At 48.3% G+C, this 288358-nt stretch overlaps 1 long non-coding RNA gene across 2 annotated transcripts; it reads left to right on the forward strand.

Moving 5' to 3' along the window:
* Positions 1-237003: 237003 nt before the first annotated feature.
* LOC125943056 (uncharacterized) lies at positions 237004-247244 on the forward strand. 2 transcript variants are annotated; one of them, XR_007465520.1, is made up of 4 exons: positions 237004-238077; positions 239212-239313; positions 242272-242407; positions 247150-247244. It is a non-coding gene; the product is annotated as an uncharacterized LOC125943056 (long non-coding RNA). The 2 variants fall into 2 exon arrangements; XR_007465519.1 differs by having other exon boundaries at positions 237353-238077; positions 242272-242394.
* Positions 247245-288358: the final 41114 nt, after the last annotated feature.

Here is a 288358-nt window from a genome sequence, read left to right on the forward strand (position 1 = left end):
ACTAACCTGCATGTACAAAGGTACGTGAGCCAACATTGTCACGGCCGTGCCGCCAAGTCCACTGAAGTCCGTCGCTGCCGCAGCTTCTTTTATGCCCAAGAATCCGGCATGCCGATATCTTCTTAGTGACGTCAGGGTGCCCGAAGTAGGTGCGCGGTAGACAGTGTCCACGTGCAGATTCAACCATGGCTTGCCAGAAACGGTGCTTGCATTGTGAAGAAAGCCTTGATTGACGATGGACGAAGGCGAGATCAGCGGCGCTTTCGTGGAACGGTGCACTCCATCCGCCCGTCCAACAGATCCGCCACCGATGAAGCAGCACCCGAGCACAATCTGCATGTACAAAGGTACGTGAGCCAACATTGTCACGGCCGTGCCGCCAAGTCCACTAGACGTGTGCATTACGGAGTCCCAAGTCCACTGAAGACGTGTGCAGTAGTTGGCTGGAAAAATAGTGACTGGCATGTTAGAGAATAGAATGAATCCGTGTGGCCAAGTTCGCGGACCACTGCTGCAATTGTCCGAACGTGTTACTGCCATTTCGTGATGTACGGCTTTCCTCGAGGATACAGAAATGTGCTCATCCGCCAGCGTTGTATCGCTAACCTTCAAAGGAAGGGCTTCATCCCAGGAACGTCGGCAACAGTGAGTACCGCTCGTTAAACAATGACGAAGGGAGTAGCGCCGCTTGCTGTCATAGTAGGTTTCGCGCACAGTTTCTGCACACATCTACCCCAACTGGCACGGAAACTTACGCCCATTCTTTCACCAACGTGTTAAGAATAAGTGAATGGGTGCACACTTCAATATATGCGCACTATATACGCACAATAAATGACGGACTACACCGATGGCGCGCGAATGGTCGAAGTTGAATTGTTTCGTGACGGTCCAGAAGAGTAAGCGAGTTACTAGCTGTAATATATATTTGCTACAATGTATTACAATGTACAAAACAGCTACGTTTCAAGCCTTGTGCGCAGCCAGAACAAATCTATCGGAACTGAGCACACTCGCGAGCGATTAGGCAGAAAATAATCAGATAGTGGCCGCACCGAGGAACTTCACTGAGTCAGAAACTGACAAGTCACTGTTTGCCGAATAAAGAACAAAGGGCAAAACAAACTAATCGTGACTCAATTCATGAGCGGAATGTTTGGATAGCTTGGAATACATCTTTAGCCCCGCTTTTAGAACAAGCACCATATATGCTGCTTGCACCGTTTGGATATAGCTTAATCAGCTCCGAAAGCGTTTTTGCATGTTCTCTGAAGCTGTTATCAAAGCTTCGTTTAGTCCACCTAGTCACTGTCTACGATATCTCCGAAAACAGAGGTTTTCCAAACCGCGCCGGCATCATACACTTCCATCATAAACAAGGAGGCAACGGAGGCAGTTGAGGCAAGCAATGGACCCCTCACCACGTGATCAAACATGACAGCGCCCACGGGATCGCCCACGGGAAAAGGGTCAATAGTGAGCACGGTAAACGGAAGAACTATGCCCTTGCGCTGAGCAAACACATCGGACGGCGTGAACACTACAGTGCCGTCAGAGTCGGCTGCAGACGACAAGACAACAGCCATCGACGACTCAGGGGGTATGGTTGTGTCGGCATGAACAATGAGTTTATGGGCAACGTGAGGAGAGCCGGTCAGCAGTGATTCACATAGTGGTAAAAGCGACACTTCGGCACGCGAACAGTCAATGACAGCATGATGACGTGACAGATAATCCCAACCAAGGATGAGGTCGTGAGAGCACGATGGTAGCACGAAACACTCAATTAGGTATAGAACTTCGTTGATGACGACACGGGCCGTGCACACAGCTGAAGGGTGTATTCGATGCGTGCTGGCAGTGGCGAGCACAAGGCCAGCGGGAGCTGTAGTCACTTTTCGGAGTTTGCGACAAAGGTTCTCGTGAATGGCGGAAATGGCGGCTCCGGTATCGACTAGCGCAACTGCGGGTACTCCCTCTACAAAAACGGTAATAACATTTTGCGGCGAAGATGGAGGTCTTGAGAACGTCGATGTATTTGCAGTTCTTACCTCAGGAACTGCACCAGTCAGTTTCCCGCTTCAGTGGAAGCTCCACGACGCAGGGGTGAAATCGAACGCCGACGAGGGGAAGGGGAACGACGAGTTTCTGATCGGCGATCGGTTTCAATTGGCGCTGAGCCGTGCTCCCTCAAGGGCTGCAGAAGATAGCGCCAACCTTTCCCTTTCCCTCAAGAACCACTTATCATCATTATATCGGTTTCAAGACGTTTAGGTGAAAACGGAGACGCGGCGGCGTATTGTGGTGCGTAGGGAGGCGTTTCAAAGGTTGTAGGCGTTGTTGGGGCGCGGCGGCGACAGAAGTGCGCCACATGGCCAGCAATGCCGCAGGCGAAGCAGTTGGCCGGTTGTCTTGAGTGCGCCACGTCGTGGTTGGACGAAAAAACTGCGGTGACGGCCGGGCAGCAGGAAATGAAGCTGGATGCATGGGCGATGAAAAGGAAGCTGGCGGCGGAGGAGGCCGTGCAACCACGGCTGCGTAACTGAGCGGTAGCGACGTAGGGTGATTGGGAAAATCGGTATAGGTCAACGGATTGGGTGGGGAGGTTGTAGGAGCTGCAGGAAGCGCTTCCGATATCTGATTCCGGATGGCTTGCTGTAGCGTTGGACTCAAAGCTGCCGAAGGTGCGTCGCTATGAGGCAGCAGCGATAGCTGCCTGGCACCTCTTCACGAATAAAATCTTTTATATGTTGCGATAGGGTCGAGTTAGGCAGAATGTCCGCAGAAACCGCAATGCTCGAGACGGAATCGGCATGCTGAATGTTCCGGCGGGCGATGGAACGTCGGCGGCGCAGCTCGTCAACGCTCGTTGGGCTTTTTGCCAGCAGCATCTGGAATGCGCCGTCCTATATGCCCGTGAGGATATGCTTTAACTTGTCATCCTCTGACATGGTGGGATTTACCCGCTTGCACAAATCGAGAACATCCTCGATGTAGCTGGTGAATCTCTCTCCAGGCTGCTGTGCGCGCTGGCGCAGACGCTGTTCAGCCCGTAGCTGACGCACAGCGGGGCGATCAAAGACTTCGGCAAAAAGTGTCTAAAATGCTGACCAGCTTGAAAAGTCTGATTCGTGGTTGACGAACCACAGTTTGGCTACGTCGACGAGGTAGACAGACCCGTGGGAGAGCTTAGACTGGTCGTCCCATTTGTTATGGGCACTTACACGTTCGTACAATGACAGCCAGTCTTCCACGTCGTGTTCGGTGATCCCACTGAAAATGAGTGGGTCGCGATGAAGAGGGACGCCGGCGCAGACGACAGTGGCAGCCGGTGGTGCAGGTAACGAAGTGGCTGGATCAGGCATAGTGCCGGGCGACAGCGTTGGTGTTGGCAGGGTTCGAGTGTGGAGCTCCAGGACGAGGCGAACAGAGGCGTACCAACTATTTCTCAAGTGGGGGGGGGGGGGGGGCAAACCGCAGATCTGACTCTCTCTCTCTCCATATATATATATATATATATATATATATATATATATATATTATAATATTCATTAATATATTATAATATAATATATTATAATAAGTGAAAAAGCCTGGAAATGCATCTGTCAGGTATTTTTCTCTCAGGTAAAAGACATATAGACTTATTTCTCAATCACACGTACATGGTGAACCATCGCGGCCCGAAAAATTATTTGAATTTGCATTTATTTCTTGTCGCTATAAAATCTATATGTGATGCAGGGACAAATGGAATTGAGTGCCCAGAGGTCCCTGATCCAACCCAGTAGCAGCAGTGCAGCTCACAAAAAATGCATATTTGTTGCAGTCAATTTTTCTAATTAAAGAATTTTACTTCGTGTTTAAGTCTACAGAATAAGTGTATCACTACACTAGTTCAGGTAGTAGTACTGTTGAGGTTATACAGAACGAAGTACAGACAACATAAATTACTCTCAATACTCAAAAGAAAGAAAGACGGCAGAGGTATGCGAACTTGGTGAAGTACAACCCAATTTTAAGTGAAGCTGTTTTTTTTTCTCGAATAGTTGCACTAAATATTTCAGTTTCCTGTAATTACATCGCATACTTTAAAAAGTTACCCGTATATTAGTGTTCCGTTTTAAACCTTGTCTCCGTGTAATGCTTTGAAGCAATTTTTGCTGGAAACTTAAAAAAGACAGTAATTCATCAATACACATCTTACTCGTCAGAAAATTTCATTATCCCCAGATATAAACAAGATGCCTTGTTTAGCTTACCGAGGACACCAGAGAAGCAACCTATACACATGCCGTATGGTGCACGGGAACAAATGGGAAAACAAGGGTTTAGTAATTATCTGCAACACTTGCATTTAAACCAGAAAAGTGAGATTTTCGCAACGCACTGCGCTTAAAATTCTCCCGATTTTCATGAAATTTCAAGTCCATATATCATGCAATTGTTTTAGGAGTCGGGGAACGCGGCGGTATGGCACCCTAGAACACGTCAATATGTAACTTTCTACAAAGGCTTGCAATGAATCCTACACAGAAAAAAACATTCATCGCTCGCCACTCAGGATATTGTTTCGTACTTCGAATAAATATTAACACCGTGTCTCGCATAGTTTACTAAGGATACCGGGATCAACAACTAAATGCCGTGTATAAAGCATAAAAACTGGGGGAAAGCGAGTATTCAGCAGCGGTTTTTCGAGTACGTAAGCAACCACCGCAGTTCAATTTTTCGGAACACGTCACAATAAAGTGGTCTTCATTTCTTCAAAATATAAAATATCTGCTGTTCTTGCTCCTGCCGGGAAACAAGTAGTAGGGTAGCTCTTAATCAGAAACGGCCTGAAAATTAAATCGATAAAAGCAGTAGTGATAAAGGCCTTTAGAAAAAATTCAGTTAAGTGTTCTATTGGCACTGAAATGGCTCTGCACGTTCGACCGAGGTCACTTTCACGAACATACTACCTCGCAGACCCTCATGTAATGTACCGTTCTGGGACCTTGGAGGTATCATGAATAAATGAACTTCCATATAAAACCCTAATCTGTTCTAAACTAGAATATGCCAGTGCTATCTATGACAACCACCAGGTTAATATAATTCATTCCCTTGAATCGGTTCAGCAATGTCCTGTGGCTTTCACAGACTGCGACAAGGAGAGACTGGTGGCTGCGAGAGCGTCACAGTGGAGTGCTTTTAGATCAAGTACAGGCCGTCCAGAAGGCCCACGACACGGCGGTAAGGTTAAACCTTACTGTCCCGACGTGGGAGCCGCCTGCGTCATCCTAAGGGTTGATCGTCAGGGCCTGAATAAAGTTTATCATACGATAACATACCAATCGGTTCAGAACCGTAATGCCAGGTTCATTCTCTCTGACTACTCCTATAATACAAGTGTCTCAGCCTTAAAATCCCGGTTGTGTCTTCTCTCGGTCACCTCCCACCGCAAAAGTGCTCGTCTTTTTTTATTTTTTTAGGTTCTTTCATTCGCTGCCCACAGGTAACCAAATCATCATTCCAGCGCATCGTTTCCCCGCCATACGCATCCCAATACTGTGTATCTACCACGCGCCCATTACACCACGTATCAGCGTTCTTTTTTTCTGCACTCAGCCCGAGAATGGAACACCCTTCCTTCTGACATCACCCTCATTCCCGACATTTCCCGTTTCAAACTGATATTGAAGAGAGAGAGAGGGAATAAACTTTACTCAAAAGAGCAGGCGAGGGTACCCACCCCTCATGTAATGTCCAGTTCTAGGACCTTTAAGGCATCATGAATAAATAAATAAATAAATAAATAAATAAACGATAAGTCGTGATTACACAAAAGAAATTCGGGAGTTACACCTGTAAGTGGTTTGATTGGATTTTTTGATGGTGATAAGATATATATTTATACTGCAACGCTACGTAGACTATCTCTGGACGGAGATTCAATAGTTCCAGCATTTGATAATCCAACCAGTTCATGCGGTAAGGCACACCCATCGTTGGGCGCGGCTGATTAAAATACTTTATCCGGATCTCTCCCCTCGCCCGAAGGTTAAATATATCAAGCCGATTGCTTTATTTTTTCATGTACGCTTAGGCGGTAATACGTAACTGCGGGAACTGTCCAGCGCCAGGACTTCTGCGCAATGCAAGCGTGTATGGCGAATCTCGCACGTCGTCCACTACAGCGCGTCATGAGGAGGCACAATACTCGCTGGCCAAACCGGGGATCAGTAGTAAAGAAAAGCATCATTAACGCGGTGACTCTATTAAGAAATAAAATTTAGCTTCAGCTGTAGTTTTGTTGCACTGTCCGGTGTGTAGCCGAAAGCGCCCACTTTCGAAAGGGGGGGGGGGGGGGGCAAATGGCATGCTTTGCCCCCCCACTTTTGACAGTGGGGGGGGGGGGGGGGGGCCAGTGCCCCCTCTGCCCCCCCGGTAGATACGCCTATGGAGGCGAAGGATCTCAGCAACCTCCACCAAATGCGACAAGGTTTATTGTCGTCGATAACGTTGCAAGAACGCTACGTAAAGGTAGGCACTGCAAGGGCTGTTCGTAGCACGCGGCTCACTCGCGATCACGGCACGATACTTCGTCTTCCTCTTCAGTCGGCACATACACAGGGGCGGCCTCTGCTTCATTACAGCTTATTAGTACTCTTTAGGACTTCCTTGGGGAGGCGATACCATTCAAGGGCTGTGCGAGGCCAGAAAGAGCTGAAGGAAGTTAATGTGAATAAATCTGATAGGTATTTTGTACAGCTGATCAATACGATGCCATATATACGGTGACGGAGATACAGTCGCACGCGGATATATCAAGACAACTTATAACGAATTATTATGTTTATCAAACAGCTGTAAAATCCCCTTGAAAATTCCATGCAAATGTATCGGGCTGGTGCACGCGTATAAAGAACGCTCGTTCACCAGCACATTCGATATATCGAACGCGGCGCCACGCAAAAGACCTCATAGTGCACTTCTTTGTACACCTTGAGGTATTATGGCACATGGAGGTGGAGAAGAGATAGTGCAGTCAGTTGAGCCAGGTCAGGCTGTTCGGCTAGCCCTCATGCTACCTCGGACGTCAACATTCCTTCTATCCGATTTTGGAGGCGTCGTCGTGTGGGTTGAGTGCCTATTCACGAGTTTATTTTCTGCAAGTGATGGCCGCTACAAGTGTAAAGAAAAGAATCAGCTCGGACTTTGAAATGAAGTTGAAAGTGAACCAGCAATTTATTTGCGGGTAAATAAAGTGTGCTTGCTTTTATTCCCCGAGTTGCGTGCAGTAAGTTAGCGGCTCTCGCATGCACCAATCGGTAAGCCACCGTTTACCTGAGGGCCTACTATTTTATATATCGACTTACCTATATAACGAACTTTTTGTGATTCAGATTCGATATATCCGGGTTCGACTGTATCATTACGGGTTAAAAATTCAAGTTTAGTTTTATTTGGGGTTAGAGTAGCTATTCGATCATAAGCTGAACGAGTGGAGTAATTTTGAGTTCTAATGAGGTAATAAATAGAATGGAATTTCACACATTGGATGTATACTCAAATTTTGTTCCTATTAGTGTTTTCTATAGTAGTACCATGAGAGGATGGTGGCATTATAAGTGTACAGGAGCCAATAACCCAACGTTCGACCCGCATTGTTGCTAATGTTGACATGCCAGGTATGATTAGCGGGAATAGGTTGACCAGGTAAGATTAGCGGTACTATGAACACGTCAATACTTTTATGAATATAAAGGCTGTAACTCCGTGTTGCTAAGTAAGTACGTCGAAGAGCTGTGTTGAATGGGAGTTGCTCCGATGATGTTGCTGCTACGTCTGGTGTGCCGCAAGGCTCCGTGTTGGAGCCAATTCCTTTCCATTTTTAATGCGAAAGCATTATATGCCCCATTACGCGAAAACCCGTAGTTGTAGTCGGCGGCGTGAGCGAATGACGCTACCAAAAATGGCCGACGGCAAAGAGTAAAAACGCGTAAAAAATGCTCGAATTGATGACAAATATAGCAGGCAGGTTCATGTAAACGAATTAAACTAATCCCTTTGAAAATAAAAATAGCTAAATCGAAACCGGGCCTCCGGGGCGCGGAGGAGACCCGACTTTGTCCGCTACGACCAGATAAACTCATCTTAGCCAACTCATCCTAGCTCAACTCGCAACTCCCGCCCCACCACTACTGCGAATTCCGCCGCTGCCGAGAAATGTATGCAGCCATCTACGCCTCAAGCTCTGGCGAGGCACCGGCCCCGGCCGCCCCAACTCTCTGCCCTATGCCACCCCAAGCTACCCATCGACGATCATAAAATAATCTTCCATCCACGTGGCGGCCTCAACCTCCGGACCGTGAAGGGCGTTGCGCTTCGCGATGCCATTCTGCAAGCAGCCCGCCTCGGACACCAAGAGGCCAAGCCAGACACCGTAATCAACACCCTCCAACACGTCGTCCTCATCAACACTTCCAACCTGCAACGCCGACACCACTACCTCGCCATCAAGTCCATACTCATCAAAACCACGTCCTACGATTACTCCTACCAAGCGGGCCCGGAAGACTGCGTACACGGGGTCCCTCTCGCCCTCTCTTACGAAGACATTCAGGATCGTCTCAATCGCGAGCAGAACCCTCCCATCCTCGACTTTAGACGCATGGGCTCCATGGAGTCCATCATCATCCTTTTCGAACAAGACTGGGTGCCTAAGCACATATACTACTCCTCCGTACTATATAGGCGCTACATCTTCAAAACGAATATCGAGCACTGCCTTAACTGCGGCGGACTCGGCCACCGCGCGGATCTGTGCCAGGCTCCCAAGCAACGCCGCTGCCCCGGCTGTGACCAAGTAGACCCCCCCGAGGACCACACCTGCACGCCACTCTACAAGACCTGCAGCAAAGCACACCTTTTGCGGACAGAACCTGCAAGGCCCGCTACCCTACCCCGTACCTCGTCAAGAAGAGGTACTGGGATGCCAGGCGGGCCGCCGAGGCAACCGCCAACCAAGCTCTCACCAATCAAGCTCCACCCCAACATCGCAGCCGCTCCATGACCCGGAAGCCTCAGGCCCTGCATCTCACTCTGGAGTCCCTCCCGGTGCTGCAGCCTGCCGCACTGAAACAGCCCTCCAACCGTACCAAGCCCATGGCCTGATCCCACTCCTGGACCGGACTTAGGCAACCCCCACTTCCAGTCCCCCCAAAACCACCTGCACAGGAACCCGGCCGCCACACCAGTGAGCTCACACACACCAGTGAGGCCGCCACACCAGTGAGTGAGGTCAGCTTGACAGGCGTAGTCTCCCAGGACTCTGCGAACCCCCTCTATAAGGAAATGTTGCATGTCCGCGCACAGCTAGCCGCCCTCCACACCACCAACCAACGCCTTCAGTTGCAGATGCATGCCTTCCTGTAGGTCCACACCCCTACCCCGGCGACAATGATCTCGGCCGCTCATAAACTCCCTTCCCTACTACATTGTCCTCCGACTCGCGAACCGCCGGCCAAGAAGGCAGCCGCAACTCCCACTACCTCCCCGGCCACATCAACATCGGCCGCGGCAACCCCGGCCCTACCCCTCCAATTAGAACAACTCGTGGAGGCCAAAATTCAGGCCGCGGTGCAGACGGCCGTCCAAGCCTTCACCCAACACTTCACTTCACCCAAGCCTTCACCCAAGCCACCCTCCACGCGACAATCTGTGCTGCCGCGCGGCCTAAAAAGAAGGCCACGCTCCACACCCTCTCCATCCCTCCGCTGCAAACTACACCCTCAGTAATGGCTAGACCTCACACTAGCCTCACCATCTGGCACTCGAACTGTCGATGCTTTGGCTCCAAGTGGGGGCTGGTTCACCAGTTCCTAGCTCAGGCAGACGGTCCCGACATGCTCGCGCTGCAAGAGCCCTTCAATCCTCTCACCCTACCAAACTACGTGCCCACCATCCCAATTTCTCCTACGTCCCCTCGGGTCGCATTCCTCGTACGCCGTGCGCTCACTACCATTCCCACCCGCTAGCCATCCCCGAAATCGATCATCTCTTCATCGAACTCGTGCCGCAGTGCACTCGCGATACCCTGTTCATCCTTAACATATTGTTACGGAACAGTATTTTCTTTGACGAAGAGGCGAGTAGTCTGAAGACGACAACGAAATTTAGAGGCTGGTGCAGGCTGTTGCCTCTTGGCCAAGTGCGGTGCATTTGCTTGTAAGTATACTTGTATATAGCTTTTCGTCTGCGTCTTCCTACGTAACAATATTGACCCTTTTTGCAGAGAATTTTGCTTTAGAGAAACGAGCTGGCGCTCACGGCGGTGTGCCATACGTCTCCGCAACGATCGCGCACGATTACGAAACCATTACCGCTTCTCCCTTGCTTATGTGCGATCAGCTGTCGGAAATGCAACTGAGTTTTCGCTAACACACTGTGCTCCAATCATGCTAGAGTGAATCATGTGAATTGAAGACGTGTGCAGTAGCTGGCTGTAAAAATAGTGACTGGAATGTTAAGGAATGGAATGAATCTGTGTGGCCAAGTTCGCGAACCGCTGCTGCAACTGTCCGAACGTGTCACCGGCACTTCGAGATGTACGGCTTTCGTCGAGAATACAGAAGTTTGCTCAACAGCCAGCCTTGTATCGTTAACCTTCAAAGAAAGGGCTTCATCCCCAGAACGTCGGCAAGAGTGAGTACCACTGGTTAACCAATGACAATGGGAGTAGCGCCGCTTCCTGTCATAGTAAGTTTCGCGCACGTTATCTATACACATCTGACCAAAATGGCAGGAAAACTTACGCCCACTCTATCGCTGACGTATCAACAATAAGTGAATGGGCGCACACTTGAATATATGCGCACTGTATACGCACAATAAATGACGGACTACACCGATGGCGCACGAATGGTCGAAGCTGAATGTTTCGTGACGGTCCATAAGAGTAAGCAAGTTACTAGCTGTAATATATATTTGGTACAAGGTATTAAAATTATAGTGGGGAAGAGAGTCCGCAGTGCGCCATGGATTTGTGGGGACTGGTCGGCTGAACGGAACTGGTGGGGGCCGACGGGTGCCGACGCGCAAGAATAGGTCGGTTGACGAGGCGGTCCGGCAGCGGCGACTTGCGCATACGACAAGGGCGCAGGCTCCGGAGGTAGCGGACGAGCGAAAGGCAAAGCGCCAGTGACCTCTTTCTGGATAACTTGGCGTATGACTGGGGCCAGATGTTGTGCCTGTGCTGGCTCGGGCGTGCTCGAGAAAATAGAGAGTTTTCTGGCGACCTACTCACGCACGAACTGCTTTATCTGAATCAACAGTGCATTCTGGTCACCCAGAGTCAAGGCCACGATCGAGTCGTTCTGTTCCAGAGGGCGTCGAGTTTGGGTGCGTTGCTTGCGCAATTCGTCGAAACTCTGGCACAAGCTGACAACATCTGCGACGGTTGGGGGGTTTTTGGCGAATCACTTTTGAAACGCGTCACCGGCTATTCCTTTCAGGATTTGCTTGATCTTATCCGACTCGTGCATCAACGGGTTGATACGCTTACACAAGTCGACGACGTCTTCAATATAACTGGTGAAGTTCTCACGGGGTTTGAGCGCGGAGGTTGCGTACTGCGGGGTGGCCGAAGATTTTCGAAAAAGTGGTCTTGAACGAGGCCCAGTTAAGAATCTCCGCTTCGTGATTGCGGAACCAGAGACTGGCTACGCCAGTCAAGTAAAATATGACATTGGTCAGCCTAGTCGCATCGTCCCATTTGTTGACTGCGCTCACCCTCTGGTAAGTTGCCAACCAGTCCTCGACGTCTTGGTCGTCAGTCCCGCTGAATATCGGCGGGTGACGCTGAGGCAGCACGCCGGGACAGACGGTGGGTTGAGTCTGAGAAGGACCTTGGGTGGTGGTTTCTTCAGCCATCGCTGGCGCTGGAGGCAGGGTACGGCTACGTAGTTCCAGGTTGGGAGACTAGGAGATACCCAGCACCTCCACCAAACTGTAAGGGCGTTTATTTACAAGCAGGGGCTACGTAACAACAGCCTTGGCCCAAGAGCGTCGGTCACTGTCTCGCGCTCTCCGGGCGGCTGGGCTTCATCATCCTCTCTCAATGGCTGCGGACTCTCTTCCCCACTACACAATGTACAAAACGGCTACGATTCAAGCCTTGTGCGCAGCAAGAACAAATCTATCGGAACTGAGCACACCTGCGAGCGATTAGGCAGAAAATAATCAGATAGTGGCCGCACCAAGGAACTTCACTGAGTCGGAAACTGACAAGCTACTGCTTCAAAATATTTGTCGAATAAAGAAGAAAAGCAAAACACACTATTCCTGACTGAATTCATGAGCTGAATGTTTGGATAGCTTGGAATACATATTTAGCCTCGCTTTTAGAACAAGCACCATATACGCTGTTTGCGCCGTTTGGACATAGCTTAATCAGCTCCGAAAGCGCTTTTGCATGTTCTCTGAAGCTCTGATCAAAGCTTCATGTCTTCCACCTGGTCACCGTCAACGATATCTCCGAAAACAGGTTTTCTAAGTCGCGCCGGCGTCATACACTTCTATTGTAAACAAGGAGGCAACGGAGGCAGATGAGGCAAGCAATGGACGGGTCACCACGTGATCAAACATGGCAGCGCCCACAGGATCGCCGCGAAAAGGGTCAATACCGCCACCCGAAGTGCCTGCGGCAACTACGTCGACCGACTCTTCACGCTCGCCAATCGCGTCGCACACAAGAGCCCCCTCCTAATTCTAGGAGATTTCAACGCCCCGCACGCGGCCTGGGGCTACCCAACGGACACGCCCAACAGCCGCAGAATATGGCCCGCAGCTCAGCAGGCCGGCTTCTCCCTTCTCACAAATCCCACCACCCCTACTCGCACCACAAACAGTGCCTGCGCAGACACTACTCCCGACCTCACATTTACCCACCGCCTACCTCACGATGGTGGTGTAACACCCGGGAGAATCTGGGTGGTGATCACCACATTATTGAGATTCTCCTACAAGCAGGCCCAGCACGCAGACCCGCTTCCATCACGAAGTGGGACTCGTTCCGCACTTTCCAAGCAGCCTCCACTCTACACACCATCTCAGACATAGCTCATGACTTGGTCCTACCATCTCAGATCATGACTTGGTCCGACCAGCTCTAGTGCGACGTCCGCGCCGTGACTCGCCCCCTCCTAGAGGACTGCCCTGCGGATGCGATGGATTCCCATCTCCTGCACCTCTGGAAAGCCAAGGCGGGACTCGAGCGGAGGTGGCAGCGCCAGCGCTGGAATACGACACTCAGATGCCGGCTGACCCAGCACAAGGAGATTGAAACGCATGCTGCGACTCTCTCTCGCCAAAATTGGGAATCCCTCGGTAACAGGCTGGAGCACAACATGAGCCTGCCCCAGACATGGAACCTATTCCGCCATCTCATTGATACGACTCAGTCCAAGACACACCAGAAACATATCATGACGAAGCTCATACACGCATCCGAAGCCTCCCCGCAGGAACTCCTCCAGACTCTTCGTGGTCTACACTTCCCCGCATATCCCTTCGGAGACCACCCCGACTATACAGGCTCCCCCAACGACCTTCTCGACAAACCCATCACAGAGGCAAAAGTCAGGGCACAACTTCAGCGCCTCAATACATCCTCAGCACCCGGTCCCGACGGAGTGCACAACAAGGCACTACGCAACCTCGATTCCCCTTCCATAACAGCCCTAACCGACTACTTCAATGAATACTGGCTGCGCGGCGCCCTCCCAACCCCAAGTAAAGGACGCTAAGGTAGTTTTCATTACCAAATCAGGCAAACCACGTCTACCCGCTAATCTCCGTCCCATATCCCTTACGTCCTGTGTGGGCAAGCTTATGGAGCACGTTCTCCAGACCCGACTGAGCCGGTATTTGGAGAACACTAACCTCTTTCATTCGTGCATGTTTGGTTTCCGCCCGGGTTTGTCTACCCAGGAAGTCTTTCTACAACTCAAACACCACATCCTCGACTCCCCCACAGGTGACACCGGGGCTATCCACGCTGTGAACCTAACAAAAGATTTTGACAATGTTACCCACGCAGCCGTCCTAGAAGGCCTCCACGCCCTAGGCGTAGGCCAGCGGATGTACAGCTACATCCGCGACTTCCTTTCCCAACGCACAGCCACACTCACCCTTGGGACCACCGGATTTCCCGTGTCTCACTGGGAGCGCGGGAGACGCCTCAGGCTGCTGGCCTCTCTCCTGTCCTCTTCAACATAGCGCTTATCTAACTCCCCAACCAACTCTCCCAAGTCTCAAACATGCATTTCAGCTTCTATGCCGATGACATCGCTGTCTAGGCCAACCGAGGCAGTGATGCCGACATGGAGCACAACCTGCAGTCGGCCCTCAAAATCTTCGACTCGTACGTTCACGAGCACGGCCTAGCTTGCTCCCCTTCCAAATCAGAACTTTTCCTCTACCGGACCAGGCTGAACGACCCCGTCAGCCGTCCCATCTCACTCATGCTAGGGAACCATCCCATTCCCCTAGTCTCTAAGATTCGCATCCTGGGCCTCGCCCTTCACTCCCATGGCGCGCACGGCTAAACCACCCAATCTCTCCGGAGACAAACCCAACAAGCCACCCGTCTCATTCGGCGCGTGGCACATCTACACGCGGGTTTACTAGAGCGGAGCACTCTCCGCCTGACCCAAGCCTACATCACGAGCCGCACAGCGTATGCATTTCCATACCTTCCCCTAAAGCAGAAGGAGCAGAGCCACATCAACGCGCTCCTCAGGAGCTGCACGAAGGTCGCCCTCTGCCTATCCCCCAGCACCTCCACTGCCCGGCTCCTGAACCTCGGTACCCACAATACGTTTGAGGAGCTGGCAGAAGCAACCCTAACAGCACAGCTTACTCGCTTGTCGGGTACAGCGACAGGCCGCACTCTACTCTGTCAGCTAGGCATTGCCCCGATCACCCATTCTACTGAGGCGGCCCCCTTGCCTCCAGACCTATATTCCCATCTTGTCATTCCTCCCACCCCGAAAAATATGCACCCCGAGCACGACGGGAAACGCAGGGAAGCCCGCGCCAAAGCCCTGTACAAGCAGTACGGCGACAGTTCTGAGGTAGCCTACGTGGACGTGGCAACATATTCGTCGGGCTCCTGCGTGGTCCTCGCCGTCGCTAACAATCAGGCCCGATTACTCGCATCAGGCTCATCATCACAGACTCATCCAAAACTACAGAGGAGGCAGTCATTGCGCTCGCTCTCATCTCCTCCTCTTCCGCTAAAATTCTTTGCGACTCAAAATCCACCCTATCAAATTTCGGCAAATCCCTGTTATCCGGTACCACGGCTCGGCTTCTACGCTTCTGGCACCCCACCTGCACCGTAACCCTTATCTGGACCCCCGCACACGCAGGCGTCCCTGGTAACGAGGAGGTCCACTCCCTCGCCCGAGGACTTACTTTCTGGGTACACCCCTCCGCGAGCCCTGGAGCGTCTGCTTACCTTCAGAGACATCCTTACCCATTACCGAGATATCCGACGTCTTTACGCACCGCCGGCTCTCTCCCTAATCCTAACCCAAGCCTCCCACTGGCGCCGAACCCAGACACGTGCTGCTCCCTACCCTATTCTCCTTCATGCCCGATACCCCGATCAGTTCTTGTCCTCCTGTAAGCTCTGCGGGAAACCAGGAGACTTTCTTCATGTCCTCCTCACATGCCCTACGTTTCCGTACGCTCCATCCCAAACCAGGGCGGAGTCATACTGGGAGACTCTCCTGGCCAGCTCCACTGCTACCAGCGCCTGATTATTGCCGCAGCTATGAAGCGGATAGTCCTTCAAGGGCTCTCCTTTGCTCTATAAAGGTGGCCCCCTAAGGGCTGCCTCATGCGATGTAAGGGTGCTTTTCCCCCTTTCTTCAATCATTTCGCAATGAATGTTTTCACCACCGCCACCCTCCGGGGCGCCATACGAGTGCGCTCCCCCGACGCCACAGCGGCTCCACGATTGTGATTAACTAAGGTGCGCCTAGTGCGTGCGTCATTGCACACGTATCAACGAAAAAAAGATCGCAGAAATCAACAGAACTATAGAGGAACACTGCAGAGCCCTCTCTAAACAGCAATGGGATGAGGTGTGCAACTCGATCGACGGGCACATGCGTAACGGGGGAACCTGGAACCTCCTAAAGCATCTCCTCGACGAGACGAACACTAAAACCAACCAACACAACACACTGGCGCGCACCCTACACGCAGCCAAACGGGAATATTCGAGCGAGGAAATTTTATCCAGACTCGTGAAGAAATACCTGTCTGTCGCATCGGGCCCTACACCACCTTCACCTGACTACGACGGCTCCGGGAACCCTGAACTTGACGCAGAATTCGGGATTGAGGAGATCAGGCAGGCGCTCCACGCCCTGAACGGCAGATCGGCTCCGGGTCCGGACAAGATCACAAACAAAGCTCTACGGAACCTGGACGACAAGTCCATCGAATTCCTAAAGGACATCATTAACCAAGCATGGAGCAGTGGTATAGTTCCGGAAATGTGGAAATCGGCCAACACCATTCTCATCCCCAAGCCAGGCAAGCCGCCCAGCCTCGATAACCTCCGCCCAATTTCGCTCACATCGTGCGTGGGGAAGGTTGCTGAACACGCAATCCTAAACAGGCTTTCTCGCTACCTGGAGGAGCACGACATTTACCCATACAACATGATCGGCTTCAGGGCTGGACTATCGACGCAGGACGCGATGAAGCTCATCAAGCATCACATTATTGACTCTAATACGCGGGACACGAGAGCCATACTAGGTCTAGATCTGGAAAAGGCCTTTGACAACATTCTTCACTCGTTCGTTTTAGACACAATCTCGAGCCTTAACCTGGGGAAGCACTTCCATTCCTACACGAAATCTTTTCTGTCAGACAGAGAAGCCACCCTAAAGATCGGGGACCTGACTTCAGACATGATCAAGCTGGGGTCTAAGGGGACGCCACAAGGGGCAGTCATATCCCCAACCCTCTTTAACCTCGCCATGATTGGTCTATCCAGGAAACTCTCTGCTATCGACGGTATCAGTCATACCATATACGCAGACGACGTTACCATCTGGTGTACGGGAGGTAGTGATGGACAGGTAGAGACGGCCCTGCAAGAGGCGATTGATGCTACCGAGAGATACCTCGAGTCCACGGGCCTTCGGTGCTCACCTCACAAGTCGGAACTGCTACTATATCGACCCAAGCGCAGAGGCCCCAAACCAAAGGGATGGAAGCCACTCGCCGAATGCGACATCAAACTACGGACAAACGACGGAGGCTATATTCCGAGGGTGGATGCCATCCGGATTCTCGGCATGATGGTCGAGTCGAGTGGCTCTAACAACCAGACAGTGCTGCGTCTCACTAAGAAGACGGACAATGCCATCAGATTAATAAGAAGAGTGGCCAACCGGCAGCAAGGCCTGGGAGAAGACAACCTCGTGAGATTGGTGCATGCGTTCGTAATGTGTCATTTCACTTACGTCGCGGCCATGCACAACTGGCAAAGATCGGAGCGGGATAAGCTGAACGCATTAATCAGGAAGGCAATCAAGAGAGCCCTCGGCCTCCCCATATACACACACACGGAAAGCTTACTTCAACTCGGCATGCATAACACGCTCGAGGAACTGGCGGAAGCGCAGGAGAGGGCCCAGTTCGTCAGGCTATCTACCACACAAGCTGGAAGACACATTCTGCAGGAGCTGGGCGTTCCCCCCACAGTAGTCAAAACAAAGTTCTGCAGCATCCCTCGAGAGCAGCGGGACCGCATCACTGTCGCCCCGATCCCACGAAACGTCCATCCGGAACACAACGTGGGAAGACGTCGGGCGCGCGCGAAGGCCCTCCTGGAAAAGGCTCGGGAACGGGCTTCGGAGAACAGTTTTGTAGACGCAGCTCGCTACGCCGACGGACAGGCCTTCGCTGCGGTTAGCGTAGACCATGAAAGTAAAGTAACGAACGCAATCTCGATTCGGACGACGTCCTCTGAGACCGCAGAGCAGGCTGCAATAGCGATGGCCTTATTGGACGACAAGAGGACATCAATCTACAGTGACTCGAGATCAGCCGTTCGGGCATTTGCCAAAGGAACCATATCCGAGCTGGCCCTAGGGATACTAGGAAGCAAGCAGATCAAGCCACACACAGTGATCTGGTTTCCAGCCCACATGGGACAGATCGAGGGTGCCCCGCCCAACCTCAATGAGTCGGCACACAATGCTGCGCGAGGAATTATTAACCGCGTAGCTACGAGTACCACCGGGCAGCATGACGTTGGGGGTACTGACTATCGGGACTCTCCTCTCTCGTACAACGAAATTACTAAGCATTTTTACTTGGCTCGTAGGATCTACCCCCTCCCGCATTATAAACTCAATAGACCTCAGGCTTTAACACTAAGGCTTCTACAGACGGGGGCATACCCAAACCCCCTACTTCTTCACAAATGTACCCCGAAATTCAGACAACAAACACATGTGCACTATGCAATGACTTAGCGAGCTTACCTCACATGCTCTGGCGGTGTCCCGCGTTACGCGGCGATGAAAGCAACAGTTCTTCACGTTGGGATGCGGTTCTACGCAGCCCCAACCTCGAAGAACAGTTATGGGCTGTCCAACGGGCCCGCGACGCGGCGGAGAGGCTCGGCCTTTCTGTCCCGACGTGGGAGCGGCCCGCTGCGCGCTAGCACGCGCCCTAAAGGACACTAATAAAGTTATTCATCCATCCATCCATCCATCCATCTGGCTGACTAAACGTGTGGCCTAGTGCGTGCGTCGTTAGGCACATGACGGCACAGCCAATGAGTGGGGGGTGACGCCACGTCATGAGCGTATAAAATAACCAAATGAAATAAAATGTCATCATCATCATCAGCCTTAATTTATATCCACTGCAGGACGAAAGCCTCTTCCTGCGATCTCCAATTACCCGTGTCTTGCGCTAGCTGATTCTAACTTGCGCCTGCGACTTTGCTAACTTCATCACTCCACCTAGTTTTCTGCCGTCCTCGACTGCGCTTCCCTGCTTTTGGTATCCATTCTGTAACCCTAATGGTCCACCCGGTTATCAACCCTACGCATTACATGGCCTGCCGAGCTCCACTTTTTCCGCTTAATGTCAACAAGAATATCGGCTACCGTTTGTTCTCTCATCCACACCGCTCTCTTCCTGTCTCTTGACGTTAGGCCTAACATTTTATTGCGATAGCAATTATATGGACACTCAAAGAGAATTTATGCCGTCGGCGTCACCGTCGCCGTCAGGTTCCGTATGATGCCAACGGCGACGAAATCGTGGCCGCGCGCCGGACGCTGTACGTGCGAGTGAAAGGGAGCAAGGGACACGCGCTTTCACGGGGAGCGAACGCACGGCGGAGAACAAACGCGTGTTCTGCGCCGTGCTCCCTGAAGGGCTGCATAATTCAGCTTCTCTTTCCTCCTTTGCAATCACCATATATATATATATATATATATATATAGAGAGAGAGAGAGAGAGAGAGAGAGCAAACTAGACTTCTTCCGTCGCGCGAAAGGCCATAGGGGACGGGAGGGAGGGGGGGAGGCGACGTTTGGCTGCGGCACCAAATGTGTATTTATATAAAAAAAGTTGTCGCAGTTTCACCTGAAAGGCGAAGCATCAATTGCGATAGCAAATTTTTAGAGAGCTATACGGAGTAATGATAGTAGCTTTATCAGCTGTATAAACTTCGACATGCAGCAGCACCGGCAACACGCAGAACTGTTGTCGACGCCGTCGGCGTTTATTCCGCGTTCGAAAAAAATGCGTGCGGCGTTGGTGACTGTTGCCGGAGACTCTGATATAAATAGGCACTTGGTGCCGCAGCTAAACGTCGCCTCCCTTCCCTCCCCCTGCCCCCCCCCCAAGGCCTTTCGCGCGTCGCAAGAAGGCGCGTTTGCTATATACATATATGGTAATTGTAAAGGAGGAAAGAGACGCTTACTTCTGCAGCTCTTAAGGGAGCACGGCGTAGAACGCGCGTCTGTTCTCCGCCGTGCGGTCACTCCTCGTGAAAGCACGCGTCCCTCGCGCCCTTTCACTCGCACATACAGCGTTCGGCGGCGCGCGGCGACGATTTCTTCTCCATTGACGTCGTACGGAACCTCACGGCCACGGCGACGGCGACGCCGACGGCAGAAATCTGCTTTGGAGTGTCCATATAATTGCTATCGCAATAAATCATTGCGAGGCGAGAAGGTGGTAAAGACTACTGACGCTGATCGACGAGTTTCCCGTTCTGATCTCGTCGAAAACCTCCGAGCCGTCCCCAGAGGCCCTGGCAACATTCACCAACGCCGCATGCGTTCGGTGCGAACGCGGGCGAAACGGCGACGGCGTCGACAACACTTCTGCGCGTTGCGGGTGCTGCTGCATGTCCAAGTTTATACAGCTGATAAAACTACTATCCTTACTCCATATAGCTCTCTACTAAGTTGCTATCACCATCGATGCTTCGCCTTTCGGGCGAAACTGCGACATTTTTTTTCGTTCCATCGCTCTTTGTACGGTCCTTAAAGGGACACTAAAGAGAAACAGGAACTTCAGCTGGAATAAAAGAGGGACCTTCAGGAATGCATGCGTTTTTTGTTGTGTGCAAAAATATGAGTTATTAGCGGCGAAATTCGTAAACAAAGACCAAATATATCTTCCTCAATTTCGCTCACTCCAGATCACTCCAGCATTGCTCTGAGCGAATCAGAATGCGCCATGATGCGTAACCGCTTGCGTAAACGGCGGAGGCGCTGGATGCATCATGGATACATGCATGGTCGCTGCGTTTGCGTTCGCCACGATGGATACCGTTGCTGCCGCTGAACCTTGCAACGAAGAGCTTGCCAGGGAAGCAGGACTGCATTTCAGCGATATTCAGTGACACAGAGCGCCAAATGATCCTCCGTGCTCGAGCGGTAGGTGTTTCCGCATGCGATGGCGGTGAGCCGCCGGCCACGCCGGCGGAAAGCAGAGCTTCGTTTTCGTCGACGGAAGACGAAGCGTGCGGTCCGCTAGGCGACGATGTTCCCGACAGAACAAGCGCAGAAAGTTGCACACGTACTCGGTATAGTTATTTCGTGGCTTTATTTAATGACATTCAGCACTCACCGAGCCGCCAGTTTGCTGCTGCAGGGGCACCGGTAGGGGGTTTGATGAAGGCCACATTGAGGGAACAGCTGCTCGAGAAAGAACTGGCCTCTGGGGCACGCCAAGATACTTTCCGAGGGTAAGATTATACACATAATCCCAGGGCGCGAAATGCAGAGAGCACACCATGGGTTTCTCTAGCTTTTTTGCCGTTTTATCATCGGCAGAACACTGAGCCATTGCGAACGCCGGGGAGCATGGGCTCTCCGCGCGACACCACATGAAAGCACTCAATCGAGTCAACACTGCCACTGCCCCTGAACAAGCGCTTTGGGCCATTTATACAGACCTCAACACTATACACACGAGGCATTTTCTGGCTGTTTCCCGCGAAGTCAACGTTTTTCGAGCCACGCAACACGCAACCAAACACCGTAGAGCGGAACAGGCGCGCGCGACGATGCATTGACCAAAAACGAAACTACGAAACTATCACGGCCGCATGTATCGGCATGCCATTTTTTCTTAATTATTTAATTTTGTGCTAAACTTGTACTTCCTCGCTTTAAACGGTTTAAAAAGTTGGCAAATGCTGTTTATGTACGTTTAAGGTGTATTTCATTTTGCGTTTTATTAACAGCGATAAATCGCTCTCAACCAATCGCGACCGGCCTGCATTTGTAATCTCCGACGTCACGAACGTGTAGTGCGGGAATTTCGAATGGGCGTCAGCACCTATCCTTCAGTTTTTTTGCTATTTTCTCGCTTATTAAACATATGTTTCCAGTAAGAATGGTATGGCTGTGATCGTGATAGGATAATCTACCATCTAAGCTCAACTTCCTGTTTCCCTTTAGTGTCCCTTTAACTTGTTATCGAGCTTCTTTGTTAAACCTCCAAGTTTCTTTCCCATATGTTAGCACCGGTAGAATGCAATGACTGTACACTTTTACAGCGTAAGGTGTTATGGGCTCATTCTAACAGCCGTTTCGGTTCGCGTTGTTGTCTGCCGCCACCGCCGCCGCGTAACCTCTATCGCCCGAAATGCGAAAAAAGTACCCGGTCTCCGCAGGGATAGAACCCAGGCCGCTGCGTGGGAGTCGGATACTTTACTACTGAGGCACGTAAGCGCCTCTATAAGCATCAGAAAAGTGCCCTATAAAAGCGCCCTAGGCAGGCGCGCTGGCGCAGACGACCCAAGCCTACGCCAGTATGGTGGCGCCATCTAGTTGAGGCGCCTGCAAAAGCCGCATGCACAGGCGCTGACGACGAGATGCGATTCAGACGAAGCGCGCAATAAACGCGATTCCGATGTGAGATGGGCGCAACGTATTGTGGGTACCTCTTCGGTACACGTTATGGCGTCGCCTCGCAAGGTACGAACCGCTGCTGAAAAGCGAATCGTAGAGCTACGTGCGCGGCTTACAAACCGCAGCTCGCCGTCGACGCCGGGCGCACAGTTGAGATCGCTCTCGTCAAAACGAGGCAGAGAGACTTTGCTGCGAAGACCCTGTTGTGCGTGGTGCCGAAACTGCTACTCTTAGGCCGCTCCACCATCTTACGCTGTGACTGCGCTGCGTGTGACGCGCAGGCCTGTGACTTTTCTTTTCAATGACAGTGTTAATCTCCCAGTCAGGATTTGGTAATGCCTGCCGTATGCACTTCAGCCCAATTTTATTCTTCTATAAATTTCTTTCTCATCATCAGAGTCCCTGATGAATCCTGGTTCCTTCCCAATCTTGGAACGAGTTCCCGTTACAAGGTACTTTAATGCGAATGGAACGCGTTCCAGTTACATTTCTAACATTGGAACGTGTCGTTACATTAACGTTACATTTGATTTTTTTTAATTAAAATATGGTGTCGGATAATCCTGCGGCGAAATAGAGGGAGCAATTTAAATCTCACATCGAACTAAGTATATTATAAGAATCTGAACATTGCCGGCGGTACATTATCTGGAGATAAAAAGAATCCAAAGAAACGCTCCTAGACGAATTTTTTCGCATACCCACACGTAAGCAATTTGAAATGTCTCAGCCGAATTTCTTCTTTTTTAACAGCGAAGCTGTTTAAGCCAGCCTTAATTTGTGGTGCGTATCAAGAAACTACCAAGAAAGAAAAACTTTCTTGCCGAGGTGGGTTTCGAGCCCGCGTAGATCCGGTCCCAAAGCGAGCGTCGTAACCACTAGGCTATACAGCCACTTTTTTTAACATGGTATTTATTACAATGAATGAAATGTTGTATTTACAGGAACTATTTACAATAATATGAGCACCAGGTGGACATTACTAATCAAACGTCAACGAGCAGTCCATATGAAGATAACGTCACACACAGCAACACCGTCCTTCACAGCAAAAACTTGTAAGGGGAAGTTAAACACCTAATCAAAAGTGGATACCAAGCCGGCTGAAATTCTTCTTGGTCGTAAATGTCCTTTAAGTGTATGATCATCTGAACGAAATGTGATCTCGATGAAATTGTTTTTTCTGCATTTCGGTCTTGCATACGAGATTCCCATAGGCTGTGAAGGCCTATCAGTAAAAACATGTCGAATGGAACATCTTCATACGGTGCAACAAGATATCGGATACTGTGAGAATTTAGATCAAAATATTTTTGCAAATTTCTATGGATAAAGGTCTGCAAAGATCTTGGGTTCAATCCCAACAAGCCAGGATGCGAAGGAGAAGTCGTCACATACCACCGCCGGTGCGTAAAAGGTATCAGACCAAGCTATAAGTGCAATCGCTGTAGAAAGCAGGTTTCTCAGCGGCGAGGTACCGATGCGCTGCACGGGCAGCAAGGTCGGGGCTCATTTTTTGCCTGCACCGACGTACTAGGGCGTCCGAACGTGAAACTCTCAAGAAGAGAGATAATCTGGCTGACGTACGCCTTGGCGAATGGGCTTTCGTCCAGGAGCACGAAAAAGCTGGTGCAGAATGTTTTCAAAATGAGCAATAGCACCCGCACCTACTGGCGAAATTATATTAGAGAGGTGGCGCTGGCAGAGCTTCTAGAACAGCCGCCGATGGGAGGTGGTTCAGATCGATGAGTGCCTAATGAGAGGAAAACACAAATCGAACCGAGGTCGCCTCCTTTCTGGTGACAACGTTCCTACCAGGCGCCAAAATAACTACGGCAGTGTATCGGACCGAGGCCTTTGGATTTTTGGCATGATATGCGTGCAAACGAAGGAGCTGAGGCTGTTCGATGTAGACAAGAAAGCGCGGCTACTCTCGCCCCCCCCCCCCCCATCGCCAAAAATGTCCTCCGAGGCACCACAGTTTCCAGCGACGATTGGGCTGCGTATCAATGCATACCCAGCCTTGTGGACGCCAATGGAGCGCCACTGAACCTGGACTGGCACACCGTCATCCACAGCGTCAACTTTGTGGACCCTGTAACAGGGGCCAACACGCAACGCATAGAGAGCAAGTGGCAGAAGGCAAAGCGCCGACTCGTTGGGAATGGCAGCGGAACGTCGCCGGCCCTGCTGCGCTTGCACCTTACCTGGATGTGGTGGATGTCGCTCAACGGGCGACCGGAGATCACAGAATGCTTCCCTCGGCTGATGGAGGCAATCGCCCGCCGGTACCCCCTCTAAGACGACCTCGAGAAACTGCCTGACAGCCCTTGCCGTCGAACATCCACCGCTTTCTAAATTTTTACCCCCCGAAAAGGCTCTTTTCAGAGCTACTCCTATGCTGCATCGGCAGAGTTCGTAAATTTCACGCGGCTCCTGCCGTGACCCTCTCCAGTCGAGAAATACCTCGGTTGCACTGCAGTATTCAGTGTAGTACCTAAGTGCATTCACTGCATATTTAAGAAATTTATGCAGCTGTGACGACTGAAAGCACTGAAAGAAAACTTTATGCGCAACGTAATTGCGCCCAAAACCGCGCTCGTATCGCGAGAAAAAAGCCCCCGAGGTTTTGCGACGCGTTTCAGAAAAGCCTGACCATGCGGCCAGCGAAAACCCGGGAGATTCTCTACGCAGAGAAAGGCACAGCAAACTCTTGTCCCATTGCAGCCATCGTGCGCAGCGCAAGAAGGCGGCCCGAGTGTTATGCGACGCGTCTCGGTTTCGCGTCGTCCCGTCGCAGCCAGCGCGCGCAGCGCCAGGGAGCGCCCCGAAGATTGTGCGACGCGTCTCAGTTTCAGATCCATCGAAAGCTTCAACACGTATACGTAGCACCCATCGCGCAAGAAAGCGGTCCGAGTGTTATGCGACGCGTCTCGGTTTCGGCCAGCGCGCGCAGCGCGAGGGAGCGCCCCGAAGATTGTGCAACGCGTCTCAGTTTCAGATCCAGCGAAAGCTTCAACACGTATACGTAGCACCCATCGCGCAAGAAAGCGGTCCGACTGTTATGCGACGCGTCTCGGTTTCGCTCAGCGAAAGCTTCAACACGTATACGTAGCACCCATCGCGCAAGAAAGCGCTCCGAGTGTTATGCGACGCGCCTCGGTTTCGCTCAGCGAAACCTTCAACACGTATACGTAGCACCCATCGCGCAAGAAAGCGGTCCGAGTGTTATGCGACGCGTCTCGGTTTGGCTCAGCGAAAGCTTCAACACGTATACGTAGCACCCATCGCGCAAGAAAGCGGTCCGAGTGTTATGCGACGCGCCTCGGTTTCGCTCAGCGAAACCTTCAACACGTATACGTAGCACCCATCGCGCAAGAAAGCGGCCCGAGTGTTATGCTACGCGTCTCGGTTTCGCGTCGTCCCGTCGCCGCCAGCGCGCGCAGCGCGAGGGAGCGCCCCGAGGATTGTGCGACGCGTCTCAGTTTCAGATCCAGCGAAAGCTTCAACACGTATACGTAGCACCCATCGCGAAAGAAAGCGGCCCGAGTGTTATGCGACGCGTCTCGGTTTCGCTCAGCGAAAGCTTCAACACGTATACGTAGCACCCATCGCGCAAGAAAGCGGCCCGAGTGTTATGCGACGCGTCTCGGTTTCGCGTCGTCCCGTCGCAGCCAGCGCGCGCAGCGCGAGGGTGCGCCCCAGGATTGTGCAACGCGTCTCAGTTTCAGATCCAGCGAAAGCTTCAACACGTATACGTAGCACCCATCGCGCAAGAAAGCGGCCCGAGTGTTATTCGACGCGTCTCGGTTTCGCTCAGCGAAAGCTTCAACACGTATACGTAGCACCCATCGCGCAAGAAAGCGGTCCGACTGTTATGCTACGCGTCTCGGTTTCGCGTCGTCCCGTCGCCGCCAGCGCGCGCAGCGCGAGGGTGCGCCCCGAAGATTGTGCAACGCGGCTCAGTTTCAGATCCAGCGAAAGCTTCAACACGTATACGTAGCACCCATCGCGCAAGAAAGCGGCCCGAGTGTTATTCGACGCGTCTCGGTTTCGCTCAGCGAAAGCTTCAACACGTATACGTAGCACCCATCGCGCAAGAAAGCGGTCCGACTGTTATGCGACGCGTCTCGGTTTCGCTCAGCGAAAGCTTCAGCACGTATACGTAGCACCCATCGCGCAAGAAAGCGGTCCTAGTGTTATGCTACGCGTCTCGGTTTCGCGTCGTCCCGTCGCAGTCAGCGCGCGCAGCGCGAGGGAGCGCCCCGAGGATTGTGCGACGCGTCTCAGTTTCAGATCCAGCGAAAGCTTCAACACGTATACGTAGCACCTATCGCGCAAGAGAGAGAGAGAGTAAACATTTTATTGCAAAAATAAAAGGTAGTAAGAGTGTGGGAGGGACCCCTAGTCCGGGGTCCCTAGAACGATCTCAGCGACAGCACGGGCCCGTTGAACTAGGGCCCGGCGGACCTCGGGAGGCCCGTCGCGGAGGGCATCCTCCCACAGCTCTTTGGTGCGGAAGGGGTGCAAGATGACTGGCAGGGGAGGGAATAATTTTGCGGTGCACTCCACGGTGACATGGAACGCCGTGGGGGAGCTTCTACAGCCCGGGCAAGAGTCTGCGTAGCGGTCAGGGTAAAATTTATGTAGGGAGAGGAGATTAGGAAACGTGTTTGTTTGGAGTTGGCGGAGCGCCACCTCTTCCTCTCGCGAGAACGACAGCGGCGGCGGACCCATGGTGTATCTAGCTCGTGTATAGTATTTTAATACGTCTCTGTATGTGAGTGGGGAGCCCGCCTGATCTGGACTCCGATCCTCGTCATGCCGGGCAGCTCGGAGGGTAATTTCTCGAGCGACCGCGTGTGCGCGGTCATTACCTGGCAGTGAGGCATGGCCAGGAGTCCAGAGCAAGTGGATGCGCTGTGGGGCAGATGTGTCTGTGTTTGGGGACTGGTGTAGGATGTGGAGAGCCGCCTTATCGCGCAAGAAAGCGGTCCGAGTGTTATGCGACGCGTCTCGGTTTCGCTTCGTGCCGTCGGAAAACTCGGCCCGCACAAAGCGCGGCCGGGTTATGGAGAAAAATTACGGTACTACCTGGAGTGGGCAACTCTGTGCGCCTCGGAAACGGCGTCAATGTGGACGCTATATTTGACGGTGTTTTTCCCCATCAAATTTGGCAGGCAGCCTGGCAACATCAACGGACTTATACAACACCAGTCAGAACTTTGCCAATTGATTTAAGCCGTGCACAATATCTAAGTTAAATTGATAGCGCGAAAGAAAGTTATGCGCAAAGCGGCGTGTTCCCGAGTCTGCTTCCATGAGCAGGCACCCACAAAGATCGCAGTATTTTAGAAGTGCCAACCAGCAATCAATAGATTCGAAGCGTCGGTGACTGTAGCTCGACCGAATTACGCAGTACACAGTTACATCACAGTCACTAAATGCAAATGAAAAGAATAAAACAGGTGGGTCACACGCAACCAGTACAATACGAGTTGAAACGTAGCAAGCGCAGCAGCACGCACCAGCAAGCACGCGATTTTACGCGAGAACCATGGGGATCAAGATTCGAGGCGGGAATATTTTTTTAACGGCGCTACCGCCAATAAATAAAACGGCGCTACCGCCAGTAACAATAAACAGGCCAAACAAATTATGTCGGCTACGCAAGTTTGCCTGATCGCTTTCGTGATCGCCAACAATGCGGGAATGGTGGGCCACTGGAAGAGCAAGCGGCGTAGTTCTGTATCGCCAAACGAGCGATTCGGCATTCGTACAGCAGCAGCTGTGATAAGCATGTCACGAGTAATTAACTCTAACGTTCAAAGATTTATGGGGTTTTAACCGCCAAAACCGCGATCTGCATTATGAGGCACGCCAAACTGAGGGATTCCGGACAAATTTGGACCACCTGGGATTCCTTAGCCTGCACCTAAATCTAAGTACACGGGTGTTTTAGCAATTCGCCCCCACAGGGACACTAACTGTCCCGAACGCATTCCACGGACCATGGATGACTGCAATATAATTCGGAATAAATTTGTCAGTGCAGCTCTATATCTCGCACGTTGTCAACATCATCGAGAAAAACACGAAAACGCGTCATGAAATAGTTATTCACATTGTGGAAAAAGCAAGCATTATTTGCTTTGTGACAAACATGTATCAACGTTTAATTTAAGGCGGCGGCAAGCTCGCAGTATACGTTTCTAGCGCGTCGCGCAAACGTGACATGCCCATACAAAGGGCATTTGGGGGTAACAATTCTCAGAAATAAGGCACTTTCGTGCGGTACTCACTTTTTTTTTGTCCGTATAGACGAGTTAGGATCCCCTTTCCGAGCCAAAGGGACGCCGCGTACTCCGAGGGTGAGCAAGGGTCGAAGACAGAAAATGGAGAACACGCACAGAGAGCGAGCGTACGCCCCTACAGTCTTCAAAGGCAAAAATAAAGGCGCGAACCGACTTGCCCGGCGAGCAACCGGCGCCGCTTCCCGCTGTGAAAGATGTGAAAGGGGGAAAGATTGGAAGGGCAGGTCGGGAGAGAGAACGGCAAAGAGAGGTAGAGCTCACGCGACGACGCAACGCCCTCGCTCATGGATTTCGTCACGTGATAGTGGGAGGTGTCGAGAGAGAGTGGTTGTGAAAAGGAAGAGGCGCTATGCAGCCAGGGCCGCCGGGCATGGGGGGAGGTAGAAAATTCCAATCTCATCCTCCTTCCATCAAGTTCCATGTCTGCCAGTCGCGGCGCCGTTACCTTTTCGTTTGCACGAAGAAATAAAACTCCGGAAACGCGCTTAGAGCGCCGGCACTGAAATGTGCAATGCTTGCGTTAGCTCTGGACACTTAGGAATGGTGAAATCGACATTCTCGGCAATCGCTACAGCGATTTCGATGACGTTTTTTGCGTAGCATAACAATAGCACCGCTTTCTTGCGCGATGGGTGCTACGTATACGTGCTGATCTAAAATCAGGTATGGGCTGGAAGCAGATGTTGATTTAATGGCGGCGCTGTCTTTCGAAAGAGTCTCGAAAATTGGCAAGTATCAAGTTTACAACTCTGCGACATAGCAATACTAAACGATATCTCAATTTGTAATGTGCACCTAATAACACGTCCAAAGCTGAAAAAATACATGCAGTATACGCGGCTCTGAAAGATACCGCTAATTATCGAAGGTGATTGTTTTGTTTTGCAAAGCCCTTGTAAACGTTGTGAGAAGTTCCCGTGGACGGCAACCTTAATTCTAATGCAAATTTGCCCGCCTTAAGCGCTCCAATCTAGGTAGGCGCTGGCATAATACCCCCCCCCCCCCCCTCCACGCCATGCATCGGCTGTATATGGCTGTACTGAGCTGCTGGCCAACCGTGCGCAATCCTGGTGACTACAATATCGGTTTTGGTGCAGTGTTACGAGTTTGTTAGGTGCGCGCTTCTATTGTGAAAAATATTCCAAGTAAATATACAAAGCAAGGACATTCAAAACATCGCAGATATGTCGCACATAAACGTTGCAGTATTAAAAATTCTGGCAACGCTTACTATTATATGTGGTGCACTTCTAAAATCGCCGTGCTGTGGTTGCAAATAATTGGGCAAAACGAACACGTCTAGATGAAATGCCATGATATGCTGCTCTCCCCCCAAAGGGCACATCATTATTTATAGCGATAGTTTTAGCTATAGCTTTTGAGCGTATATAGGTATTTAATTTGAAAGAGCGATGAAATGAACGATTCAGTCTCACAACTTCGGAGTACACGACGGTGAAAAGCGTTATAAGAAATTGATGAAGTCGCGATACCATAGTTCTTTTACTACTTGATTGAACAGCTGACAGCGGAATTGTGATGTAGCTCAATGTGCAGATTTCGGTAGGAGCGAAAAACTGTCAAACAACGCACTGGCGTGGAGGTTGAACTAGCATCGTGCGAAAAACGCCAATTGTGACAGCCTGCAGAAAACCGCACAGGTAAAAACCCGATCGATCTTCTGCCACAAAAATATATATATCATCGGACTCACGTATTCATCTATCTGAAACTAACGCTCACACTAAATTTGCGCAGCTGCTCAGCGTAGGCACACATTTTTCTGTTACCCGCCACGGTAACTAAGTGGCTATAGCATCGCGTTTCTCAGCTCGAGATCGCGGGTACGATAGGATCGAAACGCAACAACGATCGTGTACTTAGATTGATGTGTATCTTAAAAATCCCAGGTTGTCAGAATTAATCCGGAGTCTCCACCTACGGTCTGCTTTATAGTTTAGGCACGTACAACCATTGGGTTTATTTTTCACTTTTTCTGTTTCCTCAATTAACGTGGTTAAAGGCCTTCAATTTAGCACATTTTTACGTTTGTTTCATGTTTTTGTCTTTGTGAAATACGTATAGAACGCTACGACCGGACGTACAGCGCAGCAAATGGAAATGTACACCTTGCAGAATGGTAAAATGACAGACCAAAGGAAAGGCAGTATGTCCATGTTTTTAAGTACAGGCTGTGTGGCCAGTATGGGTGCTAGATATCTAACAACCGTAAGAAGCAGCGGAAAGAACTGAAATGCATATTTTATACAAATATCTGGATAAGGATCCGCACAGATATCTTCGAGATGCTTTCACAAAACGTTTTCCAGCCGTCTTAGAAACATGATAACATAAAACAGCTTAACAAGACGCCTTCAAGCCATCCTTCGCAAGACGTCTTCAAGACGTACATATGAAGACGTCTTGTAGCCGTCTTGAGTAGTTGTAGACGTTCCACTTCAGTTTGGCTGGTCCAAGACAGCTACAAAACGTCTTGTGTTCAGTGGGCTTCCGGCGTGATGACACAGTACGGCCTCGGATACGTTGACGGCTTCAGAACCTGTGCTTTCGTGGCCGAAGTGCCGGTCTAGACTCGCACGACGTCGCCTTCGTGGAGTGCTGCTAGTGGCTGCGCAGAGGTTTGAAGCTGACGATGCTTGACGACCTAGTGGACTGGTCCACATTTGGAGTCAGGCAGCTGTGTCGGCGGCCTTGGAGGATCTCTGCTGGCGTCCGACCACACTCCGATGGAGGAGTCCTGTAAGCCAAAAGTGCCAACCAGAAATCCTGTTTAGCTTCAGTAGTTTTCTTAAGCAGTCTCTTCACCACCTGTATCCCCTTTTCGGATAGCCCATTGGAACGTGGCAATCCCGGACTTGAGGTGATGTGTTTGAAGTCGTAGTGCGTGAAAACGAGGCAAATTCTCTGCTCGAAAATTGGGGACCATTGTCTGACAGGACCTCCATTGGTATGCCATAACGAGCAAATATAGCACTAGTCGCGTCAACGACGGTCCTGGCTGTATTGTCTCGGAGGCATTCTACTTCTGGGAAGTTAGACAAGGCGTCATAGACACACAGGTAGGACTTGCCACGGTAGTGAAAGATGTCGATTCCTACGCGATACCAAGGCTGGTCCGGAACTAGACGCATCATAAGTGGCTCCTTCGGCTGATTGTACCCATTCTTTTTGCATGAGGCGCACTTCTGAGCGAACGCCTCGATTTCCGAGTTCATGCCAGGCCAGAAGACTAGACGACGAGCCCTAGCTTTGCATTGGGCGATTCCCAGATTCAGAATTATTCTGAATCTGATTCTGCGCTTGAGGAATGCGCACTTCTGGCTACCTGATTTTCCGTAGCGTCGTCCCATTAGAGGTGGTCCTTGATGGCTTGAAGCGAGTTTGAGACGCTCGTTCTCTTCAGCTTTTGATTGCAGTGTCCCCAGAAATCACTGTCCAACCACGGGAACCCACGCACACGACAGTTCTGTCGACGGCTTTGAATTTTGGCTCCCGGCGTGAGGGTATGATCACCCTCACTCGCATAAATCGCGTTCACCTGCTGCTCGCCTTGAAGTTTGTAACCGGGATGTCCTGCTATTTTGAAAGTCGGCGAGTGTCGCTCTGTTTAATTTTAGTTGATGCAGTTTGTCTTGCTGGCAGCCTTCAGATTTTTCGTGCCACTGTCTCCAGCAGCGGATGAGTAATGCACTGACGCCAAAGTGCCTCCACAATTCACGGCCACCCATTTCCAAAACATATTTAGCGGCGTTTAGCTTGAAGGTGGTAGTGTAGCTCGTAATCCTCCCCTCTGTAACACGCACGGTTATTTCGAGAACTCCATGAGCGTGTCAACAAATCACTGGGCTCAATCGAGCTGACGTAGAAAACACGGATATTACCGGCTCTCTCTAGATGGCGTTGGGTAATGCTAAGAAGCATCCTGCATCTGCGCTCGCCCATCATCGTCATTATCTGTAATAATCAAATCCTTACATACTTCCTACTATATTTTTTCATACTTTGAAAAAGAAACAATAGAGCTCATAATAATATTATCAGGGGGAAAATATTGTTACGGATGAGGCGTGTTTATTTACAGGTGATGGATGAGAGTCTAGGAAAGCAGTCCAGCCGCGGTTTCTTTCTGCGCTCCACACACCAAAGGATTCATCGTCCTCCTCTTTTTCCTTTCGCCTCAACCAAGGCGTTACATTCCCCGTTTCGCAGACGAAGCCCACCACGCGAGTTAGGGCTGAGTGCTGGAGTAATATCGCTTGAGGCGCGTAACATGCGCAAGTTGAGTAGCGCTAGAGCGGCGTCCTGGTGACCTTACACGGGCGACCACATACGTTAAATCGCTAATGCGGTCGATGACTGTGAAGGGACCGGTATACTGAGCCGTGAACTTTTGGCATAACCCGCGTCTGCGCTGAGGGGTCCATAGCCACACCAAGTCACCTTTTTCGAATGAAACTGAGTCATGGCGGCGGTCATACCGCTCCTTGGAGCGATCTTGTGATGCCAGAGTACGCAGTCGAGCAATTTGTCCGGCTTCTTCAGCACGGCACAAAGTTTCGGCAACTGAGTCCTCTGTATGGAGTGTAAAGGAGAAAATGGTATCCAGACAGCTGCGTGGTGTCCGAGCGTAGAGCAGGTAGAAAGGTGTGAAGTCCGTAGTTTCGTGCTTCGCTGTATTGTAGGCGTAGGTAATAAACGGTAAGATGTCATCCCAGTTCCTGTGATTGGATGATACATGCATAGCCAGCATGTTGGTCAGGGTACGGTTGGTACGTTCGACAAAGCCATTCGTCTGGGGATGATATGGTGTTGAGTGGCGGAACTGCGAAGTGCAGAGTCTAAGCAATTCTTCCACGGCGTCAGCGACGAATTGGCGACCACGGTCACTGATGATTACGCGAGGCGGACCGTGACGAAGGATTACGTAGCGTAATAAGAAGGCAGCGACGCAGGTAGCAGTGGAGGAAGATATCGCAGCTGTTTCCGCGTATATAGTTAGGTGATCGACACAGACGATGACCCAGCGGTTGTTGCTCGAAGATCGTGGAAACGGTCCTAGCAGATCGATACCAACTTGCTCGAAAGGTGTAGTAGGCGCCGCTACAGGATGAAGAAGGCCGTGCGGAGCACTTGTCGGTCGCTTGTGACGCTGGCACTTGTCACAGCTCGAGACGTATTGCTTAGTGGAATGTCGCATCTTAGGCCAGTAAAACCGCTCCTGTATTCGATGTAAGGTGTGAATGAATCCAAGGTGGCCTGACGTCGGATCATCATGCATGACACGGAAAATGTCACATTGCAGGCTTTGGGGAACAACCAGTAAATACCGCGCGCCACTTGCTGAATAATTTGTCTTGTATAACAGTCCATCGCGAAGGCAAAAGCGACCACTCGCCTTGGGACTGCAGGCATCGGCGAAAAGGGGGTCCAAACATAAGTCGTTGCGCTGTTCCCGCTGGAATACGGTGGCGTCAGGAAACGCGTGAGAGACAGCAGCAAAGCAGGTGTCGAGGTTGGCCGCGTTATCCTCTGTTGTCGACAGTGGAAGGCGAGAAAGGCAGTCAGCGTCGGCATGACGTCTGCCACTTTTGTACGACACATTGAAATCAAATTCTTGGAGCCGCAAAGCCCAGCGTGCTAAACGACCGGAGGGGTCACGGAGGGTAACAAGCCAACACAAGGAATGGTGGTCGGTTACAATTGTGAATGGACGCCCGTAGATGTAGCAACGAAACTTTTGAACAGCAAACACAGCCGCTAAGCATTTTTGCTCTGTCACAGTGTAGTTCCGTTCAGCCTTGCTGAGAGAACGGCTCGTATAGGCAACCACATACTCTTCATTATTATGGCGCTGAACAAGCTCGGTTGTGACTCGGTTGCTAATCGACACAATACAGCGAGGCACTAAGATGTCTTTCTTAGCACACTGACCGGTGAGAGGTTGAACGATGGCATCAAAGGGAGATACGGCAGAGACGGAAGTGAACACGGCAACTGACCGCATGCACCATGGTGGCACTGTCAGTTCATCGGAAACAACCAGTGCGTCTTCCGCGGGTGGCAGCTCGTCACAGAGGGCAGGAACAACTTCACTGCTGACTGAAAGTTCGCCGGTGCCACAGTCGACGAAAGCGCCGCACTCTTGCAGAAAGTCAATACCGAGAACAACTTCGTGTGTACACCGCTGCAGAACCAGGAATTCAGTTGGGAACACCTTTCCGGCCAACAAGACGTGAACGACGCAAACTCCTAGAGGATGAAGTATTTCTCCGCCGACACCACGAAATCTTGTAGATTCGTGCCAAGAAAACATAACTTTTTGGCCAATGCGATCTTTGAAGGAACGACTCATAACAGAAATGGTTGCACCAGTGTCCACTAAAGCCGTTGCACATACTCCATCTATTAACACCTTTATCTTGTTCTTAAACATGGTAACTGGCGGAGGCATCTGAGGTAAGTCATTTTGTGCGACCTCACCTCCATCGGTCGCGCCGGCTAGTTTCCCGGCGGTGGCGGTGGTGATAGCCGCCGTCGCGGTGAAGGCGAGTGGCGTAGTCGGGCGGACGGAGGTGTCCAACTACGGTCAGAAGCGGGTGAACTATTGCGCCGATTCTCTTGCCGTGAGGTTCTCCTGGAATAGGCGGACCAGGGATCGTTGTTGTGACCATTGCCGGCGCGAAGAAACGTTGATGGCGGATCGCATCGGGATGTTTCCCTGCGCCGACGACAGAACCGAGCTATGTGTCCGGTAGCACCACAACAATAACACAAAGGAGGTTGGCGATATGCGTTGTACTCCTGAAAGTCATTGTCGCGACGCTGTGGGACAAATGCATCTTCACGCGGCTCCTGGTGTGTAGCGGCCGGCTGACGAGGATAGCTGAAGCGGCGTTCGTAGCGCGACTCTGGGTAATGATTGGGCTGCGGCCTCGGTGGCGAGCGAGGACTGTAGTTGTAGTCCTCTACGCCCGTTGCAGCGATGGAAACATGATGAGCGGGGGCTGGGATTGGCGCAGCATCATAAGGTGTCGAGTTCACTTGTCGGGTGAGCTCTTCCCGTACTATCTCACGTATTGTAGACGCGAGATCAAGGGACGTGTAGTCGTCAACACTCGCAACGGTAGTCACATTCGGTAACCGACCGAATTTAGGCGTGATACGTCGCATCTTCAGGTTCTCGAATGTACGACAATGCCGTATGACGTCAGCTACTGTAGCAAGGTTCTCTTTGCCGATGAGGAAGTGGTATACATCCTCGGCAATTCCTTTTAAGAGGTGGCCGACCTTGTCCTCCTCTGACATGCGAGGGTTGACGTTCTTGCAGAGCTTCAATATAGCCTCAATATACGTCGTGCACGTCTCGCCTGGCACTTGGGTTCTTTGCAGCAGCGTTTGTTCAGCCTGCTTCTTCTTCGCGACTGAGTCCCCAAAACACTCCGTTATTTCCGACATGAACCGATCCCAAGTCGTGAGGGTGTCTTCATGGTTGTAAAACCACACAAGTGCCGTGTCCGTTAAGAAAAACACGACGTAGGACAGCTGAGTTGCCGCATCCCAATGGTAATAGTTGCTCACCCGTTTGTAGTGAGTGAGCCACTCACCCACGTCCTCGCCAGACTTGCCTCCAAATGTACGAGGCTCTATCAGGTGCTGACGCTGCCAGGGACCAGCCGCGGCTGAAGCAGGTACCGAAGGGGCCGCTGTAATCAGGGCAGGGGCTGCAGCTGTAGGAACTGGTACAGTCCGGGTTCCGTCTTCACCGCGAGACATCTCGACCACCAGCGGCAGCGGCGGCAGTCCAGCAAGGCGGCGACTTCGGCGCAGATCAGGTAGTTGCAGAACCGTGTTGCGTGGTTGAGTACCCAGCACCTTCCACCACAAAACTGTTACGAATGAGGCGTGTTTATTTACAGGTGATGGATGAGAGTCTAGGAAAGCAGTCCAGCCAGGGTTTCTTTCTGCGCTCCGCACACCAAAAGATTCGTCGTCCTCCTCCTCTTCCTTTCGCCTCAACCAAGGCGTTACAATATGTATATTATTTATTTTTTATTTAGTACATACTGCAGACCACATTGTGGTCCTTGCAGGACGGGCAGACATTGAATACAAGACATATACAGTATAATATATACACACACATTATATATATACACATATATATACATATATATACACTTTACAATTATATATTGCTCACAGAAACACTTCGTGAAAAGATCAAAAACGCAATACCTTAATCAATCTATGGTGCAATTAACAGAACGATGTAAAAAGAAAAAAAAAGGCTAGGGTATTGCGCACCAAAGGCAAGGGAGTTTCACAGTCAACGACTTGCCTTGCTCATTCAACAGCAAGGAGAACACATTCTATGCAAAAACAAAAAAAACAATAAAACAATATAAAAGAACTTATATACAACGCATTCACATGTTGTAAGGGGCGGGCAGCGAATTCCATTCAGAAATAGTCCGTGGGAAGAAGGAGAACTTGTAGCTGTCTGTCCTAGCATAGATAGGTGTCAGTGTATCCGGTCGATGGTGTCGTGTATACCCTGTGGAGAGAAGATTCACATATAGTGAAGGGTCCAGAGCCAATTTGTGATTAATTAGATTATGTAAAAAATCTAGCCTGTGTTTCCGTCTTCTTTGTTCAAGCAAAGGAATGTCGTTAGCCAACATCAACTCTCAGGGCGAATCCGAACTTTTGAACTTGGAGTAAATAAAACGAACAGATTTTCTCTGTATTCTCTCAAGTTTGTTAACATTGACTTTAGTATAGGGATCCCATGCAACGCAAGCATATTCAAGTTTTGGCCGGATATAAGTTAGATAAGTGAGTAGCTTAACGTTTGAGGGGGCGTTTCTTAGTTTGTGTCGGAGATAAGTTAGCTTCCGAAAGGCAGAAGAACATGTGTTGTCAATGTGAAGGTTCCAGGAAAAATTATTAGTGAACGTTACGCCAAGGTATTTGTAGCTCTCAACTTGCTTTAGTGGAACAGATCCCATTTTATACGCGTACTCCAGGGGATTCTTTTTATGGGTTATGCGAAGAGAGACAGTTTTATCTACGTTTGCAGCCATGCCCCATTCTTCGCACCACAAAAATATATTATTCAAGCTAGAGTTAAGTTCCTTCTGATCATCCATGGACTTAATTGTACGAAATACAACGCAGTCATCTGCAAACAGCCTTATTTGTGTTCCAGGTTTGACAACGGTAACAATGTCATTAATATATAAAAGAAAGAGCAATGGACCCAGGACACTGCCCTGGGGAACGCCTGAGGTGACTGGCAGATATCCCGAGTTGTGATCGTCAACTGAAACACTGTTGGCGATTATCCTGATAGTCTGTAATGCAGGTAATTATGATGTCCGGAAGGTTAATGTTCCTTAATTTTAGAATTAGCTTTTTGTTAATTACCCTATCGAAGGCTTTACTGAAGTCCAAAAACATAGCATCAATTTGACCGTTGGCATCCAAAGCTTTGGCAATGAAATCAATAATTGTTACCAATTGTGTAGTAGTGGAACAGCCTTTCCTGAAGCCATGTTGAGCACTTGATAGTATGGAGTGTCGATCTAAGAATTCAGTAATGCGAGTTGCGATTATATGCTCGAAAAGTTTGCAGCAAGATGACGTTAATTATATGGGGCGGTAATTCTCGAGCAATAATCGATCGCCTTTCTTAAAGACCGGAACAACTCGAGCCATCTTCCAATCTTCAGGCACTTTCGCGCATAACAAAGATGCTCTGAACAATACAACTAAGAACTTAGCAACAGTTTCGGCGTATCGCCTAAGAAACACATTCGGGAGGTTGTCAGGGCCAGGAGTTGTTTTGGTTTTTAAATTGAGTAACATAGATACAATGCCATGGTAAGATATAAAGTCCGCCTCATGCTCTTCAAACACTGCAGAACTCAAAGATGGGCCTGAGCATGGACGGGAGAATACGCTATGAAAATAATTGTTAAACTGTTGTGCGATGGCATTCAAGTCGTTAAGAATGGTTCCATTAACTGCAATTTCCGTAACAGTCTTCTTGCTATCGCCAAGGTATCCCCAAAACTTATCCGGTGCGTTCTTTATAAAGTTGGGCAATGTTGTGGAAAAATAAAAATTTTTTGAATCATGCACGGCGCATGACAGCTTTTTTGTAGTTCCGTCATAGCGACCGTGCGTGGATGCTTCTTTTTTACTCGTTTAATTTTGCGCTTTAGTTGTACTATTGCACGCGTCATCCAAGGCGTACTTTTATTGACTTTCTTAGTTTTAGTGGGTATGAATGTATCTATGCAATGCCTGCACATTGTAGTAAACACGGTCCAAAGTGTGCACACATCACTACCATTATCTGCAAAGCGCGTAAGACAAGTTTCCATGTAGTCAACGATGCTGGCGTCATCAGCTCTGGTGTAATCTTTAAAAGATTTGGTTTTGGCAATTTTAGGAACGGTAATTCTGACAATGGGCAAGGAAAGCGAAACAAGGTAATGGTCAGATAAACCATCTTCGATTGACACGGTATGCTCGGAAAAGGTTCGGTTTAAAAAAATAACATCTAATATGGAACATGATAACCCTTGTACACGCGTGGGTTCATTAACCACTTGAATAAGATCGTGTGTTAGCATAATGTCAAATATAATGTTAGCATTTGCATCAGCCTTATTGTTTGCTTGGAGGAGCTCCCAATTAACACCAGGCAAGTTAAGATCGCCGATCAAAAATTTTTTTTATTTTGGTAGAGAGACATGTGCTCTTGAAGTTTATTCAAATAGTCTGGTGTAGCATCAGGTGGTCTATAAAATGCGAACAGCATAAAGCATTGACCCCAGCACGATAACCTGACGCATAGGTACTCTAGTTCGGGAGTATCACCGATAAGCGTAGCTCCGATTTGATCTTTAACTAGAACGGCTACACCACCGCCTCTGCGCAGTCTATCCTTACGAAATACATTGTAACGGGGCGGAAAAACAAGTTCATTTGTTATATCGCTACGCAACCACGTTTCCTTTATGACTGCGATGTGCGGATCGTGCTGTAGCAATTGAATTTCTAGGGAATCTGTCTTGTTCACCACGCTACGAGCATTAAAATTCACGATACGCAGACCTTTTTCCTTGGCTGAAACTGAATTTCTGTGGATGACAGGTTCGAAGATTTCTAAACATGACAGTTCTGAAACATTATCCGGAACATCGGCGACTGTCGTGCCTATTTCTGTGCTTGCGCGTGACGGCGGGTCGTTGGGGGATGTGGTTTTTCTGCGTCGTTTTTTTTAACAGGAATTCTTTCATTTTTTTCCTCGCTCCAAACATAAGCTGTCCTATTGATGTACAATTTGTCAAAAGCTAAGGAAACTTTGTCACCCTTCTCGCGGTTTTCTTTCGTACTTGCCCACAGCTTCCTTCTAACCTCACGAACTTTTCGCGAATAGTCTTCACTTATCGATATAGTAGTGTTCTTCAGCTTGTGGCACTGTTTAAAAATTAACGCTTTGTCTCTTGTATCGAACAATCTCAGGATGACCGGTCGTTTCTTATTTGTGGACGGCCGACCTAATCTATGTATTCGTTCAATAGCTATCGGGTTCAGTTTGAGAAGCTCTTGGAAGATACCTTTGTTCACGGCTGTTTCCAGTGATTCGCCGTTCTCACTCTCTGGTTCTGTTAGGCCAAAAATAATCAAATTAGGTCTTCTACTGTGGTTCTCTAATTCGTCTATTTCTTTTCAAGGGTCCGAACAACTTCGTTAATATGTGAAAGCCGGTTTTGGCATAAAGTGACCTTGTCTTCAAGTTTTGATAAAGCGTCTACCTTTTTTTCAATTTCTACCAGGCGGTTTTCTTTGATATCCTTAATATCAGCTGCGATTTCCTTAAGTCGCTTGAAGATTTGAGCAGTTTCGGGCCCGGGGTTAGTTTCAATGTCCCCTCCTAAAAGCAGTAACTTCCGGAGGCAAAACACATCAAGCAAGTAACACAGCCAAGGGCATGGCAGCACCAGTAGAAAAGGGTCGCTTGAACGGTAACACTTGCCGTAATCCTTTCTCACCTGCACAACAAAAATCAGAGGGTTGAACCGCATTCTTTCGGTGCCACCATGCCCAGTGGTCGCGTATTCCAAAGGGTCTAGCATATAAGGGGATGCGTTCCTTACGCGAGCAAGTACAGAACGTCTTGTGCATTGTTTGTTCGTTGTTTTAAATCCAATGACTGAAAAACACTCTAAACAGTCGCAATATCTACGACTGTTGATTTATTTTGATGTCAATGTATTTTGTCAAATACACGAACTTGGGTAATTTGCGGTCGCAGGGAGAGGCCTTCGTCCAGCAGTCGACATAAAAATAGGCTGATGATGATGATATGTTGCCTTAAATATTATCTTACTAAATAAGCATGAATGGTATCCAAACGTCCTAGAAATTATGCACAGATCTCACTCAATGACTGTGAGCATTAACGGTCACAGCGCTAGCGTCAAGAGAAGCGTGCTTGCCCCAAAGCTAATGCTTCTCAACGCCAATAGATTGACCATTTCGACTGCGCTGCGTCGCCAAAACTCAGAATATGTCAGCCCACGCACTAAGTGAGCGGCCACAGTGTCTCCAACTTATTTCTGTTCAAGCCTATCGCTAAACAGAGACAAACATGTTGCTTCTTTTGCTCATTTAGCGACGATTTCGCTTACTCATTCCTGAAACCCTCGAGCAAACTAAAAATAACCTGAGCGTTTTGAAACACTAAAATCGCGTATCGCACATCACATTTCTCACAGTGGTTCACTATTGCAAGGAATGCTTTACATTCTTCTATAGTGCAGATGAAGAATTAAGAGTGAAATTACCGGCAGTGTTTAGAGTAGCGTTTTTAAAGTGTAGCAAAGGGAACTTATTAATATTGTAACGAAATAACTGATCATAACAATTCCAACTCTGCCTTTAGGTTAGTATTGTACGGTTACAGACCCATTGCCCTTTGCTCATAAAGACAACGCAGCAAAGCCCTTTTTCTTGCACGAAAACAAAATTAATCTTAGCTGTCCATGGAAAGCTTTCTATTTTTCGCAATTCGTCGAAGGAGAACTTGCTTACGCGGGATATGTTCAGTCTTGCTAGTGTGGCGATTATAATACTTTATACAGGTGGAATCCTATGTTGCTGCCGCTTTATGCACATGAATGCTCCGTGCAGCATGACTTTGTCCGAAAGCCATGAGAGAGGAGAGCACTGCGTTTATATTCACCCGAAGGAGACCGGTGGGCCCGATATGTCAGCTTTGTTAGAGTTGATCTGTTTTGTTATTCCCCGTCTGCCTTATTAATCTCACCATAGGACCTAGAGCAATCAGTTTTGATAATCTAGTGTTTCATGCGTTTTAGAACTTCCTCCGATCTGACGTATTTATTGCTGTAAGGCTGCAATACGCGTCGTTGAAAAGGTTTTGTTATGATTAAAAAGTATTTTAGCATAATAAAAAGCATGTTCCATTCGGTGCAGTTGAGCGCAGCGTACGGCCTTGTTGAGTAGAGACAACTGCTGATTCATAATAGTCAGAGAGCCCATGCGCCGGACATCCTCTTTCGGCCACCTACTTGCAGTTTTTAAACAATCAACTGCGCTCTAGACCGCCATTTTAGGCAACTTTCTTAACCTCAAAGTTGCTCATATTTCGCCAACTTTTTCTGTCACATTGCTAAAAAGTTGCTATTCACTAAATTCAAAATGTTTTCCCTAAGGCACACAAAAGTCGCTAAATAGAGCGACAATATTGCTAAAATGCCAACACTGCGAGGCTTTGCTGCAGCCACAAGTAGCAACGTGAGGCGATCCCGGATGTACACTCGATGGCCTACCTTCAAAACTGGGACTGCCATACTTGTCAGCTCAGTCTCACATGCTAGCTCTCACGCTCTCATGGAGCATCTTTGCTTCCCACGCCGCCCCGTTACCGGGTGTTGTGCAGTTTTGGTTCTCACAGGAGACAAACCTGTTTCCGGTAACATAAGACAATACTGTGTTTCATGCCGTGAAGCGCTTGGCGCCTTTTGCAGCCACACTTTTTACCCTAGCCAGTACTCCGACATATGTCCTTTCTGTGGTGGACACCCAAACCTCTACCATTCTACGTGGGAATGCTCCAAACCACCCAGCTTACCTCGAATACCAAACATCTCCCCATCCCAGCGGGAAGCCGCTCCTTCCAGCACAGCCTTCGACGACCAGCAATACCTGATCGACCGGGCCAGCCGGATAGGAGCAGCAAATGGGGCCCTGGACTGAGGGCTCCACCCTCTGGGACTTCGTTACAAAACACCAAATAAAGTTTTCCACTACCACTACCATACGTTCCACGTAATCTTCCGTACGAGGCAGATATAAATTGACGCGGGGCACGTATGCTTCCATACGAGGCACATATTGAACCAATACGTGGCACGTATGAACGGATATGTGACACGTTTGAACGGATACGTGGCACGTATGAGTGCATGCGTATAACGTATGAGTGTATAAGTGGGACGTATAATTTCATAAGAGATTTTTCGATAGGGGCTATTCGAAGAAACAATTTGGTGCACTGGCTATGTGCCAGTTGGGCTGTGCAGGTCTTCAATGAACCTTTTTGATGTCAAGTAGGGTCACTGGGTATGTGCCGCTGTTTATAAAAGCCTTTAACGCCAACTTCGGTAAGTTCCACTGAGAACGGACCGCTCTGAAATGTCAAAAGAGCTCCTTTAAGTTTGTCCGATGCTGAGCGGAATCGAACTGACGTCCCAAGGGCTCCTCAAGGACAGTGACCCGACGACTTAGCACGCTTCTCCAAAAATGTTGTGGGTGTGGGCCGCTTTTTAATGACCCTCTTTCGCGCCAACGCTTTAGCGAGCTGCGCTATGAATTTACTGGGTAATAACCGCGGTTCCATAAATCCCTCTCCAACTTGGGTCACTGAGCCTGTGCCACTGGGTGTGCGGCAAGCGAGGGAACAATTTTGAGCGGCGTTCACACGCACGGGCGCACCGCGCTTCTCGTCTTGGAGGCTACGGACGGACTTCCCGGCAGCGCGACTGGATGTTACAGCGTGTCCAAAAAGATGAGCGAGAAAGGAGCCCGGTCGCATGACGCCTTTCTCAGCCTTCACACGCACCGGTTCGACAAGTATTCCGGATGCCATGAGCAGGCTCCGCGGCGGTGGCAAGTGTTCCAAGGGCTGCGCGAAACAGAAGTCTCACCGGAGTACGAGCTGCATACATAACTCGTTTCGACAGTGGAAAAAAGTCGTGTCGCTATATTTATTCACTGCTAAACGCAATACCGTCAACAGTCATCGTGAGATGGGTTCTGCCACATTTTCATAAGCGAAGGCCACCACCCAAAGGCCAAAAGTATTTGCAAACCAATAACTTTGCGAACTCGGTCGCAGATGGAAGTGAATAGCTGGTATATGAGCGCGCGTTTTCTTGTAGATCGCGTAGAGCACTTGCCGCTGCATTCTTGGCATGTCACTGATAATATTTCCGCAGCGGAAACGCAGCAGCACTGAGTTAACGAACAGGGATTGAACTGTTTCCTAATTTCATCACGCCACCGAATTCTCTACCATTATCAACTGTGCTTCCCTTTGCTTAGCACCCATCCTGCAATTCTAATGTTCCACGGTTTATATGCTCCATGTATTACAAGGTCTGCGCAGCTCAATGTTTTCTGTAATGTCAACTAGAACATGGCTATCCCCATTTGCTCTCTGATCCACGCCACTCTCTTTCTGTCTCCTAACGTTGCGCCGAACGTTTTTCGTTCCATCGCTCTTTGTGCAGTCTTTATCGTGACCTCGCGCTTCTCCGATAACCTCCGAGTTTTTGTCATATATGCTAGCACAGGTAGAATGCAATGATTGTGCACTTTTCTTTTCAAAGGTAGGGGTGAGATCATAGTGAGAATATGGTAACGCCTGCCGTATGCACTACAACCCATTTTTATTATTCTGTATATTGCCATCTCATTATCGGAGTCCCCAGTGAGTAACATACTTAGATAAACGCACTCCTGCACAGACTCTAGAGGCTGCCTTGCGATCATGAATTCTTGTTGCCTTACCACGCTGTTGAACATTACCTTTTGTAAAGAAAATACGGGACTTTCGTCACACTTGGTTGTCGTGCCACGCGACGAGAAAAGGGACGCAAGAAAAGCACTCGAACTCATGATGAAAACCTAAATTACATTTATGAAAACTAAAACCAAACTACATTTACGAAAACTGCAACCACACGGAACGTTAAATCATATGACATGATACACATACTATGATTGAAGTACTAAGGCTGCCGCAAGTCAAAGAAACAAACAGCTCAAGACAGCTCTTGGTACGGTGGCCACGAGATGAGAGCTTGCTGGAATGAGGAGCAATGACTTCACGACGTAGAACACGCCTCGGTGTCGGACAGTGAGGCTGCTGACAAACCGGGGACGGCCGCTCAGCAGTAAGCCTGCATCGAAGCCGCAGTGCACGTTGCAGGATTGGTCAGCCTGCCCAGCAGACAGGTTGCGCGCGAGCCGCTGCAGTGCTCTGTGCATATGCAGCCAAGACACGAACGGTGCTCCGCTAAACAGCAGACCGAGGAGACGCCTTTCTGACGATCCGCAATGGTCGCGGCAAGGAATTGGCAACAGCAGGCCAAGCCATGCTCCGAGCTTCAATACTCGTGCAGTTGAACGCCTAGGCCAACCAAGGGCAACGGTTGGGCGGCAGCTCCACGGACGGCCGTGTTTCCTGGAGCCCTGATAGCCGGCGTCCTAGACTTCGGCCTGCTCTCTTCCGTCTCCCGCTGACCAGGTGCGTCTCTCGCCACGAAGCATTTCGTCCCGTGCTTAATACGTGGCCCAATCGTGGCACGAAGCATCTTCGAATGACCACAGGGCCATCGCTGATTTGTTCTGATCACTCACATGCGTGGTCCAATGGTGAAAGTACCCGTGCACACTTCGTCGTCGTCGGCGCCGTTTTGTTTCACTCATCACACACTTGTATTCTGCATAATATCCTGAAACACTGCTATGACACTTTCTCAGTTAATTTCCTTAGTCGTTTGTTGCAATTCGTCCCTAGGAAAGTTGAAGGTTGCTGAGATATTGGCCGTTGATGCTCACTCCTTAGCCTCTCAGGTCTAACAGCTTCAATACCTATAAGCGTCCAGTGAATAGCATTGAAGAGATTGTGTTTCCTTGCCTGACGGCTGTCTTGATATTTAATTTTCTACTTTTCTTGTGGAGAAGCGAGGTACCTGTGGAAACTTTCTAGATATTTCCCAAATATGCACAGATGCTTCTTTTACTCCTTGATTACGCAATGTCTCCATGACTGCTCGTATCTCAAACCAATCAAATGCCTTTTTATAATCTATGAAATCCATATGGAGAGGTTGACTGTACTCCGCAGATTTCTCCATTATCTGATCACTAACATGGACGCGATCCATTTTAGAATATTCCATCCAGAAGCCAGCATCTTCTTGTTAATTTAAGTAATGTGTTGCCCTGATTCTATTCGAATTAGTATTGAATCAGGGGATGCACTATTATCCCCTCTGCTTTTCAATATCGCCCTAATAGGCCTCCCGCCGCTCCTCGATAACATCCCGGGGATCCGGCATGGCCTATATGCCGACGATATTACCATCTGGTCGTCCACGGGGTCCATAGGGGCAATGGAGAGCCGCTTGCAGGAAGCGGCAGACGTAGTGAACGACTATGCTAAGTCTTGCGGCCTCAGCTGCGCCCCCCAGAAGTCAGAGCTACCCCTGGTCTCACCGCGAAAGAAGCATGCATCCGACTCGCCCACTATCAACATACAACTGGAGGGACACACCATCGTTCCGTCTCAGAGCGTAAAGATATTGGGAATGGTTTTCCAGTCGGATCGCACCAACATAATATAAAGTAACAAGCTTAAGAATACAACAGCCCAAGTTACCCACATGATACGGCGAATAACAACCAAGACAAGAGGCATGGGGGAGGCGGACACGCTTCGGCTTGTCCAAGCCTTCTTCGTGTCTCGAATAACTTACGCTATTCCATACGCACAACTGAGCGCAACGGAATTCACAAAAATCAACACAATGATCAGAAAGGCATATAACCAGGCGATGGGCCTGCCGATCAGTACGTCCACAGAACGCCTACTACGACTAGGCGTGCACAACACGGCCGAGGAGCTGATCGAGGCACATTTATCCAGCCAGCGAACAAGGTTGGCGGTTACGGAAGCGGGAAGGTCCATCCTGTTACTTCTGGGGCTATCTGCTCCTCTCAGCCATCCCCCGCCTCAGACTGTTAGCTTACCCCATGCCATCCGGAGCAACATCACCGTTCCTCCTCTACCTCGCAACATGCACCCAGTGCACCACGCACAGCGAAGGGAGGCCCGGGCTCGGTCCATACACAAGCGATACGGGACTTTGCCCTCTACAGCCTACACGGATGCGGGGTCTTACCCCAGACGCGCAGCCACAACAGCCACCGTAATCGTCAACAAAGAACATCGGAACAGCATTTCGCTCACCCGATACAATCCCCTCCAAGCCGAGGAAGCGGCCATAGCCCTGGCGCTCTCCGAAACACAGGTTGAATTCATAGTAACCCACTCCCAACAGGCGTGCCGCAACTTCGCTAGCGGCAGAATTCATGCCACTACGCTCAAGATAATAAATCAAAAGCCGCCAACCAGATCAGTCATAATCATCTGGGCGCCAGCTCATCACGGCATTCCTGGCAACGAGATCGCCAACCACGTGGCTCGAGATTTGACCCACCGAGCCGACGCCGAGGAATCTGAACCCGAGCGCATGCACCCTCTAGTCTCATACCAAGACATCACACAACACTACAAGCTAACCCGCAGAACATATATGCACCCCCACACAAGTCACTGCCTAGAAAGCAGGAGCGATTCCTCCGAGTTCTACAGGTTAACACATTCCCCCACCCAACCAGAAACCACCTCATAGCCCCTACAGAATTCTCTCCGCAATGCCGCTTCTGCGCAGAGCCCGGGTCCCTCAGGCACATAGTAGGGGAATGCAGAGAGGCACCACTCAATCCTCCGAACCCTTACCACACCAACGAGCTTTGGGAGAGAGCCTTGGTCAGCTCCGACCTCGAAGATCAGCAACGGCTGATTGCGAGGGCCCAGGACGCGGCCCGAGCTCAAGGCATTCTGGAATGAGGACGCCTCTCCAAAGCTGCATTTACACATTAAAAATGTTTATTCCCTCTCTCTCTATTCGAAATAATCTTGGTGAATATTTGAAACAATACAGAAATCAAGCTAAAGGGCCTAATTTTTGCAATGGAACCATGAGGTGGAGATCGGAGGAGGAGGGTTTGGCGAACGCGTGATAAGAAAAGCCTAGTGCCGTGCAAGGCGGTCTCTGCGGCGACGATGACTACGACATGGCGCCAGAGTAGAGCGCGCCTTCTGTTCACCGACTGCATGAACGGAAGTCTGTCTGCGGTGGCGGCTGTGAATCGTGCCCACGGGTTACCCACGCGCTGCCTCTCACGATCTCCCGATTAGCGAGGAAGTCGCGCCACACTTCGCTCAGTTTGCAGCGTGCCGCACGAGACAGATTGTCCGCGCCAACCAATATATCGCGAAATGAAAACACCTATAGAGCTGTGCTCAAATTCGAATTAGGGAGTATCGTAATCTTCGGTTAACTTTTTGACAAAAAGGCGTATAAATTGAAAGTACAGTGGCGCAGCTTGGTGGCGTGCAACGAAGATTTGCTGAGTAGATTAAGATGTACGGCGTCCCTTTAGTTACAGAGGTCTCACTCGCTTTGTGAATATATATATATATATATATATATATATATATATATATATATATATATATATATATATATATTGTGAGACGTTGACCGATGCGGTGCCTTTATTTCCGAGCAGTCGCCCGAGTCAGAGACGAAGCACCGCACGAGACAAAAGATGATGATGAATCGTATGTACAGATGACGACGACGATATGCGCAAAATGCGCTCACACTAACTCCCCCCCCTTCAGGAAAGCGGTCAGCAAGACCGCAAGCTAGAAAGGGTAGGTACGGCGCATGTAGGGTTTCAGGCGAGATACGTGAACGATTTCCGTAGTGCGGCGGCGGCGGTCAGTAGCTGAGGTGACAGGAGTGACGTGGTAGTTAACGGCCGAAGTTCGTTGCAAAATGGTGTAGGGGCCGAGATATTTGTGGATAAATTTTTCACAGAGCCCCGGTGCGCGAACAGGTGTCCACGAAAGAACTTCGTCGTCTGGTCGGAACGAAGCAACGCGACACGTCGCATCATTGCGAATTTTCCTTTTGTCCTGAATGGTAGCGGTGTTGGCGCGGGCAAGTTCACGGCATCGGGAGATGCGAGCGGCAAATTCTTCAGGAAGAGATGCGGATGGAGCAGCAGGTGCTGAAAGGAGTGTAGTGTCCAAGACGAAAGACGGCGCACGACCGTACACAAGGAAGAAGGGACTGTAATTGGTTGTACGTTGGACGGCAGTATTATACGCAAACGTCACAAAAGGTAGGATGGTGTTCCAGTTGGTGTGATCGGGTCGAACATACATTGACATCATGTCAGACAAAGTTCGGTGAAAACGCTCCGTAAGACCATTTGTTTGCGGATGGTACGATGATGTGGTCTTATGGATGGTGTCCGAGGCCTGGAGGACCTCACGTAGGACATGCGATAGGAACGTCTTGCCACGGTCACTCATGAGGACACGAGGTGCGCCGTGGCGCAAAACCATACTGTGCACGAAAAACTCGGCGACTTCGGAGGCAGTACCAGAGCGAAGAGCAGCTGTCTCAGCGTACCGCGTTAGATGATCCACTGCGGTAATGATCCAGCGGTGACCAGCGGGCGTGAGTGGGAGGGGCCCGTGCAAGTCTATGCCCACAATTTCGAAGGGGGTGGAGGGGCATGGTAGAGGCTGCAGAGGACCGGCTGGAAGGGATGTCTAGCGTTTTCTGTGCTGGCATGACGCGCAGGATCCAACGTATTTGGCGACAGAGGTGGAAAGGCCCGGCCAGAAACAACGCGTTTTGATGCGGTCATAGGTCTTATGAAAGCCCAAGTGGCCAGCCGTCGCGTCGTCGTGAAATGCTTCTAATACTTGGAGTCGAAGTGAGCGATGTATGACTGGTATGATGATTGATGATGATTGTTGGGGTTTAGTGGCGCAAGGGCCAGGTATGGCCAAAGAGCGCCATGACAGTATTAGTTTGCAGTGACGTGATGAATTGAGAGAAGTAGATGTGACGTGGCTGTAAAGGGGCCTAAAATAATTGCTGTAAAGTGCGTAAAATCTACATGGGATAAGATAATGGCAATGACTAGTGACGTGTACTATGAAGGTAAAAGATGCATTGCTAAACAATGACATGATATACAAGATATGTCAGATATAAAAATTGTCAAAAAACAGTTACTGCCTAAACAGAGCCCTTGAAACACAAGGGGCTGGAGGCATGTGCTTATACAAAACTATCACAGCGGCATCCTCTGAAGAGAGGATGCGCTACGAATTTGTTGGGCTTATAACATGCAGGACCACTTCGTTTAAAAAACCGAGGACTGCTTTGGTGTTAAACAGCGGTTCTTCACCAATAAACATCATAGGATGAAGAGGGATATGATAGTGGTATGCTACAGGGAAATGTTTCCTTCTTTCTACTTCGGCTTCCCGACACTCCAGGAGGACATGGAGGACGGTCAGCCTCTCACCACATCTACCACAGGTTGGTGGTTCATCACCTGTCAACAAAAAACTGTGGGTTCCGTACGTGTGTCCTATTCTCAGCCGACTGAACAGGACGTCAGTTCGCCGTGTTTTCGTTACGGGGGGCCAGAAACCTAACTGTGGTTTAATCAAGTGAAGCTTATTACTTGTTTCAGCATCCCACAAGCGTTGCCAGTGGCTTCGCAGTTTCTTTCGCAGGAAAGGTTTCAGATCTGTTACAGGGACAGCAGCTGTAGGGTTAATAGCGTGTGATGTTATTGACGTAGCCATTCGGTCAGCTAGCACATTACCCTCAATGCTTCTATGGCCAGGCACCCAGCATATAATGACATGCTGGTTACATAAATACGCTTGACAGAGAACGGAATAGAGCTCAGTAAGTACAGGATTTTTGTGTTTACCGAGTGACATCAATGCTTTTACGACGCTTAGGGAGTCCGTAAATATAATTGCCTTTTGAAGTTTTGATTTCCTTATATGCTTCACAGCCGACAACAGTGCATGGGCCTCAGCCGTAAAAATACTCGTTTCCGGGTGGAGTACACCGGATTCCGAGAAGGATGGGCCAACGGCTGTGACTAGGAGGCGTCAGTGTAAAGCTCTGTACACGAGTACTTGTATTGAAGCTCTAAGAAATGCATTTTAATGTGTGCCTCTGGTGCGTGTTTAGTGACCTCTACAAACGATGTATCGCAATCTATGAGTTGCCACTGCCACGGCGGTAACAGTTTCACTGGAGCCATAGGACGATGATCAAGCAGCGGAACACCCATTTCCTCACTGAGGTTCCTCACCCGCAAGGAGAATGGCTTTCTCGCTGCAGGTCGATTATGGAAGAGTGTGGCAGCGGTAACGTCATTTATGGTTGAATAAGAAGGATGTTCATTGTTTGCTTGTACTTTCAGAAAATATGTGAAACTGCTATATGAACGCTGCAGATGGAGTGACCACTGGTTAGACTCTACATAGAGGCTTTGGATCGGACTTGTTCGGAAAGCACCGGTCGCGAGGCGGATACCCAGATGGTGAACGGGATCTAGTATTTTTAATGCACTTGGTGTTGCAGAATTATAAATTATAGACCCGTAGTCAAGCCGTGAGAGGACAAGACTGCTATACAAGTTAAGCAAACACTTTCGATCACTGCCCCATGTTGTGCGGGACAGAAGTTTTAGAATGTTCATTGTCTTCAGGCATTTTGCCCTCAGATACTTAATATGAGGAATAAATGTAAGCTTGGATTCTAAAATGATTCCTAAAAACTTATGCTCGCTGCTCACAGAGAGCGCATCTCCTTTGATTTGTATACTTGGGACAGGCGTTACGCCTCTCTTGTTTGTAAAGAGTATGCAAGTGCTTTTCTGAGCGTTAACTTTAAAACCATTCTCCTCCGCCCATTTGGACAATCTGTTCATTCCCAGCTGTACCTGTCGTTCGCAGATGGCAATATTACATGACTTAAAGGCTATCTGCACATCATCGACATAAACCGAATAAAACATTGTGCGTGGGATGACTGTACGCAGGGAATTCATTTTTACAATAAATAGTGTGCAGCTAAGCACACCGCCCTGCGGCACACCAGTTTCTTGTGTGAATGACCTAGACAAAGCTCTGCCCACCCTTACGCGAAATGTGCGATTAGTGAGGTAACTTTCGATTGTGTTAAGCATATTGCCACGAACACCCATTGCCGAAAGATCTCGGAGAATTCCAAAGCGCCATGTGGTGTCGTAAGCTTTCTCTAGGTCTAGAAATACAGACAGACAGAACTGCTTATGTATGAAAGCATCTCTAATATATGCCTCAATGCGGACAAGGTGGTCTGTAGTAGACATACCTTCTCGAAAACCACACTGGAAGGTGTCCAAAATTTTGTTATTTTCCATGAAGCATATTAGGCACCGGTTTATCATTTTTTCATACAGCTTGCACAGGCAGCTTGTTAGAGCTATTGGCCTGTAGCTGCTGGCCAAGGACGGGTCTTTGCCTTGTTTAAGTATGGGGATGATTATGGCTTCCTTCCATAAAGACGGAATACAGCCAGCCGCCCACATGGCATTAAAAAGAGACAAGAGTGTTTTCAGTGTTTCGGGGTGTAAGTACCTAATCATTTCGTACATGATACGATCCCCACCTGGCGCTGAGTTGTTGGAACAAGCGAGAGATGCTTGAAGCTCAGCTAAAGTAAATGGGGAATTGTAGGCCTCACTCGATGAGCCTTTGCGATTTAGGGGTCGCTGCTCTTCGCGTTCCTTGATTCTCAGGAATGTTTCGGTATATTGCGATGCACTTGACACATACTCAAAATGTTCGCCTAGACAATCCGCCTGATCTTCGAGGCTATCACCTTGTGTACTTACTAAGGGTAGGGGATGCGACTCCCGACCTGTTAGTTTATTTACCCGATTCCAGACTTTTCTTTCATCGGTGTACGAATTTATACTGGTGATGTACCTATCCCAACTTTCCCTCATTGCACGTCGACGTGTTCTCCTACCTTGTGATTTGATCTGTTTGAAATTAATGAGGTTTTCAGCAGTTGGAGAATTGCCAAGCAATCTCCAAGCTTTGTTTTGATTTTTGCGCGCTTTCCGACATTCTTCGTTCCACCATGGGATGCGACGCTTATTAGCTAATCCACTAGTTTGCTTAATACATTTAGCTGCAGCGCTAATACTGAAACCTGTTAGGTATGCAACAGCGTCTTCTACATTAAAAACAGCAATTTCATCTCCGCCTAAATACGTAAGCTCTCGGAACATTTCCCAGTCGGCCGAGTCCATGTTACATCGAGGAAAAATGTGGCAAGCATGTATCTTCTTTTGTTAAGTTTAGCATAACTGGGAAATGGTCGCTCCCAAAGGGGTTCCTGAGAACAGACCACTCCAGATACGGAATTAGAGTACTCGATACTATACTTAAATCAATGGCTGAGTATGTGTTATGTGTAACGCTGTAATAAGTTGGCTCTTTCTTGTTAAGTATAGATGCACCTGAAGAAAACAGAAAATTTTCTATAAGGCGTCCTCGCGCATCTAAACGAGAGTCGCCCCATAAGGGGCTATGAGCGTTCACATCACCGACAACTATGTATGGCGGAGGAAGTTCATCAATGAAGCTTTGAAACTGTGTCTTGGAAAGTTGATAACAAGGAGGGACGTAAATCGAACTAATTGTGACTGTATGACTGGTACCCATCGGTTACCGGAAGGATGGTAGATTGATCGAAATAACGCTCCACCTTGAAGCTTCAAACGCGAAAGTTGTCGTCTTAAGCGACTGTTGGGGGCTAGTGCCAAGCCAGTAAGTCGGTCGATCAGCGTACGGCAGTACGGGTCAGTACGTTGGAGTGAGACGAGGTCAGTAGACGGGAAAAAGTCAACTGAGGCAACTGACTGTCCCGGGCTACTGGGCGTGTGCTGAGACGTGTGGCTAGATGGTGACGTGCATACCGAAGGTGAAACATGGGCGTCGGCATCTTGATGTTGTTTGCCGGACCTATACGTGACAGTGAAGTCATATTCCTGTAAGCGCAGTACCCAACGGCCGAGGCGTCCAGACAAGTTTTTCAGGGACGACAACCAACAGAGAGCATGATGGTCGGTCACAACTGTGAAATGACGGCTGTAGAGATAGGGACGAAATTTTTGTATTGACCACACGATGGCGAGGCATTCCTGTTCTGTAATCGTGTAGTTGCGCTCAGCAGGAGAAAGAGCACGACTTGCATAAGCCACGACTTGCTCTTCAGACTTCTGATTCCGCTGCAGCAGGACAGCGCCAATTCCATGCCCACTGGCATCAGTGTGTAGAATAGTCGGGGCCGTTGCATCGAAATGACGGAGCACGGGCCCTGACGTGAGAACTCGTTGGAGGGTCTGGAAGGCGGCTTCACAGTCGTTCGACCACACAAAGGACGCGCTCGAAGTCAGAAGTTTGTGTAGAGGAGCGGCGATGGTGGCGAAGTCACGGACAACGCGGCGGAAGTAGGACGCCAGTCCTAGAAAGCTGCGGAGTTCTTTAAGTGCGGTTGGTGGCGGAAATTGCAGTACTGCAGCGATTTTATCGGGATCAGGCTGGATGCCATGCTTACTGACGACGTGGCCCAATACTTTAATGCTTCGGCTTTCAAAGCGACACTTTTTAGTATTGAGTTGGAGACCAGCTTTTGCTAGACACGCGAGAACTTGGTCTAGACGTTGTAAGTGCTGGGAGAAACTCGAAGAAAAGATGACATGGTCGTCCAAGTAACAAAGGCAGGTCTTCCATTTTAAGCCACGGAGTACTGTATCTATCATACGTTCAAACGTAGCTGGTGCATTGCACAGTCCAAAAGGCCTCACGTTAAATTCGAAAAGGCCATTAAGTGTAGCAAACGCAGTCTTTTCTTTATCTGGCTCATGCATGGGAATCTGCCAATACCCGGAGCGCAAGTCGAGGCTCGAGAAATACTCGGCACCTTGTAAGGTATCCAATGCATGGTCAATACGAGGCATTGGATAAACATCCTTACGGGTAATTTTGTTTAGCGCCCTATAATCGATGCAAAAGCGCGCAGAACCATCCTTTTTTTTAACAAGCACAACAGGAGAAGACCAAGGGCTTGCTGAAGGCCTTATAATGTTGCGTGTCAGCATGTGGTTCACTTGTTCTTCTATAACTTTTCGCTCCGAATGTGACACACGGTACGGGCGACGGCGAATGATGCGAGAGCCGTCTGTTTCAATTCGATGAGTAGTTACAGTTGTCTGACCCAGGCCTCGCGAAGAAACGTCAAAACAAGTTTCATGCTTCATTAAAATGGTGAGGAGTGTATTGGTCTGGGTCGGATTGAGATCTGCACTCAAGGTGGCCTTAATAGCACTAGTGTGGCCTTCTGCGGGCGTACAATGCGCGGAAGATGTGACAGGCGAAACACTGAAGACACATACCGGCGCAGCGTCGGCGAGCTTGGCGACAGTAGACCCTTTCGGCAGTAGTAGTGGCTCAGGAGTCGTATTAAAGGTTGTGAGGCTGGCATAGCCACTCTAGAACCGGCCCAAGCAAGAAGCGATCGCGAGTCCTCGAGAAATGCAACGCTGAGAAGGTACAACCACTGCGTCTCCGTCGACAATGTCTGTTGACCCAACGGTAAGAATACGTTCTTCGTCTGGTGGGATAAGAAAATCCGCTGCTGCAATAAAGTTGGGACACGGGGAATCGAAAACTGGATAAGTCTCGGTGTCGCTGATGTGAATCCTTGGGTCGCCGCACGAACTTAGTGCAGAAGCAGCGGACAGGAAGTCCCCTCCTAATATAATCTGATGAGCGCATGTCGAAAGCACTGCAAGTTACACATGATGACGAATACCGTCTATCAGAACGCGAGCTGTGCACTGTCCCGTAGGAAAGATGGGAACGTCATTGGCACCACATAGGACCGGACAAACATAGGGCGTTTGCACTTTTCGCACAGTTCAGGATGTATAACAGAAATAGCGGCTCCAATATCTACAAGGGCGTCAACGGAAACACCTTCCACACAAACCGAGAGCAAATTGGTGGGGCGAGCAGGAGGAATTGGGACAGTCCGACACGATGCAGTTTCTCCTCCAAAAACTGCAGCCTCTAGTTTTCCGAGCGGGTGTCCACAACATGGGAAGCAGCGCGCAAGGGCGATGAGGAACGGCCGTAAGGTGAAGGAGAGCGACGCCGGGGCGAGCGAGATGCTCGAGCCATGTCCTGGGAAGGTGAAGGAGAGTGACCAGAGGAGGATGTGTAGGGTCTGGAACGTAGGATTCTGGCCCTGGTGTCCTGTCTCGCTCAAAGTTGGCGTAGCCTCGCCTTTCACCTGCGTGACGCCCGGGAACGTAGTAATCAAACCTAGGTGCGCTGTCTCGCTCAAAGTTAGCATAGCCCCGCTTTTCATCCTGCTGACGCCGACGGCAGTAGCGAGAAATTTGGCCGCGAATACCACAGTAGAAACAAACCGGGCGCGACGACCGCCAAAGAGAGTAGTACGGCTGTGCAGGAGTATTCGCTGCCACGAAGCTAGTGGGTCGCGTTAAGCTTCGGCAGGTGGAGACTGAACGGTCGAGGGAGGCCGGGAGGCAATTTCGGCATAACTTGGCGGACGAAATGGTCCAGTAGACTTTTCCATTGGGGCGTTTGTCATCGACGCCAGTTCGTCCTTGATGATGTCACGCAGTCCAGTAGGAGCGGGGCGAACGGTCGCAAGCGTCGCAGGTCCAGAAAGGTGTCCGTGAAGTTCTTCCCTGTTGAGAGTGCGTATCAGGGCTCGCAACTCAGCATCACCGTTGAGACGATGGTCGCAAGAGGCGCGTGGCAGCCGAATAGACTGGAGCGAGTCTAGACGTTGGTATGCTGTGATAATATCACCAACGCAGTTTGGGCTCTGCATGACGATAGCATTAAAGGCGACTGTGTTTATGCCCTTCAGTATGTGGCGAACGCGGTCAGCTTCCGCCATGTCACTCTGTGCGCGGCGGCAGAGAGCGAGGACGTCCTCAATGTAGGATGTATAGGACTCGTCCTGTTCTTGTACGCGCGTCGCCAGCCTGTTTCGCGATTTCGGAGCGTCCAGACGACATGCCGAATATCTGGCGAAATTGCTGGGTGAACGATGCCCAGTCCGAAAAGTCACTTTCGTGGTTAAAAAACCACGTCTTCGCAACTTCGGATAGGTAAAAGGAGACATACCGCAATTTGTGCGTGTCGTCCCAATGGTTGGCGTCGCTGGCTCTGTTGTAGTGATCGAGCCAATTGTCCACGTCATCGCTGCGGAGGCCGGCAAAGACGGGATCGCGGTGTGTGGTGTTCACCGTCCAGGTAGGCCCAGCTGGCTGAGCAGAGGTGGTAGCAGCACTGGTGGATGGGTTGGTTTCTGCCATCATCATGGTAGGCGAGAGCAAACGACGACCGGACCGGAGCTCCAGGGGAATCGAGAAAGTAAGAGGACGTGGGAATCGAAGCACCTCCACCACTTGTGAGACGTTGACCGATGCGATGCCTTTATTTCCGAGCAGTCGCCCGAGTCAGAGACGAAGCACCGCACGAGACAAAGATGATGATGAGTCGTATGTACAGATGACGACGACATGCACAAATAGCGCTCACACAAGATGATGAGTCGTTTGTAGATGACGACGACGATATGCGCAAAATGCGCTCACAATATATATATAAGTCAAGCAAAAGTTCTGTAGGTCCGGTGCATTGGTAGTTGACGAAATGAAGGAGCCCACTTACCAAAATTGCATGTGTAATAGTTTAACGTTTCGGGCGTCGCGTGGCTCTCGTCACGGCCTTCGCCTGCGTGCTTATTCTGACGGAGGCCGCGCCACGGCCGAAACGTTAAACGATTAAACATGCAATTTTCAGAAGTGTGCCCCTTCATTTCTTTACCTATATATATATATATATATATATATATATATATATATACTAGCGCTAAGGTTAGAAAGGCCTTGAAAGGCATGACCAGGAGAAAATCTGCTGGAGAAGATGGCATAACCGTCGATTTATTCAAGGATGGAGGAGATATCATACTTAAAAAGCTTGCGGCCCCGAGTTCGCTGGATCTAATCCCGGCCACGGCGGCCGAATTTCGATGGGGGCGAAATGCGAAAACACCCGTGTACTTAGATTTAGGTGCACGCTAAAGAACTCAAGTTCTCCAAATTTCCGGAGTCCCCTACTACGGCGTGCCTTACTCAGATCGTGGTTTTGGCACGTAAAACCCCATAATTAAAATTTTAAAACTTGCGGCGCTTCATACGCAATGCTTCACGACTTCAAGTGTACTAGAGAGCTCGAAGAACGCCAACATTATACACATCCATAAGACGGGAGACGCTCGAGAATTGAAGAACTATGACCCATTAGCTTGCTCTCAGGATGGTATAAAATATTCACGAAGGTAATTTCAAATAGAATCAGGGCAACACTTGACTTCAGCCAACCAAGAGAACAGGCTGGCTTCAGGAAGGAATATTCTACGATGGATCATATCCATGTCATCAACCAGGTAATAGAGAACTCTGCGGAGTACAATTCAGTAGAGATATTTGATTCAGTAGAGATACCAGCAGTCATAGAGGCATTATGTAACCAAGGAGTACAGGATGCATACGTAAGTATATTGGCAAATTTCTACAAGGATTGTACAGCAACCTTGGATCTCCGCAAGAAAAGTAGAAAGTTACCTATCAAGAAAGCGGTCAGGCAAGGAGACACAATCTCCCCAATGCTATTCAATGCATGCTTAGAAGAAGTATTCAAGCTCTTAGACTAGGAAGACTTAGGAGTGAGAATCAACGGCGAATATCTCAACAACCTTCGGTTTGCAGATGACATTGCCCTATTCAGCAAAAATGGGGACGAATTACTGCAAATGATTGAGGACCTCAACCGAGAAAGCGTAAGAGTGGGGTTGAAGATTATTATGCAGAAGACAAAGATAATGTTCAATAGCCTAGGAAGGGACCAAGGATTCAGGATCGCCAGTCAGCCTCTACAGTCTGTAGAGGAGTACGTTTATCTAGGTCAATTACTCACAGGGGACCCTGATAACGAGAAGGAAATTTACAGAAGAATAAAATTGGGTTGGACTGCATACGGCTTGCATTGCCAAATCTTGACTGGGAGCTTACCACTGTCGTTGAAAAGAAAAGTGTACAATCATTGCATTCTACCGGTGCGAACATATGGGGCAGAAACTTGGAGGTTAACAAAGAAGCTCGAGAACAAGTTAAGGACCGCACAAAGAGCGATGAAACAAAAATGTTAGGCTTAACGTTAAGAGACGTTAAGAGAGCGGTGTGGATCAGAGAACAAACAGGGATAGCCGATATTCTAATTGACATTAAGCGGAAAAAGTGGATCTGGGCAGGCTATGTAATGCGTAGGATGAATAACCGGTGGACCATTAGAGTTACAGAATAGATACCAAGAGAAGGGAAGTGCAGGCGATGACGGCAGATAACTAGGTGGAGCGATGAAGTTAGGAAATTCGCAGGCGCATGTTGGAATCACCTAGCGCAAGGCAGGGGTAAGTGGAGATCGAAGGAAGAGGCCTTCGTCCTGCAGTGGACATAAAATATAGGCTGATGATGATGATGATGACAGTGTAGACAGAGAATTGTTATGGGATATTCTGAAGCACGAAGGCATAGATGACGATTTCGTGGAGTTGCTGAGGGAGATATACATAGAGAGAACCGAGTACAAGTTGTATGGGAAAGTCGAGAAGGTAATGACGTGGGGGGAATTCACCAACAACTGAAGCAAGAATGTCCTCTGCCTCCATTGTTTTTATTGCGATCAATTATATGGACACTTCAACCGGATTTCTGCCGTCGGCGTCGTTGTCGCCGTCGTCGTCGCCGTCGCCGTCCCCGTGAGGTTCCGTATAGATAAAATCTTCGCCGCGCGCCGTATGCCCCAGAGGCAGCGTGCGGGGACGCGCGCTATCACGGAGCGCGAACGCACTCAATCTCCCACGCGCAAGCAAGGAAGCGGAAAGCCAGCGCCGGAGGGAGCAGGGGGGGGGGGGCGCACTTCTCTGCCAACAACCGCGCTCGTCGCTCGTCCGCACAGTCTCTTATCTCTCCCACGCGCAAGCAAGGAAGCGGGAAGCCAGCGCCGGAAGGAGGGGGGGGGGACACTTCTACGCTGCCAACAACCGCGCTCGTCGTTCGTTCGACCGCACCGTCTCTTATCTCCACACGGCTCTGACCTTCATGCGCCGTCCATTCACCGCTCAGTTTCCGTTGAAGCGATAGACCGCACGTACCCTCGCCCGCTGCTGCGGCGTATATATGCGCTTGCTGCCAGCGTTTTGACAGTCGTTGTCTGCAGTCATTCAGTGTGATCAATTCATGTTTGTTTGTGCGCGCTCACACCGCGCTTGTTCAATCAGTTAGTAATAGTCGGGCCACATTTTCCAACGCACGCTACACATGCAATGCTGCCCAGATCGGCAGTGCAGCACTACAGGTGTGTCCCTTCGCACGCGCTGCCCACGGGAAGCGCTTCTCATCAACACCACCGTTTCACACGCGCCTTCTCGTGGTCATCGAGTCTCTCTTCATGTCGGTCTACTTACGCCGCAGCACACCTGCTTAATCAGCTCATGTTTACTACAATTCAAATTGCTATCAAAGCCGCTCACCTTACTTCGTATGACATTGCTGTGTTGCTATCGCATTCATCGCTTCGCCCTGAGGGCGAAACTGTGACATTTTTTTACACTTTATGTTAACGGCATAGAAAGACGACTGGTGAACAGCGAATTAGCGTTTCATTTTCCTACATGCGTAATGGACAAATGGTGAAACAGAGGGTCCCTGGACTAATTGCGGACGAAAGTACAGGAGTGCTGCTAGCGGACAATACAAGACATTTACAGGCACTTGCGAATATCTGCGGCTACGCAGCGACAAATCTAGGCCTTAAGTTTACCAAAGAGAAATCAGGAATTATGATTTTTACTGAAGAGACGAGTAACTACGGGGTCTCAATTCAACAAGTCATACCCATAGTCAACCAATAGAAATACCTCGGCGTATACATAAACGAAGGAAATACTTAAGCACCCACCAAGGTAATCTGAAAATCAAGGGAAGTGGAACGCAGCAATAATGAAACACATACCACTATGGGACCACAATAAGGATGAGGTGGTGCGTGGAATCTGGAAGGTAGTGCCAGCGCTATCGTTCGCAAATGCCATTCTAGTCTTAAAATGATATATCTTATCGGGGTTGGAAGTTAACCAAAGATCAGTAGGCCGGTTGGTATTGGGAGCCCACGGTGAAACCACAAATGAGGCAGTGCAAGGTTACATGGGTTAGGCCTCTTTTGAAGTCAGAGAACCACAGTACAAAATTAGTTTTGAAGACAGACTCGGGAACTTGGATGAAAGTAAATGAGCGGCTAAAATGCGAAAGTATCGGTACCTGAAAAGCATGTACATAGAAGAGGTGAAGAAAGTTGGCAACGAAGTATATGATAGTTCGAACTCACTAAACTATAATACAGACAACTAGAAGTCATCACAAAGAAAGTGAGAGAAATGAAGGCAATGAATATTATGGAAAGAATTAAAAAAAAGAGCATGGATATTTACCAAAATGAGAAGAAAGGAACTTGAAGGGAAAATCTGTATGATCACACAGAGCAGTTCCTTGCTATTTGAGGCTCGAGCCGTTTGCCTAAGGACTAAAACATATAGGAGCAAATATTCCGAACTAAATGAGGCATGTGTATTCTGCGACAAGGATCCGGAGACCACTCGACATGTTCTTATGAAATGTGAAGAGGCGTCCAGTGAGAACAGCCTACTGTTCTCACTGGGTGAATCTCTTCCAAGCGCGTCTGGAAGGTGTACGGTACATATAACGTACACCTTCCAGAAACGCTTGGATTTAAAGTGAACGGAAGCATCAGGGCCGGTCAGCAGTCGAAATAAGCAAGAGACGTTTAGAGTATTGGTGGAAAAGAAGCAGTGAAGAAATTCATGCGACCTGATTTGATCTCTTACAGTCATAGGTAGCGGTATAAGGTACATATTGAGGCAAAAAAATTTTGCATTGTATACAAAATGCTAGATAAGAAAAACATGTGTAGCATATATGGTTAAATGAAGCAGTCGAGATGACTCATCCTGTCACCACCCAGTTTCAAAGGGGATGCCATTAAATCATCATCATCATATCAGCAGCGCCGCCGGGGCAGCGAGTCTTTCCCATATAGTTTGCACCTTTGGTTTTGAGAATAATAAGTAACTGCGTCTCGCAGCACAAATAACAAAACCTTGCGTGGACTGCCATGCCATGACATGCATGACTGTCTTCACCGTCTCAATGAGGAGCAACTGTGGCTGTAAACGGCACGCAAAATCTATATTTGTTGCGCGCTATGCTTCAAAGCACGTTTGGTGCTTAACCAGAGTACTACGCTCTTCGAATTGTAGAAATTATGCGTGGGGCACGGTGTGCGTGCTTTTGAGTTCTTTGTCCACCCTTAGTCACCTGAAGATGCGCAAGAAAGATCGATATATGGTTCAGCACAAACCGTCCTTGTTCATCATCCAGACTCCAGAGGCATCAATGTCTTCATTCGCTATAAAAAATTCAATGCCGTACCCATGTCGAGAAAATGGGGGTAAGCGATGCTTTTGGCAAGACGACGCTGTCGCAGGCGTTCCGCTTCGTTTGCCCTAAACTCACGGTCGGCGGCTTTGCGCTGACGTTTGGCTTCAACATCGCGCTCCCGAAACTCGTGGTTTGCGGCTCTTCGCTGACGTTTCGGCTGGGCTTCGGAAGCCATGACGCTAGAATCGGATGACAAGCTTCACTTACACCCATTTCCTTGAGAGGGGAAGGGCTGGTGATTTTGTCCCTTTGGGTCCTACGTGTACCAAAGGTAGTTGAAGATCATGTTGCAGGTCCCCGAGCCCACAGGGGTATGTACCACTGAGCTTGGACCCTTTCTGCAATATCGCCCAGATCGGCCCACTTTTTCGCGTGACATCACCACCACCACCACCGCCGCCGACACTTGTGAGCCTATAAAGCGTCACCTAAAAACTCGGCAAACTCAACGAAAGGCCAACTGCTGGCTCGTTTCCTTGCTGTGGAGTAAACATTTGAAGCTGTAATTGAGGTTTTAAGATGTATATTCACGTTGTGACTTATTAGAAGGAAGAAATTTCAGTTTCATTAGGGAATACCGTGATAGCCCGTCGGAGAGCGATACAGAGCAGAAAAGACTGAAAGAGGGACAGGTCACAAGCACGCTTTCAAAAGATGATCCGACCATCTTGCTGCAAACTTCCAGAGGGCGGGCTCAAAGTTAATGTTTCACTGCCTCTTACGTTGTCTTATGGATAGCGGAAGTCGGCGCGCATTCGCCATCCCAAAACACGGCAAAAAAATTCGATTCAATTTATTGGGAGAAGTATGACATCGTCCTCTTTTTGTGCAGTTTTCTCCTGTCGGAAGGTACAGCCACGTGTAGAGATCTTTGTAAAGAGACGATGTGATGAAAAACAGATTTCCGTTAAAATCCTCAAAATCTCTCAAATTTGTAACTGGACTCCTTTTTCCTTAGTCAACGCTTCAAGAAATAGACCCCGCGCTTCAACTCACAGAAGCTCGTGTGATTAATAGCAAGTCCTCGTTGTGATTAATAAAAGTCCTCGTTGGATCTAAATACAATCGGAAGGTTGCTACAGTAAGTAACCGAAGACTAAATAATAGATTCACCATCATAGAAACCCTGTTTTCAGGTTGCTACAGAAAGTATCCGAAGACTAAATAGCAGAATGACCACCGTAGAAACACTGGTTTGGACGTTGCAGGGTCCTGTCGAAAGCTTTGAAAATGTCAGCAAAACATCACTACATCTTAAAAGTCGCTCTACGAAAGTGCAATCTTGACCTAGACATGTCAAAACAACTGGAAGCGTTCCGCAAAATACAGCACATGGGAATAATGGCTGAAACGGATACCACAACGTCATACACCATAGTAAAATAATTAAACAAAGCTTTAGGATATTTTATGCGCAATATTGAGTGCACTTCCCTTAGAAGGGCAGCGCCAATGAATTAGACAACAAGGAACGGATCGTCTTGCTCATTTGGCATGCTGACTTCCCGAGAAGAAAAAAAGTTTATCGAGCCAACAAAAAATCGTTCGTTCGATAAGGCAAGTCATTACGAGAATATTGCCACGCGTCTTCAAAAGGGGCTGACGACGTTTATTGAGAGGGGCTGGGCTCTGGCGAAAACGGCGGCGAGAGGCAACTACCGAGCGGGGGCGGTTAGCACACGCACTTCTTTCTTCTTGCGCCTCTGCGCTTGCCCTATGCCCATTACTACAGGTGGCATTTCCCCCCTTCCTCGGAAAGAGCATCGGCTCGATGCTCAAGAAGTGGTGTGGGAAAGGGAAAAAAACAAAAAAACAACACACGCTCAATGAAGATGCTCGCGCACAGAACACAGCGAGAGCTACAGCAGCGTAGCTAGAAACACTTCTCTACCTCTCTAGAAACGGAGAGGTAAGTGCATTAGGTGCAAATGGGCGCGTAAAAATCACTAACGCGCAACGTAGGGCTTCATGCGTACGACGTGAACTACGTCAGGACTAGGTGGTTGTCGGCGCCGTGTTTGCGCCGCACTGTCTGGACCGACTTCATAGTTGACGTCACTAATGCGGCGCAGCACTTTGTAGGGGCCAAAATACCGGCTGAGAAACTTTTCACAAAGGCCACGGCGGCGAACCGGGGTTCACACCAACACTTGGTCGCCGGGACTGTAGCGCACTTGCCGGTGACGGATGTTATAGCACCGTGCATCTGCGTGTTGCTGCTCACCGATGTGCAGCCGCGCGAGCTGGCGAGCCTCCCGCGCGCGCTGAGCAAATTCTTCGGCGTCAGTAGTTAGGTTCTCGGCGTCGTGGCACGGAAGCATAGCGTCCAGCATCGTCTGTACTTCGCGGCCGTAGACAAGGCGAAATGGTGTGAAGCGCGTTCTTTCTTGTACGGCGGTATTATACGCGAAGGTCACATAAGGCAGGATACGAACCCATGTTTTGTGCTGGACGTCGATGTACATAGAGATCATGTCTGTGATGGTCTTGTTTAATCGCTCCGTAAGGCCGTTGGACTGCGGATGGTAAGCGGTCATCTTTCGATGCCCGGTGTTGCTTAGTTGAAAAATTTCGTCCGTGAGCTGTGCCGTGAACGCCGTTTCTCTATGTGTGAAAACAGTGGCTGGGGCACCATGGCGCAATACAATGTGACACATGAAGAACTGCGCTACCTCAGAAGCCGTGGCTCGTGGGAGCGCCTCTGTCTCGGCATAGCGGGTTAAATAGTCAGTGGCGACAATCACCCACTTGTTGCCGTCGGTTGACAGAGGTAAAGGCTCAAGAATGTCCAAGCCGACTTGGACGAATGGCTTATGAGGTGGTTCAATGGGTTACAATAACCCGGCGGGCTTCAGGGGTGGTGACTTTCGTCGCTGACATTCACGGCAGCCTTTCACATACTGCGTGACGCTTGCTGAAAGTCCGGGCCAGTAATACATCTCGCGCACTCTAGCAAGCGTTCGTGAGGAGCCGAGGTGGCCAGATGTAGGCTCGTCGTGGCAAGCGAAAAGAATATCATCCGGCAAGTCTTTGGGAACTACTAGGAGGTAGGCTCCATCATTCGGGCGGGCGTTCTTCTTGTACAGCACATTGTCTCGTAGACAGAAGGACGTCAAGACGCGACGTAGATGGCGTGGTATGGTTGTTTCACGGCCCTCTAAGTGGTCGATGAGAGGTCGAATTTCAGCGTCGTCACGCTGCGATTTGACCAAGTCCGACGTACTAAGGGCGCCCAGGAAGCCGTCGTCGTCCTCTGACTGTCGACTGAAAGATTCGGCGGAAGCACGCGACAACGTGTCGGCGTCTTCGTGCTTGCGGCCAGACTTATAAACTATAGTGAGGTCGAATTCCTGTAGCCGCAAGCTCCACCATGCCAGCCGTCCTGAAGGATCGCGTATGTTCGCCAACCAACAGAGAGCATGGTGGTCTGTCACCACTTTGAAGGGACGGCCGTAGAGATAAGGGCGAAACTTCATGATCACCCAGATGACCGCGAGACACTCTTTTTCTGTAGTAGTGTAGTTCGCCTCGGCACGGGACAGCGTGCGGCTAGCATAGGCTATTACTCGTTCAATGCCGTCTTGACGTTGGACGAGTACTGCGCCAGGCCGATGTTGCTGGCGTCAGTATGCACCTCGGTGTCAGCCTCTTCGTCGAAATGTGCCAGGACGGGTGCTGACTGCATGCGTTGGTGTAGTTCAGCGAAGGCCGCTTGTTGCTCATTCGTCCAGGCAAATGGCGTGTCATCTCTGGTGAGGCGAGTCAGGGGTTCCACAATCTTCGAGAAGTTGTCGATGAAGCGGCGATAATACGCACACAAGCCCAGGAAGCGTCGGACGGCCTTCTTGTCGGCAGGAAGAGGAAAAGCTGCTACAGCGGCAAGCTTGTCGCGATCGGGTCTAACCCCTTTGGCGCTGACGACGTGTCCGAGAAACTTGAGCTCTTCATAACCGAAGTGGCACTTCTCTGGTTTAAGCATGAGGTCAGCCGATCGGAGCGCTTCTAGCACATGCCGCAGGCGATGAAGGTTGCTCAAATGTTTCAGAAAAGACAACTACGTCGTCAAGATACACAAGGCAAGTTTGCCACTTCAATCTAGCGAGGACAGTATCCATCATTCGCTAGAAAGTTGCTGGGGCTGAACACAAACCGAAAGGGAGCAATCGAAATTCGTAAAGGCCGTCGGGAGTCACAAAGGCAGTTTTCTCGCGCTCTCGTTCGTCTACCTCGATCTGCCAGTATCCACTTTTCAAATCGAGTGACGAAAAGTACTGAGCACGCCGCAGTCTATCTAACGAGTCGTCGATACGTGACGGTGGGTACACGTCCTTTTTAGTTACGTTGTTGAGCTTCCGGTAGTCGACGCAAAAGCGTAGCGTTCCGTCTTTCTTTTTGACGAGAACGACCGTGGACGACCATGAGCTGTTGGAAGGTTCGATCACGCCGTCTTCAAGCATCTCTTGTACTTGCGTACGAATCGCTTCGCGTTCCTTTGCCGACACGCGGTAGGGCTGCTGGCGTATCGGGCGTGCGTCGTCGCATGTGATGATCCTGTGCCTTGTAACCGAAGTCTGGCGTACTTTGGCGAGCTTGCGAAGCATGTCCTGAATTCAAGCAAGAGGTCGTGCAGTGCACCCTGTTTGTCGTTAGAAAACTCGGGATTAATGTCGACGGTGCCCAGTGACTTGTCAGCCAGCCTCACTGGTTCAGGGGCAAAACGTTCAGCAACGTGTTCCATTTCTTCGGCAAACGCTATCGAAGTACTGCGGAAGAGGTGTCGATGCTCGTTACTAAAGTTGGTGACTAGCAACTTAGATCGGCCATCACGAAGCTGTAGCACACTCCTGGCCGCACAAACACCTTGTGTCAGTAGATGCGCTAAGTTACTTTCTGCGACCACTCTACCTTCGCGCATTCCACCGCACATCACTTCGACTAGAACACTGGCTCGTGGAGGAAGCGTAACACTTTCGGCGGAAACACGTAGCGCGTCGTCACGTCGTTTGTCGTCGTTTGTGTCGATTGCTTGGTCGGCTGAGAAGGTGACTACACCGCCCCGTAAGTCAATAACAGCGCCGTATTCCTGCAGGAAGTCAACTCCGAGAATGACGTCGCGGGAGCATTCGCGTAGGACAAGGCAACTCGCCACGAGTTTCGATCCTCGAATTCGAACTCTTGTCGTGCAGGATCCCAGAGGAGTAACGACGTGACCGCCAGCCGTACGAATCTGCGAGCCATGCCAAGGGGTAACTACTTTCTTCAGAAACGTCGCCATCTTCCCGCTTAATATAGAATAGTCCGCTCCGGTATCCACTAAAGCGCTAACCGCGTAACCGTCGATCACCACCGGTATGTCGAGCGAAAATCGGGTCATTCCGTTCAGCTGCAGTTGATGTCGGACCGGTACCCTTGTTTACTCGCGTCGATCGGAGGTCTTCAGCGAGTCGACTGCCAGCGGCCTCGGCCCCAAAGGTCGCTGTAGTTAGTTTTCCCGGCGGGGACTTGCCGACCTTCCGCTCGAATACCGCTGGGGCGATGGTGAAAATCGCCTTGGCGACGGCGAGCGTGACTGCCGCCCGGTAGGCTGTGGCATGCGTTGCTGAGCCAGGTAATCCTCGATGTCCCGAGGTCGTTGGCTCATTCGGGGTGGCGGCGAATAGGCGGAAAAGCCCCGCAACCCGAGGCGTCGGTATGGGCACTGGCGGTACAAATGATCTGCCTTACCACAGTGGAAACAGAGGACGGCGATCCGGAGTGCGCCAAATGTCTGACTTCCGAGGGGACATGCGTCGATCATCGGCGTAACGCACTGGTCGCTCTTGCGGAAGCACAACCGGAGAAGCGGCATGGGGAAACGGTGGAGGCGTGCGTCGTTCCTCGATGTATGGCACCGGTTGGGCTGGTGCGAGTGCAACTGGATGAGCGGCCTGAACAAACAGCGGCGGGGACGAAGCAGGCTGTCGCAAGACTTCTGCGTAGGTCGCACGGTGGTGTACAGAAGGTGCAGGCGCGATGTTAGAAAAAGGAACGGTGGACCGGAGCGCTTGGTTCACTTCATCTCTTATTACACTCGCAATGGAGCTCACCGTGGCTTGTGGGGTGCCGTAAACCTTCAGTATCTCTTCGCGCTCAACGGTGCGGATGAGGTCTCGAAGGTTGTCATTGTGGCTTCCGATGGCCGTGGACATGTCCGCAGTCGCGTTCACTTGCCGCTCGTAAAAGTTAGAGCGCTGCTGAAGCATCTTCTCTATACTGACCGCTTCGGATATAAATTCGGCGACAGTCTTCGGAGGATTGCGCACCAGACCAGCGAAGAGCTGCTCCTTAACCCCTCACATCAGGTGACGCAACTTCTTGTCCTCGGTCATTCCAGGGTCTGCTCGTCTGAAGAGGCGCGTCATATCTTCGACGAACGCGGTAACGCTTTCGTTGGGAAGCTGGACGCGGACCTGAATTGCTCGTTCGGCTCGTTCGCGGCGATCAGGACATGCGTAAATGTCCAGTAGATGACGGCGGAACTCGCGCCACGACGTCAGTTGCTCCTCACGGTTTTGAAGCCATGTACGCGAGCCGTCCTCGAGGCAAAAGTAGACATTCCTACGTTTAGTCGCGTCGTCCCATTCGTTGTATTCGGCGACGCGCTCGAAGTCGGTCATCTAGTCTTCGACATCTTTGAAGACGTCGCCATGGAACGACTTCGGCACCAGCGGGTTCTGAAGTGTATACCGGTTCGTCATTGCACGTTCCATACCGGTTGGGGTAGTCTGAAGCACTACGGTGTCTTCAGGGGGCAGTCCCCGGATCCTGCGGCTGGTCCGATGGACGGGAGTATGGACTAACACAGGGCTGGTGCTTCTGCTCCCAGGAGGAGTCTGTGGCATGAGTGAGAAATACCCAGCACCTGCATCACTTTGCCACGCGTCTTCAAAAGGGGCTGACGACGTTTATTGAGAGCGGCTGGGCTCTGGCGAAAACGGCGGCGATAGGCAACTATCGAGCGGGGGCGGTTAGCACGCGCACTTCTTTCTTCTTGCGCCTCTGCGCTTGCCCTATGTCCACTACTACAGGTGACAATATGAATAAAATGATAAGAGTTAGTACCAATAGATCAAGAGCCCGGCGCTGTTTTCTACATACCGCATAGTGCAGTTCACACTAAAGGAGAAACAACAGACATGCATTGTGTCTGACGCCTCTATCAGTCGCCCCTACACACTGTCACTGAATGACGTTTCGCATGCTGGACCGAACATGAATGCGTCAGCTATTGGGCTCCTTTCGAAGTGCCGTATCTGTATAGTCGCTGTCGCAGCAGACATTAAGAAGGTTTTTCTGCCCGTTTACCTCGTCGATAGTTGACCGCAATATACTTCAGTAATTTTGGTGCGAAAGTCGGCCGAAACAAGGAGAATTGCGAGCAGAAGTGGTATGGAGGATGAATCGTGTTCCTTTCGGAGCCGCATCGAGCGCATTTCTTCTAAATGCCACGCTTCATTATCACTTTGAGACTACAAAAGGCGAAACTCAAAAGATGATGAGGCAACTGCAGTATCAGTTCCATGTCGACAGTTTTGTGGCAGCAGCAGACGTGATGGAGCAAGCGTTTTTTGGTTTGCAATATTGGAGCTAACGTTATCAACGAAGCAGGAAATCATCGACGTAAATGGGCAACGAACCCGAGAAGTCAGGTATGAACGATGATGTTAAGCTCATAGTTCCTAGAACCAAGAAAATTCAATGCTCCTGTGGTAGCCGAACGACAAGTGTAGGTTCACTCAAATTATACACTCTGGTGGCATGCTTCTCGATCGCAAAAGGGAATATTCTACAGGCGGCAGCTCAAATTTAAGCTCTATACGGTATTCGGTCTTCCGTCACATAAATTTTCCAGCAGCGGTGACAGAAAAAGTTGAATCGGGGGATAATTTGCCCATTGAACTAAGCGACACATAGGGAAAATAGCGCAAGGATCTTCGTGTCTCAAAAATGACACGCGTTCACGTCTCATTCCGACTGCAATACCGCCATGCAAAAGAACATTTCATGTTTTTAAAGTAAAGTACCATACAGAGCCGCAGTGTATGAGCGAACACAAACGAATGGATCAGAAGTGGTAAAAAGACTCGAGATTGCAAATTCAAGAGTGGCACCGCTGTAAAAGATAACGCTTCCACGTTTACAACTATTATGAGCTCTAAGGGCAGCACGACTGATGCACACTGTGCAGGGCGAGAAATCAACCGCACTGTTCCGGTGCGATTCATCAGCTGTTCTTGGGTAGACGAACTCAGGCCCTTAAACATGGAAAGCTTTCGTAGCGAACAGGCAATGACCCGTATTCACAAACCAACTTGATGTCAACGCTCTAAGGCGCCCTTTTATAAGGGTAAAGAAAGTATATGGTTGAGAAAAGGCCGAGGCGTGTTTCACAAACGTGCCTTATTGCGCGAAAGGACAGCTTTATGAAAGGCGGCCTTATTGTAATAAGAGATGGGATATGGGAGCGAGGTTATGAGCTTTTCTTGGCCTCAATCGTTGGTTTATTTAAATAAAAATTTTGCTTGGCGCTTAAAACAAAAAGAAAAAAGTTGCTGTTACGTTTCACTTCGCAAGCGCTGCTGACGCGTGAGCGTATGGATGCTATAGCGCACACGAAGCTATCGGCCCTGGGTTCGCCTCGACAGTCCGCATCAGAGATCGCTTTCAAAATGCTGCTCGCGGGCCCAAGCGATACGCAGAAGCCGCCGGAATAGACACCCCTACGCCCCTCCCCCCCCTCCTCTGGTGGATAGACGGCGCACTTCCTCCCCGTTTTCCTGCCTTGCGCGCGCGCTATTGAGCCGCCATTGACGGCTCATCGTCGCAGGCATTCACTCGCACATACATGATACGGCGCACGGCGACGATGTTATCAGGATACGAACCCTGCACTTCCATATTGCACACAGAACCCGTAGCAACTGGTAGAGGAGGTCCAACCAGCGCGCCACCGCCTACCTTCCTCCTCCGCGACGCTTAGCCCCTTTTTTCCTTCCACGATTCGTTCCACGCCACCTAGACTTTCATCTGGGTGGCGTTGCTTTACTGCCTGTTTAAAGGGATATGCACCTCTTCATCATCATCATCATAGCATCATCATCTCTAAAGTCACTGGAACCTGGAAAGTACCGCAGCCGCGGGAGCGCACACCGGCAACATTGTGCTGTTGTTGCCAGATTTGGTCCACCGCATCTCTCGCGTGGGAGCAGCTCAGCTATGTAGCTTCGCTTGCAGTGGTTTATATTATAGGACATCGACACATTTCATCGTCCTTTAAATAAAAGATGAGCTTGTGGATCTACTATGCGTGCGAAGCAGTACAGGCAAGTACGATGGGAAGTTTATTACAGACGCTAAATCGCATGAAGCGAGACCAGCGACAGGACGTGCGCTCTAGCAGCCGTCCTTTCGTTTGTTCTCCTTCCTGATAACTTGGTGCTCTAGGGAACCTATCCAAGCAGTATACTAAATTGCTTAACAACGTGCATAATGAAGCATCATTACTCGTGTTTTTATCATTTTATACGTCGCAGGGCTACGTGAATGTCGGGCTTGTTTACATTAACTGCTTTACCCTCATAGCTAACTCGTAGCTTTTCGACGCGTTGCAAAAAACGCGAGCAGCGCTTCGGGTTGTCTAGGCTTACTACCGTGAAGAACGGCACGATAGTTGAGGCAGTGGGCCCTGTAAAATCCACAAACAAGACTGTATTTCACTTCGCTAGATATTAAGTAACTTACATTAAGTAGAAAAGTGAAGCATTGAACTCTCCGCCACCCGTTCTAAATGCAAAACAAATCCTATACTCGTGTGTCACACATGATTTTTTAGGCTGACCAGGTATCAAGTGCTGCCACGCATCATTTATAAGCGTCGATGTAATCGCTTTCAACCCGGCTACTGATTTACCCGCGCTCGAAACATTTGATACATATCGACGAAGATAAACGCTCCCCGACTGTAGTACAAGGAAAGGGATGTGAAAACAGTGTAATTCAGGCCAAGTTCGTGTCGTGTTCAGCAGTAATGAACAGCACACGAGAAAATGTATCTTTTAATATTCCACATTAACAGGTCGATAGATCTTGACTGCAGTGGTTTTCTCATTACATTGTGTTATTTTCTTGTTATAGCAATTACATTGTTACGTGTAGAAAGACACACACGAAAGAGGCTATTTACAATATATTTACACTGGAATCAAACCGCCAGGCCGACACCTTGCTCGCGCCAAAAGCCCAGACACACTTCATCGCCTTTCTCCCGGCGGCTCGTCTCTTGAGCATCTCTAGATGATATCGTAATACTACCCCCCCCCCCCCCCCCCCCCCCCGGCGGCAAAAGCGCCGTCACGGTGCTGTTAAACATCCAAGGCGCTTGGATAGGTGTAGGGACAATATCACTGGTTGTCACAGCAGAGGACAGGTCTGCCGCAACTATTTTCTTTATGTTGGGATCGGCGCCCGAGGCTGACGCGATGGGCCCGCCACGTTCGGAAGAACCATCGGTTGATAAAGCTGCCACTTGATGGTCGCCGAGACAATCAACCTTGGCAAGGCAAATACCTTGCGGGAGAATTTGCTTTGCCAATCCAAAGTTAAAGATAGGCATTCGGGTGCAGTTGTCATTAATAGTAAGAACACTGTGAGGCACGGTGACGTCATACTGTAGTGGAATGTCGGGCAGAGGAGTGACGAGGTACTCGCCATCACGAACAGGTGGGGAAGACATCAGTTCAACATAGGCTAATGACTTTGGCGGCAGGCGAATAAAGCCGGTGGGGCGTAAGCGGCACTGGGGTGCATCAGGAGGTTCTGCGAGAATCGGCAACTCAAGGCGAAGGGTACTGGCAGAGCAGTCAATAAGAGCAGAATGCGCAGAGAGAAAATCGAGGCCGAGAATTAGGTCGTGGGGGCAATGAGCACGCACGGTAAAGAGTACAGGAGTGTGGCAGCCGGCGATGCTGACACGGGCCGTACACATGCCGACGATAGGGACAGTGCCTCCATCCGCAACGCGGACGACGCGTTTCGACGCTGGGGTGAGGATCTTTCTGAGTCGTCGTCGGAAGGCAGCACTCATGATAGAAATATGGGCCCCTGTATCGATCAGTGCAGTGACAGGATAGCCGTCAACGTCAAAAAGGTTTTGGTTCGTAGGCAACACCCAGCACCTCCACCAGATAGTTACATGTGGAAAGACACACACGAAAGAGGCGATTTACAATATATATTCACTGGAATCAAACCGCCAGGCCGACACCTTGCTCGTGCCAAAAGTCCAGACACATTTCATCGTCTTTCTCGCGGCGGCTCGTCTCGAGCATCTCTAGATGATATCGTAATACTATGGACACTCCGAGCTCATTTTTGTGGTCGACGTCGCCGTGATGTTCCATAGAAAGTCCAACGGCGATAAAGTCGTCGCCGCGCGCCTTGTGTGCGAGCGAAAGCGTGCGAGGGTGAGCCGGCAACCGCAGCTTAATCTCGCGCACACAAGAGAGGAAGACGGCCGGAAGCGCACGGTCTTCGTTCACGCGCGAGGCACGGAGAGGTGGCAAAGGAGACGGGAGGGGAGGGTGCGTTCTGCATACGTGGCTGCTGCTCACGGAGCTATCCTAGAGTAACGAACAAATTACAAGTGTGGACACTCCAGCCTAAATGTGGCGGAGCTGCGCAGCTTCATGCCGCCCGCTAGAGGGCAATACAACACTCCCTGTCTCCAAGGGAACGCGCTTACTAGTTATCTACTGTATAGTAACTTTTCTAGTGCACTATACGTATACTTCTCTATGTGGCTCTAGACGTGGCTTTCACTGGCTCGCAGTGCGGCTCTAAATCCGTCTTTATCGTGTGCGATTGGACTTTTTAAAATCGTCGATCAGTAGGGCTGCCATGACAATATAAGGTCAGCATGGCGTCGATGGCGGGATGGCGTGATCATGAACATGGTGTGATCAGGCAAGGTTACGCTATAAAGATGCGCGATAACGTCTCGTGCTGTACGCTGGATTCGTCTGCCTGAACGTGTGTCTGCTTCGCTGCTGATTGGTAAGAACGCCTTCATTACGTTCTTTTTTCCCTTCATTACACTTTAAGAAGAAAAGGAGGAAAGGGGGTATTGAATTACTCTTTTAGGGGAGGAACTGATTTGCCACAACAATTCCTCCCTTTAGGGGGTAACCTCTATAAATATTATTAGAAGCAGTGCTGTTATGCTTCACACTTGTGCTCCACACACAAAAAATAAATAAATAAAAAGGTAAATGCAAGAACAACCTCGGGTTAAGTGAGAGGGGATGAACTGTTATTCCCCATGCGGTTACTCCTTCGAGGACTAACAGTTGCTCTTTTCCGATGCTCCTCAAGGGAGTAACGGTTATTTTTTCCGATGCTCCTCGAAGATGGAACTAATGAAATTAGCCATTTGTACGCTGATAAAAAATGACTGGCTGAAAAAAAAAACGCGCCCGCAAGTAGGATTCCAACTCACGTCCTCTCGCTCACAAGTCTGGTACCCTAACCACTTCACCATAGCAGCTGGGTTGACAAGTCAGGTTATCGAGACGAGGTTAACCACCTTAACGTGGGTGCGGCAATAAAGAATAGACTCGGTATTTGGTGTATGCTATGCCGGGAGAGCCTGACGTTGCACATACTTGCAAATATAAGCGACTACATGAAGAAAGCTGCCTGATTATTCTTACAGTGATTTAAACTAAGACATTGCGTGTTCTTCGTGTAGCGAGCGCAAACGGGGCACGCAAGACGACAGAGAAGGACCACTTCTATATCGCTTAGCTTGCCTCTCTTGAGCTACACATCGCTTCAGTTAAGTTTATAATCTCCTTGGAACGAAATGAACTCCTTAGGTACTATTGGCCAAGTAAATCTGGCAATCCATCTATGACTTGCGCGCTTAATATGTATAGTTCGCTTATGGTGTGCACGCACACGAAGTGCACGGCTCTTCAGATTCCACCTTTTAAATTTCAGGCAATTTTCTCACGAAGATGCAAAGTGCTACTTTACATCTCGTTCAGTAGACAGTACACGAACTTCCAACTATTCATGATATATAGACAATACCGCGTTCGCCGCATCACTCCACGAGACGGACGAAAACAGCAAAGTGCATGGGGAGTAACTGTTGCAGTTCGTCCTCGCCGTTGCTCTCTTTCGGACCAGGGATCATACACTTACTCTCCAAAATTTGCACACGCCACGCACACCCCTGCAGTTACTCCCTTGAGGAACGAAAGTGCCCTTTTTTTGGACTAACTGTGCAGTTACTCCCGTTTTCGCCGGCATACTTCTTATAGTGTACTTTGGAAATTGCTTATGTATTTGTCACTTCAGCCGTAAGTTTACATTTGACGCATTGTGCTGTTCGGCGCAGAGAGCTTTTTTATGCTCTTCACTGCGCGCATGATGTTCGTGGATTGCTTCACATTATTAAGAAACAGCAATTTGGAATGCTGCGCAGCACATTTGCGAGAAATTTGTTCCTAGGCGCGAGAAAGTGAGTCGGCACACGCCGGTACATTTGTGTGAAATTGTGTGAGAGAATGCAGTTATGCTTAGGATCGTTATTCGTGGCGTTCGCAGATTGCTTGAAGCCTGTGTTACGAGCGCATTTAGAGAGAACTTGCGAATTGAGAAGAATGTTTGTAAGTTGTGGCTACGACGTATTCTGAATAAACACTCCTGCCTCAGTAGCTCATCCATGGCTCCGAAGGTTGCTTTTCTTTATCTGCGGCATTGTACGTGACGCTTTTCGCGAAAGGGCGATGTGAAGTGCGTAGGAGAAAATTTGTGCGAAGGCGGGAAAGAAAACTTAACCAACACTTTTTTTTTCAGGTGATGCCGTCCGGAATCAAGTACTACGGAATTACTGCTGTGTTGCATGGTGAAGTAACAACGGCAGGACAGGGAGAGAGCGTGGTTGGCTGACAACTGCAGTGAGCAGCCTTCATTCCTTGTTTGCTATGCAGCCCGACATTACTACTTAATAAGAAAGGTTAGGCTTCAAAGGCGAGAGTTGTTTTTGAAACTCTTTACTGCTAATGCTGTCTTCTGCAGTTTTGCTGTTTTGTGGGGTTTTTCATAATATCGCCTGTTTATTCCTTTTGTGAAATTTATTCTCAACATATGGCAGCTGTGTATTGCATTGTGCAGTGCACTTATATTTTTTTGCTTGCGTTCATCGAACGTTGCGAAAAAAAGTCTGCATGTGCTTACTGAGAATGTGACTTGAAAGTAAAGTTTCGTCTCTTTCAACACTTGTCATGTTTAGTTAAAATGTCTTGCTAAACACACAGTGACACCGTGTGCTTGCTGCTCTGGCGGTACAGCTTACACGAAGCTACTCGATGCCTGCAAGCAACGAGTTAAAAATATCTAAATATAGCCTCCGGGACGAGCACGGGTGGTGACACGTCCGGCAGCGCCGCCATATTGTGTCCCAGCACGTAGAGGGGCGCTTTGGCAGACACCGCAAATTTAGGATCTGGGTTTGCTGATTGTAATAAAGTTATTTTTTGCGGTTTTACGCGTGAGTGTATCATTATATTTTCATCTCACCTCAAAAGCAGAGGTAAATTGAACGTTTGTAATAAAGCAAGTGCTAGAGTAAACTTCGAGCCTCGCAAACCGCATTTCATGAAATGTTTTGAAATAAAGTTCGTGCTTGTGGCGCAGACCAAACGTTTAAGGGGCTACCATTCAAAATGCAGGCGCAGAAGGACGTAATCACCGCAAGACCTTTTCAACTACATTGTAGATCAGATATGTCCTGAATTGCAAAATCAGGAAACACGGCAAAAAAGACACGGCAGCATTAGCGATAACTGATTTTTTTTCTTTTTTTACGGAGGGTGACATCGCGCTTGCAAAATGTACTAACGCAAAAGAACATGTGCGCTAAAAATGCAAGGTGTGGTGTACGGTGTTACACACTGACAAATTAATATCAATGCAGCCATCTAGGATAATTCTTGCGTGTCCTAAACGGACTCAGGCGCTCGGCTTGTGATTACTTCCTGCGCGAACGCTAAGCAGTGGTGAATATTTTGCTCAAAAGCACAATTAAAATCTGTTATGACACTCCAAAATGCCCAAGAGCAACACACATATGTTTCCGAAAGAAAGGAAACATTTATTACCAATGCATAACTGCATAAAACCACAGGAAGACGGCCAGAGAATATATAAAATGACATCCTATATACAGCTCACCAATGCTTTCATCTGCCTGAAGCTTCAGCGGCCACACATACAAACATTCGGTGCATAGACTCAACAGGAGTAAGTTTACCTGTGTGCTGCTTAAGAGATGAAATAGTTTCCGTTCAAGTTAACAACTGCAACTGTTTTGCTGCCATACCCATCCTTGTCATTGCTATTTGGTCCGCTCAGCCAGTGCAAATAAATGCGGAGCCGCAACGTCGCAAAACTCTCCAAGAGCTTTTTCAGGACATTGGGATGCTCAGCGCATACAACCGCTGGTGATGAAACATTGTGCTCAAGCAGGCTTCTTATTGTCTTGATTGTCTGTGTTAGACGGCAAATGTTTTTTGCTTCGGAAAATTTTTTGAGCACAGCTTCACATGAAGAGAGAAAGGTTAACACAACATGGCTCACATATACAAGGTTCTTGCCATCTTTCACGCATTTTCTCATGCTAACAAGAGCATTCTCCTCGGAAATGTGATCAGTTGTGAGGATTTCCATACACGAACGGCAAGCCTTTTGTGTCTTTACAAAATGACGAACCAAAAAGCCTGCCAATGGGCCACGATGTCGCCTTCAGCTTCACTCAAAGGTTCTATTTCAGCAATGTCATGGCTCGCTACTGACTCTGCGATTTTGCTTTGTACCTCCTTGAGTTTTTAGCAAAGAAGTCTAGCAAGTAGCTGCTGTCATCAATTTCATACCTTGAATACTGTGAAACCTTCAGAAACTGGCTGAGCGACACTATTTTTAGAGCATTTTTCAAGTCGTATGCAGCTTGGCACCGCTGAAACCTATTCTTACGATTGAAAATAAGTTTTCTGGGCAGTCCTGTGTCAACCTTCCTGTCAAAAAAACTTGTAGCCACAATCAAGCAGTTCAGCACCACTGTTGTTGCCATTATTAAGCCTGCTTGACATAGCTTCCACACTTTCTTGACCCCAATTCCCAAATCTTTCGTTACTGTTACTTTGAGTCAGTGTTTCAATGCATACTTCATATTTGCTCTCATTTGTAAAACTCAAGCTAACAACTGTGTGGCGAGATATCATCAGAGTGTACCATTTAAATATGAAGTCGAAAAACGAGGTAGCAGTTTCTGCTTCCAATGGTAGCTTTCCAGTCTTGATAAAATATCTATGGCTGATGGGGCTTTTCGGAAAAACTGCACTGCGAATCCTACTTTCATTTTTCTGAAATGTGCATTCGACAGATGCGCACTACTCACATTTGGAACCACTCGCAACTGGTCTGTGTCCAAGTTCAAAACAGTTTCGAAATGATCTATGGTGACCTCGATACTCGGCAAACAAAATTCTGAAATGATTTCTTCACTCAGATGCAGATAATCATTGCGCAGAAGGCGGCCTCCGATGTTCTTAAGAACATGGAATGGATCTGGCATAAAAACATTGACTTGCTGCTGTTCTGCGGATGAGGCACTTTGACAGAATGACGAGGTGATAAGTTCAGACTCATCCACTTTGCGCGATTAGAGCTGCCCATATCACAAGTGACACAAAACACACGCAAGGAAATGTCCGCACAAAGTCTTTAAGCTTGTCTTTATTGACAAATGAGCCAGTATAATAGTATGCAATGACCTGCTTACAAGGCGCATTGATGCCACCAACCATAACAACGAGTGCATGGTTGGCAGGCTGATCACACTCAGGGAACCCGCATGGGCGTCTGCGTGAGCAGGCGTTTGGTGTGTTGCGACACCACGTACCCGAGCACATGAGCGTTGGACCCTCCCGCGTGTCGCCGAGCGTGGCTTAGCCGTGTCCGGGGAAAAGGGGATCCTGGGGGTTGAGCCGAAGCCGGGCGTTTGGACCTTTACGGCCCCTCGGCAGAGGCAACACACCTCTTCGGCCTCTGCTTCACGTAGACGGCCCCCCTGGGCTGACCCACCCAGGGGAAACCGGCTGGTCGCCTTTTCCTATCCCCCTCTCTGCCCTTTTTCTTTCCTATCTCCTTTCTTTACTGTCCTGTCTCCTATTCTCTTCTGTTACTTCCACGTTTTCATAGGCGGCTCGGGTTAACCTTGTGTATGTGCCCTCTCTTGGGTATCTTATATTGGGTTATAGCAGCAATGCACGGCTGGCGTCTGCAGCCTTACACCTTAAGTGCTGCAATTAACGTCCCCTAGTTGGGCTCCGAGGTGGGTGGCCGCCATTGCCGCCGAAATAAACCGAACTAATATGGGAACACCTGCATTTCCCCGTCTACTTGATCGTCACCCTCACAAGAGGGGGCGCACCGATGAAATATTAAACCTATTCAGACCGAAAGAAATTTTTTCCCGATTCCAAGTTGTGCATAGTGAAAAAACTGAAAAACCAGCTCGAACCGTATCCCCTTTTCTTGTTGCGAAAGGCTTGACTGACGCCCTTGGCCCAGGTTACAAGGTCACCAAAATGGCGAGCGGGGACCTCCTGCTTGAGATCCGTGACAAAGCGCAGCACAATAAATTGAACAAGCTTGTGGCATTTGGAGACATACCTGTTACCGTCTCACCTCATCGGTCTATGAACACAGCACGTGGAGTAGTGTCTGATGCAGATCTAATCGACCCTTCCGAAACCAAACTATTGGAAGGCTGGAAAGAACAAAACGTAACAAACGTACAGCGCATCATTATCAGATAAGAAAATAAGGAAATTCCCACTAAACACCTGATCCTGACTTTTGCCACTTGCGATCTGCCACAAACCATAGAAACCGGATACACAAAGTTAGCTGTCAGGCCATACATCCCCAATCCCAGAAGATGCTTCCAATGTCAAAGATTTGGCCACGGCTCGCAGAGCTGCCGTGGTAGACTCACATGTGCGAAATGTGGAACGCAAGGTCATTCCTTAGACAACTGTGAAGCGACACCTCACTGTGTAAACTGTGATGGTGAGCATCCAGCTTACTCCCGGTCTTGTCCGAACTGGAAAAAAGAAAAAGAAATTATCACTCTCAAAGTTCGTGTAAACATCTCCTTCAAGGAAGCACGTGAAAGGTGCTTGCCATTCCACAGCACAATATATGCCGAAGCGACGCGTCAGGGGGCAACGTCGCACCGGCTTCCGCCACCTGCCCAGCCCGCGCGCAGCGAGCCGCCGGCTGTGGCAGCCGCCCCTATGGTGGGAGCAGCCAAGGTTGCCTTGCCATCACCAAACTTGGCCACACCAGTGGCCCCTGCTAGCTCTGGCAGCAGCCAGGATAGCACGGAGGCTAAGGAGGTACCGTCAACCTCCGCAATGGTGGGGACAAAGGCTTCGTCTTCCGAGGCGAAGCCAAACCGACGTACACATCGCTCGTTAGAGCGAGTGTCCAACGCCTCGCAAGAGGCAATGGACACAACTTCTCAGACGGCACACGGAGTGCCTAGGGAGAGGCGACTCTCCCAAGAACGCTCCAAAAAAGACAAGACACCAGTAACAGCGCCTGTAAAAGGCTCTGTAAAATAGGCTGTACACACCCCTTGAAACACACAGCACCTTTTATTTTCCTCCAACATGAATAAAATAATGCAATGGAATGTTAGGTGACTAATCCACAACCTAGACGATATCCAAGAACTTCTCAGTAAATTTATTCCAAAGGTGCTGTGTGTTCAAGAAACACATCTTAACTCCAGAAACACCAACTTCCTACGTCAGAATATAGTTTTCCGAAAAGATCGCGAGGATTATGCCGCATCATCTGGTGGTGTGGCAATCATACTCGACAGAAGTGTAGCCTGTCAGCAAATTCCACTTAATACGGCGCTTGAGGCGGCAGCCCTTCTTGCTGTACTTCTTGGTAAACTCGTTACCATTTGCTCGCTCTACATACCCCCACATTATCCTTTACACAAGCATGAATTTCAATCACTTATAGATGAATTACCAGAACCTTACCTCGTTCTTGGTGATTTCAATGCACACAGCAGCTTGTGGGGCGACACGCGTATCGATGCCCGAGGACGCCTAATCGAACAATTTCTTTTCTCCTCTGGTGCGTGTCTCCTGAATAAGAAGGAACCCACCTACTACAATCTCGCAAACAAAACGTTTTCTTCCATTGACCTCAGTGTAGCTTCCCCGTCTATATTTGCTGAACTTAAATGGGAAGTTATAAAAATCCTTACGGGAGTGACCACTTCCCGATACTGCTGAGATCACCACTACAAAACGAACCTCCACCACAGGCACCCCGCTGGAAGTTGGATATGGCAGATTGGGAGAAATTCCAAAGTCTTACAAGTAGTATCTCGTGGTCTGAAATATCTTCGCTGGGAATTGATGCTGCTGTCGAGTATTTTACATGTTTTATAATTGATGCCGCTTCTGAATGTATACCTGAAATAAGTGGTGCGACTTGCAAACGCCGTGTCCCATGGTGGAACGAGGAATGTCGGAACGCTCGTAGGAAACAGAACAAAGCGTGGGGGTTGCTACGCGACTCCCCAGCTGCGGAGAATCTTGTCAATTTTAAGAAGATAAAATCGCAGGGGAGAAGAACACGTCGACAGGCCAGGAGAGAGAGTTGGGAGAAGTTTTTATCAGGCATCAACTCGTATACAGACGAGGGCAGAGTCTGGAAGAAAGTTAATAAGATAAAAGGGCTACAAACTTATTCACTCCCGTTGGTAAACACACAAGGCGACAGTCTGGAAGACCAAGCTAACTGCCTGGAAGCATATTTTGAACATGTGGCAAGCTCATCCCATTATTCGCCAACATTTAAAAGACGCAAGGCTACCATAAAAAAACAGAAAATAGATAGAAAATGCACCGGAGACGAGGCATACAACCAGCCATTTTGCATCGCTGAGCTCTATGCGTCGCTTAGTTGTTGCAACAAGTCTGCCCCAGGCTCTGACCGCATAGTTTATCAAATGCTAAAACACCTTCCCCATGAAACAAAGAAAACTCTCCTCTGCCTTTACAATGCTATATGGTCCTCCGGTAAGATCCCCTCCCCCTGGAAAGAGGCCATTGTCGTCCCTATACTGAAGCAGGGCAAGGACCCATCGTCTGTTTCGAGTTACCGGCCTGTAGCACTAACAAGCTGTCTCTGCAAACTGTTCGAAAAATTGATAAATCGCCGACTAATACATTTCCTCGAATCAAACAAACTGCTTGACCCGTACCAATGCGGGTTTCGAGAGGGTCGATCCACCGCCGACCATTTGATACGTATTGAAACGCAAATTCGTGAAGCTTTTGTCCATAAGCAGTTCTTTCTGTCTGTATTCCTTGATATGGAAAAAGCCTACGACACCACGTGGCGGTTTGGAATACTTAGAGACCTCTCACACGTTGGTATACGTGGTAACATGTTAAATGTCATAGAAAGTTATTTATCTAATCGCACATTCCGTGTTCGTGAGGGAAATGCTGTTTCAAGACCATTTGTGCAGGAAACTGGAGTGCCACAGGGCGGAGTGCTGAGTTGCACTCTCTTTATCGTAAAAATGAGTTCTTTGCGTCTGTATATCCCAAGAGACATGTTTTACACTGCATACGTCGATGATGTACAGTTAGGTTTCGCCTCGTGCAATCTTGCAATCTGTGAGCGGCAGATTCAGCTTGGTCTGAACAAGGTGTCTAAGTGGGCAGACGAGAATGGATTTAGCCTTAACCCACAAAAGACCACCTGCGTCCTGTTCTCCAGGAAGAGGGGTCTGCACCCCGATCCTGACATTGAGTTGCAGGGACAACGTGTGGCCGTAAAAACAGAACATAAATTTTTAGGTGTGATTTTAGATACGAAACTTACATTTGTGGCACACATACAGTATATAAGAAACAAGTGCATGAAAACAATGAATATTCTAAAAGTGTTGTCACGCACCGTTTGGGGTAGTGACACAAAGTGCCTTTTAAATCTGTATAAGAGCCTCATACTCACACGACTTGATTACGGTGCCATAGTGTACCATTCCGCTACGCCAAGCGCCCTAAGGATGCTGGATCCTGTACACCATCTAGGCATCCGCCTAGCCACTGGTGCCTTCAGGACAAGTCCTGTGTCAAGCTTGTACGTAGAAGCGGACGTGTGGTCGCTTGACATGCAACGTTCATACTTAAGCCTTACCTATTTGCTGAAAGTAAATTCGAACTCGGAACGTCCGTCCTTCTCAATCATAAATGATATGACCAGTGCCACACTCTTTAATAACCGGCCTACAGTAAGAGAACCCTTCTCACTACGTATAAGAAAAATTAGTGCAGAAATGAATATCCCACTACTTGAAAATAATTTGATGGCCCCAGCAAATCCAGTGCCACCGTGGCAGTGGCAACTCATAGAGTGTGATACTTCGTTTGTAGAGGTCACAAAAGACGCTCCAGAGGCACATATCGAGATGCATTTTCTAGAAATCCAGTTCAAGTACTCGTCCTGCACTCAGTTTTACACTGACGCTTCCAAGTCACATGCAGGGGTTTCTTATGCAGTAGTCGGCCCATCGTTCTCCCAGTCCGATGTACTGCACCCGGAAACAAGCATTTTTACGGCTGAAGCCTATGCACTTTTATCAGCCGCGAATGAATATAGGCAAGTCAAAACTCAAACGATCAATAATATTTACAGACTCCCTAAGCGTTGTAAAAGCTATCGTGACTCTACATAGACACAAAAACCCTGTACTCATTGAACTGTATTCTGCTCTGTGCAAAGCATATATGTCTAACCAGCATATTATTTTGTGCTGGGTGCCTGGCCATAGAGGCATCGAGGGCAATGTTCTGGCTGATCAAATGGCCTCATCAACTACATCGCGAGCCCTTAACCCTAAAGCTTCTATCCCTGCCGCAGACCTCAAGCCATACTTAAGAAATAATCTTCGAAGCCACTGGCAGCGCATGTGGGATGCCGAAACGAACAATAAGCTCCATTTAGTTAAACCACAGATAGGTCCCTGGCATCCCGTTACGAAAATACGAAGAACTAATGTGTTATTCTCTCGTTTGAGAATAGGACATACATACGGCACCCACAATTTTCTTTTAACTGGAAATGACCCACCAACTTGTGGTAGATGTGGCGAGAGGCTTACCGTGCTCCACGCCCTCGTGGAGTGCAGGGAAGCCAAAACAGAGAGAAAAAGGCACTTTCCTCTAGCGTACCGGTACTGTCTCCCTCTCCATCCCGCTATGTTTCTGGGTGACAAACCCCTCTTTAACACCAAAGCTGTCCTGGGTTTTCTTAGAGATGTTACATTGCATGTTATTTGCCCAATAGTTTCATAGCGCATCCTCTCTCCAGAGGATGCCGCTGCGATAGTAGTTTTGTATAGCACGCGTCTCCAGGCCCTTGCATTTCAAAGGGCCTGTCAAGGCAGTAGTGCTTTTTGAAAAGACTTATCAGTGATAAATTCTCATTTATCATTATCTTGCAATTTGTTCTTTCGTTTCATAGTGCACCTCATTAGCCATTGCCATAATTTTATTACATATATATTTTACGCATCTTACAGCGATTGTTTTTAGGCCCTTTTACAGCCACGACACATCTACCTTTCGCAATTCATCGCTCCATTGTCAACTTATTAACACACGCCTGACGCTCTTTGGCCATACCTCGCCCTTGCGCCATTAAACACCATACATCATCATCACACTCAGGGAAGGTTATCTTGCCAAGAAAGGAGCCACAGCCGTGGTCAAGCTCCACACCTTTTCTAATTTCCATCTCATCCAAGAAAAGAACGCAGTCCTTTTCAATTCAAGTCCTACATTACCTACGGTTCTCGCTGTGTGAACCCCTTCGCATTCCATTAAGATGTGTTGATTGGCCTCCGGATCTTTACTGCAGTATACACATGTCTCACCTAGTTCCGAATATGTACTCCGATATGTTTTGGTCCTTAGGCAACCGGCTCGAGCATCAAGTAGCAGGGCACTGCCCTTTGTGTTATTGTGCAGAATTTCCCTTCTAATTTCTTTCCTCTCATTCCTGTAAATCTCTATGGTCTTGTTTGTTTCCATTTTTTGCATACAATTCACTGTTAACAGTTTCTGACCACCATGCCCTCTGTTGGATTGCCTCTTTGAAACATCCTTCAGGCAGACTCGCTCGATGGGCGCTACGCCTGAAACGGCGCTATATAAGACAGGCAGCCTGCACAAAGATGCGGATTGTTTGTCCCGCGACCATGTGGCTCACTGTGAGTCTTCGCGAACTGTATCCCTCGACTGCGCTTTTTACGTGAGCAAGTTGCTTACCATCGCCTACGAACAGCGTCAGGATGGCTACTTAAGGGAAAAAATAGAGCGTCTGGAATCCTCCCTCAGCGCCGCCTCTGTGCACATCTTCACCCTGAAGGATGAAACCTTATATCAGCGTAACCTGCACCCTGACGGCCATATCTTGTAGTTAAGCCATCCCACATGCGCTCAACAGTTCGTCTTGAGCTTAAGGACGCCCCAGCCGCTGGCCACTTTGGTATTACTGTCAGATGTCTGTGATCGAAGTTGTTGCAACGACTACATTCGATCCCGGTTCCCTGTTTGCAGCAGCATGATGCTGTGAACCACTAGACCATAGACTACGCAGTGATCCATGTTGGCGGGAAAACGCCCATATGCAGTGTCATATACCCATGATCAAAATAGGCTCGACGACATCTTTCGATCCCGGTACCCTGATCACAGCCGCGCGATGCTCTAAACCACTAGATCATAGAATATCTAGACATCCACGTTGGCGGAAAAACGGCACATGTGCAATGTCAATTACAAGTGGTCCAAGTTGGCAAGACGATTGCTCTCGAAGCCGGTTCACAAATAACGGCAGCGCAATTCTGAGAACCACAAGACCATAGACTATCCAGTTATCCAGCTGTAGGAAAAACGGCACATATGCAATGTCGGATACCCTTGATCCAAATTAGCCCGACGAGATACCCGTTATCGAAGTTCGTGCCATGATTGCTTTAGAACTCGGTTCCCTGATGGGCAGGACGACGCTGTGAACCACTAGACCATAGACTACCAAGCAATCGAAGTTTGCGGGAAAACGGCACATATGCAATTTCAGATACCCGTGATCCGAGTTGGGCGCAGGATTCCTTTCGTAGCTGGTTCCCTGGTCACAGCAGCGCGAAGCTGTGAACCACTAGACCATAGACTACGGAGTGATGCAAGTTGGCGGAAAAACGGCGCATATGCAATGTCAGATAGCACTAATCCATGTTGGCAGACGATTGCTTTCGAACACTGTTCCCAAATAGAAGCATTGCGCTCCTGTGAACCACTAGGCCATACAATATCCCGTGATCCAAGCTGGCGCGAAAACGGCCCATATGCCATTTCAGATAGTCGTCGTCCAAGTGGGTGCCACGATTGCTTTCGATCCCTGTTCCCTGATCGCAGCAGCACGGTGCTGCCAAGCAGTAGACCATAGACTACGCAGCGATCCAAGTTGGCGGGAAAACGCCACATATGCTATGTCGTATACCCATCATTCAAGTAGGCCCGATTATTGCTTTCGAACCCGGTTCCCTAGTCGCAGCAGCGCGATCCTGTGAGACGGTGGACTATACACTACGCAGTGATCCAAGTTGGCGGAGAAACGGCACATATGCAATGTCAGATGACAGTGGTCCAAGTTGGCCCAACGATTGCTTTCGAAACCGGTTCCCTGATTACAGGAGCGCGAGGCAGATAGAGAGGCAGCGAGACAGATAGGCTGCACGCGGAAAGTGCTTAAAGTAGCCTAATAATGCTAATCGAATAAAATGATAGTAACGTATAAACAAGAACGCGTTGTGTCCGGCCGTACCACGTCTCTTATCACTGTACTAGGGCAACTTATTGCTTTTGCTACAGGCCGACCATCACTTCCGCAGCCGCATTCCCGTTTGCGCTGTGTGCGATGCAAGGACGCCATCGACAGACACATATACCCCCGCGAACTATGATGTGATCACCAGCTTCATGACGAGTTGCGGAGAACGCTCGTGATTTCGAACCTGGGAGGTGGTGGATTCTAACACCTTGCGGTGTGTATATTGTGAACCCACTACCGGTGAAACCGTGATTACGTGCAGCAGAACTTCGCGTCTCTGTGTGGAGAGCATAATTAGCTGCACGGCGAACTAGCCCTGGACATGATCAGTATAGTGGGGGCTGTTCGACACGGTGTCACTTTGATTGCGGCTGCAGAGTCGAATCTCGGCAGAATAGCGTGCGTGGCATTTGGGCAGGAGAGATTTGGGGTGGGAACAGGTGTTAAGGGTATAGTGCCGCGGAAACGAGAGAGTCTGTGTTGAGAAAACCACGGTTTGCTGCTCGAGCTGCAACGTCGAACGCCACAGCAAAGTAATTTGGCCAGCTGGTTCTCCCAAGCCCAACCAGCGACACAGGCTAAGTTTACAAGCAAACGGATCAAACGCAATCTGTTGTGGTGCTTCAGCAAATGAAGAACTGCATGCTTTTTTTTATTGCGTTCGCATTCTTGGGGTCCTTGTCGCATTTTTAAAGGTCCTGTGTGTGTATGACTTTACGTGCCAAAACCAACATCTGATTATGAGCCACACCGTAGGGTGGGACTCTGGATTTATTTGGACAACTTGGGGTTTATTTTTGAAAGGCTAGAAACAGTTCACAAACTACGAAGGAAAGTGAGAAAACGCAACATGAGAACTGACTTGCAATTGAATGTTTTTATTCAAGTATATATACAAGAACAGAACGCACGCATCAGGCAATGTCAAAAGAAATCTAGCAAATTAACTGCAGGCTAAAAATTATGATTGACATTCTACGTATCCTCATGTCCGTGTTATTTTTTAAAAGGCACGCTTCAATGGAGAGCCATGCATGCCTACACGCTTACTGCAGTACAGAATATGTGTTCTTTCGAACATAGGCCTGAAACCACAGTGACGACACTGGAGGCAAGAAGTGCAAAGGCAGCTTTTCGCTAAGCAACGCCTTAATGCTCAGTTGAACTGGTATAAACACAATGCTGCATTTGCACTGTATATTTGCATTTACACTTGTGGTCGCTGGTAAACAATGCTGAACGTGGAATAAGTTAAGTGGTCATTTAAATGTCTAGAAACACTGCCACGTGTACCTTGTACTTTTATTTTTGTACTTTACTTGTGATTACACTTTCTTGAAGTATACCCCGCAGGGGCGTCTGCGTCAGCAGGCGTTTCGTGTGTTGCGACACCACGGACCCGAGCACATGGGGGTTGGCCCCTCCCGCGTGTAGCTTTGCGCGGCTTAGCCGTGTCCGGGGAAAAGAGGGTCCTGGGGGTTGAGCCGATGCCGGGTGTTCGGACCTTTAAGGCCCCTCGGCGGAGGCAACACGCCTCTTTGGCCTCCGCTTCACGTAGACAGCACCCCCGGACTGACCCACCCGGGGGAAATCGGTGGTCGCCTTTTCCTGTCCCCCTCTCCGATCTTTTATTGCGATAGCAATTATATGGACACTCAAAAGCAGATTTCTGCCGTCGGCGTCGCCGTCGCCGTGAGGTTCCGTATGACGTCAATGGAGATGAAATCGTCGCCGCGCGCCGCCGAACGCTGTATGTGCGAGTGAAAGGGCGCGAGGGACGCGCTCTTTCACGGGGAGTGAACGCACGGCGGAGAACAAACGCGCGTTCTGCGCCGTGCTTCCTTAAGGGCTGCAGAAGTAGGCGTCTCTTTCCTCCTTTACAATCACCATATATGTAGAGCAAACGCGCCTTCTTCTCACGCACGAAAGGTCGCGGGGGGGGGGGGGGGGAAGGGAGGCGACGTTTAGCTGCGGCACCAAGTGCCTATTTATATCAGAGGCTCCGGCAACAGTCACCAACGCCGCAGGCATTTTGAGCGAACGCGGGCAAAACGCCGACGGCGTCGACAACAGTTCTGCGCGTTGCCGGTTCTGCTGCATGTCCAAGTTTATACAGCTGATAAAGCTAATATCATTATTCCGTATAGCTCTCTCCAAATTTGCTATCGCAATTGATGCTTCGCCTTCCAGGTGAAACTGCGACAACTTTTTTTCTGCTATATTTTTCTGTCTTCACCTGTGCTAAGTGTGGAATACAAGGTCATGCCTCAGACAATTGTGAGGCCTCACCTCACTGCGTTAATTGCGATGGTGACCATCCAGCACACTCCCGGTCTTGTCCAAGCTGGAAAAAAGAAAAAGAAATTCTAACACTGAAGGTCCGTGAAAACATATCGTTGAGGGAAGCATACAAAAGGTACTCACCATTCCACACTACGACTTATGCTGATGCGGCGCGTCAAGGGTCAGCGTCGCAGTGGCTACTGCCACCTGCCCAGCCCGCGAGCCGCGAGCTGTCGCTTGTGGCTCCTGCCCCCAGGGTGGAAGGAGCTAAGTCTACTCCACCCAACCAGCAAACAGGCCCGGTTACCCTAGGGTTACCGGCACCACAACAGTCCTCGGTGACGGCCTGCGCTACGTGTAACGAACCCGCAGGCCCGCCAGCAGCTCCCACGGTGGGTGCAGTCAAGGCTGCCTCACCCTCACCGGCCCTTGCTAGCGCTGGCAACAGCTGGCGCAGCTCAGGCCCAAAGGCAGCCCCATCGACCTCCGGGCTGGTGGGCGCAAATGTCTCGTCCTTCGCGGCGAGACTTTCTCGCGAAACTTCTTGCTCGCAAGAGCGCGTGTCCGGCGCCTCACAAGAGGCAATGGACACTACACCCCTGCCGACGGCGCACCAAGCGTCTAAGGAGCGGGGAGGCTCCCTCGACCGCTTCAGAAAGGACAAATCCCGAGTTACGGGGCCTGGAAAGGGCTCTGTAATCTAAAGCAATATTTCCTTTTCTAGTACACTCAGCACCAAATTACTTTCATTATGGATACACAAATCATACAATGGAACGTCAGAGGTCTTCTTAGGAACCTCGACGATTTCCAAGAACTTCTTTACCAACACAATCCAAAAGTGCTGTGTGTACAGGAAAGTCACCTAAAATCGGAACATGCAAAGTTTCTCCGACAGTATGTTACGTTTCGTAAAGACCGCGATGATGCTCTTGCATCTTCAGGCGGTGTTGCCGTTATAATTCACAAAAGCATAGCGTGCCAACGTTTAAAGCTGCAAACGCCACTTGAAGCAGTGGCGGTTCGACTTGTTCTCCTAAACAAACTCGTCATCGTTTGCTCGCTTTACATACCCCCACATTACCACCTACACAAACATGAATTTCAGTCCTTTATAGACGAATTGCCGGTACCTTGTGCTTGGGTATCTGAATGCACACAGTGGTCTGTGGGGTGACTCTCGCATCGATGCGCGGGGCCGTCTAATTGAAGGCTTTCTCTTCTCATCCGGTGCGTGTCTGCTGAACAAAAAAGAACCTACATATTATTTTGAATTGAATTGAATTGAGTTTATTAATCACATGAAGATTTGTACATTGGGTATGATATAAAGGTGGGGCCCTATAACTCTCGCAGGAGTTGTGGAAGGGGCCCCTATGTTATATGCTGTTATATAAAGACTTGAGCGCGCGCGAAAAAGAATGTGTGAGACAATACAAATATGGTACATACTCATGAAGCAAGTGATGCGAGCATGAAAGAGCGAAGATTAGTTTTGTAGCTAATAAATGGCTGTTGTGCTGTAAGATCTGTTGGTAATTTATTCCAGAGCTGCGATGCGGTATGCGAGAATGTAAATGATCCATAATTAGTGCGAGATTTAGGAACGGTTAGAGTTTTCGAGGTGACTGATCGTAGAGGATATGTGGTATTTTGATAATTTTTACAGAAGGACATAGTACGATTTCGTACATGATTTTATAGAGAAAAACGAGAATGTGGTAATCAATGCAACGTTTCACCGGTAGTATGTTAAGTAATGGGTAGGCGAATGTGATTGAGTCCGTTCTTTTTTAGGAAGAGAATAGCTCGAAGAGCTGTATTTTATGGTGCAATAATTGGCAATAAAGTGGTGGGGTACGTGAGTCCATATATGGTAATAGCATAAGTAATATGCGAATGTATAAAACTGACATAAAGTGTACGGAGTGTGTTCAAAGGGTAGATGTAACGTAGTTTATACAGTATTGGGAGTTTCCTATAGATGGTTAGTGTAATTTCGTGGATATGTTTATGCCATTTTAGTTGACTGTCGAGGTAGACGCCCAAAAATTTCATCTCGTTAACCCTTTCCAAAGAAGAGCTGTTGAAAATTAATGTTTTAGTGTTCATTAGTCGGGTGTTTTTTGCAGTGAATACTATATAGTTACTTTTTTTGTGTTTGCGAGAAGACAGTTAGATTGAAGCCAGTTAGATAGTCTTAGCAGGACATCATTGCCTTTTTTGTAAAGGTCTGTTTCCGTATTAGCTGTCAGGAAAATATTGGTATCGTCCGCGTATAAAATGCAGTCTTCTGAGAGATAGTCGGGTAAATCGTTGATGTATGCTACAAAAAGAAAAGGTCCTAATATGGATCCCTGGGGAATTCCGCTGTTAGTTATCATTTGGGATGACGACACATTGCCAACCACTACGTACTGTTGCCGGTTTTTCAAATATGTGCTAATTAGGCTTAGGGGCGCTCCACGAATACCATACTTTTCAAGTTTTTTTAGCAATATGTCGTGGTTAACAAGATCAAAAGCCTTGGTCAGGTCCATGAAAATACCCATGGTTAATAATTGTCTTTATATGTTTATTTTAGTTTTTTCCACAATGTTAATTAACGCTGTCTCAGTCAACTTACTTTTTATATATCCGTATTGCTCTTTAGCATAAACGTTGTGCGCTGTGAAAAACTTAACTAATCGGTCTAGCGCTACTTTCTCAAAAACCTTAGAAAACGGGGACAATACGGATATTGTCTTGCAAACAAAACTTTTTCTTCTATAGATCTCAGCATAGCTTCTCCATCCATATTTCCTGAACTTGATTGGGAAGTTATAAAAAACCCTTACGGGAGCGACCATTTCCCAATACTGCTGAGAACACCAAGACAATACGAATCAATACCACACGCCCCCCAGTGGAAGGTCGATGCAGCGGACTGGAAGAAATTCCAAACACTTACCAGTACGCTCTCGTGGGCTGACATTTCATCGCTCGGAATAGACGGTGCCGTCGAATATTTTACTAATTTCATAATTGATGCAGCTCTTAAGTGTATTCCCCAAACAAGTGGACTTTCTAGCAAACGCCGTGTTCCGTGGTGGAATGAACAATGCCGGAACGCACGTAGGCAGCAGAACAAAGCATGGAGGCAGCTTCGCGATTCTCCTACTGCTGAAAACCTTGTCAATTTCAAGAAAATCAAGTCCCAAGGTAGGAGAACGCGCAGACAAGCCAGGAGAGACAGCTGGCAAACATTTTTATCAAGCATCAATTCATACACGGATGAGGAAAAGGTTTGGAACAGGGTCAATAGAGTAAGAGGATGACAAACACATCCGCCTCCCCTGGTACACACGCAGGGAGACAGCCTGGAGGACCAATCGAACCATCTGGGTGCACATTTTGAGCATGTGTCCAGTTCATCACACTATTCTCCAGCATTTACAAAATGCAAAGCAGCAATATAAAAACAAAAACTACACCGAAAGAGCACTGGGAACGAGCCATATAACCTACCATTCTCCCTAGCAGAGTTGCATGCATCACTCATCTGTTGCAACCAATCTGCCCCAGGCTCTGACCGCATACTCTACGAAATGTTGAAAAACCTGTCCTCTGAAACAAAGAAAACCCTCCTCTGCCTGTACAACTCTATATGGACCTCCGGCAAGATCTCCTCTGCCTGGAAAGAGGCCATAGTAATCCCTATCCTGAAGCACGGCAAAGATCCATCGTCTGTATCCAGCTATCAGCCCATAGCTCTAACAAGCTGCATCTGCAAAGTCTTCGAGAAGATGATAAACCGCCATCTGATACATTTCTTAGAATCAAGCACGCTGCTTGACCCATACCAGTGTGGGTTTCGCGATGGCCGATCCACCACTGACAATCTGATACGCATAGAGGCTCAGATTCGTGAAGCCTTTGTCCACAAGCAATTCTTCCTGTCTGTTTTCCTGGATATGGAAAAGGCATACGACACCACGTGGCGGTTCGGAATACTGAGAGACCTCGCACACTTTGGAATACGTGGCAATATGCTGCATATCATTGAAAGTTGTCTGTCCAACCGCAGATTCCGTGTTCGTGTGGGCAATGCCCTATCAAGACCATATGTGCAGGAAACTGGAGTACCACAGGGTGGTGTGCTTAGTTGCACCCTCTTTATTATAAAAATGAACTCTCTGGGTCTGTACATCCCACGCAACATATTTTATTCAGCATATGTCGACGCTGTACAAATAGGGTTCACCTCATGTAACCTTGCAATCTGTGAGCGGCAGGTTCAGCTTGGTTTGAACAAACTATGTAAATGGGCAGACGAGAATGAGTTTAGGCTTAACCCACAAAAGTCCACATGCGTCCTCTTCTCCAGAGAGAGAGGTCTGCACCCTGATCCCAACATCGAGATGCAGGGTGAGGGTCTACCTGTAAAAACGGAACACAAATTCTTGGGCGTAATTCTAGACACAAAGCTAACATTTATCCCACATCTAAAGTATCTAAGAAACAAGTGCATGAAAACAATGAACATCTTGAAAGTGTTGTCTCGCACTGCGTGGGGTAGTGACACAATATGTCTGTTAAATCTTTATAAGAGCCTCATCCGATCCCGTATAGACAATGGTTCCATTATATATCACTCCGCGACGCCGAGTGCCTTAAAGATGTTGGACCCTGTCCACCATCTGGGTATCCGCCTTTCTACGGGTGCGTTCAGAACAAGCCCCGTAGAAAGCCTCTACGCTGAATCAAATGAATGGTCGCTCCATCTGCAGAGAACGTACTTATCCTTTGTGTATTTCCTAAAAGTAAACAAAAGCAATACACACCCTACCCACACAACTATAAACGATCTGTCCAGTGCCCAAACCTTTCTTAACCGCCCTTCCTTGAGAAAGCCCTACGCACTGCGAGTAAGAAGCCTTGCCGAAGAAATGGATGTGTCGCTACATGAGCACGATGTCATGCCCCCTCCTGTAGAGCTGCCGCCATGGCAGTGGCAACTGATTGACTCTGATGTGTCCTTCATTGATGTCACAAAGCATGCGCCGGTCGCACATATCCGTATGCACTTCCTCGAATTGCAGCACAAATACTCTTGTCCAGAATATTTTACTGACGCTTCAAAGTCGCATGCTGGCGTGTCTTACGCAGCGATCGGTCCATCCTTTTCGGCTGCCGGAGTTCTCCACCCAAACACAACGATCTTTACAGCGGAGGCCTACGCCATCCTGGCGGCGGTTAAATACATCAAACAATTACACATACCCAAGGCAGTCATCTATACTGATTCTTTAAGCGTGCTGAAGTGTTTAAAACTCTAAGTAGGCGCAGAAACTTCGTAATTATAGCTCTCTATTCCATCATTTTCACCGTGTATGCATCCAAGCAGCCAATTGTGCTATGCTGGGTGCCAGGGCATCGCGAGATCGAAGGGAATGAGTTGGCCGACAAACTAGCCACATCCGTTCATACAGACGTTGCCACTTCGCCCATAGCCGTCCCTGTAATGGACCTAAAACCCTTTATCAAGAAAAAGGTCAGGGCCTACTGGCAACGTCTGTGGGGCAGAGAAACGAGCAACAAACTACATACTATCAAGCCTCATCTCGCTCACTGGCCGCCAGAATCGAAAACACGCCACACACAGGTTACACTTTGCAGACTCAGGATAGGACACACATACAGTACACACGCATACCTATTGTCCGGTGGTGATCCGTCTATCTGTGATGACTGTGGTGAGCTACTCAGTGTACTTCATGTCCTCCTGCAATGTCGTGAACTGGAGCCTCAGAGGAAAAAACATTTTCCGTTACCATTACGGCAGAATATTCCATTGCATCCATGTATGTTTTTGGGCAATGAACCTCTTTTTAACTACCAATCAGTTCTCGCGTTTTTAAAGGATATACATGATTTCCGAGTTATCTATCCAGGTGACGTGTAGCACGGCCTCTCTGCAGAGGCCGCTGCTGCGGTATTTTATTAAAGAACGCACGTACCTCCTGGTCTTTGTCCACAAAGACCTTCGGTAGGCTGGTTGGTTAATTGGGGTTTAGTGGCGCAAAAGCGACTAAGGCTATGCTGCGCCAAACACAAGGTGTTATGAATAAAAATTTTGAAACAGCAAAGGCTGTGTTTGTTATAACCTGTTTAAATAGCCAGTAACTTCTAGAAATTTAAAAAGGTGTGGTAATGGCACTAGTGCATCATCTCCTAAAACTAAGGCAGGGTGTAACGGTATGTGTAATTTGTAAAAGTTCTGCAAAAGGTTTCGTCTCTCTGTTTCTATATGTTTACATGTCAGTAAAATGTGCATGACTGTGAGCGGTTCATGGCAATTCTCGCATATTGGTGGGTCTTTTTTTGTGCGTAAAAAGTTGTGTGTGAGGTGTGTGTGCCCAATGTAGTCGACATAAGACTACTTCAATGAACCGTTCCTGATGACTACACGACTTCCATTCGCCAAGTACGGGTTTAGTGAGATGTAACTTGTTGTTTGTACAATGATCCCATTCGTGTTGCCATTTTGACCTCACGGCCTTCCGAATCGCGCGCATACTATCTTTATATGGGAGCGTTGTGTTTGTTATGTCTTTGTATGCTGCCATTGATGCACATCTATCAGCTGCTTCATTGCCGGGTATTCCAACATGGCTTGGTACCCAGCAAAATCTAATTGATCTGCCGTATTTGTTGGATGTTAGCAGGTTTAAAATATTCCCCAACAGGGGTTCACATTCCGATTTCACGTGTAGAGCCTTCAGTGTGCTTAAGGAATCAGTGTATATGACTGTGTTTTTGTGTTTGTCAGCGATGATCTTTTTAACTACAGTCCATATTGCCTAGACTTCTGCCGTGTAAGCAGAGGCGTGCTGTGGTAGTCTAATACTTGTTTCCCAATTTTTTGTCACGACCCCCACGCCAACGTGTTCTTTTGTTTTAGAGCCATCAGTGTAATATTCCATGTAATTTTTATATTTGTCCTGAAGAGCGCGAAATTCTTGTATGATGTGTTCGTGTGGGGTGTCATTTTTCTTTAGAGGGGTTAATGCCCAGTCGCATACCTCTATGATCTCGCACCATGGGGGTAATCGTTGTGGCCTTTTAGCAACCTGAAGGACCTCATGAGGAATGTCATAATCACGACAGTTTTCTTCATATCGCAGCAGAAGCGGTTTAATCATGTTTGGTTTATTTGTGTAGTGTAAGCGTGAGTTGCACTGTGTGACTATGTTGTAGCATATGTGTTGTGGTGATGACTGAATTCTAAGTATATAGGAAAACGTTAGTAACACTCTGCGGTGCTGTAAAGGAGGCTCATTGCATTCAGTGTATAAACTCTGGACAGGTGATGTTCTGTAAGCACCACTTGCCAGTCGTAGTCCAAGGTTATGAATTGGGTCAAGTCGTCGGATGTAAGACGGTCTGGCGGATTCATAAATGATGCTACCATAGTCTAATATGCTACGTAGTAAAGAGCTGTAGATGTGTAGCAGGCTTTTACGGTCAGAGCCCCAGCGCTTCCGTGACAAGACTTTGAGGATGTTAAGTGCATTGTTCCCTTTAATTTTAAGATTATTTATGTGCGCAAGAAAGTTCAACTTTTTATCAAACAGAACGCCCAGAAACTTGTGTTCTTGTTTTACCGGTAGTATGGCTTCCTGTAACTTAAGCGTGGGATCTGGTTGCAGGCCTCTTTTGTGTGAGAAGACAACACTAATTGTTTTTTCAGTTGAGAAACGAAAACCGTTTTCAGATGCCCACTGCGTGAGTTTGTTTAATGTAATTTGAGTTTGCCGTTCGCAGGTTGCCATGTTCGATGCACGACATGCAATTTGTAGATCATCCATATATAACGAGTGCATAACAGATGGTGGAATTACATTGTTTACCGAGTTCATTTTTATGACAAACAGTGTTGTGCTTAATACACATCCCTGTGGCACACCATTTTCTTGGATGAATATGCGTGAGAGCACCGTTCCTAAACGCACTTGAAAGGTTCGGTCGGACATGAAATCGGCTATCCATTTGAGCATTCTACCGCGGATCCCTAAATCCGCTAAGTCCCTCAAAATACCAAACCTCCATGTTGTGTCATATGCCTTTTCTAAGTCGAAGAAAACTGTGAGACAGTATTGTTTGTGTAGAAAGGCAGTACGTATCTCGTGTTCTAGCCGGACTAGATGGTCTGTTGTAGAGCACCCTTTCCTGTACCCACTCTGATGGTTGTCCAGCAGGTTCTCGGTTTCAAGGACGTATGTCAATGTTATGTTTATAATTGTTTCATATGACTTTGCAAGACAGCTTGTGAGTGCTATAGGCCTGTAGCTGGTTGCTGTTGTAGGATGCTTTCCAGCTTTCAAGAAAAGGGATTATAATTGCTTTCTTCCACTCATTCGGCATTTTTCCCGTTTCCCAGATTACATTGAAGAAGCGAAGTAAGGTATCCACTGCTTTAGGGGAGAGATGTGCGAGCATTGTATAATGTATTCTGTCTGGACCGGGAGCTGTCTTTTTGCCAGAAGTGAGTACCCTGTAGAGTTCTTCGAGTGTTAAGGGGGTGTTATATGACCTCTCGGAACTTCCTGTTGTCGGAAGCTTTTGTTTTTCTGCTGATTGCTTATATTTTTGAAATTTAGGAGAAAAGTTTACCGAGCTTGATATGTCATAAAAATGCTGCCCTAATATGTTTGCTTGCTCTTCTAAGTTTGTTTGCTTGCCTGGGGTTGAGAGTATTGGGATTGTGTAAGGAGTGTAGTTCCCTCTAAACTTACGAAGTTGATCCCACATTCTTTTGGATGTTATTGAGCTATTTATGGATGATATATAATTTTTCCATGACTGTCTTTCGGCTTGCCTGCGTGTGTACCTGGCTTTCGCTTTTGCTTTTTTGAAAAATAGGAGATTATCTTGTGTTGGGTATCCCCGAAAGATACCCCACGCTTTGTTTTGCAGCTTTTTAGTTTCTGTACATCCGTTCGTCCACCAGGGTTTTAATTTCTTTCCTAAAAAGCCAGAGGATTGAGGTATTGTCTGTTCTGCTGCAGCAAGTATACAATCAGTAATTTTTTCATTTAATTCATCTATATTTAGACTATCTGGTATGTCATCCAGACTGGCCTTTTCCGTGAAGAGAGGCCAGTCTGCTAGATGAAGTTTCCAACGGGGTGATCTTGATGGTGTGGTTGGGAGAAGGGATGTTTTTTGAATGATAGAAGGCATATGGTCACTACCGTAGGGATTGTCGATAACACTCCATTGGAAATCGTTAAAGATAGATGGGGAGCACAGCGCCAGATCTAGACAGCTCATAGCTCCTGTGCTTGGGGAGCAGTAAGTTGCAGCACCAGTGTTTAAAAGGCATATGTCATTTGTTAAGATAAAATCTTCAAGTGTTTGTCCTCTGGTGTCGTTTGTTTTACTACCCCATAACGTGTTATGTGCGTTAAAATCACCCGCTATTAAAAAAAGGTTCGGGTAGCTGGTTTAAAATTAACTCTAGGTCTCTTACAGTAAAATGTGCGTGTGGTGGAATGTATAGTGAGCAAATGGTGATGGTTTTGTGTGCTAAAATGGTGACAGAAACGGCTTCTATGTGACTGTTAATGGCAACTTCTCTGGCTGCAATACCTCCCTGCAGAACAATGGCTACACCACCCGAAAGCCGGCTTGCCTGGGTACGGTCAAGTCGTACCACAGTGAAGCCTTTTAAAACATTTTTATGTTTTTCGCCTAGGTTTGTTTCCTGCAAGCATAGGGCCACAGGAGAGAAGTTACTTAGCATGTCTTTGATGTCACCTAAGTTGCGTAAAAGTCCTCTGCAATTCCAGTGGATAATAAAAGCCATTTTAAAACTGAAGGGTAAAAATGGCATTACGATTGAATAGGATATAAGATGTTAGGTGACATAGATGTTGAGAAGGCTAATAGAATGGAGTGATAACCTTTAGGGAATCACTTTCTTGATTAGCGTGGTTATTGGGACTGTGTCCCTCTTTGCGCGCTCGAGAGAGCGCTTGTCCTTCGGCGTCGACGACACCGGGGTTTTGGAGTCGACCTCCATCGCTCTCCCTGAGGCGCTGGAGGAGCGAGAGTTGGGCGCCGAGACACGTGCCTCGGGCCTTGGGGTTCGATTGATTTTAGGGCCCAGCGGGACTGGTGTCCGCGGTCCTTCGAAGAGGATGGAGCAGTGCTGACTGCTTCCACCACGGGGGCGGGAGGGGTCACTGCAGGGCCACTGTGTGTGGGCCCGCAGGACTCCTGAGGCCTCTGTGACGCTGCCCCCACCTGCGTCACTTTGGCATAACTTCTTCTCGAAAGGTAAGACAGTCGCTTTCTTGCTTCGTAGAACGAGATTTTTTCTTTCAGAGTTAGTGCAATTACTTCTTTTTCTTTTTTCCAGCAAGGGCAGGACCGCGAGTAAGCTGCATGGTCCCCTTTGCAGTTTACACAGTGTAGAGAAGAAGTGCAATTGTCAGATTGGTGATTATTTGAGCTGCATTTAGCACAGGTTGTTTGTCCTCGGCATGCGTGTGAAGCATGTCCGAACCTTTGACACTTGAAACATCGTCTGGGGTTCGGGATATATGGCCTGACATTTACTTTTACATATATTGCATTGAGAGAGGTAGGCATTTCGCTTGTTCCAAAGGTGAGTATTACATGTTTTGTCGGGATTTCTTGATCGTTTCTGCGGATGACAATTCTTTGTACTTTGGTCACGTTTTGTTCCTGGAAACCCTCCAGCAGTTCCTCATCGCTCAAGCCAAGGAAGTCCTCCTCGGATATCACACCTCTACTTGTGTTTAGAGTTCTGTGGGCTGAAATTGTAACTGTGGCATCACCAATACTGGTAAGTTCTGAGAGCTCTTGTACTTGATCTTTATCATTTAGTTCTAGGAGGAGGTCCCCGCTAGACATTTTTGAGGCTTTATATGTCGGTCCAATTTTGTCTTTTAGGCACTTGGCTACCAGGAAAGGAGACAGCTTTCTCACGGGTGTGTTGTTTTCACTATGGACTACATGATACTTGGGGAATGCTGGGGTGTTGCTCCGAAAGGAGAACTGGAACGTTGCTTCGGTGCGGCCTCTTTTCAGAGGCCGATCATAGACGACAGAGGTTTGTGCTGCCATAAGAAGATGTATATGTTCGGCAACAGCGCCGACCACCCACCACGGAGCCCAACGAGGGGACGCGGCAGAGCTTGTACACAAGTCTGCACGACGCCAGTCGTACGCCGCTACTATAACCAAATATGGTGTACCCAAGGTAGGATAGCCACACACGGTTAACCCTTGCCGCCAGGAAGAATGGAAGTAAATGGAAGAAAGTAGCAGACAGCACAGGCTAAAAAGTGTGAGAGAGAGACGAAGATTGGGAAGAGAGAGACAGGAAAAGGCGACTACCGATTTCCCCCGTGTGGGTCAGTCCGGGGGTGCCGTCTACGCGAAGCGGAGGCCAAAGAGGTGTGTTGCCTCCACCGAGGGGCCGTAAAGGTCCGAACACCTGGCATCGGCTCAACCTCCAGGATCCTCTTTTCCCCGGACACGGCTAAGCCGCGCAAGCTACACGCGGGAGGGGCCAACCCTCATGTGCTCGGGTCCGTGGTGTCGCAACACACCAAACGCCTTGCTTACGCAGACGCCCCTGCGGGGCCTTCGGTAGGCGTCGTGCAACTTTTATACCCTTAATTTTAGCACCATGACCACTTCTCATACATTCACGACCCACGGATCACTCCACACGTCACTGCCATAATTCTATTCGATGTATGTTTTACGTTCATATACCGCGATTTGTTCTTAGGCCCCTTTACAGCCACATAGCATCCTATCATGGAAACTCACTGATCATGGCAAACATACCATTCATTGTCTTGGCGCTCTTTGGCCACATTAGGCCCTTGCGGCACAAAACACCAAAAATCATCATCACCATTCTTGAAGTATAATTAAAATGTGTCACAGAATGGTATCATAGGTCACACTCCATGTTTCCTGCTGTGTAATAACCCAAACTTTGTATTCAATGTGCATGCAGTGTCCCTAGTCGCCATGACACTAGGCCTGTTTGATTCGCACCCTCTCAACCAGTTCCCTAGGTGCTGCACTATGCCATTCGTTTCAGCGGTGCAGTAATGTTGTCCTATGAACCATGCCATTAATATCAAAATAATCACAAAAGGTGCTGGGCTGGTTCACAATATTTCTACACGTTCCATACCGGCGGTGGCGAAACATGGTGCAGGCGTGCTGGTGCAAAGCAACAGACGATGCAGCACACGGGCGTAAGCACCACTGAAAGCATGCTTACGCATGTCTGCTGTGCCTAAGCAACGCGAGGTGTCCTTACGCCTCAGTATCCGATCATACCTGCAGTTTAGGACCTCTCACACTGACATGATTGGCGCTCTCTAATCGGACAAAACATAATGTCTGCATCGTGTCTGCACCTTGGCATTTGTTTCGAGTGCCGCGTTGTGCCTGCATCGATGAAATTATTTGAGATGGCCAATTTTTTTACCTTCTTGTAGCCGCTGTGAACTGGTTCATAATGATGCAGGTGAATAGAAAGAACCAATTGTGGTAGCTTATGTCACAGCAGCAAATATGTGCAGGAAGGTCTGGAATGAAGACTTGCTTGTATACGATAATTATTATGCAGTTATATTGCAATCTGAATTCAATTTTTAAATTATTTTGAGAAAGACAGCTTAAGATATAAAACTCTGTTTTGTCTTTCGCGATATAACAGCACAAGTTCTCAGACGAATGGCACTATACTTTTTTTAATCTTTCTTCGCAGCATGGCATGTTTATGGAACACACACTATCAAACTAGTTGGCATTGCAACGCAATTATGAATATTTCATGCTAAGCAAACAAATAAAATCTGACAAAGATAACCTCAACGTTTATCGCTTCTCTTGTATTGGTCAAATATAGCCTTCATTTACCCTTTCAAAGCTAGTGAAGCATAACAAACACGACCGGTGTTCAAACCCAGATAGTGCAAATTTAACAGGCATTGATGATTCAAGGAAAATGTCACTGGATGGGGAAAGTCACGGTCGAGCTGTCTGTAAAGAAGGCAAATGGCCTTCTGCTGGACGGCTTCCAGTTTTAATGTTGCTAGCTTGTGTGCATTCCATACAACACCACCATGTTGTAAAACAGGTCATATTAGCCCAGTTTATATAGAAAGTTTAGCGTTGCTGGTAGATGATTTGGGCATTCGCTGCAGCTACAGAAGTACTTAAAAAGCTTTAGCACAAATGATATCAACATGCTTATACCAGGACAAATGATAAGACAAGATGAAGCCTAAGCACTTGCATTGAAAAACCCTGTCTAAAGTTAGTCTGTTATTTGAATAAATAGAAATAATGTGTGATTTATGTTTACGAAGGACTATATGACAATTTTGTAGAAATCATTTACTGCCTGCCAAGCCTCACACCAGGCACAAAATTGCGAAAAAGGATAATTTAGGCAATGACGGTGATGAGAATTAATTTTCTGATATAGAAAACAATCGCCAGCACACAATCAAATGCTACATTCTGTGTTACTGGGGAGGTCACTTATGTAAAATAAAAATAGTAAGCTGGCAAGCGCAGACGCCTGAAGAACACGTGATGGGACGCCTAGTACGGCACTATCAAACGAGTTGAAACTAACAAACTGCAAACAATTGAAGAGAAAGTTAGAAATGCAGTCAAGTAATATAAAGTTTTAAGAGTACTGCTCAGCTCGTTCAGTAGTTAGAACAAATAACGCTGTCAAAAGCCTTAACAACATTTACGAAAATGGCATCTAACTAGCTTCTATTCTCAAAAGCATGAGCGAGGCCGTGAGTGAATTCCATAAACGGTGGGATGGTACTAAATCCGTGCAAAATGCCAAGTTAAACCTTAGATAGGCATTATGTGATTCAACGAATTCAACAATATGCTTATAAACTATGCTTTCTAACATTTTACTGGACTAAGGTGTCACTAGTGAGGAACTATCATCTCCTTGACCTGCGGTGTACCACCATAGACGAGTGTTTGTACCCCAGTGATTGTGCATCGTGATGAAGCTCATCGCGCTCTCCCTACTTTTCTGGAATTAACTAACCTAACTTCACGTTTGTAACTTAGAGGCTGTTTCTTCTATTTAACGTTTTATAGTAGTATGGCCTGAAGTTACCTGCTGTGACCGGCCCTACTCTGTGTGATCTGAACAGTGTGTTCTACTTTATTCTTTGAGATTGGTTATCTGGCTCTTTCTTTCCTCTTTCCTCCCCTTCTTCCTATCTTCCATTTCTATGCTTCGGTCTCCTCCTTTCTGAAGAGTAAGCAGGTGTTGTGCCCCTTCCAGTGGCAGTTGCCAGCCTTGTTCCTGGCTTTCCCTTTCCTGTGTATGTGTTTTCAAATCCAACAGTAATAATAAAGAATAAGGTGTAAAGAAGATCAATCAATATATAGTTACAAAAGCATATATTTAGCACGTTTAAAAAGGGTGACGACCTTTGTTTGTTTTCAAGATGAAGGAACAATACGTGTTGTGAGAGAAAGCTGTAAAATAATAGCCATACTGAGGAGCACACAGGGAATAATGTACGAAAATGCATTAGGAAGTATGTGAGGGACGCCACATTTCTTAGATGCGCCTTCATTGAACTACAGTGTAGTTCTTAAATTTGCAGACGTACTTCTATATTCTAACAATGTTATTAAGGCATAGAACGTTAAAAATAGAAAGAATAAATGATACGGTAGTGTTGTCAATAAGAAACGAGCCGCTAAGGGTGCATGCACCAGTAAAACTCCACCACATGTGTTTGACTCCTGCAGATTGCTTCAACTTCCGTTGAAGTCGCACCATCTTTCTACACCTTAGTTAGAGAAGTTTGGCTTTCTTTGCAGAGCGAAGAGAATTGCAAAAAAGCACATAAAGGTGGAGAGGTTTGGTATAGCCAGTACAGTAAGATATATACTCAAGATACTTACAACACCAGCTAGGTGCTGTCCCATAATTTCAGAAGATAAACTATTTATCTACACACAAGCACAGGGTGGAAAAGAGGGCACAGGGTGACAAAGGCCTTGCCTCTTGGCAAGGCCTTTGTCAGGCCTATTCTGGCATCTGCGAAGCCTCCGAGTGAGTGGGTAAACTCCAGGACTGGAACGTCGGAATTGGAACTTTGGGATCAGCAACAACAGCAAGAGTAGGCCCACATTCGTCCGGCCAGGTCATTCAGCTCGATCGCGCAGCGGAAAGCATCAAATATCGGCACTAGTCACAGAGTCCTTCCAGATGTACTCTCTTGGAACGTCCGCTTTCAAATTCACGAGTGTGACATTTCCGCTTTCTCGTCTCTTTCGCTTGTCGTGCTTCTTTCATCTGTCAGATGAGGATGGCCCTTTAAAAATTGCTATGCTATTTATGACTGTTCACGTTCTTGCTTAAGCATGAAGGTCAGTGACCTCTAAATTCCAGGAAATTTATTAGTATTCTTTAAACTACCGTATATAATTTATCAAAGTAGAATTTTGCGGTCAATTTCTGTTTTGTTTCTTCTGGGTCTTGACGTCATGCCGCAGAAAGTTGTTAGGTCAGTGCGGGACTTCGCGGCGATTTGACGTTAGCTGCAGCTTGCTCAGTCGTCTGCTGTGCTGCTGCATCGGCCCACACAACGAGTAACCGAGAGAACCACAGTCAGCGTCAGAACGTGGCAATGCCCTTGTCCCGCTTGTTGCCCCTTTACAATATGACGTCACGACGCAGCTACATCCTGGTAAACAAAATCGAAACGCGTTGTAGAAAAGCTGATATAATAAATTAGTTACCACGGTCTGATGCTTGGCAGTATTTGTTCAAGGATTCAGAAGTCTGGCACGTTTATTTATAACAAGAAAATGAACAGTCAGAAATATTATGCCAGCACACCTCTAGCACCTTTTTTTACAGCTCCACCAAAAGTCAGTTCTACACGTTCACTAAACATTCAACAGGAAATGGGAACACTTTAATAAAGTTCCTTGCAATATATTTCTGGAAACAAAGTCAACAGATGTGTAGAAATATTTCCATTTTCAATAATGTCTTTATGTCTTTATTATTCAAGTCTTCCGGCTACCGGTATGATTATACCATGTCTTCATATGCTTTCCCTCGGGCGCTTGTTGCAGTTGGTGTCGTTATAAATTTGCATGCCAGTGTAACAAAGATGTTCAAATGAATATGTGCACCTTAGTGCCTTCCGTGTTATATCATCTATATCGGACGAAGCATTGTCTCCTTTCTTTACCCAAAACTCACAATCTGAAGTAAAAAGAGGAACATTGATCGGCAATTCAAAACTTAAACCACTTTCATTCTACCATTTAGTATGCTAGAAAGTACATGAGTCAGGTTGAATACCCCGAAAGGACTACAAGCAAGAGAGGTACCCTTGCTTGAATTCTTGAATATTTTTGAAGGTATTAGAACGGCGACATGGGAGTCTGGGGGGAAGAATGGGGCGGAGGGGTGAAAGTGGAAAGGCGCGGGCCGTTAACTTTAGTAGCTCGGCGTTCGCGTCATCGTGGTGCTTTACAGAGGTGGCGCGGCCCTGTGTGGTGGAGGTATCAAAACAAAAAAGAACAACAAAAAAACATGCTGACGTTTGGAACTTCTGAACGTGTTGGTAGTGTTGAAAAGAAAAAAAGAATAAAATAGGAAGGAATCGGCAGAAGGAGCAGGTCTACCAGGGAAAAGGGATTGTATGATTTATATTTGTGTAGAAGCGTGGAGAAAAATGTTAAGCTTACCGGTTGGGGAGGCGCAGTCAAGGGCTGGAAACGCAGGAATAGGCGAGCCTAAGAATCTATGTTAGCTCGTGGCATATATTGTTTTTGCGAATTAGTTATTCATATGCAAATTTTATGTTTAAACTGCAGCTTTTAGCGACTCTATGTTGCGACGTACGAATATTATTACGTAGATATTTAAACTTCTCTGTGAGCTATGATTCCGTATATTTTGTTCGCGCGGGGAGTGGGAATTTCTTTGTAGTATATAGAGCCTTGTTACACCGATTATATGGCCGCGTTGGCTGGTTGGTTACTACTTCAGGTAAATTTTGTTTTGCATCTGTGCATTGGCCGTTGAGCCTTGTATGAACTTGTTATTCAGCCTCACCTGTCTATTGTTTGCTACAAAGGCGACACTCTAGACAGTAGACTACGTTGCCGGGCGTGCAGGTGAAACTCGAAGTTACCTTGTGATGTAGTTGGACGCTGTACTTCTTTCTGTATTAGTAGATTGTATATGTTTGCATGTAGATCACTGGGGCGGCCACCGGGACAGGGAGTTGGCTTCGCCTTTGTCCTTATTTTGCTATGTACAAAATGTTCCTGAACTCGTGATGCGTCAGAAGGCTACTCTGGGCGGGTCCGGAAAGATCCTATTAGGTGTATGGTTGCTGGTGAGAATTGGGTAGTATTTAATAAGGATGTGTGTGTAAAAAGTTAGCAGTAAGAAGTTGTATTGTTGTTCTAGTGATCCTAGAGTGGGGTTTAAGGACCTCGGCTCCCTCAGGTTTGTTTGTATCTTTTGCATCGGTATAATTTTAAATGGCAGTGTTCGAGTGTTTCCTGATTGCTCAAGAGGACCTAGTTTATCTACGTAATCTTGGTTTTCAACGCAAATGGGATGTAATCGTGTGGCTTTTAAGATACCTTTAAAGATACATTGTTTGCGATTTCTGATGTGGTGGCTTCTATATCCTAGATATTGTTGTTGGTCAAAATGTTTCCTATACAGTGTTGTCTTTAGTATCCCATTGTCAAAAAGTGACAGTCACTTTAGCGTATGCCAATGAGGGTGAAGGTGAAAGCCTGCGCACTCAAGAGACATTCATTAAATTACTTGACCTTCTCATTCGAGTGCGTTGTTACTTCTTATTACTTGTTTTAAATGCGATGCATTTCTTGGCGAACATTTGCCACTTTGACAGCATCTGTCTATCTATCTAGCAGCCTACGTCTTGGTGCTTTCAAGGTCGTTCCGTTAACTTGGTATTTACCAAAATTGGCATAATATGACAAGAGTGTAGGACGACGATATATCATAGGTCATGACATGAATATCCTGACATGTGTGTCATGTAGGTCATGAAACAGCTGCTTACGTCTTGTTGTTTTCGGGGTCGTTTCGTTAACTTGGTAGGTACCAAAATTGGCATAGTATGACAACAGTGTATGGCGGCCAAGAAAGATAGGTCACTACATGAATGTCATGAAATTCATTCATTTAAGTCATGAAACAGACGCCTGAAACGACAGTGACCCCACCAAAAAAAGCATTAACACTCAAAACCAGTGAAATGGGTTCTGACGTGGATACTAAGTGAAGGAAACACTAAAGGATGGCGGAAGAAGCCATAGTCATGACCATGACTCAGCAAAAATGAGAATGACTCAGCAAAAAGTTAACACTGAAAAGCTACTGAAATGGGTTCAGACGTGGGTACTAAGTGAAGGAAACGCTAAGGGATGATGGTAGAAGTCATAGTCATGAGCGTGACTCAGCAAGAGTGACTACGAATAAGTGAAAAAACATGCTCAGAAACCACTGAAATGTGTTCTACGTGGGTACTAAGTGAAGGAAACGCTAAGGGATGATGGTAGAAGTCATTGTCATGAACGTGACTCAGCAAAACGACGACTCAGCGAGAAAACACTAATACTGAAAAAACGCTGAAATCGGTTTGGACGTGCGTACTAAGTGAAGGAAACGCTAAGGGATGATGGTAGAAGTCATATTCATGAGCCTGACTAAGCAAAAATTCAATCACCCAGCAAAAGAATAACACGCAAATACTGAAACGAGTTCCGACGTGGGTACTAAGTGAAAGAAATGCTAAGGGATGATGGTAAAAGTCGTAGTGATGTTCATAACTCACCAAAAATGGCAAGGAGTCAGCAAAAAAATATACACTCGACAACTATTGAAATGGTTGCGGACATGGGTACTAAGTGAAGGAAACACTAAAAGGTGGTTGTAGAAGTGATAGTTATGAGCATGATTCAGCAAAAATGAGAATGACTCAGCAAAAAAATTCACACTCAAAAACTACTGAAATAGGTTCGGACGTGGTGACTAAGTGAAGGAAACACTAAACGATGGTGGTGACAGCCATGGACATGAGCATGACTCAGCAAAAATTACAATGACTCGGCGAGAAAATGAACACTGAAACACCACTGAAATGGGTTCAGACGTGGGTGCCAAGTGAAGGAAACACTAAAGGATGGTGGTAGAAGTCACACTCATGAGCATGACTCAGCAATAATGGCAATGACTCAGCAAAAAAAATTAACACTTAAAAACTACTGAAATGGGTTCGGACATGGTTACTAAGTTAAGGAAACACTAAAGGATGATGGTAGTAGTCATAGTCATGCGCATGACTCACCAAAAAATGACAATGACTCAGCAAAAAGATTAACACTCAGAAACTACTGAAATCGGTTCGGACGTGGGTACTAAGTGAAGGAAATGCTAAGGGAAGATGGTAGAAGTCATAGTCATGAGCATGACTCAGCAAAAATGACAATGTCTCAGCCAGAAAAAATCAGCACTCAAAAAACACTGAAATTGGTTCGGACGTGGGTACTAAGTGAAGGAAACGCCAAGGTGTGATGGTAGAAGTCAAAGGCATGACCATGATTAAAAAAATGACAATGACGCAGGAAAAAAATTAACACTCAGGAACTACTGAAATGGGCTCGGATGTGGGTACTTAATAAATGAGACACCAAAGGAGAGCGGTGACAGCCATGGACATGAGCATGACTCAGCAAAAATGACAATGACTCAGTGAGAAAATTAACACTGAAAAAACCACTTAAATGGGTTCGGATGTGGGTAAAGTGAAGGAAACACTAAGGGATGATGGCAGAAGTCATAGTCATGTTCATAACTCACCAAAAATGACGATGACTCAGCAAAAACATTAACACTGATTTCAGCCTGTCGGTAATTGTCAGTGTTGATGGTAGTGTCGGAGAGTTGTCTAGCTTGCAGTAGTGTTCAGGTTTATTTTGCTGTCTGTAAGCCTCGTACTCACAGTTATCAACTCGGCAAATAACTATACTTCTAAACTTATCTGTTTCCATAATAACAATGTCGTTCCGGGAACTAAGATTTGAGACGATTGGACTCCCTGAGGCAGTTATATTTCTGGGTCGCTTAGCTGACTTGGATAGGCTTATAATTTCTTTAGTGACAACTTGTATTTAGTTTGTGACAGTGACGCCGCCTATGACACCTACAGTTTCTGTTGAGTTCTGCGATGACTTCACATCGTCTCCTTCTGTGCCGCCCTCTCTGCCCTTTTCTTCTTCTGCCTTCCCACTCTTCCGCTCCTTCCCCCTCATTTTAGTAACCATGTATATAAACGTCAAACGACCGCACTCATTTCCGTTTTGTGTATCTTCCTTTACAGCCAGCTGACACCGACCGCACGTGACGTCACCCTACTAACCTGTTAAAGCTAACCTTCCGAGGGTGACAAGGCCGCCTTCTACAAAAATATGCCGATCTACTGAAACGTAGACAAGCGTTCTTTAGACACCTGATACCTGTTTGTAACTGTTCTGCTCAATATAAAGCATCATACCAAGGCACATTAATGCAGATCGTTTTCTGAGGGGCCCAACACAGATTGATGCCAGAGGTGAACCATTGGTTCGATTTGCTTCTACCAACCATGTAAGAGGAACATTTTCATCCACCCGACTGTAGCAGAAAGCTACGCAAGGCTCCTGTACAAGTTAATGGTGCATTTGCTGTCCCTACCCCATGTGACATTTGGCAGAAGCTTCAACTTATTCACTCTCTGACGGAAGAGATACTGGGGTCTCAGATGGGGAAGGCGATCGAGCCAGTTGGTCTGCCATATGGTTTAAATGATTCCTACCATGCATGTGCACTGACTGTAGCTCAATACTAGGATGTGAAGACATGCTGAGTTTGTTTATTTTTTTTAGAGGTCTGTTGGGTTTTTGTAGCTTGTCTAATGTGTTTTGCGGCAATAATTGAGACAGAGTGAATTTTCACTCTTGTGAGCTAGGGGAATTGTACTAATTTACTTCATGACAACATGTGTGGCTTGCAATATAAGTAGAACCCGGTTGGGCGTTTCCCCTTCTGTATGAGGGAAAACCAAAGTGCTAGGTGAGATTGGCTCACAAACACAACTCGTCCTACCCGCTGAAAAGCCGTCACATCTGTGCGCACAAGACAGTGACTCTGAGAGACGGTAGTTTGACTAGTAGTAACTTGATGGCCGTGTCGGTGAACTCTCGTAGTTGAGTAGGTAATAAGAGATGTATAACACTACGAGGGAAGGTTAACTTTCCTCGTAGTCTGCGAAGGCTTTCCATAGAAGTGGGATTGGGGTGCCGCTACCGCAGCATTGTGGCGTTCATTCATTCGCAAGCTTGTTCACCTTGTGTCACCTGCTCTAGAATAATGTCAAGCTGAGAGTGCTCTTGCAGACTGGGGGCGTGGAAGTCCTGCAATCACTCCCATGGCAGTTCTGTTCACAACCTCCAGCCTCAGCTACAGCTGTTCAGTCTCCCTGTGGAACTTCTACAACTAGACAATTACCCCAATAGACAACTTGGCCCATTGCATATGAGCAAATGAGCACGCGTCAATAGGTATGGCAATATTATTTGCTAATTGTCCGGAATGGATAAGTGCCGCTGGATAGGCACGCTGACTAAGAAGCGGAGCGGAAGCATGAAGTGAAGAAGTCGGGAAGAGAAAATTGTCAGCAAAAGAAAAAGTAAGCTACAGGGAACGAAAAAAGCAGGCATAAAAAGCAGTCGAATATACAGAAGGAAGTGATGTAAACTGAATGGGGACCGGAGCATGCATTGAACGAGCAATCTTCCACTTTAAAGAAGTGAAAATACTGTCCGTAACGGAAAATTGAAGGAGTCTCCTACTCAGAAGTGAGAAATTTGGCAATGTGGTTTGTCACCACATTGTTTAAATCCTAATTACGTCAACTTCGGCATTAGTGGTGAGACAGGTTGTGCCAGAATTGTAGCGCATTGCAGGCGTTCTTTTATTTACTAGAATTCTTAACAGAACAAAGCACGACACCGCACCGTACGTAAACTACGCATACACGCAAATAACGTAACGAACATGTTAATATTATTTAATGCACATACTACTTGGTGTACTATGGACGTATATATTTGGCATCTGCACTTGAAATCTGTTTATAGTGCTCGCAACTGCTTACGTCAGTCGACTGCGTGAATGCCAGATTCCTTCCGTGGCTCACATATTTGCAAATGAGAGTGCATGCAGTCTTGTGCCTAAATGTTCTCATGCTCGGACTTAACGCAAGATGTTTATTACCTGGTTAGCTAGCTGTTTGCTCGTGATTTATAAATGCTTATTTAACTATTCATGAAATCGGAAAATGTGCCTTTAGTTTTCCAGCTGCAACATCATGAAATGGCCAAATGCCGATTTATTCGAGCTAAAATCGTTTTGGTTGCCTAAAAAGAGGTTAGAGGCACCGGAAAAAACCTCGCTAAACTTGCAAACAGGCAACTTGAACACACTTACGGACTGAATGCGCAACGAGGCGGAATGTCCAATAGTGTTCAATAAAGACTCTTGGGACATTCAAGTTCGCTGGACATTCCGTCTCGGCTGAACATTTTGTCTCATCCTTAAAAAGGCGCTTACAAGAAACCAGGCAAATAATAGAAACAAGACTTATTAGCATTGTTCCTTACTTTTAGTGCATTTTAAAAATTTATCATTACCAACTCGGCCAGTTGGTTATGTTTTTTTTTATTAAAGTGCCCTAAAAGTACGAAGGCATTACATTAGGGGGACACAACCATGAATAAAACAGGGTAGCGCAACTTCTTCACATACACAACTAAGCATAAAAACAAACTACACAATGAAGCAAATATTGAGTTGCAACATAACTAATGTGTCTTTGATCAATAAATGTTGAAATAATAATTATAACAGCTATTCCAAACACTTCAGACACAATTTACAAATGCGTCGTAACCAGAAATACATGCGATGCCACAACCAAAAACACAACTCCAAAAAAGAAAGAAAAAACAAGAAAGAAAACAGTACAGCGACAATGACGTATTGCAATCGATCTGCAATGTGTCAGGAAGATGATAATACTTTTGAAAGTATTGATAACCGACACAGTTTATAGGTTAAATAAGCGTTTCAGACTGTTTACAAATCCGCTATGATCAGATCAGTGATGGCTGCGATTTCAGCCGGAAGCTGATTCTAATGACGGATGGCAAGAAGTAGCGGTGAGTGAAAGAACAGATTAGTTCGGACGAAGATGGGCTCCACTTAAGCTGATGATCAAGTCGTGGGGACAAGCGATGAGCTGGTGTGATGTGAAGCGTATCGCGTGATGACTGATTGTGCTAAAGCCATAGGGTTAGTATTTTCTCTATAAGTTACGCAATCATCAGCAAATAATCTTACCGTGGAACACAGACCATTACTGATATCGTTACTAAAACTAAAAACAAGATTGGCCCGAGCACGGACCCTGTGGCACACCAGATTTAACGTGAATTAACAGAGAGGAGTGTTCGTTCCCAAAAACTGATAGTTAAAGGCTAGATAGAAAATGAGTAATCCACGTAATAGTTGTCGTATTAATGTTGAGGTGTATTAGTTTGTGCATTAGGCGCAGTGAGGAGCCTTGTCGAAAGCCTTCGCAAAGTACAGAAATATTGCATCAACTTCGTGTAAAGAATGAATAGAGGGATTCAAGTCAGTAATTAATTCGAAGAGTTGTGTTTCGCGGGATCGACCGTGTAGAAACCCATGCTGATTGACAAAAAAGAAGTTATGTTCTGCTAGAAACTTCATGATAGTGGATGAAATTATATGTTCGAAAAGTTTGCAAAATGTGAGAAGAAGACGACGACGCTCGAGCAGCTCTGAGAGCAGCTCTGGCTTCGAAAGTTTTGACGTTTTTCGGTGGGACGTTACCTTGCTACCACCTGGAAACCAACATCACTGGATCCGCGAAGTGCTCCGCTCTCCAAGGACACCAATTTTTCGGAGATTGGACCTTTTTTCGGGAATTACGGCCAAGAAACCACTTGCACCTCGTAGCGGCCCCGCTAACCCTAACGATAAGTTGGGCGGCGGTGGCGACGCCGGTGAACACGCGCTCGACGCCGGCGCCTTAGACCCCGACGGCTTCGACCCCAACGATGGCTTCGACGGCTGACTCCGGTGCAGCGGGAGCCTCTACATCGACCCACGACATCCCACGAGGGCCCTGTGGCGATGAAGGTATGGATGTATCCGACCCTTATGCCAACCGCATGTCGACCCTTCCCGATAGAAATTCCAACTTCCAAAATGGCAGAGCTCGTTCAGCAGCACTGCAAGACACTGAGGCGGAAACGGGATGGGAGAAAGTCTTGTCACTACGTGAGAAGAAACGGCAGGCGAGGGAGCGCAAGAACGCGCCAGGAGAAGACACCTCGTCGCAGTTAACCGACAAACTGAGCAAACAACGACACCGACCACGCAGGAGGCGTCTGCCACCGCTACCGCGTCAAGATCTGAAAGTGGTTATCCGCCCGCATCAGGGCTTACCCCTTAAGAACATCAGCAGCCAAGGGCTGGCCCGGGCCGTCGTGGAGGCATGCCAAAACAAAATACGAAGTGACAATTTCATTCTACGTATCAAACCAGGATCGAACATCGCCGTTGTGTCGACACCGGAGAAAGAGGACGCACGGATGATGCAGAACATAAAAACGCAGAACATTAATGGACGACCCCATCCCCTTAATGCGTACGTAACGACTGGAGAAGGTGCAGTACGAGGCGTAGTGCACGGAATCGAACCCCACACGTCACCCGCAGTTTTAAAGGCAAACCTGCGGATCCGCACCCAAGTAGTGGAGGTAGTGGAAGCCCGAATGCTCGGCGACTCCCAAAGTGCAGTGATTACTTTCTTGGGAAACGTAATACCGAGATACGTATACTACTACGGTGGAGAGAAGGCCTGCCATTCGTACCGTAACGCAACTCAGGTGTGCAAAACCTGCTGCAGCGTAGGCTATCGAACGGATGTGTGCCCACAACCGGACTTGTCTGCGTGCCGCGTGTGCGGATTACAGGACCCACCAGAAAGACACGAGTGCAGCCCGAAATGTGCTGCCTGTGGGGAGGATCACCCCATGGGTGACCGCAGCTGCCGAAGACGACTTAAACCTGTGCGACTTTCAAAGAAGACTCCGCTAGTCAAGCGCACACCACGGTGGTTTGCCAGTGAGGATGAGGACTGCCTACCCAGGACTCTGGTCTGAACATCGACGCAGCTGTTCCCGTTCGAGGTCGAGGGAGCGGACATGGTCCGGGCAACCTGTAGTGCAACCACGACCAAGGTCCCAGTCGCGACCGGGAAACCAACAGCAGCAACATCCCATCCAGATGGAAGACAGCGCCAAGGCCGCAAAGGGCCCGCTGGCACAGAGCAAGTCACAACATAATCAGGTGAGCTGGGCACAAGTCGCGTCTCACACTGCCAAACCAAACTCTCCCAAAAAGGCGCCGACGCCCATTACACAGAACCCCGAATATCTCAAAATAGTGGAGGAGAACCGTGCCCTCAAGAGTAGCTTGGCGGAACTCAGAGCCGAGTTTGAGGCATTTCGTAGATCGGTTGCTCACAACAATACAAATGCACACACACAGGCCGACACAAACAGACAGGTGATCACAGCGACAGCGCACACACAGGCTGAAACTAGCTCGCCGACGACGACGCTAGACCAGGTAGCCCAAAATGTGCACAGTCTATTCGCTGAGATTCACACCCTGAAAAGACATGTCGATGACTCTATTGCGTCAGTTCGCGCGGGACTCCGCAAGCGCACGAGCGTAAGCCCGGGAGCGCCGACGCGGGGACCAAAGGGTATGGATGCGACTGACAGCGATAGTACCATCCATGGCTAAACTAGGAACACGTATCGCAGAAAGTCTTGAGGTGTGGCAGTGGAACTGCTGCACGTTTCGTGCTAAACACGCTAATTTCATACAATATATGGAGTCAGTGCCTATTCCTCCGGTTATCATTTGTTTGCAAGAAATAGGAAAGCACAAGAGAAATCTCAAAGGGTACGACTTGTACACCCATCCCGATTACCCACAGGTCGCCACTTTCGCCAAAAAGGGTGTCGCGCTAAGTGTAGAATACATTCATGGGGAGATTATACAGCATCAAATAATCACGATATGGCCATATAAGCGCGGCAAGCCGAAAACAGTGATTGTAAACATATATAGCCCTCCCAGAGACAGACTGGCGGACTTTGAGGATGTGGTTTCCGCAGCGATGCGTTTAGCGTCTAGGCAGGACAGAGTCTTGGTTTTAGGGGACTTCAATGCGCAACACTCCGAATGGGGATACGCGGCAGACTCTCCGAAAGGAAAACTTTTGCTGTATTTGACCGAGAGGTACGATTTAACCCTGTTAACTCGTCTTGATGAACCCACCAGAATCGGTAATAGCGTCTCGAAAGATACCTCGCCGGACTTAACCTTTACGAACCAAGCGGATGAGATAACGTGGACAAATCTAGGGGACAACCTTGGAAGTGACCACTATATCCTCAGCCTTTCGCTAAACTCGTCCCGTATAAGACGCAAGGTTGGGCAGGCCACACTGACAGATTGGACGAAATATCGCGATCGCCAGGGTAGCACAGGTCCGATAACGAACGTCGGAATCTGGGCGCAGCAGCTTCTCAACACGCTGGCGGGTGTGACGAAGGTTTTAGACACAACGCGAGACACCCCGGTAGTGGACAGGCACCTGCTACATTTATGGGAGGCCCGCCGTAGCCTCACCAAGAGATGGAAAAGGTAGTGGTTAAACAGGAAGCTTAAAATCCGCATTGCTCAGTTAGCTCAGGAGGCGAACACGTACGCGCAGGAATTATGCGACGGTAACTGGCGCCAGCTCTGCGATTCCTTTAGGGGGACCCTCAGTACCAAAAAGACATGGCACATTCTCCGCAGCATGATGAATCCCGGGGGAACCAAGACGGCAGCGCACATGACACTCAAGCTACTGGAGAATGAATTCAAGGGCAACGACGAGGAACTCATTGATCACTTAAAGCTTATTTATATAGGTACGAATTCCAAAGAGGCGAGCCGATGCGGTAACTATACGGGGCCGGAACAACCGAATCTGGACGCACCGATAACTACGGCGGAGGTTTATGCCGCGGCGCAGTCCTTCAAAAGAAACACGGTGCCGGGGCCCGATCAGATTACTAACGCCATGATTCGAAACTTGAGCGACGAAACCATAGAGCAGTTAACTGAATACTTCAATGAGAATGTATGGGTGGATCAGGGAGAACTACCTGCTGAATGGAGGGAAGCAAAAATCATCCTTATTCCAAAACCGGGGAAGCCCCGAGATATTCGAAACCTACGACCTATATCGCTAACATCGTGTGCCGGAAAGCTCTTTGAAAAGGTGATACAGACCCGGTTATCGCGCTACATAGAAAGCAACAATCTTTTTCCCCCAAACATGTTCGGATTTCGTCCAGATGCGTTGGCACAGGACGTTTTTCTGATGCTTCAGCAGGACGTTCTGCACCCGGTAAGGGGTTCCGAAGACAGCATTGTGCTTGCTCTCGACGTAAAAAAGCCATTTGATACGATTTCCCACGATGCAATACTGGAAGGACTAAAAGCAGTAGGTTGCGGGGACGCACATTTACCAGTATGTACGCAGCTTTTTGAGAAACCGTACGGCCACCATCGGTCTGGGCTCAACTAGGTCGAAACCCTTTGCAGCTCCCGATCGAGGAACCCTACAATGGTCCATACTCTCCCCTCTCCTATTTAATCTGGGAATGCGTAAACTCGCACTAGAGTTGGATGCGAAGCAAGCCCTAGGGAGCGCCATTTACGCTGACGATATTACGCTGTGTCCAAATCGGGGATCCTACGGGGATAAGCAGGAGCTTCTCCAGTGGGCGATCCAACAGGTCGAAACCTTCACGCAAGGAGCCGGCATGACATGTGCCCCAGAGAAGTCCGAATTTATTCGTATAAGAGCGAAGTACGCGAGACGAGAAAATCGTCCGAGTTTCGAACTTCTCTTGGACGGGGGGCGTGTAAGAGAGGTGGATAAACTCCGCGTCCTGGGATTATGGATGCAACAAACGGCAGGAGTAGCGCACACACTCCGCCTCCTCAAAGGTGCTACACATAACGTAGCCAAGATGATCCGTAGGGTTACGCGAACCCGCGAGGGCTTCTCGGAAGAAGAAACGACCCGACTGGTACACGCCTTTGTCATCAGTAGGATAACGTATGCACTCCCCTTCCAAAGCATTACCAAGCAGGAGCTCAAACAGCTTGAAGTGATCATTCGGCGGGCATTTAAAGCTGCTCTAGGACTCCCAGAAAATACCAGTACAGAACGTTTCGACAAATTAGGAATCCACAATACCTTCGAGGAATATGCGACGGCCACCCTCATCGCGCAAAAGGAACGGCTGTGCGCATCAACGCAGGGTCGGGCCATATTAACCAAACTGGGCTTTGCCCTCCGCCCCCAGTTCAGTGCAGAAGAGACAGTGCAGATGACCCAGGAAGTCAGGCAGCACATAATAGTGTCCCCAATTCCGAAGAATATGAGCCCGAGATATCATGTAGGGCGCCGGAAGGCCCGAGCGAGAACCTTGCACCAGAGATTTAGAGGACAACCGGACGTGTACTACACAGACGCGAGTCAAACGGGCAGGGACAAGTATACGGTGGTAGCCTACGAACAAAAATCGTGTGATAGCTGCATCGGTCAGGGCAAAATCTACCAGCACAGCAGAAGCCGCAGTGATTGCACTTGCAATTAGGGACGCGGAGAATAGGGACGTATCTGCTGCCATACTCACGGACTCACAAACCGCCTGCCGCCTGTATCTCTCCGGGACGGCGCCGCGCTTAGTACTAAAAATTCTAGGGAGTCAAATTACCGGATTCCACAACCTTACTTGGTGCTCCGCACACGAGGGCATGGAGGGCAACACAAGGGGTGGACCGGCTAGCTCGCGTACTAAGCATCCGAGCTGCGGACCGACCCAGTGACGAGCCTCCTTCTACACCGCGCGACATCCTCGAATACCAAAGACAGGAGCGGAAGAATTATGGACGCCCTCATCCTAAGTTAAACAGTCAACAGGCGAGGAATTGGCGCCGACTTCAAACACACACATATCCAAACCTACATACACTTAGTCGTATTCACCAAGCACGATAAACTGACGAATGCCCGTGGTGTGGGGACACGCCAACGTTACCGCACATCACGTGGATATGCCCAAACAGACCGAAACATATAAACTCCACACTACTAAAAACACAAGATTTTAACAGGCAGTGGGAGGCGCGGCTTGCGGACGAGGACCAGGACAGCCAACTGGCTCTCCTGGACCAAGCCCAGCGAACCGCTCGTGCCAGTGGAGCCCTGGACTAGGGGCCCCAACCACGGGACCTAAAGTTTCATTTTATTCATTAAAGTTTCTCTCTCTCTCTTGCAAAATGTGCTTGTTAGGTAAATTGGTGCGTAGTTTGAGGCATTAGATGGGTCACCAGATTTAAAAACGGCAATGGCACGAGCTACTTTCCAATTGCTTGGAACACATCCTGTGTCAATATATTGTTGAAATAGGGCGGCTAAATTGTGACATATTGCAGGTTTTGCTAAATTGAGCAGTTTAGGGCGTACACCATCAGGACCAGGTGCAGAGTTAGTCGGAAGGCGGTCAATGTACGATTGTGTTCCTTCAGCAGTAATATGTTACAAAGAGAAGCCAATATGTATGTATCGGCACGCACAAATCATCCTTGCTAACAATCACGACCAGCGTACGGCAAGGAAGCGTATTGGGACTGCTTCTGTTTAATGTTTACATAAACAGCATAATTAACATTGATTTGACAGTAAGCTTCACTATATTTGCAGATGATTGTACCGTGCTTCTTTCTGGTCCTGACGCGACCAATCTGGCTGTTGACTGTAATAATATACATGACAAAATTGTTCGCTGGTCTTCCTCAAACTCGCTTAAAATATTCCTTCAAAAACAAAAGTTATATTTTTTTCGAGTCAGAAACAAGGCTATTAGGCTAGAACATGTCATTAGATGTGACAATGATGACGTTGGAATAGTTGAGGAACACACTAATCTCGGCATTACACAATCTTCGAATCTTACATGGACTTCACACATTTTAAACCTTTGTAAAAATCTTGCGTCTGTCAGTGGTGCGATGTCACGTTGTCCGTGAGCTTCCTTTAAATATTAAAATAAAATATATTATGCACTGTTTGCTTCTCGAATTAGTTATTGTAGTTTGATCTGGCTAATAACAACTAAAACAAACATACAAAAAATTTAATATTACAAAAAAAAGTTATGCGACAGAAAGCCAACCTTGAATATTGTGAATCTAGTCTGAGCGCTTTTCAAATCTTCAACATAATTCGCATAAAAAACAGGTATGACTACCGTGTTCTGGCGTCTCTTTATCATTAAAAAAAACATATTTAATCAGTTCTTAGAAAAAACGGCGAGATTACATGTACACAGCCCTGTGTTAAATACACGCAGCACAGACACGTGGCTTCTGCCACGTTTTCGCACAGATTACAAACTTCAAGTGCTACAGTACAATCTTCCTTTACTGCTGAACAAATAGAAAGAAACCAAATACATGTCGAAATCTCAGTTGCGAGCATTTTTTGTGAAAGTGTTGTAATAAATGTTTTGTTGTATCAGTCTTTTTATGAAATACTAAGATTTCTACCTGTTTTCTTGTGTATTGATGACACACTCTTTTTATTTTGATCCTATACTGTTTTTATTTGCAAGCTGCTCTACACAACTTTTAGCCCAGGTTAGTCATCTAGTACTATCTGGTGAATAAATTGAACGAATGAATGAATTAATTAATTAATTAATTTACATCATGCATGGTTGAATTTAAAATCGGAAATTGAAGGAAATTTAGCATTGGACTCTCATCCGTGAAAACAGACGAAAAAAAGATCTTTAAATTCTACAGCGACCTGTGCAGGGGCAAGAATATTGCCGTCCCTGGCTAACGATACCATTGAATTTGGCGCGTAGTTAGTGTTAAGGACTTTCCAAAGTTTTTTTTATCGTTTTTAAGCACGTTTGAAATGTCGTTGTTAAAAGATTTGTCCTTGGCTGCAGTTATTTTGGCATTGCACAAGTGCGCATGTTCACGATAGCGTCTACAATCTTCCTCAGAGGTTGGTAACTTCGCTTTTGAGTATAAGCGTTTCTTTTACAGCGTAAGCTGTTATGGGCTCATTCTAATAGCCGTTTCGGTTCGCGATGGTCGCCGCCGTCACCACGTTACCGATATCGCCGGAAATACGAAAAAAAGTACCCGGTCTCCGCCGGGATCGAACCCAAGCCCGCCGCGCGGGAGTCGGATGCTTCACCACTGAGCCACGCGAGCGCTTGCTATCAGGCAGCAGGAAAAATTACTATAAACGGGTCCTAGACAGGCGCGCAGGCACAGACGACCCAAGCCTCCGCCGGTATGATGGCGCCATCTAGTTAAGGCACCTGCAAACGCCACGTGCGCAGGCGCGAACCACGAGATGCGATTCAGACGAGGCGCGCAATCAACGCGATCTTGATGTGATATGTGCGCCCCGTAATCTGGGTACCTCTTCGGTACAAGTTATGGCGTCTCCTCGCAAGGTACGAACCAATCCATGTACGACTCCTAGGTACGAGTGCACTTCATGTTTGCATCGCCAAGATGCAAGGATTGCATACACTGAAAAGAAAAGGTTGAACTTAGTGGCTATGGTGCTGGGCTGCTAAGGACGAGATCGCGGGATCGAATCCCGGCCACGGTGGCCGCATTTCGATGGGGGCGAAATGCGAAAACACCCGTGCACTTATATATAGGTGCATGTTAATGAACCCCAGGGGGTCGAAAGTTTCCGGAGTCCCCCACTAAAGCGTGCATCATAATCAGATCGTGGTTTTGGCACGTAAAACCGCATAACTTAGAAAAGGCTGAAAGATCAACGATCAGCATATTGCTACCAAGCGCTGCTTGAGACGAAGCTGAGGACAGTACAAAAGATGACGACGCTCTCTGATATCACGGAGTTTGGTTTTGCCATCTTGTATGTTTTGCATATCAGTGGCCGCATATAAATGTTCCTGTAAATATATTTTAAACGTCTTTTCCAGTAACACTTTTGGTGGAGGTGCAGGATAACGATTTCAGTACCTCTCGCTTGCCCGAGTTATCATTGAGCCATCTTGTAGCCCTGGGGCTTCCGCGGTCGTGCTCGTCAGAAAGAAGGATGACAGCTGGCGCTTGTGTGTCGACTATCGCCATCTCAACAAAGTAACAAAAAAGAAGTGTATCTCCTGCCATGGATAGATGATGCCCTCGATTGCTTACATGGTGCAAAATATTTTCTTCGATAGACCTTCGCTTCGGGCACTGGCAGATTGCAGTTGACGACATGGACCATGAAAAGACCGCATTTATTACACCTGATGGCCTCTATCAGGTTAAAGTGATGCCATTCGGGTTTTTAAAGCCCCGGGTACATTTGAACGTACGATGGACGCTCTCCTTCACGGTTCTAAGTGGTCAATCTGCATGTGCTCCTTCGATGATGTTATTGTCTTTTCACCAACTTTTGCCACGCACCTTGAGCGCCTTTCGACAATTCTGTCTTTTGCGCAAGGCTGGGCTTCAGCTCAATTCATCAAAATGCCACATCGGCCGCCGGCAACTTACTGTGGTCGGACAGCTAATCGATTATTCCGGTGTCCGCCCCGACCCTGAGAAAGTTCGCGCCGTCAAGAATTTATCCGTGCCGACCTGTGCCAACGACGTTCGAGGCTTTGTGGGCGTCTCATAGTTCCGCCGGTTCGTACGCAATTTTCCTAACGTTGCCCGCCCTCTCACAGAACTTCTGAAGAAAGACGCGGTTTTTGTCTGGGGTCCGGAGCAAACTACTGCGTTCGCTGAGCTTACCGTGCGGCTCACTTCACCACCAGTTCTAGCCCATTTTGACGTGACCGCTCCAACGGAAGTTCGAACCGATGCCAGCGGTTATGGAATCGGCGCTGCTCTGGCTCAGCGCCAGCAAGGGTGCGACCGTGTTATTGCGTACGCTAGCCGTCTTCTGTCCCAAGCGGAGCGTCTTTACTTCATTACTGAACGCGAGTGCTTTGCCCTCGTTTAGGCAGTCAATAAATTTCGCCCTTACTTGTACGGCCAGCCGTTCACAGTTATCACCGACCATTCTTCTTTATGCTGGCTTTCATCCCTAAAGGATCCTACTAGACGTCTCGGTCGGTGAGCGCAACGACTATAAGAGTACTCATACACCGTTGTGCACAAGAGCGCCCGTTTGCATGAAGATGCCAATGGGTTGTCGCAAGATCCAGTAGACCCAGCCTGGAGCTTCCCGACAGCTGCGAGTATACCTGTGTGATGGCGCTTACTGCGTTTCAGAACATCGGAGATGAGAAGCGCCGTGACCCCTACTTGCGAGATGTCATTCTTCGACTGACTTCTGAGACACCTTCCACTTCTCTACGTACGTTTGTGCTGCAGGATGGCGTCTTATACTGCTACAACATGTACCCTGACGGTCCTGAACTGCTCTTGGTTATTCTTAGACATATGCGTCAAACTGTACTCAGACAGCTACATGATGTGCCTACCACGGGCCACCTCGGTGTCTCTAGGATGTATGACCGTGTTCGGCATCGTTTGTTTTGGCCCAGTATTTACCGTTCCGTCTGCCGTTACGTCGCTTCCTGTGAAAAGTGCCAGCGCCACAAGAAACCAGCAGTACTCCCAGCTGGCCGCCTTCAACCCCTTGACGTGCCATCGGAGCCATTCTTTAGGGTTGGTCTTGACCTTCTTGGCCCCTTCCCACTATCTACCTGCGGAAATAAGTGAATAGCAGTCGCTACCGACTACACGACCCGGTACGCGATCACTCGGGCCCTTCCAACCAGCTGTGCAGCCGACGTCCCCGACTTCTTGTTCCAAGACTTTATACTTCACCACGGCGCTCCTCGACATCCTCATAGACCGGGGCCGCTATTTCATTTCGAAGGTTGTCCAGGACCTCTTGCACTCCTGCGCTACAAATCACAAGTTGACAACGGCGTACCACCCTCAGATTAACGGCCTCAAAGAGCATCTTAATAGAACTATCAACGACATGCTTGCTTTGTATGTTTCCGCCGGCCATCATGACTGGGACGCCGCTTTGCCCTTCGTAACATTTGCGTATAAATCCTCCCGACATAACACTGCAGGTTTTCTCCGTTGTACCTCTTGTACAGAAGAAATCTCACGCTGTCATTTGACACCCTCTTTCGTACCGTTCTCGACTCGTCGTCAGAATGCGTCCGTGACGCCATCTTCCGAGCTGTAGCGGCCCGCCAGATTGCACGCTTGCGCCTTACCGCTTCGCAGCCAAAGCAGCTACGCTTCTATGATGCCCGCCACCGCGATGCCCACTTCAACCCTGGTGATAGCGTCCTTTGACTCTTTCTAAATAGCAATAGCGACATTCGCTCGGGCGTAATGAAAAATAACTTTCTTTGTATTTTTCCGCTTTTTTCTGCTCGCACACAAATTCACAATGCAAGATGTTGTGATTGCTTATGCCATCCAGGACATTTACTGATGCACTGTTAGGCTCTGTGGTTGACACAAGATCTAAAAGATAATATCGACGTGAGGAAGCAGAAACCACCTGGTGCAAATCAAATGACGACAGTACGTCAAGAAAATATTGACATTCACGCCTCTTTGGGCTACCTAGGGGCCTGCATGATTGCCATTCAATAGCTGGATGATTGAAATTGCCACCTAAAATATTGGCAAGTTGGGTACTTTTCTTTCATCAGATGAATCAGGTGGGCGATAGCAACACCAATTATACAGATGACACATGGGGACAAACATAGGGCTACCCACAAAATTTCAAGGCATGAGTCAGTATCAAGAATATAAGCTTCCAGATTGTTTTTACGAAAATTAGCAAGCCACCTCCTCGCGACCTGACCCTGTCTTTTCTGAATAGCGTAAATTGACGAGACAAAGACAACTTGCAGTCTGCAATACCGGATGATAACCAGGTTTCTGTGCCTAAAATTATATCTGGGGTGCTATGCAGGATGCCCCGAGTTTGGCGAAACTCGGGATCTACACGAGCTCTGGCGACGCCCCAAGATGAAAGAGCTAATGGTAACAAGACAAAGTTTCTCCGTCGGCACACCTCCAGTTTCATTGGTTTATCTCGATCCACTCTGGGTGGCCATCATCCCTTGGGCGTTGCCATATGGGCGGTCGACAAACTGGGGCTCACGTGATCATACGGTCGGTGCATGGTCGTGCATTCTTTCACTTGTTTGTCGTTCCACCGAGTGCATTAGAGGCACAAGCAAGTTATCAAATAAATGCGTTTAGTACAATGATATTAGTCACATTACCGTATAGGGTATAGGTGTTTTAAAGTTTACAAATTGTACACTGAATGTGTATTAGACTAATTTGTAGTTTAATCGTTTCGCGTTATACCACGAGGGCACGCTCGCCCTCCTCTTTCTTCCTCTGGATTGGATTGGCGCGGCTCGCTACGTGCTTGCGCTAGGATTTCCGAGCACAGATTGGTGTGCGCTTGGTTTTTACACTGGGCTTTCGACAGATCGCTCGTTGCTCGCGCTAACGTAAGGCTTCCAGACGAAGGAGGCGTCGGCTAGCGCAGAAGTGGTTTGCCGCGCGCTTACCGTGTAAGCACTCAGGAATGTCGGAAAACACTCATGCAAGGATAAAAAAACTACGCTTTATTTTCGTTTACATTGTGACGCACCTTCATACTGGCTAGCGCCGAGCGATGGCTTCTAACAACCGCAGGAAAGAGTCTTGATACTGAGTAACCCCAGCGATCCGTGGCTTCTAACAAACGCAAGAAAGGGTCTTTGCAGCGCACGTGGCCGTTGAGTGCCACCACATTCATCCCAGGTGGGACTCCAGCATCAGTGCAGTTACTCTGTACCCACTGCTGACGAGGTGTCGCTTCACTTTTTGACAATAACTTTCTATTTTTTGCGTGTGAACGCCCGTGTTGGTTTCCACAAAGTGCACGCTGTGGTTAACTGTCTCCCAATGCAGATTGAGGCATAGCCCCGTTAGCATCCACTGAATTTGGGATACAGTTGTATGCGGCCAATTCGTCACTATGAATAATGGTCCCCGGTTGAACATTGGCTGCAATAATGGCGCCTAGCGTCGCCGCCTTTCGTCGGTCGACCTTGAAAAGTAGCAGCACCCCTCAGGTCGCGCAGACCATGCCGAAGACCCATGGGCCACCATCTTTAACACCACCGTAGTTTTGGCGGCTCGGCGGAACGTTGTCGCCCGTCATTAGGCGGCCTCGATTGCACTTTTGCTCGCCGCGAAGAAGGCACTCGTCAATTTGCGCTGTCTTCCCGGGGCCACCGAGTGGAGCTCGCGCCAGCAGCTCGTCCCTCGCGACCTTACGGGGGTAGCTCCTCCAGTCGGCGATAGCGTGCTCCGATAGAGGAAACAAGTCTACGGTCTCTTTCAACATCCATATGTCTACGCTTTTGCTCACGCAGTACGTGAGCCAAATCATTTGCCGCCTGGAGAGGTGGTCGTTCGGACGGCCGAGGCGGTCCGTGTTGGCGCAGTAACTTCCTTCGCCTCTCTGCCCGTGCCGTGCAGCGGTACCGTGTACCTGCCAAAACTGATTTCGGCATCTGTTGCACCGGAAGGCAGCCCGGCGTCCATTCTGAGTCTTCCAATATAATGTGACTACTTCGCCTGCGCAGGTTGGTTGGTCCGGGTTGTACCCCAGGTGCTCGCAGGTGCTCCAGTACTCCGATGACGACGCCGGACCTGGCCTGGGGCTGGGGCGCGGTGGACGAGCTTGCTTGAAACAGGAGAGAGCCGAAGCGATCGCACGAACTATTCCTCCGCAGCCTAGTCACACCAGTTTACGCTGGGAAAGCATAATTTGCCCGCCACCCTATCTCCGCAAACGACGGCCTTCGCCTAACTCGTCACACAGCCAGCGCACTCACGTTTTGGAAAGGCAAAAATGACGCTGAAACTCTACGTCGGACATGTAGGTGAACGGGTCCAGATGGTCATATTGACGCTTGCTGCCGCTGGATGCGATTACACAGGATTCTGCTGCCGCCACCATGTTCCCGAGTTCAACTCGAGGGGGGTTTCGCGATGTACGAGTTTGGCCCGAGTTCGCATGTCAATCAAAACCATACGTCACGCCCCGCGCGAGGCATGTAACTCTTGTGCGCGTGCCCGCCACGGTTGGGCCACGCCCAACTTATTTTCCGGCAACAGCGACGTGGTGCGGAACTGAGAGGAATCAACAATCTTGACCGCCGACAGAAAATACGCACAGCACACTGTCATCGGTGATGCACTGTAACTGAGAACCACTATCAAAAACAAAGCGGCGACTTTCGCTGGCTCATGGCTATCTTAGGCTGTGATGGCCCCACAACATGGTTCATTGTCTGCATTGTAGCGACGTAGCGCACAGCAAATTATTATCGGAACGACACTGTAGCTGCTTGCAAGGTGTCGATGCGCCGTGGTGGATGACGATGCTCAGCAGTGCGTAGTGTTTTCCAACGTAAAGGTATCGTAGCTGTTGTTTGAGATGGCTGCTCTGTCATCGGTGGTGTATCGGATCTGCAGTGTCGCAAACACGGTCAGCGCCGAGAAACGCTCGCTTTTTTAAACCCAGTGCGATGGCATTTCTTCATCACAAGCACGGCACACTAAATAGTTACAACCCCTTCCTGCGTTCGAAGTTTAATTTCCTAACTGCACACAGGAGCCATCACCCGCCAAAATGCGATTGCTGCGCTGTCGTTACTATATCTATCTGCGATCGCTGTTAGCTCAGCAGCAGAGACAATCGGCAAGCACATTGGAGAGAACAACTCTGCGTATACATGCGAACGGAGGCACCTTCACTGGGCAAGCGATGACAAGCGATGAATTGTGTCACTGGGCAGCGCGCTCTTCCTTGCAATGCATCGCGGAGGCTTCGCGCACGCAGATAAACTGGTGCACTTTCACTGTGCTGCGTCACTACGGACCCTAGAAAACCGCACAGCCATTTTGCAGTGACAACCGTTGCTCCCGTCGTTTCAGTTGGTAAAGCGACGGCCTTAATAGCCGCCAAAGTGAAGCACCTGCGCTGAACAACCATGCCGCAGCGCTGCGTGGCCATTCCCCTAATAGTCAGGAAATATAAAGATCACTGTCATGACTGACTTTATCAATGATTAGAGTGCCTCGATGCACGCGGGCATCAAGGCACCCTATCAAGGATAGCACTGCAGTGCCCCTGGCGACTGCTCACCGTATGAACTCCCTCGTGCGTGCGACGCTCTAAAATGTATCCGCTTGTAAGCTTTCGCCTCACTGTCGCCACTCGCGGCAAAAAAGTGCAAAATTTAATAATTCGCTCGATCTCTGTTTGTCATCAAACATTTATGGCATTCCAAACGAAAAACAGATACTTCAAGAAATAAAGTGTTCCTTATTTTGTTTGTTGTATTTGAACGTAATCGATTGAGGGAAAGTGTAGGCGCAACAATGCACCGCATGTGCCCTGTTGGCATTCGACGGAGGATAGAAAGATAATGCTCGAAAGAGGAGGCACGCCCTTTAGTCCCCCTAGAAAGGCGTGGCAAGTGGCTCACGGCAAGTGTGCAGATAGACAGCGGTACAGTCACGGTATTGCTAAATGGTGATAACACGTTGATAACAATACGCGGCGCTGGCGCGTTTTGCTGCGCAGTCTTCTGTGCTTGAAGCACGGAATCACTGTGCCGCGCAGGGTGCGCTCATGTTGTCATACGCGGCTTTATCTCGACATTTCTCTTTTCCTGCTTTTCTTGCACGTTCCTTGCTATCTCCGTTCACTGACTGCCATCGAGCAAACTCGGGTGAAACTCGTACGAACGAGAAACTCGGCGCATCCTGCATAGCACCCCTGCTCAATACGATTCAACATAGGAACACAGCTGATCTTGTCTATGATACAGAATACGGCAGTTTGACACAACGATTGACAGAGAAGAATCCAGGCTTTCGTGTTTTCGTCACTGGGTTTTAGCAGTTTTAGTCAAAGTATGGCGCGTCGGAAGGGCCGTTACATTGCTTGTGGTCTGGTGAAGGGCGTAATTTGTGTTGTTTAGGACAAGCTTATCAAAGACAAGCTTGAATTTGTCGCCAGGCTTTCGTTCATTAAGAGCGAAATCTCTTAGTTTCCTTCTAATAAGTTGCATCCTGGGTGAAAAGTCCTCTTCAATCCATACACGTGACGATTTCAGTTCTCTGAGTTTAGATTTATTTTTCAGTATGTTACTTTTGTCTTTGAAGTTGAGGAATTTCACAAAGATCGGCCGAAGGTAATCTGGCTTTTGCTCTTCTATTCTGGGGGCACGCTCAATTTCTCCAGTTGCAATTGCTAAATTTTTGGATACAAACTCAGTTACAAGATCTTCCGCATCCTTCCATGACTGTGAAGCTTGCTCAAGGATTTGTTTTAAAATGAAGTTATTTCGACGCATTCTGTTATTGAGGTCGTCAAGTACTAAGGTAGACTGTTCCATTTACTTTGATTCAGTACCTTTCAATGATGTCTTGAGTATGCTTAAGCATTTGAAATAGCTCGCCGCTGTCGGGGCTCCTTCTATTTTGGAAAGAAATCTCTTTAGGTCCATCATTTTCATTTGTACGTCTTTAACCTTCCCCAGGATATCTTTCTGAAACCTTTCACTAGATGCAGCCATGTCTTTGACAGTGGTTAAGAGCTGGTCTACTTTATCAGGGCTGGGATTCATTTTAATGTCTTCTGCACAAAGTTGCAAATGCGCTACACAAAAAGCACAAAATATATTCGTCCTGCCATGCGAATACTGGCAGTAAGATTAATCGGGCTTAACCGCACCAAGGTACATGTTCGCTTTACTCTACCGCTTCCAGCAAAACAACCTACGCGAACACGATACGGGCAAAGGTCTACACCCATCACAAATGCACACAGTTGGGATTTGCAGCCGAATAAATTAAGTAGACTATTGACGCTGGTAAGGCACACTCACGTAGAATGTACCAACACAGTCTTGGTTAAGCGACGTGCATTTGGCCGCAAATCCCACTCGGACGTTTTCGGCGGGTTTTCTTATAGTAGTCGCTGGGAAGGTGCTCTGCGACCAGTGTACTTGAGCTGTTGGCGATGGTGTGCAAGATGGTGGTCCAGATGCGCACGTGGAAGATAAATTCCGCGTACATTGGTGAACAGGCGGAATCCAGATGATGTCCTTGGTCAGCGTGCAGCGTAGGCTTCCCGTAAACAAGAATGTGACAACACAGTTTTGGTTAAGCGAAAAGCATTTGGCCGCAAATTCCACTCGGAAGTTTTCGGCGGGTTTTCTTATAGTCGTCGATGGGAGGGCGCTGCGCTCGGATACCAGTGTACTTGCGCTGTTGGTGATGGTGCGCAATAGGGTGGTCCAGATGCGCACGTGGAAGATAAATCCCGCGTACGTTGGTGCACAGGCCGAATCCAGACGGTGTCCTGGATCAGCGTGCAGCGCAGGCTTCCCGTCAACTAGAATGTGTCAACACAGTCTTAGTTAAGCGACAAGCATTTGACCGCAAATCATTCTTATCAATTCAGCCTCATTAATATTCATTTTCGTTGGATATAACATCTAGATTAGACATTCGGTCTCGTTCGAAATTCAGTATTGCTGGACATTTCGCTGGTCCGGAACTTGGAAACATTGACCGCCTCATTACAGGGCAATTACAGGACTTTTTTCACAGCTGTTGCTCCAGGAGTACATGGAGAATCGACAAACGGTGGCCTCAGAAGCGCACCTGATTGCAGTTAAGCGGGTGTAGCGGGATCTTTAGCGTCCCTAACAGGCAGCGGGGGAATCAGAGCTGGAAACAGGCCGGTCCTTGGGGTGGGCCACTGAGGACGGAGTGTGGCAAATGGCGTTCGTATGCATGATGTACAACCATTTCGCGCACAGGGCTCGGCAAGCCCCAACCCACGTACCAGTCCGGGTTGCAGATTTGGTGTCCCCTTTTAGTTATAGTTATACCATTGATGGCACATTATGATGGCATGATGGCCAATGTTGGCATACGTAGTCCATTCGCAAATTGTTAGTCTCTTGTGGCATGGGAGAGACTGTGTGCCTTGCAGTGACATATCGACTTGCGCGCGAAATAATGTTGCCACAAAATGAATACTTTGGATGAAGCCGCACCAGTCAATACTGTGGAATACCGAAACATTCGCTTCCGTGCGTGAATATTCCGTGTTGTTGAACATTCCACCTCGTTGCACGTTCAGTCTAGTTTCACACTGAAGCTCTAAATCCTTGTAACAGCGTGAAATAGTAAGAATTTTTTCAGCAGCTTTACGACAGTATTACTTCTCTGAAGAAGTACGCTGAAGTTTCGTGCACAGGTCTTAACCAAGCGGAGACATAACGCAGTAGCAATAATCTGGAAGACTAAAACAAGAGCACAAACTTTCTGTAACCATATAGTCCGCTTACCAAAACCTAACCGGCCGGACTAGAGGAGCACATCTTCATTAGAAGACGAACGTCACTGACCCAGTCGAAAAAAATATTGCGATGTCGGTCACCAATCGACGCCACTAACATATAGCCTATAGTGGCAAAATGGTGCCTATAGTAATTTGAGTTTGAAATAAGACATCAAATGGGCAGCATAAAAATGCAGTCGGTCTTGGTGCGCTCACTAAAAGCGCGTTAAAGACGCCCCACAGCGCACCCAAAACCAAGTCACTCGAAGCGCACTTCGGCCATTTTTTTATTATTGCGGCACGGGAAAGCGCCATTCTATCCACTTGATCATATTCTAGTACAGTGTAAGCACTATTCACTTTCTTTGAACATCGTTTTTATTAGCGTAAAGTGCATATCGGGCGTGTAGAAATAAAAAAAAATTTATCGAGACACACAATCGTGTTCGCATGTCTCAACACCACCGCTCAGTGAAAAAAAAGACAGGAAAACTGTACTCACTTCGCCTTATTCCAGTCTCAAAAGTTATTTCAGAATCGTGATGGATCATTTGAGCGACGTAACAATAGCCAGGGTAGTAGTGAAGGATTCTATAATATACGGACGCTTCACCTTGAAAAAAAATATGTATATGTCAACTTAAGTGCATTGCATGAATAAGCCTGTCGACATTTGTTCATGGTATGTATGCGCTCGTTATGGTTACATGATGAATAATACCTTAAACATTTCACGTTGAAACTCGTCGAAGGCCCAGTCCCATTTGAATACTGTTTGGTGAACATGCATTATATTGTTACTGGGCACTAAGTTTTCCAAGAAAAAAATGAGACAATCACTCCTGGCTGCCGAGAGATAAGAAGACAGCGCAAAGACGCCTGCATATGTTTTTCCTGTAAGCTGGTGGTATACCATTTATTACAAAGTCTCATGACCTTAGGTAGCACGAAACGACAGGATATCTGCGTCGAAATATTTCACATCAAATTTCGCACAAATTTACTAAGAAATCCGTGGCAGAGGACGAGATGTCTTGACGCGGAGCAAGTATTTTGAAAAAATTGCGCCATGCCGTGGCGTTATTTTGTCTGTATACTTTTCACCAATTAGCCTAACACTAAAATACTAAGCAATTTGTATACCACCACCAATGTCACGAAATGTCCCAGTACTCGATTCGGTTCATTATAATAAATGATGCGACAGAGGACGAGGAAGAGAGAAATGGTAGATGTGAGGTTATCCAAACGCCCTTCAGCTTTGCTACTTGATACTTAGCGCAGCGTGCATGGATGTGCAGACGCCTGATATTGATTGCGAGAACTGGTGGCAGGTTATAGAGTGTGTTCCATGTACCATCGGCCAATCTCTTAAAACAAAGGCAGCGAACCACAAGGATGCAATCAGCGCTGTTCCGTCAGCAGCCGAATTGCGTCGTCTGAGGGTAACTATCACGTCAACTAAGAATAATTATTTACTTATACCAACATTTAGGGACCAATTGCGTAAGTACCAATGCGAGAACATGCTTCGCTTTCGAAAATGTCCTAGTTTCCAGCCCGCTACTGTGTTCTGAGATAATCTTCTGCAACAATACATTCTTAGAAGTTACGCAGATTTCAACATTTTGGGAATTGTTCTAAGCGAAGCAAATGAATATTATTATGAACATTCCATTTAAAACGAAGGAAATGCTGCCAAGCACATTCTCTTTATCAAATTTCTGCGCTTATTATGGTCGTTTCACGTTCGTGCTTCATGTCAACAAAACGCGAAACCTACCCCAGCAATACCGGACATTGCATTTAGTTCACAGCTTTCTCACCACGTGGCGTACGGACCTTTTGGAATCAAAATTCGCGCGCTGACGCACGAATGTGTACTAGACGAAACTAGAATGCACGTAATAACAATAAAAGAAAAAAAAACAGTACCACATCAACAGATTTCGCCGAAAAGCATGGCGGAGCGCGAATTGGGGATGGCCGATCTGATAACCACTGCGCGTATAATGTCAGCGGCCAGCTATAGTAGACTCTGAATCAGTAGTTTTAACGCGATAGCGTTAAGGGCCCCTTGTCGCAGTAAATCCGGCATTGGCGTCGGCGTGCGATGTCGGCGTCGGTGGCAGAGAAAATCATCCCCAACCACTCCGACCGCGCAGGCCCTCCACGTGGTGCAAGGTTTTGGTGAAAAAAAATTGAATTTCTAACAGTGAAATCCGTTAGAAAAATGGTTAAGTACGACTTTACCTGCTTCAAGAAGAAATAGCCCAAAAGAAGGTCGAAAAGAAGACAGGTACAACACACAGGCGCTAACTTCCAACTGAAATTTTATTTGAAGAAACAAGGATTATATACATGAAAATGAATTGCACCTTATTTTTTCGTCAAGTACGTTACACCAACTCGGTCACATCAAGCTGCTGCTACGACTTTACCATTCGGCGTCGGATTCGCCGTCGGATTGTTTGCCATTCGGCGTCGGATTCTAATTTGAATGTTCGAGAAAACCAAATTTTGCTACGAGGAAACTCAAACATAAACCCCCTTTCCAGCATATCTACCAGACCTACAGCCGCACGCTCGGGTACTTTACGTGCGAAAATGATATCCAGATGGCGCTGGCATCATCGGCAGGTCAAATTGGGACTTCGCCTGCTAATGTGTTTTGGACACGCGCGCGCGTCAAGGCAATAGCAAACAATTAATAAAATAATAAAAAAAGCTGCTAGGGCGAAGCTTAAAGGCGAAGCTTAAGCGTCCTCCAATTTTTGCTGCTATTGACAGGTGTTTAGAGGCTCTGTAGTGCTTCTAGAAAGTGGGTGCAGAATCTCGAAAGATCGGCCTCCAACCTCCCCCCCCCCCCACCCCTTTCGTCTATTAGTGTCCGACCGAATTGTCGTGTGGCTTCACCGGGCGTCTTATAAAAGAAACATGCCCTTTTGTCGCTTCAGTTCTTGAAAGCTGATTCTCTAAGAATAATGTAAGCTTGTTAAATGGTGGTGATGGACGCATGTTTCAGGATATGCTGTCGCATGATTGACCTCTGTAATCTAATCTGAGTTGGCCACAGTTTACGAGTCCATTTGCGCATTTGGGTGCAGGTGCCTGGTCGCGTTATGTTCACTGCTACAGAAATTGGTTTTTCTAAGGCGAAAGCCTTAGGTGGCTACACTGGCGTGGCCCTTGGCGGTGACCTTGGCGACACCGAGCCGTGACGAAAATGGCCGACGCCGCCAAGAGTAAAAACACGTCAACAAATGCTCGGATTTACGTCAGTTTTCTCAGCGAGGTTCCTGTAAACAAAGTGAATTAGTGGCTTTGAAAAGAAAATTTGGTACATTTCAGCCGAACACCTTTTCTATGAGCTTGGTAAGCGACGGGAGTAAATGCAGCAAATGATCGGTAAGTGGTCAATGTTCAAAGACGTGCTTGACTGTCGGTCTTCTATTAACGCGCATTAGTTTGAACAAGCTGGAATAGTTCCGTTGTTTTCGCAAGCTCGCATTAAAAAAAGGCGTCCGAAGTCATATATTTCATAATGCTACAGCACGTTGGCTCCTTGCTTCAGGATTGGTGAAACCGTTATGAAACCGAATATGGACTGATGTACACAACCGAGTTAAAACTCGGTAAACTCATCGCCTTGGCTCAGTGGCTGTAATGGTTCGCTGTTTTGCCTGAGGTCGTGGGTGGAAACCCGGCTATTAGGGTCGCTTTTTCTAACGACGAACAACAGGCATGCGTATCTCTACGTTCTATTGAACATTAAGAAACCCTAGATCCAGATTATTCCGTACCCTTGACTACGGCATCCCCCATTGCTACCTGTTGAGATTCGGTCGTTACAGTCAGTCAGCGAAAATTGCCGATATTTTACGCTGAGCAAACAAGTAAAGCAATTGTTTCTTGTGGTGTCTGGTTTTTTAGCCGTCTCACAGCTTGGGTGCTTAATACGGGTGTGGCTAATGTTGCTGACCATGTCGCACCGGAGCCCTTTTCAAGTTTTCATTTTTTCAACAAAATGCATACTAAACCATTACAATACAAGCAGCATGCAGTGGCACTTACAGCATAAACTGCTTAAGTGTAATGGCTAACTTCACCTTAGCTTATGGCCTAAGAGCCTAGGCTATGTGAAATCCAATTGAATGGTTATTCAGCTACCACACACTGTTCATCACTGTGTACGTAGCCCTGCTTCCAGGAGTAGAAGAGAAATTTATGTTAACGCCATAAATAGTAAGTATGCAAATCAGCCAAGCGCAGATTAGCTAGAATTTCAGATATTCAACCAAGATGATTTTCTTTCTCATCGCCACTTGTGCTTTGTTTTGTTTATTTAAAGTAATCCGATACATTCGGTTCGTTCGCTGCGAGCTACCTATCCGCAATAGTAAATTATTTATGAAGGCACGAAACAGCGCCACACATCCGCAAGCATTTCGCTGTGATTTTCAGTAGACCTATGTATTTGTGGCATTTTTCACCTTTCCTAAGTACATGCGCAAGTCCTACGATCTAGACAACAGCTCCTTACGTTTTCGGAAACCTGATGCAAAGGAATAAATTCCCTGATCTGCGAGCCAAATATGACGGCGAATTCACTTAACGAGTTTGCAAAACGCATTTCATACCCTTAACGGTAGGAGTAAGCGAGTTTTGGCACGCTCGTTGAGCGTCATATCTATGTAACTTCTACAACCTGCGATGCCGCCCTGTAATGTCGTGTTCCATCAGCTAAAAATTGAGGTAGCATAAAAATTTGTAATGCAAAAGCGTTGCTCTCCCAAAACTGCATTGCTTTTCTGCCAGTCATCTGTAAAAGAAGCCGCGGCGCCATAGGAACCGATCAATAAAGAGCGAAGTAATCATAGCTATTTATTGATTTAGGTGCTCCAGTGTCTCCATTTCAAACTTTAGTCCGCTTAGTTCCTTCTACTTCATCCATGTCAACTCTTGTCAGTCGTTTTCGCTGAGTAACAACCACTGACCATTTCCACGGACGTGTAAAAACTAAGGTGACGATAATAATTACTACTACTACTACTGCAACTATATACTATCCCTACAACTACTACTATTACATTATTTATTTATTTATTTATTTATTTATTATTATAGAGGAAGTACCACAACAATAAAAGCTTTCCTTGAGATCCAACGCAGTGTTTTAGCATAAGTGATGCGAATGTTCCTTTGCGATTATAGAAAAATTTTCATGTGTTAAATCTGTCGATTGATGCAGATTGACAGTGGAATCAACATTCTCTGGCTTACTGATCGTGATTATTATTATTTTTTTCATTTACTGTAAACCACATCACCAATGTCAAATCTCTTAGGCGAACTTGAGTGGACTCTGGGCTTGGGCTTCCGTGTACTGGTGAGGGACAGTGTCCCTGTATACGCAGGGCCTCTCTTCCTCGCGACTCCCGCACCGCCATTCGCCGAGCGTCGTCACGCCGTCGCAAGTGATGTAAGTCGTTCTACTCGGCACAGACAAGCAAACCTGGCAGAAACAACGCCGGTATTGACCCTTTTCGCGGCGATCCCGTGGGCGCTGCCATGTTTGATCACGTGGTGACGCGTCCATTGCTTGCCTCAACTGCCTCCGTTGCTCCTTGTTTACAATGGAAGCGTATGACGCCGGCGCGGCGTAGAAAACCTCTGTTTTCGGAGATATCGGAGACGGTGACTAGGTGGACGACACGAATCTTTGATCACAGATTCAGAGAACATGCAAAAGCGGTTTCGGAGCTGATTAGTATATGTCCAAACGGCGCAAGCAGCGTATATGGTGCTTGTTCTAAAAGCGTGACTAAATATGTTTTCTAAGCTCTCCCAGCTTTCCGATTATGAATTCAGTCAAGATTAGTGTGTTTTGCTCTTTGTTCTTTATTCGGCAAATATTTTGACGCAGTGGTTAGTACCACTGACTCAGTGAAGTTCCTCGGTGCGGCCACTATCTCATTATTTTCTCCCTAATCGCTCGCGGGTGTGCTCAGTTCCGATAGATTTGTTCTTGCTGCGCACAATGCTTGAAACTTAGCTGTTTTGTACATTTTAATACCTTGTAGCAAATATATATTACATCTAGTCACTCGCTTACTCTTGTGGACCGTCACGGAACATTCATCTTCGACCATTCGTGCGCCATAGGTGTAGTCCGTCATTTATTGTGCGTATACAGTGCGCATATATTCAGGTGTGCGCCCATTCACCTATTCTTGACACGTCAGCGATAGAGTGGGCGTAAGTTTTTCTGCCATTTGGGACAGATGTGTAAAGATAACGTGCGCAAAACTTACTATGACATGAAGCGGTGCTACTCCCTTTGTCATTGTTTAACGAGTGGTAGTCACTCTTGCCGACGTTCTGGGGATGAAGCCTTTTCTTTGAAGGTTAGCGATGCAAGGCTGGCGGATGAGCAAATTTCTGTATCCTCGAGGAAAGCCGTTCTACACCACGAAGCGCCGGTAACACGTTTGGACAGTTGCAGCAGCGGTCCGCGAACTTCGCCACACAGATTCATTCTATTCCTTAACATGCCAGTCACTATTCTTCCAGCCAACTACTGCACACGTCTTCCATCCACATGATTGACTCTAGCATGCTTGGAGCACAGTGTGTTAGCGAAAACTCAGTTACATTTCCGACAGCTGATTGCACAGAAGCAAGGTAGTAGTAGTAATGGTTTCGTATTCGTGCGCGGTCACTGAGGAGAGGCATGGCGCGCCGCCGTGAGCGCCATCTCGTTTCTCTAAAACAAACTGCTCCGTGAAAAGGGTCAATACCACTTGCTTCAGCTCTTGTGCCATCGGCAAAGGCGCGTTCCCACCACGACTTCAGTACGCACTTCTGGCCGCTTAGACCGGAGCAGCGGCTGGCCTCGGAAACTCCGCTGGTTTTTTGTCCGCGCGAATTGCAGCACCATCCATGAAATGCATGCGAAACCAAAATCGCTTTTCCTTTTTTTTTCTTGTAGACCGTCTCTCAACTGTCGTTTCTCTCTCGCCTTCAACTACCGGCGGCGCGGCTGGCGCGGCACGCGATCACCGTCGGCCGTGCTGACAACGGCTAAAACGGCAGCAATTTTTTTTCTGGCATTATGCGAACAGTTTTGCGGTTTTCGCCTTCCTCGCTAGCAGTGTGGTCCATGTGGTACCCTACCGTTGAACGTGTGTCGGCTTTTTTCCGCAATGTCTCGCAGCTGTCGCTCTTCGTGTATCGTTCGATGGTGTACGGACCCATCAAGACGAAGTGATCCATGCGACGTGAAATTCTACCGCATCCCTAAAGAAAACAGCTGATCACTGTGCAGTTTACTTCCCGGTTTTTATTTGTGATAGTAATTGTGTGCATTCGTACATGGCTATCCGGTGGTGAGGCAGCACCAAGCTGATTTAAAAACACCACAACGATGTAGTAAATCGTTATGCCAACAAGCAGGGTCATACATTTCCTGATAAATATAGTACCACCTGTGCGTATCGCAAGGAACACGTCTGTAGGTGTGCGCTTTGTACTTATTTCTAGCTTAGTGGTCGCCATCGTTTAAAAATGCGTTTCTCAGAATTAAGGTTATTATATCACAACTAGTACTCTGCCGCGACGCGAAACGAGCTCAGTTTTGCATGTTCCAACTGCGATGTTATAATTTATGATCTTCGCTGTTCTTCAGGATGGAAGCGCTTTTAAACTACGCTGGAAGGACGGACCTAAAGGGTTTGCCCAGAGATAAGGTCAACAACCGCACGATATGCTCGGCGCACTTCACGGAGGTGGATTTCTTGGACCGAGTGACAAGCAGGCCGGGAGACGGTCTTATGCGCATTGGTCATTAGAGCAATTACAATAAATGTTTTTTGCATGTGCGTACATGAAATACGAACCGCGTTTTGTTGCATTCTTTTGTGTGTTGCACTGTGTGCTCCAATTCTCGTTTTCCCAAACGAACACAATAAAGTGAGTCCAAAGAACTGTAGTGTTGTAAGTGGAATTATTTTTTAAAATATAATTTGCACACATGCTTGCTTGATCATAATAATGAACGGGACTGCGTGCATGAAAACGCAAAAAGAACCCACTGCGCACAAGCACTAATGCACGGTGTCACGCCTGGAACGGCCAGACTAAAGTCCCTATATAGTAAACGTACTACCATCTACTATTTCCACCACCGTCTCCTCTCCTAAAGCGCTTGTTTTTTTTTCGTTACTTTTTGCTTGTGCAAGCAGGTCAACCGTGGCGCCCCTAGAAAGTCCACGTTGAAGCTTTCAGGCCGGGCCACGGCCGGGCGCGCGCCGCCGCCGCTGCCGGCGACTGCGGCTGCGCAGTGCGACTTTCAACATGGCTGTGAGGCGAAAAAAAAAACTAAATATAAAGAAGTGAAAGCGCGCGCTACCATCGCCCAATCGGAGATACAGGAGAGAGAAAAGCGGCGTTAATCAAAGGACGGCGGTGCTTTTCTTATATAGGGACTTTAGGCCGGACTGGAGAGGAGCGCGCGCTGGGGTCGCCCGCGACAACAACAAAAAAAAAAAAAAGTCGTGCCGCTGACAGCTAAAGCAATAAAAAAAGCACTGAGCGAAGCATGAGGGGATGGTGAGGCGAGACATACAGGAGGGATAGGACAGTCATGAGGGAAAGAAGGAGAGAGCGGAGCAACGTTATCATAAAAAATGAAGAAAAAAAGTGCATTAGCGAAAGAAGGAGAGTAAAAAAAAATCGCGCCGCTTTTTTTTTTTTGCCGCCGTAGTACCGTCATCCGTCCGCTAGGGCCTAACTGAAGTGCGCCTTGGCGCTAGCGTCGACTGAGCGTCTGCTATGCGAGAACCAATGGGAGGTATAGGAAGATTCACTCCCCTGGCAGCGGTCTCACTAAATCACGTGCATTGGAGCAGTATACACGCTCACCCTCGTCGCCGCGCAAGAATTACCTGCAGCATCTATGAGCATGACGGGGTGGCACGCACCAGGGCTGCGCAAATCGCAATGACAGCGGGAAAGCTGTTTACTCTGTGACGTGCAGATTGACCGTTGTGCTCTACAGTAATTAATGCAAAAGCAATTCATGTGCCATGAGGCAGAAAAGCCGCTGTCGTCCGGAACGAGTGGTAACAAAAAGCAATGTGACGTCATCAGTAGTAATATAGAATATAGTCAATGGTATGACAACGCTACGCTAATTAGTAGGAATTATGGGTAGTTATTGTGAATTAAAGTGAATCAAGGTGAATTACTCTGAAGTGAATTAAAGTTGGAACAAGTTGGAGTAAGGTGACTTAAGGTGTAGCAAAGTGAATTAAGGTGAAGTAGATTAGAATGAAATAAAGTGGATTAAGGTGAATTAAAGTGGGATCGCAATATTAAGTCGTAGCTACTTGGCGATGAGTTCTGAATGGTTGCGGTCTCGTGATTAATGAACGAAGAGAAAAGAAAGCGATGAAATGATCTCAAATATGTTGTAATACTTAAGGGGTCTTAACGAGTTACAACTCGAACGACTTCGTTCGCAGCAGCGCACAGACGCTCCCGCTCAGGCAAGAGTCGATAGCACTGAAAGGGAAGAAACTAGCTTCCGTCTGAACCCAAGTAAGCTGCTTGAGGCATTCGATGAACGAAAATATGACTTGCATGCTTACTTGTACAGATTTGAGACAGTTGCTAAAAGCCAGAATTGGCCAGAGGATAAACGGGCCACTGCGTTGAGCACGTGTTTGAGCGGCGAAGCACTTAGTGTATACGGTAGGATGTCGCCAACCGATGCCTCTAATTATGGAAGGGCGAATGCCGCTCTACTGAAGAGATTTAGGTTCACCGTAGAAGGCTTCCGAGACAAGTTTAGGACTGGAAAGCCCGCCGTTGGCAAGACTGCCATGATATTATTCGCCGCGCGGCTCAGCCACTATTTTGATAGGTGGACTGAACTTTCAGAGATTGCACACGAGTACGGTACGCTTAGAGAGCTTCCCCTCAAGGAGCAATTCCTCATCAGTTGCCACTCGAGCCTGTCACTCTATCTGAAAGAAAGGAAAGCTAAATGGCTTCGAGATATGTTGGAATTGGCAGATCAATTTTTGGAAGCACAGAGAGGCACCAGTCTCTCCAAGATCAGAAAAGAGGAGCCAGAGGACGCAACGCAACCGCCATCCGATGTAAGGAGAAACACTCAGATGCCTGTTCCGAGGTGTTATCTCAGTAACCGACTGGGCCACCACGCTAGCAATTGCTGGAGCAATTTTACGCGCCCCAACGATGTCAAATGTTTTAAATGTGGGCGAACTGGGCACAAAGCTGATACATGCCGCAACGGAGGGAAAGAAGTTCTCCAGGCATCCTGTGTGTATGCTCCGCCAAAACATCAAGAAAACATAAACGCCGACATTGTAGAGCTTCGAAACGGAAAAACAATTCCGGTTGTTAATCCGGTAATGACACAACGTCGAGAATTTCCCGTTAAAGGAATGCCCGTACTTGCCGGAAGAATGGCAGAAAAACAAATCACGGTGCTACGAGATACCGGCAGCAGCACAGTGATCGTACGAAGGGACTTACGAAGAGCTCACAGGCGAAACCAGTTTAGTTTATCTGGACGATGGTACGGCTAGGAAGCTTGCCGAAGCCAACATCGAGGTCGAGACCCCCTACTACAGTGGGAATGTCACTGCTCTTTGTACTGACAGCCCACTGTATGACTTAATCATAGGAAACGCCGAGGGAGTTCGAGCCCCAGACAATCCGAAACCTTTGAAGGAATCACCAATGATCGAAGCCTCGACGATCGAAGACGCTCGCGGAAAGCCATCAACTGCTGACGAGAGCAACGCGGCAGCTGTCTTCTGAATTCGAGCGAAGGCTCAGGCAAGGCCTTTCCAGCCCCTTCCCACGCCCGATTCCGAAAATAAACCGACCGGGACTCATAACAACGCGAAACACCACGATCGAAAAACCAAGGACAGGAAATTTAAATTTAAGAACCGTTGACGATTAGTGTGTGGTGCAAAGGATTTTGATTGAGTGCACCAAATGTTTATTCATGCATCATGAACGTAGTGCTGTTTGTTTGTGTTCTGTAAACTACCCTGTCATTGTTTTGTATATTTGTTGCACATGATCTATTTCATGTTTGCCTTGTTACGCGAGATGTGTGTTATTGTGTAGTTCAAGTGTGCCTGTGTGACTTGTGTTTCTATTCGATGAATCGCGAGTGAAGTGACGTGTAAATTGTGGTGGACTGATTTATGAACTTACCGACTCGTGCGTAGTGGACGCTTGTGCGTGCTTCTTTTGTGTTTTCGTGAATATTATTGCATAATATTCTTAAAGTGGGGGGCAGTGTCACGAAAGAGCGCGTAATCGGAGCGCGCGCCACGTGTCACGCAATCCAGCGAAAGAACACGCCGGCCACGGCAACTTCAACCGAGGGGGAGAGCGCATATGCCTCAAACAGCCGACGCGACAAACGGAGTCTAGACGTCTAAAACATCGACGAAGCGATGGAAACCGGAGAGAGGGAGAGAGCAAACGCGCGCGCCGAGACACCTTCTGACCTGGCGAGTCGAGGAAGAGATTGCTACAGCATGAGCGTGCACCAACGGGATCAGTCATCACCCCGCCCCCCCACCCCCTCGACGACGCTCCGACGGCGGCGGTCGAAGGTGCGAGAAAAGACTAGAAGATTCCCAGGCTTTGGCCATACTACGGGAGCACGACTCCGATAGGAAGGTTCGAGAACCCCCGGCGGAGAGTATAAAACCGGCGTGCGACAATCAGTTCAGTTGAGACCAGTCCGCTCCGGTAAAGAGATGTAACGTGAAGACCACGGTGGAAGAATATTTAGGTGTTGACACTGCGCGCGAGCGAGCGTCCAGATTATGTTCGGCCGCGCGCGGGCGCACCGAGTAGCTCTGCTGCGAGCAGATAGAGGGCGCCGCGGCCAGCGGTCCCAGCTTAGCAGCGCCGGCGGCTTGGCATTCCTCTGCCTCCGCTAAATTTTCGTTCGTAGTGGAGTGAGTAAATCTCAAAGCGCGAAAAAAAATCGTGATTTCACATTAAAGTGATAAGTGTACCAGGCTTCGCTAACATGAAGGTTCCTTGTGCAGGCCGTGCATGACGTGAAGACGGATCAATCGGGCAGCACTCAAAGCCCACTGAAGTTACCCTCGCGCGCGCAATTTGTTTCGTCCGGTCTAGCCGTTCATCCAAGCATAAAAAAATGAAAGTGTTAGCCCACGTGCTACCCCTCGATCAGAAGAATATAGTGACTGCACCAGAAAATGTATTTCATGCTTATCGCTGCTTCCATTCACACTCAGAAAACCGTTCAATCATCGTTGCGCGAATTCAATGTGGCCGCGATATAAATTAAGAAATGAAACGGCGAAAGCTTGCGATATGCAATGCACTAGAGCAAAGTGGCTGTTCATGGCTAGAATTTAAGATGAGAATGTACATCAGCTATGCAAAAACTCTTTCAAATGGGAATTTATTAGGCGGGACGAAGGCAGGAATCTATCTTGAATTAGAGCATCACTACCACAGTTTACTGATGAAAACCTGCGCAAATGCCTTTTTTATTCCAATTCCACTTAACATAGACCGTGTATATTATTCATTGGGCTTTCGTCCATTGAGGACTGAGTGACTCTTGCAGGATCTAAAAAAGAAGAGGTAACTTTCTTTTTTCTTAAATTGCATGAGAATGTGCCAATGTAAGCGTGTTTGACAATGCATGCTACAGCTTGTCCACAAATACACATACACCCACCACACAATAATCCCATAGACCTTTTTTTTGCATAGACACAATACGAAAAAACTTGCGCATGAAGCAGCTCGATAATTTTAATAGGTGATAACCACCCCAGAAGCTTGTGGTCTCATACACTCCCACAATGGAAAAATGTATAAAAACATGCAAGCGTGTAATATACACCGCACGCGCATTGTAAAAAAAAAATTCAGTAGCCAGGATGGAACAAATTTGAAAATCAGGCACACATCTGCACAGAAAACAGCAGTATTTTACAGGGTGCACAAATATTTCAAAATATGCAAATGTCACGTAGCTGGACAGAACCATAGTAATGTTGTTGCCGTCCCTTGGAGATACTCGGTTATTTTTTACATTTCGCCTAATTAGATAATTAGTCGTATTTATTGATCAACTTCTCAATTATTATAATTATATTAAAAAGTGTCAATGAGAAAATTGTAGAGCAACATCAAAGACTCCCGATACAGCTTTGTATTGCTCAATACGCACTACGTAGAAGTGTTTTTCCGGGCATGAAAGAAGCTCACGAATACACGCAAAGTGCCTCGAGCGACCAGTCGCGCGGCAGTATTGCTGTATTCGCGGGTTTCGTTCACGCTCGGAAAACACTTTTATGTATCACGTATTGAGCAACAGAAAGTTATATTGGGAGTTTTCCACGCTGCTGTACAATTCTCTTGTTCATACTTTTTATCCAATTATAGCATTAAAAGAGTTGATTAATCAATTATGAAAATAATTATGTAATTAAGCGGAATAAAAAAATAACCTGAGTATCTCCAAGCGACGGCAGACAACATTACCTTGGTTCTGTCCAGCTACGTGACATTTACATATTTTCCAATCTTGGTGCATGATAGTAAACCACCCAGTATATATCTTTTACATGCAACAAAATTTGCACAAACTACTGCGGCACACAGGAGGTTCTCTCTTCCGCAGCGGCTTTCGAGGTTTATTTGACGGTGTGAGGTTCTTTGGACAGTTTGGAAATAAGGTGGGAATCCTTCTATCGAGCGCTCCGCGTAATATTGCCACGTGTCTAGCGCGGCGATGACGACGGCATAAGACACATCGGCACTTATGAAAAACATAGCAAGAAGAAGAAGAAGCAGTGACTAGCGCGCGCTATTTTAAAACCGTCCGTTCTTGTTAGTGCCTCTGCCGACAAGTGCGTTTCGTTTGTCCCTCGAGCTTTCGACGTCGTGACAATATGCCATCCATATCGTATCCTCTGAAAAATGGCTGATGCAGACATGGTCGGTAGGCGTTAGAGTTCGGTCTGCCCTCAGATTTGCACGGCGCCACTGCTCTAGACGACCGCTGTCGGACGGCGCTTTGAATAAAGGCACACGCTCCGCACAAGTCAGGTATCCAGAATTGCAGTTCGGAACGAAGCACTTTCTAGCCATTTCAAACGCCCCTCAGAAGGCCGCTGCCACCTTCGTCGAGGGCCCGTGGCGACAATACCCAAGCACAAGCTCACGAAACGAACGCGAACAAAAATCGTGCCTTCAAAACAGCGCAACCGCACATGCAAGCATGAAGACGAAGCAGCGTCAGCACGCGCCTTGCCGCCGAGGCTGCGACCGCATACCGCAGCGCCCTCTACGACGGCGCCGAACCAGCTGCAACCAAGCCGAACATAATCTGGACGCGAGCGAGCGGCGCTTTCGCCCGCGTTGGGGGGAGAGTGTCAGCACCTCTCCTTATTCTTACACCGTGGTGAAGACTGACCGTCTGCGGAAGAAGGGGACTCCCCTGCAAGCTAGTAGACGAGTTCATCGAGCGTCTGCATTTCCGGAAGAAGTTCTTTCTTCGAGATTTGCCCGAGCTACGCCGAGATCGTCCGACTGAAGGTTGACCAGCACGGTCAATAGGATTGGACACTTAGTGTTCCTATTCATTTTGTACTTTACGTGTTGGACTCTTAGTGCTTGTCGTTAATTATTTCCTGTGTTTTGTGAATAAACATATGATTTTTATTGTGTTGTGTCTAGCCTAACTGTGCAAGTGTGTGTGTGTGTGTGTAACTGCCTTGTGTGAAGAATATATTTTGTTGTGTTTCGACAACTCTGGGCTCTGACTCGGTCTTTGGACAGCAACCGGCGTTCGCTGGCGCACCTGAGGGCCCATTCTTACTTGTGCTTGCTTTCGTGGGATTATTTTCGGGAGCTGATAAGTCGGCTTTGGAATTTGGTCCGGCGTTTGCGCCTCGTTCTCGGGTTCTGTGACAACAGGACTCCAGAGATGGAGACCGTCTGTGAGAAGACGACGCCGCACGCTGACGCCCAAGTCGAAGTATGAGAGGAAGTCCGAGCCGATGATCGGGTGAACCACGTCTGCGATGACGAAGACCCATCGAAAAGTGCGGCGAAGGCCGAAGTCGAGGGTGATTGATCGGAGTCCGTACGTGGCTATAGACGAGGCTTTGCCAGCACGAAGCGACCACCCTGGTGCCCTGGAACGCTCAGCCTTAGTCGGGGGAACCACGCTGATTTCAACGTCCAGTCTATAAGGAACCGGGGGTGCGACTGGTTTCACAACAAATCCATGCAGGTGCGGCGCCTCGCCTCGGCGACGTAACGACGCTCGAACGCAATCATATGGTTCGCATTAACGCATTTTTCGGAAGCGTGGCTGTGTGGCCCAGTGGTTACGACGCTTCCTTTGAGACCCGGGGGTGGCGGCCCGGGGGTGCCGATGCCAAGCGGCGGTCGTTGGCGCAGCGTAGCAATATCCCAAATAAAGAAGTACTGCTCCAGTCAGGTAGACTGCTCCCTCCCTGATATACTGAGATTATATTTGGATCGTCGAAACAGTGATGCGTTTATTTAGGAATACCATCGATCCCTTAACAGCAGCCACATTTGTGCCTAGTCACCACCAGCCCAGCGTGTTTTCCGTTCCAACGCCGCCGGCAACGCAACGCCGCCAGAGAGGAAGAAAACAAAAAGAAAATAAAAAGGTGATACGCCATCGAGGCGAGGCCGCGCCCCTGTGCGGATTTGTTGTGAAAACAGTCGCACCCAGGATCCGAGCGCCGGAGAACTTGTGGGTTACTTTGCTTCCCAGCCGGCGGCTGGGAACACAAGCGAGACCACACGAAGCCGTCAGTGATCCCGGCGGGCGTTTCCCGGCCACGAACCGGGTGGTGTACACTTCGTGGCTCGGCGTCGGAAACGCCGGTGGTACGAGCAGAGAGGTGCAGGGCTGGGACTCCGAGCTTGACGTGTGCGCGAAAGAGCGCATTCAGTAAAGTGATCCGTGATCACTAGTAACTCAGTCCTGCGACTCTTAGTTATCATAATTGAGTCACTGTCTGACTTTTCATTTGATATCCATGACGCAATGCTTTACGAAAAATAGACTTGGCGTTATCAGTTATTAACATTAAGCAAGATGCTGATTATATTAAAGTGCGAATTGCCCCAATGACGACTTGCACGAATCATCAAAACAATTGCTTTACCAGTAAAATAACTGATTCATTATTACGTAGGCATATGCCTCAGGAGTGAAGCAACGACACGGCTGACCCGAATCAACGCCAGATGAGAACTGCGAGCCGTAGCTTGCCGTGCCACGGCCAGGCGCTGTCAGAATTTTTTTTTCTCGGTTCGTCGGGGTCTGAGAGGGTGTTCCGGCGGCAACACTCCAATTGCTAGTAGATACAGCGTTCGACCGCTGGCGCCACGCTGCACCGCTCGCGCGTACCGCGTTTCTAGGTGGTTTCTTTCGCCGAGGGCGCACGAACGCAATCATATGGTTCGCATGAATGCAACCCTTGGAAGCGTGGCTGTATGGCTGAGTGGTTACAGCGCTCGCTTCGGTATAATGCCTACGCGGGTTCGAGTCCCGCCCCGGCTAGAATTTTTTTTCTTAAGATCACGCTTTTCCTTTTTTCCTCTGTTTGCCAGCGCGGTCGGTTGAACCCCGGTGCCACGGCGGCAGCCGTGGTGCCGGGCGCCGACGCGAAGCGGCGGTCGTTGGGGTGTTGCGGAGCGCAGCGTAGCAACACCCCAAATAAAAAAAGTACTGCTCCCGTCAGGTAGACTGCTCCCTCCCTGATAGTGAGATTATATTTGGATCATCAAAACAGTGATGCGTTTATAATACCACCGATCCCAACAGCAGGCTAGTCACCACCAGCCCAGCGTTTTCTCCGTCAACGCCTCCTCCGTTACAACGGTGGCGGCTAGAAACATGGTACGCGCGAGCGGCGCAGCGGTCGAGCGCTGTATCTACTAGAAATTGGAAATATGCATTCCGGCGCGCGCCCTCTGTAACCTCTCTCTCGATGCCGTAACCTTCGCGTATCGTGTCGAAGCTTCTAGTCTCCGTAATGTGTCGGCTGTCTATTGCGTATGCACTCTCTTCCTCCGATGTGCTCCTTGGCTGGCTTGTGTGACAAACGGAGCGCGCTTTGATTTAGCGCACTTTTGCGACACCATATCGCAATGCCTGTCGACGGTAATTGCATTGGATTCTGGGGTTTTATGTGGCAAAACCACGATTTTCTTGTGAGGCACGCAGCAGCGGGGGAATACGGATTAATATTGACCACAAGGGGATCTTTAACGTTCCGCCAATTTACGGATACCGGCGTTTTTGCATTGTGCCACCAGCGAAATGCGGCCGCCGAGGCCGAGATTTGATCTCGCGACCTCGTGCGTAGCAGCGCACCACCATATCTGCGAAGCCGCTGCGGGGGGGGGGGGGGGGGGGGGGGGGTAGCGACGGTGATGCGTCGCCGTCGTGGTTCCCAGGCGTCGCCGTGGTTCACGTTCTCCCGTGGGGCGGCGCCGCAGTACGAGCGCCCCGCTGCCCTATAAAATGAATTACGCCACCCGGTGCCTGCGAACGTTTCGAATCGTTCCCTCACTTTCCGCACACTTAGTGGGACATGCTCAGACACTCGATTTGGCGAGACGTTAATTGGGGCGGCGCCTAACCAGTGCACTCATGGTGGAACTCACCAAGGCGTTGACGTGAAAGAGGTTCTTTCAAAATCGGCATATATCCAGTGCAATTGTGGAGCAGCCTGCTAAGGCGTCAGATTGCTGTCCCACGTAGAACCCTAGTAACGTGGGCTCCATTCCGCTCAACAACGCAGAAATTTAAGAGATTTTTTAGTCATTGCAGAGGGGTACATGCCCTATGATCCATACGTACTTACCGACATTCGCGTCAATGACGTTCACTGAAGTTCGGCACACACCTACTGGCACAACACCAGTGACTTTCACTGGCATCAACGAGGTTCATTGAAGACCAGCAGAGACTGAGTTGCACGTGCCCAGTTCTCCAAGTTGGCTTCAGAGTTTCTTGGAACAGCGGTTCCTAGCAGCCCCGCATCTACAATGACCCACGTAGGCGTGAAAGAGCTTCGGTGAAGGGAGGCGCGTATGTTCACAGAGCCATATACTCACTGACCCAAAGTGGTCCGATCTCTAGTTTCTAACCCTGTTACCTCTGCACAGCAGCCCGATGTGCTAACCAACCGATCCAGGTAGGCGGGAAAACGGTGAGATACAAACATAGACATATAGTTACATAAATAACACCAGAAAACTGCGTTAAATACCCAAAAAGTGTTAATGTGTTAACATCAGGCAGAAGCTGTCTCACGATTACTGTCGACGGTAATGTGTTAGCAGTGAATCAATATGCAGTAAACCTGCTTATAACGAACCTCCATATAACTAATTCCAGGATATAACGAAGTTTTTCTATTCCCCGCCGTTACTTCATAGAAGCACATGTATTTGAGACCTCTACGTAACGAAGTGGCAGCGGGAGACCCCCTCGAAATAACGAATTTTCCCCGTTGACAACCTAGACATTTAGCCCCAAATTTTGTCAATTTCGCGCGAACAGCAACCGGAAGCACCTTCTCCGCCGCGACGGAATGTGAAGCGAGCGCACGTGCGTGCGAGCGTGTGCGAGGCGGGCCTGCAACCCTCGACCCGGCGATCTTGCCGCCGCGGGCGTGACCTTTCCCCCTCCCTTCATTCAAACCTGATCCTGCTGCTTGCATGCAGCTGACCTAGCCCGCCAACCGGCACTCTCCTTTTCCAGTTGTTCTTGCCGAGCGCGGACACGCGCTGCCAAACGCAGGCGGCTTGTGGAAGCGCCGCTGCAGGAGCGAGAGAAGTGACCTTCGTGCTGTTGTTTGCGTGCTGTTGTTTGCTCGGCGCTCAGTTTGCTTGAAAGCAAACTGAGCGTCGCGAACAACAGCACGCACAAAGTTACGAGCGGCCGACGCACCTACACTGCCTAGACTCCGCAGATCGCTTTCGAGATATGGCCCGCACGACCGGCCGCGCAGTACGCAGTTGATGCCAGAGTACAGTAGAACGCCGCCCGCTTTCTCTCCCCCCTCGCTCCCTCGCAGGTGCCTCGAGCGCAACGCAAGAAGGCGCGCTTCCTCCCTCCTTTTCTTTCTTGCGCGTGCGAGATTCAGACGCCGTCGTCGGCTCCCCTCGCACCTTTTCACCGTTTTCACTCGCACATACAGCATACGGCGCGCGGCGACTGTGTTATCGCACTTGGAGGAGGAGGAGGAGAGAAAGAGAAGGCAGGGATGTTAACCAGAAATGCGTCTGGTTGGCTACCCTACTCTGGGGGACGGGAAAGAGGGAATAGAAAGATGAGATAGAGAGAGGAGGGGGGGGGGAGGAAGGACACGGTGAGTTCGCGCACGCACGCGGAGGGCCTGAGCAATTCAAAGGCGTTCACATAGGCCAGTCGTCCTCAAGTAAGACACCAGTGCCTTCACAGCTTTGTGGGCTGACGAGCGATGGGGACGGTGTTCAAGGAGCACCTGCACAGACAACGGTCGATCGTCAAGTCGTCGCAATGCGTTCGATAAAGTTTGTCTTTCCGACTGAAATCGAACGCAGTGACACAATACATGTTCCATGTTCTCTTCGCTGCCGCAGTCGTCGCACGTGGCACTTTCGGTCATTCCAATCAAAGCACAGTACGCCTTCGTGAAAGCCACTCCCAACCACAATCGCACTTGGACTTTATAGAGAACATCTATGAGCCAAAATAAGAGAGAATCCGGGGTAGGATTTCTAGTCCATAACAACAAAACGGGCAACATTGATGAATTCTACAGCATTACTGAGAGGATAGCAGTCGTAATAAAGCTGAAGAGGAGGTACAAAATGTAGGTAGTACAAGCCTACGCCCCAACCTCTAGTCACGATGATGAAGAAATAGAACAGTTTTATGAAGATGTTGAATTAGCAATGAGAAGGGGCAATTTCAGTATACGTATACTGTAGTCATGGGCGACTTCAATGAAAAAGTGGGGAAAAAGCAGGATGGTGAGCAAGCAATTGGGAACTACGGCATCGATTCTAGGAATGCAAGAGGAGAGATGTTAGTAGAACTCGCGAAAAGGAATATGCTCCGAATAATGAATACCTTCTTCAGGAAGCGCAGCAACAGGAAGTGGACCTGGAAGCCCTAATGGAGAAACAAGGAATGAAATAGATTTCATACTCTCTGCCGATCCAAGCATAGTGCAAGATGTAGAAGTGTTAGGTAAGGTAAAGTGCAGTGACCATAGGTTAGTGAGGTCTAGGATTTCTCTCAATTTGAAGACAGAAAGAGTGAAATTAGTCAAGAGGAAACAGGCCAACCTAGAGGCAGTAAGGGTAAAAGCAGACCAATTCAGGCTGGTGCTCGCAAACAAATATGCAGCTTTAGAAAAGTAAGATAAAGACAACATAGATGTAATGAATGAAACCGTAACTAGGTTGATCTCGATCAGAAGCAGCAATTGCAGTGGGAGGTAAGGCACCAAGGCAACCAGTAGGTAAGCTCTCCCAAGAAACAAAGGACCTAATAAAGAAATGACAAAACATGAAAATGTTCAACTCAAGAGATGAGATCAGTTCTGACTCAACTGTCAGAACTGATCAACAAGAAGAAAGTAAGGGATATTCGAAATTATAACGTAGGAAAGATTGAGGAAGCCGTAAAATATGGACGCAGCATTAAATCAGTAAGAACAAAGCTTGGCATAGGACAAGGCAAGATATATGCACTGAAAGGTAAGCATGGTAATATCATCAGCAATTTCGATGACATAGTAAATACAACGGAAGAATTCTATACTGACCTGTACAGTGGCCGAAACAGCCAAGCTACTTTCATTCGAAATAGTGATGAACCGGATACAGAGGCTCCTTCTATAACTAGAGATGAAGTTAGAAGGGCCTTGAAAGACATGACCAGGGGAAAAGCTGCGGGAGAAGATGGAATAACAGTAGATTTAACCAAAGATGGAGGAGATATCATGCTTGAAAAGCTTGCGGCCCTTAACACGCAATGCCTCACAACTTTAAGTGCACCAGAGAGCTGGAAGAACGCCAACATTATACTTATACTAATCCGTAAGAAGGGATACGTTAAAGAATTGAAGAATTATAGACCCATCGGCTTGCTTTCAGTATTGTATAAAATATGCACCAATATAATTTCCAATAGAATCAGGGCAACACTTGACTTCCGCCAACCAAGAGAAAAGGCTGGCTTCAGGAAGAGATATTCTACGATCGATCTTATCCATGTCATCAATCAGGTAATCAAGAAATCTTTCTATATGGCTTTCATAGATTAGGAGAAGGCATTTGATTCAGTAGAGATACCAGCCGTCATAGAGGCATTGCGTAATCAAGGAGTACAGGAGGCATACGTGAATATCTTAGCAAACATCTACAAGGATTCCACGGCTACTTTGGTTCTCCAAGAAAAGTAGAAAGTTACCTATCAAGAAAGGGGTCAGGCAAGGAGACACAATCTCTCCAATGCTATTCACAGAATGCTTAGAAGTATTCAAGCTCTTAGACTGGGAAGGCTTAGGAGTGAGGATCAACGGCGAATATCTCAGCAACCTTCGGTTTGCAGATGACATTGTGCTATTCAGCAACAATGGAGACGAATTACAACAAATGCTTGAGGACCTTAATCGACAAAGTGTAAGAATTGGGTTGAAGATGAATATGCAGAAAACAAAGATAATGTTCGATAGCCTGGCAAGGGAACAAGAATTCAGGATCGCCAGTCAGCCTCTAGAGTCTGTAAAGGAGTACGTTTATCTAGGCCAATTACACACAGGGGACCCTGATCACGAGAAAGAAATTTACAGAAGAATAAAATTGGGTTGGAGTGCATACGGCAGGCACTACCAAATCCTAACTGGGAGCTTACCACTGTCGTTGAAAAGAAAAGTGTACAATCATTGCATTCTACCGGTGCTAACAAATGGGGCAGAAACTTGGAAGTTAACAAAGAAGCTCCAGAACAAGTTAAGGACCGCACAAAGAGCGATGGAACGAAAAATGTTAGGACTAACGTTGAGAGACAGGAAGAGAGTGGTGTGGATCAGAGAACAAACGGGTATAGCCGATATCCTAGTTGACCAGGCCATGTAATGCGTAGTATGGATAACCAGTGGACCATTAGGGTTACAGAATGGATACCAAGAGAAGGGAAGCGTATTCGAGGTCGGCATAAAACCTGATGGGATGATGAAGTTAGGAAATTTGCAGGCGCAAGTTGGAATACGCTAGCGCAAGACAGGTGTAATTGGAGATTGCAGGGAGAGGCCTTCGTCCTGCAGTGGACATAAAATATAGGCTGATGATGATGAGCCAAAACCAATTTTAGGGCCACAACGCGTCATAGACACCATCTTTAGATAGCAAATACGGATCTCAAGGGCCATACTTTTGCTGGCGGAAACCCAAAATACGTCATAGTTGTCACCCCTGGCACATTGGGTGGCCAATGCCATCGTCAAGACACCAAGCCAAGCGACATGAAAAGTCAAAATGGCCGCTCAGGCCGGCGCGGGGTGGCAGTTCGCAACGTATGATGCGGCAACGGTCCCACAGTTGCGACGCAACAGCGGGGTTACCATTGCCTTGTGTTCTATGGGAGCTGTGCCGGGACCGGCCGAAAACGACGTAACAGCCGTGAAAACGCAGCACCCGGGATCGTAACAGCGGGGTTCTACTGTAACGCTATACGACGCTACGACGTCATCGTGACGCTCGCTCTTCGTTTCCGATGCCTCGGCGCTTGTACGAAATGACACGCGTCCACGCATCCAATACCTGGTGGGACATCCCAAGGATGAGTGCTTCGACGAAAAAGGAAAACGGGTGCGCGTTACAATCGAGGGCGCGTTAGAATAGAGTAAATACGGTAAGCAATTTTTTTTCGATTTTTTTATGGCGAACCCGCATATAACGAAATCCTCTTTATAACGAAGTTTTTCGGGAATTTGTCAATTTCGTTATATCCAGGTTTAACTGTAGCAACCCAACGTATCACCATCGTCGAAACGAGTTTTGTATGGGGTGTGTACAGCAGCGGGACTCCTTTTCCGAATTTTCCTAAGAGCACTCGGCGTCATCCAGCGTCACTGCCGCGAAGCCTGTGCTTGGCCTCCGAAATGGAAGGCGCGCCGGTGCGTGCGAACGCGGAGAAACGCTCGATGCGGCAACCGGGCTCCTGTCTCGTGCTTCTTTCTGGACGCAGCGCGCCATCTAGTGACACTATTGAGAGGTCCGAGCGAGCCTCCGAAAAGAGAAGCGTGGCGCGCGGGTGCTTGCGAACGCTGAGAATTGATCCCTCGCGTACCGCACATTCAGTGGCACCCACTCAGTCACCCATGCTGGCGTTAGGTACATTAAAGAGCGGCACACACATCGTGCTGTCACGGCGTAGCTCGCTAGAGCATTAGCGTGAAAGGCGTTCATTGAAAAGCGGCGCTTACTTTGTGCATTTGTGGCGCAACCTGCCAATGCGTCTGGTTGCTTTCCATAAGTGACCATTGCGACGTGAGTTCGACTCCACTCAGCATCGGAGAAATTAAGGAACATAACTTTTTGGGGCGCTGACATCGACACACAGAGCGCTATAGGCGGAAAGTTTTCATTTTTCCGGGGGGGGGGGGGAGGAGCTGACCAGCTTTCCGAACCCCACTCATGCATGTATATATATATATATACATATATATATATATATATATATATATATATATATATAACCTTCAATAACAGTTACAGTGGGAACTTTGTGTGACCTCGAAAGATTGTTCACTGAAGTGACGCGCTTATATAAGTACTTGCAAGACCTCAGAGTAGCAGAAAATTCAGTTTTACAGCCCGAGCCCCCTCGCACCGCCAAGACACTGGGGTTGCTCGGTTGACCCATGCGACAAGCAGATTCACTTAAACACGTTAGGGAGATACATGTGTCTTGTGCGTATGAAGTTGCACAAGTACGCATCTATTTAAAAAGAATATAACGCCTTCTAGAAGATTTAATACAAAAGATACAATCAAGAAATCTTTTCCTGACGAAAGGTCAGTTATTGAGAAGACATAACATATACAAACATTAAACGACATATAACAATTTCTGAACACAACTTATGACTAGAAGTATTAGCATAAGTATAATGTGATTCCATAACGCCATAGTTTCATTACATGTCAAAGCATTCTTTATGCCACTGCTTTCGTTTATTTTCCGGAGGTGGAACAAAGGATTATGGGGTAAAAATTATCGGGTGCCCCAAAAAAATAAACATTAAGAAATAAATAAATAAGACAGCGATATCTCAAAAGCGCGAAAGGACTCGATAGCAAATATAGGAACAGCGTGCATTGTGTTACTGAGCGGCAAATGCAGCATATGACGAATAAAAATTAATAAGGAAAATGCACCGATAGACTAGGGAGTTTTACAAATAGCGCAATCACGCGTCTTTTCTTACCCAAATGCCCTCACTCTGCTTGGGCTGTTATGTACCCCATTTTCGTTCTTTTGTATAACTTTTCGCGCTGTTTTCTAAGCCAGGTGGTTTGCTTTCACTTGTAACTTGGTGCCTTTCTCTCTCCTATTAAAGACATCAGTTCGTTGTCTGATGCGATTATTTCACTGTCATTGAAAAGGTGTTCGTTCGGGCATTTGATGTGGAAATGAAGTCGTCGGCAATCTTAATCAAATTGATTTTGCAGGAGAGTTCTTTGTGGGCGGGTAAAATTGCCAGATGGTTCCAGCGGGCTTGTCCAGTTGTCGACCGCAAGTATATTTTCAGTCGCCGAAGGCAAGAAAAGGACCTTTCGGATGTGGTCGATGAGACCGGTATGGCCAACGCATTTTTTTAGATTGGCCATTTCCAGCAAAAGGTTTCGCAGGTGTTCGCCCTTGCCCCACGTAAACATGTGGACGACGTCCTCAAATGTGTGCTATGATGCCAACCTTTGCTGGCTTAAAATGTCAATCAGCATATATCTGTGCAAAATCAGGCATCCTGGTTCAAGGTCGTCACCGCAGAACTGTTATATATGCTTTGTCTTCCTTCCCTATGGCAAGCTGCTCAAGTGGGACTTATGCTGCCGCATATCAGGTAAGATACCAGTTGTTTAACGAAGACAGCACTGTGTCAAGTACTTCATAGAACCTCTGGCGGTACATGTCACTCGCTGATGGAAACACGTGAGCTGAGAAACCTTCTTGATAGAGGCGTGGAGTCTTCTTTCGCCTAGCGGCAAGAACACACGAGTCCTTAACTTCTACTTTTCCTGCCTCTGCCGTACATATGTGGGTCACGCACTTCATTTTGGAGTTAATCTATGCCGAGTTCAAGCTTGTGCCATCCCAGATGGCTGGTCCCTTCGCGTGCGCTGTCTCTCCGCGCGCCTAGTGTTAAGTTTACACTGGTGCTTATACGGTGGAAAAAACGCTTCGTTTTCAGCGTCAGACGGGTTCTGGCGAAGTACCGATAAGCGAGGTGTCCACTATTGGTTTTGTCGTTGGTGATCATGCTGTGTTTGTAGCCGGTGCACATTGCAACGTCCGCAGGAAGCGAGATCGACGCCTGTTTTCTGTTTCTCCTTGTATTGCGACAGCAATTGTATCGACACTCCAGACAAATTTTCGCTGTCGTCGTCACCGTGATATTCCGTATAAAGTCCAAAAGTCATATGAGTGAGCGACCCATGCACTATGGGTGCGAGAAAAAGCCCGTAACGCTGAGCCGTAACACTTAATGCACATTATCTTCGCACGCGCACAATGTTCGGGTTAGTTGGAGGTCACGTGATCAAATGCGCGCACGGGGAGGAGAGCACGCGTATTCTCATCTAGCCCTGCTGCAGCTGCAAATTACTGTGTGCAGTTGACGCTTACGCGGCCCGCGTGCCGTATCCAATTGTTGGTAATCATTGAGGGTGCAATGATCAAGGGCCAGCTGGGATGGCTGCTAACTTCATGCGCGCTGTCTTCCTTCTTAGGCTATTTTTCCACGCCCCAAGGGTTGCAGATCCCATAGCCTTAAGAGACAGGGGCAATTAGAGATCGCTGACCGAAGCCGTCCTGTAGTGGACAAAAAATATGCAGATGATGATGAGAAATCTAATTTTCGGAGTCACGGTGAATCGCATGGCTGTACGAACCGTTCGCCCCCACTGCCGGCGTTCATCATAATGCCAGTGTTGTGATCGCGACTGCTTGTGGTCATCCAGCGGGATATTTACAGGTTTACATGGTCCGTGCATTGCACGATGTTTGTTATTTTAATTAGTGAGTAAATGTTACCACAATTCATATAGGCGATATAACCAACGTACAGACTCGTGTGAGGGCCACACGTTTTTACCGCAATTTTGACGAGCCTTACAAGGGACTCCCACTCCCAAGCGCTCGCACTAACCCACCGCGCGGGAGCAGGGGCAAGCTCAGAGGCCGGGGTTCTCGAGTTTCGGGACACTCTCATTACTTTCAACGAAATCATTAAGCACTATCACCTGGGTAGGAGAACTTATCCTCCACCTCATAGAAAACTGGCGAGACCTCTGTCGTCCACTTTACGCATGCTTCAGACTAAGTCCTATCCCAACCTGGCCCTTTTTCATTCGATCACTCCAGAGGCTTTTAGCTCTACTTGCCCCGACTGTGCGGCTGTTAGCAATCTAGAGCACATGCTCTGGCGATGCCCCTCGTTACAGGGGCCCAATCGCATCACGGAAGAAGAATGGAGCTCTGCCATCCAGAGCTCAGACCTGTCACGACAAACTTCGGCTGTCCAGAGAGCCAACGATGCGGCGGTTAGCCTCGGCCTACCCGTCCCCACGTGGGAGCGGCCCACTGCTCTGCCCTAAGGCAGGGCTTCTCAGGACCTGTTTAATAAAGTTCTTTGTCTGTCTGTCTGTTACAAGGGACTCGGCCATTTCATCTAATTTTTTCCAACTACTAGTATGAAATCCGCCGTAAACTTCCGCTATCGCCTCCTCTCGCCATTATAGTCGTGTACAACTTTAGAAGGCAGCGGAATTTGCCCCTCAAAGGTGGATGCACACGAGCATGCATCCACCAATGGGTGCGCACTCTAGACTGACGTCATGAGCCGGACGGCCGGTGACTCCGCCGACGGTGGACATGGCAGCCCGCGCTTCGAGCTGGGCTGAGTCGCGTCAGCGGGACCATAGACGTGCGCAGGATTTTTCAATAGTGGGGGCGAGGTTTCCCCAGAGCGCCCCCCCCCCCCCGCTTTTCTATCAACGCACTCCCACTAATGTCCTTCCGCTCATATTGTAGTGCTGAGACGAGATATGGTTATGAAACGTTTATTTCAACAATATTGAATTGTAACATATACAAAATATTATTAAGCAGTTGGCTTCACTTTCTTGTGAAAGGTCCGCAAAGAAAGGCAGTCCCTGCGCAGCTGAGGCGTCAGTGACACAACGCGCGTACAATGAATTTTCATTCTTTCTAACCCAGAGAAAGATACGGCACATATGCCATCATTAACAGCACAGAATATTTAAAAAATATTGCCTCAACGTGACTCTGCTAGTATGGAAAATATAGTATACATACAGAGAAAACGCATGGGTGCACCTGCACATGGCGAAAGCTGTCATATGACATCTGCAACGTTCATGGAGAAGACGAAAAACGCCACCCAATACACAACGTAATGGCAGCGCTTAAAAGCACGATAATATACCGCAGATAAAAAATACGAGAAACAGCAAGTTACAATATTTAGTAATTATTGAAGATAAACGCTGACTTCCATTTTTTTTTTCTTCTGAGCATCGAAATGTACAGTTGCTAATCTTACTTTGTGGCACTTGATAGAAACATGTCATAGAAACAAGGGCTATAATTACTTTTTTGCACAAGATAACAAGCAGTCTTATGCCATGCTTGTTAACAAACATTATACAAACTAATGGATAATGGACGCGATAGTTTACATGTGCTTTTAACACACGTAAATTTGCAAATCAGAACTCGCAAAAAAAAAGTCCAATGACTCTTACTTATTGTGTAACAAGGCTCTTGCTACACAATATTAGTACCACCTGTATTATGAAGCATGATATATTGGAAACGAACCACCGCTGCCCCAAGTGTCATCTGGTGGGTGAGAGTGCTACCAACTGTTGAGCTCGTTCAGCGAATAGGCGCGGCTCGCAGCCTCGTCAAAATAAATGCTGGGGCCGTGACAAGGGCACCTAGAAGCTACACTCTAAGCCAAAAATGGATAAAATGAGAGTAACTGCAGTTTTTAGTCCTCACGACTAACATTTAGTCCCCAGAGGGATCAACTGTAACAAGATGGCTGACATGTCCAAAATCGAAGGACTAAGTGCTTAGATTCCGGTTTGAAAGGGAGCAACGGAAGGACGAACGGCAACGCTTGCTCTCGTCATGCAACCGTTGCTCTCCTACAGAACGCCGCATGCATGCTGCCTCATGCACGCGCCCACATGTCTATTCACGCGCCCACATGCACGCGCCCACATGTCTATTCACGATCCAGATTTTCTTGCGGGCTGGCGTAGGGGGACTACGTTATGCAAACAGATACGCATGCGCACAAATGAAAGGAATGGTTGCACCAAAACGTCAGCGGCTGAAGCTGCAGTCGAGTCAGCGCAATAACGAACAACCTGCGACAAAAAAAGCCTGAGAACATCACAATAAAATGCGAAGCTACGCAGCACCCCGTACAACGTCGCGACAAAAAGCAGATAGCGAGAAGCATGGTTGAATGACTGTTCATTTACGGCTGTGTGTTGAACGACTGCTTATATATACTATCGCAGCGAAAGCCGCGACTAAGCTGCTCGGAAGTCCCTAACACACACATATATATATTGCCACCAGCAGTAGTGGGTCTGTGCTAAGAGGCAGGCACGGACACGAAGAAATAAGTGCGCGTGCTTCTCCGCCCGCTTGATAGCCAGCCCCCAGCGCCGTGCTTTTCAGGAGCCGCTACCCTCAATAAACGTCTAGTCGCCCGTTCTCTCACAAGGCACGTGACAAAGTGGTGGAGGTGCTGGGTATTCCTCACCCATGTCGCAGACCCCTTCTGGCAGTGGAACCACTACCACCGTGCCAATCGATACGCCGGTCCACCGGGCCCGCCGCAGGATCCGGGGACTGCCTCCTGAAGACCCCGCAGCGCTTCAGACCATCTCAACCGGTATGGAAAGCGCCGCAGTGACGAACCGGTCCACACTTCAAAATCCACGGGTTGCAAAGGCATTAAATGGCAAGGTCTTCGAAGACGTCGAAGACTGGATGGCCGACTTCAAGCGCGTGTACGAATACAATGAATGGGACGACACAACTAAACTTCGAAGTGTCTACTTTTGCCTGGAAGACAGCGCGCTCACATGGTTCCAAAACCGTGAGCAGAAACTGACGTCGTGGCCTGAGTTCCGCCGTCAGTTACTAGACGCCTACGCCAGTGCTGATCGCCGCGAACGAGCCGAACGAGCAATCCAGGTCCGCGTTCAGCTTCCCAACGAAAGTGTTACCACGTTCGTCGAAGATATGACGCGCCTCTTCAGACGAGCAGACTCGGGAATGACCGAGGACAAGAAGTTGCGTCACCTGATGCGAGGAGTGAAGGAGCAGCTCTTCGCTGGTCTTGTGCAGAACCCTCCGAAGACTGTCGCCGAATTTTTATCTGAGGCTGTAAGTATGGAGAAGATGCTTCAGCAATGATCGAATTTCTATGAGCGGCAAGTGAACGTGACATCCACCACCGATATTTTCACGGCCACCAGAAGCAACGATGACCAGCTTTTCGAACTAATCCGCGCTGTCGTGCGCGAAGAAATACAGAAGGCTTTCGGCACGTCATAAGCGATGGTGAGCTCTATTGAGAATGTCGTAAAAGATGAAGTTCACCAAGCGCTCCTGTCTGCCTGTCCTCTTGCTTACACCGCGCCTGCACCTACTGAACACCGCCGTGCGACCTACGCGGAAGACCCGAGACTCCCTGCACCACCCCCGCTGTTAGTTCACGCGGCTCATCCGGTTACGCTTTCATCTGCACAACCGGTACCATACATCGCAGAACGACGCGCGCCTCCAGCGTTTCCCTCCGCCGCTCCTCCCACTGTGTTTCCGCAGGAGCAACCGGTATATTACGCCGACGATCGACGCATGACCCCTCGGAAGTCGGATGTTTCGCGCACACCAAACGGTCGGCCACTGTGCTTCCACTGCAGTGAGGCAAATCATTTGTACCGCCAGTGCCCATACCGACGTCTCGGGTTGCGGGGCTTTTCCACCTACTCACCGCCACCCCGACTTGGCCAGCGACCTCGGGAGATAGAAGATTATCTTGCTCAACAGCGCATGCCACCGTCTACCGGGCGACAGTAACGCTCGCCGTCACCACGGCGATTTTCACCACCGCCCCAGCGATATTCCGGCACACGATCTTCATCTCCAAGTCCCCGCCGGGAAAACTAACCACAGCGACGTTTGGGGGGGGGGGGGGGGGGGGGGGGCGCGCTGGCAGTCGACACGCTGAAGACCTCCGATCGACGCGAACGAGCGAGGACACCGATCCGACGTCAACTGCAGATGAACGGAATGACCGGCTTTCGCGCGACATACCGGTGGTGATCGACGGTTACGCGGTTCGCGCTTTAGTAGATACCGGTGCGGACTATTCTATCTTAAGCGGGAAGCTGGCGACGTTGCTGAAGAAAGTAATTATCCCTTGGAATGGCTCGCAGATTCGTACGGCTGGCGGTCACCTCGTTACTCCACTGGGAACCTGCACGACAAGAGTTCGGATTCGAGGATCGACATTCGTGGCTAGCTGCCTTGTCCTACGTGCATGCTCCTGTGACGTCATTCTCGGGGCTGATTTTCTGCAAGAATACGGCGCTGTTATTGACCTACGGGGAGGTGTAGTCAGCTTCTCAGAAGACCGAGCACTCGACGGGTACGACCGCAAGCGTCGAGGCGACGCCCTTCGTGTCTCCACCGAAAGTGTTACGCTTCCTCCGCGAACCAGTGTCCTAGTCGAAGTGATGTGCGGTGGAATGTGAGAAGGTGAAGTGGTCGCTGAAAGTAACTTATCGCATCTACTGATGTAAGGTGTTTGTGCTGCTAGAAGTGTGCTACAGCTTAGTGATGGCCGTTCTCAGTTGCTTGTCACCAACTTCAGTAACGAGCATCGACACCTGTTCCGCGGTACTTCGATAGCGTTTGCCGAAGAAATAGAGCACGTTGCTGAATGTTTTACCCCTGAACCAGTGTGGATGGCTGACAAGTCACTGGGCAACGTCGACATTAATTCAGAGTTATCTCCAGACAAACAGGCGGCACTGCACGAGCTCTTCCTTGAATCCAGGGCATGCTTTGCAAGCTCGTCTAAGGTACGCCAGACTTCAGTTACAAGGCACAGGATCAGCACATGCGACGACGCACGCCCGATACGCCAGCAGCCCTACCGCGTGTCGGCAAAGGAACGCGAAGCGATTCGTACGCAAGTACAAGAGATGCTTGAAGACTGCGTGATCGAACCTTCCAACAGCTCATGGTCGTCCACGGTCGTTCTTGTCAAAAAGAAAGACGGAACGCTTCGCTTTTGCGTCGACTACCGGAAGCTCAACAACGTAACTAAAAAGGACGTGTACCCACCGTCACGTATCGACGACTCGTTAGATAGACTGCGGCGTGCCCAGTACTTTTCGTCACTCGATTTGAAAAGTGGATACTGGCAGATCGAGGTCGACGAACGAGACCGCGAGAAAACTGCTTTTGTGACTCCCGACGGCCTTTACGAATTTCGAGTGCTCCCTTTCGGTTTGTGTTCAGCCCCAGCAACTTTCCAGCGAATGATGGATACTGTCCTCGCTGGATTGAAGTGGCAGACTTGCCTTGGTGTATCTTGACGACGTAGTTGTCTTTTCTGAAACGTTTGAGCAACATCTTCATCGCCTGCGGCATGTGCTAGAAGCGCTCCGATCGGCTGACCTCACGATTAAACCAGAAAAGTGTCACTTCGGTTATGAAGAGCTCAAGTTTCTCGGACACGTCGTCAGCGCCAAAGGAGTTCGACCCGATCCCGACAAACTTGCCGCTGTAGCAGCTTTTCCACCTCCTGCCGACAAGAAGGCCGTCCGACGCTTCCTGGGCTTGTGTGCGTATTATCGTCGCTTCATCGACAACTTTTCGAAGATTGCGGAACCCCTGACTCGCCTTACCAGGGATGACACGCCATTTGCCTGGACGCATTGCTCAGCAACAGGCGGCCTTCGCTGAACTACGACAACGCATGCAGTCAGCACCCGTCCTGGCTCATTTTGACGAAGAGGCTGACACCGAGGTACATACTGACGCCAGTAACATCGGCCTTGGCGCAGTACTCGTCCAACGTCAAGACGGCCTTGAAAGAGCAATAGCTTATGGTAGCCGCTCGCTGTCCCGTGCCGAGGAGAACTACTCTACTACAGAAAAAGAGTGTCTCGTGGTCGTCTTGGCGATCACGAAGTTTGCCCTTATCTCTACGGCCGTCCCTTTAAAGTGGTGACAGACCACCGTGCTCTATGTTGGTTGACGAACATACGCGATCCTTCAAGCCGACTGGCACGATGGAGCTTGCGGCTACAGGAATTTGACGTCACTATAGTTTATAAGTCTGGCCGCAAGCACGAAGACGCCGACACGTTGTCGCGTGCTCCCGTCGAATCTGTCAGTCGACAGTCAGAGGACGACGACGGCTTCCTGGGCGCCCTTACTACGTCGGACATGGTCAAATGGTAGCGTGACGACGCTGAAATTCGACCTCTCATCGACCACTTCGAGGGCCGTCAAACATCCATACCACGCCATCTACGTCGCGTCTTGACGTCCTTGTGTCTACTACACAATGTTCTCTACAAGAAGAACTCCCACCCGAATGACCGAGCCTACCTTCTAGTAGTCCCCAAAGACTTGCGGGACGATATTCTTTTCGCTTGCCACGACGAGCCTACATCTGGCCACCTCGGCTCCTCACGAACGCTTGCTAGAGTCCGCGAGATGTATTACTGGCCCGGGCTTCCGGCAAGCGTAAACAGTATGCTAAAGGCTGCCGTGAATGTCAGCGACGAAAGTCACCACTCCTGAAGCCCGCGGGGTTATTGCAACCCATCGAACCACCTGTAAGGAAGAAGTGCGTCGTGTAGAGCCCCGCAGCCGGATCGCCAGCGCTACTGAAGTGGGGCTCGGTCTCGACGCTGTTCCTGGTGCGCCTGGCTAAACCTACGCTGCTGTGTCTTCCTGTCGGCGTCCTTCGTGTCGCCCACAGCCGTGCTAGACTTCCTTGTCATAATTGGTGGAGGTGTTGGGTCTCCTGTAATCCTGGAATTGTGCAGCCGGATCCTCCCTGCCATCATGACCTCCGCAAGCGCCACGAGCTTACCACCACCTGCTCCCCAGTCCTCTGTATGCCCCGGCACACTCCTATGGCTGACGACGATAAGCCTAAAACAGCTTTCATCACACCAGATGGCTTATACGAATTTCGTGTGATGCCATTCGGCCTTTGCAACGCGCCCGCGACTTTTGAACGGATGATGGACACTATTCTTCGAAGCCTCAAATGGAACACGTGCTTGTGTTATTTGGATGATGTAGTAGCGTTTGCACCAGATTTTACTACTCCCCTCGATCGCTTGGAGCAGGTTTTACGCTGTCTCAATGACGCTGGCCTCCAACTCAACCTGAAAAAATGCCACTTTTCGGCACGCAAGCTGACAATTCTCGGACATGTCGTGTCGAAGGACGGCGTTCTTCCCGATGCCGCAAAGTTCCGTGCTGTCACAGAATTCCCAAGGCCAACGTCTCTAAAAGACTTGCGTAGTTTCATTGGCCTCTGCTCGTACTTCCGCCGCTTCATTCGAAATTTCGCTTCGATTATGGCACCGCTGACAGAGCTACTTAAGGGAGACCCCAATCTTTCCGCGTGGTCCCCGGCTTGCGACGAGGCCTTCGCTGACGCTACGTTACCTGCTTACAACACCACCGATACTGCGCCATTTCGATCCAACTGCTCCTACGGAAATCCATACGGATGCTAGCGGCGTTGGTCCTGGCGCTGTGCTCGCCCAGCGGAAGCCCGGCTACCAAGAATATGTTGTTGCTTACGCGAGCGGCACTATTACGAAAGCTGAAGCGAATTATTCAGTCACGGAAAAAGAATGTCTAGCGGTCATCTGGGCCATTACAAAATTTCGTCCATACCTGTACGGCCGGTCTTTCGATGTTGTCACCGATCACCACGCACTTTGCTGGTTGTCGTCCCTCAAGGATCCCTGCGGCCGCCTAGCCCGGTGGGCGCTGAGGCTCCAAGAGTACGACATCCGGGTTGTCTACCGCTCAGGCAAGAAGCACGCCGATGCCGATGCTCTTTCGCGCTCGCCTGTCCACACCGACATTGTCAGTGTCTCCGTCCTAGACGACCCAATTCCCCCATTCGCTTCTGTCGACATGGCTTTGGAGCAGCGCAAGGACTCCTGGATTTCATCTTTGATAGACTACATCTCTGATTCACCTGAACGTCCACCATCCCGAGCGCTACGCCGGCAAGCTTCGCACTTCGCCATCCGCGACGGCATCGTCTATCGGCGTAACTACAGTTCCGACGGCCGCAAATGGCTGCTTGTAATACCCCGGCAGCTCCGCACTGATGTATGCGCCGCTTTCCACGCCGACCCTCAGTGTGCAGACGCTGGTCTCTTCAAGACCTACACCATACTACGTCTTAGGTTTTATTGGCGCGGTATGTACACATTTGTGCAAAAGTACATTCGCTCTTGCACAGAATGTCAACGCCGCAAGTCTGATCCTTGCCGCTCTTCTGGACCAATGCAACCTTTGCCGTGCCCTTCACGACCTTTTGACCGGGTTGGAATAGACCAATACGGGCCTCTGCCATACACAGCTGCTGGCAATCGCTGGGTCATTGTAGCTATAGACCACCTCACGAGGTATGCCGAAACGGCCGATCTAGCCGCCGCGACAGCTCGTGACGTTGCCTCCTTCCTGCTTCAACGCTTCGTGCTACGTCATGGCGCTCCCCGCGAACTACTGAGCGACCGAGGCCGCGTCTTTCTCGCCGATGTCCTTCAATAACTTCTCACTGAATGCCGCATTATTCATCGCTGTACCACCGCATATCACCTGCAAACAAATGGATTGACAGAACGCTTTAACCGAACTCTTGGCGACATGCTTTCGAAGTATGTCACCTCCAACCACACCAACTGGGACCTCATCCTTCCCTATGTCACGTACGCCTACAATACGGCACCCCAGGCAACGACGGGCTTTTCTCCCTTCTTTCTTCTGTATGGCCGAGAACCGTCATTTGCCATTGACACTATTCTTCCTTACCGTCCCGACTTGTCAGAGGGTACAACGGTTTCCGAAGGCGCCCGGTATGCAGAAGAATGTCGGCAACTAGCTCGCTCCCTTACAACGCAAGAACAAGCGCTACAGAAATTTCGTCATGACGACGGGAGCCCCCACACCCAGTTTTCGCCTGGCGCTCTCGTTTGGTTGTGGGTGCCTCCTACTTCAACACCAGGTGTCTCCTCCAAGTTTGTATCTCGATACCATGGACCCTACCGGGTTCTGCAGCAAACTTCTCCGGTGAACTACGTCATCGAACCTCTGACGCCCCCTACGGACCTGCGTCGCCGAGGCCGCGAAACTGTCAACGTCGATCGGCTCAAGCCGTATCGCGAGCCCTTCGTCCTCACGACGCCTTGGGCCTCCTGTGCGGCTCCGTCTTCAGCGAGGGGGGAAGATGTAAGGAAGAAGAAGTGCGTCGTGTAGAGCTCCGCAGCCGGATCGCCAGCGCTACTGAAGTGGGGCTCGGGCTCGACGCTGTTCCTGGTGCGCCTGGCTAAACCTACGCTGCTGTGTCTTCCTGTCGGCGTCCTTCGTGTCGTCCACAGCCGTGCTAGACTTCCTTGGCATACACCTCATAAGCCATTCGACCAAGTCGGCTTGGACATCCTTAGGCCTTTTCGTCTGTCAAACGACGGCAACAAGTGGGTGATCGTCGCCACTGACTATTTAACCCGCTATGCCGAGACGGAGGCACTCCCACGAGCCACGGCTTCTGAGGTACCACAGTTCTTCATGTGCCACATTGTATTGCGTCATGGTGCCCCATCCACTGTAATCACAGACAGAGGAACGGCGTTCACGGCACAGCTCATCGACGAAATTTTTCAAATGAGGAACACCAGGCATCGAAAGACGACTGCTTTCCATCCGCAGTCCAATGGACTTACGGAGCGATTAAACAAGACCATCACAGATATTATCTCTATGTACATCGACGTCCAGCACAAAACATGTAATCGCATCTTGCCTTACGTGACCTTCGCGTATAATACCGCCGTACAAGAGACGACGCGGTACGCACCATTTCGCCTCGTTTACTGCCGCGAAGTACAGACGATGCTGGACGCTATGCTTCCGTGTCACGACACCGAGCACCTAACGACTGACGCCGAAGAATTTGCTGAGCGCGCTGAGGAAGCCCGCCAGCTCGCGCGGCTGCACATCGGTGACCAGCAACACGCAGATGCACGGTGCTATAACATCCGTCACCGGCAAGTGTGCTACAGTCCCGGAGACCAAGTGTGGGTGTGTACCCCTGTTCGCCGCCGTGGCCTTTGTGAAAAGTTGATTAGCCGGTATTTTGGCCCATACAAAGTGCTGCGGCGCACTAGTGACGTGAACTACGAAGTCGTTTCAGACAGTGTGGCGCAAACAGGATGTAGACAACAACCTCGCCCTGACATAGTTCACGTTGTGCGCATGAAACCATATGTTGCGCGTTCGTGATTATTATTTTTTTATCCATCTTTCTACTTACGCTACTGTTTGCAACCTCTCCGTTTGTTGAGACTGTACCCGTGGCGCTTCCCCGCTGCTGTGCTTTTGTTTTTCTTCTAGCTGTGATTGTGTCCTTAGCATGGTCAAGGCAGGTGCTCGTGCAGTTTCCCCCTCCTTTTCTAACACCGCTTCTTGAGCATCGCGCCGATGCTCTTTCCGAGCAAGGGGGGAAATGCCACCAGCAGTAGTGGGTCTGTACTAAGAGGCAGGCACGGACAAGAACAAAGAAGTGCGCGGGCTTCTCCGCCCGCTCGATAGCCAGCCCCCCGCGCCGTGCTTTTCAGGAGCCGCTACCCTCAATAAACGTCGCGACGCCCGTTCTCTCACAAGGCACGTGACAATATATACATATACATATATATATATATATATATATATATATATATATATATCATTTCCATCACAACGCGGCACACACGTGAACAGAAGCAGTCCTCTTCTTTAGCATCCGCTGATAATAAAATCAGCGCTGGTTGACCACACATAGTGCAGCCACCCGGAGCATAAAGGTCCGCGGCTACAGGTGCCGCAACACGCGCTTTTCATTTCTTGCGTTAAAGACAGATTTTCGTATAACCAATGCATACACTAGAGAAAGTCGCCAGAGAAACATGCCGTCTGTGATGCGAAATGCGAACACTGCGTACTACACTTCAGTGTAGAATACGTGTATAGGCGCTGCCGCGCGCGTGACTTCTTGAGATACATATGCGCGGCGCGAGAAAAGCATGCGATGTGCTTTATAATAGGTATTGTATAATTTACTAAACTGAAATATTCCCGTAGTATAGCATGTTTTTGTAAACGTAGTTCGTTCTTAAAGTAAAATAAGCCAGTATGAGCGATATTTTCTTGACCGCCGTAAGCGAACACACTAAAAACTTTGCCCCTCGGGGTTTTCTCGCCGCAGCTAGGTTTTGTTCGCGCTCGCACTAGCTGCACACTCAGACTATTTCGCACGTTCGTTTGACAAATTTGCGCACACGTGCGTTTCGCAATTTTGAGCTTTTGTTTCTCGCCAATGAGTCGCTATGTCGTATAAATGTCTGGTGACATTTCGGGAGCTGAATACAGTTGTAAATTGCAGTTGTAATAATAATAATACAGTTGTAAGGAAGCGCGAAAGAGGCGCCCCGCTGCTGTACACGCTTCTTACAAAAGCCGTTTTGACAGTGGCAATACGTTGAGACACTATATTCATTCAATGCTGCCGCATTGCAGTATGGAACCATCGTGAGATGGGATCTGCCGCAATTTCTTTCCTCTTGTAATTAGAAACTGAAACTCACTGAATCCCACTGTTGCTGAGAATTCATCTCTGCGAAAATTTCCTTAATGATCGAAAATGAGCAGCTAGCTTTACAAGGAGCCGGAATGTTATGTAGAACCATCAAATTTAGTTTAAAACTTACACCGCACATGTGCTTTTCCTTTTTCTTTGTTATCGAACATGTGTATTGAATCATCATCAGCAATAATGCGCATTCTTAGAATAATCCCTGCAATTTCCGGGCGCCTTGTATGTATGTATGATGTATGTATGTATGTATGTATGTTGTATGTATGTATGTATGTATGTATGTATGTATGTATGTATGTATGTATGTATGTATGTATGTATGTATGTATGTATGTATGTAAACGTTTACCTTCCGTGCTCATTTATGGCGACAGAAACTATATAGACACCCCAAGCGCAATTCCGCTGTCGCCGTGAAGCTCCGTATAAAACTCAAGGGCGATAACACCACCGCCATGCGCCGTATGCTGTATGTGCGAGTGAAAGCGCGCAAGGGGAGCCGACGATCGCGGCTCAATCTGGCATCTGGCGCTTGCATGAGTGGGAAGGTGAAACGAAACGCGCCGTCTTCCGTTGCGCGAAAGGCCGTGGAGGGATGGGCCAGAGGGAGGGGTGGGGGCGGCGTTGTTCTCCGATAGCAAGTGCGTATTTCGCGACCGGGCGCATGGGGAACTGACCATATCGGCTCAATCTCGCGCGCGCAGGGAGGGAAGCAAGTCTGCGCAGAAGGAGGCGGGGCGGCGTTACTCGGGCACCAACTGCGTACTTTGGACAGCCGCGTGCGGCCGCCTGCACCTTATCTTGAAAGCGATCTGCAGGCAGCTCATACCTTTGTGCGTGCGGTGTTCTCGTCGCTCAGTTTCCGTTGAAGCGATACTAGAGTGTACACTCTTGCAATACACAACACTAAGGTCACTTCGCTCGCTGTTGCTGCCGCAATTCCTGACGCGAGCGTTTTGACAGCGAGTGGCCGCGGTAATCGAGTGCGATGTGTTCATGCTTGGTTGTTGTGTGCTGACACCGTCCTTGTCAATTTAGTTAGTGAGCGAATAGTTCTAAGTTTATACGGCCGATAAAACTACTATCCTTATTTCGTTTACCTGCGTACTAATTTGTTATCGCAATCGATGCTTTGCCTTTCGGGCGATACGGCGGCATATTTTGTATTATGTATTCTCCCTCTCTCTAGGGCTGCCGTGCTGAAGGTCACAGTGTTCTAAGCGGAATGTCGGCCCAACTTGGATGGTTGAGCATGTTACCATGTGTACATAGGTGCCTCTCTTGAGCCAACTTTTTTCACGCTGACATGGGTCACTGTAGATGCCTGACTGCATGCTAACCGCAGTTCAAAAGAACTCTTTAACGCCAGTTTGGAGCACTGTGTATGTGCCCATCGGTCTGTGCTGGTCTTCAATTAAACTGGCTGATACCTACTTGGGTCAGTGGGTATGTCCAAGTAGGTGAGGGCCGAACTTCAATGAATGTCTTTGACTCCAACTTGGGTTACTTAGTATGTGCCAATGGGTGCGCGACAAGCGAGGGAACAATTCCCACGCAGGCACTGCGTGCCAAGGTTGTCATCGCAAAGACTACGCGTAGTCGGGTCAATACGATGTTTTCAGTGCAACTAAATTAAGCAGCCTCGTCTGGGAAGTTCACTGACCCCAGTTTTTTTTTTTTTTGCGCGGGCTCGTTGGTCTTCCCTGCGATGCCCTCAAAGTGCTATGACTAGCAGTGAAATATTCTTCCGGTGAGCGCATGGGTGACTGACCAGGTGGTGTTGCCGACTTGCGCTGCTGGTCGAGGAATTCTGCGATTTCGGGAGACATCTGGCTGAACCTGGACCCTAATTGAAAAAAAACAACTTGCGCTAAAATTGTTTGTAAGAGAAAATTTTAGCTAAGCCTGATACTGGACACAAAATTAGCGCAGGTGGCCCGACAACGGAACAGGGCGCTTACGAATTAAAAGCTTTGTGAACTCTGCCAATGGGTTGTGGCGAATCAATAGAAAAACCCCGCAGTCTGAGTTGGCGGCGCGGCGTCTCTCAATAAACGTGGACAGCTTCACTGCAGTGCTTACCCAGCCGCCGTTGATCAGGTGCTCGCCAAACGTCTCATTTCCGAGTGACTGTTTGTCAATCTTCGAACTAGGGTAGCCAAGCCGCTTGCGCCGACTGCAACACGACTGGTGGAACAACAAGACTAGGTGCGAGAGCAATAGTGGGGCATAGCAGTGTTTGTGCGTTAGGCTTGCGCAGGAACCCACTTGGCAGAGGCGGTGCTTCATTGCTAAATATGGATGCCCAAGTGCTTGCTGTACTTTGTTGCATACGGTGCTGGCGAGAGAGCTGACTGCAGGATTCCGCGTAGGGTGTAGGTTTGGAGGTTTTCGCGAACCAGAGAGCGAATCAGCTAGCAATGCGAGGCGACTGTGCACCCAAAGCGTACTGGCGTATCCAGAGTCGAGGCGGCGTTTACATGTGTATTCTTCTTTGCAGTGGCGTCGGCAAGAAACTCCGCCAAAATCTGCGGAGGATAGCGGAGAAGATAGCTAAGTTTTCCGTTACTCCTCTCATCAGATGATGCACCATCATTTCTTACGGCATGCTTGCACTGGCACGGCCAAAGAGAAGCGGCATGTCCTCTACGAATATCGTCACGCTCTCATTTGTGAACTCGCGACAGGAAGCATGTTCCCGCTGAATTCAGCGGGAACAAGCCGCTGAATAGAGCGTTCGCTGGAACTTAGACCGTGATGACAGGCCGTTTTGTCGATTAACAACCCACGTGCGAGTACCATCCTCGCGGCTGGAGTTTACGTTCCTGAGTCTGGTGTAGTCCTACTTCGTCTTCTTTCTGGGGTTTTACGTGCCAAAACAAGTTCTGATTATGAGGCACACCGTAGTGGAGGGCTCCGGATTAATTTTGACCACCAGGGGTTATTTAACGTGCACTAGAACGCAAGCACACCGGGCGTTTTTTGGATTTCGCCTCCATCGAAATGCGGCCGCCGCGGTCGGGATTCGATCCCGCGAACCCGTGCTCAGCAGCGCAACGCCTTAGCTGACTGAGCCACCGCGGCGGATGTAGTCCCAATTGTTAACGCAGTTAGGCGTTGCAACTCAACTATTCACTCTTCCACGTCTTCAAAGATGTCGCCATGGAGGGCCGTTGGAACTCACCGGTTCTGCAGCGCCATATAAATCACCCTTCCGTTGCATCCGCTGTGGTCGCAGTCGCGTTTTTTTTTCCTTTTTTAAGGTTACAAGTTGTGGCCGAGACCTCGGATTCGACGGCTTACTGGGTGAAATGAGGTCTGCTCCAATATGGGACGGAGTTCCTGCTGCCTTGTGCGGTCCCTTGCATAAGTAGAGCTGCTTCCGCCAAAATATCGCTCACTGTGTTGAAGTACAGGCCGAGTCCTCAGACGTTAGCGCTTTGCGCAGCATATGCGTGACGTGCGGTGCCAATTCTGCTCTTATTGACACATTCAAAAGCTCATTTCCACCATTACTTTCAACAAGTTTGACTCATCTATATTTTTACACAGGTATTGACATTTCAAGCAAATTGTACATAGCCAATGAATTGCATTGTATTTATTATTATACATTGAAATCAGTGAGCCCATGTATGTTACCCATTCACGTACGAAAGTATAACACGACCTTACCTTCGGCGCTGCCACCATGATATGAACTGTATTGAATAAGGTTATTTGTCTTTGAATATAACGTAGCGTTATACAGCTTAGGATTCCTGTAAAAGTTGAATAGCAACGTAACTTCAGGACTCTCCTTTGCACGTACTACATTTCAGTAAGGCGAATTTATACAGTAACAAATATTTTAAATAGTTTAAAATATAGCACCTTGAATTTGTGTCTGTATTATTTTTACCATTATAATAAATGAAGACAAAGAAGATCGCCTTAAGTGAATTCTTGAATATTCTTCGTTTATACTGTACATTTCAAACGCATTTATGACAGGCAGCAATACGTGATATAAGAAAAAATAAGCCTTAAATAAATAAGTCAAAGTCACGAAATAATTTGTTTCAGTTACAGAATTCATAACACACATGTAACGGAAAGCTGCCGTCTCTGATGCTGCAGCTGCTCAAGGAACACAGTAACGCTTCTTCCTAACAGAAACCGTGGCAATACTGGAACAATAGGTTTATGGGGCTAGCGAGCAATTAAGACACAGCGCTATCGCGAGTTTCATCTGCGGTATCCGTTGAATGAAACTACCGTCGACGCAACATACACACACAGGAAGATTTCTTCTTCGAGAGTGATTTGGACGTGGAAATATCCTTTTAGCACCCTTACTCTCCGAAAATTTAGAAAATTAGTGCACTGGTTAGCAGAATACTCTATATGGACCTTTTCATTATACTCAGGGTGCTAAAAACTTGCAGTACGCTTAAACTTCGCATTTAAGAGTGGAACGCGATAGCGTTATTGGACGCCGTTGACGCCGACACAGACACCGTATTCTCTGCGACGTGGGGCCCGACCAAAATTGAGAAAGGCACGGTTTTCAACATTCCCCTCTATGTTGCCTAGAATCAAAGTACAGCGAACTCCATAAGGATTGGAGGACGCTTAAGCTTCGCCTTTAATACTGAAACGCTATAGCAATCAAAGATTCGCTTTTTTCAGGCTTTTTTCTCGTATATTCAAATTACAATCCGACGCTATCACGTCTATAAGTTGTGGTTAAGTCGTAATTTATAATTTTTCTGACGAATTTTGCTTCGAGAAATTCAATATTTCTTCATTAACGCCTTGCGCGGGGTGGGTCGTGATAATATCGTTCGGCATCATTATTTCCGCGAGACGCCGATGCTTACGCAGACACTGACGCCGGATTTTCTGCGACATGGGGCCCTTAACGCTATCGCGTAAAAATGGTGTTTTGTGCGGATTATACACCGTGCAGAATTTAGGGGGCTCGGGTGCTTGCACATTTCAATCAAGTAAGAAGTCATAGGGCTTATTTCCTAGTGGTTTGCGCCAGGTTCCTGTTTGAGCACGTCATATGGTGACAGAAGAAATGTCCTCCTGCTAGTTGATGCATATGGCGTCCCTGTGGTTAAGTGGAAAGATAGAGTTGTAACACCGAAGCTGTTTAAGCCAGCCATAATTTGTGGTTCGTGGTGCGTATGAAGTAACTACCAAGAAATAAAAGATAATAAATTTTCCTGCCCAGGCGGAATTCGAACCCGCGTACCCCCGGTCCGAAACCGATCGTCGTAGCCACTAGGCTATGCAGCGTTTTTTTCTTTATTGCCTCCTTGCAGTACAAACCAATATACTTATAAACGCTAAATCATGTCAACCACACTTTCGCTATCATTTTAATACTAAATCGTTTCATCTTAATCAAATCATCGAGATTAGCCAACCACTCAGGAGGCTCAGTCTGCGCACGGTATATTTCTCGAATATTTGCGACACTCTCAATGAAGGTAAATCTCGGCGGACGGGTATCGACATCCGCATGTCGCACTGGCATTCGCGTTTTCCACAGACTATAGAGGCCACGGAGCATAAACATATCATACGGAATTCCTCCTACGTTATCTGTTCGAAAAAACCGAATACCTTGAGGTGAAATAGGTTATTCTTTTTTAAGTGTCCGTTGTAAGACATGAAATATTGGATCCCAGCAATCGATGAACACATGCTCGATGGCCTCCGGTTTTTTGCAAAGTAAGCAGTTTAGTGTCCATGGAACGTAAATACCTTTTTTTATTTTTAGAGAAGGTCTAACTGGGATTTTTTTAATCCGTTTCAATACATCCTCTCCTTGATCTCCCCAGTTTACAGACCTGTACAATGGTATTGGCAACACTGTGTCCACTAAATTTCTATATAATGTTTTTCTTGTCACAGAGCCCAGATATTCCATGGAGAACCGGGCACGCAAAAGACGAAGTGAATCGACCACTTCGCTCAAATATCCAGTAACCCTTCCTCCCGTAACACCTCTGGTAGTTACAATGTATTGTGGCAATGCTTTCCCCAATCGCGCGTAAATGAATGCGCGCAGAAAATCATTTTTCTGATGGTGTAAGAAAAGAAATCGCTGCACAATACTAAACAAATGTGACATACAGCCACGCCTGCAGAACATGCATTTATGCGAACCATATGATTGTTTTCGAGCGTCGTCGTCTTCGTCCACAGCTGGCGCGCTCGTACGCTCGTGCTCTGCGAGGTGAAGAGGCTTTGCGCGCTATGAGAGAGAGAGAGACGATTTCACGGAGCGGGTCTCCTGGAACGCGGTGTCGGTGTTACAAGCTGCGCTATGCAACGCGCAGTGAGGGCCGTAAGTCCGAGACGCGCGAAAATAAATTATCATCATCAGGAGTAATCATATGAAAAGTTCGCGCGCACTTCCGGAAAATGCTGGGCTACGATCGTCCAGCTTCGCTGTTTCAAGTGTTGCGCCGCCGAGTGCAGGGATTAATCTGGAACCTTCGATGCCTCAGGTATAAAAGCCAACGCGCTTGGCCGCTGATCAGATTTTCGACGACCGCCGACTGTCTTCGCCGCTTTCGTTGTGCATTGAGTGTAGCTTGCTTTTGTGGGCACAGGTTCGCCCAATAAAGAATCAGCTTCGTCATACACAAAAAAAAAACGACAGGAGATCATTGTATTGTGTGAAGCTCGATAACGTTCTAGAAACTTCCGATAGAGGCGCGTCCTGCGCCGAGCGATAACGTTTAACATTTGTTAGCCGGTGGAAAGCGGCCACCGGTGAAAGATAAGCATGTATACGTGTCAATATAAGCGCTGTATATATTGTGCACATGTACAGTATGTATATATATCTACGCGGGATTCACGGTTACCCGAAAGATCCCCGGTGCTTCGCTCACTCATCATCATTCACTTAGTGGTTCATCATCATCATCATCAGCCTATATTTTATGTCCACTGCAGGACGAAGGCCTCTCCCTGCGATCTCCAATTACCCCTGTCTTGCACTAGCGTATTCCAACTTGCGCCTGCAAATTTCATAACTTCATCACCCCATCTGGTTTTCTGCCGACCTCGACTGCGCTTACCTTCTCTTGGTATCCATTCTGTAACCCTAATGGTCCATCGGTTATACATCCTACGCATTACATGTCCTGCCCAGCTCCATTTCTTCCGCTTAATGTCAACTAGAATATCGGCTATCCCCGTTTGTTCTCTGATCCACACCGCTCTCTTCCTGTCTCTTAACGTTAGTCCTAAGATTTTTCGTTCCATCGCTCTTTGTGTGGTCCTTAACTTGTTCTCGAGCTTCTTTGTTAACCTCCAAGTTGCTGCCCATATGTTACCACCGGCGGAATGCAATGATTGTACACTTTTCTTTTCAACGACAGTGCTAAGCTCCCAGTCAGGATTTGGCAATGCCGGCCGTATACACTCCAACCCAATTTTATTCTTCTGTAAATTTCTTTCTCATGATCAGAGTCCCCTGTGGGTAATTGACCTAGATAAAAGTACTCCTTTACAGACTCTAGAGGCTGACTGACGATCCTGAATTCTTGTTCTCTTGCCAGGCAATTGAACATTATCTTTGTCTTCTGCATATTCATCTTCAACCCAATTCTTACACTTTCTCGATTGAGGTCCTCCATCATTTGCTGTAATTCGTCTCCATTGTTGCTGAATAGGCTAATGTCATCTGCAAACCGAAGGTTGCTGAGATATTCGCCGTTGATCTTCACTTCTAAGCCTTCCCAGTGTAAGAGCTTGAATACTTCTTCTAAGCATGCAGTGAATAGCATTGGAGAGATTGTCTCCTTGCCTGACCCCTTTCTCGATAGGTAACTTTCTACTTTTCTTGTGGAGAACCAAGGTAGCTGTGGAATCCTTGTAGATATTTGCTAAGATAATCACATATACCTCTTGTACTCCTTGATTACGCAATGCCTCTATGACGGCTGGTATCTCTACTGAATCAAATGCCTTTTCATAATCTATGAAAGCCATATAGAGAGGTTGATTGTACTCCGCAGATTTCTCGATTACCTGATTGATGACATGGATATGATCCATTGTAGAATATCCCTTCCTGAAGCCAGCCTGTTCTCTTGGCTGGCTGAAGTCAAGTGTTGCCCCGATTCTATTGGAAATTATCTTGGTAAATATTTTATACAATACTGAAAGCAAGCTAATGGGTCTATAATTCTTCACTTCTTTAACGTCTCCCTTCTTATGGATTAGTATAATGTTGGCATTCTTCCAGCTCTCTGGTACACTTGAAGTTGTGAGGCATTGCGTATAAAGGACCACAAGCTTTTCAAGCATGATATCTCCTCCATCTTTGATTAAACCTACTGTTATTCCATCTTCTCCAGCAGCTTTTCCCCTGGTCATGTCTTTCAAGGCCCTTCTAACTTCATCGCTAGTTATGGAAGGAGCCTCTGTATCCGGTTCATCACTATTTCGAATGAAAGTAGCTTGGCTGTTTTGGGTACTGTACAGGTCAGTATAGAATTCTTCGGCGGCTTTTTTTCCCTATCTCTTGCAAGGTAGAACTATGCTGTTCAGGTGATAAACATAGTTTATTTTGCAAAATTTGATAACAATTTTCTTCTCCAACATATGTTCCTATTGCTCAAGCACATTTCTCTCTATCAAATATATGGTCGAAATGTCACTAAGTCAAATTGTGAATCATTTAAAAGTTAAACTGGCTTCTCCACATAGGAGAAATGCCGTATGAATTGGATAATGTAATAATACACAATCATTTGTTTGCATAAACTTCCTGGCTATAGGCATGTAATGTAATGTATTACATGGCTTTGTCTTTTCACAGCAATTTCATCCACTGCATTTGTACAGCAATGTACGTTTTTTTATTTTAGCGCGTGAGTCCAAGAACACAAAGCAACTTATTTAACAAAGCGATATAAGTTTCAAGAGCTCGTTGATCAGGTTGTCATTTGAGCAAAGAAGACGGGAGACTTTCGTGCACAGACAAAATAAGCAGCTAAGAGCGACAACTGATTACTTATTTCAGAAGGAAAAACTGAGTTTAGCTATGTAGTGTTAAACTATAAAGCTTTAAATAATGCACGTATTTTATACATCGCCGGACAGGGGTCATTAGAGATCTCTGGGAGAGGCCTTCGTCCTGCTATGGACATAAAAGTAGGCTGCTGATGATGATGATGAAACATTGCCGGAGGTGACCGCCCCTTAGTCAAGAAATACTTCTTGCAGTTTAAAAATCAGCGCTTGAAGGCATTACGGAAGGCAGTGGGTTGAGCAGGCTAAACAAATAATGCAATGATTAAAAAGTTACTTTCTAATCATGTAATTTTAGCTGGTGGTACGTGGAAAAAACTTCAGTGCCCACTAGGAAGGCAGCTTTACAATTATACCATATTACCTGATTTTACAAAGAATTAAAAAGGAACAGAGTAAGTAATTAACAAATTCTGATTATACAACGTATGCGTGTTCATGTTTCATGAAACTTGCGTTTATTAGTACTCTTTAGCATATCTTTGGAGAGGCGATACCAGTCAAGGGCTCTGCGAGGCCAGAAAGAGCTTACGCAAGTTAATGTGACTAAATCTGATACGAATTTTGTACAGCTGATCAATATGACGCGATATATGTTTCGACGGGGATACAGTCATACCCGGATGTATCAAACCAACTTATAACGAATTATTCTGTATATCGAACCGCTGTAAAATCCACTCGAAAATTCCATGCACATTTATCGGGCTCGTTCACGCGTATATAGAAGGCCCGTTCACCAGCACATTCGATGTATCGAACGCGGCGCCACGCAGAAGTCCTCATAGTGCAAGCATTTGTGCACGTTGAGGTATTCTGGCACCTGGAGGGGGAGAAGAGAATGTGCACTCAGTTGAGCACCGTCAAGTTATCGGCTAGCCCGCATGCTACCTCGAACGTCAACATTCCTTCTATCCGATTTTCGAGGCGTCGTCGTTTGGATTGAGTGCCGATTTACGAGTTTATTTTCCGCAAGCGATGGCCGCTACAAGTGTAAAGAAAAGAATCAGCTTAGACTTTTCAATGAAGTTGAAAGTGATCCAGCATTTTTTGCGGGTAAATAAAGTGTGCTCGGTTTTTTCCCCGTGTTGTGTGCAGTAAGTTAGCGGCTCTCGGACGCACCAATCGGCAGGCCACCGTTTATTCATCTGTTTTTATTTCCACATACTGCAGCCCCGAAGGGCTATCGCAGGAGTGGGGGAATACAATACATAGAAAAGCATAAAAAAGAGCACTGAACATCAATGATTAGCAATATACAATAGAAATTCATCGAGTGGTAATAATCTTCTTGCGTGACCAGGCAGAGCATTCCACAATTCTATAGTGCGGACAAAAAAACTGTATTTAAAGGCATCGGTACGATGGTGAAAAGTGGTCATATTTAACTCATGGTGATGTCTGGTGGTTGTAGGTCTAGCGCGTGCGATGTATTTGCTAAGAAGGGGGAATCGTGGGGAGTTAATTAGAGTATAAAGAAACTTCAAACATTCGACGTGACGACGGGAAGGGAGACTGGTAAGTTGAAGACTAGGAAGATGGGAACTGGGTGAGAAATACCTGTCAAAGCGACGATAAATGAAGCGTACAGCTTTCTTTTAGACAGATGCAATTTTCTTGATGTCAGATATTTTATGCGGGTTCCATACGACAGATCCATACTGCAGTATTGGACGAACCAGCGTTTTGTAGGTGAGGAGTCGTGTGCTGAACGTAATGTGCGTTGCAAGTAGCCTAACCTTCTGAGCGCACGGTTGCACATGAGTTCGATGTGATGCGACCAAGATAACTCCTGAGTGAATAGAAGACCTAGCTATGTATACTGTGAAACATCTCCTAGAGGGCAGCCATTAAACGAATAGGTAAATCGAGAAGGAAAGGAACGTTTGGTAAATGACATAGATACAGTTTTTTTGGAAATTGATTTGCATCTGCCAAGTCTCACACCATGATTGAAATGATACAGATGAATCATTAAGGATAAAGTGATCATGAGGAGTTTTAATCGTATGGTACAAAACACAATCATCTGCGTACATGCGGATTTTAACAGGAATAGTGCTTGGCAGATCATTTATGAGAATCAAAAACAGAAGCGGGCCTAATATTGAACCTTGAGGTACGCCAGACGTAACACTACAAGTGGACGTTTGAGAAGACCTAAAGAATACGTATTGTGATCGATTGGATAAAAAAGAAGAAATCCAGTTAACTAATGCTGGGTTGTTAAGAATAACAGTGAGTTTTTTCAACAGCTTGGAGTGTGACACAGTGTCAAAAGCTTTTGAAAAATCTATAAATATTGCGTCAACTTGATCACCTGCATCGAGGGCCTGGATGATGTCATGGGTGAATTCACTGAGCTGGGTTGGGGTGCTAAATCTGCGCCGAAAACCGTGTTGAGCATCCGATAAAACATTATTGGACTCTAGAAATTCAATGATATGTTTGTAAATTATGTGTTCGAGTATTTTACAACAATGAGATGTGATAGAAATAGGTCTGTAGTTAAGCAAGGACTGCTTATTGACGGATTTGAATAGTGGAAGAATTTTAGCCGATTTCCAGGGAAGAGGGACAACAGACGTTGAAAGAGATTTCTGAAAAATAACAGTTAAATATCGACTAGTCCATAAACAGTATCTAATGAGGAATGCATTATCTATATTGTCGGGACTACCTTTCTTTTTTGTATCAAGTTTCAAAATCAAATTCAGCACACCCTGGTTCGAAACAACAATGTCATCGATATAACTATGCGTCGGCTCTATAAAAGCAGGAACAACGGAGTTATCAAGCGTAAGAACAGTTTTAAAGTAACTATTAAATGCGTTTGCAATCATAGCAGTATCACTTGTAACTGTGTTGTTTATTTCAAAAGCATCAGTGGCGGATTCCTTTTGCAGAACAGAGCTCCGATATTTACGTGGATTATTCTAAGCAAACTTGGAAGTGTTACCTGGAAGTAAAAATCCCGAGCAGCATTAGTTTTGCTTCGAAGTTCATCCTTAAGAGCGCAGTAATTGTGCAGTAAGAACAGAATCACGGGTACGTTTAGCACGTCGCAAGCGTCCAAGTCGTCGCGACAAGTGCAAAATTTCCCGTGTGATCCAAGGCACCTCTGAATTCGTCTTTTTGTTTTTAACGGTACAAAACGTGATACACAAGGTAACTAAATCACTAAAACATGTAGTTAAAAGTATCAACATCATCAAAAAGACTAATCGCTTCAAACTGGCTAAAGGAACCGCTAAGTGCATCAATTATACCCACATCATCAGCATGGCTCATATCGCGGAAAGTAGAATAAATATATCGGGTTCTCGGAACACGACAAGAATTGGATGCAAATACCGCTTTATGATCTGATATGCCTTCAACAACAGAACATTCGTAACCATAATCGCAGACCATATGGCTTAGAAAGACAAGATCTAAAATCGCCGTGCCTCTTGTGACGTCACTGACTATTTGCTTTAAGCCGGTAGTCAGTGAAAAGTTCAATGCTTCTCTGTACAGTAGGGAATCATGGCCTGCCAGAGATAACGACGGCCAGTGTATATCGGGGACATTAAAATAACCCATACATATTACATTTGGTGAATGAGGTGCTACTTCTTGAATGAATCAATTCAAGGAAATCATAGGGTCTGCGATCAAGTTAGGTGGTCGGTAAAAGACACCAACAACAAAAGTCAATGACTCAAAATAAACTTTACACCAAACCGGCTCTGTTTGAGAGGGAACATCAAGTACAGAAAATTTTAAGTTAGAGTTTAAATATAAGGCAACGCCACCGCCTCTACCTTCTGTTCTATCATTTCTTATAACATTCAAGCCAGGTAGCGACAGTTCGGCATTACAAATGTCCCTACGAAACCACGTTTCCGTGACTCCAATAATATGGGGGAAGTAGGACAAAGTTAATTACAATAAATCGGGAAGCTTGTTCAGTAAATTTCTGGCGTTAATATTTAAAATGCGAAGATTATCGGGAAAGTCACCTGGACGTCAACGAGAATTAGTAGCAGTAGCTGAAGTTGACGCCCTTGTATCGCGATTACGAGACTGCCCAATCGTGTTAGTCATCGCGTCCCAATTGTAGCACACGTTATCAATAAACACGTGGCCGTATACTATGCGCATGGAGGAGCCGCTGTTGCGGTGAGTTCTGGTTGCCTCCCATAGCTTTCCTCTGATAGATCGCACGTTGACTGAATAGTCCTCAGATATGCGTAGACCGGAACCCTTCAGCTTAGACGCATTTCTAAGAATTTGCGCTTTCTCACGAAAATCCAGAAGTTTCAAAACAATGGGGCGGGAGCGGCCTGTGTTACGTGTGCAGATTCTATGACACCTTTCAATTTGTGGGCAGTCCATGCTAAGCGTTTCCGTGAGAAATTTTGTAACGCAGTTGACCATTATCATCTGGAAATTCGGAAATGCCATGCAGAATCAAATTATTATGGCCCAGTCTATTTTCTAGGTCGTCATTCTGAAGCGTGAGCTTAATCACTTTCTCGCTAAGGGTACCAACTGTGCTTTTTAATTCATTCATCATTTTTATAGGTACACTAGACGCAGAACTGGAAGATTAAAGAGCGTTGAGACGCAACTCAACAGCCTCGAAGCGCGAATTGACAGAAGAACGAAGTTCAGCAATATCCTGTGCTATTTTATTTTGTCCAGCCAACAGTCTGGAAAACATGGCGGAAACGGAAAGTTCGCTATCCGTGGATGCTGAGTCGCTATCAGATCCGCCCACATCTCCACTCGATAACAGCGCAGGTGTTCCAGAGCCAGAATTTTCACCGGAAGTACCCTTACGTCCCCTTGGCCCAGGGTTTAGCTCAACGTCTCCACTTAAACACAAACAACTCATACAATGCACAAGCCGAGCATAAACGGAAACATATAAAGATACAACAGTTTGTGGGCAAGTAAGCAGCAGCAAGTGACGGTTATCTGAACGGATACAATCTGCGTTGTCTAAGTAACATACCTGCACAGTACAGAAGCACCGCGGGAGCATCGCGCTGCTGCTGCTGCTGCCTCGCCCAGTTATATCGCCCAGCTCTATCGAAACTCATCAATTAGATGAGTTTCGATAGAGCTCGTTACATTCTTCAAAAGCGGAAGACGTGCCTAGAGGCAGAGTCGACTGCAATATTTTGTTGCTGCACAAAAATATATAGATTTTCGGCGCAATCATTTGAAAGGAAAAACTAAAATTAAATCAGTTTTCAAGAATTACTTAGAGTACCTCGATAAAATTGTAGCAAATAAATTCTGAAAAGTTCATTTGCAACTTTTTTTGTATCTTAAGGCACAGGGATGGTTTCCATTAATTTACTTCGTTATACTTTCAAGCGAGTTGAATATTCTGCCGTAGGTAAATTCACAATTAGCCCAACTAATTAAACTGAGACTTTCAAGTGTATATTGTTCTTAGACAAATGCTTTAAGTCTACGCGGATGCTGCAAAATTTCACAACATTGGGGAGGGGAATATGAAAAACAAAATAGAAATGCAGAGCATTTTATTGCCTAAGAAAATTTTTATTTTGAACGCTATTTCCACTCGTTAAGTGGATTGGCCCTCGTGTTCGCAGCCTTGTATATGTTTTTGAAAGCACTAGGTGCGTTGCCTGTGACACTACGTGAATAAGCAAGCAGATTATAATTTAATCTGGGCGGAGAAAAAAAACAAAACAAGGAAAGCCTACGTTGTAGATGCACTGTACTGAAACACAATTAGACAGAGTCTAAATTTGCATATATTCCAAAACAAGGATGCCTAAATTGTCGATTAAAAAATTGACATAATTATAATGAAGCCGAATAAAGCAATAAATCAGAATAGTGTTGGCCTGCGCTCGTTGGTTGCACATAGCACAAATCGTTTCCAGCAAAACGTATGGACACGGACAGAAAGGGACGACGACACACGCTGGACTAGCAACTGAATGTTTATTCTTGGTTTCCCACACCTTTTATAGCACACGACAGCCAATGCTTTTTCCTTTTGTCATGCCGGTTATTCGTCCTTCAGGGCGAAGTGTCATCTTTGCGCAAGTTGTTTTTTTCTTTTATTGCGATAGCAATTATATGGACACTCAAAAGCAGATTTCTGCCGTCGGCGTCGCCGTCGCCGTGAGGTTCCGTATGACGTCAATGGAGATGAAATCGTCGCCGCGCGGTGGTAAGTGGTTCTTGAGGGAAAGGGAAAGGTTGGCGCTATCTTCTGCAGCCCTTGAGGGAGCACGGCTCAGCGCCAAGTGAAAGGGCGCGAGGGACGCGCGGGACGCGCGCTTGCACGGGGAGTGAACGCACGGCGGAGAACAAACGCGCGTTCTGCGCCGTGCTCCCTTAAGGGCTGCAGAAGTAGGCGTCTCATTCCTCCTTTACAATCACCATATTTGTAGACCAAACGCGCCTTCTTCCGACGCGCGAGAGGCCGTGGGGGAGGGGGGGAGGGAAGGGAGGCGACGTTTAGCTGTGGCACCAAGTGCCTATTTATATCAGAGGCTCCGACAACAGTCACCAACGCCGCACGCATTTTGAGCGAACGCGGGAAAAACGCCGACGGCGTCGACAACAGTTCTGCGTGTTGCCGGTGCTGCTGCATGTCCAAGTTTATACAGCTGATAAAGCTAATATCATTACTCCGTATAGCTCTCTACAAGTTTGCTATCGCAATTGATGCTTCGCCTTTCAGGTGAAACTGCGACAACTTTTTTGTGTTAGTAGCAATAAAATGGCATGTTCCGTGTGAAAGTATGACGAGCGTTAGCCTTGTGGGTCAACAATTTCTGTTTAATAAAAAAAGTAGTCGCAGTTTCACCTGAAAGGCGAAGCATCAATTGCGATAGCAAATATGTAGAGAGCTATACGGAGTAATGATAGTAGCTTAATCAGCTGTATAAACTTGGACATGCAGCAGCACCGGCAACACGCAGAACTGTTGTCGCTGCCGTCGGCGTTTTGCCCGCGTTCGCACAAAATGCGTGCGGCGTTGGTGACTGTTGCCGGAGCCTCTGATATAAATAGGCACTTGGTGCCGCAGCTAAACGTCGCCTCCCCCCCCCCACCCACCGGCCTTTCGCGCGTCGGAAGAGGGCGCGTATGCTCTACATATATGGTGATTGTAAAGGAGGAAAGAGACAGAGACGCCTACTTCTGCAGCCCTTAAGGAAGCACAGCGCAGAACGCGTGTTTGTTCTCCGCCGTGCGTTCACCCCCCGTGAAAGCGCGCGTCCCTCGCGCCCTTTCACTCGCACATACAGCGTTCGGCGGCGCGCGGCGACGATTTCATCTCCATTGACGTCATACGGAACCTCACGGCGACGGCGACGGCGACGGCAGAAATCTGCTTTGCAGTGTCCATATAATTGCTATCGCAATAAAAAAGCTTCTAGTGGCCGTGTATTATCGTATTACTGAAATCCAGTAACCAGCGTATCTAAATTTACATTCGCGCCAAAATTATTGGCTCGAGTTCCATGACTGTATCCGAATGACTATAGGAGATTCGAAAGTGAGATTAAATCGCGGGCCGCGGCGTGTACGGTAGTGTTCACCTACGCCTTCGTTATAGTATGTTGCCGCACTCTTTAAAGCACGAGCCTGGTGATCAACTGATGTGCTTTTCTACAACTTCATCCCTAAATGTAAGCCGGGGTTATGCCACTCCCGGTGGTTGTTAGCCTGATCCCTCCCTATTTTCTTAACTGTCGATTGTATGGTTTGTTTTCGTACCAAATATTCACATAATAATCTGTGTGTGTTCGGCTAGTAATGAAATTGTTTATTTCTCTCACAGTTAAATTATCAAGTAACCAGCAAGAAGGGGTGCAGGGCAAAAACCTGCTTTGATGCAGCTTGAAGACCGCCCGGCGGCCGTTGATCACATGACAGTATCTTAACAATAATCGAGAACTCGAGCTAGCTTCGCATAGGCAAAAAGGTTAATAGGTCGAACAGAACCGGGCCGGCCAAAATATGGTACTTTCGTGCTCGGGTCAGGCCCGGGCTTGAAAAACCGGCCCATGCAGTGCTCTACTTCAGATAGTCTGATCAGCACATTCCCATACCGTCACGTAGTAGTGACGTTGAAGTGAACAGTCGTAAAACTGTGTATGACGATACTGATTCTTTATTGGGCGAACATGTGCCCACAAAGGCAAGCTACACTTGAAGCACAACGAAAGCGGCGAATACAGTCGGCGATCGTCGAAATATGATCAGCGGCGAAACGCGTCGGCTTTTATACATGAGTCATTGAAGGCCCCAGAATAATCCCGGGTACCCGCATGTCTTCCAGAAAGTTCTAGATACTTCGCGTCGCTCATACAATCAGATTACATGAGTGTCGGTGACAAGAGAACGGATAGAAACATCGATAACGTTCGAGAAACTTCCGATACATGCAGGCGCGTCCTGTGCCTAGCGATAACGTTTAACATTTGATAGCTGGTGAAAAGCGGTCACCGGTGAAAGATAAACATGTATACGTGTGAATACCCTCCCCTTAAAAAGCATCGTCCCGCTGCTACAAACAAGAAAGCGAAAACAAAACCACGCGTACAGAGAGAGAGAAAAAAACAAAACAAACAATAACAAAGTAACAAAGTACCGAAGTTCTTTAGCGGGCGTAGAAAGGCTTAAGACGCACCACGTAGATGACTTCAGGTCGTGCCCGGCGCCGCTGTGCGAAATGCCGTCTGGCACGACCTCATAGTCCAGTGCGCCAATACGTCGGATTATCTTGTATGGTCCGAAATAGCGACGTAACAGTTTCTCGCTAAGTCCTCATCGGTGTATCGGAGTCCAGTCCCAAACACGGTTGCCGGGCTGGTACCCGACGTAGCGTCGTCGAAGATTGTAGTGTCGGCTGTCGGTCCTATGCTGGTTCTTGATGCACAGGCGGGCGAGCTGTCGACCTTTTTCGGCGTGCTGCAACTAGCTGGCAACGTGGAGATTTTCTTCGTCGGTGACGTCCTGTAGCATGCCATCAAGCGTCGTTGCCGAGTTCCTACCGTAGACGAGGTTGAACGGCGCCACGTGCGTCGTTTCTTCCACGGTCGTGTTGTATGCATCCCAGGATGGCCTCCCACGTCTTGTGTTCGACGTCGACGCACATTGCCAGCATGTCGGCGATGGTCTTATTATTAGGCGCTCGGTGAGGCCATTCGTCTGCGGGTGGTAGGCGGTGGTGAGAGAGTGAGTGAAACAACTTTATTTAGACCAGCGGATTGAGGTCTGGGCCTAGGCCGCGCCAGGGGCGGTAGAGAGACCCTGTCTCCCGGCCGCCTCTCGAGCTCGCTGGATGGCCCATAGTTGATCTTGCAGATCTGAGCTGATCAGCGCGGCTTTCGACCGCGCCCCAAGCTGTTCTGGGGAGACTGCATATTCATCCTGAACATGTGTGCAATCCCATAGAATGTGTTCTAGGGGGGCGGTGGTAAGGCGATTACTTGTGTGGCTGTATCGCAGGATGGCTTGAGTTAGTTCTGCCGTAAAGTCCGCACCTCTGTCGGTGATGAGGACTTCTGCGGCACCGTGACGCAGGAGGGTGTTCTCAACGAAGAATCGGGCTACCTCGGCGGCACTGCCTTTGGGCAAGGCTTTTGTTTCGGCGTAGCGGGTGAGGTAGTCCGTAGCTACGACGATACATTTATTCCCGGACAGTAGGCGTCGGAAAAGGCCCCAGTAAGTCCATCCCTGATCAGCTGGAACGGTCGGCGAGGTGGCTCGATCAGCTGTAGAAGTCCGGCTGGCCTTGGCGGCATTGTTTTGCGTCGCTGACAGTCTCGGCATGTCCTTACGTAATGGGCGACGTCGGCAGAGTGGCGAGGCCAGTAGTATTTTTCTTGTATCCTCGCGAGCGTGCGGGAAAAACCGAGATGTCCAGCCGTTGGGTCATCATAGAGAGCTTGCAGAATCTCTGGACGCAATGCTGAGGGTACCACGAGGAGGTAGTTCGCTCGAAGAGGCGAGAAGTTCGTTTTTAAGAGAATGTCGTTTAGCAACAAAAACGACGCCAATCCTCGCCTGATCACCTTGGGCACAATGACGGTCTTGCCTTCCAGGTAGTCTACTTAGTTCCGGGTCAGCTTACTGTTGGGTCCCGAGAAAGTGTCGTCATCCTGGTCGTCCTGTGGCGGCGGTTCGACGGGGGCACGAAACAAGCAGTCGGCGTCAGAGTGCTTTCGCCCTGACTTGTAAACGACAGTGATGTCGACTGCTTGAAGTCTCAGACTCCATCGTGCGAGGCGACCTGAAGGATCCTTCAAGTTAGCTAGCCAACACAAGGCGTTGTGGTCGTTCACAACTTTGAAGGGCCTGCCATAGAGGTAGGGGCGAAACTCTGATGTATCCCAGATGATGGCGAGGCACTCCTTTTCGGTTGTGGAATAATTTGTTTCCGGCTTCGACAGCGACCAGCTAGCGTAACTTACAAGCCTTTCTAGACCGTCAGTCCTCTCCACAAGCACGGCGCTGAGTCCTACGCTGGTTGCATCGGTGTGCACTTCGGTATCGGCGTTTTCGTCGAAATGTGCATGTATTGGCGGCGATTGCAGGCGTCGCTTCAGTTCTTCAAATAATTCGACTTGCGGCGTCTCCCACTTGAACTCGACGTCGGCCTTCGTGAGGTACGTCAGTGGCTCAGCGATCCGTGAAAAATCCTTGACGAAGCGCCTGTAAAAGGCGCGCAACCCAAGGAATCTACAGACTGTATTCTTGTCGGTGGGCGGAGGAAAGTCAGCGATGGCCGCAGTTTTCTGTGGGTCCGGGCACACTCCAGACTTGTTGATGACATGTCCCAAAAACGAGAGCTCCTCGTATGCAAAACGGCACTTTTCTGGCTTTAACGTGAGTCCGGAGGTCTTGATTACTTGAAGAAGTGTTTGAAGGCACCGGAGGTGTTCCTCGAAGCTTGAGGCAAACTCAACGACGTCGTCCAAATAGACGAGGCAAGTCTGCCACTTCAAGCCGGCCAGTACAATATCCATGAGGCGTTGGAAAGTCGCAGGTGCCCAGCAAAGACCAAACGGCATGACCTTGAACTCGAACACTCCGTCTGGTGTTATAAAGGCAGTCTTCTCCCGGTCCCTCTCGTCGACTTCGACTTGGCAGTAACCGGTTTTGAGGTCCATTGACGAAAAACTTTGCGTTGTAGAGTCGATCCAAGGCGTCGTCAATACGTGGGAGAGGGTATACGTCCTTCTTCGTGATCTTATTGAGGTGACGATAATCGACGCAGAAACTTGGCGTTAAATCCTTCTTTACTAACACCACAGGGGACGCCCACGGACTCTTGGACGGCTGGATGATGTCATCCCGTAGCATTTCGTCGACTTGTTGCCTTATGGCCTCGCGTTCGCGCGCCGAAACTCGGTACGGGCTCTGACCGAGTGGGCGGACATATTCGTCGGGTATGATGCGGTGCTTGGCGACACGTATTTGTCGAACTTTTGACGATGACGAGAAGCAGTCCTTGTATTGCAGAAGCAGAGTGTAATATACGCGCTACCGTGCACTTGTGGTGTTGTGGGACCGACGCAAGAGAAGCCAAAGAGAGAAGCGAAACTGAGAAGACAACAGAAAAGGAATAAGAAAAGCACGAGGTACGGGCGAAGGAGAGCGTGAGCTACGGGGCTAGGAAAAGCTCGTGGCAAGGAGGCGGTGCCGGTTCGGGGAGTGGCCGCAGCGCATCTGGAGACCGAGCCAGTAGGCAGCCCTGCTGTTCGAAGGAGCCAGACTGTTCCGAGGACATTCACGGACAACGGACCAGACTGTCCCGGGGACGTTCACGGACGACTGGCCAGACTGTCCCGGTGACGTTCACGACCCACGGACCCGACTGTTCTGGGGACGTTCACGGACGACTGGCCGGACTGTCCCGGGAACGCTCACGGACAACGGTCGAACGGTGTTGATGTCACGGAGTGGACTGGCCGGTGAGGCGAGAGGACACGGCCTTGGCCCACTACTTGGGCTATATTACGGCCTTAGCCCACGACCTGGGCTCCGTCGAACGTTCCTAACGCAGTTCCGCACCCGGTCTCACCGACGTCTCCACGAGAACGTAGCTCCCACCCACTCATAGACCGTGCGGGTTGCCACAACCCAGCTTGACGTGGCAGGCAGCGTCGACAAGGGGCTATGCGTATCATCCTCCGCCTCACCCTCGGCAACCACCCCGTCGTCTGAGCCGATGCAACTGACCGGGTAGATCCGCGTCTTACTATCGCCGTGACTAATACATTTACCGCGTCATTGAAGGGCGGAACATTTAACACTTAATTACTGTAAACCTTTCCACGCATATTTTCCATTTATTCTTTCATGTGTGTCTTATCTACAAGTGCTAATGTGTTATAAGTGTACAAACGGCTCTGTCTATTACTCGCATCAAGGTTGCCCTTGAGTGCGCCACACTAAACCCGAACCGGTCCTCACAAATTGGCGTCCGCGACAACCGGACAAAGCCGGTTGTTACACAGTGTACTTATAGCAGATACGGGACGAATGCCCAGGAGCTTAGCGCGCTAGCGGAGCGCATGGGTCTGGTTGGTACAGAACTGAAAGAATGGATTGATGAGGAACGGAGAAGGGCGCGTGAGGAACGTGTAGCGGAACGTGAGGCGGAAAAGGATCGTCTGGAGCACGAGGAAAAGATTTTGCAGTTGCGCATAAGGCTAGCGGAGACGGGTGGAGCAGGTGGCTCCGTAAATGTGTCTCAGCCGCTCGCTAGCAACCAGGCAGAATCCTCGGTTTCCGTGAACCCGCATAGCATGATTCCTCTGTTCAACGAAGCCCGCGATGACTTGGACGCATATCTGAAGCGGTTTGAACGAGTAGCCATTGGACAGGGTTGGCCAAAAGATAAATGGGCTACAGCCCTCAGCCTATGTCTCGACGTTGAAGCGTTGAAAGTGTTTGGTCGGTTGTCTCCGGAGGATTCTCTAGACTATGACAAGACCAAACTGGCATTGATGCAATGTTTCCGGTTTACAGCGGATGGCTACTGCGAAAAGTTTCGCCACAGCAAGCCCCAAGATGGAGAGACTGCTAAACAGTACGCTGCCAGACTATTTAGCTTATTCGATCGATGGGTTGAACTCTCCAATGGAGGAAAGACTTTGAAGCTGTCCGCGACTTAGTTGTTGCAGAGCAGTTCATGAATAACTGCCATAGTCGATTAACGCTGTTCCTACGCGAAAGAAATTGCAGAACAGTGGAGACAATCGCAGAAGCCGCGGATCACTTCTTGGAAGCGCAGCGGCAAAATAATTTGCTCACATTCAAGGAGAAGACAATAGACCATAGCGCAAGAGAGGATGAGACACGCACAGAAAGAAACTCAGTCAAGTGCTTCCTCTGCAATAAAAGTGGACACAAGCCTTCTGACTGTCAGGTCAATTCGAAAAGACCTTACTGCGACTACTGCCAAAGGCCAGGACATGACACGCGTGACTGCAGGAAAAAGAAAGGCGCCGCAAGCACTGCTTCTGCCTGCTGCATGTCACGAGAAAATGAGTAACAGCAAAAGCCGTCATGCGTCCTCCATACTAACTTACAGACGAATGGAAAAACATTGTCTCTACATGCCAACGATATGCCAGTGCAGAACGGCGAACTTTGGGCCGAATTGTGTCCGTATTGCGGGACACTGGCAGCAATACCATTGTGGTGCGCCGTGCTCTCATACCCGACACGGCTTTAACGGGCACAACGGCGATGATGTTACTAGCGGATGGCCGGAGTATCGAGGTGCCAGAAGCCGTAGTGGAAATTCTGTCGCCATATTTTTCAGGCACCGTGGTAGCTAAGTGCTTGGAAAATCCCTTATATGACATTATCATTGGAAACGTTGCCGGCTCTCGCCAAACAACGAACCGGACGATCAATGGAAGACTCTTTCAGGCAAAACGACTGCGACATCGCCAGACCGGAACGAATCGATCGTCGAAAAGAACCTAGCTTGGGCGGCTTCTTCCTTCGTCGAAGCTACAACTACAAGGGGAGACCCGAAAGTAGGTCTCAACTCTTTGCAGGTGTCAAAACCAACTTTCTGTATTGAACAGGAAAACGACAAATCTCTACAGGGGTGTAGAGGGAAAGTCGGGAAGATGATGTCTGGAGGGAAAACCTCAACGCAAACATTTTTTACGACAAGGGCGTCTTATATAGGACTTATCAGCTCTGTCCGGGTAAATCGGTGCAGCAAGCTGTGGTACCGATGTAACTAAGAGCCCAGGTGCTATCTCTGGGACACGAAAACCCAATTGTCCGGACACCAAGGCATCAAAAAGACAACGGACGGAGTCCTCGCATCTTTTTATTGGCCCGGAGTGCAAGAACAAGTCCGCCCATACGTACGTTCATGCAATGTGTGCCAACGGACGTTTCCTAAAGGAAGACTTGGCAAAGCACCGTTGGGACGCATGCCACTAATAGACATGCCCTTCGAACGAGTCGCCGTAGACATTACTGGCCTATTGTCTCCCGCTTCATCTAAAGGAAACAAGTATATATTAACGTTAGTGGATTTTTCCACCCGATACCCGGATGCTGTGCCCCTACCTTCCATTGACTCTGCCACAGTGGCCGAAGGATTGGTAGAAATGTTTTCACGGATTGGCTTCCCTCAAGAAATTCTATGTGACTAGGCATCGTGTTTCACGTCGAACCTGCTGAAAGAATTGAATTCATTGCTGGCAATGAAGCACTTGAGCTCTACTCCGTACCATCATATGTGCGACGGAATGGTAGAGCGCTTTAATGGCACATGAAGCAAATGCTGAGCAAGTTGTGCCAGGAACAGCCCAAGTTCTGGGATCGTTTCGTTGCACCACTTCTATTTGCCTACAGGGAAGTACCTCAAAAAAGCCTGGGTTTTTCCCCGTTTGAGCTGATATATGGAAGGCATGTGCGTGGACCCCTTACAGTTCTAAAAGAGCTCTGGACTAAACAACACCTTAGTGACGAAATCAAGATGACATACTCATACGTTTTTGATCTCAGGCAACGTCTCGAACAAACCTTGGAACTTGCACATGAAAACTTGCTGCGAGCACAAAAGAATCAAAAGTAATATTTTGACAGGGGCACCAAGCGCCGACAACTGAAGGTCGGAGATCGAGCGTTGATACTGCTCCCAACAGACAACAACAAATTGCTTATGCAATGTAAGGGACCATACCCGGTAATCGAAAAAAAGAATGGTTATGATTACTGGGTGGATTTAGGCCACTGTAAGAAGCTCTTCCACATAAATATGTTGAAACGCTACGAGGAGCGCGCTATCCCACCTTGTCAACCTTCAGCGTTTGTCGTCGTAGAAGAAGCCGAGAGCGAAACACCTCTTCCGAGTTTTGAAATTGAACAGGGCAAAGGAATTGAGGCAATTACATTCTCCGCTGAACTAGACAAGAGTTAATGCTCCGAGCTGTATACTCTTTTAGAGAGCTACAAAGATATTTTTTCTGAGATTCCGGGGAAAGCTAACCTGCTAGAATGTCGCGTAGAGTTAACTACCACGAACCCATCAATACTCCACTAATACCCGCTGCCGTTCGCCTTGAGAGAAGTTGTGGAGAAAGAAGTCAATGACATGCAGAAGTTAGGAGTTATACAACGCTCTCAGTCTCCATACAACTCACCCTTGGTTCTTGTACGCAAACCTGACAAAAGTTACCGAGCGTGCATTGATTTTCGACGTATCAACAACGTACTCACCGCGGATGCAGAGCCCATGCCGAGAACTGACGTAATGTTTGCGGAAGTTGGTACGAAGAAGCATTTCTCAAAGTTTGACATGACGAAAGGCTATTGGCAGGTGCCATAAGCGGAATTTTCAAGGGCCCAAACAGCTTTCTCCACTCAGTCCGGTCACTACCATTTTCTTTTTATGCCATTCGCGATCAAAACGGCATCCGCTATTTTCACTCGCCTAATGAAGACCTTGCTTCAGGGCATGAAAAACGTCGTGCATTATATTGACGATGTACTTGTAGCAACCTCGACATCGGTCAGAACATCTCGAAGCTCTACAGCAACTCTTTCATCGAATACGAACGGCTGGTCTTACAATAAAACCACAAAAGTGTGAGATTGGAGCGTCGTCCATCACGTTTTTAGGCCATCACTTGGGAGGCGGACAAGTCCAACCGGTAGAGACCACAATATCCAAAATACTCAATGCGCCGAAGCCACAAAGAAGCAAGTGGGATCGTTTCTTGGCTTGGCGGGGTATTATCGTGACCTCATCCTGGGCTACGCCGATACAGCGCAGCCTCTGGTGAAAATGACGCGAAAATCGGCGGCAAACCAAGTGATTTGGACACCTGCACGCGAGGACGCATTTTCCAGGCTTAAGCTCGCTCTCTCGTCACGACCCGTGGTAAAGGCACCAGATCTCGACAAAGAGTTTGTGCTCCGGACAGATGCATCCAACACAAGCTTAGACGCAGTTATGTTGCAACTATACGATGGTATGCTTCACCCAGTCTCCTATGCTAGTCGGCAACTTCTCCCACGAGAGACACGGTACTCTGCAATTGAACGTGAATGTCTGGCACTCGTATGGGCGATAGAAAAATTCCATATACTTTTGTATGGAACCTTTTTTGTCGTGCAGACAGACCATCAGCCACTGCAGTATCTTTCGCAGGCTGTACATTTAAATAGCAGGGTACTTCGTTGGTGCTTGGCCTTGCAGGAATATTTCTTCCGCGTGGAACACATCAAAGGATCTGCCATTGTTGGTGCCGACTACATGAGCCCTTGTGACAGTGCAGAGACCTCAATGTAAATGCATGTATTCTGATCAGAGAATGTATCCTCTGTGAACATTCGGGATATATTTGAACTCTAAGATTCTTGTTATTTATTTCCCCCGCATATATTTCCCAGCAGTTTTTTTTTATTTCTTCTAAAAAAAACTCCTTCAAAGGGGGGGACTTCTGTAATATACGCGCAACCGTGCACTTGTGGTGTTGTGGGACCGACGCAAGAGAAGCCAAAGAGAGAAGCGAAACTGAGAAGAGAACAGAAAAGGAAGAAGAAAAGCACGAGGCACGGGCGAAGGAGAGCGTGAGCTTCGGGGCTCGAAAGGCTGGCGGCAAGGAGGCGGTGCCGGTTCGGGGAGTGGCCGCAGCACGTCTGGAGACCGAGCCAGTAGGCAGCCCTGCTGTTCGAAGGAGCCAGACTGTTCCGGAGACGTTCACGGACAACGGACCAGACTGTGCCGGGGACGTCCCCGGAACAGTCTGGCTCCTTCGAACAGCAGGGCTGCCTACTGGCCCGGTCTCCAGACGCGCTGCGGCCACTCCCCGAACCGGCACCGCCTCCTGACGTTCACGGACGACTGGCCAGAATGTCCCGGGGACGTTCACGAGCCACGGACCAGACTGTTCTGGGGAAGTTCTCGGACGACTGGCCGGACTGGCCCGGGAACGTTCACGGACAACGGTCGAACGGTGTTGACCTCACGGAGTGGACTGGCCGGTGAGGCGAGAGGACACGGCCTTGGCCCACGACCTGGGCTATATTACGGCATTAGCCCACGACCTGGGCTCCGTCGAACGTTCCTAACGCAGGTCCGCACCCGGTCTCACCGACGTCTCCAGGAGAACGTAGCTCCCACCCACTCATCGACCGTGCGGTCGCCACAACCCAGCTTGACGTGGCAGGCAGCGTCGATAAGGGGCTATGTGACTCATCCTCCGCCTCACCCTCGACAACCACCCCGTCGTCTGAGCCGACGCAACTGACCGGGTAGATCCGCGTGTTACTATCGCCGTGACTAATATATTTATCGCGTCATTGACGGGTGGAACATTTAACACTTATTTACTGTAAACTTTTCCACGCATATGTTCCATTTATTCTTTCCTGTGTGTCATATATACAAGTGCTAATGTGTTATTAGTCGACAAACGGCTCTGTCTATTACTCGCACCAAGGTTGCCCTTGAGTGCGCAACACTAAACACGAACCTGTCCTCACACAGAGCTTTTAGCGGTTATTTCTTATGATTGGGAAGGTTCTTATTGACGTCGAAAGTTGGTTCAGGTATTACAGTCGTCGTTGCATGTGTACTAGAATCAGTGAAGGCGAAAGCACTGCTGGCTTGTACTATTTCGTCGATGTAGGTGACCATGGTGCCTTTGTTAATGTGCTTGTATTCGTGGCTGAAGCATCGCTCTTGCTTTCCCTTCACGTAGCTCAGCTATGCCTCTAGCAACGCACATTTCACGGTCGTGCAGTAAGTGATGATCGCCCTCGATGACGCCCTCCATGTCTGCAGGCACTTCGGTACCGACGGAAATCCTTACGATGGAGCGAGGCGGAACGGTGACTTGTTCTTCTAGCATATTCAAGGCATGGTAACTGATGTTTGTATCCGGTGGTATCGCATTGTGCGTTGAAAGCGTTGTCGACTTGGACCTTAAGTCGATGACTGCACCGTGTTGGTTTAGAAAGTCCATGCCTAGGATAACATCCCTGGAGCCGTGCTGCGGGATAAGAAGCTCGCCGGATAAGTGCGGATAAGTGACTCGCACTGTGCATATTCCAGCCGGCGTTATTAGGTGTCCTCCCGCTGTCCGGATATCAGGTCCTTGCCAGGCCGTTTTCACCTTCTTTAACTTGGCGGCGAACTCGCCGCTGCAGACGGAATAGTCGGCTCCAGTGTCGACGAGAGCGGTGACATTATGACCATCGAATCGCACGTCTAGATCGGTAGACCATCGTCTGGCGTTACGGTTAAGTCGTGGCGTCGGATCACGGCTGCGGCTTGCTCCGCTGCTGCTACATCGCGTTGGTAGGTCTACTTTCGGCGGCGAAGTGTTGTCGTCAAGGCTCTTGCCAGGCGCTATGCTGATACCTCGTCATGATGATTCGCGAATCTAGTTCGTCGGCGGCGGAGTATCTTCAGCATTGCGTCGTATAGCAACCGCACCTCTATCGGTTGCTGCCTTTAGTTTCTCGGGCAAGGGCTGGGATCGGCCCCGGGTTGGGATGCATACAGCCGGCGATGCGGCGAGATGTAGCGGCCTGGTGACGGCGAGCGTGAGGGTCGTCGTGGTTGCCACTGGGCTCTGGCGATGTAGTCGGCGATGTCACGTGGCCGCTCGCCAAGCTGTGGACGTGGCGCGTTGACGGCGAACCCTTGCAGGCCCACAAAAGCAAGCTACACTCGAAGCACAACGAAAGCGGCGAACACAGACGGCGAACGTCGAAATCTGATCAGCGGCGAAACGCGTCGTGTTTTATACCTGAGTCATCGAAGGCCCCAGAATTATCCTTGGTACCCGAGTGTCTTCCAAAAAGTTTTAGATAATTCGCATTGCTCATACAATCAGATTACATGAGAGCCGGTGACAAGAGACAACGGATAGAAGCATCGATAACGTTCGAGAGACTTCCGATACATGCAGGCGCGTCCTGTGCCTAGCGATTACGTTTAACGTTTGTTAGCCGGTGAAAAGCGGTCACCGGTGAAAGATAAACATGTATACGTGTCAATATGATTATGAAAGATTCAGTAAAGCAGCTTAAGACGTAACCTGCTTCCCTGTTCAAGCAAAAGGATCCAGTCAAGTTATTTTTTCCTCTTGCACTTAGAAAGCGGTTGTATATCCCCAGGTCGAACAGTGTCGCGACGGATTGGACTTCTTCTAAAGCATTATTATGCAAAAAATAATTGTTGGGCTTTACGTGCCAAAACCACGATCTGATTATGAGGCACGCCGGGGTGGGGAACTCCGGATTAATTTAGTCCACCTGGGGTTCTTTAACGTTCACTCAATGGTGCATTGATATGCACATCAGAAACCACATTCAACACAGAGCATGCCTACACCAACATTGGTAAAACTTGTTTTTTACGCTGCTCTTTTACGTTAATACTTATGTGTTTCAAACTTTGTTGCACGAAGTGAAAGGCATGCCCTGTATTTCTAACTACGGTATTAACATTTTATCACCAAGAGCCATCCTTTGACAGCATAAGACCTAACTATTTCACTGGTGAATTATTTTTTTATTTCAACTGGCCACTTAGCAAATACTTATATCGGATTTTGTTACATTTTTCTAGTGAAGCTAATGTCTACATAATTATTTATGTTTAGGGACATGCTATTAGTGACACACCATTTTTATACTCGCTTCAATTCGGCCGCCAATAAAAACAATAACTCATTAGATGCCCTTGCACACAGTACACAATCATCCACAATAATTGTATCCCGGTTCGATAATATCACACATATTACTAATAAAAAACCTTGCACTCGGCCGCACAACGCTTGAAACAGCGAAGCTGTGTGATCGTAGCCCAGCTTTTCCCTGAAGTGCACTCGAACTTTTCATCTTATCCCTCATGTAGATGATAATTTCTTTTCGTTAGTCTCGGACTTACCGCCGACACTGCGTGTTGCACAGCGCAGCTTGCAACACCGACACCGCGTTCCAATGCCGACATCGCGTTCCAGGAGACCCGCTTCGTGAATGCGTCGCTCTCTCTCTCTCGCTCTCATAGCACGCAAAACCTCTTCACCTCGCAGAGCACGACCATACAAACGCGCCAGCTGTGGACGAATACGACGACGCTCGAACGCAATGCAGCCGTCGTGCAACACGAACATGCGGCACGGGCCGTCGGTGCTGCCAGATTGCACTCCAGCGATGATGGCCTGCAAGGACTCGTCGCGATGTTGTTCCGCGCGCATGTTGCACATGTCAGTGAAAGCCAACACGCAGGTCTCGGGATAATGTGCAACAGGATCAGGAGGATCCACGGGATGACGAGAGAGGCAGTCAGCGTCCTTGTGTAGACGTTCAGACTTGTAGATGACAATAAAAGAAAATTCCTGGAGCCGCAAAGCCCAGCGACCAAGCCATCCTGTCGGGTCTCGGAGGGAATACAGCCAGCAGAGGGCATGGTGGTCTGCAATGACCGAAAACGTGCGGCCGTACAAATATGACCGGAACTTGGCGACAGCCCACACTAAAGCCAAGAACTCACCCTCGGTGATGGAGTAATTCCTCTCAGAAGGTGACAGCAGGCGGCTGGCGTAAGCTATCACGCACTCGGTGCGATTCTGCTGCTGGGCGAGAACAGCACCGATGCCGTGGCCACTGGCGTCAGTGTGGACTTTGGTCGGTGCAGATGGATCAAAGTGGACAAGTATGGGAGGGGTGGTCAGAAACCCGATGACAGCGGCGAACGCGTGAGCCTGCTCCGGGCCCCATGAGAAATGTATGTTCTTCTTTAGAAGATCTGTCAAAGGGCGAGCAACGTCGGCGAAGTTTTTGACGAAACGGCGAAAGTAAGAACACAGGCCGGCGAAGCAGCGCACGTCAGAAGCAGAACGAGGCACAGGGAAACTGCGAACGGCGCGAACTTTATCCGTATCTGGTTGTACACCGGTTGCGTTAACGAGATGTCCCAACACGGTAATCTGACGGCGCCTGAATTGACATTTCGTATCGTAAAGTTCAGCTGAAGGCCGGCTTTTCGGAAGACCGCAAGAATTGCAGCGAGTCGCGTAAGGTGACTGCGGAACGTGGGAGAAAAAACAATAACGTCGTCAAGATAACAAAGACAGGTGGTCCATTTGTAGCCTCGCTGAAGAGAGTCCATCATTCTTTCAAATGTCGCAGGAGCATTGCATAGGCCAAAGGGCATTACTTTGAACTGATATAAACCATCAGGTGTTATGAACGCAGTCTTCTCGCGGTCCATTTCATCAACAGAAACCTGCCAGTAGCCGGATCGAATATCAATGGAATATCAATGGATGTAGCTCCGTGCAAGCAGTCCAAGGCGTCATCGATGCGTGGTAATGGGTAGAAGTCCTTTCACGTGATCTTGTTTAAATGGCGATAGTCAACGCAAAAACGCCAGCTAACATACTTTTTCTTCATGAGCCAGTCCTTGGGCAAAGCCCAAGGACTGGCTGATGGTTCGATGACCCCTTTACGGAGCATTTTGTCCACTTCTGATTGGATTACTCTACGTTCAGCATGTGATACACGATAGGGACGCCGACGAATAGAATTCATGTCTCCAGTGTTTATACGGCGGTGAACAACAGATGTTTGGCCGAAAGGGCGGTCGCCAAAATCAAAGATGTCACTGTACGATTCGAGCAGGAGACGGAGGTCCTTGGCCTGAACAGAGGTGAGGTCAATTGCAATCGTTTTGGCGAAGTCGTCCATGAAAGAATCAGAGCTGTGAGCTGCAATTGGTGCTAATAATCCACTCTCGGCATCCAAACTCTCAATGCCAAGTCGGACGTACTAGAAACGCTGGCCAAGAACATGCCGGACGGAAGCACTTGAGGCACAGGCTGAAGTTCAGAAGCGGGAGAACGACGTCATAATTCCTAACCGTGATCAGCGTATGCGGAACAGCAACGTTTCGGTTGACAACAACGTCGACGATGGGGCGAAGCACATATTCACTGTCAGGAAGCTGTGACTGTGCGGTCAAAGCGACGTAAGTGACCGCCTCGGGTGACTGACGCAAATCTTGAAGCGAGCACAGGCGTGGTGGCGGCGCGGTGCTTGGAGCATCGGCGAGTTGAGACAGTTTCAACTAAAGGACGCCGGGTGCGCAGTCGATGAGAGCATAATGGTTGGATAAAAAGTCCAACCCAAGGATAACGTCGTGAGGGAAGTTGTCGATCACAGCTAAGAGAACAGAAGTAGAGCGGCTGGCTATACTTAAACGTACAAAGCACATTCTGAGAACAACCAGCACGCCACCGTCGGCCACACGAAGCACTTGTGCAGCTGCTGGGGTGAGGACCTTCTTTAAACGTCTACGTAGGCTAGCACTCATCACAGATATGTGGGCTCCAGTGTTGACGAGTGCTTGGACAGGTACGCCGTCTACTTTGACGTCAATTATATTTCTCTTTGTGGGCACAGACAGAGGATTTGCTGCAGTAGTTGTCAATGCAGCACCACCTCCGAGGGCTGCAGTTCTTAGTTTTCCGAAGGAACGCGGTCGAACGCCACAGGGGTCGAAAGCATTGTAAACCAATGCTTTCAAGTTCCTGGCGAACGATGGCTTGAACGAGAGGAACTGAAAGAGGGGTAGCGTCAGGGCGACGCGAACAGAAAGCTGCGAGCGCCATCGCTTCCAGTTCCCGTTGAACGATTCGCACCACGTCCTCTGATGGCGACGCATGCTGCTGTGTGGTCATGATCTTCACAATTCGACGTTGCGGCAGTATTGGGGAGTCTAGCGAATGGTTGCAGGACGCGGCGGCTTTTGGCCTGCTTGAATTGTCGGCACTCTTTAATGATAGCATCATCTGAAGAACAGCCTTTGCACATGAACAGAATAAAGGGGTCCGCGATTCCCTTCAGCACGTGCCCGACCTTCTCAGCTTCAGTCATGTCGTGATCGGCTTTACGACAAAGCGCCAGCACGTCCTGGATATACGAAACATAGGACTCTGTGGGGGATTGGGCGCGGGAGGCGAGTTCCTGCTTTGCGGCAATCTTACGGCTGGCTCGTGTGCCAAAGAACTCTTTTAGCTTCTCTTTGTATTGGTGCCAGCTGGTCAGCTCCTCTTCGTGGTTTTCGTACCAGACCTTTGTCGTGCCTCTTAGGTACAACAACACGTTAGCTAGCATGAGCGTAGGGTCCCATCTGTTGACTCCAATCACGCGTTCGTACATGGCCAGGCACTCTTCAACGTAGCCGCCATCGGTCCCACAGAAAGTTTCGGGATCCTTGGCTTGTACAACCACAACCGATGGCGACGACGACGTAGCTGGCGACGGTGTCGTTGACGTTGGAGGCGGCAACGACGTTGATCCAGCGTTCTCACCGTCAGTCATGGTGGGGACGGTGATGCGACGTCCACTGCGGAGCTCCGTTTCCAGCCTTGGTACCCCGCACCTCTCACCAATGTGTTACGGGGATGTTGGGAGTATAGACTGGATGCATTTACAATATATGCACAAGTAGGGTTAGTGTGGTCAAGATAGCTGACCAGCAACAACACGCAGCAGCCAGTGTCTCTCGATCTTCTTCTTTTCTTTCCTCCTATCCTTCCGTAACAACATGATTCGCATAAATGCATGTTCTGGCAGCGTGGCTGTATAGCCTAGTGGTTACGACGCTCGCTTTGGGACCGGAGGTACGCGGGCTTGAAACCCACCTCGGCAAGAAAGCTTATTTAATTTCTTTATTGGTAGTTTCTTGATACGCACCACAAATTCCGGCTGGCCTACACAGCGTCACTGTTAAAAAAAGACGAAATTCGGCAGAGACATTTTAAACTGCTCACGTGTAGGTATGCGAAAGCGATGTATTCCCTTTGGTGCAGTGTTGTACTGAACGGCGTTCCAGGAACTAGTTCCTTTTGGGACGAACGGAGGAATGCCACCATTCCTTTAAGGGCCGGTGGAACTGTAACGGTAACTCGTTATTTTTGCGAAGGAACGGCAGAGGGAACGGCGTTCCTTCTGTAAACGTTCCACGGCACTAAATAGGCGCACCGACGCACGCACGTATGCAGCACATCAAGCAGGGCGCAAAGAACTACCGCTTGTCTGTCACGTGACTATTGTGCATTTTCTTTCGCGAGTTCTACATTATATTTTTTATCACTAGGCTTCAAGATTGTCACGTGACGCTCCCTTCTGTAGTTTCTTTCCGCCATGGCGGCCTGTCGGACACACATCGAGATGTAGCTCTTGCCGAGTTCAAACACGGGTCTTTACTAAATTGAGAATATCTATTCTGGACATTTCTTTTTGTACTCATACTGGAATATTGAATCAGCATTAATTAAACGCCTAAGTATTGTTCCTTTCGATGCGGTTTCTTGTGTAACCATTTAATTATATCCTCCTGAGACCCCTTGTACAATACATTGCACATTGCCTTCCACTTTTTTTCGAAATTCACTCGGAAGTGATTACGCGAAATATTCACTCTGGGTTTGAAGTACGGTACATGTGTAACTACTGTAATGAAGTGGTTTACTCATATTCTTGTCATCCGCTTTAGAGAAATTTGACAATAAATTGATATAGACCTCTTTGTCGTCCCACATGGCAGAAAGACGTCGAGGCGTATTTCGAAGTCACCGAGATTTCGTGAAAATACCGAACGCGGCAGCAATATGGCAATGTACTACACACAGTTGCATCTTCATCTCAGCGTTTAAACAATGAAATGCAGTTTTTACCGCAGCTAACATGAGGAGATGATGGAGAGATTCACGTACACGGAGACGGAGCTTTTGGCATCTATCAGATACCGGCTCAGCCGGGTCTCGAGAACGTGCTCCATAAGCTTGCCCACACAGGACGTAAGGGATATGGGACGGAGATTAGCGGGTCGAAGTGGTTTGCCTGATTTGGGAATGAAAACTACCTTAGCGTCCTTTACTTGGGGTTGGGAGGGCGCCGCGCACCCAGCATTCATTGAAGTAATCGGTTAGGGCTGTGATGGAGGGGGAATCGAGGTTGCGTAGTGCCTTGTTGTGCACTCCGTGGGGACCGGGAGCTGAGGACGTATTCAGGCGCTGAAGTTCTGCCCTGACTTTTGCCTCTCTGATGGTTTTGTCGAGGAGGTCGTTGGGGGAGCCTGCATAGTGGGTGGTCTCCGGGGGGATATGCGGGGAAGTGTAGACCACGAAGCGTCTGGGGGAGTTCCTGCTGGGAGGCTTCGGATGCGTGATGAGCTTCGTCATGATCTGTTTCTGGTGTGTCTTGGACTGAGTCGAATCAATGAGATGCGGAATAGGTTCCATGTCTTGGGCAGGCTCATGTTGTGCTCCAGCCTGTTACAGTGGGATCCCCAATTTTGGCGAGAGAGAGTCGCAGCATGCGTCTCAGTCTCCTTGTTGAGCAGGGTCAGCCGGCGTCTGAATGTTGTATTCCAGCGCTGTCGCTGCCACCTCCGCTCGAGTCCCGCCTTGGCTTTCCATAGCTGCAGGAGATGGGAATCCATCGCGTCCGCAGGGCAGTCCTCTGGGAGGGGGCGAGTCATGGCGCGGTCGTCGCACTAGAGCTGGTCCGACCAAGTAGCTATGTCTGAGATGTTGTGTAGAGTGCGGGCTGCTCGGAAAGTGCGGAACGAGTCCCACTTCGTGATGGCAGCACCACGAGCGGGTCTGCGTGCTGGGTCTGCTGTAGGAGAATCTCAATGTAGTGATCACTACCCAGATTATCCCGGGTGTTACACCACCAGCTTGAGGTAGGGGGTGAGTAAATGTGAGGTAGGGAGTAGTGTCTGCGCAGACACTGTTTGCGGTGCGAGTAGGGGTGGTGGGATATTTGAGAAGGGAGAAGCCGGCCTGCTGAGCTGCGGGCCATACCCGGCGCCCGTTGGGGGTGCCCGTTTGGTAGCCCCAGGACGCGTGCGAGGCGTTGAAATCCCCTAGAATTAGGAGGGGGCTCTTGTGAGCGACGCGCTTGGCGAGCGTGAAGAGTCGAAGTAGTTGCTGCAGGCACTTCGGGTGGCTGTATTGACCCTTTTCGCGGCAATACCTTTGGCGCTGCCATGTTTGATCACGTGGTGACGCGTCCATTGCTTGCCTCAACTGCCTCCTTTGCCTCCTTGTTTACAATGGAAGTGTATGACGCCGGCGCGACCTAGAAAATCGCTGTTTTCGAAGATATCGTAGATGGTGACCAGGTGGACGACACGAAGCTTTGATCACAGCTTCAGAGAACATGCAAAAGCGCTTTCGGAGCTGATTAAGCTATGTCCAAACGGCGCAAACAGCGTATATGGTGCTTGTTCTAAAAGTGGGGCTAAATATGTATTCGAAGCTATCCAAACATTATTCAGTCAGGATTAGTGTGTTTTTCTCTTTGTTCTTTATTCGGGAAATATTTTGAAGCAGTGGCTTGTCAGTTTCTGACTCAGTGAAGTTCCTTGGTGCGGCCACTATCTGATTATTTTCTGCCTAATCGCTCGCTGGTGTGCTCAGTTCCGATAGATTTGTTCTTGCTGCGCACAAGGCTTGAAACGTAGCTGTTTTGTACATTGTTATACCTTGAAGCAAATATATATGGCAGCTAGTAACTTGCCTACTCTTATGGACCGTCACGAAACATTCAGCTTCGACCATTCGTGCGCCATCGGTGTAGTCCGTCATTTATTGTGCGTCTACAGTGCGCATATATTCAAGTGTGCGCCAGTCACTTATTCTTGATACGTCGGCGATGGATTGGGCGTAAGTTTTCCTGCCATTTGGGTCAGATGGCGTGCGCGAAACTTACTATGACAGGAGGCAGCGCTACTCCCATTGTCATTGTTTAACGAGTGGCACTCTTGCCGACGTTCTGGGGATGAAGCCCTTTCTTTGAAGGTTAGCGATACAAGGCTGGCGGATGAGCAAATATCTGTATCCTCGAGGAAAGCCGTACATCCCGAAGTTCCAGTAACACGTTATCGAACTTGGCCACACAGATTCATTCTATTCCTTTACATGCCAGTCCACAATGTGCTAGCGAAAACTCAGTTGCATTTCTGACAGCTGATCGCACAGAAGCAAGGTAGAAGCGGTAATGGTTTCGTATTCGTGCGCGGTCGTTGAGGAGACGTATGGCACGCTGTCGTGTGCGCCATCTCGTTTCTGTAAAACAAACTGCTCGACGAAAGGGGTGAATATGTTAAGGATGAAGAGGGTATCGCGAGTGCACTGCGGCACAAGTTCGATAAACAGATGATCTATTTCGGGGACGTCTAGCGGGTGGGAGGTGGTAGTGAGCGCACGGCGTATGAGGAATGCGACCCGAGGGGACGTAGGAGAAATGGGGATGATGGGCACGTAGCTTGGTTGGGTGAGAGGATTGGAGGGCTCTTGCAGCGCCAGCACGTCGGGGCCGTCTGCCCGAGCTAGAAACTGGTGAACCAGCCCCCGCTTGGAGCTCGGCATCGACAGTTCCAGTGCCAGATGGTGAGGCTAGTGGTCCGACCTATAGCATACAGTACCTATAGAGTACGAAGGAGAGGTAGATGTGCTTGGGCACCCAGTCTAGCCATTCCTGAGGGTGTAGTTTGCAGCGGAGGGGTGGAGAGGGTGTGGAGCTTGGCCTTCTTTTTAGGCCGCGCGGCAGCACAGGCTGTCGTGTGGAGGGCCTCTTGCTCCTTAAATCGCTCGTCAATTTGGTGAGCAAGTTCGTCTAGACGGCTAGTGAGGTTGGAGAATTGTTGGGTGAAGGCTTGGATGGCTGTCTGCACCGCGGCCTGAATTTCGGCCTCCACGAGTTCTTCGAATTGGGAGGGTAGGGCCGGGGTTGCCGCGGCCGATGTTGGTGTGGCCGAGGAGGTAGTGGTAGTTGCGGCCCTCTTCTTGGCTGGCGGTTCGCGAGTAGGAGGAGAATGTGGTAGGGGAGGGAGTTTATGAGCGGCCGAGATCATTGTCGCCGGGGTAGGGGTGTGGACCTGCAGGAAGGCATGCAGCTGCGACTGAAGGCGTTGGTTAGTGGTGTGGAGGGAGGCGAGCTGTGCGCGGACATGCACCATTTCCTTATAGAGGGGATTCGCGGAGTCCTGGGAGACTACGCCTGCCCAGATAACTTCACTGGTGTGGCGGCCGGGTTCCTGTGCAGGTGGTTTTGGGGGGACTGGAAGTGGCGGTTGCCTGAGTCCGGTCAAGGAGTGGGATCAGGCCATGGGCTTGGTACGGTTGGAGGGCTGTTTCATCGCGGCAGGCTGCAGCACCGGGAGGGACTCCAGGGTGAGCTGCAGGGCCTGAGGCTTGCGGGTCATGGAGCAACTGCGATGTTGGGGTGGAGCTTGATTGGTGAGAGCCTGGTTGGCGGTTGCCTCGGTGGCGCGCCTGGCATCCCAGTACCTCTTCTTGACGAGGTATGGGGTGCGGTAGCGGGCCTTGCAGGTTCCGTCCGCCATCAGGTGTGCTTTGCTGCAGATCTTGCAGAGCGACGTGCAGGCGTAGTTCTTGGGGGGGGGGGGGGATCTACTTGGTCACAGCCAGAGCAGCGGCGTTGCTTGGGAGCCGGGCACACATGCGCGCGGTGGCCGAGTGCGCTGCCGTTATGGCAGTGCTCGATATTCTTTTTGAGGCGGCAGCACCTATAGAGTACGAAGGAGAGGTAGATGTGCTTGGGCACCCAGTCTTGTTCGAAAAGGATGATGATGGACTCCGTGGAGCCCATGCGTATAAAGTCGAGGATGGGAGGGTTCTGCTCGCAATTGAGACGATCCTGAATGTCTTTGTAAGAGTGGGCGAGAGGGACCCCGTGAACCACAGCGCGGGCGCAGTCTTCCGGGGCCGCTTCGTAGGAGTAGTCGTAGGCAGTGTCTTTGATGAGTACGGACTTGATGGCGAGGTAGTGGTGTCGGCGTTGCGGGTCGGGGGTGTTGATGAGGACGACGTGGTGGAGGGTGTTGATGATTATGGTGCCTGGCTTGGCCTCTTGGTGTTCGAGGCGGGCTGCTTGCAGAATGGCATCGCGAAGCGCAACGCTGTTCACGGTCCGAAGGTTAAGGCCACCACGGGGATGGAGGATGATTTTATGATCGTCGATGGGTAGCTTGGTGTGGCGTAGGGCAGCGAGTTGGGGCGGCCGGGGCCGGTGACTCGCCAGAGCTTGAGGCGTACATGGCTGCATACATTTCTCGGCAGCGGCGAAATTCGGAGTAGTGGTGGGGCGGCAGTTGCGAGTCGAGCTAGGATGAGTTTATCCGGTCGTAGGGGACACAGTCGGGTCTCCTCCGCGCCCCGGAGGCCCGGTTTCGATTCCCGCCTAGATCAAAATTTACCTATTTTTTATTTCAAAGGAATTAGTTTACTTTGTTTACATGAACCTGCCGGCTAAATTTTTCATCAATTCGAGCATTTTTTACGCGTTTTTACTCTTTGCCGTCGGCCATTTTTGGTAGCGTCGCCGACTGCAACTACGGGTTTTCACGTAATGGGGCATATAATGCTTTCGCATAAAAAAAATCAAAAGGAATCGGCCCCAACACGGAGCCTTGCGGCACACCAGACGTAGCAGCAACATCATCTGCTCAACCCCCATTCGAAACAGCTCTTCGACGTACTTACTTAACAACACGGAGTTACAGCCTGTATATTCATAAAAGTATTCACGTGTTCATAGTACAGCTAATCTTACCTGGTATATCGATATTAGTAACAATGCGGATCGAACGTTGGGTTATTGGCTCCTGTACACTTATAATGCCACCATCCTCTCTCATGTTACTACTATAGAAAACACTAATAGGAACAAAATTTGGGTATACATCCAATGTGTGAAATTCCATTGTATTTATTACCTCATTAGAACTCAAAATTACTCCACTCGTTTTATATGTTCAACTTATGATCGAATACCTACTCTAACCCCAAATAAAACTAAACTTGAATTTGTAACCCGTAAACTGATAGTCGAACCCGGATATATCGAATCTGAAGGGGATCACAGAACGTTGGTTATATAGGTAATTCGATATATAAAATAATAGGCCCTCAGGTAAATGGTGGCTTACCGATTAGTGCATCCGAGAGGCGCTAACTCACTGCACGCAACTCGGGGGAAAAAAGCAAGCACACTTTATTTACCCGCAAAAAAAATTGCTGGTTCACTTTCCACTTCATTGAGAAGTTCGAGCTGATTGTTTTCTTTACACTTGTAGCGGCCATCGCTTGCGGAAAATAAACTCATGAATAGGCACTCAACCCACACGACGACGCCTCGAAAATCGGATAGAAGGAATGCTGACGTCCGAGGTAGCATGAGGGCTAGCCGAACAGGCTGACAGTGCTCAAGTGACTGCACTATCTCTTCTCCACCTCCTGGTGCCAGAATACCTCAAAGTGTAGAAAGTGCACTATGAGGTCTTCTGCGTGGCGCCGCGTTCGATATATCGAATGTGCTGGTGAACGAGCACTCTTTATACGCGTGCACCAGCCCGATACATTTGCATGGAATTTTCAAGGGGATTTTACAGCTGTTCGATATACAGAATAATTAGTTATAAGTTGGCTTGATATATCCGCGTACGACTGTATCTCCGTCACCACATATATGGCATCGTATTGATCAGCTGTACCAAATACGTATCAGATTTAGTCACATTAACTTCCTTCAGCTCTTTCTGGCCTCGCACAGCCCTTGAATGGCATCGCCTCCCCAAAGAAATCCTAAAGAGTACTAACAAACGCAAGTTTCATGCAACATCAACTAGCGTACGTTGTGTAATCTGAATTTGTTAATTACTTACTATGTTCCTTTTAAATTCTTTGTAAGGTCAGGTAATATGGTATAATTGTAAAGCTGCCTTCGTCGTGCGCACTGAAGTTTTTCCACGTACCACCAGCTAAAATTATATGATTAGAAAGTTACTTTTTAATAGTTGCATTATTTCTTTAGCCTGCGCAACCCACTTCCTTCCGTAATGCCTTCGAGTGCTGCCGGCGCAAATAAATATATTATTAAACTGTAAAAATTATTTCTTGGATGAGGGGTGGTAACCTCCGGCAATGTTTAATCGTAATCATCAGACTATATTTATATCCATGGCAGGACGAAGGCCTTGCCCAGCGATCTCCAATGACCCCTATCCGGCGATGTATAAAATATGTGCGCTATTTAAAGCTACATAGTTTAACACTACATAGCTAAACTCAGTTATTCTTCTGAAATGACTAGTCAGCTGTTCCTCTTAGCCGCTTATTTTGTCTGTGCATGAAAGTCTCTCGTCTTATTTGCTCAAATGACCACCTAATTAACGAGCTCTTGAAACTCATATCGCTTTGGTAAATAAGTTGCTATGTGTTTTTGGACTCGCGCTAAAATAAAAAAAACGTACATTACTTTATAAATGCAGTGGATGAAATTGCCGCGAAAAGACAAAGCCGTGTAATACATTTGAGCTTTTCATTACCTTAAACTTCCTGGCGTATAGCCAGGAAGTTTATGCAACCAAATCATTGTGTATTATTACATTCTCGAATTCCTACGACATTTGCCCTATGTGGAGAAGCCAGTTTAACTTTTAAATGATTCACAATTCGACTTTGTGATGTTTCGACCATATATATATTCGATAGAGAGAAATGTGCATGACCAATAGGAACATATGTTGGAGGCAAAAATTCTTATCAAATTTTGCAAAATAATCTGTGTTTACCAACTGAACAGCATATTTATACCCTGGAACAGATAGAAAATTGAAATGAATCACATGCATCAAAGTTTGCAGTGCGAGTATTATGAAGTACAGTTTCAGTTTTATTTGTTTCAATTTATGATAGTTGATGTGATGACTTCAATTTCCGGTTTTATGTTTAGGCTATACTGACACTGCACAAACTATATTTTTGTCATAATACGGAATACAGGCCGCAGAGTGCGGCTCATAAACACATCGGGATAATGAGGTGTAATTTCTGAATACATTTCTCGCTATGGGTAATATAGAAGCCCCTTTCTCACAATTATGTCTTGGTTGAAAGCGCGTTTGCTGAAAGTGGACTGATTGTCCGCGCTTTCCGTATAGCTACCGAAGTGACTCTGACAGCCTTTCGCTGTTTAAAGCTTTAAGCCTTTCGATGCCAAATATACACAAACAACGCGCTTGTCAGCAACCAGAAAGGTCGCGAGCATCATGCGAAGGGAGGGATTACCCTTCTACGTGTTAGTCGCGTTCTTGAGCAAAAAAGAAAAACCGGGGAGTGACAAGTCATTTTTAACGACGGGCTGTCACTCTTATCGTTATCAGAAATGATGACTTGCGCCAACGTACTGCGCTTTGTCGGGAAGCTGTTGTGGTTTATTTTTTAGAAAGGGTATTTATTTTTTGCCGTAACGTAACTTACGTCATCGGGCCAGATTTTAAAATATAAAGGTCATGTGTCAGGCGGTGGTACCTAGGTGACATCAACGCCCGAGAAAGATGGACTTGTACAGTCACTTTCTTTTGGAAGCGCTGATAACGTTGCAATTTAAACCACAATAGAACTTCGTACATGGTATTTTTCCTAACAGCTTAACAGAAGGCTAATCAGTCTTGATATTATTAAGCTGATTACTTTTTAGCAAAGACACTCTCCGATGACTTCAATATATATACAATAAAGGGCTCTGTAATTTCCACCGTGACTTTACGTAGGTACGTTGGCGCACTTCATCTAATAATCCCAGTCAGCCTACTCACATATACCGCATTACTAATCACATCTACCATGGCCTCGGCTACATCCCAAGAAGCAATTGCCTACCTATTTTGATTACTTGAAACTCGGTAGGCTTAAGACAGGCCAAAATTCGAATAGGATGCGTAGTATGGAATTAGTATGAAACCTACCGTGATATAGAACGTATGCGTTACACTCGAGTCTGTCCAGAATCGGACAGTAACATTCATTTACTTTGACTATTCATTTATCATCAGTGTTAATAAACAAAACGCATGCTGTGCCGATCTTTCCCCCCATCTCACCTCGAATTCAATTAGGCGCAGGCTACCACCTTGCGTCTGCTACAAACAAATACGTACCCTTCACCCGCCCGCCTCCACCTCATATTCCTTTAAGTTTACAGTACCCCCAACTGCCGGTGCTGTGGCACTCACCCGGCTACGCTTCCGCATATTCTGTGGGAGTGCCCAGCACAGTACACTCACATTCACACCACGACCTTGTCGTCGAGGTTGCGTGAGGCTCTGCGGAGCTCCGCCCTCGACGACCAAACCTGGGCGACCCAGCACGCCCATGAGGCGACGGCGAGGCAAGTCTCGACGCCCCCTCATCGCAATGTTTGCGTCGTGAAGTCGCCTGAGCTTGCACAAGTTCTACAATTCTACGCTCCAATATTCCATCATCAAGAGTTCGCGCTTGTCATCACGAATAAGCTAAAAAGCAACCTCGCCTTCAGAACGTATAGTCAGCGTCAAATGCTTTCGTACCCCGGAAGGTGAAAAAATGTTTATATTTCTACGCCTTAGTCACGCATCGTATTATTCGGATTTACCGCGTATACAGGTGTAGAGTAAACAAAAGTTTTGCATAGCTTTACTGGCTGCGGGCGTAGCTGCGTTGAAAATGAACTTATGCGCAGAACCTCGGCCGCGTAAACTATTGGCGGCGACTGTGCGATTGAACACCTGCATTTTCTTTATTCTGTAGAGAATTTTTTTTATGAATGGCCTTCCAGCCAACGTCATGCAGTGCTTACACCTGTTTAATTTTCAGAACAGCCATCTCAGACATGACTTATTAAGCAGAAGAACTGAACTATTATGTAGTACGTCATTATTATCACCAATCAGGTGTAATAAATACGTAAACAAATAAAGGATAACATTGCCTATGAAATTTACTAAAATCTCAGGACTACTTCCAAACTTCGCCTGTTCGTCTTGTGTACGTCTGAAAACTGAAAGGGAGAAATTCAAGGGTGAAATTGACATCTCTTGTGGCACCATGCCAGAAAAGGGAAGGTGTGGCTTCGTGGGCCCATATGAAAGGATCAGCTGCGATTGTGCTACTCACGCACAAGGAACGACACTTTTGTATTTTATTTACAGCCAGTAAAGTGAGAAATGGTGTCAGTGGACGCTGGCGTGATCATGACAATACCACCGTACCGATATGGGCCATAAACGATTCTAATAAGGGAACATTTCTGCAAACCCTCACGGTCCTTTCTCATGTTTCTTCAATTGTTCAAACACGGTAAATTTAGGGTAAGAGAATATTCTTACAGAATTACCGAAGAATTGTACCAGTAATTATATCATGGTGCTGCGATCTGATTTAGCAATAGAGTTAGTTAAGAACAGAACAGCAGAATGCCATAGCAACTTTGGTGATTCTAGCCGAAAACAATGTCTTCTTGCAACACTTTGTGAGCATAACTCAAAAAGGGTGTGGTCTGTGATTGGAGTCGTTCTCTATTTTTACACGACAAACTGCATTAACACGTCCCGGTGTCGTTTCGCATAATTTCCAATACTCCTCAGCGTACGTCGTGGTAAAAGGATATGAAGACCTTTAGGGAGGCGACGTTTAGCTGCGACAAAAAATGCCTATTTATATAAAAACGTTGTGAGGCGAGAAGGTGGCAAAGACTTCCGACGCTGCTCGACGAGTGTCCCGTTCTCATATCGTTGAAAACCTCCGAGCCGCCCCCAGAGGCTCCTGTAACAGTCACCAACGCCGCGCGCGTTTTGTGCGAACGCGGGCAAGATGCCGACGGCGTCGACAACAGTTCTGTGTGTTGCCGGTGCTGCTGCATGTCCAAGTTGGTACAGCTGATAAAACTACTGTCCTTATTCCGTATAGCTCTGTACAAATTTGCTATCGCAATTGATGCTTCGTCTTTAGGGTGAAACTGCGACACCATTTTTATTGCGATAGCAATTATATGGACAAGCAGATTTCTGCCGTCGGCGTCGCCGTTGCCGTTGCCGTCGCCGTCGCCGTGAGGTTCTGTATGACGTCAATGAAGATGAAATCGGCGCCACGCGCCGCCGAACGCTGTATGGGCGAGTGAAAGGGCGCGAGGGACGCGCGCTATCACGGGGAGTGAAGCCACGGTGGAGAACAAACGCGCGTTCTGCGCCGTGCTCCCTTAAGGGGTGCAGAAGTAGGCGTCTCTTTTCTCCTTTGCAATCACCATATATGTAGAGCAAACGCGCCTTCTTCCGACGCGCGAAAGTCCGTGGGGGGGGGGGGAGGGGGAGGGAAGGAAGGAGACGTTTAGCTGCGGCACCAAGTGCCTATTTATATCAGATTTCTCCGATGTGGTGGCCACCCTGGAGGATGCCAAAGCCACGGGGGACGTGGCAATGTTGGTGCGTCTGGACGTCAAGAGTGCCTTTGACGGACTTCCACACCCGGTCATCGAGGCCTGCCTAGACCGCCTCGGCCTGAGCGGCTGCCTCAGACGCTTCATTTCCGCATTCCTGACCGGCAGAACCTTCCGGGTGCGCGTTGGACAGGAACTCAGCGAGCCCAGGGATATCACGACTGGCGTCCCACAGGGATCGGTGCTCAGCCCTTTCCTGTTCAACATGGCTCTCGCGGGCCTACCCGCATCTCTCCCGGCGGACCCACGGTTCCCTGTTCGCTGCTCCATTTATGCCGACGACGTGGCACTCTGGACCTGGGGGCCGAGGAAGTTCATGCCATTCATTCGGTGCTCGCTAAAACGGGCACTAGATGCGGTGACCGCATTCCTTGGTAGCATAGGCCTCACCGTCTCCACAGCCAAGACCGAGGCCACGCTGATTCATCCACTGGCCTCAGCTCGACGCTTCACAAAGCAGCTGAAGATTGCTGGCCGTGCCCTACCTTGGCAGCAAATGGTCACTTAACTGGGGCTCGCAATTGACCACCGGCTCACGTGGATTCCTGCAGCCAAAGCCGCCACTACCATGGTGCGCCGCGTGCAGGCAGCTGTCAGCAAGCTGCAGCAACATGGCCGTGGCTGCAACACAAAGTGGGCGCTGCGGCTGAACCAGGCCGCAGCAACGTCCGTGCTCTTGTAAGCCCTTCCATTGGTCAACCTCACACCAGCTAGAAGAGAGCAGCTGGAGGGTCTGCACAGAGGTGCTATTAGGAGTATTCTAGGGCTCCCAAAGTATTCACCGGTCGCTTCAACGCTGGCAGAGGCTGGTGAATGGCCACTCTCGCTGAGGATGCTTGAACGCGCCCTGGGGCACATTGACCGCCTTCATCGTGCTCCGGATGGCGGAGACCTGCTGGCTAGACTCCACAGCCAGCCGTCCTCACGGATGGGAGGTCTGTGCCAGCTGTACGAGCAGATGATCACGGACCCTCCTGTGACAATCGTGCTGCCTCCACCACACCATCGACCAGCGGACGTCCACCTCTCAATCGGTGGAGCGCATAAACGACAGACACCAGCTGCAGCACTGCAACAGGCTGCAGCCTGCAAACTCCACGAGGATCTGGAAGGAAGTCTGCTGGTCTTCACAGATGGATCAGTCCTGGCGAACGGATCGGCCGCTGCAGCCTGCACCATCCCGACTAGGGCGGTCCACAGACATTGTAGGATCCCCTTTGCCGCGAGCTCCACCGCGGCCGAACTAGCGGAGCTCCACCGAGCCGCCGATGTCCTGGCTGAGGACCCTCCTGGGCAACCGGTGGCAGTGCTCTGCGACTCGAAGCCAGCGCTCCAGAGCCTAATCAACCACCGCCGATCAGGGCTTACGGGGGCCCTGCTCAGCTCGAAGTTCTCGGCATTGGCTGCCGCGGGGGTCACCATCTCATTTCATTGGCTGCCTTTGTGATGTTATTGGGTGCAGAATCACTCCAGAAAGAGATAGAAGCAGCACGCCGAAGCACAAACACACATCAGACTTGTATTGGACACGTAATACAATGAACGGCACACACGTAACAGTTCCCCAAAATACGCTCTAGAAGACATGCAGATATATATAGGCTAGTTAAATGCAGTCTGCCTGCAGTTCATGTAGAAACAGGTGTCGCCATGTCGGAGACGTCGAGAAACCGGTGTCGGACAAGAGGGTTGGATCGCCTCGCGGAGCTCACGTGGCCCTGCGCCACAGTCGATGTACCGGAGCCTCCGCGTGCCCGGTTACCCGATGGCGGGGTTTGTGTTCCGGAGAACACTGATGCAGCCCACCAAGTCACGTCCACAGCTGGCGAAGTAGCCCCGTGGCCGCTCACCCGAACGCTCGATCAGCCAGGCTCAGGACCGCCAGCCCTCCTGAACCAGTTGCCCAGCGGAAGAACTGGACGAGGTAACCCTGTGACCGCTCACCCGAACGCTCGAACAGCCAGGCTCAGCACCGCCAGCCCTCCTGGACCAGTTGCCCGGCGGAAGACCTTGACGAGGTGGCCTCTCAGCTGGTGCTAGCTTTGATTGGGGTGCAGACGTAGTGACGCGGGTGGCGATAGCTCCTATGGGCTGGACGCCCAGCGAGGAAGCCCTGTGCCGTCGAACGCCGAACCTCGCGCACTGCTCACGCCACAGGCCACGCTCTCTCGAGCCACGCTTTTTGAGGCGCCACTGTCGACGTTCACCAATCGGTGTCGATGATGATGATGACGACCTTAAAGTACATACCCACTCATGGGTATTGGCCAAGAGTCGTCGTCCTCTTCGCCACCGCACGGCACACTGTCTTCATATGTTTGTGTTTGCCACTCCCGCGTGTAATATATTATGACAATACCCCCCTTTTCGAGAAAGTTGTTCACAACTATTCTAACACAAGGACGCGGGATGAAAACAAAAAAAAAGGCTAGTGTCCTGTACGTTTGCCCGATTACTCATATGAGCACAAGGCTCAAACTGTTCATAGGTCATTGCGCACAGTTAAAGTAAGGATTAAAACACAAAGTGCAGTTCCGTTACCAAAGCGTCTCACAGGTGAGTACGATTGGTTTGCACAGCTCACTATCAATGGGATGCCGGCTCCGTCGCTGCAGCAGCTCGGCGAGAAATGGTCAGGCTCTGGAACAATGTTGCTTCGGTGTCATTTAAAGAAGGTAGACGCGGGGCTTGGGGTCACGCGAAGCCTTACGCTCCGACACGTGGCTCTCACCAGGTATGCTAATACTCGGGCCTACACCCGACCATGTCGCTGGCTCCCACGATCCTTCCTGGTTTCCTTGGAGGACGACGCTGAGGTTGGGAACCACGGGAAGCCTTGCAATTGGACTTGTGGCTCTCCTCAGGCAGGGGAACAATCGTTTCTGTAGGTTCACGCTCTTCGTACTTCTTTAGCATATTTATATGAAAGATATTGTTCTTTCCAGAGACTTCAATAACGTAATCAACGTCATTTTTTCGTTCAATGACTTGGAATGGCCCTTTCCATTGCATTAGAAGTTTGTTTGCATCAGTTGGCCACAAAATGAGTACTTTGTCGCCTGGACGTAATTTCCTAGGGCGACTTTTCCTGTCATAGTTGGTTTTTTGTTTGCCATGCACTTTCTCCAGCTGTGCATGTGCGATCTTGCATGTCTCCTCCAGGCGATTGCGCAAATCAAAGACAGAATTGTATGTCATTCGCGTTTCTGCATCTAGTTCCTCGTTCGTCCATAGTTCCCTTAATACAGTCAATGGTCCTCGGACGTGCCAGCCGTAAATGAGCTGAAAAGGAGAGAACCTGAGGCTTGCCTGTGGAACTTCTCTATATGCAAAAAGCAAAGGGGCAAGGTATCTGTCCCAAGATCGCGGTCTCTTTTGGCACATTCTCTTCAACATCATCTTCAGGGTGCCGTTAAACTTCTCTACGAGACCATTTGCCATCGCATGGTAGGGTGTCGTCTTGAGTAGCTTCACTGAGAGCAGTCGACTAACCTCTTTCATCAATTCTGAGGTAAAACTTGCTCCTTGGTCAGTGACTATTTCTTTTGGCAAACCGACGCGAGAGAAAATCTCGATCAGTGCTTCTGCTACATGAACTGCGTCGATTGCAGGGAGTGCCACAGCATCCGGATAACGAGTGGCAAAGTCGATTAATGTGAGAACATATCGGTTCCCATGGTCTGACTTTGGTGAAAAGGGCCCGATTAAATCAACAGCCACCCTTTCAAAGGGTGTACGGATCAAAGGCATGTTACCCAGCGGGGCGACTCCTACTTTTCCTTTAGGGGTTGTCCTTTGGCACTTGCCGCACGACTTCACGAAGCGTTTTACGTCTCCGTCTACATCTGGCCAATAAAATTCTTGTAGGACACGATCGGTTGTTCTCCTGATACCTTGATGTCCTGCCATGATACTTGTATGTGCCACTTCTAATATGTTATGTCTAAGTGCTTTCGGGACGATCACTTGCTTAAATGCTCTGCCAGTAGTCAGGCGGTAAAGGCGATACAGCAATCCTTTTTCTTCTATAAATTCGTAGCTGTGACCCTTTCCAGAGTTGAACGACTTGCCCACTTTAGCAAAAATATGTTTCAGCGTCGGGTCTTTCCGCTGTTCTTCAATGAGTTGCCCTTTAGTTACGTCACGGAAGACAATCGTCGGAACGCACAAAGGACGAGTCTTGCCTTGTTCTGGCTCTTCAGTTTTGGCTTTAGCCACGCTAGATGCATGCTGAGTCTTCATGGGCGCCTTAGTCAGCTTCATTTCTATCGACGCCGACTCCTCGTTGGGAACAACGGGGTGCTTCCAGTCAGAATCCGGATCGTATGGTCCTCTGACGCCTGGAAGATTTCCCAGAACAAGGTCGTAGAGGGGCTCATCGATACATGCTACTGTTAACTTGCCTGTAAAGTACGGCGTGTTCACTTGTATGACAGCTTCAGGCAGGTAATTTGTTGAGCCGTCCAAAAGAACAACGTTGCTCGTTTTTCCCGTCATATAGACCTCTGGAACGAGTTCTCGTCTGACAATTGCGGTATTACAACCGGTATCTCGTAATACTCGAACGTTTCTTCCTAGCAGTCGGCCTTCAACCACTGGCATCCCGTCGACGAGGAAAGGTACAGCATTCCCTGGGTTCTCGTCGTCGCTGTCACTTGATCGGCGAGTCTTCTTTCCTGGACGCTTTGATGCTTTCACTGGACGAGTCCGAACTGGTTGAGATTCGGTAAGTGCACAGGAAGAACTCGGTTTGTTTTCCCCGTACTGATTTGGGCAATTGTCAGCTGTATGTCCCGTTCCATCACACAACTTACACTTTTGCGTATGCTTAGATAGGTTACGGCAGTCAGGTGCCAAATGTCCAAACCTTTGGCAGAGTATGCACTTGAGTTGCGGTTTCCTGGGAGCTTCAATGTTTTTCCCACCGGAATCCTTTGTGTCATCGAAACCTTTTCCTAAGTTTGCCAAGTTCTGCGCTTCGAGAAAGCGATCTGTCAAGCTAGCAAGTTCATCAAGGGATTTGCACTCCCGCTGTCTCAAGAAAATGACAAGCTTTGTTTGACAGCAGTGCAGAAACTGTTCAGAGATCATGTGATCTCGTAGACCTTCATACGTTTTCGGCACGCTAGCCATCTCAATCCAATGATCAAAACAGGCTGAAATTCTTGCTGCTAACTGTCTTCCAGTTTCGCCATCTACTGCTTGTGCTTTTCTAAACTTCTCTTGGTAGCCTCGAGCCGTGAATTGGAAGCTTTGTAGTAATGCTTTTTTTACCTTCTGGTAGTCTAACGAATCGGCGGCAGTCATCCGGCCGATCACAGTTAAAGCTTCGCCAGTTAGACACATGCTCACAGCAAGAGCCCATTTTTCTTGTGGCCAGTCCTGCCCTGTTGCTACGCGCTCAAATAGCTGTAAATACGCGTGCAAGTCATCGCGTTTCTCGTCAAACAAGGGAAGTAGCTTCTGTGGATTGAGGGATACCGAGGAAGTGCTGGGCGCAGGCAAAATTTCAGAAGCCACTGCAGGCATATTCCGAGCTCCTTCCTGAAGCTGTAGCTTTAGCTGGAGGCTCTCAAGCTGCCTCTCGTCAGCTAAGCGCGCTAATTCAGCAGCTTCCTTGATTGCCTCTCGCTCCGCAGCTCTTTCGTCCCTTTGTTTTGCCTGTTCGGCCTCAATCCATATGTGAAGTTCTGCGCCTGACAATCCTAGTTGGAGTCCTATAGCGGCGAGTTTCTCTAAATCCATGGTGCCGTCTACTAATGTCTGTCTGCGATCAAGCGAAACTGCCCTCTTTCACTGATTTTACGAGAGAATCCTGGCAGGCTCGCCAGTTTGTGATGTTATTGGGTGCAGGATCACTCCAGAAAGAGATAGAAGCAGCACGCCGAAGCACAAACACACATCAGACTTGTATTGGATACGTAATACAATGAACGGCACACACGTAACAGTTCCCCAAAATACGCTCTAGAAGACATGCAGATATATATAGGCTAGTTAAATGCAGTCTGCCTACAGTTCATGTAGAAAGAGGTGTCGCCATGTCGGAGACGTCGAGAAACCGGTGTCGGACAAGTGGGTTGGATCGCCTCGTGGAGCTCAGGTGGCCCTGCGCCACAGTCGATGTACCGGAGCCTCCGCGTGCCCGGTTACCCGATGGCGGGGTTTGTGTTCCGGAGAACACTGATGCAGCCCACCAAGTCACGTCCACAGCTGGCGAGGTAGCCCCGTGGCCGCTCACCCGAACGCTCGATCAGCCAGGCTCAGGACCGCCAGCCCTCCTGGACCAGTTGCCCAGCGGAAGAACTGGACGAGGTAACCCTGTGACCGCTCACCCGAACGCTCGAACAGCCAGGCTCAGCACCGCCAGCCCTCCTGGATCAGTTGCCCGGCGGAAGACCTTGACGAGGTGGCCTCTCAGCTGGTGCTAGCTTTGATTGGGGTGCAGACGTAGTGACGCGGGTGGCGATAGCTCCTATGGGCCGGACGCCCAGCGAGGAAGCCCTGTGCCGTCGAACGCCGAACCTCGCGCACTGCTCACGCCACGGGCCACGCTCTCTCGAGCCACGCTTTTTGAGGCGCCACTGTCGACGTTCACCAATCGGTGTCGATGATGATGATGACGACCTTAAAGTACATACCCACTCATGGGTATTGGCCAAGAGTCGTCGTCCTCTTCGCCACCGCACGGCACACTGTCTTCTTCATATGTTTGTGTTTGCCACTCCCGCGTGTAATATATTATGACAGCCTTCCCATGTTGGAATAGCCGGTAATGAGGCAGCGGATACCCTCGCTAAAACCGCCCACCATCCTGAAGTGCCGCTCACACGAGCAGTCGCTTCCTCAGATTTTTCAAGGCAGCGCCTGAAAAAACTGCTCACAATCGTCCACCCGGATGCCAGAGTGGCAAATGGCAACGGTCCCAGGCCACTTCCAGAGTGTGGCCTTACCAGGAGGGAACGCGCAACGTTGCTTCGACTGCGCACGGGCTGTGTCTGGACGGCGGCGCGGCTGCACGTCAAGGGACGCTCCACATCACCGGCCTGCGAACGTTGCGGCGACCCCGAGACCCTCGAGCACCTTCTCTGTGCTTGCCCAGCGCTGGCACAGGACCGCTCAAGGGTCATCACTGCCTACAGACAACAGGGTCTACCTGCTGCGACAACCAGCGACCTCCTGTTCCCGTCGCCTCCCCAACTCCGAGCTCTCCATAGCCTTTTGGAGTTTGTGGAACTGAACGGAATCTCCGCCCATCGCTAAGCGCTCGTCCCTAGCAGGCCACCGCCTCCATCACCAGCCTCCTCCATGATCGTATGAGACTCTTGCTGCTTCTTCTTCTCTTCCCTTCCTTTCAACATCTTTATCTCCTTTTTCCCCTTCCCCTGACGCTGCACCGTGCTCCCTATTGGGCAGCAGAAATAAGCGTTACTTTCTTCTTCAATAAACTCACTACTACTATTTATATCAGAGGCTCCGGCAACAGTCCCCAACGCCGCACACATTTTGTGCGAACGCGGGCAAAACGCCGACGGCGTCGACAACAGTTCTGCGTGTTGCCGGTACTGCTGCATGTCCAAGTTTATACAGCTGATAAAGCTACTATTATTACTCCGTATAGCTCTCTACAAATTTGCTATCGCAATTGATGCTTCGCTTTCAGGTGAAAAAGCGACAACTTTTTTGGGAAAAACGACGCTCTCCCATAGAAAATGCGCATGTTTTCAGAGGCGGCCTCTAGAGGCGCTGTTCGGCGATGTCCGAGATTCCTGGTATTGACACACGTCGCTTACCAAGAGCCTAAAAAGGTGTTCGGCTGAAATGCACCAAATTTTCTTTACAAAGCCACTAATTTACTTTGTTCACAGGAGCCTCCCTGAGAAAACTGACGTCAATCCGAGCATTTGTGGACGTGATTTTACTCTTTGCGGCGTCGGCCATTTTCGTTACGGCGCCGTTTTGCTATGGTCACCGCCAATGGCCCGAAAATATAGCCTTGCACCTAAGGCTTTCGCCTTCGGAAAACGGAAATTCCGTGGCAGTGAACATAACTCGACCAGGCATCTGCACGCAAATGCGCAAATGGACTCGTAAACTGAGGCCAACCGAGATCAAGGGCGTCAATCATGCGACAGCATATCCTGAAACATGCGCCCATCGCCACAATTTAGCAAGCTTACATTATTATTTTAGAATCAGCTTTCGAGAAATGAAGCGACAAAGGGCATTTTTGCGTTTTTGATTCGATCGGGCAAAAACTTGGACGAGGAAAAGATGGACGGAAGGGGGGGGGGGGGGGTAAAGCTAAAGCCCCTATATATAAAAAGTAGCGCCATCCACTTCCCTCCTCCTCCAGCGCAATCGAGGTGCGATATCGACAGTGGCGCCGCCTGCGTCGGGCCTGCCGTGGCAGACGACAGCTAACGTGCTACCAGAGGAAATCCGAGGAAAACTTCGATCGCACCCTGCGGAGATGTTTTTGAGGCGCGATTTTGCTTCGTCAGTCAGTAACTGGTCTTAATTAAGTCGTTTTGGAAGTAGCAACGCGACGATGCGAGACGGCGCAAATATCAAGTGTGCAGCAAGCGCTTGCGCACGCCGGATGGTGAACAAAAAAGCCTTTTGCCCTCGCCTTGCCGGTTGCGGCAACTTAAGGCGCAGCAGCATGCCATCACAACGAAGTTCTTGTCCCTAACACGTTTCATCCGTTTGTGCATACAGCCCTTTCGTCGCACAGGCCCGAGAATGGCAGTCGGAGCGCACTGGAAAGAAAAAAATATACAAAAGCGCAACGCGTGCTTCCACGTGACACAGATTGGCCAATGGGGGAGCGGAGGAGGCTGGGGCGACAGGAGGCGGCAAGGAGGAAACGCCGGGGTGAGCGCGGTGGCGGCAAGATCTAAGCATGGCGCTACTTTTTATATATAGGGGCTTTCCGCCACCGCGCCCACCCCGGCGTTTCCTCCTTGCCGCCTCCTGTCGCCCCAGCCTCCTCCGCTCCCTCATTGGTTGGCGCTGAGCCGTGCTCCCTCAAGGGCTGCAGAAGATAGCGCCAACCTTTCCCTTTCCCTCAAGAACCACTTACCTACCCTCATTGGCCAATCCGTGTCACGTGGAAGCACTAAAGCCCCTATATATAAAAAGTAGCGCCATGCTTAGATCTTGCCGCCACCGCGCTCACCCCGGCGTTTCCTCCTTGCCGCCTCCTGTCGCCCCAGCCTCCTCCGCTCCCCCATTGGCCAATCCGTGTCACGTGGAAGCACGCGTTGCGCTTTTGTATATTTTTTTTTCTTTCCAGCGCGCTCCGACTGCTATTCTCGGGCCTGTGCGGCGAAAGTGCTGTACGCACAAACGGATCAAACGTGTTAGGGACAAGAACTTCATTGTGATGGCATGCTGCTGCGCCTTAAGTTGCCGCAACCGACAAGGCGAGGGCAAAAGGCTTTTTTTGTTTACCATCCGGCGTGCGCAAACGCTTGCTGCACACTTGATATTTGCGCCGTCTCGCATCGTCGTGTTGCTACTTCCAAAACGGCATTATTAAGACCAGTTACTGACTGACGAAGCAAAATCGCCCCTCAAAAACTTCTCCGCAGGGCGCGGTCGAAGTTTTCCTCGGATTTCCTCTGGTAGCGCGTTAGCTGTCGTCTGCCACGGCAGGCCCGACGCAGGCGGCGCCACTGTCGATATCGCGCCTCGATCGCGCTGGTCGCGCTGAGCGCGATAGTGGAACGGAGGAGGAGGGAAGTGGATGGCACTACTTTTTATATATAGGGGCTTTAGTTGGCATGGTCCTTTTTTTTCTTTTTTTTTATTGTTAAAACGTGTATTCTGTTATCGTCCAGTACACTTCGTGCGTCATCGCGCGAATTTCGAATCTTAAAGGTCAGTACGCCACGTGGTGTAAAAGCTGTGAACTAAAGGCGATGCCCGGAATTGCTGGGGTTGAATTCTCATTTTATGTTTAGTTCTTTGACGCTATTACATCCGCTACTACTATACTTGTGCAAACTTATGTTGCTTCCCAAGTTCCGAGTAGGAAAAGCTTAACGATAACAGCCACTGACATTCTGGTGCGTTGCGCCCTTCATAGGTTGTACATGATTAGGTAGCTCATTTACACACTGAATACCTACTCCAACATTTTAATACTGGTGCGCATCGTGAGCAGCGACTTGCAAACTATCCTTTGGAAAGTATTGTGCGATCTGACGTATACGAGAAAAGAGTGCTGGACAGGTGGTATTTTCTCCGCATCCGTTCCTTCGACCTAGTTACCATGCATAAATAGTGCTGAACACTTTGCGATAGTATTTAGGCCATCTTGTTGTAGCCGTTATGCATTGTTACCTTCCAAATAATGTTGAAGCGTCAGAGAAATGTTTACAAATATGACTAGATTTCGTCGCCGTACAGCAGTCGAAGATTGGGAGCGATCAATACGCTAAAAGGGCTAAGTGAAATCTTTTGCCTGACAAAAATGTCTGGGGTTTACATGCTCTTCGGTTATCCGCGGGTTGCTTCTCGAGCCTAAAAAATAGCCTATCTTGTTCAGAATTTAGTTACCACGTGGACATTAAAGTTCGATATTTATATGCTGTAGTTTTGTGCTGCAGAGTGTGCCATGGGGAATAGTCAACCTCTTTGCTATGATTGATGCTGCTAACGAAATTCGAATATTTGAAACTATGTCTAAACCTTCTAACTGCGAACGTGACATTGTATTAATTGGGCACCTCAATTTGTAAGTGTTCACAGTGATCGTAGCAGGATTAAAGTTCCGTGGTACAGGATGGAAGTGTTGTCTGACGTAGTAGAAACGTGCAGGGCTCATTGATGTAGGCGCGTCGGAGCAGATGTATTGCTCTTATACACGAAAGCAAGGTTGCTCTTGCGCCCGCTGCCACTGGAAATATGTCTCTTTATCACTCCTCTACCGAGGACTGTCCCATATTACCATACCAGTTGCGTTCTGTGATCATTGCATGGTTATTGCAAATATTGGTGAGCACTCTGTAACTTATTCCTGACGTCAGTGGGAACCCCTGAAGCTTAACGCAGAACTCCTAAATGATCCGAAAATCACTATTCCCCTGGGTCACTATCATGCTTTGCCCTGATAACTTCATTTTTTGACACCTGTCTTTTTTTGCTTCTTCGAAATTCTTTTTTCAAGAAGTTGGCGCAGCGGCTGTGGAAATTGCATGTTATTCTACGAGCAATAATCCATGTGGACCCCATCCCACGTCACATGAACCCTCACTACCACGCGTAACGGCGACAACCCAAGCAGCCATCCCGCGCAAACGGCAGAAGGACGTAGAAACCTACTTTACTGACGCGGGCTTGTATCCCCGAAGTGAGACGGCGACTGCTATTTATGCGGCGGTCCCGACGAACCGGGGGAGACCGATCGTAGTAGCGTCCGTACGCACGACCTGGTCATCCGAAACGCTGAGGCCAAGAGCCATTCGGCTTATATACTAACAGACTCGCAAGTCGCCTGCCGGCTCTTCCTTCGGGGAGTTCTGCCGGCCGGGGTCCTTCGCATACTGGAACCAAGCCTCCAAATGGACCACGGAAGAACCTGGTGTCCCGCGCACTCCGAAGTGGAAGTCAAAGATCGGGCAGATCGCCTGGCTCGAGGTATAACAGGCCGAGCAGAAATACATACCGACACCCGGCAGCAGACGCAGACCGAGATACATACTTGAGGCACAGCGACTAGGAAGACGAACCAAAGCTCCACCTCACCTCAAACTCCACAGGCTACAGGCGAGGGACTGGCACCAAATGCAGACAAACACCTACCCACACTTACATAGACTGCACAAAAGTTTTTCCTACAAACACAGTGACAGATGTCCGTGGTGCGACTCCACCCCAACACTAGAACACATCACATACGTATGCACGCTGCGTCTAGCAGATGCCGTCTCGCCGATACTTAACGACACACTCTGCAATTGGTCGTGGGAGGCGCGACTTTCCAAACTGGACTTGGGAAGCCAATTGGCGACCCTCGACTAGGCCCGGCGCACCGCAATAGCCAATGTGGCCTTGGAAGAGGAGCTCCGCCCGCAGTAAGCAAGCACAATTTTTATTTCGATAAAGTCGCTTATCTCTCTCAATTAGTGCTGGTTCTACTGAGCATCTTGCAATGCTCCTTGCAATGCGAAAACGTTTGATCGTGAAAGTCTTTTGTATATATTTTCTTTTCTGGAACATGCCAATGTTGGCTCAGTTTTGCTTAAACGCTTTAGGCTTTTTTACACCTGTTGATCCGGTCGCTTAGTTACTTACTGCAATCGCAATCTTCACGAACCCATTTCTAGTGGCTCATCCGTAAAACAAAGCAATGCAATGTCCCCAGTACTCTTCGCCCTTCATCTGAAACCGGTATGCTTAAGCGCAAATCAGTGGAGTTTCATACATGGCTTCCACAAACTATGTGAGGAAGTGGAAGTGCTAACTTGCGGAGATGATTTAGCGTTCTTCTACATGGACGAACCCAGTATTTAGAAGGTCGTATCTACAATAGAGAAATTTGGCACTGTATAAGGAGCACGGATGACCTCTTCGAACGGATTGTTCGGTTCATGGTTAGCTGGAGCAGTTCACAGGAAATTTATGGGCTCATGTTCCGCCCGCGCATTTTGATGTGCCTCTACAGTCATATAGAGATTAAGCAGGCAGTGCTGAAAGCAATGAGTTTCGGCCCTGCAGAGTAACGCTGATATGTTTGTCTCACATAGACGTTTTACTTTCGGAAGAACTGAAGTTTCCAATAAATTTTCGGCAACAAAAAGCTGGCAGATACCACGCCCTGTGGGAATCGATGTTATGCGAAGCAGTGTGTGGTGAGCTGAACAAGTTCACGGAACGGCAATGAGATCACTAAGACGTAGGCGGCTGTTTAATGACCTACATGACACGCATGCTATGACATTCATATCATGACCTACCACTTATGTCTGAACGCATTTCAGTGGCTCTTGAGTGTTAACCTCTTTTCGCCGAGTCATCATAATTTTGTTGAGTCATGCTCATGACTATGACCTCTACCATCTTCATTTAGTGTTTCCTTCACTTAATACTCATATGCGAACTCATTTCAGTGGTTTCTGAGTGTTAATCATTTGCCGCATAGTCGTTGTCATTTTGGCTGAGTCATGCTCATGGCTATGACTTCTACCATCATCCTTTAGTGTTTCATTTGGTACCCACGTCCTAACCAATATCACTGTTTTTTTAGTGTTAATCATTTTTCACTGAGTAATTGTCATTTTTACTGAATCATACTCATGACAATGACTTCTACCATCATCCTTTAGTATATCCTTCCCTCAGTACCCATGTCCGAACCCATTCCAGTTACATACCAAGAGCATCCAGACGAACGCCACCGTTTCATGACCTACATGACACAGATGTCGTGATATTCATATCATGACCTATCATTTATGGTCGTAATATACTCTTGTCATTCTATGCCAATTTTGGTATGCACCAAGTTAACGACACGACCATGAGAGCACCAAGACGTAGGCGGCTTAGTAGATAGATAGATACTGTCAAAGTGGCAAAATGTTCGCCAAAAAATGCTTTGCATTTAACATTTAATACATATTGCAGTCTATGCATACACGAGGCTTTAGACCCAACGTTATCACCAAATGTTTGGAAATTTGGTGTGGTCTTGAACTTTTGTGCTCATGACGTCCGGCAATATTTTTAGGCCTCTTAGAACGGGTGGGCTCGGCTTGGTGTATCTCGACGTGCGGCAAATAGAGCCTGGCTTCTTTTTTAGAGACACTTCGCATCCTATTGTTCGGTCAGTCGTACAGGTTATACTTTTTAATGGCTTACCCAATTTGTTCCGGCCGATGCATTACCGATCGGCTAAGAGAACACCACAACAATGTTTACGACACAATTCAAGGTCATCTAGATGTGCACTGTCGTGAGTGTCGGTGCAGACCTGTCTTCAAAAAATTTAATATTCTATCTAGAAGAAAATACAGCCTTACTAGAGAAATTATCGAGGCTGCCGCAATTGTACGTGCGGGAAATAGGTGCGCCACCTGTCCATCGATAGCCGTGTGTAAAAAAAGAACTGACCTTCCTAGATTCAAATGCCAGGGTACGATAGCGTTATGAGCAGGTTCTGTCAAGTGTTCACGATAAAAACTAGCTGTGCACCGGCAAAATAAACATTCTTGTTGAAAGTGAGTGCTGTGTCTGTGTTTTTTTTGTGCGTTTCCTGTCTTCGCCGGTTCCGCAATGTAGCTAGCCTCTAAGATGTTCAACCAACAAGTCCAACTAGATACTCCACCTAATTTAGTTCTCTCTTCCAATTTTTCTTCGCGTTTATGCTTGGGGGAGGGGGGGGGGTTAATGGGTAAGGTTTACGTCGTGGTTCGTTTAAAGTGTGAGGCCAAGTCCAAATGGCAATATTTTTTTTCAAAATGTCAATTTTTGTTTTCCTCTCTGTTAGATGACCAATTTATGCGCCATCATTTTGCAGCAAATAGTTTCTTTCTACGCAGTTTCTTTCAAAAGGTACATACAATAATTTTAACCCACGCGTCGTCTACGAAACCGAAACTGAAAGGGCCAATTTTCTGTAGTACAGAAAAAATGCCCTGGTTTGCAGTTCTTTGCTGGGTATTTAAGAATGGTATCACGTACAATAGTGTATAATAATGCCATAATAGCATTTTCAACACTTTATTTATCAATTAAAATAATAAACGCCTCACCAGGTGGACGTGAAATGTTTTGCACGTGTTGTTTACGTTCTGGAGGCTGCACGTGCGCTAAAGGAGCAGTGGATTGTTTGGTGGATGTGCTTACTCAGTCGCTTACTTTTTCTTACTGGCAGCCTGTCACAGCTGTCACCTGTTCGTCATCGGTGCGAAGTCGATCGACGGGGTATACAAGCCGGTTTGTCGTTCCGTACTTAAGCGAACACAGTGAAAAGAGTCAGAGTCGGGAGTAAACAAAAAACAAGATATTTATTGACTGATCAATATACACAAATTAATCAAATAAAATATTAAATAAAAAAACGCAAGACCGACTAACACGCCTGAACACAATGAAGACAAATAAATACGAGCAATTAACAGTAGATATAGAAATGAAACAGGGTGCGGATCAAGTATACAAGAATACACTTAACAGTAATTGACTAAAACAAAGTTCAAAAGAAAACAAAAGATGTCATACGCGTGGCCGGGCAGCAGCAGCAACTCCATAAACCGTGAAGTCGGCTCGCAGAGCTTTCCCTAAGAATGCTGGCGGGCCGATCTTGTCGAGATGGATGCGATTGCTGGGCTGGGTTTCCCGGGAGTCTGCATCTGACGACTTCCCTCAAGCACGTTGAGCTAACCTGAGGCGAACTACCGTGAGCTTCGTTGCAGACGCTGGTTTGACGTCTCGTACGTCAACTAGTAACTTGGAGTTCCGACGCGGCTAGGCGGCCCAAGCGATACTGGACGGCACTAGCTCCTTGACTGCTTCTCCGCAGATGACTGGCTCAGCTTCTAGGCTAATTAGCAGGGCCCAAAACATGCGCTTAAATAGCCTCTCCTTTCCCTAGTTCCCTGTGTAGGGGAACTGCCGGTATTCAGAGTTCACCTAATTATTTCATGACTCCTCCCAAAAGTCTTGGCAGCGCCCCTTTCACCAGGCACGAAGGAACGGTAGATTACCCTCTCTCCAAGGTCGAGCCTCCGCACTGCACCACACGGACGCACACGCACACACCTGGGCACTCTCTCCAAGGTCCAGCCCCGTGGTGCCTCGACGTTTTTTGACGCCCGTTAATCGGCGTGTCGCCTTCTCGAAACGAGATGCCACCCCGTGGGGCCACGACGTTTTTGACGCCCGTTAATATCGGCGTGTCGCCTTCTCGAAATTATATGCCACACAGTGAGGACACGACGTTTTTGGCGGCTGCTAATCGGCGTGTTGATATCTCGAAAGACTATGCCGCACCGTGAGGACACGACGTTTTTGGCTGCCGTTAATTGGCGTCAAAACCACTCGAAAACTCTCGAAAATATGCCGCTCCGTGACACAGCCACAGAATGGGGAAGTTTAGAGCGCAAAGACGCACAAAATGAAAGTTTGTCGGCAATCAGTACAAGGCGACGGACCTGGAGACGTACGGAAAGTACCTGTAATACCGAAAAGCAAGCTAAAAAAAAAAGAATGTCGAGGTGGCACACGAGCAAAACCAGACAACAGCAAGACCCAAGACAGAACTGGCTACAAATATAGATGATTTTTGCTTTCCTGATCATCTTATGTAAGCGCTATGCTTTGAAATATTTTTGTTGATTTTCTCAGAAACCATCTTTTTGCGATTTCATCAAACGCAAACATTCATAACTTTTTTCCTAATAAAAATTTTTTGTGAAACTTGGCACAATTTTTGGTCACATTATTGGGCGCGCAATGAACCTCAACAAGTACAGTTGTGCCACAATTTTTGATATGGATGCCTTTTACACCAAGGCACACCCAATGGAAGCACACATGTTTTTTGATTATTTCATCACTATGCTTCGAGAACTCATCTGATCTCAGTAATTTTGGTTCATTGCACAGATAAAAGCCTTCGCTATACCATTGCCAAAAATTGTGTTTTTTATCGAATTAAATTAGAGGTATGACTGTGGGCGTGAGACCCACATTTAATTAGGTTTTTCTAAAAAATATCGAAAAAATAATGCATACTTTAAAAGGCTCACATGGGCCTAAAAAGTGTGCTTTACCGATAATTTTTATTGTTTGTCTTATTTAAGCTTTTTGTCCCAGCGCTTGGCCTCATACTTTAATGAGAGTTTGGTTTTCCACCGAGTACATGTACTTTCTGTCGTCCGTAAAACGTTGTACAAAGATTCACTATCCATACTTCTCCCGCCTCCATTTGACCAATCCCTGTATACTAACTGGCCAGGTCACGATGCACTAAAGTGAGTTCGCGAAATGCATGTATTCCTTTGCGCGAAAACTATATTAATGCGAAAGCAAATGTCCCATGAGGCAGAAAATCTGTCGTGATCAAATGATGGTACCAAAAATGACCGACGGCGCAGAAAGTAAAAATACGTCAACAAAATGCTCGGATTGACGTCGAATTTCTCAGGGAGGTTGCTGTAAGCACATGAAATGAATAGCTGAATGAAAATGCAGAACATTTGGGTCTGGGTGGGAATCGAACCCGGGCGTCCGGGGTGCGACACGAGCACGCTTCCCGACGCTGCGGCGGCTACAAAGGTAGCCTAGCGCGTGCGTCATTGGTTACGTCACGTCGCAGCCGTCTGGCTAACTAAAGGTGTGGCCTAGTGCGTGCGTCATTGACCACGTGACGGAAGAGCCAATTGGGAGGAGATTAGGTTCTTAGGATTAGATCCAGGTAGGTTCTTAACAAAACGTCGCTTTTTGCATTGAAGCACAAAATTAACTGGAACGCCTATGCAATTCTCCGCAAAGTTCGGGAATTAATGTCTCGAAACTGGTGCAATCCTGAGAATTAATGCTAAGTGGATCCGTCTGGCGAACTCCACGGCTACAATTTGTAAATTGCAATGCGGGCCGTCAGGTAATTAGAGAAAAATCTAATTAGTAAATTTTCGTTAATTAGACGATTATGCATTTCAATTTTTTGTGCAAGTAATGTCCGCCTCTTCGAGTAGACCAGCTCATTAACTAGAATTGGGCTATCTGCCACAGGCAACATTAAATAAATTGTGAAAGTGTTCGCTGAAACACCCGGTATATATATATATATATATATATTGCTTACGCCGACCCAATGATCCAAGTTGTGCTCCAGCTTGGGCCACTAGGTGTGATGAGTGAAAGAAAACGATGACGACGACGACGAAGTGCGTGCAGGTTCTTTCGCGATTGGACCGCGCATCTGAGTGATGTAACCAAATCAGCGATGGCCCAGTGCTATTCCGAAGATGCGTCGTGCTACGATTGGGCCACGTATGGGGTTTACGTGACGAAATGCTTCGTGACGAGACACGCGCCTAGTCAGCAGGAGACGGAAGACAGCAGGCCGACGTGTCGGACGCCGACAATCAAGGCTCCAATTAAGGAACGCGGCCGTCCATGGAGCTACCGCCCGACCGTTGCCCTTGGCCAAGGCGTTCGCGAGCACCAGTACTGCAGCTCGGAGGAATTAGCCGAGCCGACTTCGGCGTTTTGCCCGCGTTCGCATCGAACGCGCGCAGCGTTGGTTACTGTTGCTGGTGCCTCTGGGGGCGACTCGGAGGTTTCGACGAGATCAGAACGGGACACTCGTCGAGCAGGGTCGGAGGTCTTTACCACCTACTCGCCTCGCAACGTTTTTAACACGAAAGTGTTTTATGCCGGGGTCCACCAAGACTTCACTGACGTATTTCCGTCACGGAAATACGTCACACGAACATACACGAACATAATACAAAGAAAGAAACCAGAAGAAAAAGTTCCACAAACATGCAAAATTTGGAAATCGAACCCACGACCTCTCGGTCCGCGACGATAGATCGCCGAGCGTTTAACCCATTGCGCCACAAACGCATTTGCAGAGAGCTACACAGACGCGCCTTATATATCTAACACTCCTCCGTGTACCCGCGCTCTTGCTCGGGGCGGTGCCGCCGCCTACGAGCAGAAAAGAGAAGTACTGCATTATGACACTAAAGCCCGGCCCACATTCAGCGTTTTCACCGGCGTTTCCTGCCGTTGCGTCTCTCGGCGTCTTTGCATCAACGGCGCCGGAGAGGTAGGTCACCCAGCCACATGAGACGCACGCAAACAGCGCCAGTCCAGCGTCGCACAATGTGACCAGACAGATTTAACCAGAAGCAGTGTGCAATGTCATTCAAGTGAACTATGAGTAATGTTCCCGATTAAGGTTTTTAAGCCCTGTTTATAGTTCTGCGGCACACACACACACACACACGCACACACATTCACGGCAGCGCGCTCGAAGGTACGAGCGGCTGCTTTCGCAGACGGCGCCGCCTCGCCGACGAGACACTGGCGCCACATTGTGGCACGCACGCGAAATGGTTGCTGCGGAAGTCGCTTGCAAAAGTTGCCAGCAGCGCGGCCGCAGCCATGCGCTGATTGGTCGGCGCCAAGTCGGCGCTCATCGATCCGCTTCCGGCGGCGGCGCCGGCGCCGAGATTTCTGGTGTGCCTTGAGTACGACGTTTCGGCTTGGCGCCTCCCTCAGCGTCGACGCTGAGCGGCGCCGGGTCACGAAACGCCAGGAAACGCCGGGAAAACGCCGAATGTGCTCGGGCCTTAACGCGCACCGACAGTGAACGCTTCGGTGGTCTCAGCACTACGACGCCTCGATGCCAGCATTCGAAGGGACGCTGGCATCAAGAAGCACTATCAACGCCACCTAGGTGGCGTTCACCGTACTCAGCACAGCGGAGCGTGGCCTCCGCAATTAGCTCTGAAAATGTTTCTGAAGTTGATCGCGGAGGCTGCAATTACGACGCGCTGTACGCGCTGATTTGACTCGGTGACGATTCAGTTACGTGCTTTGTCTTGCGCGTTGTATTAGTGTGTCAATTACGTGCTTCGTCTTTCGCGTTGTGCTAGCGTGTGCAGCGTAGTGCAGCTTCCATATGCACGACGGTTGCTCATGGTCATCGACGTTGGTAGTCGTGATGGAGGAGACGTGCCACCAGGCGTCAGCGTGGGTGCATCAACGCCTAAGGGCGCTTTAGCCACAAAACACCAATAGACATTATATATCAATGTGCAATAAACATTACACTACTTCTGTGAAGACACGTTTCACTTTCGTGTTCTATACCGATTCCTATATAAGAGGGATCAACCACATTTTTTCTATAAATACGCATTTGGTGCCGCAGCTAAAAGTCGCCTCCCCTCCCTACCTCCCGTCCCCCCCACGGCCTGTCGCGCAACGGAATAAGTCGCGTTTGCTCTGTATATATGATGATTGTAAAGGAGGAAAGAGACACAATTCTGCAGCCCATCAGGGAGTACGGCGCAGAACGCACGCTTGCACTCCGTCGTGCGCTCGCTTCCCGTGAAAGCGCGCGTCCCTCGCGCGCTTTCACTCGCACTTACGGCGCGGGGCGACGATTTCATCTTCGTTGGACGTCATACGGAACCTCACGGTGATGGTGACGGCAGAAATACACTTGGAGTGTCCATATAATCGCAATAGCAATAAAATGAATAATACAGATGTTCAATAACAGTGACTTCAGAAATACGATGTGTCGCTGCGTGGCTGGCCTGGTAGTCACATTACCATCGACAGTCATAGTGATATGAGTTGTGCTGTGTTTTTTATTGAATTATATAACACTCCACACGCATTTCTGCCGTCGCCATGATGTTCCGCATAAATGCCAAGCGCGATAAGAGCGTCGCCGCGCGCCGTATGATGTGTGTGCGAGTGAAACCATGCGAGGGAGAGACGACGATGGGGGCTTATCTCGCTCGCTCAAAGGAGGACAGCGGGGAGGAAACGCACCGTCTTCCGTCACGCGCAACGCACCGGGGGAGGCGTTCTACCTCGTAGGCTGCTGCGTATGGCACGGCCACGCGGTCCCTATCTAAGACGCGATCTGCGATGGGGACTGTGCGCCTGCGAATTAATAGCTTCGTGTGGGCTGTTTTCGCCGCTTGGTTCGCGTTCAAGCGAGAGGCCGCACGAAGGTCAATTCGCTCGCTGCTGCCGCCGCGCTTCCTTACTCCAGTGTGTTCGCAGTGAGTTTCCACGGTCATCGAGTGAGATGTGTTCATGTTTGCTTTAGTTAGTAAGTTTACACGGTCAATAAAACTACAATCCTTACTTCGTATAGCTGCCGACTAACTCGCTATCGCAATTGATGCTTCGCTTTCGGGTGAAACTGCGACTTCATTAGTTAAATTTTCATTTTTAATGTTCTTCTTAATGACTTTGATTGTTCCGCAAACATATCGGTTGTTTTCTTGATATTGCCTATTGCCTTCTTATAGTTTTGTTCGAACCATGGGAAATCCATTATAGTGGGTATGAGCTATAAGCAGAGGGCAAATATTATTATTATTATTATTATTTGATTTGTACACATATACACACAAAGGGATTAAGGAGGGAGCAAGCTGACAACTGCCACCGAGAGGGGCACAACGCCTGCCTACTCCTATAGGAGGAGGGAATAGAGGAAAGGAAAATATGAGAAAAGAAAAGAGGAAATAAAGAAATGACGGAGACACAGACAGAACAAAACAAAAACAAAACAAAAATAGAAATAACGTCTATAAACGGGAGGCCAAGTCAGTGTCCTTCAGAAAACTTAGCAGGGCTCGATGGGCCTGGTCACGTCTTGGAAAAAGGCAATCGTCAAGGGTCGCACGAGGGCAAATAAAGAAGCAAGAAACAAGAATAAAGCGGACTTGCTTTTACCCAGTCAAGGGTTCGTGTGCTATCGGCCTTTTTTCCCCGGGCTAAATGCGCGTTCGAATTCCCAGCCAATTTTTCATACTAAAGTAAGCGCTGTCCTTGGGTGCTAAGTTGAAGCAGGGTAAATTCCATACTTGCTATGAAAGATTTTGAAGGACCGTGGTTAAAGTAAGCTGACGTGGTGAAAAAAAAAGCAACAAAACGGCTTTTTTGTAGGGGGGCGAAAGAGGTTTATGGGCTTCGGATTTAACTGTTTAACCCTACTAAAAAATCCTATTTAAATTCAAACAGGGTTATACAGGTTTAAACGGGTTTTAACGGGGTCCTGTTTGGCAACATACAGGTGTAAACAGGACCCGTTTACACACAAACAGGTCTGAACAGGGTCCTGTTTGGCTTGCAAATAGGTTTAAACGGGACCCTCCCACACAGAAATAGGTCTAAACAGGGGCCCCATTTAGCGAACAAACAGGTTCATACTGGGCACTGGCACCAAACAGGGGCCTATTTGGCCCGCAGGCAGGTTTTAACAGGAAACTCCGACACAGAAATGGGTCTAAACAGGGGACCCGTTTGGTAGTTAAACCAGTTAAACTGGCTCATAGTGGTCCCACTTGCACCAAAAAGGTCTACTTGTAGCTGTCATGCTCGATTTAATGCTTGAACTATTTACGGTAAAATTCGATTTGAAATTGGTACACACGAGCGAGCGCTCCGCAACACCCCAACGACAGCCGCTTCGCGTCGGCGCCGGGGCACAACCAACGGCGCTGCCAAGCACAGAGAAAAAAAAAGAAAGAAAAGGTTAATAAATAAGAAGAAAAAAAAAAAAAACAACAAATAAGCCAAAACGGGATTTGAACCCGCGTACCGCAGATCTCATGGCAAGCGTCGTAACCACTCGGCCACGCAGCCCCGCAGATCCGGCGATTGCTGTCCTCACTATTGAAAGGAATGTGGCTGGAACCCGCCGTATAAGATGCATGATATCGAAATACTACCACAGAACACCCATACAAACTACCACATACTACGCCGTCACGATACATGCGGTCACCAAAGGGCCGAAAGTGGGCAAAAGCACGAAAGCATGGTCGCTTTCGGTGCCCCCAGGAGGCGCTGCCACTGCCCCAGGGGCATGACCGTGCTGTTGCTGCCTGTTGCTGTGTGTGCGCGCTGCATTGAGGCAGGTCGATGTGGATGTTTAATCGTGTGTACGCTGTGCCGAGAGAAAATGTCGTGCCCCTTGTGTGCTTTGATGATCACCTAACCCCTGGGACCGCGTAACGTAGCTCGCAGTAGCTTTTGCGTGGTTCGCCGATGTCGATTATCGTAGTTATGGCCCGCTTGCGCTTTCTTTGTTCCCGGCCTCTGATAATATCGCATCGGATCACAGTGCACGGAACAATTTGTTGAGCTATTACGTGCTGTAGTTCATCCGCAATTCAACAGTGTTTACGTCGGAAGGATGGTCGTGCAGTCGACGCCGCGACCTGACATGAAGGAGCGTTTGCCGACTACGCCTAGAAAGGTAAGTCCGGCGCTTGCGCGCATTTTTGTAGTCAATGGTTCGTGAAGTGTGAATTGTTATACGGATCACGAAATGATTAGTAAAGCGACCACAATGATAAATGTGTTTTTCGAATGTTCGTTCATGTCGCAGTGCACATTTAGCGAACAGTCTCACAAAAAATGTCCTGAAACGTATTGGACGTTGCCAGGAGCTTTATCATGTATTTACTTTCTGCTATAACGTATGCTAACGGTGATTGTTTGACCTGATTGGTAAAGAAAAAAATCAAGCAGGGAAAGTTACTGCTTGTGTACGTAATTTCTGTATAGGTATTTCTAGAAATACAGCCTTCCGCATTTGTAACTATATTGCGCGAGCGTCGATCATGGGCCATTTTAGAGCCTTCAACGGCGATACTTAGCGAGACCGACAAAAGTAAGCAGAGGCGCATAAAGCACTCTCCAGCGCAAGCGTCATCTGCTAAGCTGCTATTCTCAGGACGACGCACACCCATTTCATAGTATGCTGGTGCGATATAGTTAAAAATGCGGGAGGCTGTACGTCAGCTAACGGCTGCGCGAGATGGTACTAGATTGTTGTGTCTGACGCATGGCCAGATTTTAGCTTGTACGCGAATTCTACTACATATAGTGTCGCCAGACAGGCTGTATTTCTTGTGTTGGGTGTCCTGTGTGTTTTCGTGTGCTTGTAGATGTTTATTTCAGAGAAGCCGAGATTACAACAGCCGTGTTTCTTTTTCATCGAATTTTTTTTTCTGCTGAAAAATAGAGCGTTTGTTCTTGGGGTAATTTCCAGTGCATCGTCCTTCGAGACAATGCTTTGTTCCACCGCATAAAGAAATTCGATTTGGAACACTTCATGTGCTAAGGAATTTTCTTCGTAGTACAATTCACATTTAACTTCCTACAGATGTGCGTTTGTTTGAAGCTTTTGATAGATTTATGTTTGCTGCAGTTTCATTTCAGTTAAATAACCGCTTGTGATGTAACAATCAGATGTTTGCACAACCAGATGCAGCTTCGTGTAGTTTGGTTGTATGAGACTTTTCAGAATGTAACATGATCTTGTTAACTTGCAAGCTTGCAGTTTCAGCAGGGATTACAGTAAATTGGAACATTTCTTATTGTTTAGGGATGTCAAGATTTCGTGAACCAGAGGCACCGCATAGGAACCTAAGACATTTCTGCAGCCGGAACAGCACGGCAAAGCATCTGATCTGCATGCTGCGACAAGGTGTGTACAAAATGGTCCCTGCCACTTACACAAGCTGTAGGTTTTGTTGGTATAATTCATACCTGTCAACTCTCCTGAATTTTTCGTATTTTTCGTGAAGATCTCTAACGAGCATACCAGAGGGGGCACTTGCGTTAGGCCAGTTTGTTCAGATAAATTTCTTAAACAGGCTAAATCGGCAGCAGCAAGAACACTGCAAATGTGCTCTGGTGATATAAACCAGTGTTGTAAGTTCTGGTGTTTCAGTTCGCTGCTGCTTCGTGTGCTGTTAAATAATGGTTAATTATGTGTGTATCAATGCAACAGTGTGGGTGCTGAGAGGAAGCTTTAAAAAAATGTGTGCTATCTCGCCAATAAAAAATTTTTGTCTGCAGAATTTTTACAAAATATAAAGTTCACAGGTTGGCATGTATGACATAATGTACAGCACTGTTGCTATGAGTATGCTATATTCATAACTTGCTGTTTCGGTCTACTTGAATTGCATATTTTGAATCTGGCCTACCTTCATTTTAATCAGTTCATTTAAGTAGCCTCCTCTGAGTTAAATGTAATTGGAGGCTATTGTAGAAATTCATGGTGCTCCCTACTGACTGCATTGTGGCAATTTCTTTAGGGACCATCTTGTGAGGCATGCATATCCTTTCATGTCTTGCTATGATTTGCCCAACAAAAGCAGCAGGGCTTTGGTTACCTTTGTTATTACGCATTCTTGTAGACTTCTGTTTCTCTCTCTTCTAACATATGTGCATGCGCAAATTCTGTGTTCTTAATTATATTTCTGTAAGTTGACCTAATTGTGTATTACATTTAAAAAAAATTTGGCGGGAGCGGGGTTATTGATTCCCATAATACTAGAGAGAAGGGACCTCAGACCAAAAGGCCACAAAAGGTGGCTTAAAGTGTTCGAAGCTCAGAATTTAACATTCTATCCCCTAAAGCACTACCAGTATGAAACTGTTTCTAATTGCTTTGTTTTTATAACCTAGCTGCCCGATTTGCAGCCACATTGCGAGAGAGTATGTTTTTTTCTTGTTTTGTTTGAGTTCTTTTGTTGAATGTTCTCCTTTTTAGTTCAGAAATTTTTTCCTACCACCTCATGCAATACTCCAACTGGAGCCTATGAGGTATGTTTATAAATAAATAAGCAAATTCCTGAGGCATGCAACAAACCATGCAAATCAGTCCCTAAAAAGCCATAAAGAGGATCTATTATTTTCAGCAGCTGCCTCAGTCGTACTGTGCTCACTGGCGCACTGACAAAAACCATTGCAGCAGCAAAGCACTACTCTAAACATTTTCCTTTCAACATTTTTAACTCTCATATGCTGTCTTCTCCAAATCGTGTTGAGTGCATCTGGAATGTTTCGGCAATTGTTTTTACCTGAACCATTATGCAAAGCAATCATGCAAAGGTTCAGCTTGTTGACTGTTGCTTATTTATACCTAGCCTGATCTGTGGAGTTGACTGTATGCTTTCTTTTTTTTTTGCATACCTGCCATGGTTGCTTAGTGGCTATGGCGTTGAGCTTCTAAGCACGAGGTCTCGGGATGAAATCGTGACCATGGCGGCTGCCTTTCCAAGGGGGTGAAATGCGAAAACACCTGTGTACTTGGATTTAGGCGCACGTTAAAGAACCCCAGGTGGTCCAAATTATTCCGGAGTCCCTCACTACGGCGTGCTTCATGATCAGACTGTGGTTCTGGCATGTAAAACCCCATAATGTAATTTAATTTTTTTACACAAGAACTAAGGTTGCTTTTAATGATGCCACCTTTTCACATTACTGCATAACCACAAGTTTGTCGAAATAATTGAACAAATGTCATCAGTCTTCTGTAAAAGCAAACTTGTCTTGTACAGCAGCTCGAATAAGCCATTTTCAGTGCAATAGCAGGCTTAGGATGTTGCTAGAAAATTGTGTCGCATAAGGATGTGCTGCATCAGAAGGCACGTTTCTTGTTCATTGTATTCATTCTAGCATTATCTCATCTCTATGTTCCTTTCAATGGTATTCACTGTGCACACATACTAAAGAGATAAGGAACATCCACAGTGCACGCATACCAAGGAAGTCACAGTCAGACAGAGAGCGATAGAGCACAGCACGCTTTCACTCTCTGTCTGTCGCTTATTTCCCTCACGTGAGCACCACCAAAATGAAGTTACCGACTTGCCCAAGCTTCAACTCTTGTGCTTGGTGTTTTTTGTCTACAAAATGCCCATAATCAAGTCATAGTGGTGGTGATTTTCGCATGTATGGAAAAGGCTTATTCAATTCCAGAACAGCTTCATTTGTTCTAGGCATAGTAAAGAATTTGCCAGTGTTTATTTTAAAGGCTGAATTGGTCGAAAACTATTGTAGTATTCCTAATGGCACCCTTTTGCATTAAGTTTGTGCAGATGCTTGAAGCTTGTACTATGTTGATGAAAATAGAGTTGAAGCTATAGAAGCATATTTGTCAAAATGTAGTGAATGCTTCCCAGTAGAAATCTGGAGTTATGCTTCCTGGGACACTTATTGGTTAGCCTTATTGGGTAATGCGATTAGCCTTATCGATGCTATAATGTTGCAGGATGGCCAGCGTTACAAAAAAATTAACATCATTGTAAGAATACGTGTTCTGCAATAATATTAGGATTGGCCCCCCCAAGTGACAACGCTTGCTTACACTGTATCTGGGATAAACCAGGTTTACTCAGCTAGACAGCCATCCGTGCATGAGGGGGAGGGGGGGGCGGCAAGAAGGGGCTTTCGAGTAATATTCAAGTAGATGGCTTATACATCAGATCTTTCTTACTGTGCATGCTATCTTGCTCAAAGTCAAGTTAGCTGTGGGTACAATGTCTGCATTTTATTACTGTTTATGCCTAATGAAGGTTGCTTTGTTCATAGTGTCACTTTCTATATTGTTTCTCTTATGGCACTAAGTTCACTTGTTTTAATGCTGCTATAGGTATGGCTGGGCCTGGTGATGAAGTGTAAGCAGAACATGCTATGCTGCGAATTGGTGCCAATCTTCACATCCGAGTTGTTCCCACGACAGTCAAGCACCACTGTGATTTGCTTCATTGGCAAGGTAATATACTATGGTGAGCTTGCACCTCAATATTGGTATTGAAAAATATGTCAAGTAAAAGACACAAGAGTTGGCCTTTATGAGAGATACATTCATGTTCTTTTTTTAAAGAGCTCTTTTAGCACTGTTCTTTATGGGCATGTTTTCAGAGGATGCTTATACTCCTTTCTTACAAACTGCCATGGAGCTAGTTTGTGTGTTAAACTAACACTCTTTCACTAAGAAAAAGTCCAGTTTTTACTCGCACAGTGATATGGTGCCAAGGACGAAAGGGGTGGAATGGATCAATCTGAATGCATGTTGCTCACACAAATACAAAAAGGGAGCATGGCATGGCTAGCGCGATTTGTTTTACAGTGATGATAAGCAGTCTCAATGTCTAATAATTCTATTGATAGGGAGCTAACACACTGGTTCCCCGTCATTTGAATAAAGAAAGATTCACATATCTCTGAAGCACTCTGGTCCTTATATTTTGCCACATTCAAGTGGTTTTTAAATATGGGTGCACATTGCACTGAGAGCAGTGCAATACTAATGCCAACTGACCCACACATCAAGTTTGCGTGGTTACGCAGCCTGTCATTTATACATTTGGCTTGTTTAGCCAATGTAGCATCTACTGCACAATAATGGTATGTGATAGACACTGCACCTGTGTACTCTATGCTTTTTTTGCATTCAATTTTTTTCACCGGTAGTGATGCATGCCTTTTCAATATTTATGTGCCTACACAACAAGCCAAGCTTGTTCTTGGCCGAGAAAGAATTCTAGGAAAAGCCTACGTGCTGCAACTTTTCTTGGAACGAAACTAGCTTGGCTCGTTGGGTTAGGTTAAATGGTTCGATGGGTTTTGGAGCCCATACGGGTTCCTTGCTCACACTAAGACACATAAGCTTGTAGACTGTGCTTCTGTAATTTGTACAGCTCACTGACAGTGCAGGTGCAGGCCTCATGAAAGTATGAAATTTTTGTTTATGTAGCTGCTGTCAGCATATTCTATATTATCATTTGGTCTTATGCATATACTGTTTGCTCTAAAAAAATTGAATTCTTGAGTTTCACATGCTAAAACCACGATATGATTATGAGGCATGCTGTAGTAGGGGACTCCGGAGTATCCCTTGAACCCTTGTTAACTCAAACTCTGATATCTGAACATATCAGTTAAGTCGAAAATTTTTTCGTGGCTCGGTATCGACTTTATGTATATTTGACCTCTTATCTAGCAATGCTTCTGTGCTGTGCTTCGGGTATCTCGAAATCTTGACTGCAACACTGTAGGGAAAATGTTATCACCCAAAGGTTTCCATACGTTGTACGCAGCTGCGATATCTCCAAAAGTTGCAAGATCGCAAGTTTGTAGCAAATTCTGCTTCATTCCATGCCACTCTTGTCATCCACTGTTCACGACCGGCAGAGATCTCATTGGTAATCCGGGCAGAGTGTTTCTCTGACCCCTGACAAAATGCAATGAGCATGATAAGGCCTCCCGCTTTTTAACTATATTACATAAGAACACTATAATATGGTTGTGCATCATCCTGAACGGGACATCGCATTAGACGACTTTTGCACAGGATAGTGCTTGGTGCACCTGAGAGTACTTCTACATGTCTCGCTGATTATTGCGCCTTAGAGGTGCTAAAATGATGCGGGGTGGACGCTCGCACAATATGGATAAAAATGCGGGAGGCTGTACACCTGAGCACCACAACATACATGCTCATGTGTACGCATAGAGTTGTCAGCTTGCTCATCTCCTGTGCTCTGTGTTTCTGTGTGGATCTGCGCGCTAGGCCATACCGTGTGCTGCGCCGAATGTTTGGCACGTTATTGGTATTTTTTTCATTAACAAGTTCAGGGCCATGATCTTGTAGCAATGCGTTGTCTGATGCAATTTCTAATCGTGCTTCGTCAGTTGTCATAGTGACACTGTGCCCACGTTATCAGTACGGGTTTGATAGAACATCGTATAACGGCGCTGTGTGAGAACGGATCACAGAAAGAATGCACAGAGGACAATCGCCGAACTTCAGCTGAGGTTTACAGCAGAAAAATTACACAAGCAGCAGTTTCTGCGCAGAAACATTGGACAAAATACCGCCATGGCGCACATTGTGTCGTCACGATCACAACAGATGGTCATGTCATACAACTCTATGGAACATCCTGATCTGCGCAAGATCAAAGACACATTTGTACTACACGTTATGCAATCAAGTTACGCTCTTCAAGCCCGCCAACTTGCAAACCTTTTGCAAATATGTCTCTTCTCTTTTTGACAAATTAAGTGATGCGGTGCTAATGCAACCTTCTCCTTCCTTTTTTCATGTGAAATGCCTCAAGCAATTCACTCTCTTTTTGATCCTTAAAACTTCCTAGTATACAAGTGTCGTCGTACACTGGAGTGCAAGGACACCTTTTGCAATGGTCAGCCGAGTGACCCCCTGCTACGAAAGCCGGCACGGATGCTCGATGCTCCCTCAAATGGTCATTAAAACATCTACCAGTTTGGCTGACATAACACCTGCCACAAGAGAGCGGCTTGTGGTAAACCACCTCCGCCTGGCAGCGTACGAAGCCCTTAGCATGCTGTTTCGCACACTTATGTGAAGTGCGTGCACTGTTCACTGCACGGCAAATTCACCCCAGTTTTTCTGAGCGGAGAACACTATGGGAAGGCCGCACTTTCCGGCCACTTTCTTCAAGTGGTGGGAGAGGTGCAAATAAGGCACCATTAACGGCTTCCTTGACCATTCTTTATCGGCTCCCCTGCTCCCCACACCAGACCTTACTTCACCAAATAGGCTTTCAACAACAGAAGCGATTGTTTCACCAGGGAAACCCGCCTGCTTGAGCCTCTTGGTTGTTTGCACTCCGAGCTTTCTGATGCTCACATCACCATTCGAGCGCGGATCTGATACTGTTCAATGCGATGTCTCTTAACAAGTTTTGAGTTCCAATAATCCCATAGTCTCCTCCGCTCGGAAAAACTGGCACGAATGTGCTATGCCGGGAACAGTACACGCACTTCACAAAAGAGTGCAAAACAGCATGTTAAGGGCTTCGTACGCTGCGAGACGGAGGTGGTTTACCACATCCCGCTGTCGTGTGGCAGTTATGTCAGCCAAACTGGTAGATGTGTTAATGACCATTTGAGGGAGCATCGAGCATCCGTGCAGGCTTTTGTAGCGGGGGGGTCGCTTGGCTGACCATTGTAAAGGTGTATTTGCACTCCAGTGTACGACGACACTTGTATACTTGGAAGGTTTAAGGATCAAAGAGAGAGAGAATTGTTTGGGGCATTTCATATAAAAAAGAATGGAGAAAGTTGCATTAACATCACATTATTTAATTTATCAAAAAGAAAAGACATATATTTGCAAGAAAAGGTTTTGAATTTCGCGGGTTTGAAGAGCGTAAATTGATGATGGGGTATAACGTGTAGTACAAATGTGTCTTTAATCTTGTGCAGATGAGAACGTTTGTAGTGCTGTATGACATGATGACTTTCTGTTATGATCGTGCTGACAATGTGCACCATGGCGGTGTTTCGTCCAATGTTTCTGTGCAGGAACTGCTGCAGTAAACCTCAGTTGAAGCTCGGCGATTGTCCTCAGTGCACTCTTTCTATGTGCCGTCCTCACATGCACCGTTATAACATGTTCCATCAAATCCATACTGACAACATGGGCACAGTGTCACTATGACAACTGACGAAGCACTATTAGAAACGGCATCAGAAAATGCATTGCTACAAGATCGTGGCCCTGAACTTGTTAATGAAGAAAGTACCAATAACATACCAAACATTCGGCACAGCCCGTGGCATGGCCTAGCACAGCAGGTCCACACAGAAACACAAAGCACAGGAAATAAGCAAGCTGACAACTCTATGCATACACATGAACATGCATGTTTTGGAGGCCAGGTGTACAGCCTCCCCCATTTCTAGCTATATCGTGCGAGCATCCATCACGCGTCATTTTAGTGCCTTTAAGGGACAATAATCAGTGAGACCGGCAGAAGTACTCAGGTGCACCAAGCACCCTCCTGTGCAAGAGTCATCTAAGGTGATGTTCCCTTCAGGACGACGCACGACCATATTATAGTGTTCTCGTGCAATATAGTTAAAAAGCAGGAGGCGGTACCTTCTCATGCTCATTGCACTTTGTCAGGGGTCAGAGGAACACTCTGTCCGGATTACCAATGAGATCGTGGCGTAGAAAGAAGCAGAATTTACTACAAACACCATCATAACATGTTCCATCAAGCCAGCAACCAACTAGCCCATCTAAGTCTCATAATTATCAGTATGGGATAAACCAGCCAAACGTATGCTAAAGCCACTATTCCACAACGGTATTTACTTTGCTGGCAGAAAGGTAGCTTCCAAGTAATTTATTAGCGTGACGTGTCCATGCTGCTTTTTAAATGTGTATTTTATGCTTGTACTACTTCTGTTGCTTTAATACTATTAACCGAATGAATGATGTCTTTTTGATTATAACACTTGTTTCAGTGGCCCGCTAATTGTGACAGTTTATTCTACCACAGTAATGCATGTTCGCTTAGAATCATAGCCATATTGCCTGAAACCAGTTACCATTGAATGAGATTTGTTAGTATCTCCTATATTCTAAATGCTTACCCATTCTTATCTGTGTGAACATACGCAAAACTGCTTTTGCCTTTGTGTGAACCTGTTGCACAAGTGAAAAGAAATTGTTGGCTTTTCTTTACTTTTTCAGGTGCCCTGCAAGCTCTCACCAAAGCAACACATTCCACTGGTTTTCTGTCAGAGTACCATTATAGAATTTCGAATAAACTATGCTTGTCAGATGTGTGACATGCCCCGTCTTAAAATCAGAGCGCTTCAGTAATAATGTTTGAATGGGTGTACATAAAAACACACGTAAAGTATACTTATGTATTTCTTTTACAAGTCCTCTTCACCCGACGTTTTTCCAACTTAAAATTACGCTTTGCTGTACATTTGTTTTATGCACAAACCATTACAGCAACACAACACTGCAGTAAAATGAGTACAAATGATAAAGCATGCAGTACACCTGCAAGAATTACATTTGCATACTTGTAGTACATATGAAAATGAGCTACCGATCTTTTTCAGGTTGCATAATCTTATAGGTCATACATGTCAAGCGCACTCATAGGTCACACAAAACTCGTTCAAGGCTGATCTCAAATCTCAGTGACTTATGTTAAGTGACATCGGACCAGTCTAAAGAAACCTGGCTCAAATAGGGAAATAAGTAGGTTCGAACAGGGTCAAATGGGAGTGGACTAAACGGGGACAAACAGGTCTGGGCTAAATGGGTTCAAACGGGGGCAAACAGGTCTGGGCTAAATGGGTTCAAACGGGGACAAACAGGTCTGGGCTAAATGGGTTCAAACGGGGACAAACAGGTCTGGGCTAAATGGGTTCAAACGGGGACAAACAGGTCTGGGCTAAATGGGTTCAAACGGGGTCCCGTTCCATAATCCTATTTGATGAAACCCGTTTGAAATCAAATAGGATTTTTTAGTAGGGAAGAGACACGGGAGAACGACATGGGTCACGTGGTCTGCCTCGGAAAATGTTTAGCATGCTGATTTTCGTTTTTTACTTGTTTTGTAATGAATATTGCCAAAATAAAGAAGCCTAGCTTTTTCACTGCTGTGCCACAAACCCTTTGTGACCCTTTGCTTCCCTTATAGCAGGGAACAGCAGTTCACAGCTGATCGAGAACACTGCGTTATCGAGGACGCCACAAAACATTCGTAAAACAAGTAGCAGCAGCAGCAGTAGCAGCAGCAGCAGCACCACGAGAGATAGCAGCACCACAGAGAGATAGCAGCACCACAGACAATCTTGAGATATGCCGTCGAGCGACCTCGTTTTTTTGGGCAAAGTAACAGCGTTTTAACGCAATAGCGTTTAGGGCCCCGTGTCGCAGAAAATCCGGCGTCGGCAACCGGCGTGTGATCCCGGGTGGCGGAGAAAATGATCCAACCTCATCGACCGCGCAGGCCCTCCACATGGTGCAAGGTTTTGGTGACCAAAAATTGAATTTCTCACAGTGAAATCCGTCAGAATAATGGCAAAGTGCGATTTACCATTCAGCGTCGGATCCGCCATCGGATTTTTTAGTAATCGGCGTCGGATTGTAACTTTATTGTGCGAGAAAACTTCATTCTGCTACGAGGAACCTCAAACATTTTAACCACACCAGACATGCGCGCGTCGGAGCAATAGCAAACAATTATTCAAATAATAAAAAAAGGTGCTAGGGCCTTCACATTTTATTATAAGACCACTTACATTGCCACTGGAAAAACGTCTTTCCAGCAATGCATTTCAGTTTAAAAGTGAAGCCGACTTAAAGGGATCGGTGTAGGCTTGGTGTTTGTAAGCTGGATTTCCACGTTCACTTTTGCAGTGAATGAAGCCTACTTGCCCTATGGGAACGATGCGATGCGAACGGGTCCAGATAACGCTATCGTGGTCTACTCTTAAAGGCGAAGCTTAAGCGTCCTCTATGTTTTTCTGGCAGCTTCAGGAAGTTTTTTTTGTTTCAGAAGACATTGTTCTGGATGAAAATAAAATGGTAGTCCATACCTTGGGCGGCGTGCGCTTCCACGGGCATCTAAAATCGCCAAGTCGGATGTATATTCCAACCATACACAGTAGGACAGTTGCACGCAGCGAAAAGTTGTTATAAATGAAGTGTCCGCCATGGCACTTCTCTGAAAGAGCCAGTAGTCCCCGGCGTCATAAAGGAGCTGTAAAAAATAGAGTTGCCTTTAGAAATAAAATAGCACTGCTTATTTGGTGCCGAAGTAAACGCTAATGTCACATTGTAGCGACGGTGAACAACCAGTGGCACAACGCAAGTGGCGAAACTAGGAGCTTGTTGGTCGAACCTGTGCCCGAGAAAACAAGTTGCACAATGGTAACGGCGATCACACTGGTCCATCGTAAAAATCTGGGGCCAGATTCACAAAGCTTTTCTTTCGAAAGTTCGTGTTGGGTGGTCGCCTTCGCTAATGATATGTCTCGCATCCGGATTGGCTAAAATGATTTGTTACGAAAAATGGTAGTGTAAGAAGCTTTTAGGTAATTTCGGCTCTTATCTGCAAGTCGAGCGCGTCCTCTTTTACACATGACTGGTTGAAGGTCCCAGCGCAATCGCTGGTTCCCGCGTGCCTTCCAGAAATTACAGCGCTTATCGGGTCCCGTGTACAATCTGAGAACACAAGGCTCGGCGAAAAACTTAACCAACACAGAGAACGCGCGTTCACATTCAAGAAACTTCGGATACAGAATGACGAGTCTTGCACTGTGAGATAACGTTAACATTTGAAGGCTGGTGAAATATGGTCTCTCGGAAAATCACAAAGATCTGCGCGTGTCACTATTATGCAAATATTACGGAGCTTATCATGAGGCAAAACGCAAGCGAAACTTGAGGTGAGAACACATGGCATATTTCTGGCTTCCTTATTGAGGCCTACATTTTACCCAATTAAACAACTATTACAAATAAATAGAAAGTCTTCACCGCGGCGGTTTACTTTGCTTGATCTTGTAGAAATCTCTACCTCTCTACCTTCTTAGCTATTGTAATGTGTCCGCGATCTTTTTCATCCATTTTCATTTTGGTGCGGTTTCGGTTTTTAGATATTTGCCACGTCTATACATAAAAGGTTCAGTTTCATGAGCGTGCTTGTGTCACCTTTTCTGCTTTGTGCCCGTTCTTTACACTGATAGATTACCAGGAACGATATTTCCTTTGAATGTGTTGCTTCATTTCTTGCCAAAATATAATATCTGCTGCACGCAAGCGTATTTTCTATACTGTAAATACAGTGTAAAATGCATTTTCTCGCACAATCGATGCATCTTTTTTGTTAGAATCTAATTCAAAGGCGGAGGGGTAAAATTTTTTTTGCGAGGCCACCACACAGCGCATAAAGCTGGGCACTATCATTGCGTGCTAAAACCAGCTACCAATGAGCCAAACACAAAAAAGAAGTTACTTCAACGGGCCGAGTTCTATTTTCAGATTCGGAAACAATTATTCTGAATCCGAATCTGTACTTGAGGACTACGCATTTCCGGCATCCTCAAATTCAGTTGCTTCGGCCTATTACAGGTGGTCCTTGATGGCTTCTAGCGAGTTTAGACGCCAGTTCTCTTAAGCTTTTAATTACATCGTCAACAGAAATCGCTCTCAACACCACGGGAATTCACGGGCACAACAGTTCTGCAGACGGCTTTTTTAGTTTTGCCTCCTGGCGTCAGGCTGTGATCACCCTTGGTCACTTAAGTAGCGTCCTCCGCCTGCTGCTCGCCGTGAAGCTTGTAACCGGGATGCCCTGCTATTAAGGTGAAAGTCTTAAGTGGCTCATGCCCCCGATGGCCTTAAAAAATCCTGTTGTAAGGTCCAGTGGTACGAAAGTTGTCATCATCAGCAATGGCTCATACCCCCTTAAGCAAGCAAAAATGCAATGGCTCATCCCTCTCGTAATGCAGAGGCTACAAGCACTCAGCAAATTGAAGAGAACATCGCTACATTCATTGAAATCACGCATACAATATGCAGAAACGTGGCGTCTAGTCGAGTGATACAGAAAAATTTAAACCCCCTCCTCTACCGGGAACAGGGGTGCACGCGAGGCTTGTCCAACCCTAGAGAAGGGGTTGGTTAGCTTTTTGAGCGTTGGAGACGTTCACGGGCCCGCTGCCGTCTTTCAACGCAGCCTGCTCTTCGACAGAACGAACCAAACGCGGCCTCCCCTTCAAAATTTCGAGAAAGGGTGCATCGCTAGCCGCACCGCCCAAATTCTTGGACGATACGACCACCGAGACCGCCCGGAGACGCGTATCGCAATCTGGACTCCGGCCCATACGGGTCTACGTGGTAATGAGGCTGCCGATGCCTCAGCCCGCGCGCTTAATCACCGCGCACCGCCTTCAACATCCGTCGCCTGAGTTTCCAGAACCCAACCCGGCTATCAAGTTTCGTAAAATCACGCAACTTTACAAAACCAACTACGGCTGATTCCCCCCCACCCGCCCCAGGCCTAACCAAAGCAGAGGAGCGCTGCCTCCTCCGGCTCTACACTAATACGGTTCTGTGCCTGGCAGTACTTCAATACTTTAACCCGACCATCACCGCGGAGTACCCGCACTGCGAGTGCACGTTCTCGGATGTGTTCCACATGGTGTGGCATGCCTCTCTAACCCGGCATATCCCCCAACTTCATACCCCCCTACCCGAGAAAGCTCGGAGGCTGCCCAGCTCGGCTGCGCTACCTTAGAGGGCCAAAGAGACCTCGTGGCTAGGGCCCAAGCTTCTTAGGAAGCCACAGGCGTCCCGGAGCAGGGACACCCCCCTACATTTTGTAAGGGAGCGACCCTTAAGGCCGACCGCACTTCTGTCTTTGTATATATGATAATAAATGGTTTCCACCACCACCACCTGAACTGGCAAGAAACGGCGGGCGCGAGGCGAGTGAACACGCGATCACAAGTTTTCCCTCCTCCGGAGGAAGTGGACGCCGAGCAGGGGTGCAAGCAGCACACCCCTGCACACCCTGGAGCAGGGCTGGGAGCAGCAAATACGATGTTTCGAAGAAGAAAATAACTATTTTGGAGCAGCATAGAAGCAACCAACTTGTAGTTGTGTACCAGAGAAAGTGAGCTTTGGAGCGGTTAGCCATCCCATGAACATTTAAATGACCAAACTTTTCCTGGTAACAAATACAAGTGCTGAGAGAGAAAACATTAAGTGCCAAGGTGAAATTTCTGTGGAACATTCTATGCTCTCCATGCCAAGCAACTTAAAGAAATTTGATCAATATGCAACTGTAAGGAACTGTAACGGTAGTACAAGTTGTAGGAACAACAGAATAGCAATAAAAATCTATGTACTATGAGCATAACAGGCATGAAATACATAGCAAAAACGAGTACTTCCACTTGAGCTTAAATAAACACGTACAAAGCAGCTCTAAAAATAGCTCAAGTAAATCGCATGGGATGAAAAGCTAGTTTATACCAAATCAACAAATAACTGAAAAAACGAGCACTGCCACACGACACCATCATTGTTTTCACAGTATTATTGCGATAGCAATTATATGGACACTTCAACCGGATTTCTGCCGTCGCCGTCGTCGTCGTCGTCGCCGTCACCGTGAGGTTCCCTATAGATAAAATCTTCGCCGCGCGACGTATGCCCGAGCGAAAGCGTGCGGGGACGCGCGCTATCACGGAGAGCGAACGCACTCAATCACCCACGCGCAAGCAAGGAAGCGGGAAGCCAGCGCCGGAGGGAGCGCGGGAGGGGGGGGGGGAGCACTTCTACTTTGCCAACAACCGCGCTCGTCGCTCGCTCGTCCGCACCGTCTCTTATCTCCACACGGCTCTGACCTTTATGCGCCGTGCATTCGCCGCTCAGTTTCCGTTGAAGCGACAGACCGCACGTACCTTCACCCGCGGCGGCGTATGCGCTCGCTGCCAGCGTTTTGACAGTCGTTGTCTCCAGTCATTCAGTGTGATCTATTCATGTTTGTTTGTGCGCGCTCACACCACGCTTGTTCATTCAGTTAGTAATAGTCGGGCCACATTTTCCAACGCACGCTACACATGCAATGCTGCCCGGATCGGCAGTGCAGCACTACAGGTGTGTCCCTTCGCACGCGCTGCCCACGGGAAGCGCTTCTCATCAACACCACCGTTTCACACGCGCCTTCTCGTGGTCATCGAGTCTCTCTTCATGTCGGTCTACTTACGCCGCAGCACACCTGCTTACTTAATCAGCTCATCTTTACTACAATTCTTATTGCTGCCAAAGCCGCTCACCTTACTTCGTATGACATTGCTGTGTTGCTATCGCATTCATTGCTTCGCCCTTAGGGCGAAACTGTGACATTTTTTTTGTGTGTCATACATTACATGTCAGCAATGTGTCAGTCTAAAAAAACAAGTCTTACTTAAAATGTATTCTCTAAACACCACAAATATCTCTCTGAGTGAAATATAACGCATCTTATTACCTGCAGAAATATTGCAAGTTGAAAATTGTACTTTCAGGTGCAAAGCACTATATGAAGCTAACAAACTAAAATGCAAACATAAGGTATGGGCAAGCACAGCCGGCTACTGAGTCCCACGATCATTGTAGCACAGAACAGCACCCACATTTAAAACATCACACCTCACAACATAACATCACAACAAAAAGGCGGAAAGCAATACAGTCAGCATCTGATTTTTCGGACTCCCTAGAGCCCGCGAAATAGTCCCAAACATCGGGCAGTCCAAAGCAATGAATGTATGCCTTTTACTGCTGCTAAGGGCTCAAATCGCTACAAGCACTTCCGAAAAAAAGGTTTTGAAGGCCTGCCAGTACATTTATGAGGCATATCAGTGCTCGTACTGTGACAGGAGACGGTGGGTGCAAGCGTGTGTAATTAAGGAATACATACTGGGTCCCGTGAAAATCCTACTTTTGCTAAGCTTCGCCGCAATACGCGTATGCTTCACCGCGTAACAAACATGTATCGAGGCGAAGCTGACTTTCGGGGATCGGCATTATGCAACGCGCCGTGCTTTCTGAGCTTCGAAGCCAATCGTGAGGTTTACAAAAGAGGAGTCAGTGGCATTGCTGACAGCGACGAATTATTTCAATGAAAAACACGGCACCGAACGGCGAGAGCCTTAATAGCGAACTTCGAAGCAGCAACGCCTTACGCTGCCGCGGTGGTGGCTACGGCTGCCAGCGGATCTGCGTGCGAGAGCACCGGTTCGAGGCGGCGAGATAATCCAAATGGTGGCGGTGGTGGCGTTGATTAATGCCATTTCGGACCTGTGGTCACGGCACAAAGTCCGGAAAATAGCGCGGCAAAGGGTTCCTGCGTCCGCAAGTTGAGACGTTCTTATACATTGAATCTATGGGCTACATGGTGGTGCCGGGGTGCCGTCTGAATTTTCGGGCATGTTGGACATGGAGGCACCGCTTGGGAGCAGTTTCTGCGGAATAATGCGTTTTGAAGCAGGATGGCGCAGTAAAAGCTGATTGGCGCAGCGTGGCGCAAATGGCGCAGCACTTCCACTCCTGACGCCGAGCGTTTGAGAGCCTCATGGGCCCGCTGCCTCTGCCGTTGCTTCAATGCAGCCTCCTCTTCGTCAAAACTAACCAAACGTGACCTCCCCATCTGACGGCCAGGTCTGAACTAGCGGGAACCGGCCGGCAGGAGGCGAGCGAACATGTGATCACACACTTTCCTTCTTCCAGAGGGAGGGGACGCCTGTGATTGGGTGGGATTGTGATTGGGCGGCTTGGGTGTTTTCGCATGCCAACATCTACACCGACGTCGACACGAGTAAGGAAATAACAAGATTCGCTTGAAAAAAAAAACATGACGTTCTCAATGGCTCATACCCCAGTAAGCAAGCAAAATGTGCAATGGCTCATACCCCCGCAAGGCTGAAGCTACAAGCGCTCAGCAAAGTGAAGCGAACAGTGGATACTTTCATGGAAATCACCCATACAACACACAGATCATACGCCTTAATCCCCTGCTGGGAGGATGCAACTTAAAATCGAAGAGAAGCGTCGTTAGCGCGTGTCTGGCTCCGCTATATGATCGCGCGAATCCACAGCTAAGCGTGGAAAACGGGCCGAAGAATCCGAACTGCGAAAGCAGCAATGCGAGGATACATTGTCATCACTTAGCGCATTACCAAGTGTGCCGCCTTCACGTGTCACAGGAGTGTGACATGCTGCCGAACTTTTTTTGAAAGTCGCCGAGCATCGATCATTCTGCATAATTTTAGTTCATACAGCTTGTCTTGCTGGTAGCCTTCAGATTCTTTGTGCCGCTGTCTCCAGCAGCGGATGAGTAATCCACCGCCACCAATGTGCCTCCGCAGTTCACGGTTGCCAATCTCCAAAGCACACTAAGGGGCTTCTAGCTTGAAGCGAGTAGTGTAGACTGCATTCCGCCGCAGTGTAACACGCATCTCTACTTCGAGAACTCCGCGTGTGTGTCAACAAAGCCAACCGCCCGACAAACTGACGTACAAAACATGGCTGAATACCTGCTCTGTGCAGACTGCGTTGGGTAGTGCTGAGAAACATCCTGCGTTTGCGCTCGACCATCACCATCATTATCACTTGAAATAAAAGCCCAGGCCATCGCTCCCGCTGCCGAGCTGAAGGAGATCGTTATGCCTCGAGATATACAAGCACACGGGCATGATTCTATATTCTTCGCTGCATCGGCAGCCTCATGTAGCTGAGCACAGTAAAAAATACTTTGGGCTGCTATACACTAATTAGGGCATGGCAGCATTTTCACAGAAAATTACTTCACGTAATATGATTCAGTCTGTTTCAATGTCATCTGACATACCGCAATGAATTATGGGCTTTTACATACGCATCATATACCGCCATAGTCTACAGTCTTCAAAATTATAATAAGCGCGTCTGTATCGCAAACAGCGAACAGCTATCGAACATGCAATCGCGCAGGCAAGGTTCCTATTTATTTTCCTTCTTTCGTTTTACCGTTAGGTTATCGACGCGTTTACACCGAAGGATGCAGCCGCGTCGTGATATAGATACGCTGCAGGCATAAACAAAAGTTCCTTGGATTCAACTGCGCAAGTCCAGCCGGAGGTGGTTGAATAATTCCTGGTTTATCTTTTAGAGACATTGCATCAAGCGAGCAACGTAAGCCCGGTCTAAAATGCACGGCAACGCTTGAAGCCGCTAACAAGGAACTCGAAACGTCAGAACGAACATTGACAGTGTGACGAGACATTCTTATTCGACACTCGCATCAATATTATGCTGTAGGAAATGATCGGTGCCCTATAGATGCTGATCTGCGGTTTAAAAAAGCCAGTGGCATGGACAGCGACGAAAATAATTGACCTTGTAGGCTTTCTTCTGGCTACGCTGCAGTAGCCTCGACTCTGGCGCGCTTAGAAGCGTATCCTGTGAAGCTTGCACGTACGCGTTGCACAGGAACAGTATATGTGCAGCTTTCTTCATCAGTGTCAATGCAGCTACCAGTACAGTGGGCTCCCGCGCCAAGAGCACGAGAATTCGACGAGCGAAGGAAACTCCAAGAGACGCTGGAGAACCCCTGGTCGGGTGGTTGGAGTAAGGCAGCCGATCGACGTCGCACATTGGTGCAACCGTCCGCAACTGTGATTCGGATCGTTCGAGCACAAGCATGTCTGGTCGACTGTGGATGCTCACGACGACGGTAGCCGAGCGGCGCTTGAACATGGGACATGGGCTGGATTAGTGCGCTCGCAGAGGCTTCCTCAAAGCACAGTTTGCGCAGACAGAGACGTGGGTATAAGAGTTTAGGGCGGGGGGAAAAGTACGCATATATGGTGTTTTGCGATTGCGTAGACACAAAGCGGGGCTAAAAATTACATTCTGTGGATTTGCGTGCCAGAAACACGATGTGATTATGAGGCGCGCATACTAGGGAATCCGGATAATTTTGACCACCTGGGGTTCTGTAACGGACACCTCATGAACGGTACATGGGGGTTTTTGATTGTCGCCCTCATCTAAATTGGATCCATCGCCCTTGGGCTTAGAAGCACCATGGCAAAGCCACTACACCACACCTGTGGGTATAGGGCCGAACTTTTGAGAATTCCTTCTAGGTCGCAAACGTAATCAACACCTGATGACATAGGAGTTTTGACACGGAAGGAGTAGCTGGATGTCATAGCCTAACTAAGCACAGGAGTAGCGCAAGTCCTTTCAGAGTGCAGCTCTGATGCTAAACAAAATGAGAGGCTGATGGAACATTCGGTTCTCCAGAGAGTCATGAGTCATAAAGCAGGACTTGAGGTTTGATTGAAATCACCCAAATTGTCCATTGAACTGCGAGTGTCAAGCAGCCTTGCTGAAACTGCTGCAATTGTGGCCATTGAGATGTCAAAACGGGCGTAGCCAAGAGCCATCGTGTGTAGCGCCTGATGCATGCTAGTGTGCAAGAGTAGCGCTAGGATGGTGACAGAGGGACGACTAGGTATACGTTCACCATTTGAAAACGGGCATCCATACGGTCGTTGAAAAGCTTTAGCCGAAGACACGAGGAGGTGTTGAAACTTAGAGCGTTGGCATGGCAAGCAGTAGGAAACACAGTCGCGAACTTGTGCGTTTAGCCTAAGCCAAATCAAACAACTGGCAAGACGTTTCTTTGTCGCGCGGATTAAAGCTTGAGAGAGATTTTGGATGGGCTAGTAAAACGTCGGCAAATTGATATCGGAATGAATGATCACTACCGGTAAAATTTTACAGGAAAGCGATATACCACTTGGAGTCAAAACCACCTTCTCTAATCGAAGGAATGTCGATGAGTTCGAGGGGATGCAAAGTTAAACGCCGTCGTGCTGGCGACTCTTGAATAAGTCGGCGTTGATGAAAACGGCTCTAGCGGTGGGCTGAAACTGCATCGGCGTGACGCAGGACATCGTCTGGACACAGTCATGGTCTTTGACGTGACGAAACGTGGTCTTAAGCTGCCAGATGTAGCTACTCTCACGTGGTGGGTGACAGAACGCGGAGCAGCTCATGGCGTGCGCAAGGTCTTCAGATGTATAAGGACAGTCTGTGGACGGCCCTCAATAAAACAGCGAAGGTAAAGCGCATTGAGATAAACAGCTAGTAATTCACGGCCAAATATGTTGTAGCGGTTCTGCGCAGGCTTTAGTTGCCAGGAGGAAAACAGCTGCAGAACCAATTTGACGATGACTGCCGACGGTAATGCGTTTAGCATTTAATCAATATAGCTACACAACTGCTTGCTTCTGTCGAAACGAGGTTTGTACGAGGCGTTTACTGCAGATGTCTCTGTTTTCGCGCTTGCCTAAGAACATTCGGTGCCATCTGTGCAGCAGCCATGAAGCCTGCGCGTAGCCTCCGAAATACATAACGCCTCAGTGCGTGCAAATCGTGGGAAACACGTAACGCTGCAACCGGGCTCGTCTTGTCTTTTTTCTGCACATGCTGCGTCATAGGCTGGAGCTGCCGAGAAGTCCGCGCGTGGTCTCTGAGACGAAAAGTGTGGCGCGCCGTTGCGGGCGAAGGCTGAGATTTGTTCTCTCAGTTGCCACGCACCAAGTGGCCCACACTCAGTGATCCAAATTGGCGAGAGGTACAATGAAGAGTCGCACATCCCTAGTGCATTTGTGGCGCAACCTGCTAACGCGTCGGGTTGTCTCCTTGAGGAGCCCTTTTGACGTGGGTGCGATTCCGTCCAGCATTGAAGAAAATTAACCGACATTGGTTTCAATATATAGCGGCACATTCCAAGTGGAAATTACCTAGTTACCCAAGTTGGCTTCAAATACTTTCATTGAAGAGCGGCACACACCTACTAGCACATACCTAGTGACCCAAGGTGGCATGAATTAGTTTCATTGAAAACCAGCACACACCAAATGGCGCATACCCAGTGATTCAAGTTGGCGTGAAAGAGCTTGAACAGCTGCACACACCCAGTCCCGTATCTACCAATGCCGGCAACAAAGAGGCTCGTTGAAGAGCGGCACGTATGTACACATAGCCACATACTCATTCACCCAAGTTAGTTTCGTGGTTGTTTTCGAACCCTGTTCTCTCAGCACCGAAGCCGATGCGCTACCCATTCGACCCCACACTATGCAGTGATCCCGGTAGGCGGGAAAATGGGTAGATACAAACATACATGCATATATACACATAACCCCCGAAATGTGCGTGGACAATGCAAACGCATTAAATGTGAATCACGTCTACGCACCATCGATGAACTGCTGCAGGCAAGCGGCAACAGCGGTATTGGAAATGCCATTCGTGATGGCAGTTCGTCGGGTTTCGGGTGCCTGTGTAGCGCACCGGCGGGGAGGGCTGACTTTGCTCCGGTGAAAGCTTTAGCAGCCTCATTGATCGACGAAACACTTACTTATGCTTGCAGCCAGGCAGAGCTTCTAGGGGATGCGGGCACAATCGCAAAAAAACATCGGTAGAAATTGAGGAACCCAAGAAATTGACGAACGGTAGAAGGCTGCGGAAAATCGTACATAATGCGAATCTTGGACGGCAGTGGTCTAATGCAATCGGCATCGACTACCTGTCCAAGGAACTCGAGCTTCCTACGACTAATTTGGCTCTTGGCTGTTTACCATTCCTCGACTGTCAAGGTGAGAAAACAAACACTGCAAGTGCTTATTTATTAATTACCTGCATCGCCCCGTAGGGAGTTAGAGCAGGGAGGTTACAGACTTAACTAAATACATTAACAGATTATTTCAATGCGAGGAAAAAAGCATCATTTTCTGTGATGTATACAATGCTCGATGGCAAACTGTTCCAATCTCGAACAGTTCTAACAAAAAAGGAATGACGGAAGACGTCACTGTGGAAGAGCTTATGTATACAAAAGTGTATACAAATACCAAATGCAGGCTGCGGGTTTACACAATGCCATAGACGCTGAAAATACTCGCTTGCATTTGGTAGTTTGAATGACATCCGAAGGATTTCAAGAAGGCCAAATGGGTCAATCCTAAACAGGATGGTTGCAGCTTGCTGCGCTACATTGATATCCTGAATGTTTAGTAGTGGTTAGCGATGCACTCTGATGCTATTCAGTGACTCCAGTGGGACTGGCACTTTGTGAAGCGCTGATGCCCAATTAGTGCAAGAAATGCAAATGATGTCGAGTGTCAGAATGCCTTGAAACTACGTGCGTGAGATATTCAGCTTTTTCTGAAAACAAGCGAGGGGAACCGAAGTAGACTGGTAGACCGAAGTCGATGGACATGTTGTTGGGATCTGTTTGAACTACGGCTTCACGTACGGTTAGGTGGCGTGCGATGGCATTCCGCTGTACAAACGATGCGTTGGAGGCGGTCGCACGGGGAGTGGAGAGGAGGTTGCGCTGGCGAAGAACAGGCAAGAATACGCTTCGTACCCGCATTTTGACCTGTACACGATATGGCTGTTGCGATGGTTCTGGCGGCTACTTTTATATCTGTGTCGGCCCACGCTGCAAGTCCGACCAAATCGACAATAGAAGCTGTCGCCAGGAACACCTCTGCGTTAGCCGAGAGCCGTTGTAAGAGCAATGCGTGCAGGCTGGCGTGGTCAATAGATACCGCGTTCTTTCTGAGCAGCTGTCTCATGCGGCTAAAAAGTAGGCTAGAGTGGCGGTCTCTGAGTTCTTGAGCTCACAGAAGGTGCTGGATATGAGAACCCTGGGAAGCTGCTGTGCTCTGCAGCAGCGTTGCTTTCAGCACGTCTGAGGCGTTGACATACAATGGGGCATGCAACAAATCTGCTAGTACTTCGATTGTCGTAGACGAGAGCGCGATTTGCCTTTAAGCAACCACGGTGAAGAATTATGGCCGCATTTCTGCGGCAAAATGGCGGTGACGACCAGCCTGGAGTGCTCACGACGTTGCTCGGGAAGGTTGTCGCCACTAGAATTTCTGGTGTAGATAAATTGTGTAGTTGTACGTGCCAAAGCCACAATCTGATTATGAGGCAGGCCGTTGTGGGGGACATCGAATTAATTTAGACCACCTGGGTCCCTTTAACGTGCTGCTAAATCTAAGTACACGGGTGTTTTCTGAATGACGCCCCCATCGATACGCGACACATCATCCTTTGGTGGCTTATGGTGGAATAAATCACAACTTCCACACCATTAGTAGCAAGTAAATATATTGTGAGCGCAGTTTGGGCATGTCGTCGTCATTTGTACATGCGGCTCATCATCGTCTTTTGTCTCGGCCGGTGGTTTGTCTCTGCCTCGGGCGGCTGCTCGGCAATAAAGGCATCGCATCGGTCGAAGTCTCACAATATACTCAATCTTGATTTTTATTTCTTTTACTAGTCTAGTTATTGAGTTAATGGCCGGGATGTGCGGTGTGCATCTGCTCGTATACAGGGTGTTTTTTAGCAGCACCAAAATTTTTAAAGTTAGGAAAATATAAAGCTTGGTCACGTTATGTTTGCCATTCGAGTGTAGGGATTGGCGGCCTCTAGATAAAGAGCAATTTCCGCACTTACGTGCGTAATTAGCGAAGTTAAGGTAATTAACTGTCTGGTTACCAAGAATAGGTGGCTACAGCCCATGAGTACTTTGGGGCCCGTCCGCGACACTACCTATCCCAACGAACAAATTTTGAATAGCAGAGTTCAAGTGGGAGCTGCACGAACCATTAGTTCCCCTTGGCAGGCTCCTTGAAACCGAGACTGGCCGCAAAAAGAGCGTCTGTATCGTCGATGTCACCCCCCCCCCCCCCCGTCTTTCGTCACGCCTTCGAGGTTAGATATGTCAGATATGCGGATGACACTTCCTTGTTTTTCGCAGGTGTGGACGTTAATGCCCTCATTTCAGCTGACTTGTGGGCATGGTCGACCGTAAACTCTCCACAAATCAACTGCTTAAAAACGAAAGCCGTTCTGTTTCGTTCAAAGGGAACAACGTACACAGCTACTTCAAAGCACTACCTGTATGTGATTTTTCTTCGGCAGCTAAAGCACTGGGAATAATTTTTCATGAGCATATGTTATGGGATTGCCATAGTGAAATGGTCAGAAATAAGCTAAGTAAAACACTAGGCATGCTTTGGAGATGTCAGTCATTTCTACCGACTATTCAGATGTTAATAATCTATAAGACGCTTTTTTGTTCACAGCTACGCTATGGTATTTTGGCGCGGGACACTGGCGCCTTGCCATCTAAGCAAAAATTACTCGTGCTTCAAAAAAATGCATTACGTTGTATTGCGAATGCCGAATATAATGCACACCACCTAGACATTATTCAATAATTTCAAAGCGTTAGGATTTCATAACATGTATGAATATTCTTTATTAGTGTCTTTGAAAACTGAATTTAACATGGAAATGATAATGTTACCTCCATAGCATGCTTAGAGCGTTGCATCGCGTCTCGACCTACTAGACAGAGAGATTTATGGAAGATTCCTCGATGGCGAAGAAACTATGGCCTCCAAATGCTGAAACATTCACTCCCACACTTACTCAATAAATTCAATTTTTCATTTGAGAGATTGCGCCTTTTTTGGCGACTGGATATGTCCAACTTTTTTTTACTGACATGATGTATTTCTTGTGTTTTCTTGTTGTTAAAAATGCGGCATAAAATGCTGCATTTTGTGGATTTTTGTTATTTTTTTTTTTCGAGGAGTGCAAACCGTTTTGCATTTTCTTCACTTTTTTCTATGTAATTATATTCCTTATTGTGCCAATTTAACTATGTATTCATGTGCCCATTTACTTGTTCACATGACTTTATGAATGCTGTCCCTTTTCTGCCTTGTATTGCTGGGATCTAAGGCTAGTCAAGCTGCGTTTATATCGCAGCTTTTTCCCGCGTTGCACACAACGCATTGTATTTTTTGTTCATGTATGAATGTAAAAAAAATGTTAAAAATGTACCCCAGTGTGGTGAAATAAACTTCAAACTTCAATACGAATCAAATAGTTCCAGAATGTAGCCTAATCAAATATGGAATATTTTTTGAAGAGTTTGCGAATAATGTAGAACCGCCTCGTCTTTATTAGCAATCAGATTGACGATCTTGTATTAAGTACAGGCTGCGTCTGCTAATACACTGTTTGATTTATTAACACTAGGTATGTTTCGTTAACAGCACAAATGGAGTATTAGGGACTGCTAAGCACATTGTTCCCAAGTGCGGGGCCCTTAGGATAATACCCGGTCACGCATCATCAAACAAAATTTCTAAACGCAACCCTGTGGAGCAGTTAATATCTATGTACACCGTCATGAAGAAAAGAAAGAAAAAATCGCTAACCCTTCCCCTGTCGAGAAAATGCCGGTAAGGGAAGCTTGTCGTGTGTGTACCTGACCTCCTACTTTCCTTGCCTTTCCTTCACCTTTTCCTTCCCTTTCGTGCAACTTGTTCCACGGTCGCGTTGTACGATTCTATGTTCGTCGCTGTTGTCGCTTGCGTTCGATGTCTCCAGTTTGCTCGGCGACGTGATTAGCACCATGCGCCCGCCATTGCCGCTTGCCATTCGTCGAAATTAAATGGCTTCACAAAGAAATCTGTCCGTCAGACAATGAATGACTCAAACCCCCTTAAAGGGTAACTGAAGCACTTCCCAAAAAAAGGGAGCTTTCATTGAATTTCAATATTTCTTCATCCCCCGAATACGAAAATTATAGTTGATCAGGCCCGAAGTAAGCGCTAGTCGCTTTAATTAGGAAAAAAAAATGTTGCAGTGGCTTAGCTCGGCTATGCCAGGATATACGTAGCGTTAGCAAAAGTTCAGCTGATTATTCTTAGCTTTCCTGGTTGTCTCCTACGCTCAACCGCTAATTGCCAGGCAACTACTTCGCGATCCGATGAGTCAAGCGTCTCCGTTCTTCTGCGCTGTTGAGCAGCATTTGCGCTTTCCTTCTCCATGGCTATACCACACTGGCAAACGCCAGTCAGAAGCGCAGCGGCTCCAGCGCAGTGTCAGACGGCGACTGCACAGCAAGCGCGCGCCGGCGCCAGTGCGTCTACCACGGCTACGACGTCACTCCTCTGGAATGCGCAGACCGGCGGCGGTGAGTCGCGCGCTGCGGCGGCGGAGTGCGCGAGAGGTGCCGGCTCCGGTGGCTCCGGTGCGCAAGCCATGTGACATCACTGATCCTTGCGCATGCGCAGCACGGCTCTTGATGTGCCGCGCGAAACCGGCTTGCTGCGCTGTTGAGCAGCATTTGCGCTCTCCTTCTCCATGGCTATTCCACACTGGCAAACGCCAGTCAGAAGCGCAGCGGCTCCAGCGCAGTGTCAGACGGCGACTGCACAGCGAGCGCGCGCCGGCGTCAGTGCGTCTACCACGGCTACGACGTCACTCCTCTGGAATGCGCAGACCGGCGGCGGTGAGTCGCGCGCGGCGGCGGCGGAGTGCGCGAGATGTGCCGATTCCGGTGGCTCCGGTGCGCAAGCCGTGTGACATCACTGACCCTTGCGCATGCGCAGCACGGCTCTTGATGTGCCGCGCGAAACGGGCTTGGCTAGGCCAGTGTAGCTAACGCTACAAAACAAGCCGCAGCGTCTGCGGGAGACGCCGTGGGTCGGTTAACGGGCTCTGATGACGAAGACGGTCTCGAAGTCGCCTTAGGTGTCGGCGAGGTGCGTGATTCGAATAGAGCGCTCACGTGAACCCTGAATTGACGTCATCCTCGCGCCTGGTCTTTCGCCGCTACGCTCGGCGCGCGAGGGGGGCGGAGCTTAAACTTAATGAAAGTTTAAATGGCGATTGCAGCGCTGTAGGCGCATAATCGAGAAAGTAACTGCAGGAGTTCAATTATACTCTGTCAGCCTTCGAAACAACCATAAAGTTCTTCTGCTTCCCTCTAAAGAATGGCTCATAACCCCGTAACCATGGCCTCCCCATTACGACGACAGAACAGAAGTGAAATTCTACGCTGGAGTGATGAGGGGTGATGAAGCCAGCTGTAGAAGAAGACGACGATGACGAACGCCGGAGCAGTGGCACGAACACAACCCGAGGGGCGCCAACGAGCCAGTTGTGGAAGAAGACGACGACGAACACCGGAGCAGTGGAACGAGCGCATGCCGAGGTCGAGTGCAACCCGAGGGGCGCCAACGAGCCAGCTGAGGAAGGCGACGACGACGAACGCCGGAGCAGTGGCACGAGCGTGTGCCGAGCACGAGGGCAACTCGAGGGGCGCCAACGACCAGCTGCAGCAGAAGACGACGACGCTCGAGCCATTGCTGATGATGATAGTTTGCCGCGTATACCGACCCCGACAGAAGTGGGCCTATAATGCTTATACAAGCCTATAATGCCAGTGTATGTGAGTTTGCAGTGGAGCGATGAATTCCGAGAAGTAGATGAGGCGTGGCTGTAAAGGGGCCTAAAAATAATCGCTGTAAAGTGCGTAAAATATACATGTACTAAAATCATGGCAATGACTAATGAGGTGTACTATTAAATGAAGAATACATTGAGAAAGAATGACACGATATTTAAAATATTTAGGATGCAGTAATTGGCAAAAAGCACTACTGCCTAAACAGAGCCCTTGAATCACAAGGGCATGAAGGCATGTGCTATAAAAACTATCACAGCGGCATCCTCTGGAGAGCGGTTGCGCTACGAACTAGTTGGGCTAATAACATGCAGGACCACATCGTTCAAGAAATCGACGACTGCTTTGGTATTAAAAAGCGGTTCTTCACCAAGAAACATAACGGGGTGAAGATTGACATGATATCGGTACGCTTGTGGAAAATATTTCTTTCTCTCTGTTTCGGCTTCCCGACACTCCAGGAAGACATGGAGGACGGTCAACCTCTCACAACATCTACCACAGGTTGGTGGTTCATCACCAGTAAGCAAAAAATTGTGGGTGCCATATGTATGTCCTATTCTGAGACGACAGAACAGGACATCAGTGCGTCGTGTTTTCGTTACGGGATGGCCAGAAACCTAACTGTGGTTTTATCAAATGAAGCTTATTATCTGTTTCAGCGTCCCACAAGCGCTTCCAGTGGCCTCGCAGTTTCCTTCGCAAAAAAGGCTTCAGATCTGTTGAAGGAACATCAACTGTATGATTAGTAGCGTGCGATATAGCTGATGTGCCCATTTGGTCTGCCCGCACATTACCGTCAATGCCTCTATGACCCGGCACCCAGCATATAATGACATGCCGGTTTGATATATACGCTATGCATAGGGTGGAATAGAGCTCAGTTAGTACAGGATTTTTGTGTTTGCGGAGTGACATTATGGCTTTCACGACGCTTAGGGAGTCTGTAAATATAATTGCTTTTTGAAGTTTTGATTTCCTTATATGATTCACGGCCGACAACAGTGCATGGGCCTCAGCCGTGAAGATACTCGTTTCCGGGTGCAGTACACCGGATTCCGAGAAGGATGGGCCGACGGCGGCATACGACACGCCGGCATGTGACCTAGAAGCGTCTGTGTAAAACTCTGTGCACGAACACTTGGATTGAAGCTCTAGGAAATTCATTTTAATGTGTGCTTCTGGTGCGTTTTTCGTAACCTCTACAAACGATGTATCGCAATCTATGAGTTTCCACTGCCACGGTGCACGGTACCACTTTAGCTGGAGCCATAAGACAATTTTCAAGAACTGGAACACCCATTTCCTTACTGAGGTTCCTCACGCGCAAAAAAAGGGCTTTCTCGCTGCCGGTCGATTATGGAAGAGTGTGGCAGCAGTCACGTAATTTATAGTTGAATAAGAAGGATGTTCAGTGCTTGCGCGTATGCTCAGAAAATATGTGAAACGGCTATATGAACGCTGCAGATGGAGTGACCACTGATTCGACTCTACATAGAGGCTCTGGATCGGACTTATTCGGAAAGCATCTGTCGTGAGGCGGATACCCAGATGGTGAACAGGGTCTAGTATTTTATTGCACCTGGCGTTGCGGAATTATAAACTATAGCTCCGTAATCGAGGCGTGAGCGGATAAGGTTAAGCAGACACTTTCGATCACTACCCCAAGTCGTACGCGACAGAAGCTTAAAAGGTTCATTGTCCTCAGGCAATTTGCCCTCAGGTACTTAATATGAGGAATAAATGTGAGCTTTCAATCCAAAATAATGCCTAGAAACTTATCTCACTGCTCACAGAGAGCGTATCTCCTTTCATTTGAATGCTTGGGACTGGCGTTACGCCTCTCTTGTTAGTAAAGAGTACGCAAGTGCTCTTCTGGGCGTTTACTTTAAAACCGTCCTCATCTGCCCATTTGGACAATATGTTTATTCTCAGCTGCACTTGTCGTTCGCAGATGGCAATATTGCATGACTCGAAGGCTATCGGCACATCGTCGACATAAACAGAATAAAACATAGTGCGTGGGATGACTGTGTGCAGGGAATTCATTTTTACAATAAATAGTGTGCAACTAAGCACGCCTCCCTGTGGCACACCGGTCTCTTGGGTGAATGACTTAGACAAAGCTTTACCCACTCTTACGCGGAATGTGCGATTAGATAGGTAACTTTCGATTGTGTTTAACATGTTGCCACGGACACCCTTCGCAGAGAGATCTCGGAGAATGTCGTAGCACCATGTCGTGTCGTAAGCTTTTTCTAGGTCGAGGAACACTGAAAGACAGAACTGCTTATGTATAAAAACATCTCTAATATAAGACTCAAGGCGAACAAGGTCGTCTGTTGTGGACATACCTTCCCTGAAACCACATAGGAAGGGGTCTAGTAATTTGTTATTTTCAAGGAAACAGATTAAGCGCCTGTAGATCATTTTTTCAAATAGTTTGCACAGACAGCTTGTTAGCGCTATTGGCCTGTAGCTGCTGGCTAGGGACGGGTCTTTGCCTTGTTTAAGCACGGGAATGACTATAGCTTCCTTCCACGAGGACAGGATATATCCATGCGCCCACATGATATTGAAAAGATACAGGAGTGTTTTCAGCGCTTCAGGATTCAGGTGCTTAATCATTTCATATATGACACGATCACCGCCTGGCGCAGAGTTATTGCAGCAAGCGAGGGATGCTTTCAGTTCAGTTAAAGTAAATGGATAGTTGTAGACCTCACTCGATGAACCTTTACGTTTTAGGGGCTGTCGCTCTTCGCGTTCTTTGACTCTCAGAAATGCTTGTGTGTATTGGGACGCACTGGAGATATATTCAAAGTGTTCGCCCAGACAACCAGCCTGATCTTCCAGGCTCTCTCCTTGAGTACTTACTAAGGGGTGTGGGTGTACCTCCCGGCCTTTTAATTTATTTACTCGATTCCACACTTTCGTCTCATCCGTGTAAGAATTTATACTGGAGATGTACTTCTCCCAACTCTTCCTTTTAGCACGTCGACGTGTTCTTCTAGCCTGGGACTTTATTTGTTTGAAATTAATCAAGTTTTCGGCGGTTGGAGAGTCGCGAAGTCGTCCCCAAGCGTTGTTTTGATTTTTCCGTGCTTCCTTGCATTCTTCGTTCCACAACGAGATACGACGTTTATTAGCCAGTCCGTTAGTTTGACGGATGCATGTTGTGGCAGTCTCAATTATAAAGCCCGTTATATATGCTACAGCATCGTCTATATTTAAAGAGGCAATATCATCCCTGCTTAAATAAGTTTGTTCTTGGAAACGTTCCCAGTTAGCCGAGTCAAGCTTCCATCGGGGAATGTGTGGGGAACATAGATCTTGTTTTGTGAGTTTTAACATGATTGGGAAGTGGTCGCTCCCGAAAGGGTTCTTCAGAACGGACCACTCCAGGTACGGAATCAGTGTACTCGACACGATACTTAAATCTATGGAGGAGTATGTGTTGTGCGCCATGCTGTAGTAAGTTGGCTCTTTCTTATTAAGTAAACATACTCCTGAAGAAAAGAGAAAATTTTCAATTAGGCGTCCTCTCGCATCGCAACGAGAGTCTCCCCACAATGTGTTATGTGCGTTTAAATCTCCGACAACTATGTATGGGGCCGGAAGTTCATCTATGTAGTTCTGAAATTCAGTTTTATTAAGATGATAATTAGGAGGGATGTATATAGAGCTAACAGTGAGTAGCCTGTCAAACAATACCCCTCGGACAGCAACTGCCTCTAGGGGCGTACGAAGTTTCAGTTCTCGACAGGCAACACCTCTGTCAACTACGATAGTAACACCGCCGGATGACACGGAGGTGTCATCGCGGTCTTTGCGAAAGATGGCGTATTGCCGGAGAAAGTTGCATTGTGTAGATTTAAGGTGTGTCTCCTGAACACACAGCACCTTCGGATTAAACTTGTGTAGGATTTCTTTGACGTCATCGAGGTTGTGTAGGAGTCCTCTGACGTTCCACTGTATAATTTGTGTATTCATGTTGAAAGTTTGTGCTGTGTGTAAAGGAGACTACCTTAAGCTACAGAGCCCTTGTCGGGCCCTGTGATGCGGGCTTTTTCTTTTTTAGCGCGATCGCGAGATTCTCGCGGCTCCTTAGGCGCCGTCTGGCCAGTTGTTGTGTCCATCGCCTCTTGCGAGGCGCTGGACACGCGCTCTTGCGAGTGGTTGGTTTGACGGGAAGGCCTCGCCTCGAGGGACGAGGCCCTGGAGGCCACCAGCCCAGAGGTCGATGGCGCCTTCTTGTGAGTTGGCGGAGCAGCGCTAGCTGCAGCCGCCGAGGGGGCGGATGGCGTCACTCTCGCTGCTTGCGGGCCGGGCAGGCGCCGGAAGCCGTTGTGTCGCTGCCCCCTGACGCGCCACATCGGCAAAGGTGTTCTTGGGCAGGTATGATACCCGCCTACGTGCCTCCTTGAATGTGATATTGTCTTTGACTTTAATAGTCACAATTTCTTTCTCTTTCTTCGATGACGGGCACGACCGTGAGTATGCGGCGTGCTCACCGTCACAGTTGACACAATGTGGAGTGTTATTCGATGTTTCGGAGGAGTGTTCATTGGCACTGCATTTAGCACAAGTTTGCCGGCCTCGGCAGTTCTGTGAACTGTGCCCGAATGGCTGGCACTTGAATCACCTCAGAGGATTTGGCACGTATGGCCTAACACGAAGTCTGAGGTACCCGGCCTCGATGGACTCGGGCAGGACACTTGAACCAAAAGTAAGTACTAGGTGCTTGGTCTTCATTTCTTTGCCGTCGCGCCTCATCGTAATTCTTTTAACGTTTATCAAATTTTGCTCACTGAACCCCTCCAAGAGATCAGCCTCGGTTAGCTCCATTAAATCATCATCTGAGATAACGCCACGGGTGGTGTTCATAGTACGATGTGGGGTTACTGTCACTTGGGTGTCCCCAAATGATACTAGATTGGGCAGTTTCTCATATTGTTTCACATCACGGAGCTCCAAGAGGAGATCCCCGCTTGCCATCCTGGATGCTTTAAAGCCTGGTCCAAAAATATTAGTCAAAGACTTTGAGACAAGGAATGGCGACATTGTTCGTACCGATTTGTTTGAGGTTTCAGAGTGAATGACATGAAATCTGGGGAAATTCTGTGTTTGGCGGCCAAAAAACTGGAACACATCTTCGGTGCGCCCTCTTTTCAGACGGCGATGAGGGAGTGGTGGAAAAGGACTAGCCATAAGAATGTCTGGGTTTTCGGCAGCAACGCCAGCCACCCACCATGGAGCCCAACAAGGGGACGCTGCAGGGCCTGTAAACACAAGACCTGCAGACGCCAGCTGTACGTCACCACTATAACCAAATATGGAATATCCAAGGTTGGCTACCCACACAAGTTTAACCCTTGCCGCCCAGAAGATCAGAAAAGTGAGTAGGAGACAGGAAAGATTGAAAGTCAGAGAGAAAGACGAAGATTGAGGAGGAGGACAGGAAAGGGCGACTGCCGATTTCCCCCGGGTGGGTCAGTCCGGGGGTGCCGTCTATGTGAAGCAGAGGCCGAAGAGGTGTGTTGCCTCCACCGGGGGGCCTTAAAGGTCCGAACACCCACCATCGGCTCAACCCCCAGGATCCCCCTTTCCCCAGACACGGCTAAGCCGCGCACGGCTATACGCTAGGGTCCAACCCTCGTGTGCTCGGGTACGTGGTGGCGCAACTCACCAAACGCCTGCTGACGCAGACGCCCCTGCGGGGGACCCATTTGTTTGGGGTATACATACTGATGCAGCATCAATAATAAACGCTGTAAAGTATGCTACTGCAGCGTCAATATCAAGTGAACGGACATCGTCCCAGGGCAAGTGCGTTTCTTCATGAAACCGCGTCCAGTCAGCTGAGGCGAATTTCCACCAAGGAACGTGTGTAGAGCACTCAGATTGTTTTGTAAGGTTTAGTACGATGTGATCCCTTCCATAAGGGTTATTAATCACATCCCACTTCAGATATGGCACAATTGTACTGGACGCTATGCTTAAGTCTATGGAAGAAAATGTTTTGTGTGTAGGGCTGTAGAATGTTGGTTCTTTTTTTGTTAAGCAGGCAGGCACTTGAAGAGAGTAGACATATTTCTATTATTCGTCCTCCCGCATCACAGCGAGAGTCGCCCCACAGTGTACTATGTACGTTTAGATCACCAACGACTATGTAAGGGTGATGCAGCTCATCAATAAAGCTTTGAAATGTTGTTCTAGAGAGTTGATAACTTGGGGGGATGTATATAGACGCGATGGTGACTAGTTTATTGAATAGCACTGCTTCGATAGGAACTGCTGCAAGAGGACTTTGGAGTTACAGTTTCCGACATGCAACGCCTTTGTCGACAATGATAGCTACACCGCCTGACGATGTAGCAGCATCGTCCCGGTCTTTCCGGAAAATGGCGTATTGCTGAAGAAAGTTTGTTTGTGTAGGATTAAGATGTGCCTCCTGAACACACAGCACCTTTGGATTGTATTTGTGTAAAAGTTCTTTAATTTCATGGAGGTTGTGCATTAGGCCTCTCACGTTTGAGTGTAACATTTGTGTATCCATTTTGTTTGTGTTTTTGGGCTGTGTGTCAAGAGACTAGTCTAGTTGGCTTACGGAGCCTTTCCAGGCCCCGTAATCCGGGGTTTGTCTTTCTTGGAGTGGTCGCGAGAATCGCGTCGCTCCGGAGGCGCTGGATGCGCCGCCTGGCTTGGGGTTGTGTCCATCGACTCCAAGGATCCGCTGGACTTCCGCTCAAGTGAGCGGGGTGTTTTCGGGGTGGGCCTTGCCTCTAAAAGCCGGGCTTTGGAGGCCATCAACCCAGAGGTCGATGGACCCTCCTTAAGAGACGGCACAGCAGCGCTGGCTGCTGTTGCCTGGGGAGCTGGTGGCAAGGCCGCGGCTTCTTCGTGGAACGGGCTGATGCCGTGGAACGGGCTGATGCCGGAGTCTTCGTGGAACGGGCTGATGCCGGAGTCTGCTGCGGCGTTGCCCCCCTACGCGCCGCACCAGATATCGTGCAGAATGAAGAAAATAAACACGCTTTCGTGCTTCTTGGAAAGATATGTTTTCTTTTTCTTTGAGTGTGATGATGTCTTTTTCTTTTTTCCACGTAGGGCAGGATCGAGAATATGCTGCATGGTCACCATCGCAATTTGGACAGCGCAGGGCGCCAGTACAGTTGTTAGATGTATGTTCATGATCGGCACATTTTGCGCATGTCAGTCGGCCTCGGCAGCTTTGAGAGCCATGGCCGAATCTTTGGCATTTGAAACATCTGCGCAGGTTCGGAATGTATGGTCTTACTCGGATTTTCGTGTATCCTGTTTCAAGGGTATCTGGGAGAGTACTGGAGCCAAATGTAAGGATTAGATGCTTCGTGGAAAATTCAATGTTTTCTCGTTTAATCTTTATTCGCTGTACTTGTGTCACGTTTTGTTCTTTCCAGCCCTCGAGGAGCTCTTCTTCGGTCAAGTTCAGGAGGTCTCCGTCAGACACTACTCGTTTGCATGTGTTCATCGATCGGTGCGGAGTCACCGTGATTTTTACATTACCGAGTGTTACGAGATTGCAGAGTTTTCCGTGCTGGTGCTGGTCGCGAACCTCAAGGAGGAGGTCGCCGCTGGCCATTTTCGTTACCTTGTAGCCGGGCCCTAGTGCATCAGTTACGCATTTGGCAACAGTGAAGGGAGAAATCATTCTTGTGGTCTTTTCGGGGTTTTCACTGTGAATCACGTGAAATCATGGGAAGGTGTCTTTGCGTTGGCGAAAAAAGTTTAGAGTTCCTTCTGTGCACCCTATTTTGCTGAGAGGCCGATCAGGCAGACGAGGGAAGGACAAAACATCCATAGATAATTAGTTATTTTCGGAGGCTATGCCAGCCACCCACCACCGAGCCCAACAAGGTGACGGTACGAGACCCGAAGGAGATGCACAGGCCAACTGTGCATAGCCACTATAACCTAATATAATAGACCCAATGTTGGATAAACTACACAGGTTAAGCCTTGCTGCCTGGAAGATTGGAAGTAAAACGAAGTGAAGGGAAGACAGGAGAGATGGAAAGTGAGAGAAAGACGAAGGTCGGAGGGAGAGAGAGACAGGAAAAGGCAACTACCGATTTCCCCCGTGTGGGTCAGCCCGGGGGTGCCGTCTACGTGAAGCCGAGGCCAAAGGGGTGTGTTGCCTCCACCGAGGGGCCATAAAGGTCCAAGCACTCAGCATCGGCTCAACCCCCAGGATCCCCTTTTCCCCGGACACGGCTAAGCCGCGCACGGTTAGACGCGGGAAGGTCTAACCCTCGTGTGCTCGGGTACGTGGTGGCGCAGCTCACCAAACGCCTGCTGACGCAGACGCCCCTGCGGGGACCTGAATAGGATAAAAAGCCAGCAATATTGTCACGAGCCATGGCAAAGACGAAGACGTTGTAGTGGGGCTGGGTCAGAGGCTCTTCTGTCAGACTGAAACCTGCTGGAACCTGTGCACTCTGTGCAGTCTTGACTAGACAAGCGCTAGCCGTTTACCGGTAATTAAATACTCCCCGTAACATCTTTTTGGTGGAGGTTGCGGGTTCTATTCCACCCGGCCCTGGATCTTCGGAGCGGACGCCACGTTTCTCCTGCCTCCATGGCTGAGGACAGTACGCAGTCATAGCAGCCCGCGCGCGCGGCTCCAGCAACCGTGGTCCTTTCGCAACCCCTCGACCCCGGCACGTTTTGCGGCACGGACAACAATGACGTCGACGATTGGCTCTTATTGTACGAGCGCGTCTGCAAGCACCACAGGTGGGATGAGACCCTGATGCTCGCCAACGTCATTTTTTACCTACGGGGCACGGCTCGCGTGTGGTATAACACGCACGAAGAACTGACGAGTTGGGATGTCTGCAAGGAGAAGATGCGCGCATTGTTTGGTCGATCGGCCGCGCGACAAATGACAGCCCGGCACGAGCTGGCGGCCAGAGCTCAGACGTCCACGGAATCGTACGTCGCATACATCCAAGACGTGCTAGCCTTGTGCCGCACAGTTGACAAAGACATGCCAGAGGCAGACAAGGTTGGCCACGTGTTGAAAGGCATAGCTGACGATGCCTTCAACATACTTCTGTATAAGCATTGCACCACGGTTGACTCCATCATCACAGAATGCAGGCGGTTTGAACAAGCGAAAAGCCGACGGATTACTCAGCGCTTTAACAGACTCCCGAACACAGCTGCGACCTCCTCGTGCGAAGATCCCATGACGCCCGCTCCGTTCGCGACGCCTAACCACTTGGCCAGGATTGTTCGCCAGGAGCTCGAAGCCATGGCTCCAGCCGCTTATCAGGCACCTGGTCACGACCATTTGGCGACAATATCCCTCATTGAGGCCGTCGTCCGTCAAGAGGTTGCAAATATGGGCGTCCTAGTTCCACAAGCCACCAGTTATGCTCCTCCGCCCATGTGCGCTTCCGGTCCTCACACTGAACACCACGCCGCCCCAATTGTTGCTGCTGCCGCTTCTGCTCCACGGTTCACACCCCGCTACCGAAACCCATCTGAGTGGAGGACGCCTGACGACCGCCCAATCTGTTTTTCTTGCTCTCGCGTCGGCCACTTTTCACGCCACTGCCGCAATCGTCGGAATTACCGACCAAGCTTCCCTGATGACCGCCGCCCAGATCGTGGCCAGTACTATAGCACATCTCTTCTCGACGACCAATTTCCGGCCCGTGATCCTCACCGTCTGTCTTCGCGCTCTGAATCGACTTACGCCGATGAATCGACTGGCCGATGATCGCCAGTCGCGCTCCCCTCAACGCCGTCGCTCTCCTTCTCCGGCTTCCTCAGGCCACCACCTGGGAAACTAGCCAGTGCAGCTCCGGGAGGTGAGGCTGCATTGACGACAAGGAGCGAAAAACCTCTATTGAACCCTACTTCCAGACGCAATTTGCTCGGTGTTCTCGTCGACGGTGTGCCCGTTACTGCTCTCATTGATACTGGCGCCCACATATCTGTTCTTAGTTCTACGCTCCGACGCCGCCTACGCAAAGTGCTGACACCTGCCGTCTCTCCTACTGTGCGAGTAGCTGACGGCACCCGAACACCGGTTCTTGGTATGTGCACTGCCCGCGTTACTGTTGCCGGTCACAACACTTCAGTTCTTTTCGCTGTTCTAGACGCTTGCCCTCATGATGTCATTCTTGGTATTGCCTTCTTGAGCGCCCACTCTGCCCTCATCGATTGTTCTACTGGCATTTTGCGGCTCGAACTGCCATTGTGTGCTGATTACGCCGCATCAAGTCACACTCGCCTACGTTCCATGGAGTTTCTACGACTACCCGTGCAGGCTGCTGCCTACGTCCTTATGTCACCGTTTCCACCGGTCCCTGATGGTGAATATGTGGTCGCTCCCCTCACAGACCTGATCCTCTCGCGCAACATCGCGCTTCCTCATACCATAGTGGTTGTTGCCAACAACAGAACGGTGCTTCCAGTCCTCAACTTTTCTACTTCGACCCATGCATGTTCTTCCTCAAGGAATTACACTAGCCGAACTGTCACCTCTGGAAGAATATACTGTTTCTGCATTCACTGCTGACGCTGAGCCCATGACCCAACCTGTCATACCGGCGCCAACCCAGGCACTTCTGGACAAAATGATATCCCCCGACCTCTTACCGTCCCAAAGTGAAGCACTCCGTGGTGTCCTATTTTCGTACCTTGACGTATTTGATGTTGAGAACACTCCATTAGGCCGTACACAAGTCGTGGCCCACCGCATCGACACTGGAGACGCCAGCCCCCTTCACAAGCACCCTTACCGAGTGTCTCACTCTGAGCGCCAAGTCATCCAAAAGGAGGTTGATAAAATGCTTGATAAAGATGTGATCGAGCCTTCTTCTAGCCCCTGGGCATCCCCTGTAGTGCTTGTGAAAAAGAAGGACAACAGCTGGCGGTTTTGCGTCGATTATCGCCATCTCAATCGGGTAACGAAGAAGGATGTGTATCCTCTTCTCCGAATTGATGATGCGCTCGACTGCCTCCGTGGTGCTAAATATTTCTCGTCGCTAGACCTCCGCTCGGGATACTGGCAAATTGCCGTCGATGAGCGCGACCGCGAGAAGACCGCATTCATCACACCCGACGGCCTCTACCAATTTAAGGTTATGCCTCTTGGGTTGTGTAATGCTCCTGCAACTTTTGAACGCATGATGGACACTCTTCTACGTGGTCTGAAATGGTCAACCTGTCTTTGTTATCTCGATGACGTAATCGTTTTCTCGCCCAGCTTTGACAGCCACCTCCCTCGACTGTCGGCCATTCTCGACATATTTCGGCGTTCTGGCCTCCAGCTCAATTCATCTAAGTGTACCTTTGGGCGCCGCCAGATCAAATTACTTGGACACCTAGTCGACGCTACTGGCGTACAACCGGACCCTGACAAGGTCCGTGCCGTCCGCGACTTCCCGGTTCCACTGTCCACGCAAGAAGTACGGAGCTTTCTTTGGCTCTGCTCCTACTTTCGCCGCTTTGTTCTCAACTTCGCGGACATTGCTCGACCCCTCATGGACCTACTCAAAAAGGATGCGGCCTTTTCTTGGGGCGCGGAACAAGCGACTTCCTTTGCGTCGTTGATTTCTGCCCTCACTTCACCACCTGTGCGGGCTCATTTTGACACGGCTGCTAGAACAGAACTTCGCACCGACGCAAGCGGCCATGGCATTGGTGCTATCCTCGCCCAAACACAGAACGAAGTCAACCGTGTGATCGCGTATGCTAGTCGTCTTCTGTCACCGTCGGAGAATAATTACACCATTACTGAGCGGGAGTGCCTAGCTCTCGTCTGGGCTGTCGCGAAATTCCGTCCGTACCTATATGGACGGCCGTTCGTGGTCATAACAGACCATCATGCGCTCTGCTGGCTCTCGACACTTAAAGACCCCACAGGAAGGCTCGGCCGTTGGGCATTACGGTTACAGGAGTACACGTTCTCGGTAGTGTACAAATCTGGCAAGTTACACAACGACGCCGACTGCCTCTCCCGCCATCCCGTTGAACCACCCGACTCCACTGAAACAGACCCCGACACCTGTGTCTTGGCGATAACAGACTTCATCCATGTGGGCGACGAACAACGTAGAGATCCATCGTTGCTCTGTATTATTGACCGTCTGCAATCCGGCACCATCGACCCTTCACTCAACATGTTCTTGCTTCATGATAACGTTCTTTACCGCCGCAACATGCACCCCGACGGCGCAGAACTCCTGCTCGTTGTCCCGCATCATCTGCGCAGGGACGTCCTCGTCCAGTTTCATGACGCCCCCACTTCCGGGCACGTAGGCGTCTCGAGAACTTATGATCGCATACGACGACGGTTTTTCTGGAAGGGCCTTTATCGGTCCGTTCGCCGCTACGTAACTTCTTGTGACCTGTGTCAGCGTCGCAAGAAACCTGCGACCCAACCTGCTGGTCTACTTCAGCCAATTGACGTTCCAACCGAGCCGTTTTATCGAGTGGGCCTGGACTTGCTCGGTCCCTTTCCAATTTCCACGAAAGGCAACAAATGGATTGCAGTCGCTACGGAGTATACCACTCGATATGCAATTACTCGAGCGTTGCCAACCAGCTGCGCCACAGACGTAGCCGACTTCCTACTGTATGACGTCATCCTCCAACATGGTGCTCCACGTCACCTGCTCACAGATCGCGGTCGCTGCTTCCTCTCTCGTGTGGTTGACGATCTACTTCGATCATGTGCTACTCACCACAACTTCACGACCTCATATCACCCTCAAACCAATGGACTCACCGAACGCCTAAACCATACACTGACCGACATGCTTACTATGTACGTTTCCGATGACCACCACGATTGGGACGTTGCGCTTCCGTTCGTCACATTTGCATACAACTCATCGCGTCATGAAACTGCCGGCTACTAACCCTTCTATCTTCTCTTTGGACGTCATCCCTTACTACCCTTTGACACCTTGCTCCCTTCTCATCCAGCCTCCCCGTCCACGACTTCCTATGCGCAAGATGCCATCACGCTTGCGCTCGTCGCGCGCACAGTCGCCCGTGCTCGACTCTCGTCATCGCAGACCGCACAGAAGGCCACTTACGATCGTCGACACCGGGATACTGATTTTCCACCGGGCTCTCTCGTCCTCCTCTGGCTCCCATCTCGTCGTGTCGGCCTTTGTGAAAAGTTAATGTCGAGGTACGTCGGGCCCTACCGCGTGCTGCGCTAGGTGACTCCTGTCACCTATGAGATATCTGCCATGGCATCCACCTCATCGACTGCCGCCCCACGAAGTGACATCGTACATGTTTCCCACCTCAAACACTACAACTGTGATAACCCATTTTGACCACAACAAGCACCGGGACGGTGCTTCCTCGGCCGGGGATAATGTCACGAGCCATGGCAAAGACGAAGACGTTGTAGTGGGGCTGGGTCAGAGGCTCTTCTGTCAGACTGAAACCTGCTGGAACCTGTGCGCTCTGTGCAGTCTTGACTAGACAAGCGCTAGCCGTTTACCGGTAATTAAATACTCCCCGTAACAATATATTCAAGGTTCATTGGCTTCTGCGTAGGAAGAAATTTCTCCATCAGAGAAGATACAACTTACCGTCCATGGAGTATTCGAAAACTGATTGACTCTGTTAAATATGCTTTCGTAGAAAATTCATTACGATAGCCTGAACGCTTGGCATGTCACATTTAATAAGCAAGTGAGGCAAGATATCCTTTCAAGATGCATCGGGATGTTTACGCCTGAGGAAAACCGACAGGATAAGAATGCATCTAAATGGTCGCGCGTTCAGCGCAACGTTGAAACTTCGGGCACTTTGCTGTCTTGTCATTTTCCTTTGCAGATGTTGCAATTATTTTACCTGCTTCGATTTTTGTATGCTACTCAACAAATTATAATTGTGACGACCCTAAAAGGCCATGTCGCCAAGTGGGATCGAACACCTCGTAGCATTGGGAAATCGCACAGGTTTGTGCACAGCATAAGAAACAAAGGTGAAAATGCACTTCGTCTGCTACGTAGCGCGTCAACGAACGCATAGAAATGGGAGAATGGAAACTGCGGCACAAGTTCTGTATTCTCTCTTCGCGTGCGTACCGGATTCAGGTAATCCACCTCCGCGCGCATCGCACTTGTTGAGCGAGACGCCATTTTCCAAAACATACTGCGAAATAACTCTCGGCGCAATTTCGACGGGAAATCGCAGTGATCGCTGCGACGTTGCGACGCTACGACCAACCGGTTGGTCGCAGCCGAAAATCGCGAAGTCGGCACTGCGACTTCGATTTTCGTCGCATGCGACGGAAAGCGCACTTCTGGTGCGATGAAAATCGCATCATGTGAGACGGCCTTAACAATTAAACGTTATCGCTCGGCACAGGACGCACCTGCATGTATCGGAAGTTTCTCGAACGTTATCGATGCTTCTATCCGTCGTCTGTGGTCACCGACGCTTATGTAATCTGATTGTAGGAGCGACGCGAATTGTGTAGCACTTTCTGCTGGAAGACACGCGGGCACCAGGGAACCTCCGATGACTCTTGTATAAAAGGCGACGCGCTTCACCGCTGATCAGGGGCGCTATAACGTAAAATGATTCCAAACTGTTTAGAATCGCTATAGAAAGACTGACAATTCGATTTCGAGGTACTAATCGAATAACGACTTCAACTCGATGACCGAATCAAATAGGACAACAGCCATTTGGTTATTCGAAAGTTTCGAATGGTTGCAAACCCCTACGTGCCAACGCAGATCGAACCCCCATCATACGCGAGACGGATTATTCCGTCACAAGAACGAAATATTTGGCCATTATCTTGCCAGATAGTAAATTTACGGCAATTAACACTGAGACCTACTTTAGGCCTCCATTACTCTGCTCGAAAAGCGGTCACTGTGTTTCACTGTCGAGGGTACAGTTACTTTGGCAATGCCCTATTGCAATAAACCACCTCGCAGCTCACGTTGGTACCAACTGATGCCTTTTATATAAATGATATCTCATGTTCTGTGGATGACATTACGATTTATATGTTCCATGGTTACTTTTCTGACAACTGTGTTCAATATTTTACTTTTCGTGCAATAAATACGTAGATGCAATATCAATTGCTGACGTGTCACGATATAGTGTAAATCATTCTTGTTCTTCTTTCTGGGGTTTTACGTGCCAAAACCAGTTATGATTATGAGGCACGCCGTAGTGGAGGGCTCCGGGTTAATTTTGACCACCTGGGGTTCTTTAACGTGCACTACAACGTAAGCACACGGGCGTTTTTGTATTTCGCCTTCATCGAAATGCGGCCGCCGGGGCCGGGATTCAATCGCGCAACCTTGTGCTCAGGAGCGCAACGCCTTAGCTGACTGAGCCACGCCGGCGGGTGTACATCATAACAGCTTAAACTGCAGAGTATTGTCAGCATTTATATGTAAAAACAATCATAACTAGCCAGTAGGACAATATTACATAGAAGCCACAATATTCACAAAACGTGGAGGAAAGCGTGACAGCATGATGGATAGTGTATCGAGAACTAAAGATGCTTCGCAGAAAACCATCAAAATATCACGACTGTATTACCTGACTTGCGTAGCATTGAAGCCTTGTGCCGCCAGAAGCTTTATAACATCCGCCTAAAAGGAGCAATACAATTCCTAGAGAGGCTCGAGAAGACGTTGTACAGATCATGTTTCTTTTCACTAGGACCCTACAGACAATACATGGAACTGCGGAAATGATTGTCTGGTTGAGTGGCACAGCAGTATTTATATGAATATATGCATGCTGCGATAGAATATTCTACTTGATACATATTGTATTGTTCATTGGCTTTATTTCTTTTGACGCATCACGCCGACATTAGGGAAAATAACCAGTGGTAGGATCAAAACTTAATGACCCAGATGAGGACGGAAATAGTCACCAGAAGCACATGTTTATGCGACCTTGCATAATCGCAGCCCTATTATTAAGATTTGAAGCTGTCTGTACTTAAATCACACACCTAAACGTTTTCCACGAATATGACTGGCCCATTTAAAAGGTCGCCTGCGTATAACGCTTCTGATTAACATATTCTTGGTATAAGCGCTAAGAAGACGCGGACGGTGGCTTCTTCGCGCTTGTACCATGAATACGTTACCGTACCAACTCGCCCAACTATCCATCCTTTTGCTTCTGAAACGCGTTATATTCAAACGTACAAGATCACCCGACATGTTGGCGCACTGGATGACGAGGCCGTGCTGGACTCCATTACGCAATCAAAGTGGCGCCACGCACGACCCGAATTCACCGTCGTAGACCGTCTTAAGTCATTCACTCTACTGGCGTTAACGACTTCTGAGCCTTGATTTCTTTGTTGCGTTGTTGTTTTTCCTCACTACGCTTACTTTTGCTGCCCGCTTTCTATTCATTTAAGAGATGGCATTGGCACTCGTACTCATATATACATTACGATCACTGCGTTTCTTCGGCTAAAGACTACTTCACATGATGCGACTAGAGCAAGAAAAAAAATTGGTACAGTCGCCCGCGTTGCAATGTGATTTTATGAGGGCTCCTTTCACACGACTGCGATTTCAACGACGCGGCTCGTGCGACGCCCAGGGTTGTTTGCATGGTTGCACAATGCAACATGCAATGATCTCGAAAGTCATCAAAAAGAACAAGAAGAACGCAAACTTTATTATCAAATCGATAAGATTTGAGTCCGGCGTATTTTTAGTGGGTCTGGGCACCCGCCGCGGACGCAGTTCCGAGACCTTGTCTCGAAGCGGCTTCCTCGGCTCGCTGGACGGCCCAGAGTTGTACTGTCAGGTTCGAGCTGAGCAGTGCGGTCTTCCAAAGTGAACGGAGGCTGGCTGTGGAAGAGACGGAGGTGTCGGCACTGCCCAAATTGTTTGTTATGTCCTGACATTCCCATAACATGTGATTAAGTTGGCAACCTCGCCACAGGATGTGCATCTGTTTGTAGCGTAGATGTCTGGAAACATGGCGTGCATGAGTCTTGGGTCAGTTTGTAATTGCCTGTAGTGTACTGCTTGCGCCCGGTCTAACCTAGTGTGAGGGAATGGGTATACGCGTCTCGCTAACTGGTAGTGTGTCGTGATGTCGTGGAACCTGGTCAAACGATCCTCCCACGCCCAGACGTTTGCAGTACCCCGCGGGGGCTCTTCCTCCGATGATGCTCGGTGAGTGAGGCCTTGAGCAACGCGGTGAGCCGCTTTGTTGGGGGTGCTCAGTCCAGTGTGTGCTGGAATCCCTAGAAAGTGCCTTCGGTTATCGACGTCGGCCTCTTCCTGGTGTATGGGATGTCGCTTGAGTATGTGATACGGCTCTTGCGATATGCGCCCATTTGCAAAATTGCGAATTGCCGTTTGCGAATCGCAGATCACGTATGTAGCCTTGGTTTGTGTGAGGGCCAGTGCTATGGCCGCTTCCTCTGCCGCTTCGGCATATGCCGTGTTCACGGTGACGCTCGTGAGGTGGTTACCTCGGTGGCTATTAACTGCCGCCACGAAACTCTTCCTGTCTGGATAACGGGCTGCGTCGGTGCAGACTGCCTCCTTGTCGTTGGACTAACTTTGGTTCATGTGTTGTGCCCTGGCTTTACGTCTCCCCGTGTGGTGTTGGGGGTGCATGTTGCGAGGCAATGGGGGCACGTATAGTAGTTGCTCGCGTATGGTTCTTGGCATTTCAACTTTGATGCCGTGCTGCGTGTGGTATGTAATGCCGAGCTTTTCGAGCACGTGCCTGCCCGAGTGGGTCTTGGATAGGCGCTCGAGTTGGGACACTTGTTGCGCCTCCACGAGTTCCTCGAGCGTGTTGTGCAAGCCTAGTTCTAGGAGCTTGGTGATACTCACTCCGGGCGCAAGTCCCAACGCACATTTGTACGCATTGCGTATGAGGGCGTTGAGCTTGTTTGTTTCCGCAACCGTCCAGTTGTGAAACGCTGCCGTGTACGTTATTTGAGAAATAACGAAGACTTGTATAAGTCGTATGACGTTGCCTTCGCGCATGCCCGCGTGTTTGTTGGCGATGCGTCGGATGAGCTGCATCGTGCTGATGGCCTTTGCTTTTATCTTGCGAAGTGCTTCGCCATTGCCGCCCTTGTGTTCAGTCATCATTCCCAGTACCCGAATCTTGTCTACCATCGGGATGGATAGGCCGTTTGATGCCGTTAATTGGATCTCTTCCTTTTCCGGGGGGGGGGGGGGGGTGTAGCCTTTAGGTGGGCGCCCCTTTCTGACCGGTCTATATAGCAGCAGTTCGGATTTTTCGGCCGAGCAGGTGAGTCCCGTGCCTACCAGGTAGTTTTCCACGCACTGGATGGCCTGCTGTAAACGTTGCTCGATCACTCCGTCGCTAAAAAAACACAGTTTATTTATATAAAACATACAGCAGGTCCATCTGTGAAACGCTGCACAGATAGTGCACTATGCCGGCATACTGACGGTAGAGGAGGTGGAGGCTGGGCTGGCAGCAGGAGCAGAAGGGGTAGCAGGAGCGGAAGGGCTGGCAGAAGGGAAAGGCTGCGCAAGTAGCGCTGCTTCGGCATAACGCCGCCTCCGGCCACCAGCACGGTCGATGGCGCCAGGAAGCCACCTCTTTATGAAATCCTGTGCCTGGCTCACATCGACCCCTTTTTTTCACAGATTGCATCTGCATACAGCACATATACCTATGTTGTCGAAACAACACTGCGCAAGCAGTGCGACAAGTACACAATGGACACAAATGAAATTAAACGCATATCACTTGTTGCCACTCTGCAGAGGCGTGTGTTGACGAACGCCCGTTTGACTTCTTTCCCCGTGAAGACTAAACTGTAATTGGACCGCATGGCCCGTAAGGCCGTTCGTTATGTTGGCAGCCACGTCCCGCAGGCGTGTGCCCCCCAATCGAAGCAGTTGCTTGCGCTGAAAAAAAAGAGAGTACAGAAATGACTGAAATTAAATAGAAAATGCGCTGCAACAAATTATGGGAAGCTTAACTTAGCCTTGTCACAGCAGATTTTGTTTGAACAGCGTAACAACGAATGTAGATGCACAGGGATTTTGGCCTGTATCACGCTGTTACAAAAGCATATATATATTTCATTTCCTGCTCAGAGTTGATGCTTGCAAGGCCATTGAAACTGCTGATAAATCAAGAATTAAGAGTTTTCACTTGCCACAGAGCTGTCTTGCCAAGCTTTTACAATAGAAACCCGCTGTGGTTGCTTAGTGGCTTTGGTACTGCGCTGCTAAGGACGAAGTCGCGGGATCAAATCCAAGCCACAACGGCCGCATTTCGATGGGGGCGAAATGTAAAAGCACCAGTGTACTTAGACTTAGGTGCTCGTTAAAGAACCCCAGGTGATCAAAATTATTTCGCAGTCCCCCACCACGACGTTCCTTATAATCAGATCGTGGTTGTGGCACATAAATCCCCATTATGAAATTCTATAGTAGTATATTCATGCTGACAGTTTTGAGACTGCGACACGCCGATTAACGGTAGCCGTATGGTCGGCGGCCGCTGTTGCTTCTGTGCTGATCAACGGCATATAGTTTGGAAGGTCACGCCTAAGTTGCACCAGTTGATGAGCGACACTTCTGCGCGAGTTCGTGACAAGTCGTGTTTTGTTTGACAGTAGTGCTTTTCTTTCAAGGCACGTTTGGTAAGTTCGACTCATTATTATTCATTTCTGTGAGGATACTTTGAAACAACTTTGAGCTTTAGGAACATTCTGTTAGGCAGAGGGCAGTGTTGGGCTCTTCTGATCGTGGTAGAGGCAGATACATTTTCGAGTTAATTTGATGTTTGCTTTCAGGAAAAGGTGACACCTGAACGCTCGAGAAGGGATAGCGTCAGTGATTTTTTTCGCAGAGATAAGTAGATAGTTCGCGTGAGCTTCTGTTAAAATAGGACTTTATTTTCGGATTTCGCGAGTTCTGAAAATATTGCTGTATGTGGTTAGATGCTGGTTATTCTGCAGACTATTTCAACTGATTTTAAAATTCGCCGGATGGTTGTTCCCGCACGCACGTAGAGCGTACCGCAACTTAGAAACGGGGTGCATGGATCGCTCTTAGTAATAATGGTATACTCTACTGATTTCTTTTCCCTTCGAAGTATTATGTAAGGGTATGTCTAAGGCTGTGCGTGTCTCGCGCGTGTATTTAGAAGACGGCCAAATTTGAGTTTGATTTAGTGCGTGGAAGGACTTATAAATAAGCCCGAATCTTCTTGTCTTGAACGCGTAATTTGCGCAAGATTTTGTTTTTTCTTTGTTTAATGCGTGAGTCGCACACAAGAGTTTTGACCGCAGAATGAAAGCCAGTCTGTAGTACATCCGTGAAGTGAACGAGGCTCACAGTGGCACTATTACGTGCGTGAATAACGGGTGTAGAGTACGAACATATGACATTTCAATTCTCAATGATTTAGGGTCATTCTGCAGTTAAGTTGGAGTATTTTGATTTTCTTCGCATTGACGTGTAGTGCCCTGCTCAATTTTTTTCAATGCGTGAGTCGCAGTTAAGAGTTTTTACCGCAGAATGAGAGCGACTCTGGTAGTATATCCGTGAAGTCAACGAGCCTCTTAGTGGCACTATTACGTGCGTTAATAACAAATGTAGGGTACGAACAGACAGTTCATGGCGTTTGTGCCACATTTGATATTGCAATTACCATTTGTTTAGGGTCATTGTGCATTTAAGCTGGAGGATTTTGACGTTGTATACCTAGACGTGAAATTTTCTGTTCGATTTCTTTTCCACTCCATGCACTACATAGCCAGGCATGGAGTGGTGTCTGAACTGGCAAACAAAAAAAAACGAAAAAAAATTGCCGACCGCTAGTGGGGCTATACTAGTCAAGGTGCAACCAAATTAGGAAGGCCCACTAAGCTTGAACAAAGTCACTCCCTCACCAGAACAGGAATTGTCCTCCTTGGCGCAATATTCGGCCACTATCTCCGTCATGACTCCTACAATTTACCCATGGCCCTCAGTACCCAGCGGCTGCGGAGCACCAGACCAAGGCGGCGGTCAGACCTGCGACGCGGCAGAGGGTGCTAAGAATTTCTGGGTCCGGACAGCCCGCCACTGGAAAGAGAACCTGGCAACGTTCAACACTCGCACCCTATCGAGTGAGGCTAGTTTAGCAGGGCTATTTGAAGAATATTACCTGGGATATCATTTGCCTTAGTGAGGCTAGAAGAACTGGTGAGGCTTATACAGTGCTGACTAACGGCCTCGTCCTCTGCTACAGAGGTCTTCCAGATACGAGAGAATTCGGGTTAGTATTTTTAGTTCATAAGTACATAGCGGGCAACATACATGAATTCTATAGCATTATTGAGAGGGTAGCAATAGTCGTAATAAAGCTTAATAGGGGGTATAGAATGAAGGTAGTACAAGCCTACGCCCCAACCTACAGCCACGATGACGAAGAAATCGAACAGTTTTACGAAGATGTTGAATTAGCAATGAGGAAGTTGCGAACTCAATATACTGTAGTAATGGACGACTTTAATACAAAAGCGGGAAAAACCAGGCTGGTGAGCAAGCAATTGGCAACTACGGCCTCGATGCTATAGCAACACTAGAGGAGAGATGTTGGTAGAATTCGCGGAAAGGAATAGACTCCGAATAATGAATACTTTCTTCAGGAAGCGAAGCAACGGGAAGTGGACCTAGAAAAGCCCTAATGGAGAAACAATGAATGAAATAGATTTCATACTCTCTGCCGATCCCAGCATAGTGCAGGGTGTAGAAGTGTTAGGTAGGATAAAGTGCCGTGACAATATGTTAGCGAGGTCTAGGATTTCTCTCAATTTGAAGAGAGAAAGAACAAAATAAATCAAGAGGAAACAGGCCAACCTAGACGCAGTAAGGGTAAAAACAGACCAATTCAGGCCAGTGCTCGCCAACAAATCCGCACGTTTAAAACAGGAAGATGAAGACAACATAGAGGTAATGAATTGAAACCTTACTAGGCTGATCTCAGAAGCAGCAATTGAAGTGAGGTTAGGCACCAAGGAAACCAGCCGGTAATCTCTCCCAAGTAACAAATGACATAATAAAGAAACGGCAAAACATGAAAGTTGACGTCAAACTCGAAAAATCAGATGGAATTCGGTGAACTGTCGAAATTGATAAACAAGAAGAAAGTGAGGGATATCCGAACTTATAACGTGGAAAAGATTGAGGAAGCCGTAAAATATGCACCCAGCATTAAATCAGTAAGAACAAAGGTTGGCATAGGACAAGGCAAGATATATGCACTGAAAGGTATGCATGGTAATATCATCAGCAATTTCGATGACATAGTAAAAGCAGCGGAAGGATTCTATACTGACCTGTACAGTGCCCAAAACAGCCAAGCTCCATTCATTCGAAATAGTGATGAACCGGATACAGAGGCTCCTTCTATAACTTGCGATGAAGTTAGAAGGGCCTCGAAAGACATGACCAGGGTTAAAGCTGCTGGAGAAGATGGAATAACAGTAGATTTAGATGGAGGAGATATTATGCTTGAAAAGCTTGCGGCTCTTTAGACGCAATGCCTCACAACTTCAAGTGTACCAGAGAGCTGGAAGAACGCCAACATTATACTAATCCGTTAGAAGGGAGACGTTAAAGAATTGAAGAATTATAGACCCATTAGCTTGCTTTCAGTATTGTATAAAATAGTCACCAAGATAATTTCCAATAGAATCAGGGCAAGACTTGACTTCAGCCAACCAAGAAAACAGGCTGTCTTCAGGAAGGGATATTCTGCAATGGATCATATCCATGTCATCAGTCAAGTAATAGAGAAATCTGCGGAATACAATCAACCTCTCTATATGGCTTCAATAGATTATGAAAAGGCATTCGATTCAGTAGAGATACCAGCAGTCATAGAGGCATTGCGTAATCAAGGAGTACAGGAGGCATACGTGAATATCTTAGCAAATATCTACAAGGATTCCACAGCTACCTTGGTTCTCCACAAGAAAAGTAGAATTATACCTATGAAGAAAAGGGTCAG

The sequence above is a fragment of the Dermacentor silvarum genome, chromosome 2, assembly GCF_013339745.2.
Source record: "Dermacentor silvarum isolate Dsil-2018 chromosome 2, BIME_Dsil_1.4, whole genome shotgun sequence".
NCBI lineage: Eukaryota > Metazoa > Arthropoda > Arachnida > Ixodida > Ixodidae > Dermacentor > Dermacentor silvarum.